Below are 288,358 nucleotides of genomic sequence, written 5' to 3'. Positions count from 1 at the left end.
TCGCGCGTGTAGTACACCGTAACGGATGTCTGGTAGTCGACTTGAATACGCCATTGAATGTGGTAATCGAACGTCATTCTGCCGGGCAGTGCTGCCATCTTCGTTACGGCGGTTTCCCACGCCGAGAACATCAAAGGAGGCTTCTCGACCTCTTCAGACGGCGCAACTTTGCGCGATGACCTTCGCAATTTTGTCGTTTCTGCACAGTTTTGAGTGATGCGATAATTGGATTCTCATCATCATAACAATTTGACAGCTCGTTTGAAACGGCGAGCTGTCAAAATAGGTCGCAGCTGTCATTGCAACAAAACCTTATCGAGTTTGACAACTCGCTACGCGCTGCGCCAACTGTCAAACGCAATTTTGCGTTCAAGCTTCGCATGACTGCAGCGCATCTGACAGCTTGAATTAACCTCTGCGAACTCTGTTGCACGGCAACAGCTCAACGCAGTCGGCCTTGACTCGCGCACGACCCATTTGAGCGGGAGAATTTAAAGACAAAGTGACTTCATGACTCGCGGAGGAATTCCAAACTGGATCGGATTTTTGCGCTTTATTGTGTTTGTTTGGGGTAATTTGACAGTTTCCGCACAAATTAATTTTTCGAAGAAAAAAACGCAAGTCAACTTTTTAAGCTAAGACGAAACGTCATCGCCAATCGCGAAACGTCACTTTTTGACAGTTCACCCTCCCAGCGTGACGGTCTCCATGGCGACAGTCGAAGGGAACTGCGATCGAATCTCCCAAGAAAACCTTAATTCGGCGGCGATCTCGATCGACAGGTTGCTGGAGGCTTTAGTATTGCATGCCGTGTACACTATTTTATTGCTTTTTCCTCCACTGTTTTCTGACAAGGTCGACCGGACCTGATGGCGAGGCGTGGCTTGCAGTTGCCCCAGGTTGACGCTGTTTTCGCATTAAAACGCACTTGTTTGGGCGAAATGAGACAGAATTTCAAGGTTTATGGGGCTTTATGTTGGCGTGATGTTCTTAGTTGGCATAAATTTAAGCTTAATGAGCAAGATTAGTCCATAATTACTGAATTATTTTATTTTTTTCTAAGTAAATCGTTCACTAAAAAGTTTTTGTTTACCTTTCCATAACGAGTAATAACCGGTACGAATTTAGTAACCAAAATTAATCAAAATGTAATGTTCCATAGACAAATTGTTCATAATATCATGAACATGTTCACGAAATTCTGAACAACGTTCATGAAATTTTTGAAAATGATTGTCATACATCTAGAATCAAATTGTAAAATTGTAAAATTGTAAAATTGTAAAACTGTATAATTGTAAAATTGTAAAATTGTAAAATTGTAAAATTGTAAAATTGTAAAATTGTAAAATTGTAAAATTGTAAAATTGTAAAATTGTAAAATTGTAAAATTGTAAAATTGTAAAATTGTAAAATTGTAAAATTGTAAAATTGTAAAATTGTAAAATTGTAAAATTGTAAAATTGTAAAATTGTAAAATTGTAAAATTGTAAAATTGTACAATTGTAAAATTGTAAAATTGTAAAATTGTAAAATTGTAAAATTGTAAAATTGTAAAATTGTAAAATTGTAAAATTGTAAAATTGTAAAATTGTAAAATTGTAAAATTGTAAAATTGTAAAATTGTAAAATTGTAAAATTGTAAAATTGTAAAATTGTAAAATTGTAAAATTGTAAAATTGTAAAATTGTAAAATTGTAAAATTGTAAAATTGTAAAATTGTAAAATTGTAAAATTGTAAAATTGTAAAATTGTAAAATTGTAAAATTGTAAAATTGTAAAATTGTAAAATTGTAAAATTGTAAAATTGTAAAATTGTAAAATTGTAAAATTGTAAAATTGTAAAATTGTAAAATTGTAAAATTGTAAAATTGTAAATTGTAAAATTGTAAAATTGTAAAATTGTAAAATTGTAAAATTGTAAAATTGTAAAATTGTAAAATTGTAAAATTGTAAAATTGTAAAATTGTAAAATTGTAAAATTGTAAAATTGTAAAATTGTAAAATTGTAAAATTGTAAAATTGTAAAATTGTAAAATTGTAAAATTGTAAAATTGTAAAATTGCAAAATTGCAAAATTGTAAAATTGTAAAATTGTAAAATTGTAAAATTGTAAAATTGTAAAATTGTAAAATTGTAAAATTGTAAAATTGTAAAATTGTAAAATTGTAAAATTGTAAAATTGTAAAATTGTAAAATTGTAAAATTGTAAAATTGTAAAATTGTAAAATTGTAAAATTGTAAAATTGTAAAATTGTAAAATTTTAAAATTGTAAAATTGTAAAATTGTAAAATTGTAAAATTGTAAAATTGTAAAATTGTAAAATTGTAAAATTGTAAAATTTTAAAATTGTAAAATTGTAAAATTGTAAAATTGTAAAATTGTAAAATTGTAAAATTGTAAAATTGTAAAATTGTAAAATTTTAAAATTGTAAAATTAAAATTGTAAAATTGTAAAATTGTAAAATTGTAAAATTGTAAAATTGTAAAATTGTAAAATTGTAAAATTGTAAAATTGTAAAATTGTAAAATTGTAAAATTGTAAAATTGTAAAATTGTAAAATTGTAAAATTGTAAAATTGTAAAATTGTAAAATTGTAAAATTGTAAAATTGTAAAATTGTAAAATTGTAAAATTGTAAAATTGTAAAATTGTAAAATTGTAAAATTGTAAAATTGTAAAATTGTAAAATTGTAAAATTGTAAAATTGTAAAATTGTAAAATTGTAAAATTGTAAAATTGTAAAATTGTAAAATTGTAAAATTAAAAAATTGTAAAATTGTAAAATTTACAATTTCGCAAAACTTTAGAACTGTCAAAGTGTCAATTTTTGTTTGGTTTTGGGGTTAGAATTGACGTTTGCTGAGGGCAAGGAAAAATATGATCCGGATAAAAGATCCGGCAGCAATTTGTATTGATTTAACATTTGCTGAGGGTGTCAAAAAGTTTGGTTATGTTCTACTTGCAAAAGACAATATTAACCCTTTCAAGCCTGATGGGTCATATATGACCCAAAAATGAAAATTACCAAATAATTTTTTACCTATAATTTTCGTATGGTCGTAAAAATCATTTTCCCATCAGTACCTGAAAAAATATTTTTTTGAAAATTCAGGCTTGAAAGGGTTAAACCGCATCGCCAACTGCGACACTGACAGCTGTCAGATTTTGAGCAACTCTTCCTTCATAACTGTCAAATGTTACTGTTTCGAGTGGCATTCGAAATGTCCGAATGTCAACCGGAAACCCCACGACAATGTATCGCGCCCAAATCCGGTAACTTGACACCTCCCTTCCGACGGTCATCTTGGTCGTGCGAATTGGCGATTCCGGTCGCGCACACCCCGGATCGACGAACTGTCTGTCTATGCGGGGTCCAGCCGGTTCGTTCCGGCCTTAATGAAGCCACATTATATGATAATGCTCTCTCTCTCTGTCTTCATCTCGTCATCGCCGGAGAGGCCACTTTTTGCCACTTTCTCTTTCCGATTCCGCCGAGTGGGCTATGGTGATGACCAGCTCTGGATCCTCGTAAAAAGTGAGGTTAGGAGGAATGAACTGTCAATTTGAGGGTGAAAAATGGGGTTTGTTTACATTTTTCCACAAATTTGTGGAAGCGACTTGAGCAGGGTGACCAAAAAGACACCAACCTTCGCATTTGAGGGCCCTCGGATCGCAGTAGGGGCCCACATCTCGAGCGTATCATAAAACTGTATGTTTGTAAGTTCGCGGCCAACTACGATGCGATGCGGAGGGCTGCCTGATTGCAGGCAGAAGGAAGCTGCGCGGGAATGAGGTAATCGCGAAACGCGGAAGTCAACGCTGGAAGAAAACATCAAGCGATGATGGGATAGGTCGGTTACGGGCAGGGTCTGCGCGAATCGCATTGTTTACCTTTTGGATGGAGGAGTTGGGTTCAAGAATATGACCTTTCCCGCGGTTGAAATGAGTTCGCCCCACGATTAATTACTGTCATTTGGGGTTCTTAGCTTGAAAGACGACGTTTGCGACCTAAGGTGACAGCGCAACCGAAGGTTGCTTTGACCGCGTGACCTGTCACATTTCTGCGCTTTGCGCAGGCACATTGTTTTGATTGCGAATTACCGCGCGCGGCTCTCAATTTGAAGTTTATCTCATCAAAACATTGGTCGACCTGTCATAGACTTCTTTTCATGACACTTTTTTCAAGTTTCATCTAAACCGCGTTGCGGTACTTTGAGTATTTTCGCTTTCCTTCGCAAGTTGGTTCGACTGAGCGCCTTTCAATCTCTCAAACTGAGAGTGGCTCTCACCCTGTGGAGAGTGAGTTCCGCAGGTGAGTACCCGAACCGCAAGGCACGGGCTTTTTTTGCGGAACCGCGCGGGATTAGTTTTCGATAAACAGTGGCTCCGAGTAGACCGACAAAAGGTTCGAGCGCGCGCGTGGCCTGCTTAGGTGAATATTTGTTTGACAGTTGAGGTCGGGCGCCCTGTTTTGAAAGGGCGCGCGCGCGCGCGGAGAGAGAGGGCGGCTTGAGTGACGTTTGTTTAGTGCCTCGTTTTTTTTGCATTATGTGAGCGCGCGACTTGACTATTTTTTCTCGATATTTTTTTTTGTTTCAATAGTGAAGTGCAGACGGCTTTTTTTCCTAAGCTTGATTTGAAGGAGGAAAAAAAAGCTCACATAAATTGTCTGCGCGGGGTAAACATTTGGTGAGAAAAAAGGGAAGCTGAAGAGGCAGAGAAGAGACTTAAATTGTGAAATCGACATAATCGAATGTGAAAAACTGCTGCATTTAGAGAGACAGATGAAGATGGAGCGGGGGGCGCTTAAGGTGAAGTGCAGTATGGAACCTTAAGGTCGCACATCTTCGCGGCGCGTTCGCCAAGATATCAAATTGCACCCATACAAACGCATTAGTTGAAACACTTGCGATAAATCGTAGTGAGCGCTGAAACGAAAACGTGCCAAGATTAAGTGATTAACTTTTTTTTTGTTGAAAACGGACTTCGTGGTTGGCGGCCTGCTTGGATTTGCGAAACTTTTCCTCCAATTTGTGACTGCTTTTTTGTTTCAGTGTGTTGCGTTTTTTTTCTGTTTGTTTCGAGTATTGATTTCTTCCGTGTGTTTTTTTTCCAACATGCCTTTTTTCGGCTTTTAATTTTCATTTAGCGCCAATCTGGGACCGGTAATTGAAGAAAGAAGAAGAAAAAAACTCCATACAGTAAAAGTGATCATTAACATAGTTTTCTATTTTATGCTGCTTGATTTTTTGTTTTGTTTTGAGGAAGAGAGTAAGAAGAGCGGAACAAAAACAAAAAAAGAACATCGTTTAAAACCTAATTAAGCTGCCTTTTTTTTCTCTCAGTGCAAGTGTGCTCAAAAAGGGGCACAATAATTAAATCGCCCAACCGAACTTTTGTTTTTTTTTGGTTTTTGTGGGGCAAAACAACACCTCTTCTCTTTTTCTTTTTTGTGTTTGAAACAGAGAATAACGCACACGTTGCTGATTTTGTACTTGCGGTGTAATATAGAGAGTGATTTGTTTGGGTGTTTGGATGATTTTTGGGCGGAAGAGAGTGGACGGAAAGCGAAATCGGAGAAGAGTAGACAAAAAAATCGAGAGTGAAATTGTCTTGGCTTGCTGCGTCGGCGTCGGGGTGTGAAGTGGATTTTTTTCTGAGCTGACGTTTCGATTTTTTGGACGAGTGCGCTTCATCAGGATTAAAAGGTGAGTTTGTTTTTGTTATTTCAGTAAAATGGGTTGCTGTGGAATTTGCTTTGAGCTAAGCTCCTTTTTTTTAAGCAACTGGAAATAGAATTGCAATTCATGCCTTCTGGATTCAAACCAAGCCCACACTGAGATAGCGCGCTAGTGCGCACGGCCATCTGGACCGGTGAAGCCCTTTGGGCAGGTTTAACAGCAAAACAAATTTGGACATTCTAGAAGTAAATACTAAAATATTTGTCTTCAATTTTACATCATCTGGAATAAAATTTACCTACTTTCTAAATCCTTTATAAGCGATAGATTAAACTATTTTACAAATAAACAGCATTTTTTGATGGGCATAAGAGCAATAAACTAAAGTAAAATCGAGGTTTTTTTTCTTTATTAAAAATACTAACAATAGCTTACACGGAGAAAAATCAGTTCCCAAAATCGTGAACAAGCGCTCATGAAATTCGGAACATGAAAAAATCGTTCAAACTCCATGGTACATTTTTTTAAATGTTCCATGCAATTTGAACACTTTGTTCAAGGTTCCGAATTACAAAAGGCTTTATTATTTGTTTTTATAAATCTCAATTCTCTACATAACACTGGAACGCCCAACGCATGTCCAACTTACACGGACGCCCAAGCCTCCCAAAAAAGTTGGAACGGTAGCTTCAACTCGCTGGTTCTCGGGCATTACTCAACCAATCGGGACGATTCTTGTTTCCAGTGATTTGTAAGAATGTCTAGATGATCCTTAAATTTTACAGAACTTGATTTGAAGAAATCTGTAATTTTTGCGACCGAAAACATCGTTCCACCTTTTTTAAAAAGACTGCCTCCGCGGAATTTTTGGCGAATTTTTTTTTACACGCGAAAAAAAAAAGTTGGAACGATGTTTTTGATCGCAAAAATTACAGATTTGATCAAATTAAGTGCTGCAAAGTCCTTGAATCATCTAGACATCCTAACAAATCACTGGAAAGAAGAACCATCTTGATTGGATGAGTTGTGCCCGAGAACCATTGAGTTGAAGTTACCGTTCCAACTTTTTTGGAGCCTTGGGCGTTGGAATGATAAACGGCCAATTACGACAATTTTTATTTTTTGTAATTTTTGATTTTGCTAAAACTTTGTAGGGGCTTTTCTTATGACCAAAGAAGTTTTTGTGTCATTGGTTCACCCATACAAGTCTCCATAAAATTTTGTCCATACAAAAATGATACGCAAATGTTCGAAAATTCGTAACTTTTAAATGAATTTTCGGATCAATATGCAGAAAAAAATAGAAACACGGAAAAAAGATTTTTCCGATTTTTTAATCAACTTATTTTTTTTTACAAAAACTCAATTTCACAAAATTTTATTTTCGATATTTTTTACATGTTTACATGGCGACAAAAACCCTCAACTTTTGAGCCATAGAGAAGTATTTTTGAGGAATAGTGAGGTTGCAAATATTTTTCAAAGTTTATGTCGCCCCCCCCTTCAAAATTGGTCTGAAAAATCAGGGGGCAAAAAAAATATGTTTTCAAAAAACTTCAAAATTTTCATGAAAATAGAAGTCGAATCAACTGAATACATTCTAAAATGCATTTTTCTGCATTGATAGTAATATTTAGCATGTTTGGGCTTGTTTGAAAATGTTTTGAATTTTTATAAAATTCCAATATACAGCACCGCAAGAAATTTATTTTTCGCAAAAAATAAAATGTTCGTCAATACTTGGATATTTTGGAAATAAATGATGGCAAAACAACTGGACAGGTGTATAATGCCCCCTCGACTTTGGTCAGAGTCGAGGGACATAAACTTCAAAAAATATTTGCAACGGCCTGATTTAAAAAAAACTAATTTTACGCGAAAAAAAATTTATCACATTTTTTATTAAAATTGAATTTGCAATCGAAAAGTACTTATAGATTAAAAAAAAGTGACCATTAGTGACCTTTTTTATATGATATATTTTTGTTGAAGTTTAGAAATTTTCCGATCTTTTTGAAAACATTATTTTGATTTTTTTTAATCAAGACAAACTTTTCAAAAGGTCGTAATATTGAATGTTCTGCCCTTTAGAAATGTTAGTCTGTCTGTTTTCGAAAAAATCACAAAATTTCACGAATGTTTCACTTTTTAACTTTATTTTAACATCGGACCATGAGCTGCTGAGATATCGACATTAGAAAATGGAGGGTTGTTTGGGTGAGACTTAGAAAACCTAAATTTTCCTGTTTCTTTTTCTTCAAGCCGCTGTATCTCAGCAACCAGAGGTACAATCTTCAATGTCAATTAGACATTCTCATAGCCAATTTTCTGAACTTAAAAAAATGTTTTTTTAACTTAAAAAAAATGCAAAATGGGTTCTCTGGTCATGGAAAAGGCCCTCACAAAGTTTGAGCCAAATTAAAAAATACAAATAAAATCAATTTTTCGGTATTTGTAGAGATTTGGAAGGTGGAAAGTTTTGATTCTCCACTTTTTTAAGGGGATAAGGGAAAATCTCCACGGTATCCCCAAATAAGTTTAACTGTGTATCTGGAAAATATATCCTATGCAAAATCTATAAAATCAACCAAAATTTTATGAGAACCTCTATAATTTGCCATTTAGTACAGTTTGTTTAGTTCTTCTTAGAACTAGGTGAGGGAGGCTAAAATCGAAAAATATTAATAATAATATTAATGGATTGAAAGATCAATCTTTGAGCATTATTTTTATCTTTTTCTACATTTTCAAAAAGATTATTTAAGGGTGCACAGCAACCAAAGAAGTTTTTGTCTTCTTATTCCAACATTGTCAAACTTACGGACTCAATCTGGCCTGATTGTAGAAATAGTCAAACTTTGCTGTAAATAACTGAATAAAAAATCATATCAATAGTTCCCGTAGTTTTGAAGATACTAAAATGTTTGTAACAAAAATCTTGGTGCAACAGCTCAAGTTGATGTGTACCGTTATTATTATATTTTTAGATAGTTCTCAGATTATTAATTATTTCAACAGTAAAAGTTGTTTAAAATTGTAAGGCATTTCTATCCATCGATTTAAAAGAAAAAATAATTTTTAATGTTAGTTTATTTTTTTAATCTAGCAAATTGTGATATCTCGACTTTTTTTATTAGGTCCTATAAACATATGAAAGACAATAGCTTATAGGACCTTTTCAAAAACAACTCCGGATATTGAAAAAAAAATTAGCGGTGATTTTTTTTTTTGAGTTTCCATTTTTTTTGAGGCATTTAAGTCCCTGAGTTAGTCTGTCAAAGGTCTCTGGTTCGAATTCCGTAATCGACGCTTTTTGTTTTGACGGATGAACTTTTTTTTTTTCCAAATGAACCACGAGGAAATAATTTTCTCGCCCATCTCGAGCTGTTTTCTCTGTGTCCGTAAATGGCAGCCATTATTCTCTTGGCTCGATGCTATTATTCTCTCGAACGAGCGCTGCCCAGTTTTGGGTGCTGAAAGGGTCAATATAACTTTTGAATTTGCCATTGCATAATAGTAGTTTTAATAATATGATTTTTTGGTTTCAATGATTTAAATTATTTCGCCTTTTAGTATATGTTTTCAGTTTTCAATATCTTTACAAAATGGTGGAATAATTATAAGTTCTAAAATACACGTTACAATGAATACTTAAAAGAATAAAATGAAAGTGACCTCAATCATACACCAAGCAAGGAACCTGATTCATTCAATAAATTAAATTTTAGTAAATAATGAATACATATGTTATAATATTTTTAAATTTACTGACAAATATACAAAGAGCCTGATTGTAAAAAGTATGAAGACAAAAAAAAACATATCATTTTTCGCATTTAAGTTTTAGTCCTACAACTGCAAATTGATATGTAATAAAATTACCTTTAAATTGATTTAATTAATTACAAAAATTCTACTCTTCAAGGCCTGAATATTCTAAAAATAACAATTTTATGTTGTGATGAGAAAATGATGTTAAGGGCCTTACGGAAATTAATATTTTTTTTTTAAATTTTGATTTTTGGGTCATCAGGTGCAATTTTCATGGAAATTAATTTGTAGTGTTATTATTTTCTGTTGAAACATTTAGAGTACTTTATCTATGACCTAATAAGGGGTGTGGGGTTCTTTGGACACCCTAAGGAATGTGGATGGCAATAGAGAAAAAACTTTGAATTGTATTTTTTAGTGGCCTAAATTGGAAATAACTAGTGGTTTTCCAGAAACATTGATCTAAAACTATTTATTTAAAGTAAAAGCAGGGTTGTCAGGTTGCCAGATAAATCTGGGATTGCCAGATTTTTCAAGTGTTAGCCAGAATCAAGATTCATCCTCCTCAGTGCCAGATAATGACAGATTTTTCTATTTATGCCCATTTTGGACAACTTTTTGATTAAAATGAACGAATTTAATTGATACTCGAAAAAAATGTGTTTTTCATACACGGATAGAAATCTTGTAAGCTAGTTTGCTAACTCTACGCTTTCGATTTTTTAAACACAGAAATGTTACCAAAATCGTCAAAAAAATCGATTTTGCTGTAATGGTTTTCAAAATTGACAACATTGTTGTTCAAAATCGGAAAAAAATGTTAACGATTTTTGAAACATTTCATTGTTTACTGATTCGACAACATGGAGTAACCGGATTAGCTTACAGGATTTATATCCGTGTAAAGAGAATGTAAATTTAACATTTTTTAGATCAAAACATAAATTTCCAGTGCACAAACGTCCTCCATAAGCCTTAAAGAAAGACTTCAACGCCGAGTGACTTGTGCGATCGATAAGCGACGAACCCACATATTTCATCGCACGGTCAAAAATTTTACTAGGACAATTCAACAGAATTTCCTGCACACACACCGCCGTACACGACTGTCAACGTCTAACAACTCTTTCCAGTTGATCGATCACGAATGCGACCAACGTGGTCAGGCCTTCGCGTAGTTGCGGTTGTTCCTCAATTCAATGTCTACTACGATTGAATAAATAATCAGAAGAGTCGCTCTAGCATGTGAACTGTCAGCGCCTTCTGCGATGTATTCTCGCAAAACGTGATTGAAACTAAGTTGTTTGACCATCCGGATCAAAACTTAACACAGATATGTTAATTCATTGATTTTTAAAAGTCAAGTAAACTTTGAATAAATTCTCACAACCTAGTTAAATAACCTTCGTCTAACTAAGGCTCAGATTTTTTCCCGCCAATTTCACCTCCAACTCGCGCACCAACCGCCTGTAAAAATAGGGCTTGCGCGGCTAGACTTGGGGTTGTGTCAGGTAATTGCCGCTGCTTCTGCTGCCGTCGACGTAATCAGTTTGCTTCTTTCCTGTGGTAGTTGTCTGTAGTATCTCTACAAGCAAATGAGTGAGTGTATGTGATGTTGATGAGGCCTACAAGACCATTCGTTGCTGGTGGCACACCACACTTCAAAGAGAGAAGAAAGCTTCAACAGTCTTAAGTTGTCAAGATTGTTTGAAAAAGGTGGGAACAAAAAATAGTAGTTTATTTTTTATTTTTTTAATATATAACTAAAATTGCAAAATTTAATTGTTCTTATTTGCAAGACATGTGAATTTTGAAGAAAAATTTTGACGTTCCCACCTTTTCACCGTCACCTTGACCGCACAAGTGCGCACGTTTTCAAGTGTGATAAAACCGAAAGTGCGGCCAACCCGTTGTGTTGCACCACCCGGAAGCTGTGTGCAATCAACCATGTAGCACATCACCAACTACTGGTTTTTTGTTGAATGGGGATGTTTTATGAGGCTTTTTCCTTGCCACCCATGTTAGGTGGTACTTCCGAAATAAATGAAAACAGCGAAAGAAAAAGTACTGATGCCACTTTTGTACGAGTGTTTGAAATTGAGAATTTTTTTTTTTTCACCTGGCTTATATTTTTTTTATGGTCAGAATACTGAATTTTGATAAATAAATATAAATCGAACATTTTTTCAAATGGATTTGACGTTTGCAGAATCTAAATAAAAGTGAGTTTAAACCGCTCCACGAATCAGACAGATTTCAGAAATGTTCATATATTGGTCAATCGATGTTCAACATTTCAGTTGAAATAGTTTGGAGCGGCTTGTCAAACTTGTGTTTACTTGATGTTTTGATTTGATGCAATCGATAAATAACAAGCTTCAAAAGCTCACGCCGAAGAACCTCCATTTTTCCGCGCCAAGGCCTTCTAATTTAAACCAAATGAAATAAAAAAAAAATTATCTTTCGCACGATCCGCGATCACGCGAGCAGCAGAAGAATTTCAGTTCAGTGAGCTGTCCAAATTGTGTCATAAATAGTAATGGCGGCGGTGGCAGCGGCCATAAAACAAGGAAACCACCAACCACAACAACACTGCTAAAATGCCGTGTGAATTAATACCGCTTAACAACTCATTAACAACCGACTTCGAATTCATTCGGCGCAAATTTTTGTGGCATTTTTTTTCTCAACAATGTTGTTCACCATTTCCCATCGGAACTGGTTCGAATTGCAAAACTTTTTGCGGTGCGTTTAGCGTGCACTTTGACAGAACAAAGATGGCGGCGCAGTCGCTGACATTTAGAAGTTTCAGCGATTAGCTGACCAAACGGCGCAACTAATGTCGAATTACCGTGCGAGGTTGACGGACTTTTGAGCGGGTAGCCATTCGTTACGTAAAACCCGAGGCTAATTTGATCCGTCAAACCATCAAGCGAGCAAGCACACGTGATCGTGAATGATTTTTTTTTTTGTGTTTTCGCTTGCTGTGAGTTAAATCACATCTCACACGAAAGAGGTGAAATTGGTGTGTTTTTCGAAAATCGAACGCGCAGAGACTTGTTTGTTTGACCAATTTTGATGGGTAAAGCAGGCGTTTGACGGCTTGTTTACCGTGCGCGATGGCGATGATGACAGATGTCATTATCGTCGTCGTAATCGCTAGATGAGATAAATTTTCGGATTCAATCAAGATTTGAGTTTGGTCGTAAAATTGAAAAATTTTTTTGACTAGCATTAAAGTTGCGTGTATGTTGGTGAAAGATGTAAACATCCGTACAGAGCGGATTCGTTAATTCGAATTAGCGAATTCGCTAATTGGGTACTAAAGCCCTATGTATTTTTTTATGTACAACGGTTAAAAATACGATTAAAATCCATTTCTGATCACTTTTTTTCATTTTCATGCAAAAAAAAATATTGACAAGACAACATTTTTTCGATGGATCAACTATGGTCCTCTTGGAACGAGCTGTCAAGTAGGACCTTTCCCGTCAAGAAGGGCCGTGATGTTAATTTTTAAAAATTGATTTCAAAATCCATTTTAAGTCCATTGCGGTCGTTCAAAGGGTCATTGTACTCAGAAAAATAAGCTTTATCGTTGTGAACAATAATATCACGAATTTAAGCTTAATTTTAGAACCCAATTGGAACGCCTGACAGCTGTCAAATGCACCAAATCACGTGCTCGAAAATCGACGAATAAAAGGGTCGAAATGTAAACATTTTTATGACAACTCAACTTTGACGTTGGAGTGCTTTTGAATTCGAATTAGCGAAGTTCGAAGTAGCAAAATTCGAATTATAGAATCCGCTCTGTATTTGATTTAAAAAAATATTTTTCCTTGATCTGGACACAGACTGTCTGTCTGTGATCTGGATCAATTTGTTTTAGACTGTCATCATAATCAAATCTTACTATATCAGAACCATTTTTTTGAATTATATGCACCTAAATAATAGATGATAAACTTGATTTTTTGATTTCCAAATATGTATATTTTTAAATCATATATTTTGAATTTTTCAACATTTTTATATTTTTATATGTTGAGAACTTTACATTTTTCGATCTCAGATTTTTGAATTTTTAGGAATTAAAAATTCTAAAATTATAAAAAATTAAAAAACTAAAAATCTTAAATTTTAGAATTTTAAAATCTAAGAATCTAAAAATCTTGAAAATCTAAAAATTCAAAAAATAATTTTAAAATTATAAAATCTAAAGTTCTTAACATCTAAAAATCTAAAAATCTGACAATCAAAAATATTCTTAGATTTTGAAATTTTGAGATTTTATGATTTTAAAATATTTGATTTTCAGATTATTAGATTTTTTTTTGTTTGAGATTTTTAAAATTTTAAGATTTTTTGATTTTTCAGATTTTTTAGATTATTTAGATTTTTTTTTAGCTCTTTAAATTTTTTCTAGTTTTTTTATTTTTTTTTAGTTTTTTTTTCGTTTTTTTTTCGTTTTTTTTTAGTTTTTAGGTTTTTGGATGTTGAGAACTTTAGGTTTAAAGATTTTAATTTTTTTGAATTTTTAAGATTTTCGGATTCTTAGATTTTAAGATCCTAAAATTTTAAATTTTAGATTTATTATTTTTTCAAATTTTAGTTTTTTAGATTTCAAAATTTTTATATTTTTGGATTTTTAGATTTTGAGATTTTGAGATTTTGAGATTTTGAGATTTTTAGAGTTTTAGATTTTTAGATTTTTAGATTTTTAGATTTTTTGGATTTTTAGATCCTTAGATTTTTAGATTTCTAGATTTTTAGATTTTTAGATTTTAAGATTTTTAGATTTTTAAATTTTTAGATTTTTAAATTTTTAGATTTTTAGATTTTTAGAATTAAAATCAGAATTTTTAATTTTCCTTTATAATTTTTTTTAATTTTGGATTTTTAAAGTTTTTTGCTGATTTTTTAATTGTTTCTTATTTGGTTTTGCCTTCCTTACTGAGGTAAGGCTATAATCCTGCTCTAAAATTGAACTTTTTATTTAAAGCTTGAAAACCCACCTTGATGTATACATATCGACTCAGAATCTAAAACTGAACAAATGTCTGTGTGTATGTGTGTACGTGTGTGGGTATGTGTGTGTGTATTAGGGTGGCTCGAAATGATCGATTTTACAGAACAGGCATTTTCCGGTCCCATTTGGGCCCCCAAACAACCCCCCAAAATTTAGGAGCGATTGGACTTGACCCGGCTTTCCGCAAAGCGATTCAAATTTGTATGGAAATTTGTATGGGAAAACCCTCTTTTTTACATTTTGATTTTTATAATTTTCATTTTTCACTCAATTTAAAAACTAACACCGTAGAAGTATAGTCCTGAAAGTCCTCTAAAACTTTCCAGAAGAAAGTATGGTCCTATCTTGCTTCTGGAAAAAGATATAGAGTTTTTAAAAGAGGCATTTCAGAATAAGTGCTGAAAATTATATTTCTTGCCAACACTGCCAGTACTTCGGTAGATATTTCAAAATCTTATTTTTTAACGTAATAAGGAAGCAACCTAGCAAAATGGTGTCTTGGGAAAAGTCGTTGTATATGAATGTGGCTTTTATTTAAAATTATTGACATGCAGGGTGACACACCTACAGGGTGTCAACCAAGCCCTAACTTCTACTGGTGACCTTTTAAAGCGTTGGTGTCTTAGGAAAAATTGTTAAGCTACTTATTCCAAAAAAATGACATGTTTGGAAGACAGGGTGGCACATCTACAGGGTGTCAACCCATTTCTAGCTTCTATTTAAGACCTTTTTGATCACTGTAAAAGGGTACAAATCGCAAATTAGGCCTGCCACGCAAAAGGAGGCTGAACAAAAATTCGTAAAAAGTCAGTTTTTCACATAAAATTTCCTGGGGAATCGATTTCACATGATTGAAAACACGGTAAAAATGTTAAGATGCTAGTTTGACAACTCTCCGATCAGTTGTATTTTTTCTGTAAATTGCTCCATAAAATGAAAGGAAGCTGAATAATGGAATTTATTCTGTAAAAATGTTTAGGACATTGGAGCAATCTCTACAAAATCGGCCGATTTCGACCATTTTTATTATTTTTTTTTATTTGGCTCAATCTTTGTGGATGCCTTCCCTATCACCAAAGAAGCCATTTGGGTTATTGGTTCACCCATACAATTTTGGCAGCTGTTCATACAAAAATGGTACGTGAATATTAAAAAAATCTGTAACTTTTCAAGATTTTTTTTTATTGATTTGGTGTCTTCTGCCAAGTTGCTCATTTTTTAACACTTCTTGTTTCCAGTAATTTGTAAGAATGTCTAGATGATCCTAAAATTTTGCAGAACTTGATTTGAACAAATCTGTAATTTCTGCGACCGAAAACATCGTTCCACCTTTTTTAAAAACGACTGCCTCCGCAGATTTTTTGGCGTTTTTTTACACTTGAAAAAACAAGTTAGAAAGATGTTTTTGATCGCAAAAATTACAGATTTGATCAAATTAAGTTCTCAAAGTTTTAGAATTATCTAGACATCCTAACAAACCACTGGAAAGAAGAATCATCTTGATTTGTTGAGTTATGCCCGAGAACCATTGAGTTGAAGTTACCGTTCCAACCTTTGGCGTTGGAATGTTAAGCCATTCAGAAGTTTGGAATTTGAAAATTTTTCAGACGGGTTATAATTTTGTTTAAATAGTGATTTTTGTGAAAAAAAATCCTGTACTTACAATTTTTGACCCTCACTTTTTATGTAACATTAAATTAAATGCGCAATCGATTCCCCAGGAAATTTTATGTGAAAAACTGACTTTTTACGAATTTTTGTTCCTTCTGCGTGGCAGGTCTAATTTGCAATTTGTAACCTTTTACAGTGATCAAAAAGGTCTTAAATAGAAGCTAGAAATGGGTTGACACCCTGTAGATGTGCCACCCTGTCTTCCAAACATGTCATTTTTTTGGAATAAGTAGCTTAACAATTGTTTCTGCGTGGCAGGTCTAATTTGCGATTTGTACCCTTTTACAGTGATCAAAAAGGTCTTAAATAGAAGCTAGAAATGGGTTGACACCCTGTAGATGTGCCACCCTGTCTTCCAAACATGTCATTTTTTTGGAATAAGTAGCTTAACAATTTTTCCTAAGACACCAACGCTTTAAAAGGTCACCAGTAGAAGTTAGGGCTTGGTTGACACCCTGTAGGTGTGTCACCCTGCATGTCAATAATTTTAAATAAAAGCCACATTCATATACAACGACTTTTCCCAAGACACCATTTTGCTAGGTTGCTTCCTTATTACGTTAAAAAATAAGATTTTGAAATATCTACCGAAGTACTGGCAGTGTTGGCAAGAAATATAATTTTCAGCACTTATTCTGAAATGCCTCTTTTAAAAACTCTATATCTTTTTCCAGAAGCAAGATAGGACCATACTTTCTTCTGGAAAGTTTTAGAGGACTTTCAGGACTATACTTCTACGGTGTTAGTTTTTAAATTGAGTGAAAAATGAAAATTATAAAAATCAAAATGTAAAAAAGAGGGTTTTCCCATACAAATTTCCATACAAATTTGAATCGCTTTGCGGAAAGCCGGGTCAAGTCCAATCGCTCCTAAATTTTGGGGGGTTGATTGGAGGCCCAAATGGGACCGGAAAATGGCTGTTCTGATTGAATCAGTCCATTTTGAAATTTTCCCATACAACTTCAAGCCACCCTAGTGTGTATGTGTGTGTGTATGTGACCAATAATGTCACTCAGTTTTCTCAGCACTGGCTGAACCGATTTTGACCAAACCAGTCGCATTCGACCTGGTTTAGGGTCCCATACGGTGCTATTGAATTGTTTGAAGTTTCGATAAGTAGTTCAAAAGTTATGTATAAAAATGTGTTTTCGCATATTTTCGGAAGTTGAATCAATGGCAGTAAACTGAACCAAACATCATCATGTTATACATAGTTAGTTAGGTAATTGAAAGACCTTTCCAACGAGTCCAAAACATTGAAGATCTGGCAACCCTGTCTCGAGTTATAACCACATAAGTGATATTATGTACTTTTTTGTAGCCGGATCTCATTTAAATGTATGTAAACAATGTCCGGATCTATCATCCGACCCATCGTTGGTTAGGTAATCAAGAGATCTTTTCAACGAGTCCACAACATTGAAGATCTGGCAACCCTGTCTCGAGTTATGACCACTTAAGTGATATTTATGTACTTTTTTTGTAGCCGGATCTCACTTAAATGCATGTAAACAATGTTCGGATCCATCATCCGACCCACCGATGGTTAGGTAATCGAAAGACCTTTCCAACGAGTCCAAAACATTGAAGATCTGGCAACCCTGTATCAAGATATGACCACTTATGATGCCACTTATGAGCCCTTGTGTTTTTTGTATTCCGGAACTTTTTTAGACGGAATTAGATCAAATTTGTGTCCGAACCCATCATATCACATATCACCAATTGTTGGAAAAGAGTGAGGAAGGCACCAACCACATAGGTGGATTAAGTTAGTTTTTTTGGTTTGTTTTTAGATTTTTAGATTTTTCAAACTATTGTTTTTAGTTTTTGACGTTTGGTTCACGAGAGCGTTCTTTTATTACGGAACGCAGTAGGGAGGGAGGGGTGGTCGGAGGCCGTGTTACGCTCCATACAAAAAAATAACATTAGTATGTAAATTGTTTGGGAGTAATGGGAGAAAGGAGGTCTAAAAATTCAAATTTTTGGGTTATGTTATAAAAGAACGCTCCCTAAATGTAAAAATCGGGTTGACAACCGGTGTTTGTCGTTTGTTGTTGGAATGCATTCGAATTAGCAAAATTCAGCGAAATTAAAATAAAGCAATCCACTTTGCAGTTTGAATACTTTTGATTTTATTTGCTCAATCAGTGTTGCCAACTTTGGCCAACCTGTCGCTCAATCGCCTCCCCAAATTCGGAACTCAGCAAGCAGGGTCATCGCCTGGTTAATTTTCGAAACCGCACGCGTCCCATCGGCGATCGACGCTTGCTTTGACGAGTGCGCAAAATATTTCGAATGAAAGTTTATTTCTGTCCTAAGGAGGTGACTCACGTGCCGCACCGCCATCTTTGACGCGTCAATTGTCTAGGCTAAACAATGGGCGCGCGCAAGTATGGCGACCCTTATTTTGATAATTTGAATTTGTGTCAAAGTTGTGCGACCCAAAATAGGGTACGCACTTTCGCTGCGGGCCCATTTTTGACAGGTGAAACAAAAGGGGTTTCAAGCAGTGTTGCGCAACCGTGGCTTTTTCGGGAATTTGATTTACTTTTTCAACGAACGCGAGTGTTAATCCTAATTGCCAGTTTCACACCGTATTAATTGCGCAACGCTAATCAGCCGACAATCAATCAACGTTTAAATTCAATTTCCCTTTAATCACCATCGCCAGTGTTGCCATCGTTTTTCTCCTCTCGTCATAGCTGTCAATCGCCACGTGTGGAATTAGATCGGATCTCGGCAATTACCCCTCGCGCAGTGTTGCCAGACCCGCTGGCCGAGATATTATGCAACCCTCCTTGGCCGCGGCTCGCAAAAGTATGTGGCCGCGGCCGTAATCGCCGGCAATCTCTACCCAGTGGCCCCCGCCACTAGGTAATCCATTTAATAACTCGTTTCATCCTAAAAAAGCGAAAGTGGCTAAGCAAGTTGTGTGGATAGTTGGGTCTCGCGGTTTGCTTTTGGCTTTTTTTTCTCTGCTCCCTGCAATTTATCTTCACGTGTCATGCTGTGCAGCAGTGCTGCCAGATTTTTTGTTTTGAATTTCAACATATTTACAAAGTTAATTGTTCGTTTCAAATGTAAACAAAAGGATAAATTCACGCCATGATGCAAATTTTTAACAGTTGCGACAGTGTTGCCAGTATTGTGATTTCAAACAAAAACATCGCAGTAGGCTTCGCCGTGCACTTTGCAGAACCTGTTTGGCCGAGCCGCAAGTGCGCGCCTGCAGGGCACGTTTCGACGACGGGACCCCGCTGGAGCCCTGGCCTGGGGTAACATTTTGCCTGCCAGATTACCAAATTGCTCGTTTCGGGTCGAAGATTGCCTTTTTTTTTTGCTTCGCTCAAGATTGCAAATCGAGAGTTGTTTCGCCTGCGGCAAAGCAAGTTCGACCAGAGTCCCTTAAAAGTCGCAGCAAAAAAACCAAAACAAACTCGCAGTGGCGTAAGATCCGTGGACGCATTCCACCGTCACCTGTGAAAACTTCTTCAGCGCGCACTCAAATTTGGTGCGCGATTGGCAATACTCTTTTTTCCAATATGGCGACCCCTTTTATCGCGGCGCGTGGGATTGGGAAATTGCGGGGCCTACTTTGACTAATTTAGCGCGGTAAAATGTGACATTTGCAATGTTAATTGCAACGCCTACTTTGGCGGATGCGAAGGTCTCTAATTTGAAGCATGCGTGCGTTCGGGTAGTCATGTCGAAGCAAAAAACATCAAGTTGGCGTGCTTGGCGCGCGGCAAATTTTGACGTTTGGTTTGCAAATTTCACGCGTGGATGCAACTAGGCAAAATGGCACAACGCCGTAAATATTCATTTAAGGGTGCGCTTCGACGGAAATCCGCGCAATTTCGCCATCGAGAAACGACCGTTTGAATTTGAAGGTTGGTCGCATGTAGAACATTTCTGTGGCATTCGCGATGAAACAAGTGTGGGCAAACATGAGTAATTGCTGGTGAGCGTGTAGTGCCGCTCCTCGATTTATAGGCAAATTAGAAAATTAGTTGGAATTATCGGAGTCGTTGCAGTTGGATTTTCAAATGGAAGACAATTGGTAAATCGTATTTTTGTACAATGTACTTTCTGTAAAATTCTTCTTCATTCATTTCAGTGCAAATTTGATTTGTATTTCAAATAATATTAATTAATTGTATTATAATTGCGATATTAACAAAAAAAAAACCCTACGCCTACGAACTTAATTGTGCACCAAACTAAACCAAACTAAAAATTTATAATTAAAAATCAAGAAATAGAAAATAAAGCAACAAAAAAACAAAATTAGAATTAAAAAAATCTAAAAAAATTGAAAATAAAAAAAAACTTTGGGTCTCAAAAAATTAAAACAAAATAAATCTAAAGATAAAAAAAAACTAAGAAATCTAAAAAACAAATACCTGAAAAACTAAAAATGTAAAAGTCTAGAAATCTAAACATTTCAAAATTTCAAAATCTGAAATTCTTAAGAATATAAAATTTGAAAATCGTAATATCTAGAAAAGTCTCAAAATCTAAAAATCTAAAAATCTAAAAATCTAAAAATCTAAATATCTAAAAATCTAAAAATCTAAAAATCTAAAAATCTAAAAATCTAAAAATCTAAAAATCTAAAAATCTAAAAATCTAAAAATCTAAAAATCTAAAAATCTAAAAATCTAAAAATCTAAAATCTAAAAATCTAAAAATCTAAAAATCTAAAAATCTAAAAATCTAAAAATCTAAAAATCTAAAAATCTAAAAATCTAAAAATCTAAAAATCTAAAAATCTAAAAATCTAAAATCTAAAAATCTAAAAATCTAAAAATCTAAAAATCTAAAAATCTAAAAATCTAAAAATCTAAAAATCTAAAAATCTAAAAATCTAAAAATCTAAAAATCTAAAAATCTAAAAATCTAAAAATCTAAAAATCTAAAAATCTAAAAATCTAAAAATCTAAAAATCTAAAAATCTAAAAATCTAAAAATCTAAAAATCTAAAAATCTAAAAATCTAAATATCTAAAAATCTAAAAATTTAAAAATCTAAAAATCTAAAAATCTAAAAATCTCAAAATCTAAAAATCTAAAAATCTAAAAATCTAAAAATCTAAAAATCTAAAAATCTAAAAATCTAAAAATCTAAAAATCTAAAAATCTAAAAATCTAAAAATCTAAAAATCTAAAAATCTAAAAATCTAAAAATCAAAAAATCTAAAAGTCTAAAAATATAAAACTCTAAAAATCTATAAATCTAAAAATTTAAAAATCTAAAGATCTCAAAATCTAAAAATCTAATAATCTAAAAATCTATAAATCTAAAAATCTAAAAATCTAAAAATCTAAAAATCTAAAAATCTAAAAATCTAAAAATCTAAAAATCTAAAAATCTAAAAATCTAAAAATCAAAAAATCTAAAAATCTAAAAATCTAAAAATCTAAAAAAAAAATCTAAAAATCTAAAAATCTAAAAATCTAAAAATCTAAAAATCTAAAAATCTAAAAATCTAAAAATCTAAAAATCTAAAAATCTAAAAATCTAAAAATCTAAAAATCAAAAAATCTAAAAATCTAAAAATCTAAAAATCTAAAAATCTAAAAATCTAAAAATCTAAAAATCTAAAAATCTAAAAATCTAAAAATCTAAAAATCTAAAAATCTAAAAATCTAAATATCTAAAAATCTAAAATTTAAAAATCTAAAGATCTAAAAATCTAAAATCTAAAAATCTAAAAATCTAAAAATCTAAAAATCTAAAAATCTAAAAATCTAAAAATCTAAAAATCTAAAAATCTAAAAATCTAAAAATCTAAAAATCTAAAAATCTAAAAATCTAAAAATCTAAAAATCTAAAAATCTAAAAATCAAAAAATCAAAAAATCTAAAAGTCTAAAAATATAAAACTCTAAAAATCTATAAATCTAAAAATTTAAAAATCTAAAGATCTAAAAATCTAAAAATCTAAAAATCTAAAAATCTAAAAATCTAAAAATTTAAAAATCTAAAAATCTAAAAATCTAAAAATCTAAAAATCTAAAAATCTAAAAATCTAAATATCTAAAAATCTAAAAATCTAAAAATCTAAAAATCTAAAAATCTAAAAATCTAAAAATCTAAAAATCTAAAAATCAAAAAATCTAAAAATCTAAAAATCTAAAAATCTAAAAATCTAAAAATCTAAAAATCTAAAAATCTAAAAATCTAAAAATCTAAAAATCTAAAAATCTAAAAATCTAAAAATCTAAAAATCTAAAAATCTAAAAATCTAAAAATAAAAATCTAAAAATCTAAAAATCTAAAAATCTAAAAATCTAAAAATCTAAAAATCTAAAAATCTAAAAATCTAAAAATCAAAAAATCAAAAAATCTAAAAGTCTAAAAATATAAAACTCTAAAAATCTATAAATCTAAAAATTTAAAAATCTAAAGATCTAAAAATCTAAAAATCTAAAAATCTAAAAATCTAAAAATCTAAAAATCTAAAAATCTAAAAATCTAAAAATCTAAAAATCTAAAAATCTAAAAATCTAAAAATCTAAATATCTAAAAATCTAAAAATCTAAAAATCTAAAAATCTAAAAATCTAAAAATCTAAATATCTAAAAATCTAAAAATTTAAAAATCTAAAGATCTAAAAATCTAAAAATCTAAAAATCTAAAAATCTAAAAATCTAAAAATCTAAAAATCTAAAAATCTAAAAATCTAAAAATCTAAAAATCTAAAAATCTAAAAATCTAAAAATCTAAAAATCTAAAAATCTAAAAATCAAAAAATCAAAAAATCTAAAAGTCTAAAAATATAAAACTCTAAAAATCTATAAATCTAAAAATTTAAAAATCTAAAGATCTAAAAATCTAAAAATCTAAAAATCTAAAAATCTAAAAATCTAAAAATTTAAAAATCTAAAAATCTAAAAATCTAAAAATCTAAAAATCTAAAAATCTAAAAATCTAAAAATCTAAAAATCTAAAAATCTGAAAATCTAAAAATCTAAAAATCTGAAAATCTAAAAATCTGAAAATCCAAAAATCCAGAAAACTGAAAATCTAAAAATCTAGAAATCTAAAAATCTAAAAATCTAAAAATCTAAAAATCTAAAAATCTAAAAATCTAAAAATCTAAAAATCTAAAAATCTAAATATCTAAAAATCTAAAAATCTAAAAATCTAAAAATCTAAAAATCTAAAAATCTAAAAATCTAAAAATCTATAAATCTAAAAATCTAAAAATCTAAAAATCTTAATTTAAAAATCTTTAAATTGTTTACTATTAAGAATGAATTGTTTAACGCATATTTATTGATTTTGAACATTTTGGATTTGGTATTTTCCGAAACAGGTATCAAATCTCGAGCATCATTTGAAAAGGGCGGATAAGCATTTTGACAGCTGGAACAATTTTGCAAATTCCGAGACAAACGGAAACTTTTCCAAAAAAAAATGGAAGTGTAAACACTGCGGATTTTTGTTAAATATTTACCGGTTGTCTCAGAATTTGCAAAATAGTTCCAGCTGTCAAAATGCTTATGCGCCCTTTTCAAATGTTGATCCGGAAATGTCATGCGATATGTCAAAACTCTTGTGATGAGTGTTCAAAAATGAAAAAAAAAAAAGATTTCATAGCATCCATTTTGGGTCATCTGGCCAATGTGGCTGGTACCGGTAAATCCGGAATTCCGGTTCCAACAAAGTTAGTTTTCTATAGTTGTTAAAAAAAAGTCAAGCGATTTGTAAAAATACTCGTAATTTGAAATTAATTTTGAAATGTATCTTAAAACTTTATAAGTGTTGCCAACTGGTTTTTTCCAACGGAAAGTGATGCCAATTTTCCAATCTTTCTCCTGTTACATTTAACAACTTCTTGGCGCCTCTAAATTCTCGGCAAAATTGCTTTCCAAACCGGTTCTCGCGGCAATTTCCACCTTTTTCGCTGAGGTCAATCCACCCCCTCGGCGCATGTGTGGCCGGCCACATTTTCAGTCAATGCACTTTTCCGGCGCCCGTTCATCAACAAAAAAAAAAAGATTCGCGGAAGAAGACGGTAACGGCCAGCTGGCCAGCCTGCAGGCGTGGAGGTTTCCATTAAAATTTTCTTTTTTTGTTGCTTTTTTTTTCGAGCATGTGGAGAAGAAAAAAACAACGGAGCAAAATTGGCGTCGCAGTTGGCGGCGGCGAAAGCCGTTTTCCCCAAAACTTGCAGCGCGAAAACAATTAAAATGACGTTTGAATGTGCATAACCGCATTGTCAAACCTGCATAACTTTAAAGCTAAAATGTGGAACAAAGTTGGCGTTAAAATGAATCTGCAATCGATTCGAAGCGACGCGAACGTTTGACAGCTGTGGTGCAAGGTTGTGAACAATGTAGGTGGCCACCTTTTGAAGTAATGGTACGTTCGTTTGATGGCTAGTGCCACACTGAGTGCCGCACTTAGAGCTGTCAAAGTGTTTCTTTGAAGAAACTCGCGCTAGTTCCGCACGAGTTTCGCCGCCATCTTGGAACTGAAACTCTAGTGCCGCACTCGATATTTTTTCAGTTTCATGCGAGTTCCACGCGCACTGACAAATGACGTTCGATTGAACCAAAACTGACACCGACGAGTGCGGCACTCAGTGCCGCACCGGCTCTTCAAACGAACGTACCATAAGTCATGGCATGCTGTTCCTACTTCCCGCAATGCGCAGAGTATTGCGGATTTCGGTCGAAATTTCTTCGCGTGAAACAATAGCGCGCGGCTTCCCGATTTCGGTGCCAGATTCTCCAATAATGATGGCTTCTTCAAGAGGTCTCAATTTTGGCCAAACTCATGAATACGGTAATTTTGAGAGCGCGCGCGCACGTTTGTTTTTGAAACACGAGATGAGAGGTGAGGTGTAATTATGCGTTTGTTATTACCCAGCTTTTTGGCGTAAATTAGCTTACCGTGTGGTGGTGTTTATGGATTGGGGGCCCGTTGGTTCGAAGCTGGAATGACCTAATTGCCGTTGCTGGTGCGAAGATTATAATTGGGGGTTGTTTTTTTGGTCGGGTACAGTGCTGCCATCGTCGATTGTTTGGCGAACTAATTGATCAGCGCATTGAAGTGGATCGATTTCCATGGAGGTTGTTGATGGATGACCAAATTTGACGATCTGGGTTTGATTTCAAATTGGGACCCGGTTTTCGTGATTAAAATAGAGCAATGACTGGCTATATTTAACCAATATCGAATTTATTTCAGGCAGATTTGATAGCTTTATCGAGGCCGACATTAATTTGTTCAAAATCATCTTGAAATATGACCAATTTTAAGTTTGATTCGCTTGTTGTGATGACGGATCTCCCGCTATACCCCAAACCTAAATTAAAACGATTTGCATTAGAAGTGTTGCTAGTTTCGTGAAAAATTTACAAGTAGTGGTGCCAGTTTAATAATGTTGACAAGATTTCTCAATTCTAACTTAGCACTATCTTTTCCCTCATTCTAAAAAGCCCAATTATTGTCGAAAGCAAACCTACCCAGAAATGAGTAAGGGTTTCAACTGTCAGATTTGGGGTAAACAAAAATCCCGGGAAATGAGAGATTTTCAAATAAATTCCCGGGAAATTTAAAATTATTGGAAATTGTTCTGATCTTAGGTTTTTCCTTAAGAATCTAATTTCTCGTGATTTTTTACTTGAAACAACTCAATGTTTTCAAATGTTTAAAGCAAGTTTCTAAAATATGTTTGCATTCTTTGGGCACCTTTCAAGCAAAAAAAAAAAAACAATTTTAAGAAGTTTTTTAATGATTTTTTAATGGTTTTATTTTGTCACAAGGTTTTGAACTTAATGAATCACTAGTTATAGCACAATACGAAAATTTAAAATATACGATTTGTTAACAGCATTCCACAATCAGTGGAAGTCCATCAGTGATCTATAAAAAAAAATACTTTAAAATGTAATTTCTTAAACACAATTGAACGTTTTGAACAAATTATTGTTGCAAAATTCTATTTTAAATATTTATTGAAACCAATTAAATCTTATCGCCGATAATGGACGATAACTCATTTTTAAAATCTTTCTTAATTCGATTAATTCAACCATATGATGTTAAATTTTCAATGCTTTCGCTAAGAATATATTTTTTGAGAATGTCGTAAGTTTCAAAGTATAAATATGTACTCAAAATTGTTCACAAAATATTGTATTATTTTCGAAAGTACTCGAGTTTTCATAATTTGCAATACGAATATCAAACGAATTGAAATTTTGTATGCTTTATCAATTTATAAGAGGTTAACAAAAAATCACAATTTAATTTATTTTTTTCGAAAATACTTAATTTATCAAAACATACATAATACAAAATACAAAATTTCGCTTCGTTTGATTCCCAGATTGCAATTTTTTAAAATTTGAGTGGTTTCGAAACAATATGGTAATTTGTGAAAATTTTGGTATTTTTAAAAAAAAAAAGCTAATAAAGTGAAAAAGCAAACAATATTTCACTTCGTTTGATACCTATATTGCATATTTTAAAAATTGTAGTATTTCCGAAAAAACGGTAATTTGTGAAAATTTTAGCATTTAAAAAAAACTCTAATTAAATAAAAAAGCATATCAAATTTTCCTTCGTTTGATACCCATATAGCAATTTTTTAAAATTTGAGTAATTTTGAAAAAATATGGCAATTGTGAAAATTTTGTTATTTTTTAAAAAATAAAACTCTAAAAGTAAAAAAGCATACAAAATTTCGTTTCGTTTGATACCCATATTTCAAGTTTTGAAAATTTGAGTATTTTCTAAAAAAATACGGTATTTTGTGAAAATTTTAGTTTTTAACTAAACAAAACTCTGATAAAGTGAAAAAGCATACAAAATTTCGCTTCGTTTGTTACCCATATCGCAAATTTTTAAAATTTGAATGATTTCGAAAAAATATGGTAATATGTGAAAATTTTGGTATTAAAAAAATACTCCAATAAAATAAAAAAGCGTACAAAATTTCGCTACCCATATTGCAAATAATAAAAATTTGAGTGTTTTCGAAAAAATACAGTATTTTGTAAAAATTTTAGTATGTTAAAAAACCTCTGATAAAGTGAAAAAGCATGCAAAATTTTGCTTCGTTTGATACCCATCTTGCAAATTATGGAAATTTGAGTACTTTTTCGAAAAAATAAGGTATTTTGTGAACAATTTTGAGTACAATTTTGCTTGGGAACTTACTAAATTTTAAAAAAAATATATTCTCAGTGAAAGCATTGAAATTTTATGTTTAACATGATATGGTTGAAATAAGTTTATTTTGGAAAGATTTAAAAAATGAGTTATCGTCCATAATATCGGCGATAAGATTATCGCCGATAGAATTATCGAGTTTATTTTCATTAAGCAAATTCTATTTTCAGTTTTGAATGCTTAAGAAACTAATATTATCAGAAATTAGAGCGTCAAATTTTCCCGGGTTTTGAATTTCCCGGGAAACGCGAAACATATTTTTTCAAATCCCGGGATTTTTTTAAAACAGTCAAAAAAATCTATGTTTTTGTTTTATTTGTTATATTTTTCTAGTTTCTAGATAGCTTAACATAAATTAAAAATTGTTTTTTTCGATCTTTGTTGTGCTTTGAATTTTAAATGAAATTAAATTTTAATCCAACGTGATTCAAATAAAATAACTCTCATTTCAAAATGTCTTTAAAAAGTGAAAAAAATAAGAAACGACACCAAATAAAATGATGCTTGTCAATGTAAAATTTTAGATGTGTTTAGAACTTCATGTTTTATGTAAAACATGTTTGCAAATTATCTTTATGTCACTACCGCTAACTGCAGAAAATCGGTACTACAATCTTATAGGAGATTTTAGAGCAATCAATTTGGAAATCGGTGTACTATTTGTTGTGTCCTGTTTCTGTTTTCACCGAAATCTTGCCAAAAACAATTTGCAAAAAAATGGCCTAAACTGTTGTTTCATTTTGTAACATTTGACCTGATTCGGCCCATATGGCGGTGTTTGATGAAAATAGTTAAATGTGAGATTTTTTATTAAATTTTAAATGATAAATCCTCGGTTTTAATATATAAAATTAAATAGAAAATACTTAAAGCGCTAGGCATTTATTGGATCTGTAAACTAAAATTTAACCAATTTTCCTCAATAACTCAATTTAATGGTGATATTTGTCGAATACAAATTTTAATGCTTTAAAATTCTTATCGATTACTAAACTAGCTATTACACTACGGCAAACAAACAAACAAATTCGCACTTTTTGAGAGTTTGCCTGCTTTGTTTGTTTGCCTGGATTTGTTTGTACAAACGTCAGCCTGCATACATTTTGCCTTGTTTGCGAGTTTGGCAAACTGTCAAACATTGGTCAAACACGAAAAAGTGCGAGTTTGTTTGCGGTAGTGTAATGGCTCCTTAAGTGTTGAACTGTTCATCTTTTTCCACGTCCTAATCTTAATTTCCAGACCATTTTTTTCAATTTCAGGAATTCCCAGGATTTGGGAATTCTCGGTTTTGGAAAAATCTCGGGAATTTCGTCCCGGAAATTCCCGGGATGGACGCACTTTCATAAATAAATCTTAACATGAAATTTTCTTACCCTCTGATTAATTCAATATTAGCAGTAAATTGAATTGAAAAAACCTTATGAAGTTCTTTACATTTTTTTCGTTTTTTCTTCTATGCATTTTCAAAAAATGGTTCCAAAAAGTTAAGAAAATGTATACTTCCGCTTGAAATCCGGGAAATTGTATGTATTTGTTTTTGTAAATTTCCCGGGAAAAAGCAAATATTTTTTTACGGGACGGGCAGTTTGACGCTCTATTTTGCTCCTAAAATAGCTTCCAAAGCTTGTGTAGTGCTAAACAATCGCCTAACCAGTGCCTCTTCTCCCTCTCCTCAACAGCACAGCATCTATGACCCCCCGATAGCGGTCGCGGACGACCGATTCCGGTTCCGTGTTTCTCCGTGCACCAGGGAGGTTACCAGGCTCACCCACAGACCAACAGCAAAACCAGCTGCGCGCGCGATGGACAAGCTCGAGCTGGACATCCGAAAGGAGATCGAGGAGCTGAACACGAGCGTCTCCCTGATCGACCGGCTCGACGACGACGGCACGCTGGACGACGAGCGGCAGGAACAGCTGCTGTCCTCGACGCGGGCCGTCTTCGAGAACGTCAACTCGAGCCACGCCAAAAACAGCCTCACGGATTCGCAGATTTCGATCATTTCGAAGCATGACGGCTATCCGGACTCGGGACACTTTTACGCGACCCCGCAGACGCCGACCTCCGCCACCGGCACCGACGGGGACTGCTGCAAGGACGTCGGAACCACCACCGACGGGGACAAAACGCTGACGACGTTGCACAGCCGGACGACGACGGGAGTGACCAGCGACAGCACCAGCAGCAAAGACACCAAGCCCGGCGATTCGACCAGCTGCACGACGTCCGGCAAGTGCTCGAAAAAGGACGCAGCCAAAAAGAGCAAAGCCGACAAGAAGGCCGCAGCCAAACAGAAAGCCGCTGCGGCAGCGGCCGCCGCAAACCCCAAACTGGCCGAACAGTACTCACCCAACGGCGGCGGCGGGAACTCCTCCCTGGTCAGTTTCCTCTTCCCGCCCGGTTCCCCGCACCTGAAAAAGAGCCATCTCCCCTCCACGGTCGTCCTGGGCATCCTCCAGCTGCTGTTCAGCGTGGCCCTGGCGGCGCTCGGTGGCCTCGTGCTCGCCCGGAACGCCTCGCTCGCCATGGCCGGAACGGGCCTCTGGTGTGGTGCCATCGCCGGCATTGCCGGCTCCCTGGGCCTAATGAACGTCAAGATGGCCAAGACGGGCTTCCTGGCCGTGAACCTGATCTGCGTCGCGTCCAGCACGCTCGGGCTCGCCCTCACCGGGATCGGCGCCGTGCGGGACGCCAACCTGGCTCAGCAGGATGAGGTGAGCTTTGGGCGAGTTGTCAAACGATTGGACATAACCTAACTTTTGTTTTCTTTTTCTTTTCAGTCTTTTTGGTACGCAGTGACAGCCGGTTCCGGACTGTTGATCGCGCTGGCGCTTCACTTTCTCGTCAGCGTCTTCTCCGTTTACTACTCGGCGCTGAAGCTGTGCTCCAGGTGAGTCCATTTTTGTTTGCGTTACGTAATAAAAGAACGCTCCCTAAGTGACCGTGCGTGTGGTAAACAAACAGCTGTCACTTTCAAAAAGCACCCAGTTTATTTTGTAACCCTCTGTTGACTTAATGTCAGGCTAAGTTTCAGCAAATGTCGATCTCCGCTTTGCTAGTGTTAGTATTTTTTTCGTTACACCCACAGGAAAAAAATGTATCAAAATCTGTCATATTGGATTTGCTACAAAAAAAAGTTCTTAGGTAGATCAATAGGGGCGTGACGTTACATCGTGCTGCCATCTGCTTTTTTTTAGTGTAAGAGTGGAAAAGTGCTGAGTCATCGGCTAAAAATAGACGGCTTCCTATCTCGCCCAGCAAAAATAAGTCGATAAAGTAGTCGGTTACGATGGAGAAAAATTGGAAAACGTAGTTTGAAAATAGCGACGCCATCCCCGAATTTTGCCAGTGTTTAAACATGTCAGCAATCTGCAGTTCTCACCAATACGAACACTGTTCAAAGAGAGGAATATGGTTTTGACCTGTCTCATCCAATTCATCAAGCGCCTAATGACGCATTGGTAACGTGTCGAATTACCGACCCAGAAGTTGCTGGTTCTATCCTCGTTTCAAGAAGTTTTTTTTTCAAAACAAACAGACAGCCATCGGTAATGTAGATAGTTGTTGAAACGAGTAAAATTTGTCATACCCCTGTATCGCAAGAAATGCATGAGTACAGGTTTCTTGTAAATTCTGATATACTTCCATGCAGATTTGTAGTAAAATGATGCGTCCACCACTTGGGTGTAGAAAGCCTTATAATAGGATGATTTCTGAATCAACATTAGAAAAGAGCGCAAAAGCATTATGACTGCAATTTAGCAATTCACAGGCTTATGCTTAAAACGGAGCTTCGATTTTCCGGAGTTAAATTTGGACGAGGACTTAAAATATTCACGAAATAGCACGAAACGTAATACCTTATTTTAGAAAGCTAAGCTGTTGAACTTTTGATTTTTTTAATTTCTATTTTTTTAACTTTGAATATTTAAACTTTTGATTTTCGACTTCTTTATTGTTTTATTTGCTTTTTTTATATTTTTAGAAATTTAGTATTAGGAACTTGAAATATTTAAAATGTTAAAACTTTTGAGTTTTAGAGTTGTAGAGTTTTTTGACTCAAATATCCGGAGTGAAATTTCAGCGTGGAATTCGAATAACCAAATAATAACTGGGTCTACATTTTCAAATCAATTAATTTTAGAATTTTTTTTTTGTTTTCAGAGTTAATTTTTTCTGCATTTTCATATTTAGGCTTTGATTTTATTTTTTATTTTCTTATTTCAGAATTTTGTATATTATGATTTTTGATTATGAATCTTAGATTTTTTTTATTTAAAAATTTAGAAATTGAAAAAAACATTAATTCCCAATTTGAAAAATTTGAACTTCTGGATATGAAAACTGAATTTTTTTAATTTTTTTTAATAGTGGTGTTTTGATTTTTTGAATTTCGAAAAAATCTTAATATATATTTTTAAATCAATTAATTTTCTTATGTTTTAAAAGTTTATATTTTCTGAATTTTCATATTAGGCTTTGATTTACCATTTTTTTGTTTTCTAATTTCAGAATTTTACATGTTTTGATTTTTTATTTAAATCTAAGATTTTTTAATTTCAAAATTTTGAAATTTAAATAAACCTTCATTCCTTATTTATTATCTTATTGATTTTTTGAGTTTTAAAATAAAAAAAATAGATTCAGAATCAAAAATAATGATATTCAGATTTTTTTTCCAAATTCAGAAAATTAAAAAAACCACTATTTAGAAAAAGTCAATTTTTCAAATCCAGTAGATCAAATTTTTGAAATTAGGAATTCAGGTTTTTTTCAATTTCAAAATTTTAAATTAAAAAAATCTTTTAATTTTCTAATTTCAGAATTTTGTGTATTTTGATTCTGAATCGTAGATTATTATTATTTTAAAATTTTGAAATTGTAAGAAACCCTAATTTTTAATTAAAAAAAAATGAATTTCTGGATTTTGACAGTTTAAGTTTTTTGGATGTTGAAAATTTAAGTTTTTTGATTTTTTTTAATAGTGGGGTTTTGATGTTTTGAATTTCGAAAAAATCTGAATTTAAATAAAATAATTAGTTTCTGGATTTTGAAAATGGATTTTTTTTGATTTTTTAAGTGGTGTTTTGATTTTTTTTTATTTTAAAATTTTATTTATTAATTTTTATTTTGAAAAATAAATTACTCAGAATCAAAAATAATAATATTCAGATTTTTTTTCGAAATTCAGAAAATCAAAACACCATTATTTAAAAAATCAAACATTTCAATTTTCAAAATCCAGAAGCTCAAATTTTTGAAATTAGTTTCTTAATTTCAAAATAAATAAAATCTCAGAGTTTTTTTTATTCTGAATTTAAGATTTTTTTTTATTTTTTTTTGTGGTGTTTTGATTTTCTGAATTTCGAAAAAAATCTGAATATATATTTTCCAATCAATTAATTTAAGAATTTTTTTTAAAAAAAATAGAGTTTATATTTTCTGAATATTCTTATTAGGCTTTGATTTTATTTTGTTTTCTGATTTTAAAATTTTGACATTTGATTCTGAATTCAAGATTTTTTATTTTAAATTTTTTAGCATGAGCATGAGCATGACCATGATTAATCATCCTCACTGTATAACCCCTGAAGATCTCTACTTTAAGTCAATACCGGCGCCCCCCAAGGAGATGCAGTTCAACAAAGGTAGGAATGTTAGTCCGATAGTTGAAGTTGCAGACTCATCAGACACAGACTTTGTCGCTCTATACCTGCTGACACCGCATGAGACCGTTGAATCCACCGCATTTTTTTTATTTTCAAATTTTGGAATTGAAATAAACCTAAATTCCTAATTAAAAAAAAAAAAAATTCTGGGTTTTGAAAATAGAAGTTTTTGATTTTTTTAGTAGTGGGGTTTTGATTTTTTGAATATTGAAAAAATCTGAATAAAAATTAAAAAAATAATTTCTGGATTTTGAAAATTGATCGGATATCGAATATCGGAATAAAAAAATCATGATTTGTAAGTTTAAGAATGATGTTTCGGGTTTTTTAAATTTATAATTTTGTTTGTTTCAAATTTTGAATTTTAGTTTTTTTTTATTTGAATTTTTAAATTTCGGATTAAAAAATAATCTTGAATCTCTAAATTTCTGAAATCTTTAAATTTTTTGAGTATAAGGCATTCAGTCAGTAATTTACCAACACATTCAAAGTATGTGAACATGGCTGCTGCGAGTTTGCTTGCTTCAGATTTGCTATCTCTTTCTAGCATAATTTTGTAGTCATGCGACTTCTAGCTGGTTTTTTGACTGTCCGCCCTATATGTCAGCCAACATTTTTCGCGGGGCCGTGACAGCTCGAGCTCGATCATTGTTTGCATCCTGACACTGACGAGGAGTTCCTTATAGGGCTTTTGCAAATTTTGTTAAAAGTCTTTGTCCTCCCTTCAAAATTTCCTCAAAAAATCAAGGGGGATATCAGGGTTGTTAAAATATCAAAATATCAGCTTTCAGCAACTACAATTATCCCGCCTGAATAATCATGCCTCAAATACAACTGCTCTTCTCTCCTCATTGAAACTCTCAGCGCCGAACATAGCCGAACACGTTTTCGAGTTTACCCACTCGCGATTGACATTGTCCTTTTCTCTCTCATTCCCGCTTCCACGATCATGCTACGGCAACAGCGTTTAACCACAAAAGCCGCCACAAAACCAATTTCGCAAACGCAGTTTAACGGGACGTCATGCGTGGTCGGCTCCTAATCGCCATCTCGCGTTCTCTCATTGCAGTTTTCGGAGAGATTGAGAGACTCCGTGGTGAGAGCGCATAGTCGAGGAAAAGGGGAGGAGTGATAGAGAGAGAATGACATCGCTGGGAATCACGAGACACAAGAAGAGATCTCACAAGCTATAGTGACGGCCGCTATACTCTCGGATGTTTTTGGTGCAGAGATAATCATTTGATAGCTTTTCTATCACTCATTTGCAACACTGGGGGATATCAATATTTACCATTTTGACAGTTTCACTAAAACCCCGATAGTTTGACACAAATTGTTGTCAAATGAACGGTGTCACTTTTTAGTTCGACACCCTCTTTACACGGAGCTCACACACATCACCAAACGTTTGTTTTGATAGTGTTCGTGAGCTCAGTGTAAAAAAATGACAGTTCGTCACTTTTTAAGTTTGACTTTGTCAATCCATCAAGGTACAAAGTTAAAAGTGTCAAACGAAAAAGTGACCAAACGAATTTGACGTTTGCTGAGCATAACGAAAAGTGAGGTTAGAATAGCATTCGGACGCAAGGAAAGCAAAAACACAATCACGAATCGTAAAGGAGTTTTAAATAAATTGATTTATTTATGCTACTTTTCAATATTATCAGCGATCAATAGCTTTACTGGTTATTGTTTATAAACTGTGTATTTTCACTAGTGACAGCGCGCAAGTTAAGGACTAAGAGTACTATAAATTGTTTTTAGGAGCTATTGTTTACTTCTCGTAATGATTTTGTTCACTCTACCTCCAGGACTCGAGAATACTATTTATATCAAATAGAAAGTTTTTGTTTGTTCTTCTTCTTCTTCTTTTCGCGGGGGTTTCAAACCGTTTGCGTGCATATTTTGGAATCGAAAATAATAAAATCACTGTTTGACGTCTTCCGCTGTTGTAGCTTCAGCTTCCGGCGCTGCCGGCGCCGCCTCCGACTCGGACGAGGAGCTGAGCCGCTCGCTGGAGATGGCCTCCTCGGCTGAAATCGGGGCCGGGTCGATCACGAGCGGCGTCGTGATGGGGGCCGGTTTGGGTTTCTGGAGCGAGCGCTTCCACTCGAGGTACTCCAGGTAGTACTGGTGCACGGGGATGACGATGACGGAGATGTCGTCGACGGTGGCGGCGGCCCGCGAATCGGACAGCCGCCAGTGCCCGTTGATGTTGGCCCGGCCGCGCGACTTGGCGACCAGCTCCTGGGCGGCCATCGTGTACCGGTGGCGCTCGGTTGGGAACTTTTTCAGCGTGGTGAAGACGGTGTTGGCGACCTTCTGGGAGTAGGTCACGTCCCAAAGGCCGTCGGTGGCCATCACCAGTACGCCGTACTCGCCGTCGACGTTGTCCGCGTCGGGGTCGGTTTCGACGGCGGCCAGGTCGAAGCAGACCACGTCCGGATGACAGCTTAGGAATGGTTTGATTGGGAGACCGCTGCCGAGTGCTTTCAGGTCGTGGTCGCCGAAGCCCCGGGTTACGCCGATGGTTCCGAGCAGTCGGCTTCGTTTGCCCTCGCCGGTGACGATGGGCATCTTGAGATCCGCCCGGGTTAGGGTTTTGTAGGTCCAGCCCTTCATGGTGCCCTGTCGGTAGAGGATGCGGGTGCCGAGGTCCTTGGTCATCGGCTTCTTGGCGTACTCCATGGCGACGTATTCGCCGCCCATCAGGTTCGGGTTGAGCTTGCCCACCGAGAGGAGTCGTGGCCGTTCCGTTTCGGGTGTGTGGTCGAATGAGCAGGGTTCAGCGTACACCAGGTACTCGTCGTCTTCTTCTTCGGGGCCGGCGGCGCCAGTTGCGTCTCCGTTCATGCCTTCCTCGTGGAAGCTGGGTGGCCTCAGGTTCGGAGCTCGCTTGCGGTGGACTCTTTTGCAGAGAACACCTCGGGAATCGCCCGCGTTCGCTACGAACAGTTTGCCCAGGATGAAGAGGGCAACCAGGGCCGTACATCCGCCCGCGTTTCGGTACTTGTCCCGATCTTCCGCTAGGACGGCGTCCATGTCGGCAAAGGCCGCTTCCAGCGCTCCCACGATCAGTTCGTCCTTCGATACCTGCTTGTGGAACAGAATCGGATGGGGGAGGATCGCGCTGAGGCCCACGCCCGGTCCGATCGCCACCGGGTCGTCACTCTCGACCCGGGGCATCAGCAGATCGATGATGTCCACCAGCTTCTCGTGCAGGATGTGGTGGAACTGGTTGGAGGCGGCCAGTGCCGCTCCGTACCCGGCGTGCCCGTCGTACGTGCCAAAGTACGTGTACGGCAGGTCGTGGTACTGCTTCGACGGGTGGGACAGCACCTGCCGGTGGAACGCCGCCTGGTCCTCGTTCCACTCGGACTTGCCCGAGTTGACACACTCGGCGTAGCCGGTGCTCCACGGCAGCAGCGATATGTCCCGCGGCACGATGATTGGCCGCACGTTGTGGTCGGCGCTGGCCTTGAGCTCGTCGTACGTGAGGAGCTGCAGGAACTGGGGCCGCGCGTACCGGAACTTTTCCGGTAAGCTTCCTGCGAGAACGGTACGGGTCAATCGCACTGGTTGAACCCTGTTGGACCGTTTTTGACGGCGACCGAATTAGGAAATCCTAAATGGTTTCGCCCAGCAAAACGGTCCAACTTGTTCAAATTCAGTACGGACTCCACGGTCTAACAATATTGCGCTTCCCAAACACGGACGTGAACGTCAAGTACTCTCATGCAAGCATGAAATCAGCCTCTGGAGGTGGTAAAGCTGCACCGCTGACTCATTCATCCACGAAACTTCTCATCGCAGCTTATCGGACATCCCGCGCGCGCTGAAACGATAAGAAAAGCGCAAATAACTCAACCCGCTTACCCTTGTGGTGATCGTCGCCGCCCCGTCCGTGGTGGTGATGTCCACTACTTCCTCCTCCACCACTCCCCGTGCCGCTGGACGGCAGCGCCGGAATGTCCGGTCCGACCACCGTCAGGACGCGGTTCTTCAACCGGTTGAACATCTCCAGCTTGGAGGCGTTGTTTTGGTACCGGGGGTTTCGAGAAAATCCGCCTACTGCTTCCGGTTCTTACGGTACCCGATTGCTGCTCGTTTCAGCCAAGTTTCTTTCCTGAAAAGTTGAGTGAGAAAAGAAAACCGGAACCAATTGCGGGGTAATTACTCTGTTACTGAAGGGGAGGAAGCAAAAAACAGCGATGAGAGAAACCTACCATTTAACGATGCTCTCGCGTCGAAACTACAAAACCAAAGCTACATCCTTTGCTGACGACGGAATCGGGCTGCCGAAAGCAAGAAAAAAATCGATAATATTTTGGGTCCAAAAACAACCCCCCGTTCGTTTTCTTTACATATGGTTTTGTTGTTGCTTTTTCGCACCTAGTTGCTGTCACCAAGGACTTTTTCTTGCACTTGCAGTAGTAGGCGACGATGGAACGGAAAGTGAACTCTGATGGGATGTTTTGATGGTCGTTGTTTCACTTTTTTTCCCCTGCTCTGTGAATGGCCTTTCACGAGCAGCAGTCTGTTGGTCTGGCAGGTCGTCGTCGCACTGACTGATTGCTGCGATGACGACGATGTGTCAGAAGGAAGAGAAACGTCAAAATGAAAAGGGAGGTTTTCAAGGGCTGCCGCGTGGTGCGTTGCGATCGGTTGAGGGGTGAGCGTTGTCGGAGTTGGTACTGAAAGGGTGGTATTCAGCTTGGGTAGAAATTTAAGAATAATTCTATTGAAAAAAATTAGCCTATGTCGAAGTATTAACAGGGAGTCTTTCTTGCTCGTTTATAATGTAAACATCAACTGATGTTAGCAGGCTAGACTCTTTGTTTACCTTTCGACATTGACTTTTTCACATCAATTTTCTTGAATTTTGCATCGATCTGACATAAATTAAACGAAACCAACCAATTGGGTACTAAAGCCCTATGTCAATTTTTTGTACATCGGTAAAAAACACGATTAAAAACCATTTCTGATCATTTTTCATTTTAATGCAAAAAATATTTTGACCAGACAACATTTTTTCGATGGATAAAAACTATGGTCCTATTGGAACGAGCTGTCAAGTAGGAGCTTTTCTGTCAAGAAGGACCACAAGGTTAATTTTTCAAAATGGATTTAAAAATCCATTTTAAACTCTTTGTGGTCGTACAAAGGGTCATTGTACTAAAAAAAGCTTTATCGCTGTAAACAATAATATCAACAATCTAAGCTTCATTTTAGGACCCAATTGTTTCAATCAAACAATCGGGAATTTGACAGCTGTTTGTTTTGATTCTCAAACAAACGTGCACGTTAAAATAGAAACACTGTTTTGTTTATTAAACGTTGAAAAACACTAAATTTCCCATTCTCCCCTTCCAGACCGTCCCACAAGTCCCAGCTGATGGAGAACGTCATCAACAGCAGCAGTTCGGCGGCCGGGCCCGGCTCGCCGGCCTTTATGGCCTCCCAGCAGAAGGTCGAGGACTACATCAACTCGCTGCAGATCGACCCCTCGCTCAAGGACATGATGTACCAGACGATGATGAACAGCCACCACCAGCAGCACCATCACCGCAGCTTTGGCGGCAATTCGTCCGTCTACGGCGAAAAGCAGCAGCACCGGTCGGACACGTTCAGCAACGGGACGGGCACGGGGACGGCCCGCCCGGTGATGCTGGTTCCGGCCTGCGCCGGCAATGGGGTATTTTTTTCGATTTTGAAAGTTTTTTTGCGCCAAAATTTATTTTTTCTTTTGATTTTTTGAAATTTACAAAATGTGGATTCGCTTAGTCGAAGTTTATCCATTGCCGGATGCACAAAGTGATTTGTTTACATTTTTTCGACTTTCCCCGCAAACGTCAAACCATAGAAAATTGCTGCCGGATCTTTTCCGGAAGAGATCCGGAAAAAGATCCGGCAATTTGTATTGATTTGACGTTTTCTGAAGGTGCCGAAAAGTTTGAAAAAAAAAAAACGATTCGAGAAAGCGAATCCGCATTTGACAGCTGTCAAATGCACGAAACCAGTTGGTTTCATACCCAAAAATGAGTTACCCCCCTTTACAGTGTACTCTTGCGAGATCCTCAGGTCTTGATGAAAACAAAGAGCTGTCACTTTTATTATCTTCTTGTTGAGAAGTTGAAAATGAGAGAAAAGTCACAAATCCGGATGAAAACAAACAAAAAAATTGGAAAATTTAGAAAATTTAGAAAACCAACTTTCTCCACAGCTTCCACCGATGCTGCAGATGTACCCGAACGGGCCGCCACCCCCGCCGCCGGGCGGCCCTCCGATGATGTACCCGCCGAACCACCTGATGCCACCGGGCGTCATGCCGCAGCAGTACCCGCCCATGTACCCGGAGTCGGCCCTGCTGGAGGCGCACATTGCCCGCGTCAACCGGAAGCGCTCGATGCGGGCCGCCTCCCAGCAGAGTCTGGCCACGGCGGCGGCCGCCGAGGAGCAGCAGCAGAAGGCCTTCACGTACACGGGCCTCGACCGGGACATTGCCGATAGTTATTTGGCCAAGGAGGAGGAGAAGCACCTGCAGAGCAGCAGCATCGTGAGTTCAGGTGGAAATACGGGAACGTTGAGGGCCGGTGGAGGACCACATTCCGGGACGGATAGCGGGCCGGAGCCGCCGCTGACGTACCACCACGATCTGATGCTGATCGACCATCGACACCACTTCAATCGCTACAACGATGTGCACATGTAAAGTGAGGTTAGGAAGCAACCTCGGGAGGTTACTCTGCTCAAGCGGATTTTAGCGCGCGATCGAATAAAAAACAAGGACATTATTACGTAATTTAAGGCCCAACTACCGACTAAACTCTGTATCATAGAACCTGTGTACATTCCACTCTTTTGTTTTTATTTTGTGTTTTTAAACTCTAATAAATTATGTCGTGAGTTTTTGACTAGAAGTCCTCGTCGCTCTGGTGGTTGTCCGGATGGTGCTTGACCGGGCCGCCACCGCCGCGGTTCAGCGTAGAGTTCTCCCTAGTCAGCTTCGTTAGGGTGGTCGGCGGCGCGTCCAGATCGTCCTCGTCGACGTCATCATCGTCGTCGTCGTCGTCGTCCACATCCGAGCGGAGTTCGTCAATCACTGGAAATAAACCAAAAATGATAAAAATATACCGACTACCTTCAATCGATATCACCCACATCCATTCCCGCCCATCTCCAGATCGCTCTCCGAATCGGCCGAGCTCCCGAGCGAGCTGTCTAGCGGCCCCAAATCGTCGTTCATCCCGCCGATCATCCGAGCCCGATCGCGTCCGCTCATCGACGAGGGCCCACCACCTTCCGCTCCACCCCCATTCCGCGTCCGGAACCTCGTCGAACCACGATCCCGGTTCAGCAACTCACTCCGCAGCACCCGCTTATCCGACTTCAGCTTAACATCCTCCCGCTCGTCAAAATCATCAATCTCGTCCTCCCCCTCCTCGTCCGAATCCATCAACCCCTCCGGAAGAACCGCCGTCAACGAGCTGTCCGCCATCTTGGCGATCGGCGAAGTCGGTGTCGGAGTTCGGTTCTTGCTGATCAGCTGCGACTTGAGCGCGTCCACGCACCGAATCCGAATTATATACTGCTCGTACAAGTTCTTCAGCTCCAGCTCCAGTTTCTCAAACTCCTCCAAATACGCCGGACGCACCTTCTGCAGCGCCTGCAGCCGCTGCTTCGACCGCTCCAACTCCGACGACTTGCGCTGAATCTTCGAGCTCAAGTTCCCATTCTCCACCTTCAAACTCCCCAACACTCCCTTCGCCGCTCCCAACTTCGTCTCCAACGAACCAATCGCCGTCTTGATCACCTTCTCCACCGACGCCAACTCCAGCGATCGCGTCGACTGAACCGTCCTCGTCTCCCGATTCACCAGCTCCTTCTTCAGCAGATCGTACAGCGCCGCGCCCCGATTCGTCAGCTCCGACGACAACCCCCTCACCCTCTTCAAATCCTCCATCTTGTCCGACAGGTCGATCTCCACGTGCGACTTGATCGACTCCTCGTCCAGCCCCGTCACCTTGGGCGACGCGATCAACAGCGAGGTGACCTTGAGCAGCTCCCTAGCCGCCGCCGTGGAACTTGCGTACAACTTGCGCGGATTGACCTTGATGCTCGATTTGGTCACCAGAAACTCCGTGGCGGACCGCACGAACAGGATGCGGTCCTGCTCGGTGCGGGTTCCGCCGGCCAGCGTCAGCGTCGGCTCCAGCCGGCCCACCAGCCACGACAGGATGTCCGAGTAGGCCTTGAAGCTTTCCGGGCCGCCGAACGGGGTGTTCAGCACGGACAGCGGGATGTTGTTGGGGTAGCCGAGCAGCTTGAGGTGCTCGGAGAGGTCTGGGAATGCAACATTAAAACGACTTTTTTAATTTTGCATAAATTTACATAAAGCATTCTAGGTCCCTTCAAAAATTCGTCAAAAGTACAACAGAGTCCTAAAGCCCTATGTCGATTGTTATTTACAACGGTAAAAAACATGATCAAAAACCATTTCTGATCACTTTTTTATCATTTTAATGCGAAAAAAAAATTGACCAGACAACATTATTTTGACGGATCAACTATGATCCCATTGGAACGAGCTGTCAAGAAGGGCCACGATGTTAATTTGTTTTTAATTGTTTTAAAAATCCATTTTAAATCCTTTGTGGTCGTGCAAAGGGTCATTTTATTAAGAAAAATAAGCTTTATCGTTGTGAACAATAATATCACAAATTTAAGCTTAATTTTAGGACCCAATTCATATTTTAACAAATCCTGACCAAATTTAAGCAACAAATGTTAAATTAACCTACCTCGAACATCTCTAAAAGACATTTTTCACAACAAAAATCTTCAAAAACTTCCTTCAATCCAATTGTCCTCGCCACCTTCTCACTAAATTTTCCGAAAAAAAAACTCACCAATCAAAAGTTTGAACAATTCGGTTCCCTTGGCGACCGCTGTGTGTGCATCGTGGTGTCGGACTCGCACGTGCGAACATTTTATCAACTCCGACAATCAAAGTGGGTGATGTTTTCGTTCGCCTGTTGCCCCAGCTTGAGAGGGAGAGAAAAACAACGGAGAGCGGGAGAGAGGGAGCGTTTGAGAGTGGTGTGGCGTGAGATGGCCAGTAATCGAGAGAGTTGGCACGGCAGTGCTGAAAGATCTTTTGGAGGTTTAAATTGTAATTTTAATTTGTTGTTTTCAATCCGTTTTGTTTATGAATGTTTTCTTATTGCAAAAAGTTTTTGTTGTTTCATATTGGAAAACTGTTTAGATATTTGTGTGTTTGAACATTGTTTTATTGTTAAAAGTTCAAAAAAGGGCATTTTCCATACAAATGGCAAGATACAAGACTTTTCAAATATATCTCTAAATTATTTGTGTAGAACTAAGTTTTGTGTTTTTTTCCTGAATAAAATCATTTTTGAACATTTGAGTTCACTTTTTGCAATTTAGTTCACACTTCGAACATTTGCGTTGACTTTTAGTTAATTAAGAATTTTTGAGTATGTTTTCTAGCTATCAAGTTTAACTTTCCAGGATCTTGATGCCTATTTTAATCTGTTTTAAATGTTTGTCCCCAACCCTGAAATTTCACTATTATTCAAAATAAATAGGACAATCAATTTCAAAATGGTTTTCAGCTAGGTTTTTATGTAATTTTACCCTTATTTGCACCAATATGTTTAAGTTTAAAAGGAAATGTTTTGTCTCCTGATTTTTCGGGCCAATCTTGACATGCTTCTTAAAAAAAGAAAATTGGTCAAAAGGAACCAGAGTGTCCCGTCACGTCATTATTTTTTTAAATGTTAGACAACAGTCATAGAGAGCCCTTTCTATAATATAGAAATATATAAATATATTTTTTTTGAAGAATTTCAATGAAACTAGCATTCAAAATCATAAATTCGTGTTAATTTTGTATAGAAAACTGATTTCGAATAGATTTTGACAACGCAAGAGAAACACTCTTTTGAAAAAATATCTGCGTCTCGTCACAAAAAGAATGGTTTTAGAGTTTCTATTTTCTGAATTTTAATATTTTTTAATATTTTCAATTTGAAAACCTTTGATTTATTTTTTTTTATTTTATTTTAATTTCTTAATTTCGTAAATTTGACTTTCTGGATTTTGCAAATTGAAATTTTTGATTTTTAAATATTGGACATTGGTTTTTAAATTTCTGAATTTTGAAAATTCTGTAAATTCGAATTTATTTTTTTAAATTTTGAAGTGTATAAGATTTTAAATTTCAGAGCATTAGAATTATTGGATTCAATTTTCCGTAGTTAAATTTTGGCGAAAAATTCTAATAATCAAGTACTAACTGTAAAAAAAGTTTAAAATACATTAATTTAAAAAAAAATGTTTCCAGCTCGGTTTCTAGATTATATTTCGTATTTGTCTATTTCCTTATTTCAATTTTTTTTATTTTTCAATTCATGCTTTGTAAATTTATAAGTTATTTAAATAAGGAGCCTTTAATTTTTTTTTCAATTTTTGAATTTTGTTTTTTTTTTGGATTTGGAATTATAGAGTTAAAAAAAATCTTGCATTTCTAAATTTCGATAATGTTTGCAATTTTTGAGATTATAAGTATAAGAGCAAGTGCACGAACAGGGCATAAACAAACATGCTTAAAAATGTTTATTTTCATCCATTTTAAACCTTTAAAAAATTAAAGTTAAAAAAAATCTTAGAATCGCATTTATTAAAAATCAAGTTCGTTTCCAAGGATACTAGATGTCACCAGAAAAAGGCAGCTTCTTAATTTGTTGTACTTTAATTTTTAAAAGGGTTAAAATGGATGAAAATAAACATTTTCATACATGTTTTTATTGTGAAATTGTCTCAGGAATACGAATATGATAGAATTATCACCGGAAAATTTGATTTAAGGGGTCCCCCGAGCAAAAATTTACAACCAAAAATATCACTAAAAAAAAGTGTTTATTTAATATCTTACACTGCCTTATCCAAAGCGTTCTCAGTCTCAGATGGTAGTTCCAAATGTCCCCTTCAAGCTGCAGGTCGAACCGAGTTGATATCTGGATGGAGTATTTTTTTGTAGTTTGAAATTGTTCTATTTTTTACTAAAATGCCAATAACTCCCTTTAGATTTAACAAATTGGGATGCTCTACCCTGTATTTTGTTGCATTTTTCAAACCCATTCAGATTCATTTTGAATTTAGAGGTTAAATTGAATTTTGCCTAAATTAAAGCATTTTAAGAGTTTTGACGTTTTTGAACCATAAAACATTGTGTCCTGATTTGCCCCATTTCCCGTTGACCTAGAGTGCTCATATTTTGGCTTGATGCTAGTTTTATGTGTACAAACAACCCCTGAAAATTTCAGGCAGATTGGTGAGGTCGATGCGAGATGGGTATGCTTTGCTCGTGGACTCGCTCATAAGTATTTTGATATTCGTAATATTTATGCATATTGTAATTTTAAATTGCAACATACTATAGAACTTAAGTACCTTCAAATCAACAAAATTTTACGAAATTGCTTGATTCAGGAAGCAAAATATTCGTTTTTCTATTTGGAAACAAATGTAGAAAAAGGTATTTTTTTCAAAAACTCACTAGGAGAGCAGAGTTCTTCACTTTTATGTTTAAAAATCAAAATGATCCAATTTACGATGTTGTCCCGGCACCTAGCCCGGCACGCTATTTTTTTATCTCTCATAACTGAAACTTTATGTTTTTTTATGTTTTCTTATGGGAAATTTTATGTACCTACTTTCCAATTTTGTATAAATATATGTTCCTTTTCGCACAGTTTTTAAAGTTACAAGCAAAAAAGAAAATATATGTGTACAAACTTTGTCCCGTCACGAAAGAATCGGTCACAATTTTTTGTATAAAGTAAAATTTGGTCCATTTTATTTTTATTTGTATTCAGCAAAATTCGCAACACTGGCGCCAGCACAACACCTGCGTGTAAAACTCACGTGTGAAAGAGCGAAAACACCTTCCTCTCTCCCGCGAGAGAGAGCAACCTACCTCGCTCTCGCTCTCTCGCTCCAGGTCGCGAACAAAATCGCAAAGAAACGTCAAATCAAAACATTAAAAATTTTCACACGAAACGGGTCGGGTCGGAATTTTGTGTTGTCTGCTCCGTCGCGCTCAGAACCGAGATTGTTTCAAGATTTCATAATTTTGCGTGCGTGTTTTTTTCACTCTCGGGATTTGCCAGATCAACCGGAAGTGCTCTAGGCTGGACATCCCGAGAATCCGTGTCATGGCCTACTGCACTAGAAGAGGAACTCGCTAGGGATGGTCACGGTCGTCGTCGTCTCGGGGATGGGGGCAGGGGTGGCGTAACTCGCGTCCAAAAGGTCGTAATTTTTTGTGTTTTGCGGGTGTGCCGTCGTCGGAAGTGGCCACCGGAGCAGCTTGTTGATTGCGAGGTTGAGAGTGAGAGTGATTCGTGGAAGGGGCCAAACTAGGGGTGTCAACCAACCGAATCAGTGTGCCAGTGAGAAAGATCTTCAAGGATCCGTCAAGGACTACCTTGATTAAAGCCCGACGCACACACACGACGGTCGGTCGCGTGAATCTACGGAGTTTGTTTGTGTGTGCGTGCCCAGTAGTTGAACGGGTTGCTACGACCTGACTCGAAGAAAACAAGTGCATTCCAAGTCGTTCGAAAGGAGGGTGGGTTGGGAGGAGGAGAGGGGTGTCAACCTGTCCTGTCAACGAGTAGCAGCAGTAGGCCTTGGGTGCAGGAAGAGAGTGGCGCGGTGAACGACCACCCCGTAAATTGGCACCTTCCGACGGCCTACTACGAGCTGAGCTGATCCGGGTGTTGTGGAGCAGATTTTTGGACCAGGTCGCGCAGCGATCTTCTTGGCGAAGGAGAGAGGTGCTGCTGTGCGGGGTCCAAATGATGATGAAGACGATGATGACGGCGGCCACGACTGGGTGAAGGTAATGTTTGTTTTGCACTGGATTTGCCTTGTTGAATATGGAACTTAAAATTTATAAAATGAAAAATAATATTGCTTTCAAAATAAGTAAAGCTTAAATAAAACCAGATTACATTTTGTGTAAGTCCTATGGCAAATCTAAAACCACATTTTTAGCCTCCTCCAATTCATTCAATCTTCTCAATGAACCACGATCATTACCATCCGCCGTCGGGGCCAATTCCAACCCCTTTAGTTTCACCCCTTTCCCCCTCAAAACTTACTCCTCCCCATATTTTTTCCGATTAAGTTTAGTCAACCCTTTTGCAACGGAGACCATCAGACCGAGACCATACCAGTTAAGGTAACGCCGCCTGCTTCGGTTGTAAATCTTAACTTGTCTACTTCTACTTGTTTGATGTTTCGTTTTTTTCTGTTGTTTTTTCCTTCTTCTCCTTTTTTTTATTACTTTACTCGTTCAATTCATGTCTTACATGCGAATTGGTCACCGGTTCTACCCCTCGTGTAAGCATCATTCATTATCCTCCAGTGCTCCAGTGATTTGTCACGGTAAATTTGCAGGTGGTGGTAGTTAAAGCTCCGTCTTGTGTATACTATTATTACTACCCACCATATAGCTACCTCTAGAGCTACTACCACTATCAGCAGCATCGTGAGCAGGTTTGCCGAAGGGCCAATATCTCGAGCTGTTGATCAAAAAGAATCCGCCGCCGGCAGCCACTTCCCTTCACTTGTCAGGTTCGATTTGCTCAGAATGACCACTAAAAGTTATAACCCTTTTGAGCTAGTTTAGTAGACATTCTATTGCTTGCAAAATGTAACGAAATTCATGTTGCTAGTAAGCTGTTTAATGTTTTTTTTCAAACAAGTACAAAAATACCACAATATTAAAATACTAAAATATCCAAATTCCAAAATACCAAAATATTCATCATAATATCAAAACACATACCAAAAACCCAATTACCCAAATACCAAAATATTAAATTATCCGAATACCAAAATACCTAAATATATAAAAAAAGATTCTCAAATAAATATAAAAAAAAATATTTTTAGATGTTTATATTTTAAAATTACTAGATCTTAGCATTTTTGGGTTTTCAGTTTGCACCAAAACAAAACACCTAAAATACCTAATTACCAAAATACCTAAAGCCATTAAAATTCAAATTATTCCAAAATTTTCATGTTTCCAGATTAAAAAAAAGGATTTTAATTTTTTTGATTTTTATGTCCAAAATTAACAGATTCTTTGGGTTTTAGATTGATTCGATTTTTGTTTTTTTTTTTTTATTTTAAGTTTTTTTTTATTTTTTTTAACTCCAACCCAAAACAAAATATCAAAAATACAAAACTTTTAAAATACAACGTCATAAAAATACAAAAGATTTTCAAAATTCAAGGTTTCATTTTTTTTAATTTTATAAGGCTGGTACAAATATTTTTAAAAGTTTTTGTCACCCCCCCCTTCAAAATTGGGCCGAAAAATCAGGGGGCAAAAAAAAATATTTTTACAATAAACTTCAAAATTTCAATGAAAATTCAAGTGCAACCAGCTGAAATCAAATTAAAATACATTCTCCTGCGTTTAAAATCATTTTAAGCATGTTTGGGCTTATTAAAAAATCTTAAGATTTTTTGAAAATTTTCGATGCAAAATCTTTTTTTTCGATACAATTTTTGTTTTTGTCAGATCTTAGATTTTTTGAAAACTAATGATTGCAAAACAACTAAACTAGTGTAAAATGCATTTTAAAACACTTTTTTCATTTAAATGTGAAAACTATGGCTTGTTATTTAAATTTTTATATTTTTTTGCCCCCCCCCTTGACCTCGGCCAGGGCCGAGGGACAAAAACTTTTTTTAATATTTGCATCGGCCTAAGTTATAAACTCCAAACCAAAAACAAAACATCAAAACTTCCAAATTACCAAAATACCGAAATATAAAGACTAATAAAATATTTTTTTAAGTATTCATGTTTCCACATTTTAAATGTTTGTAGTTTTAGATTTTAGGATTTTCAGATTTGAGATTTTTTTTTATCTAAATTTTTTGATTTTCAAACTCCAAAGCAAAAAAACATCAACAATAATACTAAAAACAATAAATAAGAAAAATAACAAAATACAAAACAAAATACAAGAGATTTTCAAACTTTCATATTTGTTGATTTTTATATTTAAATTTTTAGATTAAATGGGATTTTTCTATTTTTAGATTTTTGATTTTCAGATGTTTACATTTTCAGATTTAAAGATTTTTAAAATTTTAGATTTTGAGATCTTTGATTTTAATTTTTGGTTTTTGAATCAACTCAGTTTTAATCCTCTACCCATTTTTTAAATTTTCTCGGAGGTGATTTAGCTCTACTTCTGTTTTGAAAGTTTTTTTTCATTTCAAATTTATTTATTTTTTAATCTTTAAGATCTTAAGATTTTTACATTTTCAGATTTTTAGTTCTTAAGATTTTGAAATTTTGAAATTTTTAGATTTTTCAGATTTTAAGATTTTTAGATCTTAAAATTTTTAGATTTTAAGATTTTTCGATTTTTAGATTTTTAATGCTTAGATTTTTAGATTTCTAAAACTCTTAACATTTCTTAAATGCTAAAGATATTCAGTTTTTTTCAAAATCTATAAATTATAAAAAAAAAGTTCTAAATAATATGTTATACAACCCTCATAATAAAACAAAATATGAAATTTTTACAAAAAAAACTAATTCAACTAAATTTCAGTTTCTTAACTTTTCTTTAATTCTATAGTTTATAAACCATTTTTAAACTCTTAAAATTTCTTAAAATAAAAAAACCTAAAGCTTCTGATTTTTTTAATCCTCAAATTTCTTGAATAATTCCAAAAACCAAGAAAACTAGAAATTTCGGAAATTCTAAAATAACAGAAATTATTCAAATTCCTAAACCTATCAAAATACCTGTATAAAAAAAAAAATGAAATTCCTTAAAATTCCAAAAATTTCTTGATTTCCTAAAATTTCTAGGATTTCAAAAACTCAAGAAATTTCTAAAATTCTAAGAATACAGAAATTCCAGAAAACGCTTAAATTTTATAAGTTCTTGATATTCCTAAACATTTCATTCATTCAACAAAATCTCAAGATTCCTGAAATTCCATTAACTTTTATAATTCATTATATGCCATATGTAAGCAAAATTTTAAAATTCCAGAAATTATAAAAATATATGATTGGAGAAATTTCTAAAATTACTCAAAAATCTTTGAAATTACTAAAAAAATAATCATTAATTTGTTAAATTACACTGAATTTAACAAAAACTCTTAAAATGCCTGGAATTCTTAAAATAAAAAAAGGTTAGTTTAAAGTTTTAGTATTTATCTTATTAAAGAATTTGAAAAAAAAAGATTTTTAAAAAGTAATTTTTTGTGGGTTTTTTTTTTAATAATATAAGAAAATTCAGAAATCTGGAATTCAAGAATAAAAAAATATGAATTTTCAGAGTTTTAGAAATTATAAGTTTTTTTTGGGAATTCAGGAATTTTAGGATATTATGAAATTTAAGAAATTTATGTAATTTTAGGAATTTGTGTAAGATTTTTTTGGATTTCTTTGAGAGTTTTTAGAATTTATGAGTTTTTATGAATTTTAAGAATTTTAAAATCTGCGGGAATTTAACCCGCTTGATTTTTTTTAATTAAAATTTAAATTAAAAATCTGAAATTTCAAAGAATTTTGAATTTCAGCTATTTTAAGAATTTTGGATTTTCTTCGAGTATTGGAAATTATAGTTTTTTAGATCTTCAGAATTTAAAAAAAATTAAGAATTAAAAAAAATGAGTTTTAGAAATTTTTTTTTTTGGGAATTCAGAAATTTTAGGATATTTAGGAATTTAAGAAATATAAGAAATTTATAAAATTTTAGAATTTTAGGAATTTCTGTAAGATTTTTTCGGATTTCTTTGAGATAGTTTGTAGAATTTATGAGTTTTTATGAATTTTTAGAATTTTAAAATATGCGGAAATTTTAACCGTTAGGATTTTTTCGAATTTTAAATTTCAAAAAAATATGTTATTTTAAAGAATTTGGAAATAAGAGTTTTTTTTAGATTTTCAGATTTTTAATTTTTTTGGTTTTTGGATGTTGATTTATTTATATTTTTATAGTTATAGATTTCAAGGTTTTTAAATGTTCTAGCTTTTAAATTTTTAAATTTTTAAACTTCGAACCATAACACCAAAATCCAAGAATAAAAAAGTATAAAATGCAAAAGATTTTTATGTTTCTTGATTTAAATTTTTAAGACGTTTAGATTTTAAGATGTTTGGATCTTAGAATTTTCCTTGCGATTCTCAGATTTTTTAAATGTAAATTTTTAGATTAATTTTTTATTTTTTTAGATTTTTATAATTTAAGATTTTCAAATTATTAATTTTTTAGATATTTTAGTTTATGAATTTTCATTTTTCTATTTTTAGATTTGCAGATTTCAATAGTTTTGGTATTTTTATTTTTTTAATTTTTTTTGATTCTACCGCCCAATGTTTTTCTCCATTATGCTCTACATAATATGATATTATCTTGTTTTAAGTTTTCTATTTTTATTTTTAGTAGTTAAATCAGTTTTGGTTTGATTATTAGTAGTTTTAGGCCTATTCTATAACTGCCAATCATTATCTTTTGCCTTTTAGCAGTTATTCATAATTTTTCAATAAATTTTTCGATTTTTGTGTGTTTCATACGTTTTTTTTATATATAAACCTAAACCATTATCCAACATTATGAAACAAAAAGTTTTGCAGTTCTTCATCCCAATGTTTTTTAAGATTCAAAATTCGATTTACTTAAACATTTCATCGATTAAAAAAATACATTTTAATGAGAAACTTTAAAACTATAAAAATGTTGAATATTTTCAAACGAATAAAACTTTTTGAAATTCGTTCTTTTTTTCGGAATTTTATAATTAACATTTCAAATGCTCAAATATCTTGATTTTGGCCTTCTTCAAATGTTTGTTATGGATTCTAAGGTTTGGAAGTATTTTTATTCAAAAGACCATCAAAAACTGGACCGATATTTGCCGAGATATCGTCAGTGTAAAAAATAAGGCTAATTGAAAAACACTTTGGAGACCATCTTTTAAAACACGTGGACCAATTGGGATGTGAGATAGATGGTCGAATGCCAAATGGTCGAAATGAAAGGACAAAAAGTAAAAAAACCTTTTTTTTTCCATGTTTTTCTTTAATTTTTTTTTTAAAGCCTGAACTGAAACATGTTTTTGGAAATTTCATATTCTTTCTTATTCTTCCTGTCATATTTCTATGAGTTTTTTTTTCATTTACATCTTTATAAAAATCCTTGAAAAACGCTACGTCACTTAGGGGTTCTGCCTATCTAGAAATTAAATAATAATAATTTAAAAAAACAAATCTTATCATCGTCATTCGAGGGTTAACGACCACTAGACAAGACTAGAGCTTCGAGCAAGAAGACCGACACTCGGCGTCCGTCGCGGTGAATTAAATCTCGGCTTAATAACACCGCCGCCGCCAACTACGATAATGATGATGCCGACTAGATGTACCTTCTAGATCTGCTTGCTTGCCGTAGGTACCATACTATTTATCTCGGGACGCGCGAGAATCTTCGCGGCTGCCGGTCTTCTCGCTTCTCTCGTGACAAGATTTATGATTCGAGTCTTCACTGACTTTGACTCTTGTTTGGCTCTCGGAGCTACATTTGCATTCGGTTGTGGTGTTTTGTGTAGTTTCAGTTTGATTTTTTGAATATTAATTTTTTTGAATGTAAATGTAAAATTGCTCTCTTTAACCCAGTTTGAACCAGATTTTACCCGGCAAATTACAGCCCCCAACTTGTTCAAGTTCAAACGCGTCATAAACTAGAGCGTAATTGTTACAAGTCGTCACCATAGAAGCGAAATTAAAAAACAAGTTTTCAAAGCTCGAAAACCACTTGTGCACTTACAAACCGCAACAGAGAGGCTCCGAGTTTAGCCTTGATATACCTTGTCCTACCCTGTACTAGGTCCCCGCCTTCCTCTCCAACCAATTATGACAAAACGGACCACCGACCGAGCGGGGGGAGACTAATTGGATCAAGATTGATAAGGCATGAGCAGTCAGTCGTGCGTGTGTTGCTGCAAAGTGCCCAAAATAGACCGATTTTGGTCGACATTGAATTGTCGCTTCTGTCGTTTTTGTTTTGGAGTGGGGTGAGTTTGGCCCTCCCAACTTGAAATCTAGTTGGCGAAACTGGTCCTCTGCTAGGGTAGGGCGCGGGGTCCCCACTAGGGATGAAAACTTATTTTAGAACTTTTAGAATTTTAGGATTTTTTACAATTTTAAAATTTTTTAACGAATTTTTTACATTTTTTTTAAAAAATTTTAAAGAATTAAAAAATATAAAAAAAAATTAGGATTTTAAAAAATTTAAGAATTTTTATGAACTTTTAAGAATTTTAGTTTTTTTTAATTTTTAAAGGAATTTTTTGGATGTTGAAAGATTTTTTCGGGATTTTTTTAAAGGAATTTTGAAAAACTTTCAGGAATTTTTGAATATTTTGGATTTTTTTAAAGGAATTTTTAAGAAATTTTTTGGATTTTTTTGGATTTTTTGGAATTGTTACGAATTTTTAGGAAATTTTAGGAAGTTTTAAGAATTTTTAGGATTTTTTAGGACATTATTAAAAATTATTTTTTTTGAATTTTTAAGATTTTTCTTATTTTTTTTAGGAATTTAAAGAATTTTAAATTAAATTTATTCAAATTTAAATTAAATTTATTTTTAAAGATCTTTTCAAGATTTTTTAGGTATTTTTGGGAATTTTGAAGAACTATCAGGAATTTCTGGAATATTTTGGAAATTTTAGGAATTTTTAGGATTTTTTAGGACAGGAATGTTTTGGAATGTTTTTTTCAGATTTTTTTTTAGGATTTTTGAGGAGATTTAATTTTTTATGGGTTTTTAAGAATTTTTAGGAATTTTGAGGAAATTTTTAGAATGTCCCGCCCGTGTGGATCAATCGGACCGCGCACTGGACTCACAATCCAGAGGTTGCTGGTTCGAATCCCGCGGCGGGCGCTCTAAAATTCTTTGTGTAAATATGGGTATTCGGCGCCGTCGCTCCGTGCCATACTTTCATACACTTAGAAGCCCAGGGCGGCGAAGTCCTTGTAGTTAAAAAGGAAGACACTAGTGGTTGGTACTAGCAATGGTGGCCGACAGCTATAAAGTCAACTTCGTTTTAGAATTTTGAGAAAATTCTGGGACTTTTTATAAATTTTAAAAAAATTTAGGAATTTAGAAAAAAAATAAAAGTTTTAAGGATTTTGAAAATTGTGGCAAATCAAGGAAATTCAGGAATTTTAGTAATTTTTTGGATTTTTAATGAATTTTTTCAGAAGTTTTAGGAAATTTTAAAAATTGAATAAAATAAAAATTTATAGGGGTTTTTTACGAGTTTTAAGGATTTTTAAGAATTTTCTGGAATTTTTTTTATCTTATTTTTTTAAATTTTAAAGAATTTTTGTATTTTTAGTATTTTTAAAGATTTTTTTTAGGAATTTTCAGGATTTTTTCGATTTTTTTAAATGAATTTTTAGGAATGTTTAGGATTTTTTAGGATTTTTTTTAATTTTTTTAAATAAATTTTTGTTTAATTTTTAGGATTTTTGAAGATTTTTTTAAAGGAATTTTCGGACTTTTTTATAGTTACTTATAAAAAAAAATACTTAAATTTTCAGGGAATTTTTAATTTTTTTTTTGAATTTTGAGGAAGTTTTAAGAATGTTGAAAAAAAATTCAGGACTTTTTAGATTTTTTTTTAAGGAATTTTAGGAATCTAAAAAAAAATGAGAATTTTCAGAAATTTCAGGAATTTTAGAATTTTCAGAAACTTAAGAATTTTTAGGAAATTCGGGTTTTTTTTTTAAATAAGAATTTTAGGAAATTTTGATAATTTAGGAATTATATCAATTTCCAGGATTGGTCACTTAGTTTTAAAAAGTTTAAGAATTTTAAGAATTTTAAGAATTTTAAGAATTTTAAGAATTTTAAGAATTTTAAGAATTTTAAGAATTTTAAGAATTTTAAGAATTTTAAGAATTTTAAGAATTTTAAGAATTTTAAGAATTTTAAGAATTTTAAGAATTTTAAGAATTTTAAGAATTTTAAGAATTTTAAAATTTTAAGAATTTTAAGAATTTTAAGAATTTTAAGAATTTTAAGAATTTTAAGAATTTTAAGAATTTTAAGAATTTTAAGAATTTTAAGAATTTTAAGAATTTTAAGAATTTTAAGAATTTTAAGAATTTTAAGAATTTTAAGAATTTTAAGAATTTTAAGAATTTTAAAATTTTAAGAATTTTAAGAATTTTAAGAATTTTAAAATTTTAAGAATTTTAAGAATTTTAAGAATTTTAAGAATTTTAAGAATTTTAAGAATTTTAAGAATTTTAAGAATTTTAAAATTTTAAGAATTTTAAGAATTTTAAGAATTTTAAAATTTTAAGAATTTTAAGAATTTTAAAATTTTAAGAATTTTAAGAATTTTAAGAATTTTAAGAATTTTAAGAATTTTAAGAATTTTAAGAATTTTAAGAATTTTAAGAATTTTAAGAATTTTAAGAATTTTAAGAATTTTAAGAATTTTAAGAATTTTAAGAATTTTAAGAATTTTAAGAATTTTAAGAATTTTAAGAATTTTAAGAATTTTAAGAATTTTAAGAACTTTAAAATTTTAAGAATTTTAAGAATTTTAAGAATTTTAAGAATTTTAAAAATTTTAAGAATTTTAAGAATTTTAAGAATTTTAAGAATTTTAAGAATTTTAATAATTTTAAGAATTTTAAGAATTTTAAGAATTTTAAGAATTTTAAGAATTTTAAAATTTTAAGAATTTTAAGAATTTTAAAATTTTAAGAATTTTAAGAATTTTAAGAATTTTAAGAATTTTAAAAATTTTAAGAATTTTAAGAATTTTAAGAATTTTAAGAATTTTAAGAATTTTAAGAATTTTAAGAATTTTAAGAATTTTAAGAATTTTAAGAATTTTAAGAATTTTAAGAATTTTAAGAATTTTAAGAATTTTAAGAATTTTAAAAACTTTAAAAATTTTAAGAATTTTAAGAATTTTAAGAATTTTCAGAATTTTCAGAATTTTAAAAATTTTAAGAATTTTAAGAATTTTAAGAATTTTAAGAATTTTAAGAATTTTAAGAATTTTAAGAATTTTAAGAATTTTAAGAATTTTAAGAATTTTAAGAATTTTAAGAATTTTAAGAATTTTAAGAATCTTAGGGATTTTAACAGTTTTAGGATTTTTAGGAATTTCAGAATTTTCGGAATTTTAGATTTGATTTAAATTTGAATCTTCCACTGTGAGCTAATTTAATTTCACAGGGGTGCGTTTGGCTGCGTGCTCACCTGACCCACTGTCACCGAAAAGGGCGCCCTCCATAAACTCAGCCATAAAGACCATTTTACAACATCAAGTACAAACCCACGACGACGACGACCACCACACCGCAGATTTGCCTCCACCGAGACCTTGTTCAAGTGTATAAAGTTTCCTCTTCTTCTTGTTGCTTTCAGGTGCCACTCGATGCCCATTTAGGGAAAGTCACGGTAGACGACACCTGGAGAGGACACCACCCCCACCCGCTTGAAACGAAACCATCTCCAAGCCAGAACCAGAAGCAGAGCTCGCTGAATTGATTGCGAGAATCCTCAACGACAGTGAAAGCCTAACAAGAAGAAAATAATAATAATAATCATGAAATGGCAGAGGCCTAAAGAAATAAGAAAAATGTGAAAAATGCCTAATTTGCGGGAAAAGTGAGAAAAAAAAGTGTGACGACGAAAAATTGGCCGTCAAATAAAACCAGAAGAAAAATAAGCTAAATTTAAAGTCAACAACAGCTAAGAAGAAGAAGAAAAAGAAAAAAGTCAAAACATCAACAACATCAGCAAGAGACGCAGCAATCATGTCGGAGGTGAGTTGCGTTGAGTTTTGTTTTGATGGGTTGCTTTCAAGAAGCTTTCAACATCAGAGAAAGGAGGGGGGGAAAGAGAAGAAAAAGGGGAAAGAGGAGTTATCCGTTGATGACAGGTGACGTGTGTGCGTTTGTGTGTCTAACTCTTTTTAAGAGTGGATTTGACAGTGAAGAAAAGTCGAGGCACTTCTCTTCTTCTTTGTCGCTGGCTTGCTTTTCGTGATTGTTGAAAGAAAAATTATTTCACGATTAACCTTGAGGTCAACGATGATTTTTGAGGGAAAAAGTTAATAATAATTATAAAAAAAATGAATCCATTATTTTTGGATGGATATTTTTGAGTATTTTTGGATTTAAAATTGAATTTGAAAAAAAAAGTACTCTAATTTTTTTTAATAAAATTATTGTTTTCGAGTTGAAGTCACTTTTGAGTTACAATTTTTCAGAAAAACAATTAAATCTTTTTTATTTTTTTTTTATTCTGTCCATGCATGTCCATTTTGAAAATTATTTATGAATAGCTGAGATAATTTTCTACAATTTTCATTTTTGAGCATTGTTGATTCGACTTTGTAGCTAGGATATGGCCTTGCAATAAATTAAAATTAAGAAAAAAAAATGTTTTTCGAAATGCTACCCATTCGGCATTTAATTTTCATTATCTTGGAAACTATTGACCCGAAGTTAAAAAGTTAAACTCGTACCAAATTTTCACAACCTCTTGAAAAAAATATATATTTCGGATTTTATTTGGCTATTTCAATGATAATAAACATTAACTCGCAAATGACAGACTTTTTCCGAAATAAATTTATTGAAGGTAATTATTTTTCGAAATTTGCAATCGAGGTTTCAAACGACGGTATTGATTTTCACTAAATTAGAGATTTTTTGCATAAAATAGTCATTTTTGAAATAGCATTAGAAAAAATAAATTGAAATCATAAAATTAAAATCACGAAATTTGATTATTTTAACACTCCTCCGTCCAAGGCATATTTCACTTACACGGACGACCAAGCCTCCGAAACAGTTGCTTCGCTAAATTCAGCTCGCTCGCATTTGGCTCCATTTCAACCAATCTTGATCGTTCTTGCAGCATTCGAACCGGTAGGATTTCAAGATTCATCTAAAACAAGAACGAACCTGATCCGACTTACCTGCTAGTAACACCGACTAAATTCGTCGAAGCAACTCTTTTTAGGCGCTCGTTTTAGGGAAAACGTCATGGCCAAATCAACAAGAAAGCATTAAAATTTGAAATCAACCATTCAAATTTAACTAATTTGGGGTCGCTGAACACGAATATGACACTTAGAATATTCCAAAGTATTCAGAAATCCAGAAATCCAAGATGGCGGCCAATATGGCGCCTGTAGTATATTGGGAACATATATTTGAGGTTGTAATAGTGATTCAACCACTCAAATCTAACTAATTTGAGGTCACTGATCAAGAATATGACACTTAGAAAATCCCAAAGTATTCAGAAATCCAGAAATCCAAGATGGCGACCAATATGGCGCCTGTAGTATATTGGGAACATATATTTGAGGGTGTAATAGTGATTCAACCACTCAAATCTAACTAATTTGAGGTCGCTGAACAAGAATTTGACACTTAGAAAATCCCAAAGTATTCAAAAATCCAAAAATCCAAGATGGCGGCCAATATGGCACCTGTAGTATATTGGGAATATTTTTTTGAGGTTGTAATAGTGATTCAACCACTCAAATGTAACTTATTTGGGGTCGCTGAACACGAATATGACACTTAGAATATTCCAAAGTATTCAGAAATCCAGAAATCCAAGATGGCGACCAATATGGCGCCTGTAGTATATTGGGAACATATATTTGAGGGTGTAATAGTGATTCAACCACTCAAATCTAACTAATTTGAGGTCGCTGAACAAGAATTTGACACTTAGAAAATCCCAAAGTATTCAAAAATCCAAAAATCCAAGATGGCGGCCAATATGGCGCCTGTAGTATATTGGGAATATTTTTTTGAGGTTGTAATAGTGATTCAACCACTCAAATGTAACTAATTTGGGGTCGCTGAACACGAATATGACCCTTAGAATATTCCAAAGTATTCAGAAATCCAGAAATCCAAGATGGCGACCAATATGGCGCCTGTAGTATATTGGGAACATATATTTGAGGGTGTAATAGTGATTCAACCACTCAAATCTAACTAATTTGAGGTAGCTGAACAAGAATTTGACACTTAGAAAATCCCAAAGTATTCAGAAATCCAGAAATCCAAGATGGCGGCCAATATGGCACCTGTAGTATATTGGGAATAATTATATGAGGGTGTAATAGCCATTCAACCACTCAAATCTAAATAATTTGGGGTCGCTGAACACGAATATGACACTAAGAATATCCCAAAGTATTCAGAAATCCAGAAATCCAAGATGGTTGCCAATATGGCGCCTGTAGTATATTGGGAGTATTTATTTGGGGTTGTAAAAGCCATTCAACCACTCAAATCCAACTAATTTGGGGTCGCTGAACACGAATATGACACTTGGTATATTCCAAAGTATTATGAAATTCAGAAATCCAAGATGGCGGCCAATATGGAGCCTGTAGTATATTGGGAATATTTATTTGAGGTTGTAATAGTGATTCAACCACTCAAATCTAACTGATTTGAGGTCGCTGAACACGAATATGACACTTAGAAAATCCCAAAGTATTCAGAAATCTAGAAATCCAAGATGGTTGCCAATTTGGCGCCAGTAGTACATTGGGAATATTTATTTGAGGTTGTAATAGTGATTCAACCACTCAAATGTAACTAATTTGGGGTCGCTGAACACGAATATGACACTTGGTATATTCCAAAGTATTCAGAAATCCAGAAATCTAAGATGGCTGCCAAAATGGCGCCTGTAGTATGTTGGGAATAATTTTTATTTTTTTTCTGGATTTCTGAATACTTTGGGATATTCTTAGTGTCATATTCGTGTTCATCGACATCAAATTAGTTACATTTGAGTGGTTGAATCACTATTACAACCTCAAATAAATATTCCCAATATACTACAGGCGCCATATTGGCCGCCATCTTGGATTTCTGAATTTCAGAATACTTTGGAATATACCAAGTGTCATATTCATGTTCAGCGACCCCAAATAAGAAAGATTTGAGTGGTTGAATGGCTTTAACACTCTCATATAAATATTCCCAAAATTCTACAGGCGCCATATAAGCCGCCTGCTTGGATTTCTGGATTTCTGAATACTTTGGATTATACCAAGTGTCATATTCATGTTCAGCAACCTCAAATCAGTTAGATTTGAGTGGTTGAATCACTATTACAACCTCAAATAAATATTCCCAATATTCTACAGGCGTCATAATAGCCGCCATCTTGAATTTTTAGATTTCCGAATACTTTGGAACTGAGTCGGGCGGAGAAGAATACACCTAGTTGTCAGTGTCAGCCACTTGCGAACTGTCAGTGAGAGCCGCCTTCAATTTTTGTTACTGTTTTTATTTGGTTAGAGTAGTATTGTATTTGTTAGGAAAATAAATTTAAAAAAGTTTTTAAATTTGCAAATGTTTTTTCGGACTGAGACAATTCAGGCTAAAATAAAATAATTAAGTTTATTTATTTTTCAATTTTTGCTTATTTTTGATAAGATTTAGTTTAAAACATGTATTCATGAGATATATTTCCAATATGACCATTAGGGTGGGTCATTTTTTTCGAAAGTGCTCGGATCCGGCTGAAATAAGGTCCATCTTGTAGAGGGTATCCATAGGGACTCTCATACCAAATTTGAGCTCATTTGGTTGAAAACTGGCTTGTCGCTCGGGGGTTAAAGTTTACATGTAAATTACTATGGGAAATGCGTGATTTTACTTCAAACGCTCCTACAAGCTGAGCGACAAACTTTAACCCACACTTACACTAGGTAGCCGTGTCGGGGTGGTCAAGGAACATTTTTCTCTAAGGGTTCATGGTCATCCGTTCAACCCTGAGCTTGCGCAAAGCCGAAACATCCGGCGACGCCGGAATCCTTCTAAATCTCAGTTTTAACGGTCAACGCATGCTACGAAACTATGACAGAAGCATTGTTTGAAAGAATGAAAAACGCGACGCCGAATGTCAACAAACTAAAATGGAAGCAGAAAAGAACGGTTCATCAGTATTGTTTTTACTTTTTGCTTTAAATAACAAAATGTGGCTTTTTCAACTGTGTCGATTAATTTCAGATGGTTTTTTGGCTTATTTGTGTACTTTATCCAACGTTTCCGAACTACAACAGTACGCCAGAGTTGGACTTCCGGTCCCGTGAATTTCCAGCCCAATCTGCGTCAACGAACATCTGCAATTCTTCGTTCGTGGCACCCAGCTGGAGCTTGTGGTTGATAGTCGAATCCAGATAGCGCAAAACTCGCTTGGCTTCGTTCCAGTCCTGTTGGTTCGGCTTGCTGGACTTCTGGACCAAGATCGACGTGCTCACTGCTATATCTGGTCTGGTGTGCACCGCTACGTACAGCGGACCTCCAATCAAGCTGAGGTAGTCCTGGTTGTTGGGAAGTGGCTTGCACTCTTCGTTGGATAAAGTACACAAATAAGTGTTTGAGCTGCTTTCAACGACTGCAAACCGAAAATCCATTTGAAATTAAATAACAAATGATTCAAAATTATCGTTTTACAGGTTGATCGTCGCACATGGCCAGCGGAATCGATGGCGAGGGGTTCACGGAAGGAGTCTTTGGGATAGACAGGACACGTGGAGATAGTTACGGTTGGACTTTATGGAGGGAAGCGGTTGGTCGACGCACAGGGTCAGCGGAATAGACGGTTGGGATTCGCCTGGCAGGGCCAGCGGCATCGTCGGCGGATTTTCTCCGGAAGAGCCGGATGGATTGACAGAACAGGGATGGATTGGCCATTATGAAGCGGTTATCATCGGCTTACCTGGATACTTTTCCTAATTGTTAAAAACATACTAAGAAAATATAGCTTTTTTTGTTTATTTTGTAGACCAATAAAAGTTATTTTATTGAAGTTTCATGGATATCTTTAACATTGTTTCACTTGAACTTCTACTGCACGCTATTCTTGGTCGCGTTGTTGCAGATAATACGGCTCTTGAAGCTTCGAAGCACGTTCTGAACGAACCTGGACTGATCCAGTTCCAACTCATTAACTTCCTTCCAGTGAACCAGGAACAGCCGTTCTCCGTCCTCTTTGGTCACTCCTTCCAACTTCTCCACCACGTGTCCTTTTCGATTCCGTTTTTGGCCTTTGTGCGTTTGGCCGGAACCACCGGAGGTGGGGCTATGTCCTCCAACATCAAACTTTTCGACGCTCTCGGCAGACTCTACAGTTTTGGCGGCACTTTCTCAACATCTTCTCTGGCCCGATCCATGTTTGAGTAAGAGTCCGTCGAAGATCGCTTGCCGTGGCTGCTGGCCCACTTCTCGCCTTCCTCACGCGCAAATTTTTCCAGAAGATCTCGGCGGTTGAGATTTTCCTCCGGTTCCCAGGAGTTTTCGGAATCGTCGCAACCTAATCTTGGTCTGAAATTGGATTCATCAGAGCTTAGCTTTCTGATCCGATAGGCTGAATTTTATTTTCAAATTGCTTATTATTACCATATTTTCCCGTAAAAACACCTTGTTGGGAGAGCGCAACCCTTCACTTATTGCTTCCATTTTAGTTTGTTGACGTTCGGCGTCGCGTTTTTCATTCTTTCAAACAATGCTTCTGTCATAGTTTCGTAGCATGCGTTGACCGTTAAAACTGAGATTAAGAAGGATTCCGGCGTCGCCGGATGTTTCGGCTTTGCGCAAGCTCAGGGTTGAACGGATGACCATGAACCCTTAGAGAAAAATGTTCCTTGGACCACCCCCGACACGGCTACCTAGTGTAAGTGTGGGTTAAAGTTTGTCGCTCAGCTTGTAGGAGCGTTTGAAGTAAAATCACGCATTTCCCATAGTAATTTACATGTAAACTTTAACCCCCGAGCGACAAGCCAGTTTTCAACCAAATGAGCTCAAATTTGGTATGAGAGTCCCTATGGATACCCTCTACAAGATGGACCTTATTTCAGTCGGATCCGAGCACTTTCGAAAAAAATGACCCACCCTAATGACCATATATCAATCAATGACCATAAATCATACATTTGCTTAAACTAAGACTTATTAAGTTAGTAGTAGTTAGTCAACGTATTTAAATATATAAATCGTTCAGTACAACCAGAGCTGTGGAGGAAGTGAAGAAAAATCTCTGGATGAAAATAGGAACAAAGCGGGAAAAAACGGCGAGCTGGAGGTTGACATGAATAGCGGAACGTTTCTTTTTTTTATGGAAAAAAAATCATCGTAGGTAAAATTTGCCTAAAAATTAAGATCGTTCAATTTAACATAAGCCACCGTTTTTCAAACAATCGCTCTGCAAAGCCGGCATCTCGGAAAAATGATCGTGTCACAGCGAATTCACTTCGGGTTTTGCATTTTATTGCAACCAGAAAGTAAAATGACAGAAAACTAAGTCCGGCAGTACCGGCACTTACGGCGGCGTAGTTTCGTCCGCTGTCGGGTTCGGTTCCGGAAAAAACAGAAGGATCGCCTTCGACAAGCAGGAAGCAGCAAACAAAATACTGGCCCCTCACGCCTGTGGAGTCACGAAGGAACAAGGCAAGGAGGTACTCTACAGTTCGGCTGAGCTGTGTAGGATCTTCAACGAGTTCAGCACCCAGTTGAAAAGCAGCAAACCCACCCAGATCAATTAAAAGTGATCGGTTTCATCACAGAATAAGACAGAGTCACTACTGCCATTTGATTTTTGGTTCCACTTTGTGGTACATCGCAGGTACATCGCACGCCTTATTGAGCCAAAACATAAAATGACATTTCTTCGGACTGCTCGCTCTGTGTTACTCTGTGGTTTGATGTCCTGCAAGTATGATGTGAAATGACCCTTGCTGTCATTAGTTGAAAAAAATATTTTCATTAGTTTTTATGTCACATTCATGATTTCCGGTCCTACCCTCGTCTCGGCACCGAAGAGGACCAAATAAAAATAAGTTATGAATAAAAAAAAATTTCGCGGAGAAAGTTGCATCACATGAGTCATGTACGATCTTGAGCACTATTTTGGAATGAGCTGCAAGAAAATTTGTTTTGTCAAGAAGGGCAGATGACGACTGACTGGAAATTTAAATGGGAAGAGAAATTATCTTGCACAAAAAACAAAAACAACAACAAGAAAATGAATAAGAATAAGAATAAGAATAAGAAGACCTCTTCGCTTCTCCCTCCCAGCTTTGGAATATTCTAAGTGTCATATTCGTGTTCAGCGACCTCAAATCAGTTAGATTTGAGTGGTTGAATCACTATTACAACCTCAAATAAATATTCCCAATATACTACAGGCTCCATATTGGCCGCCATCTTGGATTTCTGAATTTCATAATACTTTGGAATATACCAAGTGTCATATTCGTGTTCAGCGACCCCAAATTAGTTAGATTTGAGTGGTTGAATGGCTATTACACCCTCAAATAAATATTTCCAAAATTCTACAGGCGCCATATTGGCCGCCATCTTGGATTTCTGAATTTCAGAATACTTTGGAATATTCTAAGTGTCATATTCGTGTTCAGCGACCCCAAATTAGTTACATTTGAGTGGTTGAATGGCTATTACACCCTCAAATAAATATTCCCAATATTTTACAGGCGCCATATTGCCCGCCATATTGAAATTCTTGACATCGGAATACTTTGGGATATTCTTAGTGTCATATTCGTGTTCAGCGACCTCAAATTAGTTAGATTTGAGTGGTTGAATGGCTATTACACCCTCAAATAAATATTCCCAATATACTACAGGCGCCATTTTGGCAACCATCTTGGATTTCTGGATTTCTGAATACTTTGGAATATACAAAATGTCATATTCGTGTTCAGCGACCCCAAATTAGTTGGATTTGAGTGGTTGAATGGCTATTACACCCTCAAATAAATATTCCCAATATACTACAGGCGCCATTTTGGCAACCATCTTGGATTTCTGGATTTCTGAATACTTTGGAATATACAAAATGTCATATTCGTGTTCAGCGACCCCAAATTAGTTGGATTTGAGTGGTTGAATGGCTATTACACCCTCAAATAAATATTCCCAATATACTACAGGCGCCATATTGGCCGCCATCTTGGATTTCTGAATTTCGTAATACTTTGGAATATACCAAGTGTCATATTCGTGTTCAGCGACCCCAAATTAGTTAGATTTGAGTGGTTGAATGGCTATTACACCCTCAAATAAATATTCCCAATATACTACAGGCGCCATTTTGGCAACCATCTTGGATTTCTGGATTTCTGAATACTTTGGAATATACAAAATGTCATATTCGTGTTCAGCGACCCCAAATTAGTTGGATTTGAGTGGTTGAATGGCTATTACACCCTCAAATAAATATTCCCAATATACTACAGGCGCCATATTGGCCGCCATCTTGGATTTCTGAATTTCGTAATACTTTGGAATATACCAAGTGTCATATTCGTGTTCAGCGACCCCAAATTAGTTAGATTTGAGTGGTTGAATGGCTATTATACCCTCAAATAAATATTCCCAAAATTCTACAGGCGCCATTTTGGCCGCCATCTTGGATTTCTGGATTTCTGAATACTTTGGATTATACCAAGTGTCATATTCATGTTCAGCAACCTCGAATCAGTTAGATTTGAGTGGTTGAATCACTATTACAACCTCAAATAAATATTCCCAATATACTACAGGCGCCATTTTGACCGCCATCTTGGATTTCTGAATTTCATAATACTTTGGAATATACCAAGTGTCAAATTCGTGTTCAGCGACCCCAAATTAGTTAGATTTGAGTGGTTGAATCACTATTACACCCTCAATAAATATTTCCAAAATTCTACAGGCGCCATATTGGCCGCCATCTTGGATTTCTGAATTTCAGAATACTTTGGAATATTCTAAGTGTCATATTCGTGTTCAGCGACCCCAAATTAGTTACATTTGAGTGGTTGAATGGCTATTACACCCTCAAATAAATATTCCCAATATTTACAGGCGCCATATTGCCCGCCATATTGAAATTCTTGACATCGGAATACTTTGGGATATTCTTAGTGTCATATTCGTGTTCAGCGACCTCAAATTAGTTACATTTGAGTGGTTGAATCACTATTACACCCTCAATTATATGTTCCCAATATACTACAGGCGCCATATTGGTCGCCATCTTGGATTTCTGGATTTCTGAATACTTTGGAATATTCTAAGTGTCATATTCGTGTTCAGTGACCCCAAATTAGTTACATTTGAGTGGTTGAATCACTATTACAACCTCAAAAAAATATTCCCAATATACTACAGGCGCCATATTGGCCGCCATCTTGGATTTCTGGATTTATGAATTCTTTGGAATATTCTAAGTGTCATATTCTTGTTCAGCGACCTCAAATTAGTTAGATTTGAGTGGTTGAATCACTATTACAACCTCAATTATATGTTCCCAATGTACTACAGGCGCCATATTGGCCGCCATCTTGGATTTCTGGATTTCTGAATACTTTGGAATATTCTAAGTGTCATATTCGTGTTCAGCGACCCCAAATTAGTTAAATTTGAATGGTTGATTTCAAATTTTAATGCTTTCTTGTTGATTTGGCCATGACGTGTTCCCTAAAACGAGCGCCTAAAAAGAGTTGCTTCGACGAATTTAGTCGGTGTGACTAGCAGGTTAGTCGGATCAAGTTCGTTCTTGTTTCAGATGAATCTTGAAATCCTACCGGTTCGAATGCTGCAAGAACGATCAAGATTGGTTGAAATGGGGCCAAATGCGAGCGAGTTGAAATTAGCGAAGCAACGGTTTCGGAGGCTTGGACGGAGGAGTGTTAAGTAAAAAAATGAATAAAATACAATATCAAAATAACCAACATCCATAAAAAATGTTCGAAACATCAGATGTTATAGTATAGAAAACACAATAATTGCACAGTAAAATATTGTGTATGTTTCGAAGTTGTAATTTCGGAAGGTTGTATATTACCACTTTTGTGATGTAATTTAACCTCAATTTAGACTGAAAAAGTGACATTACACCAGAATAGTGGTAAAATTACATATTTTCAGAGGTAAAATTACAAAATTTTTTCTGACATAAAAGGTGTACCCCTTCCCAGATGTAATATCACCATAATTTTTTTTTACTGTGTGCTTACAGAATTCTGTCCAGATTCGATTAACCGAAGCCTCGATTATCCGAAGTTTCGATTATCCGAGGGTTTGTAAGGGACTGCGGATAATCAAAAAACCAAAAAAATTTTTTTCGTTTTTTTCATTTTCAAATTCAAGTTTTGTTGCCCCATTTTTGTCAAATTTGAATAGTTGCAGTTATTTTTTGTTTAATTTTTGTATAATTCTTCGTAAAATTAGAGTTTCTAGTATAAAGTACTCGAATTTCAGCAACATTCCGTTCCTTCGTTTGCGTTGGGACGATCGTTATCGTTATTTCGATAATTATATCGGCGATAGTCTTATCGACGATAACGGACGATAATAACTTCTCTTTAAAATCTTCTTAAATTAATTTAATCAATCAATTTCAACAATATTAAATTTTTCAACAATCAATTTCGAAACTATTTTTTTTATAAAAAATTTGGGTATCAAACGATTCAAAATCGTGCATGTATTTTCACTATTTACAGCTTTTGCCTTCCTCACTTTACTGAGGAAAGGCTATAAAATCACTCGAAAAACGAACTTTTTAGTTAGACCTCCTAGACCTACCTTCATTTATACATATCGACTCAGAATCACCAGCTGAGCAAATGTCTGTGTGTTTGGCTGTATGTAGACATGTGTACCAAATCAATGTCACTGGAATATCTTGTCACAGGCTCAACCGATTTTGGCCGGAATGGTTTTAATCGATCCGTCTTAACGTCCCCTAAGTTGCTATTTAAATTCATGCAGTTTGATCATGTATTTAAAAAGTTATGTTAAAAAAACTGTTTCATATTAAATTAAAATTATGGTAAAAAGGGTGGTTTTTTCATGAAACCCTCACATGTTATATATTTTTAGAAAGCTTATGAGAAGACCTTTCTTGTGGATTAAGAATTTTCAAGATCTGACTTACCTATCTAAAATTACAAGCAGTTAAAAAATGGTCTGAATTTACATAACCTCAAATGGTCCCGTCTGATCGCCACGAAAAAAGCCTTGTAGAGGGATGCCATTTTCCTGAAAGGCGATGTCTTTATAATCTTGACAAAAAGTCTGTAGGAAGTCTGTTTTTTTTTTACTCGTCACTTATTTTATTAGGACCTCTTAGGTGCTGCGATCACGTTAGGGGAGATCCATAAACCATGTGGACACTTTAGCAGATTGTAATCACTCTATAAATGAGAGGAAGGCAGAAACCACCTAAAGGTGGATTAAGTTACGTTTTTTTAAAGAAATACTTAAATTTCCACAAAGTACCTTTTTTTAAATTATTTAAATTTCCATCATTTTTGCAAGATAGGTATCAAACGATTCGAAATGCTGGTTGCGTTTTCACTGTTTTAGAGTTTTTCAAAGGATTACTAAAATTTTCACAAAATAGTCAAATTTTTATAATTTGCTATATGAGTATAAAACGAAGCGAAATTTGATATACTTTTCACTTTTATTAGATTTTTTTTTTGTGTTGTACTCAAATTTTCACAAAATACCGTTTTAAAAAAAAATTCTAAAATTTTCACTAAATAGCGTTTTTTCTTTGCAAAAATAATTTTTTTTCATAATTTTCATTTTTGGTTTTGAACGATTTGAATTTTGTATGTATTTTCACTGTTTTAGAGTTTTTAGAATTAAAAACTTCAATTTTCACAAATTAACGTGCTTTTTTCGAAAACTCTCAAATTTTTATTATGTGGGTAATTCTCTACCAACTCACACGAAATCGGGAAAAGTTGCCCCGACCCCTCTTCGATTTGCGTGAAACTTTGTCCTAAGGGGTAACTTTTGTCCCTGATCACGAATCCGAGGTCCGTTTTTTGATATCTCGTGACGGAGGGGCGGTACGACCCCTTCCATTTTTGAACATGCGAAAAAAGAGGTGTTTTTCAATAATTTGCAGCCTGAAACGGTGATGAGATAGAAATTTGGTGTCAATGGGACTTTTATGTAAAATTAGACGCCCGATTTGATGGCGTACTCAGAATTCCGAAAAAACGTATTTTTCATCGAAAAAAACACTAAAAAAGTTTTAAAAATTCTCCCTTTTTCCGTTACTCGACTGTAAAAAATTTTGGAACATGTCATTTTATGGGAAATTTAATGTACTATTCGAATCTACATTGTCCCAGAAGGGTCATTTTTTCATTTAGAACAAAATTTTTCATTTTAAAATTTCGTGTTTTTTCTAACTTTGCAGGGTTATTTTTTAGAGTGTAACAATGTTCTACAAAGTTGTAGAGCAGACAATTACAAAAATTTTGATATACAGACATAAGGGGTTTGCTTATAAACATCACAAGTTATCGCGATTTTACGAAAAAAAAGTTTTGAAAAAGTTACTTTTGCGTTTCTCTTTGTTTCGTCGTCCGTGTCTGTCGCGGGTGACCATGAACGGCCATGATCGATGACGACCAACTTTTTCAAAACTTTTTTTCGTAAAATCGCGATAACTCGTGATGTTTATAAGCAAACCCCTTATGTTTATATATCAAAATTTTTGTAATTGTCTGCTCTACAACTTTGTAAAACATTGTTACACTCTAAAAAATAACCCTGCAAAGTTAGAAAAAACACGAAATTTTAAAATGAAAAATGTTGTTCTAAATGAAAAAATGACCCTTCTGGGACAATGTAGATTCGAAAAGTACATTAAATTTCCCATAAAATGACATGTTCCAAAATTTTTACAGTCGAGTAACGGAAAATGGGAGAATTTTAAAACTTTTTAGTGTTTTTTCGATGAAAATGCGTTTTTCGAAATTCTGAGTACGCCATCAAATCGGGCGTCTAATTTACATAAAAGTCCCATTGACACCAAATTTCTATCTCATCACCGTTTCAGGCTGCAAATTATTGAAAAACACCTCTTTTTTCGCATGTTCAAAAATGGAAGGGGTCGTACCGCCCCTCCGTCACGAGATATCAAAAAACGGACCTCGGATTCGTGATCAGGGACAAAAGTTACCCCTTAGGACAAAGTTTCACGCAAATCGAAGAGGGGTCGGGGCAACTGCTGTGTGAGTTGGCGGAGAATTACCCATGTGCAATATAAGTATCAAATGGTTTCATTCAAAAAACTCTACAACAGTGAAAATGCATGCGAAATTTCGAATCGTCTGATACCCATATAGCAAATTATAAAAAAAATAGCATTTTCAAAAAATACGTTATTTTGTGAAATTGTAGTATTTCATTAAAAAAAATCTATTAAAAGTGAAAAGAAATACAAAATTTTGCTTTCTTTTGATACTTGATAATCGATTGATTGCAAATTCAAAAAATTTGAGCACTTTCGAAAAAATGGCATTCTGTTAAAATTTGAGTATTCTACAAAAAAAAAAACAAATAAAGAAAAAAAGCATGCAAAATTTCGCTTCGTTTAGTACCCATTTTGCAAATTATGAAACCTCGCTGGATTGGATAAATGTACGACTCGTGCTGAAAAAAACTTCTTTTTGCAACTACTATTTCAAGACTTTGGCAAGAAAGTTTATAAAAGTTAAAAAATAATTTGTTAAATATGTTTTTAAGGAAAAAAAAAACGGAAAATAAAAAAACTTCATTTTGAATACTTAAATTGAGTTGAAAAAAAAAATTCGCATGCGTTTTGCACTATTTTAGAGTTTATGGAATTAAAAAGTCCAATTTTCACAAAATAACGCGATTTTTTTCGAAAATAGATACTCACTTTTTAATACTTAAATTGAAATTACAAAAAAATAAATTAAAAAAAACGAGAAAAGTATAATGACACAAAGGCAACAAAATCAATCGTTGGAAGTCTGATTTTCAAATGTTTATAAAATTTATTAAATGGGTATCATAAACTAAAGAATTCAAACATTTTGGGATAGGGTTGCCAGATTTTTTTACAAAATTTTAAACTTTCGGCATGTTTTTTTTTTTTCAATTATCTATCTACTGGTAAGCAGTTTAAAAACAAGGAAGTTTATAAAAAGTCAAAGATTTTTTTGTTAAATGTGATTTTAATGGAAAAAAAATACTGAAAATAAAAATAAACATTATTTTAAATATTCTTAAATTGAGTTAAAAATAACGAGAAAAGTATTATGACACAAGGCAAAAAAAAAAACAATCGTTGGAAGTTTGATTTTCAAATGTTTTAAAACTTTTTTAAATGGGTATCATAAACTGAAGAATTAAACCATTTTGAGATAGGGTTGCCAGATTCGTAAAAAAAACTTTATGCATGTTTTTTCAATTATTGCTAAAAGACTACGGACATTTTTTTAACCAAAATAACTGAGAACTATCTTCAATAAAGCACATTACAGATCTACGAATAAGTTTGCATATTCCCAGATAGGGTTGCCAGAGTTTCCAAGTGTATGCCTTACTGGAAAAGAATATGGGTTGCTTACTGACTTCTGATGTCCATCTTTTTCGTTACTTTTTAAGGATTCGAAAAACTATTTAAAAAAATCTAAACACGCACATCACAGATAGGGTTGCCAAATCTTGGTTGTCTTTTCAAGACATTCTCAACAATAAAAAAAATCATAAAATATCTACCTCAGTTTTTTTAGATTCATTGAAAATCTAAGTTGCAGCTGTAGATAAGAATATAAATATAAACAAATAATATGAATTTCCTAAGAAAGCGTAGTTTGAGATTAGAAAAACTAATATAAAAAAATAATAATACTTTAATAAAATTTGTGATTTTCAACAAATTTTAACTTTTACATCAATTAAGTTTGATAAATAAAAAAACATCATTTGGATCCCAATTTCCCTTTTTCTGCAAACGATTCCCAGATGTCAAGTTGGCTCAAGAGCGGCAGCGGCACACTTCAAGTCAGTTCAAAGTCAAAGTCACAAGCTGACGGCACTGGCCGCCAGAAAGACCGTCTGATTTATGGGAAGGTCATCCCACTGGGAAAAGGAGGGATGATTTTATGTTTAATCTTTCGACTTTGGTGATTTTTATTCTATTTTGCTCGGATTCCTCTGCGTGCAAGGTGTCTTTCGAACTCTCCCGGGGATGACAGACTGACTGAAAGCCAATTGGTCGGAAAATGAAGGCCAGTTAATCTCGGTGCCGCGGCATGATGGATGAGAATGGTGCTTAATTTGCCGCTGCGGCGGCACCCTCGCCGAAAAGAGAGCAGCTAATTGTGTGTAGTGTCGGAACAAAAATATCAAGACCAGAGGAAGACAGCAAACAAACTCATTTGCAAAGTGTAAACAATGCTAGGGTAGCTGCTGCTAATATTGACTCTCTGAATGATACTTTCTAGCTTTATGTTGTTTAGTCATAATTATAAATTGACAGTTGACAGTTTGACAGTTTGACAGTGTTAATAATATAAAAATATGTTCAGTACTTACCATTCATTACAATTTCACCTTTCACAAATCTTAAAATCTACTTTGTAGTTACCTTATTTAATTTCAAAAATTTCAACCTTATTTCCAAGAGGTACCTCGACTTTGAAGTCCGTAATTGATAAGCTCTCCCTGTCTGTCTACTTTTTGCCAGCTGACCTACATGAAGAATGTGGTCTTTCACCTCAAAATATCATAATTCACCGGCTCAACATCTTTCAACGGCTAATTTGCAACAACAGCAAGACGAAGATTACCTTCAGACCCTACTTGGCATCGGTTCAACAATTTTAATAAAGTGTCAATTTCGACAAGTGAACAAGTTCGCAAGCTAGACGACAAAATTTTTCCGCGGCGACCTCGGCGACATCAAAAAGAAGAAGAAGAAGCAAAAACAAGAGATCATAAACCTGTAAGTCACACCCGGGACGGCCTACTTAAGCGTGAGGGATTGGTCGCAAAGTTGGCCGTTGTGACACATTATCGGCGGCGGCGGCGATACATATCCGTAATGTGACAGTGAGTTGCGTGAAAACTAGCAAAAAAGATTTTCTTTAATTTATCAATCTTGAAAAATGAGCAGAAGAAACTACTCTTGAAAAAAATCTACTCTACGCCAAAAATAGCACCAACTACCCTAACGTGTCGATGACACAGCCGTGTAATTGTTGTGAAGTTATTCATTGAAATTGGCTGGTGTTTGTGTCGCGCACACCACCATTGTCAAACCGATCGAGTTTTCGTGCCTTAATTCCGTCGCGCACACTACTGACTTAGTGGCGGAATCGCGGTAACTGCCGAAGGGGTTCAGTGGTGCCAGTTTTGCTGCCCTATCAAGCTAAATTTTCTATGTTTATTACTAGATTAATGGTTAGTCTTAAAAGATAAGTGACAGTTGACAAATTTGACAGTTGACTGTGTTAGTAACTATAAAAATATGTTCAGTACTTACCGTTTTTCAGCTATCCTAATTCACTTTGTACTTACCAGGAGAGAAACTTCAAGTTTTATATCTCATCTTATTAGGTACCTCGACTTTGAAGTCCGTGTTAGGGAAGCCATAACAACTAAATGATTTTTTAACTGAGGTACCATAACTTTGAAGTCTGTGATTGGGACACCTTTCCGAAATCAAAAACAACTTTTGTTGAGATACTTCAACTTGAAGTCCGTGTAAGGGAAGCTATTAATAGCAACCGTTTTCAGACCAATTTCTGTTCAAGTATTACGGCAACTAGAGGTGTGTTCCAATACATAAAAACAATGTTTGAAAGTTAGCAAAGCTTCAGACCTTAGCTTTCTTCCTGTATTGAAAAAAGTTCAATGGTTCGAGTCTTTGCTAAATTTCATCAGCGTTTTTTGTTTGGCTAACAATTTGAAATGACTATCTTTAATGGAAAACATCATTTAATCAAAGGAAAGAAGTTCAGGGTGACTACTCAAATCCCATTTTAAAATTCCCGACTTTTTTAGAATCTCAAATAATAGGCATTTCTTATCTAATGAATGTTTTCCAACATAAAACTCTTTATAAAAAGTCAGTATAAACCTTAAAAAACAAAAAAAAACTTTTTAAAAGTGAAGCACTCATTACTTTGATTCCGATTAGAAACATATAAAAAATTTAAAAATAACCGAAAGCTAAATAATATTTTTAATTTCAATATTTATGTTTAAAATTGGCAAAAGTATAGTTAATACTTCATTCCAAAAGGAAATGACAAAAAGTTACAGATAACTAAATTTAAAATATTATTAATTTAAAATATGATTGCTGTTAATATTTTTTAAAATAATTTTGAAATTATCGAGGAATTCGTAAAAAAAATGTTTTTACAAAGTTTCCTTTTGAATTTTGTAAATTTTGATATTGATTGTTTGAATTTATGTTGATTTATCTAGCTGTCAGTATTTAACTGCTTTATTTTTTTTTCAATGAAAAAAAAACAGTTTAATGAGATTTTATGTTTTACCACATATTTTATGTAAAATGTTTGAAAGAAAAAAATCTTTTAACATATTTGCAATAACTTAAACCAAAATTTGATGGATTTATTTTTTGACAACGATGTTCGTTCTGAATGAAAAAAATATTATTTTTTTCATTCAGAACGAATATTGAATGGATTTTTTCAATATTTAAGTTTTCCGATAAACCGAAAATCAAACTTCATCTAAAGTATTTTACACATACTCACAAAAAAATCAAAGGAATCATTTGGAAAAAATTGAAATGACTTAATGAATGTAGTTTAATAATTAAAAATATTTACCACAAAAAATATTGCCAAACTCAAGTTGGAATATTTTATCAAATATTTAACCCTCTACTGCCCAATTTTTTTTCGAAAATATTTATTTTTTCCGTGTTGAGCAACTTTTGTTCTACGAAAAACTTTACTTCTCTTGTTTTATGTTTTTTCTTGTTTTTTTTCAGTATTTTAATTTGCATTTATCGTGTTCAGTTCATGTTTGTTTTTTTTTGTATTAAGCCTATTCTACCACCTATTATAATTACATTTTGCCTATCTAATTTTTTCACGTTTTTACAGTTACTTTTTAAATTTTTTGCATGTTTTTCACATTTTCTCCTATAGAATGGTACCATCATCATTTAAATTGCAAAAAAAAAATGCGTAGAGGCATAGTCTGGGACACTACAAAAATTACTGCATACTTCTTTTTACTGAAAATATAGGAAATGTTAGTAAAAACACAGCTAAAGTTGATCCCTAAAAAAATGAAATTTTTAAAAACATTGGCAAAGTCATATAAAACAAGTTAAACTACCAAACCTGAAATTTTCTAAAATTTTAAGAGTTCTTCTTTCCAATGCTTTTTAAAGATCAAAAATCGGTTGGAAAATTGATTTTTGCCGATTTTTTAGATCGAAGCCCGTCTAAAGGCGGGGTTAGGTTGTAGAGGGTTAATCAATGTGATCAAACCAAATAGAATCATACCTTTGCGCTAGCCATAATCGTTAACATTAGGCTCAATTTTTATATTAATTGTTCATTAACTTTGTTGTTGTTTTAAGTTTGAGTAAGAAGATAATGTTTGATAAACAAAAATAAATTTTTAATTTGATTTATTTAAAAAATATTATAAAATTTAACTTAAGAAGAATTCTCGCTTACTTTTTCAAAAGGTCCTATGTACAAAGGAAACCCATGGCGGATTGGTTGTTTTGAAAAAGTAATCTAGAATTGAGTGAATTCAATTTGAAAATTGTTCAAAATATTACAAAATTATTCAAGAATTGGAAAATCAATTAGGCAGGTATGCTCGGAGTCCCGACTTTCTGACAAAAAATCACTAATTCCCGACTTTTTCCCGATTTTTGCAAATTCCCGACTTTCCCGATTTCCCGACTTGAGTGGCCACCCTGGAAGGTTTGAGCTTTGGCTCATTTTCAAATCAAGTATTTCGTTACTAAATAACACTTTGAAAATTTATTGTCTGATTTTCTTCTTTCAAAACTAAATTATATCTCAAAAGCAGAGTGCGGAACAACCTAAACCTTTCTACTAAATTCTGGGTTAGTCTTAATATTAAATTTGACAGTTGACAAAATTGACAGTTGACTGTGTTAATAACTTTGAAAAAATGTTCAGTACTTACCATTTATCAGCATACCTAACCCACTTTATACTTACCAGGAAAAAAACTCAAAACTAGCTTACATATCATACAAGGTACCTCGACTTTGAAGTCCGTGTTAGGGAAGCTATTTAAACTGACCGATTATTATGATGAGTTACATTGACTGTGAAGTCTGTGCTTGGAACACTTTCCCGAAATTCAAATTAACTCTTATTAAGGTACTTCGACTTTGAAGTCCGTGTTAGGGAAGTACATCTAATATCCAAGTCTGTGTTGAAGAAACTTTTATTAGCAACCGTTTCCGAACCAATTTCATTTATTACGACGACAAGAGGTGTTTTCCATTAAATGAAAACAATCTTTGCAAGTTAGCAAAGACGCACACCTTTGCTTTTTTCCGGGTTTGAAAAAAGTGCAATGATTGGAGTCTTTGCTAAAATAATGCAGCGTTATTTGTTTCACTAGCTATCGTGAAGGTGAAATTTTTCAACGGAAAATGTCGTTTTAAAACTAGACAAGACTCACACCTGAGCATTTTGTGAAGTCGAAGGTAAGATGGTGTGAGTCTTGGCTTATTTTCAAATCAAGTTTTTCGTAATTTAATAACACTTAAGGAGCTTTTTTCTGATTTTTTTTATCTCAATACTAAAATAAATCTCATAAGAAGAGTGAGAACTAACTAATCCTTTCTATCTAATTTTGGGTTAGTCTTAATATTAAATTTGACAGTTGACAAAATTGACAGTTTGACAGTGTTAGTAACTTTTAGAACATGTTCAGTACTTACCACTAATCATAATTTCATACACCTTATAACTACTTTGTACTTACCTGAAACCTTCAACTTCACCATCTCAACCCCAAGAGGTACCTCGACTTTGACGTCCGTGATTGGGAAGCACCCTTCACGCTAACTTCATCCCAGCTGGCATCCCTGCCCAACTGTGTGTGATAAACTGTTTCATTTCCTTCCACCTTTGTCACACCTCCCCCCCCTCCTCCCTCTTTTTCCCTCCAACCTCTTCGGCGATTATCAGCGATGGCTTAGCGACGACTCAGTTTGATCGTGACCGCATAAACTGAGACGTCGCGGCGGTCGGTCGACTCGAGTCGACTTTAATTAAGCTGTCAGACACACACGCTCGGAACAATTGTCGCGCAAGTGATTCAAGTGACTTTAATATTGTGGATTCTTTATTTTCAGAAAATTGAATTTTCTGAAAATTCCGATTATACAATACAAATCGGTGCCGGAGGAAGACGGACGGGGGCTTGCAAAAAATCTTCAACGGTTCAGTTATTTGTGCAAGTCGTTAGTGAAAAGATAATAAAAACACCTTGTGCTGAGCGAGAGAGAGAGAGAGCCGCGAAGAGAAGAGAAGAGGGTGGTTGCTTTTTGGCGGGTGCTTATCGTTTATGTAAACAGAACTTTGCGCGGCGGCCAAAATCCAATGTCTGGAGAGGAAGAAGAAAAAGAAGAGCAGCGCTACTTGAAGCAAGAAGAAACGCCAAAAATATGCGCGGGCGATTCCAAGATGCTCAAAAGTGTGCGGGGAGGTTTCAGACTAACTAAAAGAGAGTAAAACACTAAGTAGTAACAAAAGTAAGAGCAAATTGGTGTTTTGCACGTATTAAAGCGTCGTCGTTGTGGGCTAATTAAAGCAGAACAGCGCCCTCCCATTCTCCACCCTCCGGATCGTACGTGGTTCGTGTTGGACCGTGAAAGAGAAAATAATAACATTCGCGGGAATTAAGAGGGAAGGTGGAATGGGGAAATTGCACTGAAACGCTTCAGTTGCCCCTTTTGAAAATTTAATAATTTAATAATTTAATAATTTAATAATTTAATAATTTAATAATTTAATAATTTAATAATTTAATAATTTAATAATTTAATAATTTAATAATTTAATAATTTAATAATTTAATAATTTAATAATTTAATAATTTAATAATTTAATAATTTAATAATTTAATAATTTAATAATTTAATAATTTAATAATTTAATAATTTAATAATTTAATAATTTAATAATTTAATAATTTAATAATTTAATAATTTAATAATTTAATAATTTAATAATTTAATAATTTAATAATTTAATAATTTAATAATTTAATAATTTAATAATTTAATAATTTAATAATTTAATAATTTAATAATTTAATAATTTAATAATTTAATAATTTAATAATTTAATAATTTAATAATTTAATAATTTAATAATTTAATAATTTAATAATTTAATAATTTAATAATTTAATAATTTAATAATTTAATAATTTAATAATTTAATAATTTAATAATTTAATAATTTAATAATTTAATAATTTAATAATTTAATAATTTAATAATTTAATAATTTAATAATTTAATAATTTAATAATTTAATAATTTAATAATTTAATAATTTAATAATTTAATAATTTAATAATTTAATAATTTAATAATTTAATAATTTAATAATTTAATAATTTAATAATTTAATAATTTAATAATTTAATAATTTAATAATTTAATAATTTAATAATTTAATAATTTAATAATTTAATAATTTAATAATTTAATAATTTAATAATTTAATAATTTAATAATTTAATAATTTAATAATTTAATAATTTAATAATTTAATAATTTAATCATTTAATAATTTAATAATTTAATAATTTAATAATTTAATAATTTAATAATTTAATAATTTAATAATTTAATAATTTAATAATTTAATAATTTAATAATTTAATAATTTAATAATTTAATAATTTAATAATTTAATAATTTAATAATTTAATAATTTAATAATTTAATAATTTAATAATTTAATAATTTAATAATTTAATAATTTAATAATTTAATAATTTAATAATTTAATAATTTAATAATTTAATAATTTAATAATTTAATAATTTAATAATTTAATAATTTAATAATTTAATAATTTAATAATTTAATAATTTAATAATTTAATAATTTAATAATTTAATAATTTAATAATTTAATAATTTAATAATTTAATAATTTAATAATTTAATAATTTAATAATTTAATAATTTAATAATTTAATAATTTAATAATTTAATAATTTAATAATTTAATAATTTAATAATTTAATAATTTAATAATTTAATAATTTAATAATTTAATAATTTAATAATTTAATAATTTAATAATTTAAAAATTTAATAATAATTAATAATTTAATAATTTAATAATTTAATAATTTAATAATTCAATAATTTAATAAAATACTTAAATAACTAAACAATCTTTGTTTAAATGACAAAAAACAATTGAGTCTTCTTTTGTTACGGAGAAATTTCGCTATTCAAATTAGCTACTTTTTGTTTGTTTTATCTCTCAAATTAGTAACCACGAGACTTATCAACACAGATATCAACAGCAAAAAAAAAAAGACAATAAAAAACCCGAAGATTATTTTCGTCGGCGTCGTGTTTTCGAAAAAAACATATCAGTGTTCGTATCACGTAAATACACACAAGTACACGAAACCTCCGATCTCGCGAGCAAGATATCATTAAAGTACTTGTTGCTCAGTGTGTGGCACTGTGTCTCTATAATTGGAACCACCGGCAGCTGTGTGCAGTCAATTAGAATTTGTAGCTATCACGAAAGAACGATAGAAAACAAACCGGGCAGCAGATCCAATTTGGTTTGTTTGCAGAATCCGCGAGCGCAACACACACTCCAAAATGGGACGACTTTCGTGCAGGTAAATGGTTCTGAATCTGCGGAAATTCCCGACTTGTTTGTAATTTGATAATTATCACTATCTGCGACAATGTTGAGCGATTGAATCAACCCGCGTTTCGTTGACAGATTGAATCACTGAAGTGACAGCGCGACGAGAGATAACATAATTGAAAGTGTGAGCTGATAGCTTCCGATGACTTGGTTTGAGGCGAAATCAGCTTTTTGTTCGATTGAGAAATTTGAACAAACTTGCATGCAACAAATTCCCGTCCTTGCACGCAAATCTACGACTTGAGCAGCGCGACATCTGGTGTCAAATTTTCCATCAATCACTTTTCAGCCTCCAAATCCCGCAAAAAATCGATGTCTCTTTCCACAATGACAGCTTTCGCTTAATCCATTACAAATGGTCCTTCATTAATTTCCCCGCCCCCCATTTGGGTGGGAAACTTTTCATTTTCAATTTCCTTCCGCTGTTTCCCCACCACCTGCAAACAATTGGGCCCCGCGCGACATCGTAAAATAATCGCCAATCGATCATGCTGAAATGTTTACACGAGTTTTTTTTGTTTTCATTACTGAAGCCGAAATGGGCCTGGTCGCGCCCCCCCTAGAATGTGATAGATTGAGTTTTATCGATTCTACTCCTCTTTTGGTGGAAGGGGAGGAGTGGGGTGGGTTCGCGATGGGCTGTAATTTAGTCACTTTCACTGTGGTAGGGCGAACTAAGTTCATCAAATTGGAAAATAGATTGTTTTCCAAAACATTGTATTTTCTTATAATTAATTTTTGAAATTGATGAAACACAAAATAATCCATTACCTATCTAAGAAGCATTGTTTGGAATATTGACATATAACACTTGTATTTAAACTTTAAATTTTAAAGCGTTAATTGAACTGAAAATTAGCCAAGACTCACACCTTTTTCATAACAGAAATTATAATTATGTGAATCGAAAATGACTTGCAAACAACTATTTGGTAAAGGTTTCATTGTTTGCAAACTAAACAATATTCACACCTTATAATTTTGTGAAGTATAAAGTTAAAAGGTGTGTGTCTTGGCTTGGTTTAAACCATTTCTTCCGTAATCGAAGCTAATTTTAAGAGTAATTAAGAAATTTGAAACCTTTTGAAAAGTTCTAATTATTGTAGAGTGACCCTACCTGATATTTTCCGCTATATTTTTGGTTAGTCTTAATAATAAATTGACAGTTGACAAAATTGACTGTTTGACAGCGTTAGTAACTTAAAAAAAAAATGTTCTGTACTTACCATGAATTGTAATTCTTTGAACCCAATATAACCACATTGTACTTACCTGGAAACTTCAAGGTCACAATCTCAACCCTAAGAGGTACCTCAACGCTGACGTCCGTAATTGAGAAACACTTCTAGAGTTGAGCAATTCTCTAAGATTTCGGTCATTCGATTTTTTTTTGTATTTTTTAATCCGGTTGAAACTTTTATAGCGCTTTTCGCAAATCTGTAGCTTTGGAAGGAATGTTTTGATCGATTTGGTGTCTTCGGTAAAGTTGTAGGTATGGATGAGGACTACACTGAAAAAAATGATACACGGTATAATTTTTTTTTGGTGATTTTTAATTTCACTTTTTGTCACAAAAAAAAAACATTTTTTTTATTTTTTATTTTATTATATGTTTTACTGGACATCAAATGCCAACTTTTCTGAAATTTCCAGAATTAGCAAAAAATCTTTGACCGAGTTATGAATTTTTGAATCAATACTGGTTTTCTCAAAAAATCGAAAATTTGTCACCTTAACTTTACGATGTAAAATCAAATTTGCTATCAAAAAGTACTTTAGTGAAATTTTGATAAAGTGCACCGTTTTCAAGTTAAAGCCATTTTTGGGTAACTTTTTTGAAAATAGTCGAGTTATTCATTTTTTTTAAATGGTACCTACAACTTTTCCGAAGACACCAAATCGACCAAAAAATTCTTCAAAAAATACAGATTTTTAAATTGTCATAAATCATTTTTGTATGGACAGATGCCAAATTTGTATGGAAAATTATATGGACAAACTAATGATGCAAAATGGCTTCTTTGGGCATACCGAAGGCACCAAAAAAGTTTCAGCCGGATTAAAAAATACAAAAATTAAAATTAAAGAAAAAAGACCAATTCCGTAGAGAATTGTTTTGTTACAAATTTTATTGAAAATTTTGGTAAAATAAAATATTTAGCTTTTTATGAAATTCCAATGTGCAGCATTACAAACACTTTTTTCTCTCGCAATTTTTTTTTCGGCAATATTAAGGCCGATGCAAATATTTAAAAAAGTTTTTGTCAAAGGGGGGGGCCATAGTCTTCACATTTAAATGAAAAAAGTGTTTTAAAATGCATTTTACACTAGTTCAGTTGTTTTGCAATCATTAGTTTTCAAAAAATCTAAGATCTGACAAAAACAAAAATTTTATCGAAAAAAAAAAGATTTTGCGTCGAAAATTTTCAAAAAATCTTAAGATTTTTTAATAAACCCAAACATGCTAAAAATGATTTTAAACGCAGGAGAATGTATTTTAATTTGATTTCAGCTGGTTGCACTTGAATTTTCATTGAAATTTTGAAGTTTATTGTAAAAATATTTTTTTTGCCCCCTGATTTTTCGGGCCAATTTTGAAAGGGGGGGGGGGGGTTGATGACAAAAACTTTTAAAAATATTTGTACCAGCCTAAGGTATTTTAGAAACTTATCATTGCAAAACAACTGGACAGGTGTCTAATGCAATTTAAAACTTTTTTTTCATTCAAACGTTAAAACAGTTACATGTAATTCTATTTTTCATATTTGAGCAATTCTCCCAAGAATGAGCAATTTTTTTATCGTACAGATTGTGGCACAGGCAGCTGTCAAAAAAGGCTATTAATCTGTATCTTGAGAACGGATTGTCTAATCGACTTGGAGTCTTCGGCAAAGTCGTAGACATTGCTTAGGACCTTTCAGAAAAAAATATTGTTAAACCCTAAATTAAATTTAACCTTTTTTCATACGACTTTTTACAAAAAAAAAACAAAAAAAAATAGATTGTGCAAAACAAAATTTTTAGATTCTCATTTTTTGATATGATTCATAGGGCAAAAATCTATCTTTTGAACTATGGTACAAGATGTTGGAAAAAATTCATTTGGCAATGTTGAAGATTTAAAAAAATAACCGAGGCTATTAAAAATTTCAAACATCTGTATCTTGAGAACGGATCTTCTGATTCTGGATTGGCGCAATCCCACTTTAAAAAAAATCGAATTTAATAAGACTTTTCCCATTGAATTCAAATTTTAACAAAAAAAATTGATGGCGCAAAATAACTTTTTTTGAAAAATTTCTTCGTTGGATATGTTTTATATGAAAAAATGTCATCTTTTGAGCTTTGGTCAAAATTAGTTTATCAGTGATGCAATTTTTTTAGTTAATATAATTTTTTGAAAAACATTTTAAATAATGAAAAAAAAGTGCCAAAAACATTATTTTCGATCATATGAGATGCTAGGAGGACACGGTAGAAAATTTTCGGAATATTTTCTATCGAAAATTCGGAAGATTCGTCATGTTTTAATTTTTTTACATCGAAAATCGGACGCACGTTTGCTAAGTTATCGTTAGGGCTAGTGATTTTTTACGGCAAAAAATTAAATCACGCGGCATGGAAATTTCACGGTTCTCTAAAATTTGCCTAAAATTAACGCAAAATTGTAATATTTAAGAATAGTTGTGTACACGAAACTTACTGAAAAAGTTATCAGTTGTTTAAGATACAAAATATTACCCCCTGCCGCAAAGTATTCAAGACAGTAAAAAAATATGAGCTCAATTTCGTAAAATTTTGCAAACTTTTTATTAGAGGAATTTTCGATTTAGCCAATCTAATTTGATTGAGATTTTTGAAATTAAATAATCGAAAATTTCTTCAAAACAAAGTGACCGATTCTTCGGCTCCTTTTAAAAAAAATCCCAAGTTTTTTTCAACATTTTGGCTGTTGTGGCAAAATAAAAGAAGAAACCCCCCAATGTTATTACATATTTGGAAAGATAATTGATTTTCCTACAAAGAAATATCATGCAGAATGAACTATATAGTATCTGTGCTTCCCCTGAAATAGAAATGTAGCGTGACGGGACAACATCGTAAAACTGGACTTTTAAAAGGCACACTACAAAAATCGCTACAGTTTTGCCAGTTTGATTTCTAAAAATTTTTGCTCTTCTACACATTATCACAAATTGAAAAATGAATCTTTTGCTCCTTGAACTGAAAGAATTGGTTGAAATTTGAGTTTTTGCCAGCCATTTCTTTTCGTGACGGGACAACGAAAGGAGCAGATTTATGAAAAAACTCCTCTCCCGTTCAATGGCTTGCAGACCACATTTGGTCAATATTCTTGGCTTTTAAGGTAAGAAAACGCATTTAAAGCACATTGCAATTATTGCATCATAATAAAAATGTTTTTTTTCATATTAAAAATCACATTGAAAATTGAAAAATGTGACATTTTGGTGTAGCTTCGCTAAGAATCGGTCAAGTACATTTTTCAATATCTTAAAAAATAATCACAACTAACCAAACATTCATCAAAAGTAGAATTAGTCGAAAAAGAGAAATTAAACTTTGTTTGTAAACGGTTTTCAGGAAACGGAAAATTTGAGTATTCCAAAAAAGTTTAGCAAAAATTTCATTTAATACAGTTTTGTTTAACATTAGTTATTGAAAAGTTCAGAAAATTACAAAATATTGCTAAGTGCTTTAATATTTCTAACAAAATTAAAACTTTATTTACGAATAGAACTATTTTCAGACTTTCCTTGACATTTGTTCATAATATGTATCATATTTACTATAATAGATGTTACAAAGATTAAAAAATAAATAGCAACTAAAGATTATTTCACTGGAACTTTTAGTAAAACATTGTAATAAACAATATCTTCGAAAATGAGTTTCGAAATGCCTGTTAAAAATCTTGTAGAAGGCTTGAATAAAAAAAATCAATGTTCAAATAAATTTAGGGACCATTTGTTAATTAATTAATAATAATTTCACGGTATTTACGAAATTTCACGGTCAAGGGCAAATTTCACGAATTACACGGCTTCCGCGAAATCATGAAAAATCACTAGCCCTAGTCATAAACTTCAAAAAATATTTGCAACGGCCTCATTAGAGAACGTTCTTTTTTTTTTGCTAGAAGCGGCCTTCGACGCCTTCGACACCCCCTCCCCCCAACTGCGTTACGTAATAAAATAATGCTCCCTTAGAATTTAATAAAATTCCACATAAGGAAGCTTACCCAAATTTAAGTACTTCAGATCTAATTTGAGTAAGCTACCTTCTGTCACTTTACCTCTATTGTTCTGCAAATCACTTCACTTTGTGTTTGTGATGAAACGTGCTGTTCTCCGTGCGCAATGTCCTCCCGTCCCGATTCGTGTGCAACCTGCGGCCGGATGATCTTCCGGCACGTCGTCACCTGCGGTGGACCCTGCGGGCTGCCCTTTCACCTGACCTGCACCTCGCTCCAGCCGGAAACCGACCCGGCGACCTTCGACGAGCTGAGCTGGCTGTGCGACGGCTGCCGGCTGTTCCTGGCGCTGCCACCGGAGGTTTGGACGGTGATCTTTGGCCAGCTGGACGTTCCGGACCTTCTGGGTGTTCGGCGTACGTGTCGCACCTGGAAGCGGCTCGTGGACGAGAGTCCGACGCTTCGGGCGCGCCTGTCGGTGCGGATCGAGGACGATCACCGGCTGGACTATGATCCGGTGGTGCCTGTCGCGTCTAGGGTGAGCATCACGGTGTCTGAAATTGAAGAGGTGGACTCGTGGTGGCCGACGTTTGGCGCCAAGTTGGTCTCCATCGAGCTGAACGAGTGTTTGATTTCGCTGGCAACACTGCTGGAAATGCTGCGCCAGGCGCCACTGGTGAAGGAGTTGGCGCTGTACGGGGTGATTCGTACGGATTACGATGTGCGCGATTTGGCCGGTGCCAACTTCCGGCTGGATAACCTGGAGAAGCTGGCGCTGAGCGAGTGCGACGAGCGGAAGTTTCTCCCGACGCTGGTCAAGATGTTTGCCAAGATGTGTCCACGGCTCAAGTATCTGGCCGTCCGCGAGAACTCCAACCGGAAGGCGCTCATCCGGATGGTTAGAGCGGTTCAGAACACCCTGCAAGGAATCAAGTTCGAAGTGACCGTCAAGGTTCTGGAAGCTCTGACGAAGCTGGAGAAGCTCCAACTCAAGCACGTTACGATTCTCAGCGTGATCAAGTTCAGCGGGGAAGCGTTCGCGAATTTCTTCAAAGCTCAACCGAGTATCGAATATCTCTGCATTTGTCCGGACGCCCTTCAGCTGCTGAACGCAGAAACGTTTGCTCTGCTCAAACTGGTCACCCTAAAAATCGAAATACTCGACGACTTCACCCTAAATTTAGGCCACATGCCTACTCTGAAGCACCTGGAACTTACCGCCACGGGATTTCACCATCCCGACCTCATTTTCGACGACCGCACCCAAACTCCCAACCTCGAAGAGTTCCGCCTCTTTGGCGCCCAACTCGTCGGCAGCAGCCTGGCCAACTTCCTGGCCCGCTGTCCGCGCCTTCAGCTGCTCAGACTAGCCTACCTGGAAGCCAGCTCGTCCCACGGCTTCGGATCGCTCGCCCAGCCCTTCAACGCCGTGAAGACCCTCAAAATCGACGAATGTGACCTGCCGCGGCCGCTCCTGCTGAACCTGCTCCGACTCTGTCCGAACGTGCGCCATCTCGAACTGCTCGCGGTGCCGGAAGTTGACCACGCCATCGTACGAGCCATCCTGAAGCGGTTCCCGGCGTTGCGACGTTTGGCACTCTTCACGGTGCACGATTACGCCTCGCTGGCGAGGTGCCTCATCAAGTATCACGGGCCGGATCTGCGCCAGCTGGACTTGAAGCACCGAAGGGGGTTCGGCAGCATCGTTGCTGCGACCAGAGCCAAACTGCTGGAACATTTTGGTGCGTCCGGGTGTCGGGTGCGGTACTATTGGAGAGACGACGAAGTTTACGGGCAGGATTTGATGAAGTTCTAGGGTCATCAATATGTATTTTCAACTCTACTGAAGTGTAAGCAAAAGATCTAAAATGTTGAATAAATAAGCGGTAATTCGAAGAAAATTAATGAAAATGCTTCCGTAAAAGACTATTTTTTACATCATTAGACAGAAATTCTAAAAATTCTAAAATTCTAAAAATTCTAAAATTCTAAAAATTCTAAAACTCTAATATTCTAAAACTCTAAAATTCTAAAACTCTAAAATTCTAAAACTCTAAAACTCTAAAATTCTAAAATTCTAAAATTCTAAAATTCTAAAACTCTAAAACTCTAAAACTCTAAAACTCTAAAACTCTAAAATTCTAAAACTCTAAAACTCTAAAACTCTAAAATTCTAAAATTTTAAAATTCTAAAATTCTAAAACTCTAAAATTCAAAAATTCTAAAATCAAAAAATTCCAAAATTTCAAAATTTCTAAATTACAAAATTTCAAAATTCTAAATTTCTAAAATTTTAAAATACTTCTGAAATTCAAAAATTCAAAAATTCAAAAATTTTAAATTCTTAAATTCTTAAATTCTTAAATTCTTAAATTCTTAAATTCTTAAATTCTTAAATTCTTAAATTCTTAAATTTTTAAATTCTTAAATTCTTAAATTTATAAATTCTTAAATTCTTAAATTCTTAAATTCTTAAATTCTTAAATTCTTAAATTCTTAAATTCTTAAATTCTTAAATTCTTAAATTCTTAAATTCTTAAATTCTTAAATTCTTAAATTCTTAAATTCTTAAATTCTTAAATTCTTAAATTCTTAAATTCTTAAATTCTTAAATTCTTAAATTCTTAAATTCTTAAATTCTTAAATTCTTAAATTCTTAAATTCTTAAATTCTTAAATTCTTAAATTCTTAAATTCTTAAATTCTTAAATTCTTTAATTCTTTAATTCTTTAATTCTTTAATTCTTTAATTCTTAAATTCTTAAATTCTTAAATTCTTAAATTCTTAAATTCTTAAATTCTTAAATTCTTAAATTCTTAAATTCTTAAATTCTTAAATTCTTAAATTCTTAAATTCTTAAATTCTTAAATTCTTAAATTCTTAAATTCTTAAATTCTTAAATTCTTAAATTCTTAAATTCTTAAATTCTTAAATTCTTAAATTCTTAAATTCTTAAATTCTTAAATTCTTAAATTCTTAAATTCTTAAATTCTTAAATTCTTAAATTCTTAAATTCTTAAATTCTTAAATTCTTAAATTCTTAAATTCTTAAATTCTTAAATTCTTAAATTCTTAAATTCTTAAATTCTTAAATTCTTAAATTCTTAAATTCTTAAATTCTTAAATTCTTAAATTCTTAAATTCTTAAATTCTTAAATTCTTAAATTCTTAAATTCTTAAATTCTTAAATTCTTAAATTCTTAAATTCTTAAATTCTTAAATTCTTAAATTCTTAAATTCTTAAATTCTTAAATTCTTAAATTCTTAAATTCTTAAATTCTTAAATTCTTAAATTCTTAAATTCTTAAATTCTTAAATTCTTAAATTCTTAAATTCTTAAATTCTTAAATTCTTAAATTCTTAAATTCTTAAATTCTTAAATTCTTAAATTCTTAAATTCTTAAATTCTTAAATTCTTAAATTCTTAAATTCTTAAATTCTTAAATTCTTAAATTCTTAAATTCTTAAATTCTTAAATTCTTAAATTCTTAAATTATTAAATTCTTAAATTTTTAAATACTTAAATTCTTAAATTCAAATGTTCTAAAATTCTAAATTTCTTGAATTCAAAAATTCCAAAACTCTAAAATTCCAAAATTCTAAAATTCTTCTAAAACTCGAAAATTCAAACATTTGAAAATTCGGAAATTCGAAAATTTTAAAATTCTAAAATTTTAAAACTCTTAAATTCGAAAATTTTCTTAATTCTGAAATATTCTTAATTTTAAAATTTTAAGTTTTAAAATATTTATATACTAGCCATTACATATTTATATATTAAATATTTACGCTATTTTGTAAAAAAAATCTTCTGGAAAGATAAATCATTGTTTGAAAAATAGCATAGCATAGCATAGCATAACGGGTCTGCACCACGCTGTAGGGGGTGCCACAATGGTCAATTCAATATTCTTAGACAATTTGATTGCTGCCCGGTACATCCAACAATATCTAAGAACGTAAATTTCCACACTGTGCTCCAAGGCTACGCCCATACAGTCCCGTGGGGATTTGGGAGGGGATGTTTTTGTTGTTCACTAGTGGCAAAAGTGCAGAGAACCCATGCGACTTTTAAAAGTGAACGGAATATTTTTGGGAGGTTTGGAATGGGGGTTAGGGGAATTTCATTGGGCCGATGAAAATGGTTGAATGCGTAATGTATTAAATGATTTGGAAGTTTGTACGTGAAAATGTGAGTCTTTAGTGTATTATATAATAAGCATGTAGTTTTGTAAAAATAATAAATGAAATAAATATAATACATATAATAAATATAATAAATAAAATCAAGATAATTCCAGGAAGCTGTAAAAAAATTGCAGTGATTTAAAATATAAATACTCCAGATGGTTCCCATGCTGTTCTAGAAAGTTTCGTTAATTTAAACAATTTGATCATATCTCGATTAAATTTTCAAAAGGCCCTATCTGCTTAGGAAACCCATGAGGGATAGGTTGTTTTGAAAATTTAATCTAGATATATGGTATGAGGAGATGGTATGTTACAGGAAAGGAAAAGGATGAGGAATAATATAAACAATTATATAAATCATATAGTGAGTTGATACATCTACATGCAGACAGTTAAATAACCACAAACCCTCACAAAAGCACACACAAAAAAATTAACCTGAATAATCACGACTTCGACTGACGCGCAACAATATTCATTAGCACAATGACCCCTTCATTATTTAATTATGATAACCACTCACCCAAGCACACAAACAGCGACACAAAAGAAATGAAAATGAGCATGCAAAAACAAGACAACGCGTCCCCGTGGTCAGCGCACTAATGATCAGATAAATCATTGTTTGAAATATATATATTGATAGTAATACATAGTTTATCATTGTTTCGTGTTTTCATAAAAAAAAATCCAACCTCAAAAGTTTATTCACCTTGGTAATTTTGACAGCTCAACTGAGAATGTAAACAATCTATTGTCTTTTGCATGCAGTAACATAACCAAATATTTCGGCACCCTCAGCAAATGTCACATCAATACAAATTGCTGCCAGATCTTTTTCCGAATCTCTCCCGGAAAAGATCCGACAGCAATTTTGTATGTTTTGACGTTTGCTGGGGCCAATGGAGCATTTCCATTCGAGCAGTTATTGATTTTTTCTACAATGTATTCCTTATGGGAGAACTGTCATTTCTACCACTCGAATCTGATAATTTCCAGAAGATCCGGCAGAAAATTTCAAGATCAACGGAAATAGGCAATGAGCTAAATGTAAACTTCAGTTTGACAGAAAGGTGTGAGCAGGATGGAAAAGGTTTCGCCCTTTTTGAAAAATTACTACGGGAAAAAATGTTAACATTTGGCGGATTGGTCTATTTCAAGAAAAACGTGAGAGTTGTAAACAAACAGTGCAGCCTGCACGTTGCTAACAAACTGACGTGAGCAGGATGCACTGTTTATTAAAATTATGTGTTTGACCGTTTGACGTTTGCAGGGAGGGGGAAAAACGAAATAAAACAACAACAACAACAATGTAAATAGACCAATGTGGATTTGTAAACAAGCAGTTAGTCTGGCTCACGTCAGTGAATGTTTACATTTGCCATGAGCGTGACAGACTTCTTGTTTACTAATCCAAACTGGCCCATTTGCAAAGTTTTGCTTGTTATGTTGAAAAATACCGGTGACAACTCAAGCAAAACAATGTAAATGAGTCAAAGACGAAATGTAAACAAAGAGTGTGTTCTGCTCGTTTCTAATGTAAACATCAATTCTAGATTTTTGTTTTGAAAAGGTCCTATAAACTAAATATGTTTTTAGGACCTATTCCAAAAAAAAACTCAAAAATTGACGTGAGTAGGATAAATTCTTTGTTTACAAACTAAGATTGGCCATTTAATATTTTTGTGTTTGTGTTAAGTCTATAGCAAAAGAATGCCAAAGGGCCGTTGCGTTTTGTAAACAAAGCGTGTGTCCCTTTCATGCCAGATGTAAACATCATCTAGCGTAAACAGGACACACTATTTGTTTACAAACCCACAACGGCCCTTTTGCATTGTTTTGTTAGAAGTATTGTTTTGGAATGAGCTGCTGAATGAGACTATAGTTGAGATCAATTTATTTGCTTTTCGATTGGGCATTTGGACTCCTTTGATTTATCCAATTACTACCCAAAAAAGAAAACAAAGGTCAACTTTATGTCTTTTGACAGTTTCAAGATACCCACAGACATATCGCAAAGTACGAACAAATTTCTCAGAAAATGAAAGCCATTTCGCGCAGACTTGGAGATAACGACCCACACGAGTGTCATAAGTTTGATAAGATTGCGAAAATTAATAAGATTTTGATCTTTCCAGCCAAAAATTGGCCAAGGACAATGCTATCTTGGAGGCGGCCAAGATTTGTCGACGAATCCCCGGAATGTGAAAGCGCACAGACAATCAGAGTTGGGTCGCAATTGGAGGGTTTTAATAGCTTAGGGCATCTCCACCTTGGCGGGAGCAAATCGGTTCCAAATTTAATTTATAAGAACCGATTCGTTTACATTTTGTTGAGCTCGAGCTTCAGTAAAGTAATATTTTTCAAGTATTTTAAATTTATTTTGAAACTCATTTTGCAACCCCTCGGTAGAGATGCTCTAAACTGAACCAAGTGCGCACTATTTAGCACCGTTTTCGGGGGCTCACAAATTAGCAGGTTACGAGCATTTGGTTTCTGCCAGGAAAATACAAATTTGCATTGATTTCATGCTAGAGGTGCAGCTGGGAGTGCAACCCGGAGCAGTAGTGGGGGAGGAAAAATAATAAAATTATCGCTCGCGCTGGACATCCGTTTGCTGTGTGGTGTTGTTTTTTTTTCTCCCGGTAACAAAATTATGGGTTTGTCGGGGATTCGACGGGCCGCCACCTCGCACAACACAAGTGCGCGTGCGGTTGATACCGCGGTTTGCCAGTGCGACCAGAATAGAACGGACTAGGAGGGACGAGGTGCGATGTTTCGATGCACTTTGGGTTTGTTCATTTGAAATTTTGAGGCAAAATCAAAACCCAAGTTCAAATTGCCTTTGATAATTGAGAGTAGAACTAATTCCACCCGAATCAGATTAATAACATCTTCAACGATCACCAGGGGACAAGGAAAGTGGATTTGGAAGACTGGAATTGTTGATGCTCGAACTTTTTATGAGGGTAAGGGAAATTCTCCACGGTATCCTTAAGTAAGTTTAGCTTGAAGTTGGACGGTTTGTGTAAAGGCGAAAACATTTTAAAAAATACATAAATTGAATTTTTATTTAGAAAATTAAATAACATTAAAATCGGTTCTAGCCGGGACCGTGGTGTAGGGGTAAACGTGATTGCCCCTCACCCAGTCGGTCTGGGTTCGATCCCAGACGGTCCCGGTTGCATTTTTCGAGACGAGATTTGTCTGATCACGCCTTCCGTCGGACGGGAAGTAAATGTTGGCCCCGGACTAACCTAAAAAAGTTAGGTCGTTAGCTCAGTCCAGGTGTAGGAGTCGTCTCCCTGGGTCCTGTCTCGGTGGAGTCGCTGGTAGGCAGTTGGACTCACAATCCAAAGGTCGTCAGTTCGAATCCCGGGGTGGATGGAAGCTAGGGTGTAAAAAGAGGTTTGCAATTGCCTCAACAATCAAGCCTTCGAACACCTAGTTTCGAGTAGGAATCTCGCAATCGAAAACGCCAAGGCAATGCTGTAGAGCGAATAATTTGATTTGATTTTTAAAATCGGTTCTGCCAGTTTTTCTATAGAAGCATTATTGTAATGATTCATAATGCAGTTTGCGATATTTTGAGTGTCGATATTTCAAAAATCAGGCTTATAATTTAAATTTTAGTTTCATTTGCCCTCTTCTTTGATTTGAGCAGAGCCGAAAGAAAAAAAAATAATTAAAATTTGTACTAGTTTTATTCTCTTTTTGGTTTAAAAAAATTTCTTATACCTATTTGATTTTTTTTTCAACTTTCTCTAGTTTAATTGAGTAAGTATTTTTCAGTTTTTTTTTTATTTTTAAGTACCTTAAAAGATTAAAAAATATGATTAAGGCCAGTGATTTATCACGGTTTCGCGGAAGCCGTGAAATTTGCCCTTGACCGTGAAATTTCGTAAATATCGCGATATTATTATTATTATTAAGCATGTTTTAACAAATGAACATTTTTTCAAAGAAAGAAAACGCAGAGCAGTAAAGCTTTTTTTTTAGCTCTGTAACATCTATTTTAATTAATATGAACAAATTTCAAGGAAAGTCTGAAAATAGTTCTGTTCGTAAATAGAGTTTTAATGTAGTTAGAAATTTTTAAGCACTTTGCAATACTTTGTTATTTTCTGGACTTTTCCATAAAAAATGTTAAACAAAACTGTTTTAAATTAATTTTTTGCTAAACTTTGTTGGAATACTCAAATTTTCCTTTTCCTGAAAACCGTTTGCAAACAAAATTTAATAAATATTTTTTCACTAATTCAACTTTTAAAGAATTTATCGGTTAGTTGTGATTATATTTAAGATATTTAAGGATGTACTTTGTTTTTAAAGAAATTTAGGCAAATTTAATTTAAAAAATCTCAATTAAATTAGGGTGGCTGAATCGCAAATTGCAAAATTTCACGAAATTGGCCTCATATTTTTTACTGTCTTAAATACTTTGCGGCAGGGGGTATTTTGTATCCTAAACAACTGATAACTTTTTCAGTATGTTTCCTGTACACAACTATTCTTGAATATTACAATTTTGCGTTAATTTTAGGCAATTTTTTGGTACTGTAAAATTGCCGTGAAATCCCAATGTTTTGAAATTGTCATGCCCCGTAATTTCATTACTTTCTGCCGTGGAAAATCACTAGCCTAAATAATTAATGGTACTTCGGACAGCGTTTTTTTGTATTTTTTGTTTCGGATGAATTTTTCAGCTGTTTTTACAAAAAGGCTATTAAAATAATTAAAAAATCTGTTTCTTGGAGTTTTCTGATCAATTTGGTGTCTTGGCCAAAGTTATGATTAGGACTTCTCAGAAAGTAAATAGTTACGATATCAACGATTAGACCAATACCAATGGTCCGAGTTTGCGCTAAAAAATATTTCTTTTTTATTTTTCTAGCACGTCCTAACATCTGAAATGGTCGAAAATTAATGTTTTGTGGCACACCTTTTTTCGATTTTTTAAAAACGTTTTTTCAAAAATTTATATTGTTTGAAAAAATTGGCATCACTGCCAAACAAATTTTGACCAAGCAATAGCTCAAAAAAAATGTCATTTATACATATAAAACATGTCCAACAAAGAGATTTTCCAAAATCCATTTTTTTTGGTTAAAAGTCGAATTAAATGGGATAAGTCTATATAAATTCTTCAAAATCATGCTGTTATCTCAAATTCATATCTCTTAAAGTTCATCGAAGAAGCTTTTTGAAGTTGTTTAAAATGGCTTAAAATTGTTTAAAATTGTTTAAAATGATTTAAAATTGTTTAAATTGTTTAAAATGGTTTAAAAATGTTTATAATTGTTTAAATTTGTTTAAAATTGTTTCAAATTATTTAAAATTGTTGTTTTGTTAATTGTTTGATTTTGAACAAAAAGTGGGATTGCGCCAAAAAGCTATTTTTTATCTCTTTGTTGGATATGTTTTATATTAAAAAATAGCATCTTTTGAGCTATGGCACAAATTGGTCAAAAGTGTAATCTATTATAAGAGTGTGGCTTTTTTTCTGAAAAAAACTACTTTGCCAAAGACACCAACGCAATTAGAAAATCCGATCTCAAGGTACAGATGTTTGAATATTTTAACAGCCTTGATTTTTTTAAATCTGCAACACTGCCAAATGAATTTTGTCCAACGTCTTGTACCATAGTTCAAAAGATGATATTTTTTCCCTATATAAATCATATCAAAAAATGAGATTTCATTAATTTTGTTTTGCACAATCTGTTTTTTTTTCGTAAAAAGTCGTGTTAAAAAAGGTTAAAATTTATTTAGAGTGTGACAATTTTTTTTCTGAAAGATCCTAAGCCATATCTACAACTTTGCCGAAGACATCAAGTCGATTAGAAAATCCGTTCTCAAGATATAAATTCTTGAATATTTTAATAGCCTTTTTTGACTGCTGCCAAAGCTGTATGAAAAAATTGTCCTAAATTTGCTCATTCTTGAGAGAGTTGCTCAAATATAAAAATATAGTCTTAAGATTTGTTTTTGGTTGATTAAATCTATTGGTTTCTTTAACCACAGGCAAACAGGCGTTAATTTCTTTCAAAATCTATGAAATCCGTTCGAATGTTCGGAAACTCATCACGACAATTTTTAAATCATCAAATCATCAATTCGCTTTATTTAATTTTTGCATTTTGCATATTTTTTTTTTCTTTGAAATCTATCTTATTTGTTATTATTTTTAACATTTTTTGTTTTTTTGTCTTCATCAATAAGATTTTCCAGTCAGAAATTGACCAATACATTCAAAGAATGTTTACGGGTTTGTTTGCATCTGATCTGCTATCTCTTTCTAGCGAAAGTTTTTTTGTTGTGCGACTTCTAGCTAGTTTCTTTTGACTGAGCGTCCGATATGTCAGCCAACATATTTAGCAGGGACTGTGACAGCTCGAGCTCGATCATTGTTTACATCAGGACACTGTGACGAGGGGTTCGTCAATTTTTGGGTTAAATTATATTTTTTCACAAGCTTATTGGACGTATTTTTTTTTGCTTTAAGTAATAATTGTAATAATATTTTTTTTTGTTTTTAATATTTTGTGAAAATTTTACGTAAAAAAAATTGAAATCATTTTAATTTCATTCTTCTTTTTTGTCATTCAAAAAAAAATCTAGATTAATCTCTAACTGCACTAGAACCAAATTGTTACCAAATCCTAAAAGCCCCAGTACATTAACCACATTTCCCATTTCCGGAACTTTCCTCCTCTGCTTCCCTGCCTCTCCGGGTCCAGCAATCCAGTTCGTGTCGGTTCTGTATCAAATTTCTCCCGTTTTACTGTAGATTAAGCACTTGGCCCGAGCCAAAACTCCCTCACTTTGCCAAATGAATTTATCCGGCCCGTTTGTTTGTTGAACAAGTCCAAGAGGATTGCAGAGGTGAAAACGATTTCGAAATTTATTTTGAAATAAATTTGAGGAAAATTTAAAATAAATAAAAGAATAACAAATAATTCGGAAGAATAAATTCTTGATCGATTGCAACTTCTTGGCCAAGCTTACACCAATCCGACAATTTCCGGTGGTTGCCCGGGTTAGTATCTTTATCTGCTGCCCCCGTCCATGATGAGCTTCCTTCTTCGTCATTTCGTTTTCCCCAGATAAAGTCATTTGATACATTAGTTGTGGGTAAACAACCGTCACGAGGGGGTTGGGCCGCGCAGTCCATTTCGCCTGATTCGATTACACTTTTACCTTAAACTTCATTTATTTCATTGGCACAGTTGAAAAAAACTTGAATTTCTAGTAATTTTTTGTTAAAAATAAAAGTTTGTAAAAAAAAACAAATTTCATCACTGAAAATTCCTTTTTCCTTCGACAGATTTCTTTCAGTGCACCAAATTCTAACCTCAATTTCTCCTACTCTTCTTCCAGAGCACATCGAACCACCGGCGGTCGACGTCCTTCACGACGATGCCCCCGGTGTTGACCGAAAGCCAGAAGGGTTCCGTCGAGGACATTCAGATCTCGCTCGCGCCCTACATCCAGAGCTATCTGACGCAGACGGGGCGGAGGCCGTCCTGCTGCAGCGTGATGCTACCGGTGGCGTTCGAGCGGGCCGCACCGCGGTCCTGGTTCGATCCGCGGTTTGATTCGCCGGTGCTGGAGGGACAGTTCCAGTCGAGCGTGTTTCCCCAGATACGGCTCAAGTTTAGGTGAGTGAGGTGAAATGTTTTTTTATGAATTATTTTTTTTTCTTAATTTTGGGGCCAAAATTAACCATGAACAAGTTTTCCGAAGACCGCTGAAAAGAATACTTCATCAAAGGCAAACCATAAACAAACAGACATAAATCTCTTTTCGCATTCATCAATATTTAATTTAACGGTCAATTTGAATAATGGGAAAACACCACGACAGTTTTGAATAATTCACCCAACGGTAAAAAAAAACATGATTGAAAACCATTTCTGATTACTTTTTTTTCATTTTAATGCAAAAAAAAAATAAATTGACAAGACAACATTTCCATAGTAACATTTCAATAGGGCGAATCTGCGTTTGTAAACAAGCAGTCTATCCCTTTTGCTCAAGTGACAGTTCACATCAAGTAAGACAGGGATAGACTGCTTGTTTACAAACGCAGATACGCCCTATTGAACTGTTACTGCGGATTTTTCCGATGGATCAACTATGGTCTCCTTGGAACGAGCTGTCAAGTAGGACCTTTTCTGTCAAGAAGGGCCACGGAGTTAATTTTTCAAAATTGATTTAAAAATCCATTTAAAAACCTTTGCGTTCGTACAAAGGGTCATTGTACTCAGAAAAATAAGTTTTATCGTTGTGAACAATAATATCACAAATTTAAGCTTTATTTGGCTTATTGGTTCGTTTATACAAGTCTACATTTAATTTTGCCCGTTATAGTGTTTTGGAATCGGGATGATGTCAGCCATCCATTGCAGTTATAATTACATGAAAATTTTTACAAAAAATACGCATTTTTCCTGTATTTTAAAAAAGGAATCTTTCTCAAAAAAACATTAAAATCATTGTTTGTTGCTATACGGGTATCAAATGATCGGATTTTTCATATATTTCGAAAGATATAAAACACATTTTTGAAAATACTCAAAATTTTTCACAAAACTACGTATTATCTGAATAATACTCAAAATTTCAGTTTTTTTTTCAATATTGGATTATTTCAGTTTTTTTCAATCGGGATTTTTTCATACTTTTCAACAGTATAATATTGTTTGTGAAATACTCAAAATTTTCACAAAACTACGTATATTAAAAAAAATCCAGAAATTACATTTTTTACAAACAAAAATCAGATTATATTATAACAATGAACAATGAAAACGGATGTTTTGAGTATTTTTTTTTCAAAAGTACGTAGTTCTGTGAAAATTTTGATTATTAAAAAAAAAATCTGTCGAAATGTATGGAAAATTCCAAATCATTTTATACTTATTTAAAAAAAAACAATTTTTTAGTATTTTTTCGAAAAGCGTAGTTTTGTGAAAATTTTGAGTGTTTCACAAAAAAATATTATTACTATCGTATTGTATGAAAAAATCCTGATAATTTGATACCCATATTGTAAAAAAGCTTAATTTTTTAGTATTTTTTTCAAAAATACGTAGATTTGTGAAAAATTTTGGTTTAAAAAAAAAATGGTATAACTTTCGAATGTATGAAAAAGTCCCGATCATTTTAATACCCATATTGGAAAAAACTTAAATTTTTAGTATTTTTCCGAAAATACGTAGTTTTGTGAATGTTTTGAGTATTTTCAAAAATGTGTATTATAATTTTCGAAATGTCATCTTTTGACAAACAATTGATAATTTCATCGCATTTGTTTTGGTCAATTGTACGGTTTTAAAGTTAGGCATTGGCAAATATTTTGTAGTGTCTTTGTATCTTTCTCTCCAGAGTTGTCTAAAAAATCAGGTTGCGAAAAAAGGTGTGTTCGAAACACTATTGTACTAGTAATACTCATTATTGTTTAATCGAAAATACTTTTGTATGCAAATTAAGAAATTTACGAAAATGTATTAAAAACAAAAAAATCTAAAAGATCTGCAATTGTGCTTGAAAAAATGGAATTCTGAAATTTATAAATTAAAAAAAGCATACAACAAATTTAACATTTTAATAATTTCAAAGTTATAAATTTATGAAATTCAAAATCAGAATTTTGAAATTAAAAAACTCATGAACTTAAAAATTCAAAATGAAAAACTAATGATAAATTCAAAATTTTAAAACTCAAATTCAAAATTCAGAAATAATCATAATAATAATAATGAAAATGGAAATTTGAGTATTTTTTTTCAAAAATACGTACTTCTGTGAAAATTTTGAGTATTTTTTTTTTAAATTATCGAAATGTATGGAAAATTCCAAGAAAATTCCCAATCATTTTATACCCATTTTGAAAAAAAAACAAAATTTTAGTAATTTTTCAAAAAGGCGTAGTTTTGTAAATATGTTGAGTAATTCACAAAAAATATTATTATCGAAATGTATGAAAAAAATCCAGACCATTTGATACCCATATTGTAAAAAAACTTAAACTTTAAGTATTTTTTTCAAAAATACGTAGCCTTGTGAAATTTGTTAGTATTTTCTAAAATTTGTGTTATAACTTTCGAATGTATGAAAAATTCTCGATCATTTTACTACCCATATTGTAAAAAACTGATTTTTTTAGTATTTTTCCTAAAATACGTAGTTTTGTGAATATTTTGAGTATTTTCCAAAATGTGTATTATAACTTTCGAAATGTCATCTTTTGACAAAAAAATTTACAATTTCATCGCATTTCGTTTTGGTCATTTGTACGGTTTTAAAGTTAGACCTTGGCAAATATTTTGTAATGTCTTTGTATCTTTCTCTCCAAATCAGGTTGCGAAAAAGGTGTGTCTAAAACACTATAGTTCAATAAAAAATACTTTTTTTTTACAAATTCTAAAATTTACTAAAATTAAATAAAAATTTAAAAAATATTTAGAAAAAATGTTTTGGTTTCAAAATTAGAGCAATCCAGAAACTAAAAAAAAAATAAAAACTGGAAATGATTTTAAAATTCCGAATGTACTGCTTTAAAAGTTCAGAAATTGTGCTTATAAATAAAAAAAGAATACAAAACATTCATCATTTTTAAAATTAAAAATTTAATAATTTAGAGAATTTAGAGATTCAAAAACTAATGAATTTTTAAATTCAAAATTGAAAAATAAATCATAAATTTAAAATTACAATTTTTTTAATTCAAATTCAAAATCAAACAAAATTAAAACAATTAAAACGCATAAGCTTAAAGTAAAAAAAACATTTCAGAAGTTTAAGTATTCGGAAATCAAGAGATTTGAAAAGAATAAATATAGTTCGTAGGGGAAACATACTCTTTCTAATCAAACACCTATCTTCGTCATATGGAGAGTTTGATGCTCGATTAAAGCTCCAAAAATACTATTTAGGCTGTAAACTTACCAGCAACAGCACCACCTCGAGTAAGCACGCAAATGTATGCCACTTACTGGCCAAAAAGATTAAATTTAATGCACTTTTGATCATAATTTCTATTTTGCGGTGGCACACACATCCACACGCAAGATCAGAGGTTAACTGCTTAACGAAAGTCGCCATCAATATCTTTTCACTTGCGCTAACGATTTCAAAGCGCTTAAGATATAAAATTGCTTCCAACTACCGGCAACATGTTCTTTTGACCGTTACTTAGCCACTCACTTGAAAAATAATCCCGAAACATGTCAATGATTAGCAAGCGCCATCAAAAAAACAAACGCGCCAAGTCTTTTGACGTTTCAATCTTGATGACCCATTCCAAGCGAAGCCTGAAGAAAACCGAGCGAGAGGCAAAGGCAAATAAAGAACAAAGGGTGGCCACCGACACCACCAGCAGCGCTTGTGGTGTTGCCAGGAAACTTTCTCTATAAATGCTACTTTTCGTGAGTGTTCGCTCAGAATTTCATGAATTTTGGCAGCACGAAGCAGACCCAAACGAACGTTGGAAGAAAAAAAGAACTAAGCTGAAAATAGAAAAATGGGCGTGGCCCAATGCACACGACTGATTAGAATGCGTTTTTTAAATATTTTTTTTTAAAATGCTTGTAAAAGAAATAGCATAACTTTTAATAAAAGTGAAAATAAACAGAAATGTTCACAAAAAGTTGCTCTACTCGTTGGTGTACTTGGTTTTACTGAATTTCAAGGAACACTCCAGATTATCCAACATCATTGAAACAAGACCGCTTATTAGGCTTAAAATGGGTTTATTTCCCCTACTCTATTACCAAATGTCTTCACGATTTTTTTTTCTCAGAATTTGGATCCCTGGCCGTGACTCAAAAATTCTCAAAAATTACCCGATATTCTGTAAATCAAGATTGTGGAAATTGCGGCATTTAAAAATTTAGGAATTTTATAATTTTATAATTTTTATTTTACTTGACACTCTTGTAGGAAAAAAAAAAACAATAATACAAATATTTTTTTTTATCAAAGCTTTTTTTCAATTTTCAATTTTCAATTTTGATATATTAATTTTCTTTCCTCCAAAACTGAACGTGCAACTTTTCTTGACCGCGTTCTTTCCGAGCTCCGTAATTCGTTCAACCCTCCACAACTCAACCCCGCCTTTATGCGGGCTTCGATCTAAAAATTTGCCAAAAAATCATTTTTTCAACGAATTTTTAATCTTCAGAAAGAAAAAAGAAATCTTAAAATTATAGAAAATATCAAGGTTGGACATTTGACTTGTTTTATGTGACTTTGCCAATGTTGTATTTTTTTTCAGGGGTAAATTTTGGCTGTCTTTTTGAATAAAACTTTTCGACTTTAATACATAAATAAGTACGCAGTAATTTTGCAATGTTCCTGGCTTTGCCTCTTAGCAATTTAAAAAAAAATATCATGGTATCTTTCTATAGCAGAAAATGTAAAAAACAAGCAAAAAAAATGAAAATGGGACCTTACAACATGATAAAACTAGAAAGGCTAAAGGTTATGGTAGGAGGTGGTAGAATAATCCAAATACTAACTAATGTACTACAAGAAAAAAAAAATAAAACAAGAGAAGTAATGTTTTTTTGTAGAACAAAAGTTGCTCAAAACTCCTAAACACGGGGAAATGGAAATTTACATTTTTCAGTTTGTAATTCAGTTTGAAAAAGTTATACTAAAGGAGATATTATACTACGGCAAACAAAAAAACAAACAAACTCGGATTTTTTTTGTATTTAACAATTTTTTAACTGTTTTATAATAATTGCTGATTTGATTGATTTAATCCATCTTCGTATTTCAGCATAAAAAGATTTTTTTTTGTTATCAAGAAAATTTAGTTCTGCTGGTAGGGGCGTATCCCACAATCCAAAGGAACCGGTCTCAAATCTCGTCACATTTTTAATGACTCAGTTTGATTAGTGATTTGGTTGAAGGTAATATTCCCAGCTTTGAAGGTGAGATATCACAGTTTTGTATACCTCTTTAACCATCCAGAACTAACAACACTTTCCCTCCTTCCAGGTTCGCCCTCTTCTACATCCTCCTCTGCTCCCTGGTGTGGCTGTTTTACTTCCTGTTCGACGGTGGCCCCACCCAGTACACCCTGCTCACGGTGTCAATCGGCCTCATCCTGGTGTTTGGCCTGGTCGGCATGTGGCTGACGCACACCGACGTGTACCGGGCCCACACGAACCTGATCTCGTCGACGTGCGCCATCCTGCTGTGTATGTTTTCGTTGTTCCTGTTGCTGTTCACGGACGAGGCGTTGAGTCCGCTGGGGCACTTTTCGATCTGCATCGAGGTCGTGATGCTGATCTACACCATCATTCCGCTGCCGCTGTGGCTGTGCTGTACGATTACGACCGTGTACTCGGTGTGCTTCGAGGTGTTGTCGTTCTTCTGCCAGCTGCACTACGACCAGCAGCCGAGCGTGGAGTCGCAGGGCCCGGACCGGTTCGACGGGGACTCGACGGGGAATTTCGTGTACAAAATCGTCACGATTCGGGTGTTGATCCAGCTGTGCGTGCACATCTTGGGCGTGCACATCCTGATCATGACCGTGGTCCGGATGCGGGGGACGTTCATGAAGGTGGGGCAGAACCTGCTCGTGCGGAGGCAGCTCGAGATGGAGAAGCAACTCAAGGAGAAGATGATCCACTCGATGATGCCGCCGAAGGTGGCCGACCTGCTGCTCAAGGAGAGCGGCTCCGTCGTCAAAGGGATGAGCTTCGACCAGTGTCCACCGCGGCGCGCGACTCCCTCCGACCTGAAGAGTCTGTTCCGACCCTTTCACATGAACAGCATGGACAACGTGAGCATCCTGTTTGCAGACATCGTAGGCTTCACCAAGATGTCATCCACAAAAACCGCAGAACAACTGGTGGAAATCCTCAACGACCTGTTTGAGCGATTCGACGACCTCTGTCTCATGAACGGGTGCGAAAAGATCTCAACCCTGGGCGATTGCTACTACTGCGTGTCCGGATGTCCGGAACCCCGGCCCGACCATGCCATCTGTTGTGTGGAGATGGGCCTCGGGATGATCCAGTCGATTCGGGTGTTTGACGCCCAGCGGCAGGAGGGCGTCAAGATGCGGGTGGGAGTTCACACGGGGACGGTGCTGTGCGGGATCGTTGGGACGAAGCGGGTCAAGTTTGACGTGTGGAGCAACGACGTGACGTTGGCCAATAGGTATGGGGGAAGGTGGTTGTTTGGAGTTGGTGTGAGTTGTGCTAACGGAATGCTTCTTTTTTTAGGATGGAATCCAGCGGGCGGCCCGACCAGGTTCACGTTTCGGAAGAAACGTGCAGTTTTCTCGGGGATTCCTACTTTATCGAGGAGGGCGAGGAGGTTGACGGTGAGTAGAGCAAATCGCACCTTGTCGTAGTTTTGAGGTATATTTTTAGGAGAAAAACTTTTTTAGAACTTCCAAATTGTTTACTCAAGCGCAGAATTCTTTCTCGGTTAAATTTGACCCTCATCAAACGCCAAATCATTAGGGATATGGGTGTTTGTAATTGAAGGTTCTAAAATATAAACTATTTTTTAATCCAACTAAAATGGTTCGTGGATTCGTCAACTTATATCAATTCCTTCAAACATAGTACAAAAAATAAAAACAAATTAAAATCTTAAAATTCGTAACATTTCTAAAATAAAAAAAAATCGAAGAAATGTTATTCTCTAAAATTCTTAAATTCCTAAACATAGTTTAGACTCATTCGAATTAATAGAATTCATGATTTTTCTTAGGTTATTAAAATTCTTTGAAATTTGATTTTTTTTTAAAATGCTGGAAACATTAAAGTTTTTCAAACTTTTTTAGTTCGTAAAATTCTCAAAATTGATAAAAAAAATTGAGCTTTAGCATGAGCCTGTTGATTGCCGAATGAAAAAATGATGAAATTGTTTAAATTCTTAAATTTGTTAAAATTATTTTTAAAAAACATCAGATTTTAAAAATAACAGTCTTAAATTTCTTTAAATTTTGAAGCTCTTAAAATTCGTATTTCTCTCAAATTCCTAAAATCTTTAAAACAACTATAATTCTTCAAATCAGGATTTTCATATTTTTCCATATTTGTAAATTTTTGAAATTTTTTTATATCTTTGGATTTTTCTAGAAACTTGGAAGCGGACTTCTTCAAATTCAAATGATTCTTCAAAATCTTACATAGTTATGTTTTTTTGTTACCGAATTCGGTAAAGTTTGCCGTTTTTTTTTATCTGCTGAACATTTCGGTAAACTGAAAATTACCGAATTCGGTAAAAACTCAATGAAAATCGGTAATGATGATCATTTTTGTTCATCGTACAACCGAAATTCGGTAAAATTTGGTTCATTTTGACAGATGGTTTACCGTTCTAAACTTTGCCGATTTTTCAACTATCGACTTGGTAAAAAAATCAATGTGTTTAAAATACTGATTTTTCTTTTGAATTCTTCAATTTAAAAAATGGCATTCCTAAAATTTTCAGAAATGCCAAAATTGTTATTTTTTTAAAATTGCTTTAAAAAAATATTTTTTTTAATACTAATTGTAACTTCACAATTTACTATTCTCAAATTATTAAATCATTATAGACATTCAAATTCATAATATTCTTAAAATTTCGCTTCCTAAACCAAAAATTACCGAATTTGGTGAAAATTTGCTGAAATTCGGTAGTGAAAATCTTTTTTGTACAACCGAAATTCGATAAAATTTTGTTCATTTTGACAGATGGTTTACCGATCTAAACTTTACCGATTTATCAAGTATGGAATTTGGTAAAAAAAACTAAGTGTTTGAAATGCTTCATTTAAAAAAAACTGCATTCTTAAAATTTTCAGAATTGCCAATATTGTTAATCTATTTTAATTTCTTTTTTTTTAAATTATTGCAACTTTTCAAGTTACTAGAGTTCTTAAAGATCATTCAAGAACTCTTAAAATTTCAAAACTCCAAAAATTCTTTAAAAATATCGTTTTTAAAATTTCAAAAATTATTAATTTTCAACAATTTGTCTAATTACAAAAATTCAAATAATAAAAAAACCATTCTTATTTTTTTTAATTCCGTACATTCTTAAAATGTCAATCATTCTTGACATATAAAAAAATCCAAACACTTTTCAAATTCAAAAATAAAGATAAAATCAGAATAATTATTATTTTTCAAACTTCATAGATCTCTTAAATTTTTTTTCTTAAATCTAAAAATTCTTAGACTTCTTAAAATTCTCAAGATTTTCAGAGTTATTATAATATTTTTTTTTTTAAATTCCTGAAATTCTTAGAATTTAAAAACTTGTAATTTTTTTAAGTTTTCGCAAAATCTAAAAAATTATAAATAATTCTTGAAATCCATAAAATTTTGAAAAAAAGTCTTCAAGTTCATACAAATCTTATGCTCCTAGGATCTATACATTTTTTAGACTTCTCAAATTTCTTAAAATTTCTTGATATTTAAAAAAATATTAGATTCTTAAATTTTTTAAAGGATTTAACTTCTAAAAATTTCTCAAATTCATAATATTCTTTATTAAAATATAAAATATATAAAATTCAAAAAAAAAACCTAAAATTTTTATAATTTTTGAAATTTTGTAATCCTTACTTTTTTTTGCAAATAATTCTTTAAATTTAAAAAATTCTTATGGTTTCAACATCCAAATTAAACAAATATCTTCATTGCTAAAAATACTATAGTTTTAAACCAGAGATCTAAACAAAATCTAAATTCTAAAATTTTTTGAAAAAAAAAGATTGACCCATTAAAATTATAGTTTTTTTAAACAGAGAAAATCTTCAAAATCCTACAAAAAATATGTTTTTTAATTGAAAGGATCTTTTATTGACATTCAAAATCGAATAAATAGTTTCTGAGATATCGCGAGTTAAATTAAGGCAATTCAAAGATATTTATAACATTTATTTTAACTATCAGATCTTTTTAATTTTTAAAATTTTTAGATCGGACCCGAATGACTCTTGAGTTAAGTGGTCCTTAAACGCAAATAAATAAAAAAAATTTTTTAGAGTTCACAGGATCTGCCTAAATTTTTGAAATCGCGATATCTCAGAAACTATGTATTTATTCGATTTTGAATGTCAATAAAAGAAACCTTTGTAAAATTTTATAGTCAAAATCATCACTTATTTTTTTTTTTTTTTTTTCAATGTTGAGCTAAAATATTATGTTTCGAGACCATTTTAAACAAAATTCTAAAAAATATAAAAATCTTAACTGAAAAACACATGTTTGATGTTAAAAAAAAACTCCTAGTAAAAAAACATAAATTCTGAAAATACGAAATTTACTTATTGTTAAAACCAAAATTTTCAGAAAAAAATGTGGTGCAAATATTTACTAATCATTTCGCGCAAAGCGAAACGTTGCACGGTGATGAGGAATCAGTTGAATTATCTTCAATTTTGACCTAACCTGAAAATACATAACTTTTTGACTTATGTTCTTAATTTTCACCCAACAGGCCACCGCACCTACTTCGTCCTCGGCAAGAAGCAGGACCTGGTCAGCTCCATAACCGAGGGCCTATCCAGCATCGGTCTCCCCCCGGGAGACCACCTGCTCCTCTCGTCCTCCCCACTGGACACCTCAAGCGGCGGCGGAGCCGCCCATCCTCACCACCCTCACGCCCACCACCATCACTCGTTCTCGCAGAGTGCCACCAACCTGTCCTCGATCCATCCGGCCGTGCCTCCAGCATCCCCCGCTGGCCCGGTATCCTCCTCACTGAACCCCTCCCCCGTGTCTAGTCCCCGCCCCCGGATAGCATCGCTCTCCAAGATGACCAAGTTCCTGAAGGGGAAGAGCGGCGGGGCGCAGAATCACGTCGTGACGGCGAACGGCGGCCTCGACAAGCCGAAGATCATCGTCAGCACCAAGTCGATGCCGAACGGGATCGATTCGGACGAGGAGGGGGGCGAAGCTGTGGCGGTGTCGTCGGTGATCAACGAGAAGAGTTCCGGCGTGTTTCGCAGCTGGAAGGTGGGCAAGTTCCTGAAGCGGATGGATTCGGGGGGGACGGCGGACGCCGTCGGCACGGACAAGCAAGACTGTGATAGGAGGGGGGAGGTAGAAGTGCCATGTCTGGGGGAGGTTCAGGGTTGTAGCAGTGGTGGTTACCAGCAGTTGCCGATCGTGATCGTCACTCCGAGACCGAGCTGTCACACGTTGGAGGTGGCGACCTGTTCGGTCCAGGGGAGTGGCGGCAGGTCGAGGGATCGCGAGGGCTCGAAATCGTTGAGTGCGGGGTGCGGGGGAGGGGCGGGGGATAGCCTGAGTCAGAACTCGGTCTTTGATGACATAATTGACGTGAGGTCGTACATTTCGCAGAGTCGGAGTGACATTTCGCCGTTTGCGCGGACGGGGAGTTACCGATCGCAGCAGTGTGAGAAGGCTTCGCTGGTGACGGAAGCGCCCTGTGGGAGGCCGCGGAGTTCGACGATCGCGGTGAATTGTGTGGAGGTTGGAAGTGGGAGTAGGCATGGGTCGGTTTGTCCGAGTGGGAGGTTGCTGTGTGATGGGGCGAGTTTGTGTCCGTCGGCGACCTCGAGGAAGGACTCCGGCATTCGGTCAAATAGCAGACGGTCCAGTATTCAGCAGCACATCATGCTGATGAACCAGAGTGCGGCGTTGTCGGCGCATCGAGTGTCCGGGTACTTTACCAGTTCGCAGTCTAGTCTTTCGGCGGTGGTCGCAGCCAGTGGTATGAACGCAGCCGATGGAGCGCCGGTTATGGCGCTCAAAACCAACGGGGACATTATCGACCTTCGGTGTGTCATTAAGGAGCCCCATCCGGATCCGCTGGCTGCGTGCTTGCAGCAGTTGCGTAAGCAATCCGACCTGCAGCTGATCCGCTGCGTTCGTGACAACGCACGCAGCCAGCGAAGTTACCTGGTGAAACCTCCGCTCCTGCCGATCTCCCTCTGCTTCAAATCACGCCAAATGGAGCACGAGTTCCGCTCGAAGGCGCATCGCTTAGGGAGCGAGTCGGAACTCGAGGGTGGTCCACCAACGCTGGCCACCCCGAAGTACAACACCTACATCGACATCTTCGTGTCCTTCCTGATCTACCTGGCGACCTCCACCTCCCTCTTCCTTCTGTCCCCCTCCGTCTACCTGGAGTCCTACAAAGTCTGGGTCTGCATCTTCATGGCGTTCAGCACGGTCCAGCTGTTCGCGCTCTTCATCTGCACCAAGCAGGTCTGCCGCAGGACCCACAAGTACGCCCGACGATCGCGACCTCCCGTCACCCAAAGCTGCTACGACAGCATTCTCAGTCTCGTCTCCAACTGGTACCCGTGGCACCTGTGCGGAGCCGTCCTGATGTCCCTCCCCGTCATCTCGATCCTCTCCAACTTTGCCATGATGGACGTCACCAAGTTCAAGATCTTCGAGTTCCACTACGGCTTCCTCATGTTCATCTGCGTGATCCACTTCTGCAACTTCACCCAGCTCAACTGCTGGATGCGCAACACCCTGGCGTTCGTAACGTCCGTCGCCTTCGTCGGCATCGCCATCGGACACATGCTCGAGCTCAAGTACAGTGCCGCCGCAGCCACCAACAACGCAACCCTCGTCACAACCCCCGACGCCCCCACCCTCCAGCAAGCCCAGTTCGACTGGTTCCACGACTACCGGATCGAAATCTACGTCGACCTGGTCCTCCTGCTCGTCCTCGTCTGGTTCCTGAACCGCGAGTTCGAGATCAGCTACCGGCTCAGCTTCTACGGCAGTGCCGTCGCCAACCAGGACAAGATCCGCGTCCAAAACATGAAGAACCAGGCGGACATGCTCCTGCACAACATCATCCCCAAGTACGTCGCCGAGCAGCTCAAAAACACCGCCAAGTACTCCGAAAACCACCGCAACATCGGCATCATCTTCGCCAGCATCGTCAACTTCAACGAGATGTACGACGAGTCGTACCTCGGCGGCAAGGAGTACCTGCGCGTCCTCAACGAGCTCATCGGCGACTTTGACGAGCTGCTCGCCCGGCCCGAGTTCCGCTGCGTCGAAAAGATCAAAACCATCGGCTCCACCTTCATGGCCGCGTCCGGCCTCGACCCGGGTAGCCGCGGCGAAGACTACGAGCACCTGTACACCCTGCTAGACTTTGCGATCGCCATGCAGCAGGTCGTGGACTCGTTCAACCGCGATCTGCTCGAGTTCAACCTGATCATGCGCGTGGGGTACAACTTTGGGGACGTGACGGCGGGCGTCATCGGGACGAGCAAGCTGTACTACGACATCTGGGGCGACGCGGTGAACGTGGCGTCGCGGATGGACTCGACGGGGGTGCCCGGCCGCATCCAGTGCGGGCTGGCGTGCGTTCCGGTGCTGTCGGAGCGGTACGATTTCGAGCCCCGCGGCAAGGTTTACGTCAAGGGGAAGGACCACATGGAGGTGTATCTGTTGGTGGGGAAGAAACCGGACCTGCTGGGGCCACCCGAGCTGGATGTGGGGATGTAGATTGGCAAATTATAGCAGGACGCAACCAATTCTAGCAGTATGCAACCACGAATAGCTAGCTGGTACCCGAGATTAACGTGGGAATGAAAATTACAAATTAGGGTTACGCAGCCAGACATTCAAATGCTACCGGTACGCAACCAGTAATAGCAGTACGCAACCACAACTAGCTAGCTGGGGAACATGGCCTGCTCTGGTATCCGAGCTGGCCGCGAGAATGTAGTTTAAAATCGGTACGCAACCACAAATAGCTAGCTTTAGGCGAGTTCTAGATCTAAAAACGTCAACACGAATTGAAGAATTCGAGAACGTTTTTTCCGCTAGGTTCGCTGTTGTTCCAGCGGTGTTCGGAATGACAGCCCCCATACAGTTTGAGCAGTTTTAAGGGGAGAAAAATGCGTTTATAATGAAAAATCAAACATTTTCAGCATAGTTGGATATTGCAACGACCATAATGAGTGGTGAATTGTAGCGATTAATTTTTGCTGGTATTTTATTTAGACGATTTTTCTAAAAAGATGATCGTTATTTTGGATAAGTTGAGTCCAAAGTTGCAAAAGTTAAAAGTAATGATCAAACTTAATTTAAAAGTGTTTTAATATCACTTTTCTTCCTGTCTGACAAAAATATTGACCATAAAAACCAAGGTTGTTAACGATAATATTATCGAGGCTCGGTAACGATAACGATAATCTATCGTTATCGTTATCGTTACTTCGATAATTCTATCGGCGATAATCTTATCGCCGATAATGGACGATAATTCATTTTTAAAATCTTTCTAAAATCGATTTATTCAACGATAACATGTTAAATTTTCAATGCTTTTACTAAGAATATAAATAAGAATGTAAATTTCAAAGTAGAATAAGTACTAAAAATTCTTCACAAACTCCGTATTTTTCCGAAAAAAAAAGCTCAAATTTTCATAATTTGCAATATGGGTATCAAACGAAGCGAAATTTTGAATGCTTTTTGACTTTATTAGAGTTTTTTTTTGTTTAAAACTAAAATTTTCACAAACTACCGTATTTTTCGAAAATACCCAAATTTTCAAAATTTGCAATATGGGTGTCAAACGAAGCGAAATTTGGTTTGATTTTTCACATTCAGAGAGTTTATTTGGAAAATACTAAAATTTTCAGAAAATACCGTATATTTTTGAAAGTACTCAAATTTTCATGATTTGCAATATTGATACTAAACGAAGCAAAATTGTGTATGCTTTTTCACTTTATTAGAGTTTTTTTTATGGAAAATACAAAAAAATTCACAAATTACCGTATTTTTTCGAAAAAAAACTCAAATTTTCGAAATATGCAATATGGATATCAAACGAAGCAAAATTTAGTTTACTTGTTCAATTTATTAAAGTTTTTTTTTGTAAAAATAGTAAAATTTTCACAAAAAAACGTATTTTTTTCAAAAATTCTCAATTTATTTAAATTTGCAATATGGGTTGGAAACGACGCATTATTTTCTATGATATGAAGTATACACAATTCGAATGTCGAAAAAATACGGTTGTTTATTTTAGTACTTCCAAAAAAACTCTAATAAATTGAAAAAGCAAATGAAATTTCAATTCGTTTTGTACCCATTTGCAAATTTTGAAAATTTAGGTATTTTCGGAAAATTACGGGATTTTGTAAAAAAATAGTATTTAAAAAAAACTAATAAATCGAAAATGCATACCAAATTTTAATTCGTTTGATACTCATATTGCAAATTATGAAAATTTTAGTACTTTCGAAAAATACGGCATTTGTGAAAATTTTAGTATTTTACAAAAAATCTCTAATAAAGTGAAAAGCATGCAAAATTTCGCTTCAGTTGATTCTTGTGCAGCATATTTTGAAAATTTGAGTATTTTCAAAAAAATATGGTAATTTGTGAAATTTTTTGTATTTAAATTATAATTCTTTTGGTACCCATCTTGCACATTTTGAAAATTTGAGTATTTTCGAAAAAATACGGTTGTTTATGAAAATTTTAGTACTTTCCAAAAATTTCAATTCGTTTGATACCCATTTTGCAAATTTTGAAAATTCGAGTATTTTCGGAAAAATACGGTAATTTGTAAAAAATAGTATCTTCAAAAAATAATCTAATAAATCGAAAAAGCATACCAAAATTCAGTTCATTCATATTGCAAATTATGAAAATTTGAGTACTTTCGAAAAAATACGATATTTTAGGAAAATTTTAGTATTTTACAAAAAAAAACTCTAATAAAGTGAAAAAATATGCAAAATTACGCTTCAATTGCTTCCCGTGTTGCATATTTTGAAAAATTGAGTATTTAAAAATAAATGTGGTAGTTTATGACAATTTTAGTACTTAAAAAAACTCTAATAAAGTCAAAAATAGTACGTAATTTTAATTCGATTTATGGCCATTTTGCAAATTTGGAAATATAAGTATTTTCGATAAAATACGATAGTTTGTAAAAATAATAGTAAAACTGTTAAATTAAAAAAGCAAACAAAATTTCAATTCATTTGATAACCATATTGCAAATTATGAAAATTTGAGTACTTTCGAAAAAAAATGTGGTGGTTTGTGAACAATTTTGAGTGCATATTTATTCTTTGAAATTTACCAGATTAAAAAAAAATATATTCTTAGTAAAAACTTGAAACCAATAGAATTATCGAAATAACGATAACGATAACCATTATCATTATCGTCACAAGATTATATTATCGACGATAATTTTATCGATTTACAACCTTTTTGGTGTTTTTTTGGAAATATTTGGAAAAATTCGAATAGCTGGTGATTTTTAAAGAAAATTATTGTTATTATGCAGTAATATGACTCTTACAGTTTGTTTTATCGATAATACACACATAAAAAACATTGCCATTAAATTAAAGCCAGCCAGATCTGGCAGTACCTGGCTTGCTCTGGTACCCGAGCTGGTCGTGTGAATGTAGTTTACGCAACCAGTAATGGCAGTACGCAACCAAAAATAGCTAGCTAGTTAGGTTGCGTTCTGGGTCAAACGTCAACCGAATTGAGGTGCCGCCACTCAAATAAAGTGGCGAAACGGAAAAAAACGCAACCAATTCTAGCAGTACGCAACCACAAGTAGCTAGCTGGGAAACCTGGCCTGCACCCGAACAGAACGCGAGAATGTAGTTTAAAACAGCCAGAAATGTCCGATTCTTGTGCCACGCAATCAGTAATAGCAGTACGCAACCACAAATAGCTAGCGGGTTGCGTTCTGGGTCAAACGTCAAAACAAATTGAGGGTGCCGCCACCTAGAGCGAAATAAAGCAACGCAACCACTTCTAGCGGTACGCAACCACGAGTAGCTAGCGAGGGTGCCGCCACCCAAAATTGGGTGCGCAAGGAATACGGGTTTATCTGGGACAATGCAGGGCAGCTACCAAACGAGTCAATTCGCATCAAAATGCTGCCCGGACGCGGCGCTCTCAAAATGGCGGAAATTTTGGCACGCGACGCAGCCATTCGTGCCGAATTTCCCGTCAATTTGAGTGTTTTGAGATCTGAAGTTCTGATTGTTTTTTTCGACACCAATTTTTTCAGTGTTCATTCCCGTCACTTTTAAGCACTGAAACAAATGCATTTTTGATAAATGTAGCAATTTGAGCAAATTTTTAGACAATAATCAGAATTTTATCAGGTTTGATCTGCGTGTAAAGTGTCAACGGTCCCTTGAAACGACTTTGTTTTCGATGTTGCTAGCAATAAATTGTAAATAGTAGATTTAGTAACGGTGACACGCACTGGAACAAAACAACACGTGTTTTTAATGGTAAAGCACTCAGGAAATGTTTCACCTGGAATTGTTTGAGTTCGAGTCGCGTTCCGGCATCGCATTTTGGTCGAATTTGGTGTGATTTAGCACGGAGAAAAAAAAACCTACAAGAAACCACGTCTAACGTAACTCCTCGTGTAGAATGCAGACGAAAATACGATTTTCTATTGTTTATAGACTTCCTTCCTTGCCATTTTAGGGAAACAAAATTGACTAAGAATAAATTTTGCGAAAAAACAGCATGCACATTTTTCTACGTGTACACTCTTCAGAGAACTGAACTAAAACAACTATTTGCTATCGTATGAGTGGAACAAACTAAAAACAACAAATAGAATATGGGAATAACCGCACGACTGTAAAGAAAATGTGCAGTTTTTTTAGAAGAAAAAAAAGAACAACAATGTACTTTACGTGCCTTCTCTTGAAAAAAAAAAAACACAATGGAAATAAAACACTTTTAATCTGTTGGTTCTATCCTATTTTAGAGTGCGCACCGCGCAAACACTGAAATAAAACGGTACGCTAAATTTAAGCAGCAAAGGTTACGAAATTGACTGTCGTTTTTAAATGAAAGCAAGACAATTTTTGAAGAAGAAAACATCTTTATTGACGCTTTTCCGCAAAACAGATATTCTCACGTTTATTTTTTGGTAGAGTCATAGTCGCAAAACACTGGAAAAAATTAACTCGTGCCAATGATATTCACCTACTCAACTGCACACAACAAGCTCCGAACTGTAAACGTAACGTATGGAATCAACAACAAAAACACACAAATACACAGAGAAGTCGAACGTAAACACTTGATAATCTTGCCAATATATCCTACTTGCCCTCGTATTTATATTAACAAAACAAACAATATTTATATATTTACTGTGTCTTCACAAAACGCGACCAAATCGTTCTGCTACTGAGAACACTACTACATGTATAATAAGCCAACGCTATTTGTATAGAAAAAAAATGTGAACGTCAAAAGTTTTTTAAACAAAACAAAAACACGTGGATTTCATTTTTGCATTATTTTAAAACACACACACAGTAGGCTACGACTTGTGCTCCTCCATTTTGTTGTGAATAATCGTTTCTCCTCACTCACTCACACACACTCATACATAAATATTTACTCGTAAGCGTGAGCGCGCGCGCAAAACTAACTAATACTAAGACAGCATATCAGTATCACTCACTCACTCACACAAGCGAGTGCGAACGAACGTATGAAGAAAAAGGGCCGTTGAGTGAGCAGCGCCGGTCTCACCAATACATTCGCACCGATCGTTTTTTGTATGTGCTAGTTTTTTGTTTACTTTTGTGTGCCGTTTTTTGAAAACGAATTCCAGTTGTTGATTTTTACTTTTCTCGTGTAGTGAATAGAGTTGAAAGAAGGAAAAACCAGAATAGCTATATTAAACAGTAATAAAATTTTAAGAAATTTAAAACTGATATTGAGATTATATACATCTTACACATACACATTGATATATATACAAAGGCAACAGAAATCACCTAAAAAAAATTGTCAGACGAATATTGTTATACTTATATGAGTGTTTTTAAAACATACCACTACAAATCGTATTAGAAAGGAACAAAAAAGATGTAAAATAAACCAATTTTAAGTACACACAAAAATGCAAACTTTAAAATAGCTAAGCAAAAACACTGAAATAAATGCATACTTGTAAACAAGTACAAATCACACACACACACTGAAATCACTCCTCACTGAAAGGTTTCCAAACACACACAGACACAACAACAAAGAAAACTTGCAGAGAGAACAATATTTTTCGCCGCACTTCCAAACTCACTCACACAATCGTAGAACAAAAAAACACTCCGATTTTTCACAAAAAATACACAAAACACGTAACTATATAGCATAGCATAACGATATACTAAAACAAAAACAAAAACAAAACATTAGCTTTTATATGTACTAGTGACGCAACGTCACAACCACACCCGCGCGAGTCGATGATGATATCACAAATACCACCAAACTACGAAAAGCAAACACAAACTCTCATTTGCCTTCTTAGTAGGCTTTGTTTTGTTTTTGTAATTCTCGCACATCACCACCTGTCACAGAGGTAACAGGTCCACACCAATACTTGCCATGTTTATAGATTTCACCTACACGCATCTCACTCACACAGAGAAGCGCAAAAGTGTGTGGAAGCGCCTACTTTGTCGCGATGATTTCACGTATGGAGAGCGCGTTGTTTTGTGAGAGAGAAAGAGGAACAAAAGAGTGTTTAAATTTGTGGTTAATTTATTTAGAGAAAATTTAAAACAAGAACAGCAATGGAATTGAACAAACAAAAAAAAGGTGTTATATATTACAAAATTTCGCTCAAAAAGTAAGTGTCGTTTACACGTAGAAACAAATCACCTAAGCTAAAAATAATAGCTAGCACACAGAAAGCTAAAAGTGTGTGTGCGAAAAAAATGTGATTTCAGCAAACTAAGCACTAAAAAATAACGGAAAAAGGAAAGATGAGCAAACTGTGTACTGTTTTGAACCTGGAAAGATTTTAAGAAAGCATGTTTTAGCAAACGGGCGGGAAAACGGGAAAAGGGTCTTGACAGAGTCTGTCAAAACTTCTACTCATGAAACTTTTGAAAATAAGCAAAAATCTTTGAAAAAGAGAAAAGAAACTACCTACGATGATGAGAAGTAAAAAAGAAAACGATGATATTTGAAAATGTTTGCCTTTAAAAAATAGTCATTTTAACGAAAGAAATTCCTTGTTAACTTTAAGTAACGCTTTGTTATGTTTTTTGTTCTTTGTTTACAGACTTGATGACATTTTCGGGAAATGAGCTTTTCAGCAACTTTTTCTATGCTATGCTATGCTATGCAAAATTTAATGAATTTTGACATGACGCATGGTGGTTATAGCGGAGTGTGGAGCTCGGAAGAAACACGGTCAAGAAAAGTTGACAGTTCGATTTGAGCGTGTGTGACGGTACATGCGCTTGAGATTCTTGAGGGAACAAATCTTATTTTCAAAAACTCATAAATTAAAAAAAAACATAAAAATAAATTAAAAACGCATTTTTTTTTCTTATTTTATATGCTGCCATATTTTCCACCATCTTAATTTATAGAAACAATAAAATCTGGTTATTTTCGATCATTGTTTTAATCTTATTTTCGGTTAGAAACCCAAATTTTGAGAAAAATTAAAATATTGTGATTCGATTATCCGGGATGAAATTTTGACAAGGACTTTGGATAATCTAGTACGGATTTGTTTTTTTCAAATTCCTAAATTTTCGAATGTTTTAATTTCTGAAATGATCTTCTGTTAAAATTTTGACGTTTTCAAATTTTGATTTTTTTTTATTTTGAATTTGAAGGTTTTTGAGTTTCCTAATTACTGGTTTTTAAAATTCACGAATTTATAAATTTTATTTATTATTAATCAAACCGCATGTTTTTTTTTTATTTAAAAATATGGTTATTCCTAAATTTTCAATGTTTAACTTTTCAAAATTTTAGTAGACATTTATTGTCAGAATTTTCAAATTTCGGAAAATTAACATTTTTCTAGTTTCATTTTTTTTAAGTTCGAGTTTGAATTTCTTAATATTTGAAACTAAAACTAATATATTTTTTTCTCCGTTTGATATAAGGACTTTGGATAATCTAGTGCGAATTTGTTTTTTTCAAATTCCTTTCAATTTTGAATTTCAAGGTTCTTGAGTTTCTCAATTTTTAAATTCTGAATTTAAAATTCAATTTTTTTTTTGATGGCATGTTTTTTTTTTAATTTCAAAATGTTGTTTTTCCTAAATTTTAAAATGTTCATATTTCGAAATTTTAGCAAAAATTGAATGTTTTCAATTTTAAATTTTTCAAATCATAGAAAATTATTTTTTTAAGGTTTAATTTTTTTTAGTTTGAATTTGAATTTCGTTAATTAAAAATTCTTTCAAAATTTATATATTTTATTTTATATTTGTAAATTTCTGAATTTATGATTTTTTGGGCCAGAAAATTATCTGTTTTCCACAATTCAGGTCAAAAGAAAATCCGTCCGTTTAACTTTTACCATTTCGTTTTTTTTTCTGATCTCCGTATAAGTAATTAAGTTTGACGTAATCCGTTATCCGGGGTGAAATTTTGATAGGGACTTTGGATAATCTGGTACGAATTTGTTTTTTTTTTCAAATTCCTAGATTTTTGAATGTTTTAATATCAGAAATGACTGTTCTGTTAAAATTTTGGCGTTTTAAACTTTTAAAATTTTGAATTTACGATTTTTTGAACTTTGAATTAAAAGGTTCTTGAGTTTTTTTAATTTCAAAATTCTGAATTTAAAATGAATTAATTACTATTTTTTATTGCATTTTTTTTTATTTTAAATTTTAGTTTTTCCTAAATTTTGAACATTTCAAATTTTTTGTAAAAATTTAATTTTTTTTAATTTTATATTTTTTTAGGATTGAATTTGAATTTCGTTTTTTTAATTTTTAGAAAAATATTCATTTTTTTTTTGAAATTTCTGAATTTGTGATTTTTTGGGCCAGTAAATTAAACGATTATTGCCAAGATTGTTGTTATGGTCCTCTGTTTTTCTCAATTCTTAGCAAAAGAAAATCTGTCCGCCCAGTTGTCCCCATCCAGGTCATATGGAATCCATCGGAACAGGGTCCAAACGGGAACAAATGACTCGCTAAAAAAGCAAAGTGTATGCAGGCCGACTTTTTGTTAACAAACAAAGCACGCAAACTGTTAAAAAGTGCGGGTTTGCTTGATTGGCATTGTCTAATACCTCCTTCAGCAAAGGTCAAATCAGTACAAACTTGCTTCCGGATCTCATTCGGAATTATCCGGAATCAACAAATAGAAGTCAAGCAAAACAATGTTAATGCGCCAAGACTAAGTGTAAACAAACAGCCCATCCTGTTGACGTCTGTTGCTGTTTACATTTGGAACGACCACAGGATGTATTGTTTGTTGACACATCGTCTTTGGCTCATTTACATTGTTTTGCTAAAAGTAACGTTGAGGGTGGACTTCGAGAGGGAGCTGTGTCCTGTTGCTCCCTTGATACAGACCAAAATCCGACACCAAAGCTGTCACTGTCAGTTCCCCTGTCAGTCCAAAGCGTAAAAGATAAACAAACCCAAGATACTGATATTGGTTAACAAAAAAAATGCAATAGTTGTGATTCTTCTTCTTTTTACATCATTCCCTTAGTTGACGTACGTAAAAAAAAATGTAAACAATAACAAAATCAAAAAGATTTTTTTATGTTAAATGTTACCGGATCTCTTCCGGAAAAAATCCGGCAACAATGTTGTATGATTTGTCGTTTCAATCGCCCCAACCTTAAAAATTAATGATCTTGAAAAAGTATTGTCGATTGCATTCAAAATTTTAAACTTCTCAACTGCAAGCCCCTCGTTACAAAATGGCTGCGCACTGCACCAAATCGGCTGCGTTCTTTATGGAACGAACAAATTTGACACATGCTGTCACGCACACAAGGAAGCTAAACTTGCTTTGTTTACGTTTGAAAATGTCTCGCATATTTTTATTTATTTAAATTATTAATTTTCAATCGCTGAAATAGTTTGGAATTTGCTGAATTTACGGTTCAAACATTTATTTCACTTAATCAACGAGGGGGAAGCCACTTCCATTTTCCTCTTTCTGGGGCTAGACAGTTGTCAAACATGATTCCGATACGCCTTCTCAGATGTTTCGTTCTGTTTTGACGTCCTCGTCAAACGCATACATTGACAATCTGAAGCAGAAAAAAAGTAAATAATAATAAAGTTCCCCTGACTGACAGTACAGCTGTACGCAATAACAACAAATATTATTGCCCGACACGACCGACACACACATACGCGTTCGTTACAGTACAACTTTTGAAGTCTGGGTTTGAAGGCTAGCACCAATTAAGGTTCCAGCTAAGCGAGTTCGTCTGTACGCTAAAGTCGGAATCGCAAACGAAGTGTGTGGTGCAAACGCAGCAATAAAAGAGCTGAGTAACATTTTTAATTGTCTGCCAACAAGTCGTCGCGTCCGCGCTGTCAGATCTTTGAAAAGTGAAATTTTGTCTAGGGGGATTCCCTAATCCGGGTAGGCCACGCGCGATATGCGTCAAATTTGAGGCTTCAAGTCGCAGGAAATTGCACACAAAATGGAGCGCAAGGGGCTGTATTTGGTGGTGACGATCGCCTTGGCGATCGCGGTGACCTCCGCCGTGGACGGCCCCCCGAAAGGTGAGGACAAGGCCGCCGTGGCGGCTTCCAAGATAGTGGAAGCGCTGGAGGATCACCCGTTCCGGGTGGACAGCGTCGCTCCGGAGCTGCAGTCGGCGGCAGTCGCCGGAAGTCAGGACCACCCGAAGGGTCGGATCGTGCCGCGGAAGGGTGCCATCTTGGGCAACGTAACGTCATCTGTGAACGCGACGACGACCTCGACATCGATTGCTGTGAGCGTGCCGAAAGCTACCGAAGCGCAACATAAAAACATTACGACAACGGCGGCTCCGCCGCAGGTCAGTGTTGCCAACAGCAGCGCCGTAGTAGGCCCTGCTAATGCAACTGTTAGCAGCAACTCAACGCAACAGCCTGCCAACATCACCTTTGGCAACAACGCCACGACCCCGGCCGTAGCGGTTCCGAGTGCTTCCAAGCCTACTACGGTGACGTCCAGCACGACGTCCACGACGACTACAACGACGACGACGACAACAACAACAACAACAACAACAAAACCTCCCAAAAAGCCAACAATTACCCTCTCCGTCGACGACGAGCCGAAGCTCGTCCAGGCGGCCAAACCGGGCTACGGCTCCGGATCGTCCGGAGGAGCCACCGTAAGCGACCCCAGCGGGCGCCTCCACGTCGAGGAACCGCTCGCCGAGCTGTCCAAGGAGTACATGCCGTCGCAAAACCCCGGCCACCGGGAGTACATCCTGCCGGTGGTCACACTGATCTTCGCGATCCCCCTGCTCGCCGGACTCTTCCTCCTGTCCTATCGACGCGCCAAGGAGTTCTGGCTGACGCGACACTACCGCCGGATGGACTTCCTGGTGGACGGGATGTACAACTACTAGGGCACGCGCCACTCAAAGTCGGCGTCCGTGTGTGTGTGTGCTATACGATAGCGAGAAAACAACAAGCAAAACAATAATCGAAAAGCAACAATGAGGATACGTACTGTGGTCGGTGACAGATGTTCAAGGCCGCTGTCAAAAGTGACAGTTTATCGAAAAGAGTTGCTCAAAAGTTGTCCGCGAAAAAAAAAATAGGAGCCGTGCAATGTCTTGAACGTTAGTCTATGGCACCCAGCTGTCAACTGTCTGTCAGCTTGACAGTTCGATTCGTCCAACGTGCACTACGATCTAGAGTTAAGTGTCAAATCTGTTTACTTACCCTAACTTTTTGTTTACATTTTTCAATATTTTATAAAAACGTCGTTTTTCTCTGTACAAATGGCCAAACAGCAACTTTAATGCTTTTTTTCTACTTGTAAAAATCGCAGTCGTTAGAAGTGTACACGTAAAACTAGATGTCACGTAAAAAAAAAGATCAAAATACTAATCGACGCCGTAGAAAACATCTTTTTTAGGTTTGGGAAAAGTGCCTTTTCGAACGTGTAGAACAAATTTTCATTTTTTAGAACGGGAATACTTTACTCCGAAGAACGAAATAGTCCTTGCTGCTAAATCTTTTGCAGGAAACGTATGAGCGAGGCAATCAGTTCGTTTCTCAACTATCACACTCATACACATCAAATGGAAGGCAAATCAAAAGTTGTATAGCAAAATTCTGAGCAAAAACATAAAATAACGAAAGCATGTTATCAAAGTCTAGAAGAGAGAGGGAGAGAGCTACTAAAATACTGAATACCAACATGAAATAAACAAGAGCTGTAAAATTAGGTGTAATTTGTTATTGTTTTTTCTTCGATACTAAGTATAAGAAGTAGAGAAACGCAAATCGTAAAATGTAGAGAATGGTACTAATAAAAATTGATATCAAATTATAAACTGTGATGTTTTAATTTATTCCAGGGCTCTTTACTCTTGTATTCTTCACCAAAGTCATTCATTCTTATATCATAAATAATCCTTAAAATTCTTAAATTTCTTAAAATTCTTAAAATTTTTAAAATTCTTAAAATTCTTAAAATTCTTAAAATTTTTAAAATTCTTAAAATTCTTAAAATTTTTAAAATTCTTAAAATTCTTAAAATTCTTAAAATTCTTAAAATTCTTAAAATTCTTAAAATTCTTAAAATTCTTAAAATTCTTAAAATTCTTAAAATTCTTAAAATTCTTAAAATTCTTAAAATTCTTAAAATTCTTAAAATTCTTAAAATTCTTAAAATTCTTAAAATTCTTAAAATTCTTAAAATTCTTAAAATTCTTAAAATTCTTAAAATTTTTAAAATTCTCAAAATTCTTAAAATACTTAAAATTCTTAAAATTCTTAAAATTCTTAAAATTCTTAAAATTCTTAAAATTCTTAAAATTCTTAAAATTCTTAAAATTCTTAAAATTCTTAAAATTCTTAAAATTCTTAAAATTCTTAAAATTCTTAAAATTCTTAAAATTCTTAAAATTCTTAAAATTCTTAAAATTCTTAAAATTCTTAAAATTCTTAAAATTCTTAAAATTCTTAAAATTCTTAAAATTCTTAAAATCTTAAAATTCTTAAAATTCTTAAAATTCTTAAAATTCTTAAAATTCTTAAAATTCTTAAAATTCTTAAAATTCTTAAAATTCTTAAAATTCTTAAAATTCTTAAAATTCTTAAAATTCTTAAAATTCTTAAAATTCTTAAAATTCTTAAAATTCTTAAAATTCTTAAAATTCTTAAAATTCTTAAAATTCTTAAAATTCTTAAAATTCTTAAAATCTTAAAATCTTAAAATTCTTAAAATTCTTAAAATTCTTAAAATTCTTAAAATTCTTAAAATTCTTAAAATTCTTAAAATTCTTAAAATTCTTAAAATTCTTAAAATTTTAAAATTCTTAAAATTCTTAAAATTCTTAAAATTCTTAAAATTCTTAAAATTCTTAAAATTCTTAAAATTCTTAAAATTCTTAAAATTCTTAAAATTCTTAAAATTCTTAAAATTCTTAAAATTCTTAAAATTCTTAAAATTCTTAAAATTCTTAAAATTCTTAAAATTCTTAAAATTCTTAAAATTCTTAAAATTCTTAAAATTCTTAAAATTCTTAAAATTCTTAAAATTCTTAAAATTCTTAAAATTCTTAAAATTCTTAAAATTCTTAAAATTCTTAAAATTCTTAAAATTCTTAAAATTCTTAAAATTCTTAAAATTCTTAAAATTTTAAAATTTTAAAATTCTTAAAATTCTTAAAATTCTTAAAATTCTTAAAATTCTTAAAATTCTTAAAATTCTTAAAATTCTTAAAATTCTTAAAATTCTTAAAATTCTTAAAATTTTAAAATTCTTAAAATTCTTAAAATTCTTAAAATTCTTAAAATTCTTAAAATTCTTAAAATTCTTAAAATTCTTAAAATTCTTAAAATTCTTAAAATTCTTAAAATTCTTAAAATTCTTAAAATTCTTAAAATTCTTAAAATTCTTAAAATTCTTAAAATTCTTAAAATTCTTAAAATTTTAAAATTCTTAAAATTCTTAAAATTCTTAAAATTCTTAAAATTCTTAAAATTCTTAAAATTCTTAAAATTCTTAAAATTCTTAAAATTCTTAAAATTCTTAAAATTCTTAAAATTCTTAAAATTCTTAAAATTTATAAAATTCTTAAAATTCTTGAAATTCTTAAAATTCTTAAAATTCTTAAAATTCTTAAAATTCTTAAAATTCTTAAAATTCTTAAAATTCTTAAAATTCTTAAAATTCTTAAAATTCTTAAAATTCTTAAAATTCTTAAAATTCTTAAAATTCTTAAAATTCTTAAAATTCTTAAAATTCTTAAAATTCTTAAAATTCTTAAAATTCTTAAAATTCTTAAAATTCTTAAAATTCTTAAAATTCTTAAAATTCTTAAAATTCTTAAAATTCTTAAAATTCTTAAAATTCTTAAAATTCTTAAAATTCTTAAAATTCTTAAAATTCTTAAAATTCTTAAAATTCTTAAAATTTATAAAATTCTTAAAATTCTTAAAATTCTTAAAATTCTTAAAATTCTTAAAATTCTTAAAATTCTTAAAATTCTTAAAATTCTTAAAATTCTTAAAATTCTTAAAATTCTTAAAATTCTTAAAATTCTTAAAATTTTAAGAATTCTTAAAATTCTTAAAATTCTTAAAATTCTTAAAATTCTTAAAATTCTTAAAATTCTTAAAATTCTTAAAATTCTTAAAATTCTTAAAATTCTTAAAATACTTAAAATTCTTAAAATTCTTAAAATTCTTAAAATTCTTAAAATTCTTAAAATTCTTAAAATTCTTAAAATTCTTAAAATTCTTAAAATTCTTAAAATTCTTAAAATTCTTAAAATTCTTAAAATTCTTAAAATTCTTAAAATTCTTAAAATTTTTAAAAATTCTTAAAATTCTTAAAAATTCTTAAAATTCTTAAAATTTTTAAAATTTTTATAATTCTTAAAATTCTTAAAATTCTTAAATTTTTTAAATTTCTCAAATAAAGAAAAATTACAAAAATTACAAAAATTACAAAAATTACAAAAATTACAAAAATTACAAAAATTACAAAAATTACAAAAATTACAAAAATTACAAAAATTACAAAAATTACAAAAATTACAAAAAATACAAAAATTACAAAAATTACAAAAGATACAAAAATTACAAACATTACAAAAATTACAAAAATTACAAAAATTACAAAATTACAAAATTACAAAATTACAAAATTACAAAATTACAAAATTACAAAATTACAAAATTACAAAATTACAAAATTACAAAATTACAAAACTTACAAAAATTACAAAATTACAAAATTACAAAAATTACAAAAATTACAAAAATTACAAAAATTACAAAAATTACAAAAATTACAAAAATTACAAAAATTACAAAAATTACAAAAATTACAAAAATTACAAAAATTACAAAAATTACAAAAATTACAAAAATTAAAAAAATTACAAAAATTACATAAAATTTTAAAACATAAATAAATTATTTAAAAATAAAAATTCTAAGTTTTCTAAAATATATAACAATTCAAAAAAATTTAAGTTTTAGAAAACTTTAAAAATTTTCTACAATTCTGATTTTTTTAAAAAAATATTAAATTTCTTTCAATTTTGAACAATACAAAAATTTTAAACTTTTTTTATTTAAAACAGAATTAAAATTATAATAATCTAAACATTTTTTTTATATTTTAAACATTATTAAAACTATTAAAATTAAAAGTCTTATCAAAATCATCATCATTTGCATTTTTATGGAATTTTTAGAAAATTTCAAAACTTTTCGAAATTTGGTTTTAATTATTATATTGTTTTGAATATCTGGATTGTTTTTTATTTATTTTTTGAAAAATCATCCGAATCGTTGATTTTTTTTATAAATGTGAAATTCTACAAATTAAAAAAAAATCGACGGTTTAAAAAAATAATAAATTAAAAAAAATGTAGAACCTATCAAACTTCTGAATGTTCTTAAAATTTCTAGATCCCAAAAAACATATTATTCTTAAACAATTAAGAAAAATCTAAATGTATCTACTGAATTCCAAATTGTTAAAATTTTAAAACTTCTAAAATATATATTTTTTTTTTTTGGGAGGGTGATCCTCTAAACTTAATGTTCAAAACTAAACGTTCCTTTAACTGTTGCAGTACTACTTCTATAAAAAAAAAAAAAACAATAAAAATTTGTGAACTAATGTACAAATAGGATAGAAATCGCGATTTTAAAAAGAAATGATCATTTACGTCAAAAGATCCGTAGTTCCTCGATTCGCAACAATGGTCAATACAACCATAATCCGAAAACCGTTAGTTCAACAGATCAACGAATTTTGTCCGATATCATTACATTATTGATTGATCGAGACTCTATGGACAATTTGACATAAAAGAATGCCTAGTATTCTACATCTATCAAAGTTTATTGACAGCATTACTCTAACATAACAATTGCAACTAAATTTATCATCAAATAGATTTGGAAAAGATACAGATTTATTTTAAATGCTAGTGCTAAGCAACAAATCAATTGTACTATCCTGAAGTCTCAACCCAAAACCCACATTGTGATAGTGAAAAAGTCACAGAAGCAGCGGTGTCTTGTGCAATTGTGATATTTTCACTATCGGAGAACTACCTAGTTCACGAAGACAGCTTATCGGTCAACGCTTAAGCCCTGGGGCAGCGGCAAAGCGAGTTCTCGTAGCATGAAGTGGTGTCCATAGTGCTTATAAAAAAGAATTTATACCCAAATTTTAACTAATGCACTAGGATCAAATCATGCCCCTTGACTTTACAAGACCCAGGGTTAAAACTTCTAAAATATTGTTTTAATTTTCATAAATTATTATATTTTTGAAAAATCTTCCGAATTGGTTAAAAATCTTTAGAAATGTTATATTTAAAATAAAATATAAAGTTTTAAGCTGCCAAAAAAATTAAATAAATTTAAAAAAAAATCTAGAGATTCTGAGTTCTAAAAGTTCTTACAATTTTTAGACACATAATATTTCAAAAAATTAAGAAAAATCTAAATGTAATGCTTTTGGATTTTTTATCGTTAATATTTCTAGATTTTTGTTTTACATAGTGAAACTTTTTTTAATTTTGAAACTCACCACTACAATTAGTATTCACCACGTTTCACTTACAAGTGTTTGACAGTTGCTTGAAACATTGCTGCATGAAATTAGTATTAACAAGGATAATCAAAAATGAGAGGAAATTTATTAAAAAACGAATAAATTTAGATAAAATTTTGTATATTGAAATCATCTCAACGACGATACATTCTTCTGTATATAAAAATATCATTTCCACGTATAATCTTGCATTGACTCATTTCCTCCTGGTGCAAACTCTACTTGTCTTTGGCCTGCTGCTGATCCGGATGCAGCTCGCGCAGCGGAACAAACTTGGTCAGGATGTAGTCCCGCTCCGACTGCTTCGAGCTGAGGAACAAACTGTTGGTTCCGTGCAGCCAGTCGAGCACCCCCAACACACCGTAGCACTGGGTGAATCTGAAATAATTTTCAAACATCCACCAACTGTCAAAAAACGTAAACAAAGCCAAAAACTCACTTCAGATGATGGAAATCGTGCTGCTCCGGACTCGGCAGGAACGGCAGGTGGTAGCCCGAGTGGACGTGCAGCGTGTTCGAGATGGCCAGCGTGAACCACAGCCAGGCCACGGTCAGGTGACATCCGGTGGCCCAAACGCCCACCCCGATCGGCACCAGATTGCTCAGGATGTTCTCGAGCGGGTGCGAGTACATGGCCGTGATGGCGATCGGTGCCGTCCACTCGTGGTGCTGCTTGTGGACGAACTTGTAGACCCGGCTGTGGTGCAGCAGTCGGTGGCTGTAGTAGAACCCAAACTCCTCGATCACGATGCACGCGGCCAGCTGCCAAACCACGGTCGGGAAGGTGGGGAGTTCGCGGATGCCGGCCACCGTTTGGGGTTCGATGAAGTAGTACAGCCCCAGGAGCATTGGGAGTCCGGTGAAGATCTGGTTGAAGACGACCTGCCGGATGACGCGGAATATACGGTCCCGGTCAACGGGTTCGTTGGTGCCCGGTTGGACCTTGTAGCGGCGCAGGAAGGCGGGGCGGTTGAAGACGTCCAGTAGGGTGTAGACGGAACCGATCGTCCAGTACAGGGTCATGGTGTAGAGTAGGGTGCCGAAGATCCATAGCCGGAAGGGGTCGTCGCCTGGGGAGTGGGTTTTGGGTTAGAGTTTGTTTACAGCGGTTGGAGTACCAAGTGACTCCACCGAACAGATTTGTTGAGGATTGTTCGGCGGAGACACATGGTTATTCGTTTATGTCAATCATATTTATACTGAACCATAACTTATATTACAGACCAATAGACGTGGATTATTGAACAAATTTATTAAAGCTTAAGCTATCACTGCTCCCTAGAGCCATCAAGTTGGGAACCCCCCTACAAAATGTGTGGTGAGTTTTAAGATCATTCAAATTGACCGTTATATTGTTGATTGATCTGTTTGTCTGTGCTAAAAGATTCTTTTGTTCTCTAGCAACGTTGGCTCTACCATTTAGTGTTGACATGTCAAATTTGCCGTTACTATATTTTCATTTACTATTTTCAACATATTTAAATAAGTTATAACAAATGTTTTAACTTACCCCAACAACCACAGACAAACAGACGTGAATATCTTTTTAAAAATTCTCTTCCAAAAAAAAATTAACCGGAAAATTGTGTATTCACGACAACTTTAAATTCACCACAGCTCTTTCGTATGTGATTGACAGTGGCTAGAAAACACGCACACCACCATACATTGCGTGCATTCAAAAAATATTTCATTTTTGATTTATTTTAGCAAAATCCAAAGAAATTCGTGGTAGACATTTATTTATACAGTGATATTTTTTTCATTTATATAGTAAAAAAATAAAAAATTTCTAGAGATTTTACATTGTTCTTTTTACCAGAAACAAATGTTTAAGTCTGTTTTCAACTGTCAATCAATTGTCTAAGTTTTGAAAAAAAAATTTTGATTCTATTGAATTTTTATTTTTTGTAAATATAACTGTTCACAATTTGTTGTGAACTGTAATAAATATGAACTTTAAGAATCAGGATAGTACAAGTTATATTTAAAGTTTTTATTCCTTGGCTCAGGGTCAGGAGGAAATCTTTTTTTATATACTGGAAATCGTATTTGCATTGGCCATATGTAATGATGGATTTTCTTCTCAAAAATATTAGATTTTTTAATTTTTTTTCAAAATTAATTTTTTGAGAACTTTTTTTTAGTCCAGATTTTTTTAAAGATTGGAGTTTTAAAAATTTAGAAATGTAGAAAATGAAGCTTTAATTAAAAAAAAATCAATATTTGGATAGGCGTGATCCATAAAGTATGTCACGCTCTAGGGGGGGAGGGGGGGTCTGAACAAGTGTGACATTGCGTGTTAATTTTTGTTTTGACATAATTTTTTTTATTCAGAATTTGAAATTTCAATGCTTTTAATATTTTTGATTCTTAAATTTTTAAGGATGGATTTGTTTTTTTTTTGCATTTTATAATGTAAAAAAAGCTTTAATTTAAAAAAAATTAAACTTTTGAGATTATTTCTTGGATTATTATTTTTTTAATTTTTAAAACTTTTACAATTTTATATATTTTTTAATCAGAAATTATAGATTTTTTTTTTAATTTTCAGAATTGAAAAAATTTTGAACTTTTTGAATTTGTAGTGTTTTAAACAAGGTTAGGTATTATTTTTTTAAGGTTTTGGCAATCGGGGGACAAACATTATGTCTTTAAATTTTTTTTTATTTTTTCTGGTTCTAAACTTTTAAAAATACGCGGTATAACGCTTAATTAATTTTTTTTTATCAAATAGGGTACTTTTAGACTTTCGCAAACTTTGAATTTGAGGACCACAGATCAGAAAAAGACAAAAACTTGAAATTAAATTGTCAAAGTTTCGAAAAATATTATTTTTGGAAGCATTTTTTTTAACTGTTCACATTTTCTAGAAATTATAGATTGTTAGAATTAGGCTAGCATAAATTATATCGCAAGTTTTTATTCCTTGGCTCAAGTTCAGGAGGAAGGCTCTTTCGTTTTTACTGGATATCGAATTTGCCTTCTATCGGATGGGGAAGTAAAACGTCGGTCCATTTGCGTAAAAGAGGCTATGGGTGACTCACCACACATAACCTTCGGACGCCTAGAAATGAGCAGAAACTTGCAACAGAGCCCACAAAAGACCCGGGGGTCGTTAAAGTGGATTGCTTTGCATTGCGAATTTGCATTAGCCATATTAATATTTAGCAAGGATTGATTTTTTTCAAAATCATTAGAATTTTTATTATTTTTTTACAGTTTTCTGTTTTTTTTTTAATTTTAAGAATATAAATATTTTAATCATTTAAAAATTCAAGATTTTTTAAAAAATTAGAATCTGGACGTTTTTTTTTTAATTGTTTTTTTAATTCTAAAATATAAAAAATAGGTTTTTGATAATTTTTGAAGTTTAAAATTTTGGAATGTTTTTTTGAATTATATTTTTTTAATTTTTATATTATTAAACTTTTTATAGTTTTATTATTTTTATTATTTTTTAAATTTTAAGAGCACTTATAATTTTTTAAGTGTTAGGATAGCTGATTCGAAAAAATATATTTTTTCAATATTTATTTTTTTTAGAGTTAAGAACAAAACTAAGAACTGGTAGAGATTTTTTTAACAACGCTATTGATAATTATATTCCGGTTTTAGGCTTTCCCCAGCAAAATTTCCCCACATATCGAGGAAAAAAAATGCTGCTGAATTTAATTTTCCAATCAAAAATTGTTTATATTCACATCACTTATTGAATAATATTGCATAATGTTTATTATTGTATTTTTAGTCAAATAGGGCATTTTTGATTGTTTTACATTTTTTTAAATTTTGAATTCACAGATTGAAAACAGACAAAAGTGAAAAATAAATTTCATAGATTCGAAAAATAATTTTTTTTTTGCTCTTTTTCACCCCCTCGACTTTGACCGGAGCCGAGGTTCAAATAATTAAAAGTGAAATTTTTACCAGCCTAAAATTAGATTTTTTTAAAAGAATTTCAAGAATTTTGAAAAACTTAGAGCATTTTTCTGGAATTTAAATTTTTGAGATTTTTAAAACCCTCAAGATTTTTTTGAGTTTTTTAATAAGTTGAAAATGTTTTAAAATTTAGCGTTTTAGTATTTTTGTAATGCCAAATTGTGACCCTACCTTCTTTAACAATAACTCTTTTACTTTTCTTGAAAAAGTTTCCCTCATTAGAGCGCCATCTCTTGGTGGGAGGTAGGGAGATTACTGAAAAGCTTCGCGTGAGATCTCTACTATACGTTCCACGAGATCTCATTTAACTGTCGAGTGACCTACCAAATTTGCCTAAAGAAATAAAGAAATACGATTTAAAAGGAAACGGGAGCGGGACTCGACCTTTATAAAAGAGCCCGAAAAAACTCCTCACAAAGGCCCCGTTTTCCCTGATGCCAGAATGAGATGGAACTAGCCTCCAATTTGCTCCATTTCTGTGTGAGAGCGATCTTGTCGAGGCCTTTAGATCCTCGCGGGACTTTTTCTATCTTTTCACGTGAAGACCGTCAACCAGTAAAGTTGCTAGACCGACCTCTGTGGCACTAAGTTAGTTTAAAGTGTCATTAGCCAAGGATTGACTAGGGCAAACCCGGTAGAAAAGCCTACCGAAGCTTAAAACCTGTTACAAAACCGTAAGATTGTGAATTCCTGGTGTAAATGTTAAGAAAACTTAGAATGTTTGCTCTTTAGGCCCATTAGTTAATCTCCGGCATCTCCTCTGACCTTCGCGGGTGTGTTCTTTGCGACTTTCCGAAGGTAAGAAGCCCTGGCGGCATCAATTGTGAAGATTTTGCGACTAAAACGTGTGAATTAACGTTGGACAGGTGAATTTGCCCACCTCCCAGCGTGGGTGCGAGTTGGGGCACGACCGATTGCCAGCTGAACATCACGATTGGCCCGTTCGCGGACGAGCATTGCCGGTGAGGCACGCGGATTGGCCTCGTGGAGGAGATTTGGCCCATTTGAGCACCGCAACGCAACCTAGGACGCTCAAATTGTAGGCCCGGTCGGCCATCTTGCGAATATTGTTGTCCAATTGTCGTTTGGAGGCAACAAAACCATCGAAACACGTGCTCGCCATCGTCCAAAAGTGTGAACACGCGGTGATTTCGAGTGCTTGACGACCACTGACTGCGAGCGACCAGCCGATACGCTCATTTTCCGGCTTTGCAACCCCCTTCCGGTCGCTCAGTGGAAATTAGGAAACTTTTCACGTGAAATTCTACTCCTCAAACGTCTGAGGACTGCGGGTGGACTACCCGTCGGGAGTAACCGGTGCTGTCGCAGCGGAGACCAGGAGCTGGGTCGCGCGCGGAAACGTCGCACGCTCGAGGAAGCGTACTGCCATCTGGTAGTAAAAATCGGAAACCGGTTTGCGCAGCGCGTGCACACGCGCGTGCCTACCTGTGCCATACCTGGCGCGGGGCATCGCGATCGAGATTGCCGTTGGAGATTGCCGTCGGAGTGTTCCGGTCCCTTCGCCCAAGGATTAAGGTCAGATCTGAAAAGTTATTTTTTTTACCCTGAGCTCAAACAAACTTGTTAGTTGGTAAGATTAGGCGTGACGTCACAACCCATATTGTTAAGCTAAAACGCAATATAAGCCTAAATGCTGGTCCGTCAAACCATCCAGCGTGTTTGGTAACTGAATTGGGTGGCCGATTTGCGTGGACAACGTGGGTTAAGCGGGTCAAATACATGAATTATCGCACACAAATTTGAGTTTAGTTTCTGATTATTTCTGGTATTATTACGTTAACATCTAGTGCAAATTAATTGGTCCCTCGGGAGGTATCTGTGTTCTGGTGTTTGAGCCTCTATTAACCCGCCCTTAGAGTCTTTGCCGGGTCTCTAAAAACAGCTTCAGCAGTCTCTCGATCCCGGGAGTGGCGCGACACCTTCGGTGTCAAAACTGTTGATAGTCGAGGAACAAAACAATCCGTTACATTTTGGCGCCCAACGTGGGGCCGAGCAATAGTGGCAATAGTTCTACTATGTCTCAAAGTTGGGTTTAGTTTGGGTACTCAGTTAGAAGTTTGTTGGGTTTTCTGAACTATTATTGAGCATAGTTTATTTCAAGACAATCATATTTCATCATTTCGTTTGCAATATACCAAATACAATTCAAATATTTTGTTCCACCACCGTAATAGACCTAAATTTGATTCGCAGTCACCCTATTTCGGTTTGATTACTATTAATTTGAGATTTCGTTGGATTTTGTTTTAATATATTTTCGAACATTGTTGAGGAGTTATTTCAAAAGTGTTAGTTGGAATCAAAACAATGGATCACGTTTACATAAGTGACCCATGCAGCCTCAAAGAGGATGAAATGGAGTATGAATTTTGCCTTCGTGCCACACCTGTTCGTGGTGGATTACGCGAGCGCCAGCAGAATTTGCGTGCTTTGCTGCAAAAACCCGAGGATCCGGTAGAAGTACATTTTTCGACGTATTCGCTAGCGGAGGACTTGGTGAAGATCCCGAGACAGCTGAAGGAAATGGAGCGTTGTCTAGATGCTAATCTTGATGATGATTGCTACTCTCGACTGGTTCACTATCACAAGCGACTTCGACGATACTCGCCGGGAACGGAAGAACATCGGCAGCAGCGGAAGGCGTTGTTGGACAGCATCGAGCGACTCTCAAGAAGGTACTACAACATTGATTTAGCCCATGTCTGCCGACAGGTTCCCTGATGCGAATCCATACGGTGCATTCGAATTTGGCCTCCGCGACTCCGGGACAGTTGGCCCAGGAGTTAGTGGATCTGACGACGGATTTCGAGGAAGGAGCAGTTGGCGGAATTCTTGACGATCGTCTTACGCGCGCGTCGTCCACAACGACTCAAAGGACGCTGCAGCCTTCGCTTAATCCGTATACTGGGACCAAACCGAAAGCATCTCGTGATCTGTTGGCTGCCCCAGTACCGGCCCCTAGAGGTCAATCGAGCTATAACCAATGGCTGTCCGGATTCTCCCCAGCGGCAACAAGGCAGTCCGAGTTGGGAAGACCGATGTCGAATCCACAGCGATGGGAGCAATCGGCCGCCGCTGGCGTGGACAACTCGACACTTGCCATATCGGAGGATCCAAGGCGAAAGGCGCCACCCCTCGGTGGCTTTGCGCGAACCTTGTTTGAACCGACGTCTGGGAGTGCGCATCCACTCCCGCCGCAGCAGCAGCCTCAACCAGGGAACATGGGCCGTTCAGCAGCTACATCGTCTCCAACGCCGACGATTCAGAATGAACCTGCCGATGAAAGGGATATGAATGAGTTCATTCATGCTTCCGACGTTCAAAATTACATTCGCGCGTGTCTAGAACATATGATGAGGCAGCAAGCCAACGGCGCATCGGTCCTTCCAGAAGCCGTAGATGAGTTGGCCGAACAAGTGGCCAAGGTTGATTTGCGTCGGGATTCGGAGATGTTACGGATTTCGCAGGATCAACCTCCAGCGAGGCGTGTACCCTCTCCTCCTTTCCAGTTATCCGCTCGAGAAACTTCAGGGAAGCCTGAAATGAGAAGCATGTCACGTGGAGAAGGATTATTTGAACTACCAGAGGAAAGCCAAGTTCATGGAGAGTCACGGCGCCGTCAGGAGTCTAATCCCGCCCCAGGACCGTCTTGGGATGTGAACCGAAGGTTTCCGGATGTCCAAACGCTGCAAGGTGAGAGATATCGACGACTACCGCACCAGCAGTGCAACATAATTGAAAAATGGCCGAAATTCACCGGCGGTACGAATTCTGTTCCCGTGGTGGATTTTTGCGCCAGATCAATATTATGTGCGAGTCCTACCACATCAGTAAACAAGATCTACGAATGCACGCCCATTTGTTGTTCCGCGAGGGTGCGGCGGTGTGGTATACCACCTACCATGACAGATTCGACAGTTGGGAGACTTTGGAAACATACCTCCGGTTGCGCTACGACAATCCAAACCGGGATCTCATTACTCGTGACCTGTTGGACAAACGTAAACAACGTCCCAATGAACCGTTCGGTGAATATCTCGAAGAGATTGAGAGATTAGCGCAACGCCTCACTCGTAAAATGTCTCATGCGGAGTTGTACTACCTGGTCACCAAAAACATGAAGATGAGTTACAAGCGTAGTCTGGTGTTGGCCACCATTCAGTCGCTTGATCACCTGTCCCAGCTGTGTTACAAGCTCGATGCGCTCGACGGCCTCGGAGGTCTACAAAAGCTTCCGTTCACCAAGTGGACATGGACGAACGAGCTGCAGAGATTGATGAGGAGTTGTTGAATGCCGATGTGTGCGCGGTTCATGGTCGTTTCAAGAAGCTTGCGGACTCTACAGGTGAGAACAGGAAGCCGATGTGCTGGAACTGTCGCCAGGCAGGACACATGTGGAGGAGTGCGACCAGAAAAAGTGTACTTTTGCCATGTGTGTGGACACACGGGTACGACCGCGTTCCAGTGCCCAAATGGACATCCACTCCGAACTCGGTCGGATGAGGAGGAAAAAACGAGTAAATGGGATGGATCCAGGAATCGATCTACCCCATCTGATACTCCGGAGATTCCCAACCGTCCGTTTTCTGTCTTCAATACTGCGCATCGAATTAACACGACCCCTCACCGTTGCCCACACCTCAAAGTTCGAGTTCTATCTGAGGAGATTGAAGCGCTAGCCGACACCGGTGCCAGTTTGTCGGTGATCAGCTCGCTGGGTTTGCTGAATAAGTTGGGCTTACAGATTCAACCTCTTCGCCTCCAGATTACGACAGCTGATGGTACGCCGTATCGATGTCTCGGTTACGTGAATCTTCCCCTGTCCTACGAGTCTACCACCCACGTCCTTCCCACGATCGTCGTGCCTGAGATGAAGAAGGACCTAATTCTAGGCGTAGATTTCCTGAACAAGTTTGGATTCCGTCTGGTGGGTCCCCGTTTTCCCCGGTTGGTGAAGAAACGGTCAATATGATCGAATTTCAGCGAGTTGAGGACTATTTTGGTGACACAAATGACAATATATGCTTTGAAATCCATCCAATCAGCCCAGCGGAATCTGCGAAAGACCTCGAGAGTTCAACCGATGACAGCTTGGAGATGCCAACCATCGAAGTACCGGAAAAACACATCTGCGAGCCTAGTGACCTGGTCACGGAACATGTCTTGTCGGATAGCCAGCGAGAAGCACTTTTTGAAGTAGTACAACAACTTCCGGCCACGCGAGACGGGAATCTAGGTCGAACTCCGATCATGTCCCATTCGATCGACCTTCTCCCGGGCGCAAAGCCGAAGAAGGTTCCTCCGTATCGTTGGTCTCCATCCGTAGAGGAAGTTATCGACGCGGAAATCGAGCGAATGAAGCGCCTCGGGGTCATAGAAGAGTGCCCTACGGCGGTCGACGTTTTAAATCCGTTGTTGCCGATTAAGAAGGCCAGTGGAAAGTGGAGAATCTGTCTTGACTCTAGGCGGTTAAATCAATGCACCAAAAAGGACGATTTTCCCTTTCCTAATATGATGGGAATTCTTCAGCGTATCCAGAAGTCGAAGTATTTTTCCGTCATTGATCTGTCGGAGTCGTACTACCAGGTTCCACTCGACGAGGCCGCGAAAGACAAAACGGCGTTCCGCACGAACAAAGGTCTGTTCCGATTTGTTGTCATGCCGTTCGGGTTGACCAATGCTCCGGCGACCATGGCGAGACTGATGACGAAAGTCATAGGACACGACCTGGCACCCTGGGTGTATGTGTACCTCGATGACATCATTATCCTGTCGAACACCTTCGAGGACCACCTGGACCGGATCCGGATTGTCGCTGATCGTCTTCAGAAGGCGGGTCTCACCATCAACCTGTCAAAAAGTAAATTTTGTCAGACGAGTATTCGATACTTGGGTTACGTGCTGAGTGAGGACGGACTGTCCATGGACGTTAGCAAAATCCAGCCCGTTTTAGACTATCCTACGCCTAAAACAGTGAAGGACATCCGACGCCTTCTCGGACTCGCCGGGTTTTACCAGAAATTTATCCAAAATTATTCTGAAATTACGACCCCCATCAGCAACCTCCTCAAGAAGAATCGAAATAAGTTTAGCTGGACCGAAGAAGCGGAAGTGGCCCTGTCCAAACTGAAGACTGCGCTGGTGACCGCCCCGATACTGGCTAATCCAGACTTTAATTTGCCGTTTATCGTCGAGACCGATAGTTCGGACCTGGCGATTGGTGCGGTCCTTGTGCAGATGCACCAAGGAGAGCGGAAGTGTATTGCTTATTTTTCTAAGAAACTGTCCAGCACTCAGCGCCGGTACAGTGCCACTGAGCGAGAGTGCCTGGCTGTCCTGCTGAGTATCGAGAATTTTAAGCATTTCATCGAAGGTTCCCGTTTTGTAGTGCAGACCGACGCCATGAGTCTCACGTTCCTCAAATCGATGTCCATCGAATCCAAATCGCCGAGAATCGCTCGCTGGGCTCTCAAGCTCTCAAAGTACGAGCTTGACCTGCAATACAAAAAAGGCAGCGAAAACATTCCCGCCGACGCCCTGTCCCGGTCCATAAATCAGGTCAAGGTGGACCTCCCCGACCCGTACATCACTCAACTCTTGAACCAGGTGGAAAAGTTTCCTGAGCGATTTCCCGATTTTAAAATCTCAGGTGGAAAACTCTTCAAATTCATCTCGAATAGCACGGGTCTGGAAGATCTTGGTTTTCGCTGGAAGTTCGTCGTTCCGTTGGCTGAAAGAAGGTCTATCGTGAAAGAAATTCACGAAGCGGCCCATTTAGGACCTCTGAAAACGCTGGCCAAAGTCCGCGAACGCTTTTACTGGCCACGAATGGCCACGGAAATTAAGCGCTTTTGTTGCAGCTGTTTGGTGTGCAAGGAGTCCAAAGTACCGAGTACTAATACTACGCCGGTCCACGGAAAACCCAAGCAGTGCAGTCGTCCGTGGGAAATGATTTCCATGGATTTCCTTGGGCCCTACCCCAGGTCAAAGAAAGGGAACCTGTGGATCCTGGTGGTGTGTGACTTTTCTCGAAGTTCGTGATGGTTCAATGTCTGCGTTCAGCGACTGCTCCTGCGGTGTGCCAGTTTGTTGAGAACTTTGTTTTCAATTTGTTTGGCGTTCCAGAAGTGTGTATTACCGACAACGCGCAAGTCTTCAAGTCCGATCTTTTCCTCAAGCTGCTCAAGCGGTACGAGGTTACCCATTGGCCGTTAGCTGTCTACCACCCTGGTCCAAACCCGACGGAACGGGTAAATCGAGTTATTGTAACCGCGATTCGGTGTGCCCTAAACCAAAAAGCGGATCATCGTGATTGGGACGATTCGGTACATCTAATCGCCAGGGCGATTCGCACGCACGTTCATGATAGCACGGGATTCACGCCGTATTTCGTCAATTTTGGCCGCAACATGGTGAGTTCCGGGGCTGAGTACGAACACCTAAGGGAAGTGGACGATAATTTGGCGCAGGACCCGGTCAAGCTCAACGAAGAAATGAAGAGTCTGCACAAGCTGGTCAGGAGAACTTGCTGAAAGCCTACCGGAAGTATTCCGCGCCGTACAACCTCCGAGTTAATCGGAAACATCAGTTCCAGGAGGGCGATGTCGTCTACAAGAAGAACGTCCTGCTGTCTGATAAATCACGAGATTTTGTTGGAAAGTTTGGAGCAAAGTACACGAAGGTTCGAGTTCGACAAGTTTTGGGAACGAACTGTTATGTTCTGGAAGATTTCGAGGGTAAAAGGATACCTGGAAGCTACCACGGTTCGTTCCTTAAGCGAGCATAAACAACGAGTTCCATTAGCTATGTCAGGTGCAGCGAGAGCTGCGCAACAACCACTGCTGATTAAGCACCACAAACACTCATTGAGTACACCAAAACGATGTTCGAGATGTCATTAACCTGTTTCCTCACATCAATTTAGTTAGAGAAGTTGTTTTGATTCCATTGTTTAGATTTTAATCGCGATATTCGATTCACTTGGCGTTTCCGTGCATCCATTCAATCATATTTCTCAACATTTTCGTATAAAAGTTCATCTCATCGCTCCATCGTTACGTTAAAACTTCATAATTAGCGAAAATAGACCAACTTTGTTAGAAAACCACATTTTCTTACCTTCAGTGAGATTTTGATTCATTTGTTTTGTTTGACAGAAATGACAGTTCACGGCCGAGATCGAACTCGCAGGGTCGAAGTTAGGTGACGTTAGAAATGAAACGTCTGATGCGATATTTGTTTCCAAAATATTCTGAGGGATGATTCGGTGTGAAATATTTCTGAACGCGTTTCGGTACGTTTGCGTTAGGCTTAGCAAAACATATTTTTCAATAGTTATTGAAGTTAATTGGTTTTTAATAAGTTTTCTCAGATCTTTCTGAGGTTTGTTGGATATTTGGTACATGGAAATTTGTCAGATATCTCTGACGTCATTCGGTTTAGTTAAGGTTAAGATTTGACTGCGAGTATGATTGTGTAGAGACCCAGATGAATAGGAATGATAATTAGAGTTGGAACAGAATATTTGGATTCAATGGATTTTTTTTAATATTAGAGCAGTCTTGGGAATCGGCAATTAAAACTGCATTTTTTTATGAAGATTACTTTGAACATATTCAGATGGCAACTTTTTAATGATTTCTTCACCTTGAACAATAAAAATTTTGAAATTTCTGATTTCAAAATTTTTATTAAATTAGTATTGGCGAGAATGTAATGCCAAATTGTGACCCTACCTTCTTTAACAATAACTCTTTTACTTTTCTTGAAAAAGTTTCCCTCATTAGAGCGCCATCTCTTGGTGGGAGGTAGGGAGATTACTGAAAAGCTTCGCGTGAGATCTCTACTATACGTTCCACGAGATCTCATTTAACTGTCGAGTGACCTACCAAATTTGCCTAAAGAAATAAAGAAATACGATTTAAAAGGAAACGGGAGCGGGACTCGACCTTTATAAAAGAGCCCGAAAAAACTCCTCACAAAGGCCCCGTTTTCCCTGATGCCAGAATGAGATGGAACTAGCCTCCAATTTGCTCCATTTCTGTGTGAGAGCGATCTTGTCGAGGCCTTTAGATCCTCGCGGGACTTTTTCTATCTTTTCACGTGAAGACCGTCAACCAGTAAAGTTGCTAGACCGACCTCTGTGGCACTAAGTTAGTTTAAAGTGTCATTAGCCAAGGATTGACTAGGGCAAACCCGGTAGAAAAGCCTACCGAAGCTTAAAACCTGTTACAAAACCGTAAGATTGTGAATTCCTGGTGTAAATGTTAAGAAAACTTAGAATGTTTGCTCTTTAGGCCCATTAGTTAATCTCCGGCATCTCCTCTGACCTTCGCGGGTGTGTTCTTTGCGACTTTCCGAAGGTAAGAAGCCCTGGCGGCATCAATTGTGAAGATTTTGCGACTAAAACGTGTGAATTAACGTTGGACAGGTGAATTTGCCCACCTCCCAGCGTGGGTGCGAGTTGGGGCACGACCGATTGCCAGCTGAACATCACGATTGGCCCGTTCGCGGACGAGCATTGCCGGTGAGGCACGCGGATTGGCCTCGTGGAGGAGATTTGGCCCATTTGAGCACCGCAACGCAACCTAGGACGCTCAAATTGTAGGCCCGGTCGGCCATCTTGCGAATATTGTTGTCCAATTGTCGTTTGGAGGCAACAAAACCATCGAAACACGTGCTCGCCATCGTCCAAAAGTGTGAACACGCGGTGATTTCGAGTGCTTGACGACCACTGACTGCGAGCGACCAGCCGATACGCTCATTTTCCGGCTTTGCAACCCCCTTCCGGTCGCTCAGTGGAAATTAGGAAACTTTTCACGTGAAATTCTACTCCTCAAACGTCTGAGGACTGCGGGTGGACTACCCGTCGGGAGTAACCGGTGCTGTCGCAGCGGAGACCAGGAGCTGGGTCGCGCGCGGAAACGTCGCACGCTCGAGGAAGCGTACTGCCATCTGGTAGTAAAAATCGGAAACCGGTTTGCGCAGCGCGTGCACACGCGCGTGCCTACCTGTGCCATACCTGGCGCGGGGCATCGCGATCGAGATTGCCGTTGGAGATTGCCGTCGGAGTGTTCCGGTCCCTTCGCCCAAGGATTAAGGTCAGATCTGAAAAGTTATTTTTTTTACCCTGAGCTCAAACAAACTTGTTAGTTGGTAAGATTAGGCGTGACGTCACAACCCATATTGTTAAGCTAAAACGCAATATAAGCCTAAATGCTGGTCCGTCAAACCATCCAGCGTGTTTGGTAACTGAATTGGGTGGCCGATTTGCGTGGACAACGTGGGTTAAGCGGGTCAAATACATGAATTATCGCACACAAATTTGAGTTTAGTTTCTGATTATTTCTGGTATTATTACGTTAACATCTAGTGCAAATTAATTGGTCCCTCGGGAGGTATCTGTGTTCTGGTGTTTGAGCCTCTATTAACCCGCCCTTAGAGTCTTTGCCGGGTCTCTAAAAACAGCTTCAGCAGTCTCTCGATCCCCGGGAGTGGCGCGACACCTTCGGTGTCAAAACTGTTGATAGTCGAGGAACAAAACAATCCGTTACATTTTAATATTCTAGTATTTTAGTATTTTAATATTCTAGTATTTTAGTATTTTAGTATTTTAGTATTTTAGTATTTTAGTATTTTAGTATTTTAGTATTTTAGTATTTTAGTATTTTAGTATTTTAGTATTTTAGTATTTTAGTATTTTAGTATTTTAGTATTTTAGTATTTTAGTATTTTAGTATTTTAGTATTTTAGTATTTAAGTATTTAAGTATTTTAGTATTTTAGTATCTTAGTATTTTAGTATTTTAGTATTTTAGTATTTTAGTATTTTAGTATTTTAGTATTTTAGTATTTTAGTATTTTAGTATTTTAGTATTTTAGTATTTTAGTATTTTAGTATTTTAGTATTTTAGTATTTTAGTATTTTAGTATTTTAGTATTTTAGTATTTTAGTATTTTAGTATTTTAGTATTTTAGTATTTTAGTATTTTAGTATTTTAGTATTTTAGTATTTTAGTATTTTAGTATTTTGGTATTTTAGTATTTAATTTATTATTTTCATGGTATCATGAACTTTCTTGAATTTTAATCGTGATTTCATGAAAATTAATTTATGCTTTCATGAATTAAATCTATGTCTTTATTGATTGTGATCACGAAATCTTGATGTTGTTTTGCGCTTGCAAAAATAAATAATGGCAATCTTTCTGAAAATCATGTTTTTTTTGCACGAAATCAGGAATTACCAAATTCTTTTCAAGATTCGTCACCCCAATCAAAACAATTACGGTTTAGTCACACCCCTCAAATCACTGCCCTCGGCACGACTTCCTCCAACAAAGACCGTTTTCTTTATCTTCCTTTATCGTCTCGTGCCCTCTAAGACCGTTTTCGATGCAACGCGGTGCCAACAGACAACAACAAGAAAGAACTGAATTATTGGATTAAGGTTAATAGTGTAATTTGGGATTTCATTTTTTAATTGATAGAATTCCAGAGTTTTTTTTGAAAAGGACCAATAAACTATTGTCTTTCATATGTTTATAGGACCTAATAAAAAAAACTCAAGAATTATTTGTAAAACAAAGCTTAATTTTCAATCACAGACCTTTATCTAATCTATCCCCTTAGGTTAACGATCCTTTCCGAATCAACAAGCTACTTAAGGTGAGGGCGCCCTACTTTAAGGCGGTCACGATAAGGCGCCCACTTCTTATTTTCCCACAGTCCCCTAATCCGCTCCAGATTAGATCAAAGTCCGCTCTCCGCTTTACAGCCGTGAAGTTGCAGAAAACAGTTTTGCAGAAGTCATCTTGGCAGGCCTTTTTTTGTTCGCACAGGCAATCGTAGCAGCCCGCACTGTTGTTATTGACCGATAAGATTGGCTCTCGTTTTGACGCGTACGCGTCAACGCAACAACCTTTTCAAATCGCAAAAATAGGTCATCGCACCAGGGAACAGGTTATCGTGCTTTTCTTGAAGGTTTTTTTTCCGTACTTTGGACCAACCTGCCAGAATTCTGCTTTGCCAAATTCTTGATCGCGGTTGCTACGATCACCACATCGGGCAAGTTTTGTTTACCATTTCGAAAGCATTTCTTCAACGCCTACTAGCACGAGTGTGTGCGTCCGTCAAGTTGACGGAGAAATGCATCGCAGTGTGCTCTGCCAGCGCTCCAATTGAGAGCTGTTAGTTCTATACACAGGTTTGTGTATTACAGCTCAGTGTGATCATGACCTTTGGATATCCCCTGCCTAGTTAGTCACTCTATACGCTATAGTCTACATTCTGCGCAGATCACCACAAACTTCCAATTACCTGTGACGTCCAGCACGCGATCCCACAGCGATTGCCATAGATCACCGGAAGCACCCCAAAACACCTGGAAGTGCCGGGCCGGCAGATCGAAGATCTCGACGCCCAAAGACATCGCGTCAACAAAAAACTTCACTCTTCCTCAGTTGTAGCGAAAAGAAAGAAAGAACTGTGCAAACTTTACTCAGCTGATGCAAGATGAGGTTCTGGCCAGAGAAACCGCTGGAACGGTACTGCCGGTCGCTCGTTCGGCGAGAAGATGCGATACCCCGGGGAATGATCCGGAGCCGGCGAGAGAGAGAGAGAGCGTTCTCATACCAACACACCAACCAATTTCACCACAGATCATCGGAACTCCAAAATTAACCAAACCCCATCTAGCGGACTTTTTCGGAAGCTCAAACGTCACGCGAAGCGAAGGGTCTCAAACGTCAAACTGTCAAACGTTCGAAACGTTACGATCTGATTGTCTGTGGTTGAGTCGGGTGCGCGCAGCGAGCTGCCTGGCACGAAGTCGCGTTCGGCTCAACGCGAATGTGTTTTTGAATTATATTTTCATCAATTGCGCGCGCTCATACACTAGCAAGACTTGGTGTGAGCAGAATCAATTATCGAGGTTCGGAATGAATAAGTTGGCTGGTTGTTCGTCTGTGCGAGGAGTCTGTGGTGTTGCGTGGCGTAGTAGGCTGTTTGTAATAAAAATATAAGCAATAATCAAATTTGATGACGTTTTTCCAAATGTGAAGTGAAAAATACCTCAAATCTCTCGTCACAGCCGACTGTGATTAGCGGAGTTACTTAGGAACTTGCTATCAAGGTCATGTTCAAGAGTTTAACGCCACCATGAGTTTTGGGCGCCAACTTTTAAGGTTGATTTTTTTTTTTTGTAAATAAATAACAACAGTGCACTTTATCATAAAGTACGTTGAATACTTTTTCATTGCAAATTTACTGAGAAGGTCGCTAGATTTTTTTGCGATTGATAAATAGGGCAACAGCATCTAATTCCAGCGTGCCTCTAATGTTGCCATATCAGCACTTTGACATTCAATTACAGCTCATTGAAAACTGTAATCGAGTGATAAATAGTTCAATAAGAAGTGAGCAAGCAAGATTCTATTAAAGGTTTTGCAAAATTTTTTGTTTAAATAGTGAAATTCAGCAAATTGGATGGAGTTAGGAGCGAGTGCTTAACATGCCAAACATACGAGAATTTCCCCTGTATGTATTTTTTTTATTTGGTTGAAAAATATCTTATTGTCAAAAGAAGCAACTTTGCATCATTCGTTTTTCCATGCAAGTCTCGATACAATTTTGCGGGCTGATCATTTAAAATGAACAAAGTGAATATCCCCCAATTTTGTTATTTTGAGATGGAATTTTCCGATCGATTTGGTGTCTTTGGCAAAGTTGTAGATTATGATTAGGACTATTCAGAGAAATTGAAAACTCTTAAAAATACTCATTTTTTTTGCACTAAAAGTTGGAATCTAAAAAAGTGTAATTTGTAATTTTCAATATTTTGGAACAAAAAATACATCTTTTGAGCCATAGTGCATGATGGTGCAAAATTTGGTTCAAGAAATTAGAACTTTCGTTTTTTTGTGAAATATCGAAAATGTGGTCAATTGCGGTAATAATTTTCGGAAATTTTAACAATTCTTGTTTTTCAACTTTATGAAGAATTTTTCCACCCTTGAAGATAATATTTATAAAGGTGAAAAAATGTCCTGTTATTTTTTCTCTGAGACATTGAAAATTGGACAGTTAGTTTCCTAGATGCAGCCACATCATCAAGAATACGAATCGATGAAAATGAGTTTTTCTTAATGTTACCTGTTATTTTCAAATCACGATTTCTCGAAAACTATTGATTCGATTTTCAATGTTAAAAAAATATGATATGAAGAAAATTATCTTTTTTAGCCCCTTTAAAAAGTTATGCTTGATTTTAATATATTAAAATTATTTATATTGAAAAGATTAAAAAAAATCACAAAAGTTTAATTTTTAACATTAAAATTTGAACTAATAGTTTCTGAGATATCGTCAGCACAAAAACATTGTTTTCAGAGGTGCTTTTCTTTGAACAAGTATTTTCAAAACGCATTAAAAAAAATTAAAATATATACCCAAAAGTGGTTTTAAATTGAAAACGGTCCATTTCATCAAAAATAATAATTGTAAAGTACTTTTGAATTGCAAATGCGATTCGGATTTCAACATTAAAAAAAAAATATTTTTCAAAAAATCATATCTTCAGAACAAAATCTCGCACCATCATGCACTACCGCTCAGAAGATGTCTTTTAGTCCCCAGAAAGATATTTAAAAAATCTTAAATTAAAAACTACGTATGTTGGTAATCCAACTTTTAGTGATGAGCAATTCTCTACGATATCGGTCTATTTTCTTGAATTTTAATTTTTGTATTTTTCAAACATGGCTCAAACTTTTTTGGCATTGTTAGTTTATCCATTAGGGTGACAAGAAAAAAATAACATTTATGAAAATCGTAAGAGATACCCCCTGGCTCGATTTTTTAGGTAAAAATATTAACTGTGTCAATTTTGAGCCAAACGGTTAAGGGTCGCTTTTATCGTTGAAGTTTGTACGGAACAAATCGAAAAAATGTATGGGGAAAAGCAAAAATTTCAAAATTTTCAAAATTCCGCAATAGGTGGCTTTAAATGTGTCGGGTCATTGTCAAGTTTGAGATTTTTATGTAAAATTTCATGAAAAAAAAACTTTGTCGAAGACCGCAAAACGATCCGAGTTAACTCTGACGAGTTATTAACGATTTGAAAAAGATGTTTTTGTATGAAAAGAATTTTTTTCACCAACTTTCAGCGATAAAGAGCGAGCCTTAACCGTTAACAGATTTAGCTCAACATTTTCACAGTTACTTATTTTTGCCTAAGTAATCGAATCAAGGAGTATATCCCTGATATCGTTTTTTTATTGTCACCCTATTGTCCATATAATTTTCCATACAAATTTGGCAGCTGCATACAAAAATGATATACAAAAATTAAAAAAATCTGAATGTATTTTTTTTGATCGATTTGGTGTCTTTGGCAATGGACATGGATATGAATAAGGAATACACTGAAAAAAAATATAAACGGTAAAATTTTTTTCGGGATTTTTAATTTCACTTTTTGTCACAAAACTTGATTTGCAAAAAAACACTACAACTACACTGAGATGTTTTAGGGGACACAATTTTACTAAAGTATTTTTTTATTGCAAATTCGATTTTACATCGAAAAATTAAGTTGAATTTTTTTTACGACCGATATTTAAAATAAAAAAAATAAATTAAATAGTTTTTTTAGCACATAAAGTTTTAGTGACAAAAAGTGACATTGAAAATCACCAAAATTGTTTTTACCGTGTATCATTTTTTTCAGTGTAGATGTTATCCATACCTACAACTTTGCCAAAAACACCAAATCGATCAAAAAATTCTTTCAAAAGATACATATTTTTTGAATTTTTATATATAATTTTTGTATTGACAGCAGCCAAATTTGTATGGAAAATTATATGGACAAACTAATGATGCAAAATGGCTTCTTTGGGTATATCGCAGGCACCAAAAAACTTTCAGCCGGGTTAAAACTACAAAAAAATCGAATGACCGAAAACGCAGAGAATTACTCTAATACATAGTTAAATAAAAAAATCGGATTGTTTCCGTGCATCTTTTTTTCTGAAAGGTCCCAATCATAACCTATAACTTTTGAACCCATTTTGTACGACCAGCCCCTAAATTTTATGGAGACTTGTTTGGAAAAAATAGTTGTTTGATATAAGAAAAAATACTAGGACGAAGTTTCATCCCAATAAAAAAATACTAAGAAAAGTAGATTTGCAAAAACGAAGAAAACTACTGACATGTGAACTTTTGTGATTTTTTCAATAGAAATATTTAAAAAAAATAAAAGCATTTTTTTTAGCAGTGGTTATTTAAACCCTTATCAATTTTAATATTTTGTTATGTTATGCCTTCTTGAATATCATTATTACGCTTACTAAAAACAGCCATTTTAGATTGCAAGTTTGTTTTTCATCTTGAAAATTATTTAACAATCGTCAAGTTGACATTTTCCGATAGAACAACTATGGTCCTCTGTGTACGAGCCTTTAAAGAAATAATATCAGCAATTTTAACTGAATTTTAGAACCCAAACTTTTAGTTATATAATAGAAAAAAGCACGCAAAATTCATTTTTTCATATATTGCCAAATAAAAATGTTAAGCCAATATCTAACGGACCATTGAGTTAGGGAAAAAAATCTGGTCTTGTTTTTATTAGGTCCTATAAACAAAAGTAAACATTGAGTGCATTTCGCTTTCTCTGGTGGGCATTGACATAAAATGTGAGGATGATACACTCCATGTTTACATTTGTCTATGGGACCTCATCGAAAATGTCTAAAAAAAATCTAGAAAACATGCAAAATTTAGAATCGTTTTTACTCACCGAAACTTGGGTTATCGTGAACTTGAAAAAAAAATCAAGTAGTTACTATTTAGGGATATCCAGGTATGGAACAACAACTGTAACAATCTCTTAATAAAATTGTAGTGCGTCCATCCCGGGAATTCCCGGGACAAAAATCCCGGGATTTTTCCAGAACCGGGAATTCCCGAATCCCGGGATTTTTTATAATTTTTCCCGGGAATTCCCGAAAAAAAAAACAAATTTTGGTCTGGAAATTCTGATTTGGTTGTGGAAATATATGAACAGTTGAATGCCTCAGAATCGATAATAATTTTATAACATTATAATTTGTATTCGGCATATATCAGCATTAATTTAGTTTATTAGGACAAACTGTTTAAATTTTAGTTTACCGATCTGCAACATGCCTAGCGCTTTAAATATTTTTATATTTGATTTTATATATTTTTAAAAGATTGATATATCTACTTATATTTAAGATTTGAAAGTTGAAAAAAAATCAAATCAAATTATGTTTCATCAAGCACTGGTATGTGGCTAGTTGGCGGTAGTAACTTAAAAATAATTTGTAAAATGTGTTTTTTGCAAATGTTTTTTTGTGAAAGTTAAACATTTTAGCACTTGTATCAATAAGTAAAATTTTCAAATTATTTTTTAAATTTCAACGGTGAATTTATTTAACACATGGATGTTTGCAAAAATTTCATTCGAAAGGGGTTTATTCGGGATTGCAAAAGATGTTGTAAGCAACTTGTTGTAAAACTTGATATTTCCAGCACTTGTCGTATTTATAGATAACTTTTTCAAAACAACAAATGCGCCAAGAGTTTCCTATGTACATAGGACCTTTTGAAAAAGTAATCGAGATTTATCCGATAAATGTACGACTCGTGCTGAAAAAATCTTCTTTTTGCCACTTGTTGCATACATTTTTTTATGTAAAACATGAAATTCAAAACTTTTCTTACATTTTACATTGGTTGGTGTCAATTTCTTAAAGATATAAGAAATTTTTCAAGCTTTTCTGATCATGTCAAATAAAAAAGAAATATATTTGTATAAGTTTATTTAATTTGAATCTCATTGTAGTTCATTTAAAATCCAAAGCACAACAAAGAACAAAAAAAAAACTTATTTTAATTTTATATAGGATTTTTAAAAACTGTCGTCCTTGCATAGATTGAAGTGTAGATTATCAGCAATTTATATGATTGAGCTAATTCTATGATTTTATGCTTGAAAACGTAACAAAAAAAAAAAAAAACTTAGATTTTATTAGGCTTCATCCATAAAGTACGTCACGCTAAAATCAGTCAAAATTTACCCCCCCTCCCCCCCTTTGTCACGCTTTTCCTATACTTATAACACGCAATGTCACACTTGCCCAGACCCCCTCTCCCCCCCTAGAGCGTGACATACTTTATGGATGACGCCTTACTGTTTTACCCTTTCAAGCCTGAATTTTCAAAAAAAATTTTTTTTGGTTGATGACGGGAAATTCCCAAGTAACCGCGAGGCTCTAAATAGCGGCATTAAATCAGCATTATATTGGCATTTAATACCAGCAAATAATGCTTCAAAACATTAAATCAGCACTTTTCCCTTGAGAAATATTTCAAGTGGCGCACAGTGATGCCGATTTAATGCCTCGCCGAAAGCTCGAACAAAAAAACTGCTTTATCGACGTCAAGGCTGGGGGAAAAAAAGGACAGCTAGCTGCTCCACACACTTGGTGGTGGGCCTCCTTTGTTTTTTTTCTCCTGTTGCGTTTCATGTGTGAGTGTGACACTTTGATGTTATTCGTGGTCTAAAAATAGCGACGCCATCCCCCTATTTTGTTGGACGAAAATTATTGACGAGTCTCTCAGCAAATTGCGGCCATCCAGTCAAGTACTTTACAATCAATTACGGAAGGCTTGGGGTTAATAGGGACAAGTAATGGCTAACGGCTAACCTAAACTGTTTTTCCGAAGAGTGCTTGGTCCACGGTTGGCAAAATTTCACAAAGTGTATCAGACTTCCGGAAAGCAGCTTTTTGTTTGCGAGAAAAGTCATTCAATTTACCAGAGAACTTTTGATAATGTCCTTTGTGCTATGGGCATATGTTTTGAAAAATTTGGCTTAATTACAGGCTGCAGTTTTCCACAAAAAAAAAAATAAACGAAAAAAAACACTTCAGTCAGCGGGAATTGAACCCAGTTCACGCAAAAATAAAACTGTTGCACACTGGGGGGAATGCGCCTTAGCCCGCACGCTTTTTGGAACAGTATAACGGGAGAAGGATAAAAGTCAATAAGAGCGTGACTGGCTGAAATGTTTCCCGTATGGATGGGTTACTTGCTTTGAAGCACATTTTCAAGGTCGTAAATGGTGATTTAATGCCAGTTGTAATGCTGCAAAGTTTTGGTACTTTGAGGCATTCGCAAAGCTTATTTACTACTTCAAAGCATTCGAGTGCTGATTTAGTACTGAATAAATACTTCAATTTAGTGCTTGTGGTTACTTGGGTTGATTCTTACGACCATACGAAAATTATAGGCTAGTTTAAAAAAAAAATCATTTTTGGGTCATATATGACCCATCAGGCCTGAAAGGGTTAAAATAATTCCCGGGATCCCGGGATTCCAAAAATATTTTTCTCGTTTCCCGGTAAATTCAAAACCCGAGAAATTTGGACGCCCTATAAAATTGTAATACAGTCCAGACTCGATTACCCAAAGTCTCGGTTATCCGAATCTTTTTATATGGGACTTTGGATAATCGAATCATGAACATTTTTTTTAGTTTCTTGCTTTTAAAATTAAATTCAAGTTCTGCGACTTAATTTTAGTTAAATTTGAATTATTGTTGATTGTCTTTTAGCTTACCAAATACATTTTCTCGGTATTTCAACTCCGCCATTTTGGCTGCCATCTAGAAAATAAAATTCTAAATTACTTAAAAGCAAGACCACAACACTATTTTTTTTCGTGATTCGATTATCCGAAGTGATTTTTTCCGAGTCCTTTGGATAATCGAGTCTGGACTGTATTTCTTTAAGATTAATTTTTTGATTTCAAACTTATTTTTAAATACTTTACCACCAAGTTCGATATTATTCACACCTGATATCCCTCACCTTGTCCCATCCATAACATTGCCCTGGGCTTTTTGTTATCTATTTATCGTCACAGTTTTAGCTCTGCAGTTTTCACCAAACCCCCCACCCGAAATTGACTGTTTTTCTGCTTCGTTCCTCGCAGTATCACTTTGTCGGTGGTCGGGACAGCACCACACTCTCACCAGTGAAATTTTTGTACTACGTAGTTTTTGCCTATTATTTTCAACTTACAAAGTAGGACTCTTTGTTTCGGCGCTTTTGTGGAGGAAAATTAGGTGAAGAATAGTGGAAAAGTTGGTGAAAAATCTTATTTAAATAGTGAAATAGGTGTAAATTTGGAAGCGGTTCTGATTAGCTCCTGAAGGTAGGCTTTTTGCTATTTTTCATCATATTTTTAAGGAAACCAAACAAAACTGGACCGTTTCAATTATAATTTTAGATATTTTTATTTGTTTTCAGCAGTTTTGTTAGGAAAATAGCTCATTTTCAATCAGTTTAAAGGAATAGTTACATAATTGAGACAACAATTGCTAGATGTGTTGATGACGTTGTCTAATTGCGCCTTAGTTGGAAAACCTTCTTATAAACTTTTTAATTCAAAAAGGAATTAATCAGCGTCAATTCGAGATCACAGATACCGTAATCTTTGAAAAACAAATAAATTTGTCATCAAAATCAGCTGATTTTTACCCCCAAAAAATAACCAAATCATAATAAACATCGCTTGCATCGCAGAAGGCGGCTGGAAAAATCAATCTATCGATTTTCCCGACCCCGCCGTCAGCCGACGTCGCCACCGCCACCGCCGTCTTTGTTATTTTCCTCTCTGTTTTGGTTTTTCTGTTTTGTTGTTGTGCTCTTTCTGGCGGGCGGCGTTGACGTCATCGCTGGCGAGCTGCTCTCTCTCTAAAGTGGGAGAGGAGAGGAAAAATGCTGCTCGCTCTCCAAGTTTCGTTATCGTGGGTTGCTTTGTTTTGCTCGCCAAATTCTTTGTTGGTGGGGTCGGCCAGGGTTGACACCTGTTGAATTTGATTGATGATCTTTTTCTGTTTGTTTTTTTTTTTATTTGTTTTTAAATTGGAATATTATCATTCAAACAAAACAAAAATTGACCCATTCCCAAAATCACACAGCCACCATGATGGTCACCGGCGCCATCCTGGACGATCCGGACGGTTCCGGGTCGCCCTCGCCAGCACCCTCATCGTGCGGCTCCACCTCGTCCACTCCGAAGCGCGAACAGCCATCGCCAACGGAACAGGAAAGCTCCGTTGGGAAGCCTCCCGCCAACCCAACCCCGAACGAACCCGGCCTGGACCCGCAGAATCCGCGCCTCCTGTCCTCGCTGTACAACTTCCTCGTTATCGTGAGCATCTTTCTCGTCGGATTCGCCGCCTTCCGGAACACGTTGACATGGTTGGTGACTTTAGAAACATTTGTAGGGTTCCAATAATTGGGATTTGTTTTCAGGCACTTGCAACGCTTCTGGGGCGCTTCCGGCGACTTTTGGCAGGCCCACTGGGATAGGTTCATCGATTTTACCGGTAAGTTCGAGGGTTTTTAACGTTTTCAAGCTACTTAAGATGAATTTCCCCATTTTAGGAGAAGACCCCGCGACCCTGTGGGTCCTCAGCACCACCATCTTCACCATATTCGTGTACTGGTTCTTCGGCGGAATCTACACTGTGTTCGACCTGACCTGCAAGCCGGCCTGCATCCGGCGCTACAAGATGCAACCGGGAACGAACGAACCCGTCGACCGGACCCGACTCGCCAAGGTCATCGCGCAGGTCCTGATGAACCAGACCGTAATCGGCATCCCGATGGCCGTCTTTATGTACCAAGCGATGCGGTTCCGCGGCTTAAACGACCTCCGCGAGCTGCCCACCTTCCACTGGGTGTTGGCCGAGCTGGCGTTCTGCATTTTCATCGAGGAAATAGGGTTTTACTACGCCCACAGGTTGCTCCACAACCGGCACATCTACAAGTACATCCACAAGCAGCACCACGAGTGGACGGCGCCGATCGCCATCACGGCCATTTACTGTCATCCGGTGGAGCACGTGTTTAGCAATCTGGTGCCGCCGTTTTTGGGGATCTTTATGCTGGGAAGTCATGTTGCCGTGGCTTGGTTGTGGTTCACGCTGGTTATTTTGTCTACGCTGAACGCCCACTCGGGGTACCATTTGCCGTTTTTCCCGAGCCCGGAGGCGCACGATTTCCATCATTTGAAGTGAGTATTGTAACCAAACTTAAGGTTCACTTGACGTTACGCACATTGCGTTGGATGTGACCAAAATATGTTTTTTTTTGTTTTTGCTAAAATGAATTGATAACCAATGTTCTTTGTCATAGTGGTCATGTCTGTAACATAATAACCTGTAATTTTTAAAATATTTTTTTTTTGTTTTGCATGCTGTTGATTCACTAAGTAACTTAGTCAGTAGCTCGAATATTGCCCAATTATCACATGCTATGTCTATTGATTTTTCGTGTTAAAAAAAGCAAATTTAATTTGGTACACGAAAAACTACTACTTTTACCTTCTGTCGTTCTACTTTCATTTTCTTTCATTCTTTTACTTACACTTATTTTTAATCGCCAAAAATGAAAGTACTGAAAAGCGCTTTTCAGAACTAATTTGAGAGCTGAAAAGTTTAAGTTTTTAGCACTTTTATCGAAAGTAATGTTTTCCGGAGTTGCAAAAAAAAGTTATTTGATAAATAAAAAAAAAACACAGCTCATTGCAAAACTTGATTTCACTTTGTACACCGCGATAGATAAATGTACGACTTGTGCTGAAAAATAAATCTTTTTGCAACGCCCTTTTGAAATATTGATACTTGCAGAATATATTTATCGATTTTCATGAAAAAATGTTTTGGAAAGGTTAAAAAATTTCCTCAAACAATATATATTTTCGATAAATTTCAATTAGGCTGTTGTAAATATTTTTCTTAGTTATTTCCGAATACCCTTCAAAACAGGGTGTAAAAAAATAAATTTCTCAAAACTTCGAAATATTAATGGAAATAGAAGTCAAATCAACTGAAAACACTTTGAATTGCATTTTCTTGCATTAAAAATCATATTTAGCATGCCAGGGCTCGATCAAAATGCCGCAACAAGGCGAAGCGATTCCTGGCCCTTGGGGAGCTGATGATCAAGCACATCTATAAAGGATAAAAAACTGTGATCTAGTTTTAAGCTTTCTCTATTTCTCTATTTTTTCTTACTCTTGGTGACACCATTATTTACAAGCAATATTTTTTCCAAAATGGATTGAGATTTAACACATAGTTGAAAGGAACTCCAAAACTCTGTTATGTACCTCAAAAGAACTTATTGTATCTTGATTATTCACCAATAGAGTTATCTACGTGCGCATGTATTGCGTGTACGTACACGAAAAAAAGTGAGGTTAAATTTTGTACCGGCCAGCAAAACAAATGGTGTGCTAGTGTTAGCGGACTGTATACAATTGGCCTACTTTGTTTGTCGGAACAAAGTGGCCACACGCGAGGGACGGCTTTCCGGCGGATTAAGGATCGCGCGCGAGGAAAAATGAAACACGTCTTGCTCTCTTCAAAACTTCTTCGGACTGATGTTTATTGTTGTTTGTTTTTCACCCACTTCAACGCAAAAAGCACGCAACGACGCTCGCGTTGACAGACCGGCCGCGCACCGAGGGGTCGGCCGCAGGTGTTCCGCAAACATACTCCCCGCCTTGAGACAGCGTCTCAATTCGGAAGCGGACAGATCTTCTGTGCCGAGCACAAGTACTCGAACATTCCTCGACGGAGCGTCACTTCCCGAACCAGCCCTGCTCGATCCGGATGAACTGCTACGACCCGGGCCAGTTCCCAGGCTGATGGTGGTGTGCTGTTATTCTTGACCAGGACCAGTCTCCCTGGCTTGATGTCCTCCTTGCTTGCGTCGCCGTGCTGGAACGGGTGCATGGTGGCGATTGCACCGTTTGCACCGGAACGCTTCTTGTTCTTCTTGTTCACCGGTCGCTTCGTAATTGATCCGTCCAGGTTGTGATGTGTCGTCGTGATTGCGGGAGTCCTCTCGTTGAGAACTGCGATGTGAGTACTTATCCGACACGGATTCGTGATCTTACCCGCCACCATCCAACCGAAGATAGAACGCTGTGCCACGGGGATTCCTTGTTGATTGTGGACCTGTCCTGCTCGCAGGATCGACAAGAAGACATCTGTTCCGAGGATCACATCCATCTCGCTCGGACTGTTGAAGTCCGGATCCGCTAGTTCCAGCCCCTCCAGGAAGGGCAGATCCGCTACGCTGAAGCGCTGGTTCGGCAGGGTTGCCGTCAGCCTTCCCAACACGTAGGCTTGCGTGGTGAGCTTGGCTTCTCCATTGAAACGCGAAGACATCACCAGCGTAACTGCGCCGGCCGTGTTGCCGACAATTTCCCCGTTTACTCCAGATACTTCCAGAGAGACCTTCGTGCGCTTCAATCCAATGCGCTTGACGCATGCCTCCGTGATCAAGGATGCTTGTGATCCACTGTCGACAAGGCATCGCACCTGGTGCAACTTGCCGTCCTTTCCCTGCAGGTTCACGACCACCGTAGGCAACAGTGCTGCCGTCGACGGGCTGTGCTTGTTCGCCTTCGTTTGGGCTGCGTTCGCTGAGAACGACCAGACCTCCTCCGTCTCCTCCGGAAGTTGTGGACATAAGTCGTGGTCCGATTCTTCCGGTTCATATCCTTGAAGCTGCTGCTGATAGCACAGCATCGTGTGGTGCCGTTGATTGCAATCGGGTTTGTGGCACGTTGACTTCGAAGGGCACTTGCTCGTTGTGTGGGACGGCTTAAGGCAGTTGAAGCACAGCTTTTGAGAAAGAACTAGTTCCCGCCGTCCGTCCACGTCCATGGCCTTGAACTGCTCGCAGTGGTACGTCGGATGACCCTCGCTGCACTTCGCACAGCTCGCAACAGCGCTTGTGTGCAAAACGTGCATCCCCTTCTTCGTCGAATCGGAGGCCGGTTTCTTGCTGAAGGCCAAACATGTCTCCAAAGCATCGCATCGCTGCTGCAAAAACTCCAAAAACGCGGCAAAAGTTGGGTTCTCGACGTTGATGATCCTTTGCGCCCACAGTGAGCGCGTCTCTCGGTCCAGCTTCTCAAGCAGCAAATGAATGAGCCACGGGTCCCGTGACTCGTACTCCCTTCCCAGCGCCTTCAGCTGGCGAACGACATCATCGGATGTTGCCACGAGTTTCTTTAACCCGTTCGAGCTCGTGACTTGTTGCTGGTCAACGAACTCCCGGACGAAGGCAAACACCGTGTATTTCTTTTTGTCGTAAAACGTCACGAGTGCATCCCACGCCTCGCGGTAGTTGTCCTCGTTAATCGAAAACGAGTCAACCTTTCCCTTCGCTTCCCCATCCAGGTATGAAAACAAGTACTGCATCTTGACCGAATCCCGCAGGTCGGTCCGGTTGTGGATTGTGCACTCGAAGAGGTCCTTGAATGAGCGCCAATGTTTGCGCTCCCCGGTGAACTTTGGGATGTCGATCTGTGGAAGCTTGACGACGTTTTGGGGTACCGAGTTCGATACCTGGCTCCCCGCCGCTAGCGCCAACGATTGCGGTGTTGGTTTCTGGCACTGCGCGAGAAGCATCTGCTGCTGCGATTCCAGGAGCGCCTTGACGGCGTCCCGCAAATCGTTGTCCTGCTGGTTTTCCGATCTGGCTTCTGGCTCTTCCACATGTTGGTCCAAGTACTCCGTGTAAAGGTCCTTGATCTGGAAGTACGCCTCCTCGAACAGGATTCGGTGGTTGAACACCGTGACCACTTCCTCCAGGTTCGGCGTGGCCTCCTCGATCTCGGTCTGAATGTCTTCGAAACACCGAGCGAGGTCGGTCAACTTGTCCCGCCGTTCCGCCACTTCGCCGAGAGACGGATTGCGGGTTTTGATGGCATTCGCGACGGACAACTCCCACTTCACCTTCGCGAGGATGACGCTTCGCTTGTTGGTGAGGGACTTCAACCGCTCTGGATCCATATCCGTGCCGCGAAGGACCAATGTTAGCGGACTGTATACAATTGGCCTACTTTGTTTGTCGGAACAAAGTGGCCACACGCGAGGGACGGCTTTCCGGCGGATTAAGGATCGCGCGCGAGGAAAAATGAAACACGTCTTGCTCTCTTCAAAACTTCTTCGGACTGATGTTTATTGTTGTTTGTTTTTCACCCACTTCAACGCAAAAAGCACGCAACGACGCTCGCGTTGACAGACCGGCCGCGCACCGAGGGGTCGGCCGCAGGTGTTCCGCAAACAGCTAGTGTGTGTGAGATCGGGCTTAGATAGCTCTATAAAACCTAATTGAATTGAATTGGCTCGATAAAAACAATTATTTTTTGTAAAATTCCAATGTACAATACTGCAAAAAAAAATCCGTTGAAAAAAAATCGTCGGTACTTAGGTAGATTTTTTGATTACTTATGATTTCAAAACAACTGGACTGTTATAAAATGCATTTTGAAACAGTTTTTTCATTGAAATGTGGAAAATATGGCTTGTAATTTAAATTTTTATACTTTTTATTTTTTTTTGCGTTTAAAAAAATATATATATAAATAAGCATTATGCAATCTATTCTGAATAATTTTCAATCAATTTAGCAAGGATTTTCAATGAAAATTGCAGTAAACTTGAAATAAAATTTGTAATAGCCTAAGTAAAACTAACTTAATCCACCTATGTGGTTGGAGCCTTCCTCACTTATTACCAACAATGGCTGATTTGATGGAATTGTACAAAAATGTAATCTATTTTTTAGATCCGGAATAAAAAGTACATAAATATCACTTAAGTGACCATATCTCGAGACAGGGTTGCCAGATCATCAATCTTTTGAACTCGTTGGAAAGGTTTTTTGATAACCTAACCAACGATGGATTGGATAGTGGATCCGGACATAGTTTACATACATTAAAGTGAGATCCGGCATCCAAAAAGTATATCAATATCACTTAAGTGGGCATATCTCGAGAGGGTTGCCATCATCAATGTTTTGGACTCGTTGGAAAGGTCTTTCGATAACCTAACCAGTGATGGGTCGGATGATGGATCCGGACATAGTTTACATACATTTAAGTGAGATCCAATTTCAAAAAAGTACATAATTGTCACTTAAGTGACCATATCTCGAGACAGGGTTGCCAGATCATCAATCTTTTGAACTCGTTGGAAAGGTTTTTTGATAACCTAACCAACGATGGATTAGATAGTGGATCCGGACATAGTTTACATACATTAAAGTGAGATCCGGCATCCAAAAAGTACATCAATATCACTTAAGTGGGCATATCTCGAGACAGGGTTGCCAGATCTTCAATGTTTTGGACTCGTTGGAAAGGTCTTTTGATAATCTAATCAACGATGGGTCGGATGATGGACCCGGACTTAGTTTACATACATTTAAGTGAGATCCGGCTTCCAAAAAGTACATCAATATCACTTAAGTGGCCATATCTCAAGACAGGGTTGCCAGATCTTCAATATTTTATGCTCGTTGGAAAGGTCTTTTGATAACCTAACCAACGATGGGTCGGATGATGAACCCGGACATAGTTTACATACATTTAAGTGAGATCCGGATATATGTGAAAACACATTTTTATACATAACTTTTGAACTACTTATCGAAACTTCAATCTGTATAAAACTCGATCTATGGGACCGTAAACCAAGTCGAATGCAACAGGTTCGGGTCAAATCGGTTCAGCCAGTGCCGAGAAACATGAGCTAGTTTGTTGGTCACATACATACATACACACACACATACACACACACATACACACACACACACACACACACATACACACACACATACACACAGACATTTGTTCAGTTTTCGATTCTGAGTCGATATGTATACATGAAGGTGGGTCTACGACGTTTTGCCTTCCTCACTGAGGTAAGGCTATAATCCTGCTCTAAAAATGAACTTTGTATAAAAACGTCGTAGACCCACCTTCATGTATACATATCGACTCAGAATCGAAAACTGAACAAATGTATGTGTGTATGTGTGTGTGTATGTGTGTGTGTATGTGTGTGTGTGTATGTGTGTGTGTATGTGTGTGTATGTGTGTGTATGTATGTATGTGACCAACAAACTAGCTCATGTTTCTCGGCACTGGCTGAACCGATTTGACCCGAACCTGTTGCATTCGACTTGGTTTACGGTCCCATAGATCGAGTTTTATACAGATTGAAGTTTCGATAAGTAGTTCAAAAGTTATGTATAAAAATGTGTTTTCACATATATCCGGATCTCACTTAAATGTATGTAAACTATGTCCGGGTTCATCATCCGACCCATCGTTGGTTAGGTTATCAAAAGACCTTTCCAACGAGCATAAAATATTGAAGATCTGGCAACCCTGTCTTGAGATATGGCCACTTAAGTGATATTGATGTACTTTTTGGAAGCCGGATCTCACTTAAATGTATGTAAACTAAGTCCGGGTCCATCATCCGACCCATCGTTGATTAGATTATCAAAAGACCTTTCCAACGAGTCCAAAACATTGAAGATCTGGCAACCCTGTCTCGAGATATGCCCACTTAAGTGATATTGATGTACTTTTTGGATGCCGGATCTCACTTTAATGTATGTAAACTATGTCCGGATCCACTATCCAATCCATCGTTGGTTAGGTTATCAAAAAACCTTTCCAACGAGTTCAAAAGATTGATGATCTGGCAACCCTGTCTCGAGATATGGTCACTTAAGTGACAATTATGTACTTTTTTGAAATTGGATCTCACTTAAATGTATGTAAACTATGTCCGGATCCATCATCCGACCCATCACTGGTTAGGTTATCGAAAGACCTTTCCAACGAGTCCAAAACATTGATGATCTGGCAACCCTGTCTCGAGATATGCCCACTTAAGTGATATTGATATACTTTTTGGATGCCGGATCTCACTTTAATGTATGTAAACTATGTCCGGATCCACTATCCAATCCATCGTTGGTTAGGTTATCAAAAAACCTTTCCAACGAGTTCAAAAGATTGATGATCTGGCAACCCTGTCTCGAGATATGGTCACTTAAGTGATATTTATGTACTTTTTATTCCGGATCTAAAAAATAGATTACATTTTTGTACAATTCCATCAAATCAGCCATTGTTGGTAATAAGTGAGGAAGGCTCCAACCACATAGGTGGATTAAGTTAGTTTTTATACAAAGTTCATTTTTAGAGCAGGATTATAGCCTTACCTCAGTGAGGAAGGCAAAAAAATCAAATTTCCTTAACCTAAGGAATAATTTGCATTTGAAATAACATTTTTTTAAAACTTGCAAAACATGTTTTGAAGTTATTTAATTGGCTTTTTTGAAATTTCTATCCCCTTCATTGATGGCTTGTTATTGTTTGTGACATTTATTTGTATTTGTTTTTTTTTTTCTGGTAAAACAAGGTTATCTTAATGTTCTTAATGTTAGAGAGCACATGTCTATCTTTTTGCAAATCGATTTCTTTTTGTATTTTCTGATTTGAATGATTTTTTGTCCGTTGTTAAAAGAATCGAAAGTCATTTATGTCGGCAAATCGGGAAAGTTGGAAAAAGTCGGGAATTCGTCCAAAAATCGTTTTCAAAAAATCGGGAAATAGTTGGGAATTTGTGATATTTTGTCAAAATGTTTTTGAAAGCATGGTATTTCAAGCACACCTGTATAAAAATATTTTTAATCTAGATAAATTTTGATTTTTTAATTTTGTATAATTTTCAAAACAATTGCACTCAGCTAGGTTCTCAAGATGAACTTAGGTTCTCAAGATGAACCTAATTCAATATTTGGATGATCCTTCTACTATTGAAATCTTGATTTTTATACATTTTAGAATTAATGGACTATTTTAGACATTACAAATTCTTATAGCCCTGAGGAATCCTGTTGATGTTTTTTATGTAAATGGATTAACTACTTAACTTTCAAATGAATCCATACATTTTTTGATTTTTATGAAAAATATGGAACGTTTTTTTTATCTTTGAAGAAAATATTTACATTGTTAAACAGACAAAATAAATTTATGATATTTCTATTCAGGTTGTTTTAAAAATGTTTTAAAGTTTTATAAACTTCTATTAAATTGATTTTTTGAAAAAATAAAAATACTGAGCAATAAAAACAACTCACCCGAATTCCTAGATATTTCAATTTTTAAAATAATATTATCTAACTGCAATCATGTTTTAAGCGTTTTTAGATAACAATTTAAATTATAAAGTTATTTACTTTTTGCATTTCTTTCTGTTTGATTTTCCAGTTAAAACCGAGGTACAAAAACTTTATGTTTTAAATATTGATTATAGGCTGATTGTTCAAGTTTTCTCTCTGAATAAAATATAATGGTGTTTCCATTTTTGAAGTTTTTTTTTCTGAAATTGTCAATAGCTCGATTTTTTTTTATTTATTGAAAATATTTGATCGATGGTTGATATTAACTTTTTTTTCTACTTTTATTGTTATTTGGGTAAGAAATGCCTATTATTTGAGGTTCTGGAAATATCGGGAATTCGAAAATTTTATTTCAGTGGTTTTGCATCATTAGTGTTTCCATGCAAGTCTCCATCGATTTTGTGTCTTCGGCAAAGTTGTAGATTTAGTTTTAGTGCTTAATGGAGCAACTTCTGATTTCAAAGAAATATTTTTTAAATATCGAAAATGTGGTCAAATCAATTAAAAAAAATGTTCAAAGGCTATATCAAATTTGCAACCGAAAAGTACTTCACCGATTTTTTGATAAAGTGCACCGTTTTGGAGTAGTCACTTTTAGGCTATAATTTCCGGATATTTTGTCATTTTTCGTTTTTTTAATGCTTTATGAAAGAAACCCATCCTTCAAAAATTCAAACTCGAAATTAATTTTGCATTGTCCTTCTTTCTGGAGAAAAAATATCTAAAATATTCTGAAACAAAATTTCAAAAAAATATTTTGGATTCACATTCAAATTGGCATTTTAATTTGCCTTTGCTCATTTTTGTCTGATTTTGAAGTGACAGTTCGACCATTTTTTTGTTATTTGGAAATTCGTTATGAAAGAAGATATCTGGAGTTTTTTTTTGAAAAGGTCCTATGAACCAAATTTTATTTTTTTGCTTTTTGGGTGTTTTTGAATACCCCTGACTTGATTCTTTGATTCTAAAAACACCCAAAAAGCAAAAATTGAAAATTTTGTTAATAGGAACTTTTGAAAAATAACTCTAGATATTTTCAAAACTATAAGGCTTTCTAGTCTGAAATTTATCAACACATTCAAAGTATGATTACATGGCAGCTGCGGATTTGTTTGCATCAGATCTGCTATCTCTTTCTACCATTTTTTTGTCAGGCGACTTTTAGCTGGATTTTTTGACCGCCCGACATGTCAGCCAACATATTTCGCAGGGACTGTGACAACTCGAGCTTCATCATTGGAGTTGGACATTTTGAAACTAAATTATATTTTCTTCACTGGGCCGCCTTATTATTTCGATTTTCATTGTTAAAAAATTAAACGTTTGTGAAATTTATGCTCTTTTCTGTTAAAAAAGAATTTCTAGATTGCAAAAAAAAACAATTTTTTCAAAAAAAAAATCACTTGAAATCGTTTATCAAAAATATGTTAGGTAAATGGTTTTAGAAATGAAAATTCAACTTTTAGTGATAAAAATCGTGATTTTTTTAAACTTTGCCCAAGACACCAATATCTTGGCTTTTGGCATAGGGAACACATGAACAAAGTTATGTAAAAATTTTATTACAAAAACTGGATTTTATTAAATTTCAAACTCTTCGATTATAAATATATTTTTATTTAAGAGTGTATAAATTTTACAGAATTTGATGAATTTAAAAAGTGTTCTGGAAAACTGTCGAGATAATAATTTTGATTTTGGATAAAAAATTGAAGATTGCAAGAAATACGTACGCTATATCCATGTTTTAAAACTTGGAGTAAAAGTCATGTTCAGTATATTCATTTTAATTTGACCAACTATTTCCACAATGTTGGCTCACTGTGCTGCCATTCATTCCGGCCGCCATTATCGCGCTTCAATCCGTGATGACTCCGCCGCCATCACTAATTAGAGTGAAATTGTCTTCCCGCCTACTTTTTTGTTGTATGGCAAACCCGCCTACTGTCTGCACCGTTATCTCTATCGCTGTAAAACGACGCACAAGTACAGACTCATGCAATAATGAAAAGTATTTTTTTTGTTTTCCATTTATGAGCTGTGATATTAAGGTTGGATTTTTGTTGTTGTTTTTATTTCTTTTGAGTACGGAAGAAATTCATTTCATTCATTTTCGGAAGAAATTCATTACAATTTCAGAAATTTCTGATTAAATTTGCATCTCCATGAAATAATTGCACGCAAAATGAATTCTGTGGAGACGCTTGGTCATTTTTACTCGCTCAATATCTCCCCCTTCCAGATTCAACCAGTGCTTCGGCGTGCTGGGCGTCCTCGACCGAGTCCACGGAACGGACACGCTGTTCCGTAACACCAAAGCGTACGCCCGCCACATCATGATGCTGAGCTTCATGCCGGCGCGGGAAGCCTTCCCGGAGCCGGCCAAGAAGGCGTTCTAAAATTCTCTTATTGGAAGAGGTTGGATTGAAAAAAAAAATCGAAGAGTGGCTCGTGATTACGGTTTTCATGGAAAACTTTAAAAGTGAAATGTTTAAATTTAAAGAAAAAACTTAAATGTACTGTGCAAGGACGAAGAAGAACTAGTTTTAGTGAAATCATTCAGCAAACCGCTACTGCAATATGTGTTTTGCACCGAAAATAGAAGTCAACCAGCAGACATTGATTGTACCTTTGCAAATACTGAAACAAAATAGAACACTCACACACACTGAGAGAGCATCTCCTCTAGCTATCAAACTATCTTCTAAAAAGTACAGAAAAATAGAAAGAAAAAAAACCTATTAGAAAAAAAAACTGAATGTAGTTATGAGATTATACACCAACAAAAAAAAGAAGCATGACCTAAAACTTAACTCGATTTTAGCACTGTCATCAATATTCTTAGAAGACTGGATTCTGATCGTAAAAGAAGAAAAAGAAAAGAAAGCGCCTAACTCTTATGAGACAGAGAAAAGAGCACAGAGTTTGAACTGGTTTTCATGTAATCTTAAACTACTCCTTAAGAAGACAACTATTGTGGCATCACGTGGATTATGAAATCTAGTCATACCAAACACATACACACACACAGATACAGACATACTACTATGCATATATTTATATATTTCCACGCAAGTTAGAGTGTAGCATTATGTAACTAAACCACAAAAAAAAGGTGAAATAAAGTACATCATTCTAAGTGTAAAAAAAAAACCGGCTTTTATTTTTCGGTTAATGTACCAATCAGTTTGATCAAATTAAACGGCAAATTTGAAGGATTCGATACATTGTGCGTTTTCATAACTTGGGAACTGAAATTTTTCGCCGTAAGGAGATTCGTCGAATGAACAATTTGCTTTGTTTACTGCCATTTTGTCTTGACCATATCAAACCGTGCCACGTCATTGACTTTTCGAGAGACACAGTATTGCTTGAAAAGTTAAAGCCAATTGTTTCATTATTCTCGTGCTAAAAATACTAAAGATACTAAAAAAACTAAAAATACTTGAAAAAACTTAAAATGCATAAAATTCCTAAAGTACTTAAAGTACATTTTAAACTTGTAATACTTTAAGTATTAACATAAAATACTTAAAATACTGCAAAAAGAGGAATCTTTTTCGCCACTTCTGAAACATTACTAGCAGGTATTCTGCCCAAAATTGAAAATTCGGCTATTATGCCAAATCAAGTATTCCGAGAAAAACGCGTTTTTGTGTTTGTCATCAAATCTTCGCCACGGCTATTTCAAAGGGGATTGGGATATTAGCCGTTTGGTTTATCGTATCGGCAGCTAAAACTAAACACTATTTTAGTGAAATTCAAGCTTCAGAAGATGTGTTAGAACATCCTCTACAACAGGAGTGCTCAAAGTTTTTGGAGGCCGGGCTAAATTTAAAGCTCAAATGAGCTTGCGGGCCAAATTTACAAAAAAAGGTTGTTAAAAAAATAAATTACGTTGTTTTAATGTAAAAGATTACATTTCTGTTATTTAAAACAAATGTCTATTCTAAATAATTGAAACCACAAAATAATGGGTTTCTATCGGTATTGTTGATTTTGTTGTTTCTGGTATTTGAAAAAAAGTTTTTAGCTGAATGTACCTGTACTTTAAAAAAATTTATTTGTTTTTATATTTCGAAAATTTCAATGAATAAAAAACTTTTAGAAAATGATATAAGCTTCCGTATAGTTAACCTGCAATCAATATTTTCAAAAAAAAAAATCGAGTCAACATTTATTTATTTTATCGAAAATTCACTAAAATTCAAATTATTTTTAATAAACCCAAACATGCTCAAATGATTTTAAATGCAAAGGAATGCATATTAAATTAATTTCAGCTGAATGCACTTAAATTTCATTTTTTTATGTTTTTTGAAAATATATTTTTGCTCCTGGTTTTTCAAGCCAATTTTTTAATAATGGTGGAGGGGTGGATTGATCGACGAAAGCTTTGCTGCAAACTTGATTCTCCGATTTCCACATTTTGTCTGCCTGAATCAGTTGATAGTCAATCAGATTCGTTATCTAACTGTAATGAGTTCAAATCCCTAAGGAAGTGCAATGTAAGTTTCAAGGTCAGTTCATAAAAGGGTCAATATGACTTGCAAATTAATAAAGAAAACTTTTATTTTTGCAACTATTACAAAATTCTACCAACTTGAACGTTGATATTTGAGCAATTCTCTACCAAAACCGGAAATGGATTTTATTTGTATTTTTTTATTTGGCTCAAACTTTGTGGGGGCCTTCCCTATGACCAAAGAAGCTTTTTTGTGTCATTGGTTCACCCATACAAGTCTCCATACAATTCTGGCTGCTGTCCATACAAAAATGGTATGTAAATATTCAAACAGCTGTAACATTTGAGTGAATTTTCTGATCAATTTGGTGTCTTCGGCAAAGTTGTAGGTATTGTTGAGGACTTTTGAGAAAAAAATAGGTACACGGAAAAAAAAATTGCAGATTTTTTAATCAACTTTTTTTTCACTAAAACTCAATTTCCCAAAATACATATTTTTTGATTTTCGAGATTTTTTAATATGTTTTAGGGAACAAAAATCCGCAACTTTTGAGCTATAGAGAAACATGCCGCCGAGTTATGATTTTTTGAAAAAATAGTGATTTTTGGAATAAATCAAAATTTTATGCAAAAACAAATCTGAAATTATTTTTTAATGCAAAATTGAATTTGCAATCGAAAACTACTTTACAATTTTTTTGATAAAGGGCTCCGTTTTCAAGATATAGCCACCGAAAGTTTGATTTTAGCGAAATATTTGCAGTTTTTCAATTTTTAAAAATAGTGACCATGAGTGACCATTTCTAAAAAATATTTTTTTGAAAAGTTCAGAAATTTTGCTATAAAATTGTCTAAGAGACATTGAAGATTGGACCTCGGGTTGCTGAGATAGAGCCGCTTTAAGAAAAAGAAACACGAAAATTGAAGTTTTCTAAATCTCACCAAAACAACCCACCATTTTCCAATGACCATATCTCAGCAACTAATGGTCCAATTTTCAATGTTAATACATGAAAAATTCGTGAAATTTTCCGATCCTTTTGAAAAAAATATTTTGTAATTTTTAAAATCAAGACCAGCATTTTAAATGGGCGTAATATTCAATGTTTGTTTTTTTGGTGGTTTTTTGCTATTTCTATATGCCAGACTTGATTTTTCAGTCTCGTAAATATTTTTACCGAAAAGCTCGTCTAATTTCCCATAAGTTTGCCTTTTACAGCTTTTTAATTGGATGTATGGGCTCACAGATATAAGTTTAATTACAATGCTCATAACTGAAAATACAATATTTTTTTCAGTGTGGTAGACACCTGAATACTAAATAAGCTTACACAAATTATGAAACGAGTCAAATTAAAAAGCTGTCAAAGACAAACTTATGGGAAATTGGTCAAGCTTTCTGGTAAAATTATTTACGAGACTGAAAAACCAAGTCTGTCATATAGAAATAAACCACCAATAAACCCGTTTTTTCAACATTTTTATTTTTAAAACCACTGTATCTTCACAAGGATTGGACATAGGACAATGGTCAATACGGAGACTTTTATATAAAATTGTCTGAGAAATCGATTCCCACTATCGGTTTTTGAAAATTTTGACGTTTAGAGCACTTTTCAAAAAAACAGTTTTAGTAAGTGATTTTTGTATTTTGTTAAGAAGAGACATACCATCCTGCATTTTGCGTGAGTTTTTTTTGTAACATTTTAGGCTATTTCCTCAAAAATTTTGAATGAAAAAAAATCGATTTCACCTTAAAATTTAACTTTTAAACATAAAAATTTAAAAATCCCATAGAAGTAGCTTGTATTTTTCTTTCAGTGTATTTTTTTTCAGAAAGCCCGTCCAATTTCCTACACTCAAAATATTGTTCACCACAATGTTGCATGAAAATATAGGTGATTATTTTCCATATGGATGTTCATGCCAAATCTACGTGAACCTCTGGAGGCTAGGCTGTATCAATTTTCCAGTGTACCAATACAATCATACGCCACATCACAAGAATTTCACGTCAAGATTCCAGCCAATTCACGCAACCCATGCCTGATTGGAATATGAATATCATATGATTTTCTACTGATTTTTACAGTGTGGGAGGTTGGGGGTGGGGCATTTTCTTCTTCTTTTTTTTGTTATTTATGATCTCAAATAAATGAAAAAAAACGTTGTTCTTTTAAAATTTTATTTTCGCAGTCGCTGTTCATATTCACTAATACACCATCACAATTACACCACAACACTCTATACAATACACTAATTTTTTTTTGTCTGGAAATTCCGAAGGGCATCTCACAAACGCACCCATGGTCCATGGTTCCGGCGTTTTTGCTGCTCGCGGGGTTCCCTAACCTCCTGCCGTACGCGGCCGACGTTTTCGCCATCAACTTCCTAGCATTGTTGGCTCCCTGGAGACCTTGACGACCTGGACCGAAGTCACGAAAATCAGCGCACAAGAATGATCCGTCGTGGCCTGGGGTTGGGCACACCCGGGACCGTTGATTGTTTCCACTTCAAATCGACGATCATATCAGCAAGCGACGGTCGGGATCCAACTTAGCCCACGAATTTTCTGTGGCGATGACCGAGGCAGCACACAATCATTTTCGTAGAAAATTTTCGGCCCTTGTTCCATTGGGGAGGGCTTTGAATTCGGGCTCCCTGTCGTGAAAACAAAACCTGAAAATAGAACATAAACAGAAAAATAAATATTGATTTCCAATACTGTAATGATTTATTTCACTTACCAGAATACGGCAACAATTGCTAAACATTTGATCCGGCAATCGAACTGGTTTAATTTTAAACGACGGAGAATGTCAACTCTTCATCCGTTCGACACGAAAATCATGGCTCAACTGAATAGAAATTTGCTAAGTGCCGATCGCCAAGGGCTGAAATTTTCAGACAGGAATTTCACGCAACCTTGACTGAATTTTCACCACAAAGTTGCATGAAAAGGTGTACAGATTTTTTCCATACTAGTTTCCATGCGGAGGTTGCATGATTCTCATGCAAACACAAAACCAGCTGACGGCAAGCCACGCCTCCAAATTTTCAGGCATGGATTTCACGTAGCATTCGGTTGTGTGAGTGTAAGCTGCGTGAAAACCAAGCAGAGTTGACATGAATGCATGGTGATAGTTGCATGACTCATGTGAAACGTTGTTTTGGACCAAAAATTGGCTGCCACCGGAATTTTCATGCGACTATGTAGTGAAAGGTTTTTTGAGTGTACAAGTTTGTCTTTGACCGAGCCACGTAGCCCAGTGGTAACGCTTCCGCCTAGTAAGCGGTAGATCGGGGTTCAAATCCCGGCTCGGACCAACACAACTGGTGATCTTTTCCCTTCTGGAATCGATTGCTTAGTAAAGGGAAGGTAGTGTATCGTCACAAACTGGACCTTATCACGACACCTTAGGGAGGCGACCTATGGAATGTTAACCCTCTACTGCCCAAATTTTTTTTTCGAAATTTTTTATTTTTCCCGTGTTCAGGAGGTCATTTTGAGCAACTTTTGTTCTACGAAAAACTTTACTTCTCTTGTTTTATGTTTTTCTTGTTTCATTTTTAGTATTTTAATTTGCATTTATCTTGTTTAGTTTATGTTTCTTTTTGGTAGTATTTGGCCTATTCTACTACCTCCTATCATTAAATTTTGCCTATCTAATTTTTTCATGTTTTTACAGTAACTTTTTCAATTTTTTGCATGTTTTTCAAATTTTCTGCTATAAAATGGCACCATTATCATTTAAATTGTAAATAAATGCGTAGAGGCATAGTCTGGGGCACTAGAAAAATTACTGCATATTTCTTTTTACTTAAAATATAGGAAATGTTAGTAAAAAACACAGCCAAAGTTGACCCCTAAAAAAATTACATTTTTAAAAACATTGGCAAAGTCACATAAAACAAGTCAAACTTCCAACCCTAAAATTTTCCAAAATTTTAAAAGTTCTTCTTTCCAATGCTTTTTCAAGATCAAAAATTGGTTGAAAAATGGATTTTTGTCGATTTTTTAAATCGAAGCCCGTCTAGAGGCGGGGTTGGGTTGTAGAGGGTTAACATTAATCTTAACATGTTAACATTAAGTTGAGAATGAAACTGCCACTGAATCCGCTTTGTAAATGCCGGCCCCGATACTCTTCAAGGATGTTCCCCTCAGGAACTGGGAAAGATTTACTTTTACTTGTCTTTGACCACTTTTTGGAACGATGCAACGCCTTCTAGATACAGTAATTTTTAAATTACAAAATACAAAAATATCTAATTAACTTACGCCCTTCTCAAGTGTCATTTTTGAGTACAATAATGGCTTATATAGGCCTAGGATAACATGTCTAAAAAGTTTCATTGAAATCGGAGAGGGTCGGGTACAAAAGTTCCAGAAAAATTCCTGATTTGAGGTGGAATTGCTCTATAAATTTGTATAGTTACGATGATTTTTTATAAAAACATAGCCCATGTCTCCCATATAGCCAAAATCCCATAAGCCCTGTACCTCGCATATGCGTGCTTCGCATAAGAAACCCCCATATGAGTTGCATATGCGAGGTTTAACTGTATATAAAAAAATATTAATCTAAATAGCTCAAAGTTAAGCCATATCACTCGAAGCCGACCCTAATATCTGATGGAGCCAATTTTTGAAATAAACAAAAAAAAACTGATGCACGTATTTTTTGGATAAACTTAATTCAGATAAGGCCACCGAAAGAAAACAGTTTATTTTGCATAAAAATTTAACACTCAAATAGATTTTTAAAATCCGCCAAACTGTCCGCGTAATAATCCGGAACACACGCCCCGTCCGCCTCCTTCATCATGTCCTCTCGGGACGCCCCACCCGACAGGACCAACAGCCGCTGAAATCCACACCTGCTCCCAAAGGCCACATCCTGCTCCATCATGTCCCCGACCATCAAAACCCTCCCCGGATCACGAATCCCGTACTCCTTCACGACCTGCCTGGCCAGCACTTCTCCGGGCTTTCCCAGCACGATCGCCTTCCTCCCGGTGCTCCGCTCCAGAATGTCCAAAAAGCGCCCCGGTCCAATCAAGTTGAAGCCCCGTCCGGTGTTCAAAACCCGATCGGTGGCCCCGGCCACCAACAAACACGTTGGATCCGTCTTCAAATAAAACTCCGCCCGCAGCAGCTTCGGATAGTTGACGTTAAAGTCCACGTCCACGACGACCGCCCGAACCGGGGCCCGATCGTCCACCGTCCCAATAATATCCCGGAAGTTCTCTTGCAGTGGCTCGTTTGGACCGTCCACCACTTCGAAGCCACCCTCGCGCAGTACGCCCTTGAACGAGTCCGTCCCTAGGCAGTAGATCAACCCCCGGAAGTTGATCGACTTCAAATGTCCGACGATGGACTTGGCCGGGTGGATGAGGTCGGCTGGATCGAGCGTGACGCCGAGGGTTCGCAGCTGGGCGGAGTAACTGGCCAACGAGCGGACGCTGTTGTTGGTGATGTAACGGATCGTTTTGCCGGCGGCGAGGAGTCCGGTGAGGCCGGCGCCCACTCCGGGGATCGGCTCGAAGACGGTCCACAGGACGCCTGGAGAAAAATGAATAAATGCGTTTACAAGTATTTGTAGAAATTTATTTAATGAAAAGAAAAGTCCTATTTTCTATCAAGTTTCTGTCGCTCTACCAATCATTTTTTTTTAAATTTCGATAATTTGATGTAGACGCATGGTTACTAAAAATTTCTACAGAATCCATTGAAATCACCAAGTACCAGGCGTCTACATCAAACTTTTAATATTTCGTCGTTGTCGTGCCATCTTGTCGCACGTGCATTTTGGGCTAAATTGAGCTTAGAACGCAATTTTGTGCAGCTCTCAATGCCTCATCTTTCGATTTCAATCCTGAGCTGTTTTGTTTTTTTGCTTGGACTTTGGAGAAAAACCATTCGGTCCTGTGTAAATATTTATGAGAAATTCAAAGTACACGTGTTTCTGGGGACCCCAAACGTTATGCTTTCCCTCGAGTTGAGCCTTCGCAGTCATTTTTGTCTATTTTTGTAGGTCAGTATTATTGGGCTATCATGCGTTATTGCTTCCATAAAGTTTTTTTTTTTAATATTCCAGAGTAATTAAAAGTCAACATTAAGTTTAACAAGCAATTCTCCATTGTTGTTGTTGTTTGAATAGCGGAAAATAGCGAAAGAAATGAGAATAAGTCGAAAGGCTTAGTGTGATGAAATTGGGTATATTTCCCCTATAGAGAACCGTTTTATGAAAAAAGCAGCCCTCTGTCAATCAGATTCGTTATCCAACTGTCATGAGTTCGAATCCCGAGGTGGAAGATTTCTAAGTGCAAAGTAAGTTTCAGGCACAGTTCATGAAAAGGTTCGTTATGACTTTCAAATGTAATATTTAAATTTTTGCTTTTATCACAGTTTTCTAACTAAGCAAAATTTGAAAGTTTCTTAAGCATAATTGGAAATTTTTCAAAAATATTTGATGAAAATTTTGATATTTACTTATTAAATTGAAATTGTTTAAATTAGAAAAATTTTTGAACAATATATTCATGTCGTAAAATGGGAATCAAGATATAAATAAATCATCAGTTCTAAATTAACAAAAAAAAAAAAAAAAAAAAAGATGAACTTTAAACAGTTTAAAATAAACCTTCATTTTTAAGGAACATATGATCAACGGGCCATTTTACATGATTATTCGAAGTGTCCGCGGGCCACAAAAAATCACTTCGCGGGCCACGTTTGGCCCGCGGGCCATACTTTGGTCACCCCTGGTATAAGATTTAAAGATTTTAAAATTTAACGATTTGTACTTTTTTTTCCAATGAAAATTTTAGGAATTCAAAATTTGGTAAATACCAAAAACAAAGGTAAGTCAATATAATTTCAAAATTTTCATAAATTTGTTTCCTGCTTTAAGTAAAACAACTCCTACAATAAAAATTGCTGGAAAATTGATTATTTCGGAGAATGAAATTCTAGGGAATCGGATAGAATCACACATTTATTTATTTTTTTCCTTATTTGTACTAAAATCATTGAATATGTTTAGTTTTGAGTGCTTCTCAAAAGAAACTGTTTACATTTTATTTTAGTTAAAAAAATCCTAAATTATCACTGTTTATCTTGAAATTTTTTCAAAGGTCCAATAAATCAAATTTACTTTTTTGCTCTTTAAATGATTTAGCATAGCGGTTACAAAAACACCCAAAAAGCAAAGTTCGACAAAAATGGTTTATTGCAGCTTTTCATAAAATACCCGAACCAAGCAATTCTTTGATGGATACTTAAAATTACTATATCAATCATGTTAAATTTGAACAGGTATCACAAAGAATGTATTTTTTGGTGATTTAGAACGTGTCAAAGTATGAATGCTCACGATGCTCACAGATTTTAACAAAAACCCGTTTTTTCTAAAAGAACAAAACATTTCATAATTTTTCTGCAATTTTCAAATTTTGAATATTTTTGAAAAAAAATACGGTGTTTTGGGACAATTTTAGCATAAAATTTTGATTAAGGTTAAAAAGCATATTTTACTTTTATCAAAATTTTATGCTAAAATTTTCCCAAAACACCTTATTTTTTTTAATATTCATATTTTTATAATTTGAAATATGGGAATCAAACGAAACTACCATATTTTTAATAACCGTATTTTTTGCCTTCCTCACCTTACTGAGGAAAGGCTATAAAATCACTCGAAAAACGAACTTTTTAGTTAGACCTCCTAGACCTACCTTCATTTGTACATATCGACTCAGAATCACCAGCTGAGCAAATGTCTGTGTGTTTGGCTGTATGTAGACATGTGTACCAAATCAATGTCACTGGAATATCTTGTCACAGGCTCAACCGATTTTGGCCGGAATGGTTTCTATCGATCCGTCTTAACGTCCCCTAAGTTGCTATTTAAATTCATGCAGTTTTCTCATGTATTTAAAAAGTTATGTTAAAAAAACTGTTTCATATTAAATTAAAATTATGGTAAAAAGGGTGGTTTTTTCATGAAACCTTTACATAATATATATTTTTAGAAAGCATATGAGAAGACCTTTCTTGTGGATTACGAATTTTCAAGATCTGACTTACCTATCTAAAATTACAAGCAGTTTAAAAAATGGTCTTAATTTACATAACCTCAAATGGTCCCGTCTGATCGCCACGAAAAAAGCCTTGTAGAGGGATGCCATTTTCTTGAAAGGCGGTGTCTGTATAATCTTGACAAAAAGTCTGTAGGAAGTCTGTTTTTTTTACTCGTCACTTATTTTTATTAGGACCTCTTAGGTGCTGCAATCACGTTAGGAGAGATCCATAAACCATGTGGACACTTTAGGGGATTGCAATCACTCTTTAAATGAGAGGAAGGCACCAACCACCTAAAGGTGGATTAAGTTACGTTTTTAAATAAAATTATGAATACTTTTGAAAAAAATTACGATATTTTATACAAAAAAAAATAGTATTTTACTTTTAAAAACGTTGGTTGGTGCCTTCCTCACATTCATAAAGTCAATACATTCAGTAAAAATAGCAACATTCCCCCTTAACATGTTTAACAAATCAACACTATTACTCATTTCTTTTGATAGGGTTCGCAGACCTTCAATATTTCTGGCTCATCGGCAAGTTCTGATAAAAAAAAAACCTATCAATGGATCGCATGGAAGATTCAGACAATATTTCTATCACAATATCTGAAATCCGGCATCCAAAAAGTGTATAAATAACACTTAAGTGCCAATAACTTTTGATAGGTTTGTCAGATCTTCGATGTCTTGGGCCCTTTTTAAAGGTCTTTCGATTATCTAACTAACGGTAGGTCGCATGATGGAAATCATTTTTATTGAAATATCTGAGATCCTACCCGAAGCCCACCCCCTGGCTATGGGCTAGTAAGTTTCCAAAATAAATATGAATTTTAGAGAAAATTTTACCAGTTGGTAGACTTTTTATTTCATAAAAATGTTTCTTTTTTGAAAAAACTAATATTTTGCCCCCTCATTTTTCAGGTAAATTTTTGAGTTAACAACCTTAGACATTTTGATTTTTTTAATGCTTAATGCAGTTCTGAAATCTAAAAAAAAAATTTCACGGTTTTGGAATTTTTAAACCTTTTTTTATTTTTGAAATACTAGAGTTTCAATATCTGTGAGTTAAAAAAATATTTTCACATATACCGTCAGTGAGGGTGACTAAGGGTCAAAACACGATACACCTTTAGTAATTTCCTAATAAAAAACATCGAAAATATTTTAGCGTAGAATTGTTCTTAGATTGTTTACTAATATTTTCCCAAAATATGGTGGAAAAAGGTGGAGCCTTAAATGACAATCGAATAAAAAAATGACCCAATCTCACACTTTAGAGGGGGTGACATTGGGTCAAATGAAACTAAAATGATGCTCAAATAGAACGATTTCGTAAAAACTAGTCATCCAACAGTGGAGCAATTCTTTACAAAATCGGTCTTTTTTTAAGAATTTTAATTTTTGTATTTTTTAATCCGGCTGAAACTTTTTTGGTGCCTTCGGTATGCCCAAAGAAGCCATTTTGCATCATTAGTTTGTCCATATAATTTTCCATACAAATTTGGCAGCTGTCCATACAAAAACGATGTATGAAATTTCAAAAATCTGTATCTTTTGAAGGAATTTTTTGATCGATTTGGTGTATTCGCAAAGTTATAGGTATGGATATGGACTACACTGAAAAAAAATGATACACGGTAAAAAAAAATGTTGGTGATTTTTAATTTCACTTGTTGTCACTAAAACTTGATTTGCAAAAAAAAAAACTATTTTTATTTTTATTTTTTTATATGTTTTAGAGGCCATTTAATGCCAACTTTTCAGAAATTACCCGAATGGGCAAAAAAATTTTTGACCGAGTTATGATTTTTTGAATCAATACAATTTTTTCAAAACATAGAATTATTGGTCGCAAAAATTTTTCAACTTCATTTTTCGATGTAAAATTGAATTTGCAATCAAAAAGTACTTTAGTGCAATTTTGATAAAGTGCACCGTTTTAAAGTTAAATCCATTTTAAGGTAACTTTTTTGAAAATAGTGGCGGTTTTTCATTTTTTTTTTAAATTAGTGCACATGTTTGCCCACTCTTGAAAAAAAATATTTTTAAAGAGCTGAGAAAACTCTCTATACTTTGCATTTTTGAACTTAGTTGATACGAGCCTTAGTTGCTGAGATGTTGCCATCAAAGATTTAAAAAAAATAGGAAAATTGATGTTTTCTAAGTCTCACCCACAAAAACCCACCATTTTCTAATGTCGATATCTCAGCAACTAATGGTCCGATTTTCAATGTTAAAATATGAAACATTTGTGAAATTTTCCGATCTTTTCAAAAACAATATCTTATTTTTTTAGATCGAGACTAACATTTCAAAATGGCCAAACATTCAATATTACACCCTTTTAAAATGTTAGTCTTGATTCAAAAAAATTTGCAATATTTTTTTCGAGAAGATCAAAAAATTTCACGAATGTTTCAACTTGAAAACGGTAAACTTTATCAAAATTTCACTAAAGCACTTTTTGATTGCAAATTCTATTTAAATCGAAAAATGAAGTTGAAAAATTTTGCGGCCAATATTTCGATTTTTTGAAAAAATATTATTGATTCAAAAATCATAACTCGGTCAAAGATTTTTGGCCATTCTAGAAATTTTGAAAAGTTGGCATTTGAAAATAGTGTTTTTTGCAAATTAAGTTTTAGTGACAAAAGTGAAATTAAAAATCACCAAAAAAATTTACCGCATATCATTTTTTCAGTGCAGTCGATCAAAAATTCCTTCAAAAGATACAGATTTTGAATTTTCTTATATCATTTTTGTTTGGACAGCTGCCAAAGTTGGATGGAAAAGTATATGGACAAACTAATGATGCAAAATGGCTTCTTTGGGCATACCGAAGGCACCAAAGAAGTTTCAGCCGGATTGAAAAATACAAAAAAAATCGAATGACCGAAATCTCAGAGAATTGCTTCAGTGTAGGGGAAATATACCCTTTCTAATCAAACACCTATCTTCGTCATATGGAGAGTTTGATGCTCGATTGAAGCTCCAAATATACTATTTAGGCTATAAACTTACCAGCAACAGCACCGCCTCGAGTAAGCACGCAAATGTATCCCCCTTACTGGCCAAAAAGATCAAATTTAATGCACTTTTGATCATAATTTCTTCTTTTGCGAGACCATTTCCCATCATTTTGTTGGCACACACATCCACACGCAAAACGAGAGCTTAACTGCTTAACGAAAGTCGCCATCAATATCTTTTCACTTGCGCTAACGTTTTCGAAGACATAAAATTGCTTCCAACTAACAGCAACATGTTCTTTTGCACATTAGTTAGTCACTCACTTGAACAATAATCCCGAAACATGTAAATAATTAGCAAGCACCATCGAAAAACAAACGCGCCAAGTCTTTTGACGTTTGACTTTTGACGACCCATTCCAATCGAAGGCTGAAGAAAACCGAGCGAGAAGCGAAGGCAAATAAAGAACAAAGGGTGGCCACCAACACCACCAGCAGCGCCAGTTAGAGTGAGCCAGTGATGCCAGGGAACTTTCTCTATAATTGCTGGAAGAAAAAAGAACTAAGCTGAAAATAGAAAAATGGGCGTGGCCCAATGCATTCTCGTCTGATTAGAATACATTTGGGATTTTTTTTTAAATGCTTGCAAAAGGAATAGAATAACTTTTAGTTAAAGTGAAAATAAACAGAAATGTTCATAAAAAGTTGCTCTACTCGTTGATGTACTTGGTTTCAGTAAATTTCAAGGAACACTCCAGATTATCCGGTATCATTCAAACACGACCGCTTATTCGGCTTAAAATGGGTATATTTCCCCTAATTTGGAAAAAAATGAAAAAATACCATAAAATTGTACTTTCTAGCAAATTTTTAAATTACATATTATACAAAATGGAACAAAATGTCAATGAAAATGTTATTTAGATTTTAAAAATATAAAATAAACTTTCCGATTAAAAGTTTAATAAAAAAAACTAGAAGGGCAGTTCAAATACCGTACAGGGTGGTCAATAGACGAAATCAAGAAATGAAATATTGAAAAAATCAAACTTTGAATCAAAAGGTTTAAAAATGTGAATAACAAGATTAAAATTAAGCCACCGAATGAAAATCAAAATAAAATTTCAACGAATTTTTGATCTTAGAAGCATTGAAAAAATAGATAATTTCAAGATATTTTAAGAATTTTACAATTTATTTTTGATATTTGCTCACAATTTATCGATATGTGTAAATGAAGGTGGGCCTAGGAGGTCAAATTAAAAAGTTCATTTTTCGAGTGATTATACGGCCTCTCCTCAGTGAGGAAGGCAAAAATGAAGCCATAAAAATAATAATTCCTTTTTTAGATCAGCACTTTTATTTGAAAAGCTCTTAAACACTTATTTTTGACATTTTCAAATGCAAGGCTTAATTCAAAAATTTCAAAATAACGATTAGCAACTCAGTTATGAGCTTTGATAAGTGACGCTGAGAAAAGTCATTTGAAACAAATTTTAAAATTTAAGAGACTGTTTTTCAGCTATCAGCAGTCCGACCGAGTAAGTTTTAGAAAATTTTCTACTTTGAATAAGTGCTTTTCCTTCATGAAAAAATGCAAAAGTTGAACACTTTTCAAATAAAATACCAGGGATGCCTTTTACCTGAAAACGGCGTAATTTATCGAAACAAATGCTGAGCATGAGCATGAGCATGAGAGACCACCCATGGTTGTCCTTCTCCGTTGCTGAACAGGACCGTAATCACCTATCAATACAACTGACCATACGCTTAAACGATCTAATGGTGTTTCCCTTATCAACAGCATGTATGAATGCGTTGAAAAGATAAAACATCAAGATCATTAAAACTAGATCTGAAGCAAATAGGTAACAGTCATTGGCCACCAACGGCGCCCGCCATGTCAGTTTGTAGATCTCGGGGGATTGGGACGGGAATGTTAGTTAGCACAGGTTGCTACAAAGGGTGGGTTCTATACGATATCCACACCCCCACGTGTGCCGGAAAACTACTTCTACTTGGGATTTTGTTAGTGGGAAAGGGTAATGGCCACGATTCATCATAGAGGATGATGATGCGACCCAATAATCAATAAATTTTGTTTAATGATGTGATGTATTATGCATTCTCAAGGCAAACAGTCGGAGGATGCGGATGAGATTATTCCCGGTTATTTGGTGTTGAGTTTAGCATAAATGATTCAATCTTAGACAGCCGGCGTGTTGACCGCGACCCGCACCGTTCAAATTCTCCAAAGCAACTGTCAAACATCGCGAAATCGTCCGGGTCGAAATACACACACAATCGGGGGGAAAACAATGACGGAATCGGCAACGAAAATCCGGCGTGTTGACCGCGACCCGCACCTTTCAGATTCTCCAAAGCAACTCGGCGTAATTTATCGCAACAAATGCTCATGTTAAAAGAATCAAAAACTCACAAAAATACGGAAAAATAAATTTCTTTTTGGTAGTTTTAGGCCTATTTAACAAACTAGAATCATTCTCGTTTGTCTACTTGTAGTTTTCTCACAATTGTGCATTTTTCCTATATTTTTTTTCTTTAAAGTTTTGGGTTATTTTTATTTTTCTATGTTTAATGTTTTTGTAGAATCCCTGAAGATGATGTCAAATACATCGAAACGTCGGAAGTAGAACAAAAACGGATCGTTTTTGATTGATTATTTACGACTGCTAAGCCGAAAACAGCCATATAAAGTTTTTTAGGCAAACTTTGACATCCATCGACACTTCGAACACAATCGAACTTTAGGTGGATTTACCTCGCAAACGATGCAAAATTAATCAAACAAAATTCATCCCATTTCAATAACAAATACTGTTAAAATAACAGAAAGTGTTATGGAATCTTCTTGAAAAATCAATTATTGCATAAGGGTTTAATAAAATTTTATGTTATCATAACAAAATTTGTTATTGGTCTGACTGAAAGATAAAACAACTTACGAATAACATTTTTTGTTATGGAAGAATACCTCCAAATGTTATTGGGATGATCGGATTAGTTGTGAAAATAACAAATTATTTGTTTGAAGAATAACATAAAATGTTATTAGTCTGTTATTACAAAAACAATCCAATAACAAAAAAACATAACGACGAATAACAATTCTTGTAATTAATAACATAAAATGTTATTGGCCTAGTATATTAATGTATCAAAAAAAGTTATTTCCAAGTTATTTCCGTCTGCTCGGGTTGAAACTCGTTTTTCGATTTTTTTTTTTCAAAGGTTTCCAAAAAAATGTTTTTCTCATAAACTTAGCAACACTGCTAAACATGTTTTGGCCTTGCTAGGTGATATCTCAAAGGCTATTTTATTATTTCTTTTTTATCCTCCAAAAATATAAAATAAACATAAAAAGGGGGTAATTTGTTTTAGAATATATTTTTCCACGAATTGTCCTTACCTAGTCCTAACCAGCCAAATTCTTTAGAAATTCCACGCTTATGAATTCTCAAGATTCTGCAATATGTAGATACCATTTTTATAAGGACCATTTTTGTATGGACAGTTGCCTGACTCGATTCCGTATGCAAGAACACTTATCTTGTTTTATCAGTTGTTTGGATATAAATTCGCATATTAATTGTCAATACTGTGTTATTTGATGAAATCTAACATCAACTTTCATTTCAAATTGGTTTAGATGCTGTTGTCTATGCCCAAACAGTTACATAAAATGAAAATATTAGTTTAACAAAACTGAGAAATATTTCACTGAAATATTTCATAGGCGTCCGAAGCACCGGAAAGCAAAGCCAAAATTTATGGTTCTGATTTCTTCAAATTCTAGCAAATTTTTATACAGCTGAACAGCTTATTTGAAACCTAAAGAATGGCATTCACTGAAATTTCAGTCCAAATTTGTGCGATTTGTAAGCCTGTGTCCGGAATTCGAAGCAAAAGTGTCCGGATTTCAAATCAGCTTTTATCAGTGTCCGGAATTAGAAGCACAACAAGCTATTTTAATTTTAAAATTCTGATGGAAAATGGTTAGAAAAGACAAATTTTGCATGCATTCTCTTAAAATTGACAGTTTATACTACAACCTGATGATATTTCTACATTTCTAACTTATTACATGATTTTTTGTCAGGAATGGAGTTACAAACTCCATGTCTGAAGGGTCTGCAAATTCAAGTATTGGACTAACATTCCTACCCTTGTTGAGCCGCAGGCTTCTTGGGAGGGCGCCGGTATTGACTAATAAAATAGGGGTATTCTGGGGTTAAACAGTAAACTTCAGTTAACTTCAGCAGATCTGTCAATAACGGAGTAGCAACTCATTTGGCAGTTAACCGTGCTCATAAGGCTCTCTAGTCAGAAATTTACCAACACATTCAAAGTATGTTTACATGGCAGCTGGAAGTTTGTTTGCATCTAATTTCCTATCTCTTTTTAGCAAAAGTTTTTTGTCAGGCGACCTCAAGCCGTTTTTTTTTTTGGTTGGCCGCCCGGTATATTAGCCAACATGAGTATGTGGTATATCCGAAGTGATTTACCCACTAGCGTGCCCAGGGTGGGGCAACATGGGGCAGTTGCCCCACCATCCTCGGAAATTTGTTCTAAAATTGAGCAGGGGGTGTCCATAAACGACGAAATTTTCAAAACCCTAATATTTTTGCCCCACCTTCCTTGAGGACCTGGGCACGCTAGTGGATTTACCCTTCGTTGTTAAGTGTGCTCCGAATTTTTAATTGAATTGGTGGCGAATTTTGCTTCGGGTTGAGGAAAAAATTGCAGGATCTGTTAAAGAAGAAGTTTTGCTAGCAAGGAAAAGTTAAATTCAAATAGAAACTAAGTGATTCTTTATGTAAACTAATGTCAAAAACATAAACAATGACTTTTATATCCCGCCGTTTGACTTGTGGGTTGGGGTGATCCGGCCAAACAAATCCTAGTAAACTTGGGGTTGCGATGGAAAAAATCATGTCAAATATTTTCGGTTTGTTGATGGAGAAGTGGTGAGGTTTTCAGATAAAAAGAATGTTTTCCGGCCAAAAAGAACCTGTTTCAGGTAATTTTGATGATTTGAGGCCAACCAGTACTGTATGGTAAAGGTAAGTTATGAGAGTTTTTGAAAACTATTTGTTTTACAACTTGCTCATTTTTTGTTCACAGCTCAGCAAAAACCCAAAAAGCTGAATGTTCCGGCGTAAAATTGAAAAAGTGCAACTGGTTTGGTTCCCGGAAGAATTGGTTTGGAGCTGTAAAGATTAAATAACCTGTGGCATTCCTCCTGTGAAAGTTGAAAAAATAGATCAGTTGGATATAAACTAGCGTGAAGAATCGTGTTCAATGATTTCACAGGAATTGCGCAAAAAAAAACCGGATCAAAAAAATGTGGCAAAAATAAAATTAAAAAACATCAATTCTAAACTTGCCGTTTTTATGAAGATATTCTATTGAAAATAATTATCCCGATAGCCTCTCACGATCGCCCAAAGCTCCGCAAAAATAAATAAAAAAATGGAGTTCAATCCGAGATGAGTTGTGTTCGAGTTATAAACATTTTGTTTCTAAAATTGTTATCGTGTTTTTTTCTGTTGGAGGGCAGACAAATTAAAGAAATCAAACAGTTTTACATTTTATTTTTCAAGTATTGGCAAACAAATTTACAATTTCTTTATATTTATATTTGTAAACTGGTTGGCGACAGGATTATTTTGAAGCGCGTTCTAAATTATGTCAATTTTCTTGCGATAACAACCTTTCCAGTTCCGAATTTATCCGGGGACAAAATCATTTCATTTCAAAATTTAACGCCGCGACATTATGCTTCTTGGATTTTTGCTGGCCTGTGAACAAAAATGATCAAGCTGTAAAACAAATAGTAATCAAAAACTCTCACAACTTACCTTTAAGAAACGATACTGGTTGCCCTCCAGACAGCAGAATTCTCTGTAGCAGGTTCTTTTTGGCCGGAAAACATTTTTTTTAACCGAGAACCTAACCAGTTCCATCAACAAACCGAAAATATTTGACATGATTTTTTCCATCGCAACCCCAAGTTTACTAGGATTTGTTTGGCGGGATCACCCCAACCCACAAGTCAAACGGCGGGATATAAAAGTCATTGTTTATGTTTTTGACATTAGTTTACATAAAGAATATGCGTAGAATAATGCAAAAATAATGTTGGCTTGTGATGAATGTTTTGGTTGCCATGACAGAAAAAGCAAGCCCAGTTTGTTGATAGCGGTACGCAGAGCCATAGATCGATCACAGCGGTACGCGAGTGCTACGTTTCTTGAGGGCTGAATTGTCAAACGATCGTGATTTTTACATTTGTTTTACACATTTCAAATATTGTTGTTTTCTTTTTTTTTTTCCTTTGCTATGTCAGAGCACTGACGGCTAAGACCATAGTTGGTCCATCTTGCCAAATATTGTTGTTTCGTTGCGTCAAAGTTAAAAAATCGCTGCGCGTGTGTATATTTTTTATTTTGTTCCAAAAATCTTAAGGCACATAAAGCATTGCGGGCACATTTGTGAACGACGAACTCTGCCAATCGATGCCTCTGAATGCTTATTGAATTTGTGAAAATGTCTAAAAAGAAAACTGGTGAAAAGTGGTTTTGACAAGATAGGGGAAAAAAGAAAATGTGGAGTCTTGTTTTTGTTGCTTGATGTTAATTTTGAAAATGTAGTTTTATTATGTTTCAACGAGAAGAGCTGAGGGACGTGCGGCACAAAATCCCAGGCCGGCGGCACGCGTTCGGTGGGACACCGGGTTGAAAACGGCTAGATCAGACCTGGTGACCGTGGCGTTAAACGCCCGGGAGATGTTGTGAAGTTGAAAAATCGGAAGATTTTTTGGGGCTCAAGAAGAAAAGAAGAAGGTGACGGAAACGCGCCCAAGAAGATGAACAGGAGGAATGAGAAGAACTGTTTTCTGGTGACAAATTCTGCGCTATTTTCTCGATTTCTCATGAGCAACAGAGGAAAAACAGGACTTCAAAAGAAAATAATTAAAGGCATACACTTGTCTGTGCCCTGCCCCGGCACAGTAGCCGCGCTATCCAGGTGACTACTAAGTCACACCAGCTACGCACTGCCCGCGCGTAATTACCCCCAGCTCGCTAGTTAACACTTGCATGATATGGAAAACTGATTGTATCAATTTTCCACATTTTGAAGGGGGTGCTCTCCAGCCTCAGACTTAGTACGTTAAGGGGGACGACGACGACGACAATTAAATCAGTTTAATCAGCGGAGGGTCCGTCACCGCGCGGTCATCAGAAGCATTAGTGCTATGACCGGGGTAAGAAATGGAACTGTCAGCAGCTGCTCTCCAGTTACTTTGTGTGATTTTGGCGCTTTTGGCGAGGAGTTCGATTTGGGCCTCCAGCCCGTTTCACGTGGAGGAACGGGACGCCAAGTTGAGAGTGGTGAGTGAATTTTGGGGTATTTTTTCAAAATTTCATGTAGTTTTAATAATTTTTAAATTTTCAGCCCCAACTAATCCAAAAATATGGCTACAAAATGGAGGAACACCAAGTTCTAACCGAGGACGGTTACCTCCTGGGACTGTACCGAATTCCGGGAAAAAGAAACTCAACAATATCCAAAAACCATCCAGTGCTAATGATGCACTCGTGGTTTAGTAGCTGCGCGGATTATGTCCTAATTGGTCCGGGAAACGCCCTCGGATACCTGCTGGCCGATCGAGGGTACGACGTTTGGTTGGGAAATGCCCGTGGAAATCGGTACTCGCGGAGGCATCAAAAGCTTAAGGTGCGATCGAAACAGTTTTGGGACTTTAGCATTCACGAGATTGGATATTACGATGTGCCCGCGTTGATCGATTATGTGCTGGAGAAGAGTGGAAAGAAAAAGTTGCACTATGTTGGATATTCACAGGTGAGTCCTTCAAACAAAAAAAAAGAAGAAGAAAATGTGATTCAACTAGTTACTAACAAAGCAAAGAAAATACAAAGTGAGAATATAAAAGGAAAATGCTTGAAAAGTGAAACAGGAAGTTCAAATCTTCCACAAAAGGTGTTGAGAGTCAGCTGCTGCCCCCATGAGCGCATTCTAGTTGCACTCTATTCTCGATTTTATGGGCAGTTTTGTGCAACAGATTTTGAGCACGTGCAAACATCAGATTTATTTTTAAATTTTTAAATTAAATATGTCTTTATTGAACTTTCTTATAATAATTACATTTCATTTACATTCTAAGTGGTATGGCTACATGCTCTTCATCTTTGTTATATTTTTCGTTTTCTTATTAACTGTTCACATTCATTTATTTACTTCAAATTGTTTTACATTTTTGCATTAAATCGAATACATTTGGGTAAAAAAGAAAAAAAAATCGCTTTAACAACTAATCCTAACTTAAAACTAAAAAAGTAAATTCATTGAAATATTCAAAATCATTAGAACGAGTAAACTACGAACTGTATTTTAAGATAAATCCTCCAAGCGTTCTTACTTGTTCCGCACGAGTTTTGCAACCACGCAGTGTTGTTGTCATCTCGATGAAAATGTTCAGAAGTTTTTGTGGTGAAAACAGGTCACTACTGCCTTCATCCGTTGATGCTGGTTGGTTTTCCTTCGTTTGCTGACTGAAACCAGGAGGTGTTGTATTCTCTGCAACTTTTTGCCGCTGATTCAACGGCAATGGCTGCAGATTTGGAACCACTCGAACAGATCCCGCTCCAGGTGACGCCAAAGCAGGAAAATCCACGTCCGTGAAAGTTGGTGGTGTTTTGCGACGATTTGGTTGGTGCCTCGTCGTCGCTTGCTGCCGAATTTTCACAAACTCAGCTCGTTTTGGGCAGCTCCGATTCTTGGTAGAATGGTCGCCGCCACAATTGAAGCATTTCGCTTCGATGTTCTCGTTGATTGTTTCGCAAGCTTGAGTTTTGTGCTCACCTCCGCAGGTTGCACAACGACTCTTGATGAAACAGTTCCTTCCACCATGCCCAAACTGCAAACAGTTCGAACACTGTGTCACGTCACGGTGCACTGGACGATAACGTTCCCAAGTCACGATGATGTTGAAAATCGCCCGAACTGCTTTCAGCTCAGACGGCGTTGTCGATCCTTTCTCGAGATGAACCAGGTACAGTTGATCACGATACTTGATGTCCTTGTTGTGTCTCGTCATCTTGAAGACTTCGATCACGTTCAACTCAAGAGTTTTGAGCTCTTCTTTCAGCACACTCACATCCATGTCGTACAAGCCACGGAGGACCTGTTTCATGGGGCGTTTACCTGGATCGTCATGGCTGTAGTATTCAATCTTTGTGTTGTTCAAGAAATCCCGAACGTAGTTGTAATCCTTTCTGGTAGGTAGCAGAATTTTGAGTCCATCAGCACACAAGCGAATGGAAGCTCGTAAAGCACCAGATTTGATAAATCCGGTCAGCCACTTTCGCACCGAATCCGATGACGATGTTTTCACAAAAATGGGTGGCAACTTTTCCCGTCGTTCAAATTCTTCCTTCTCGCTCACGTCCACAGGGAGGGTAGCGAACTGGTTTCCAGACGAATTTTGAGCGTCCTTGCTCAAACTGCCTGGCTTTGCAGGTAGCGCTTCGGCATTCTTTAGCTTCTTCAAATCTGCCGATCCTACTGGTGAGGACCGCCTCTTTTTCTTGCCGTGAGGCATTTTTGCACTTTTTAAGCACTTTTTTGGTTTGTGAGGGACGCACGTCTGACTCGCTTCTCTGCTGATCGCAGACTCAACAAACATCAGATAAAATGAGAGATCTAACTAAACGATGAGAGTTTACGTTCCCACACGTAAAGAAATCGTGTCGATGGGGAACGGTCTGTTCTAAAAACCGTTGACGGGTGCACCCAGAGGGGATGAGCTGTCAAAATTTCCCGTATCGCTCATCCAGCAATATGGCCGCCGATTGTTATTGTTTTTTATAGCCTTTAAAGTCAACCGCAACGTTTGATATTCAAAATAAATGATCAGAAACCAATTAACTTTATAAAAAGTATCTTAACTGTTGAAAAACTAAACATTTTTAATTGAATTTCCAGAAAAAGAACGTGACAACACATGTGACATTTACCCTTTTTAAACCCAGCATTTGGGTAAAGGGTCCAAAAAGTGGTACTAGACCAAGGTATGTAGATTAGTAAGGTAAGGCGGGTTTTCCTGCTGTCAAAATAGAAAGTTAGCACACAACCTGGATTTTATATGGAGATTTTCAAAAAAGTGAATATTTGACCATTTTTCGGGCAAATTTCACCGGATTTTTTTCTGTAGCATGCCAAACTGAATCGAAACACGCTTTAAAAGACGCTTTTTTCGGTTCAGTTTGTCATGCTTAACAACCCTACAGAAAAAAAATCCGATGAAATTTGCCCGGAAAATGGTCAAATTTTCACTGTTCTGAAAATCTTCATATAAAATCCGGGTTGCGTGCTAACTAACTATTTTGACAGCTGGAAAACCCGCCTTACCTTATCTTATCTACATACCTTGCCCTAAGTGCACCACATCGTCACTAGAGACCCTAATAGGGAGACTGATCTAAGCTTGCTAAATCGATCTGGCAACGTATGTTTTGAGCTTGGCAACACTGATAAGTTTTGCTGGGCGTAAAGGCATATGCTCGTTTGGATACGTCAAACTCGCGTCTGTTTGGGTACGTCAAATTCACTTCGTCCAGTCTCCCTATTTAGGATCTCTAATCGTCACTAGGTTCACATTTTCAACACATCCGTTTACGAATGTTTACGGGTTTGTCAACATCACGCCTTTCTTGATTTAGTAACGCCTAGTCTGTCAAAAGCATGCAGGACGCAGTTACTGTTTTGAAATACAGAGAAGCCTCTTTTTTCTAATTTGTTGACACGGAAAAGAAAATCAAAATGAATATAAATTTGCAAAAAAAAATAGAAAATTTTCAGGAAAAAGCTTTTTTCATTGGTTGCCAAGTATTGAGAACTACATTTTACTTTTGGATTGTGCATGCATTTTTATTGTTATTGAATTTTGCATTTATGTTTAATTTTGTTAAAATTTTCTAGAAAAATTCTAGAAATTTAAAAAATTAAGAAACTTAAATATTTCTTGAATTTTTAAATTTCTATGGTTTTTTTAATTCTATTTTTTTTTTAATTTCTTGATTTCTTCAAACTTCTTAAACTTAATCGAATCATTTGAATTTCATTGTTTTATGTTATTCTTGCATTTTTCAAATTTTACTTCGAAGCTTCCTAAAATTCTTGGATTTTATTTAAATCCTCATTTTTGTATAATTGTTAATTTCTTAATTTTTTTGGTAGTAAGTTTTAAAATCTTATGGTCTCACATTTTTTATGAAACTAGGTTATTTTTAAATAACAGGATTAGCTTCTAAACATTTTTGTCACCGCTAGCAAACAAAAATTATACCTTTTGATAAAGTACGCTTGAATTACTTTTTGATGAAATTTCCTGAATTTCTTGGATATCTAGAATTTTTTTAAATGTTCAATTTTATTATCTAAAGTTTTATTTAATTAATATAATTTTCCGAATTTACAAACAAAAATAACACCACTTTCAAAGTACACTTGAAATATTTTTTTTAATTAATTATTAAATTTTTCAAGTTAATTTTTTTAAATTTATTAAATTTGCTTGAGTTTTATGAACTATTTGTATTTTGTGAAAATATTTAAATTTATCAAATTTCGTCAATTCCTAGAAATTTAAAATTTCTTAAATTTTATTAAATTATTTAAATTTGTTGATTTTTTAATTTCTTCAATTTAAAAGTTTTTTAAGTTGTCTGTGCCACTGCTTACAAGCAAAAATTAGTCCTTTCGATAAAGTACGCTTGAAATCCTTGTTTATAATAATTTTAATTTCTCGGGTTTCTTTAATTTTTGAGAATTGTTTTATCAATTTCATTAAAGTAACTATCCAATTTATCAAAATTTATCGAATTTTACTAAATTATTTGAATTTAATAAATTTCTTGAACTATATTTTTTTTTAAATTTCGTCAATTTCGAATTCATTTGAATTTCTTGATTTTTTAATACTTTTTTTAATGTTCAAATGTTTAACAGAATTTTAAGTGCCATCAAATGAAATAATTTAAAATGCATTCCCCTGCGTTTATAATCATTTTTAATATGTTTGGATTAATCCAAAAATCTTTGGAATTTTGTTGAATTTTCAATGTACAAAAGATTTTTTTCAACTTTTTTTTTTCGTCAAATCTTACATTTTTTGAAGACTTATGATATCATATCAACTGTACGAGTGTATCCAGGTTTTTAAGCGAAGATGGCATTCGAATGTTGAACGTCCGAAATGTCAAAATCGCGCAGTAGCACCAACATTAGAAAAAAAATGCGGCTGTCATGCCATGGCACACTTTTTTGTAATGTTGGTACCACTGCGTGATTTTGACATTTCGGGCGTTCACCATTCGAACGCCATTTTCGCTTTAAAAGCTGGATAATGCATTTAACAATGGTTTTTTCACTGAAATGTTGAAATTCTAGCTTGTAGTTTAATTTTTTGTTTCATTAAGGGTGCACAGCAACCAAGGAAGTTGTTGTCTTCTTATTCCAAAATTGTCAAACTTACGGACCCAATCCTGCAGGAATCTGATTGTAAAAATAGTCAAACTTTGTTGTAAATAACTACGAAGACAGTAATTTAGGGGATGAATAAAAAAATAAATCGATAGTTCCCGTAGTTTTGAAGATACTAAAATGTCTGTAACAGAATTCTGGGTGCAAAAGCTATGGTTGATGTGTACCGTTAATGCATTTTCAATCAATATCAAGTAATAAAGTTGATTGAGTTTTTAAATTGATTCCCTTTCCTCCACCAGGGCACCATCGTCAGCCTGGTCGCCCTCTCGAGCCGTCCCGAGTACAACGAAAAGGTCATCCAAGTGCAGCTGCTATCCCCGGCCGCGTACGCCTACCGCTCCCTTAGCATCGTCATGAGACTCCTCGCCTACATGGCCGAATCCCTGGCCGGCGGATACACCGCCTTTGGTTCCCACGAACTGCTACCCAACTGGCGCTACCAGTACGAATTCTACCGGGCACTGTGCCCCGCTCCCCAGCAACTGCTCTGCCGGATGTTGATCTACGAGGTGGCCGGAGCGAATCCGGACCAGCTGGACACGGTGAGGCCTTCCGGTATTCTAAATTTTCTAAATTTTCTAAACTTTCCAAATCAATCATCAGAAGATGCTCCGCATCTTCCTAGGTCACTTCCCGGCCGGTTCCGGCATCAAGCAGTTCCTGCACTACGCCCAGTACATCCGCGAGGGCATCTTCCGGCAGTTTGACTACGGGGACGACCGGCTGAACCGAGCGGCGTACGGAAGCGCCACCGCGCCGCGGTACAACCTAACCCGGGTCTCGACGCCGGTGTGGACGTACTACGGGCTCAATGACAATGTGGTCAACTATCGGAACGTGCGCCGGTTGGAGCGAGAACTGCCGAATCTGGCCGGCAGCTACCAGGTTCCGGACGAGCGGTTCACCCACGCCGATTTCATACTGAGCAACAACGTGAAGCGCGTGCTGTACCGGAAAGTCATCCGGAACTTGGAGGCCGCGGAAAGAGGTGCCAATTAGTGGGGAAGCAATAAATGTTTACAAACTGCCAACTGGTTCTGGTTTGCCTATCTGTCAACTACCCTAGCCAATCCGAGTAGGTTATTTTAAGCTTAGCCTCAAAATAAAGAGTCTTGTCAAGCCGTCGTCACTAGTACGGCTTTGCGCACCGCTCTCATCACCCAGTTTCCGTAGTGTAGTGGTTATCACGTCTGCTTCACACGCAGAAGGTCCCCGGTTCGAACCCGGGCGGAAACAGAATTACCTTTTTGTTTACTTTTCATTAATCTTGCGAGAGAGAGATGCATTTTTGCTGCATGGGTTGCTTCGGGTTTCGTTTTGTTTTGTTTATTTTTAGATCTCACAAGTTATGATCAACTGTGGCAATTGCCACAGTGTGAACTGTGGAAAAAAGGGAAAGCGCGTGATTCTAATGGGAATTTCTTTCTTCAATGATCTGTTTAGTTCGACTTTGTTAGACTATAAACAATTTATTCGTTTTTGTTTGTACAAAACAAAATATGCTTATCTACTCACAACTAAGAAAAGATTTGCAAAATGTACGATGCATGGAATGCTTGTCGAGCTTAAAAACTACCTGATATTCGATTGTTAAAAGTAAAACGCATTCCAACTGGACGGAATTGGTTGGTCAAATTTGAGATTCTCGCTAAAAGGCACTTTCTTTGTAATACTTTTTAATAATAAAAAAAACTAACTTTATGGACGAACTCTGCTAAACTTTAGCAAGCATCTACGGAGTTTTGGAGTGTTTTGATTCTGATTTGTTCAGATCTTGTCGCAGATTACAGATTGTAGAGATATCTGGCAAGGATAATACTTACCATCGTTCCCAGGAAGGCCACCATAGACATGCTTTGAGGGGGAGCTCCACTCTAAAAAAAAGTGCAAAACATGTTAATTTAAAAATTCAATACTTTTGACAATAGATTGTATCTTAGCTAAAACAAAACATCTAAAAATAATGTCAACCTCAAACAATTATTGAATAAACACATTTCAGGAGTTTTCTTTTTTTTAAAAAAAAAACAAAATTTTCATTTTTTGCTTTTTGGGTGATTTGAATACCCCTGACTCAAGGCGGTTCTAAAAACACCCAAAAAGTAAACATTTGAAATTTTGTTTATAGGACCTTTTCAAGAAAAACTCCAGATTTTTAAGATATTGTTTTATTTATCTATAGATATATCAGTTTTAATGTACCAGCCCCAAAAAATTATGCTTTTGCCAATAAGTTGTTGAATATGTTTTCCCTTTTTTTAAATGGTTTTTAGTTAGTTTTTTCATTTGGAAAAAAAATCTAAGCATTCCCAATGAAAGTTTTCTATGTTTTCGCAATGTTTAAAAAGATTTCTTATTTTGTATTTTTAAAATTACAAACATTTAGAGTGCTATAGTCATACTAAATGATGAGATGAGATTTGTAATCAATTTGAAATCTTTACCAAAGTTGTAGGTACTGACTGTTCAGATATTTTTTTTCTCAAATCATTAACATTGAAAAAATTAAAATTTATTGGCATAATCAGCGACGACGTTACGACATTTTGTTGGAAATCTGTAGTTTTTTGTTAAAAAAATCAATAAAATCAATCTATGAAAAAAAAATTAGCAAACAGTCATAAAAGACACACACAGTAAAAAATTGTGCAAATTAGGAAGCTGTAATTTTGGAAGGTTGAATATTAACTCTTTTATGATGTAATTTTACCTCAATTTAGACTGAAAAAGTGGCATTACACCAGAAAAGTGGTAAAATTACACATTTCTAGAGGTAAAATTACATCTTTTTTCGAACATAAAAGATGTACCCCTTCCCAAATGTAATATTACCATGATTTTTTTTTCTGTGCACCAGAAACCAGTTTATGATCATTTTTAACCACTTTTATGCAAAATATGGAATAATAAAGGAGCTATTAGACTATGGCAAACAAAAAAAAACGCACTTTTTGTGTTTGACAGTTTGCCAAACTCGCAATCCAAATGTATGCAGACTGACGTTTCTGCAAAGGGAGCGTTCTTTTATCACGTAACGCAAAAAAAATGTTTTTTTTGACAACCTCCCTCCCCCCCCCCTCGCAACCAAATTTTAAAAAATGTGTGGAGCGTAACACGGCCTCCGACCAGCCCCCCTCCCCCACCTCCCCTCCCCACAATTGCATTACGTAATAAAAGAACGCTCCCAAACAAATGCAGGCAAACAAACAGAGCAGGCAAACTGTCAAACACAAAAAATTTCGAGTTTGTTTGTTTGTTTGCCATGATCTAATAGCTCCTTTATTTGTCGTAATCTAATCGAGGTTTTTAAGCGAAGATGGCGTTTGAATGGTGAACGCCCGAAATGTCAAAATCACGCAGTGGTACCAACATTACGGAAAAAGTGTGCCATGGCATGACAGCCACATTTTTTTTCTAATGTTGGTGCTACTGCGCGATTTTGACATTTCGGGCGTTCACCATTCGAACGCCATCTTCGCTTAAAAACCTGGATACTGTGATTCGATGACTGTGGCCCTGTATGGCCAAGCTGTCAAACAAGATATTACACTTTCTGTCAAAAAAGGTCGTGAACGAAAAATTTAAAAATTTTGATATAAATTTTAAATTGAAAAATAATGTGCTTCCAAATTTTGTTGCTTGGGACCAGGGTTACCAGGTCAAAATTCAAAAAACCTGGCAAAGTATCGATTATAAATCTGGAAAAATCTGGCAGACAAAAATCTAACAATTCTGAATGGTAAAGGAGAGGGAAGATAAGATTAAATTCAAAAGTTTGTAGAATTCAGATGTTTTAACTGGTGTTATGTCCTCAAAGTTGTTGAATAAACGTTTTATTAAGGAAAATCACACTCTAATTTGTTTAATTTTTAATTAAATTAGTCAATTTTAATCAAAAAGTTGTTCAAAATGGTCATAAAGTGAAAAATCTGGCAAAATCTGTCAATATCTGTCACAGAGAAGGGTGAATCTTTATTCTGGCTGACACTTGAAAAATCTGGCATTCCCAGATTTATCTGGCAACCTGGCAACCCTGCTTGGGACCATCCATAAACCACGTGGACACTTTAGGGGGGGGGGGGGTAGGTAAGCGATTGTCCACACTCCATACAAAAAAGTTTTTTTTTGTATTGACAATTGTCCACGAAGGGGGGGGGTTTGAGATTCCCAAAAAAGTGTCCACGTGGTTTATGGATGGTCCCCTTATATTCTTTCCGATTAAACAATCATAGAAATTTCTAGGGTAATATTGGAATTTTAAATAAATATAAACTTTAAAATCTGGAATAATTATTGTGAAATGGCCAAAATGCCTGAATAAAATTAAAGGATATTCACTCTTTTTTTTTGTATATTGTTTTTTTTTTTATTTATGGTAATAACACATCCGATTAAGTGGGTAGATTTTATATCAGAAAACATTATATTACAAAAGAAAAAAAAATACACATTTTTATGTGTAGTTCCACATTTCCCATATAAATTTAGGTAAAATTACATAAAATAGAGGTAATATTACATTTTCTGACTGTTTAAACAATCGAGTTGAATCAATTTTGCAGTTTATCAAATCTTCAAACTTTTGGAAAAATCAATGCTCAGTTCCACCATCCTGAATTTTGTTACTAAATTAAGAGAACAACTCTCTTATCTTTAGATTCTCCAACATCTGTTTCTATGCCGTTTATTCAAGTTCAAACTTATTCCATAGCATGCAGCTGTACTGATGGAATCGAGAGGAACGAGAGTTACTCTCTTGCTCACTGTCTTGTCCCGAGGTTAAAAGTGCTTTATCAACGCTGACTTTTGACATACACTCAACTCCCGGTGGTTGGTCACTTTTTCGTTTGACACTTTTTTAGTTTGTACCCCGTTGGTTGGTCAAAGTCAAACTAAAAAGTGACGAACTGTCACTTTTTACACGGCGCTCACGCACACTATCAAAACAAACGTTTGATAGTTTGTGTGAACTCCGTGTAAAAGGGGTGTCAAACTAAAAAGTGACCTCGTTCGTTTGACAACAGTTGTTGTCAAACCATCGGGGTTTGAGTGTACTTCTGTTTTGATTTTTATAGTAAAATGCAATTAAATATTTGATTCAAGACAAAATTTACGAATGGTGCAAAGAAAATATAAATTTTTGCAAATAAAATACAGATAATAAATTTTAAATACTCAAAAAACCACATTCTACCCTAGAGCAGTTCTCTAGGATTTCGGTCATTCGATTTTTTTTGTATTTTTTAATCCGACTAAAACTTTTTTGGTGGCTTCGGTATGCCCAAAGAAGCCATTTTGCATCATTAGTTTGTCCATATAATTTTCCATACAAATTTGGCAGCTGTCCATACAAAAATGATATGTGAAAATTCTAAAATCTGTATCTTTTGAAGGAATTTTTTGATCGATTTGGTGTCTTCGGCAAAGTTGTAGGTATGGATACGGACTACACTGGAAAAAATGATACACGGTAAAAAAATTGGTGATTTTTTATTTAACTTTTATCACTAAAACTTGATTTGCAAAAAACACTATTTTTAATTTTTTTATTTTTGATATGTTTTAGAGGACATAAAATGCCAACTTTTCAGAAATTTTCAGGTTGTGCAAAAAATCTTTGAACGAGTTATGAATTTTTTAATCAATACTGATTTTTTCAAAAAATCGAAATATTGGTCGCAAAATTTTTTCAACTTCATTTTTCGATGTAAAATCAAATTTGCAATCGAAAAGTACTTTAGTAAAATTTTGATAAAGTGCACCGTTTTCAAGTTAAGTCCATATTAAGGTGACTTTTTTAAAAATAGTCGCAGTTTATCATTTTTTTTAAATTAGTGCACATGTTTGCACACTTTTGGAAAAAATATTTTTGAAAAGCTGAGAAAATTCTCTATATTTAGCTTTTTTGAACTTTGTTGATACGACCTTTAGTTGCTGAGATATTGCAATGCAAAGGTTTAAAAATAGGAAAATTGATGTTTTCTAAGTCTCACCTAAACAACCCACCATTTTTCAATGTCGATATCTCAGCAACTAATGGTCCGATTTTGAAGGTTAAAATATGAAACATTTCCAGAGTTTTTTTTGAAAAGGACCAATAAACTATTGTCTTTCATATGTTTATAGGACCTAATCAAAAAAAACTCTAGATTTGTGAAATTTTCCGATCTTTTCGAAAACAATATTTTCAAAATTTTCAAATCAAGACTAACATTTCAAAAGGGCCAAAAATTCAATATTACGCCCATTTAAAATGTTATTATTGGTTTAAAATTTTTGAAAATATTGTTTTCGAAAAGATCGGAAAATTTCACAAATGTTTCATATTTCAACATTGAAAATCGTATCATTAGTTGCAGAGATATCGACATAAGAAAATGGTGGGTGAGACTTAGAAAACATCAATTTTCCTGTTTTTAAACCTTTGCATTGCCATATCTCAGCAACTAAAGGTCGTATCAAAAAAGTCCGAAGAAGCAAAATATTGAGAATTTTCTCAGCTATTCAAAAATATTTTTTTCAAAAGTGGGCAAACATGTGCACTAATTTAAAAAAATGAAAGCTTCGACAATATTCAAAAAAAGTCACCTAAATATCGATTTAACTTGAAAACGGTGCACTTTATCAATATTTCAGTAAAGTATTTGTTAATTGCAAATTTGATTTTACATCGAAAAATGAAGTTGAAAAAAATTTTGCGACCAAAATTTCGATTTTTTGAAAAAAAAATAGTATTGATTAAAAAATTCATAACTCGGTCAAAGATTTTTTGCACAACCTGGAAATTTCTGAAAAGTTGGCATTTGATGTCCCCTAGAACATATCAGAAAAAAGAAAACAATAAAAATAGTATTTTTTTTAAATTAAGTTTTGGTGACAGAAAGTGATATTAAAAATCACCAAAACAAATTTTACCGTGTATCATTTTTTTACAATGTAGTCCTTATCCTTACCTACACAGCAAAAAATCCGATGGTAAAATCGCATGCAAAAGCATGCACATCACCTTCGTCAAAATAAACACTTAATATTACACACTGCATGTACATTTTTTGCAAACACAAAAAAAAAGTTGCAATCGACGGGATTCAAACCCAGCACCAACAGTAAGGACTGGCGCCTTAGCCCATTCGATTATAAGATCGATGAAAAGCTGTAAGGATAAACGCATATATTAGCTTGACATTTCGGTCAAGTAGGTTACCCATACTGATGGGCTACATATTTCAGGGTGTAAAATCACATAAAATTGCATAAAATAATGCAATTTTTATTTTACACCCAGGCCTTCTACACGCAGCTGGATTACTACTTTTTTAGCTGTGTACAACTTTGCCGAAGACACCAAATCGATCAAAAAATACTTTCAAAAGATACAGATTTTTGAATTTTCACATATCATTTTTGTATGGACAGCTGCCAAATTTGTATGGAAAATTATATGGACAAACTAATGAAGCAAAATGGCTTCTTTGGGCATACCGAAGGCACCAACAAAGTTTTAGCCGAATTAAAAAATACAAAAAAACGAATGACCGAAATCCTAGAGAACTGCTCATAGGTGGCAGTAAGTAAGCTTTTAAAGCATTTTACTTGCATTTATTCATGCGAGGAGGATGGTTTAAGTTCCGTTTTTAAATAGACAAACGTATAGTTTTGATACTTCGTTTCAACTGGAAATGGCAAAAAGTTAATAATAAGTGAATTTAAAATATTTATTAGGATTCATAATGTCCCCTTTCAATTATTGCCCTAGAAATAGTCTTTTCACTCCAAAACCTTTAATTTAAAGGAAGTGACTAAAAAAGTATTGAGTGAATTTAATTTAAAAAATTGTACAAAATATTACAAAATTATTCAAGAGTTAAAACATGATTTTCAAGCAAATATGCGTGAGATTCCCGACTTTTTGACAAAAAATCGCAAATTCCTGACTTTTCCCCGATTTTGGGCGGGGTTTGACTTTCCCGATTTGCCGACTTAAGTGGCCACCCTGGTCTGGGCAATAGAGTTTGAGTCTGGACTGTACCTAACATTTTGTGTGGATTTTTTTTGGTAAATCGCTTCACAAAAAATTGTCTTTCGTAATAGCTTGAGTCATTGCCATGATTTTTGATAGAAGACACTTACAATATTTTTACAAAAATCTAGAATCTGTATCGTGAGAAAGAAACTTCTGATCAACACAATGATTTCTTCGGCAAAGTTGATACAACTGGAATTAAATATGACTCATTTTGACACAAACAAAAATTTTGAAGATTTTGGAGAGAACAAATTTTTTTTTCAGAAGTTTAAAAAATGGGCAGGAATAAATAGGTTTGTAGGTATATTGATTATCAACTTAAAAAAAATCAAATATGAAATGCCTAATGTTTCAGCAACTATTGATTTTTTTTAAGCTGAAGGCAATAATTAGATAAAGGCGGAAATTTGCATTTTAACCCCCTTTAATTTATTTTTAAATATTTTGAAATCAGGTTTAAATTTGATTTTATTTTTTAACCATCTTCAACATCGATGTGGGAGCAAAGCAACAAAAAAATTAAACATTTTAGATGTTTTTTTTTTTTAAATGTGTTTTCAAAACAGATTCTTGTTTTTTTTTCAATTTTGTGTCCCCACCATCACTCACCATCACAATCCGTCAGCACGCAGTCGAACGAGTCGAGAAACTCCTTCCGCTCCTGCTGGGACAGCTCCAGAATGTGCCGAATGCGCCGGGAGGACATCGCCAAGGAACACGTCAAACCACACCAACCGCTCTCGAGCAACTGATCACCAGCCGGATCAGCTTTTGATCAGCGCGTACGCGATTCTCGATTGATTGAATTACACCGATATTGGGTTTCCGCTTTCGAAGGCCACCCCGGCACGTGACGGTTTCTTTCTAGGTTCGCGATTGAAACACGGCAAAGTTTGATTTGTAGGTTTGTAAAGTTTTATTTTTTAAATTTATTTGTTCAATTTTTTTTGTTTGTTTTGTCTCGATTTAGTTTGTTCCATTCTTTGATCTATCATATATTAGCAATAAATAGGTGTATTTGTTTTCGGTGTGAATGAAATTTCTGCTTCTCTTTTGTGTCTGCTTGTTCTTTTTTTTTGTGTAAAGTGTGTAACAATGGTTGATGTTTTTTGTCTAGTTGTTCTTCATGCTTAAAAAAGAGTCGTTTGTTGGCATTTTTTCTTGTTCTTAACCTCCACGTTAAACGTTAATAAATATGATTTTTTTTTCGGTTGTTGCGTTGATTCTTTTTCGAGTGAGAGTGAACATCTTTTAAACCTAACACTGAAAGTAGAAAGTAACTCTAACACCTCTTAACAACAGAGTGAAAAAAACATAAAAATGTAGAAAGAAGGCATATCAGTACGGTTTTGGTTTCGTTCTTTTTTTCGAGCTCCTCTTCAAACCCTCGACGTGACAATTTCGCACTCCTTAAAGCGCTCGTTAATGTCCGCCGTCGTCTGTCCTCCCCCGGCATTCCTCCTCCTCGGCGGCGCCCCAAACTTTTCCTCCTCCACCCGAATCGTCGCCTCCTCCTCCTCCTCCAGCAAGCTCGCCGTCCCGTAATCGTCCAAGCTGCTCTGCTGCCGCGTCAGCGTCCCGTTTCGCCCCACCCCGCCTCCACCCCCCTTCCGCCGATCCGTCAGCCGCTTCTCCTGCTTGATGATGTACTCGTTCATCAAGTACTGCTCGCGCTTGATCTGGTCCTGCAGCCGGCCCGGCACGTCCGGAATGGCCCACGCCACCACAATCTGCACGAAGCTGACCACGTTCTGGTAAATCACCACAAAGGCCAACCGAAGCGCCAACATGTGCCAGTAGAAGAGGGGACGTTTGTAGGGGCGGTCCGGATGGTCCGGAGGATTACGGTACTCCTGGTAGCGGCACTGGGTGACGTTCGTAAACTTGGAGAAGCGCGGTGCGGCGCCCTCCTCAAAGTCGCTCACGTTGAAGATGGCCAGCGTGTGCTGCACGAAGCCGGCCTCGGTGCGGTCCTCGTTGAGCAGGTACTTGTAGTACAGCCGCGGGATAAAGTCCGACGAGAAGGCGATGATGAAGGCCTGCGGGAAGGGGGCGAGAAGGGTAGAATGTTGGGAATTAGTACAGACTTTCAGACATTTTAAAAATTGTAATGAAACAATTCAATGCATCACAATAATTCATCACTCATAAAAAATCAAAGCCAAAAGTTTGATTCCCTATCACGAACGTAAATTTCAAGTACCTAGAATGAATAAAGTTGAATAAAGTATAATTCGATATTTCTATTGGACCGATATTGAACGATAACTCAATTTAAAAATCTTTCTAAAACCGACATAATTAATATCATGTTTTCAATGCTCTGAATGCTCTGAAAATCTGGTAAGTTTCAAAGTAAATTATGTACTCAAAACTGTTCACAAAATACCGTATTTTTAAGAAAGTACTTAAATTTTCATGATTTGCAATATGGGTATCAAACGAAGTGAAATTTTGTATGCTTTTTCATTTTATTTAAGTTTTTTTTTTGTAAAATTTAAAGAAAAATCATCAATTACCGTATTTTTAGAAAATACTCAAATTTTCAAAATTTGCAATATAGGTTTCAAACAAAGCGATATTTGTTTTGCTTTATCACTTTATTAGAGTTTTTTTTGTGAAATACTAAAATTTTCACAGAATACCGCATTTTTTTTAAAAATAGTGAAAAAAAAATTGCAATATGGATACCAAACGACGCAAAATTTTGTATGAAGCATATACAACTTGAATGTATGTATGAAGCATAACAAATTTGCTTCGTTTGTTACCCATAGTGCATAATTTGAAAAATTTAAATATTTTCGAAAAAAAATACGTAAATTTGTGAAAATTTCGGTATTTTTCAAAATATCCCCCCCCCCCACGTATATTACATATTTTGAAAATTTGAGTACAGTCCAAACTCGATTATCCGAAGGCTTCAAAAAATTTCACTTCGGATAATCGAATCAGGAATTTTTTTTTTCATGTCCAATTTTTGATTGTCAAGCTTAAGTATGACCCAAAAACTACTCTAAAATATTTAGAATTTTTAAATCCAAGATGGCGGCCAAAATGGCGGTGCTGAAATATTAAAAAAAATCATATAAAAGACAATCAAATATACAAAATCGACTAAAATTTGATGTTAAAATTAAGAAAATAAAAAAAAATTGTTGGTCATGATTCGATTATCCGAAGTCGCATACAAACCTTCGATAATTGAACTTCGGATAATCGAGGCTTCGGATAATCGAGTCTGGACTGTATCTTCGAAAAAATACGGTTACTTGTGAAAATGTTAGTATTTAAAACAAAAACTCTGATAAATTGAAAAGGCATACAAAATTTCAATTCGTTTGATACCCAAATGAATGCAAATAAAAAAAAATGAGTACTTTCGAAAAGATACGGTATTTTGTGATTTTTTTTTGTATTTAGCAAAATACTTTAAAGAAGTCAAAAAAACATTCACAATTTCGCTTCGATTGATACCCATTTTGCAAAATATGAAAAATTTAGTATTTTCGAAAAAAATACAGTATTTTGTGAGCATTTCGAGTACATATTCATTAGGATGTAACAAAAAGGAGCAGCTGTGGCTGAATGGTTACAGTGTTTGCTTTGTAAGCGAATGGTTCTGGGTTCGATTCCCATCTGCTCCCATCGAGAAAGTTAAGGACATAGAAATACTTGAAATGCTGAATATGAACGAAAAATCAAAGTCGCTGAAGGCGGGGTTCGAACCCCCGTCCTTTGGATTGGTAAGCAAAAATGCTAACCACTAGGCCATGGCGACTTGGTGAACCTAGACTGGAATTAGGAATACTGTTACAACCAACCCGCAATGCCTTTCGAGGTGTATCCTAGGGTTCTACCTCTCACACTAACATTGAGTCCAAAACCTCCCTACAAACATCTATACCACTAAGGTGACGTAGGGGTCCTTGCGCACTTTAGATAGGTTTTCCTATTCCTGTGGATAGCTTGGACCCGGCCTGGACCCCCTTATGCCCTGGGTAGTATTACACACTCATCAAAAGATGAAGACATGGTATCTCCCGTGTTGGATTATTGTTCCGGATGAGGGTCTAACACAACCACACCAAACAGTGGGATAAGCGTTGTGGAGCCTTCCGGTGGTGGGGCGTCCTCCAAATGCTAATGCTAATGCTAATGCTAATTCGGATAAGAAAGATATTTCCAACAATTTGGTGTACAACTTTCCAATATTTGTTTGATTTTACTTTGAGAAAACTGTAAATTTAGAAAAACATAGTAATTTGGACTGTTAGGCAAAAAAGTCTGTCAAAAATCAATAAAAAATGTTGAATATACGTTAACACATCTGTTATCAACTAAATAACTGTTTATTTTATTGATATATATGGGGAAACTCATTTTTTGTGTTCCAAAACATGTTTTTTAAAGAAAAAGTTCACAAATTTTTGCACGCCCAAAAATTGATGTTCATTATTTCAAAGCAAAAAAGACGAGAAAAATTTTTTGCTTTGAAATAATGAACATCAATTTTTGGGCGCGCATAAATTTGTGAACTTTTTCTTTAAAAAACATGTTTTGGAAGCGAAAAAATGAGTTTCCCGATATATATCAATGAAATAAATAGTAATATAGTTGATAACAAGTGTGTTAACGTATATTCAACCATTTTTATTGATTTTTGACAGACTTATTTACCAAATAATTCAAATTACTATCTTTTACTAAATTTACAATTTTCTCATAGTAAAATAAAACAAATATTGGAAAGTTATACACCAAACTGTTGGAAATAATTTTTCTCATCCGAATACGGCATAAGTTTTGTAAAAATGTTGAATCCGAAGGAAAAAACACATTTTTTCAAAAAATCACTGGTTTACGCTATTTGTTCATAGGTGTTGTGTCTTTTAGCTTTGCTGCAAATTCTCTATACCCATATTACAAAAAATACGGTATTCTGTGAAAATTTTAGTATTTTACAAAAAAAACTCTAATAAAGTGAAAAAAACATAAAAAAATTTGCATATCCAATATTGCATATTTTGAAAAATTAAAGTATTTTCGAAAAAACGGAATATTGTGAAAATTTTAGTATTTTCCAAAAAATCTCTAATAAAGTGAAAAAAAGCATACAAAATTTAGCTTCGTTTGATACCCATATTATATATTTTAAAAATTTGAGATTTAGATTGATATTATCGATTAACAACCTTGCTGTCAATAAATAATTTTCCAAAATACAGATATATTCTCGCTAGTTATTTTTTTCGAAAATGAGCTTTTTTTAGAAAAAATTAAAAAAGACTCAGCTCATATTTATAAGAATTATATACTCTCTCAAAATAATTTATTCTTGTTTCAGTATTTTTATTGAGTTTTGTTTTTATTCTCAAATATGAACTTTTCTTCAAACAGTTTAATGAGTTTTTTTTTAATTTAACTTAGACATATTTTATATTTTTTCACATCAATTTAAAACATGAGCAGATCTTGACAAAGATTAAATAAAAAGTATGGAGTTCAAATAGTTTTAATGTAATTTCGTCCATGCAAGTCTCCATACATTTTTGGCAATCGTTAACTGCCGTTCTACGCATAATTGTCCCAAAGTGCAACTGAGAAAAACGTGATTGAAATTTTTCGATCGTTTTTTGTGTTCCTACGCATAATTGTCCCGTGGGTCCCTTATTCACTTTATACGTCCCTAATCATCCCAGTTAGCAGTTTATTGTTCTTTATTAGTTATCCTCTTGATAAACAACAGTTAAACAAGACACAATACTTCGTATATCTAATGATTTCGTGATAGAAAATACTTGGTGGGACAATTATGCGTAGAACGGCAGTTAATCCCTATTTTATTATTATTTTACAAATATTCAAAAACCATGGTCTTGGGAATGGGTTCTCTGATCGATTTAACGTCTCCGGCAAAGTTACAGGTATTGCTAGGGACCTTTCAGTGTGGAAGTGGAACTTTTCAGCAGTTATTTTGAAAAGTGTTGCTATTCGATTCTGTTATTTTTGGTACAGAAAAGTAGGCTGTTTCGCCGTTCAAGAAAGACAGGAAAAGTAAGTAGTTTCACGACGGAATTGCAAAAAAAAATACTTTTTTTTAATTCACGTTTTTAGATACGTTTTAGATGACGAAAATGCCTTCTTTTAAGAATTAGAGCTCAGTGTTATCTAACTAGCCCTAATTTTTCAAATTGTCTCGGATTTATCGCGGAAATCATTAAATAGGTTCGGTTTCCAATGATAAAAAATAAATTAATGTGAAATGTCCTTCTCTTTTCTATAAAAAAAAACAATTTCATTTCTTTAGAAAAGTAACATTTGAAAGGACTAAAAACACTCATTTGGACAGCGAAGTTTCAGGTTATGTTGAGGATAGCTCTAGAAAATAGCTACACTAAAAAAACGAAATTTTAGTTGTTTTTTTTAATTTCTCATTATTATTTATAATGCAATGTGCAATATATTATATTCATACAAAAATGGTATGTAACAAACCAAAAGTCTCGAGAACAGAATTTATGATCCACCGAAAAATCAGGGGGCAATTTTATTTATCAAATTCAAATTTTCAATGGAAACGTTAGTTCAATCAACTGAAATTAATTCAGAATGCCTTTGCCTGCGTTTTGCATGCATTTTAGCATGTTTGGGCTAGTTTAAAAATCTTTCGATGTGCAGTACAGCTAGAAGTGTTTATTTTTTTCGCAAAAAATAATGGTTTTCGTCCATTTCCCAACACTGTTTTTTTTTAAATTGAAATGTTGAAGTTCTAGCCGGTAATTTCAATTATATTTTTTATTTATTTTCAGCAAGCATTTTTTTGCGAATTTTACTTTTCATGAAAAAAATGGGGATTTTTTTTCCTAAACTTTGAAGTGTTTAACCGATTTGCGGTCTAAAAATTTAAAATTTGTAAATCCTAATAAATCTTTATTTGATTATATATAAAAATCGTTAAACAGCGTATTTTTAATAGTTTACAATGGATTGTACAAGTTTTTTTTTATAGAAAATTTCAATTACATATTTTGTTGCACCCCTTGAAATACAAATATACAATTTGACTCGATTTAATATTTACGTAAGCTAATTTACAAGGTGTCGATCCAAATCCCAAAATAAAATTCCCTGACTTTTCCCTGACCTCTCCAGGCCACCATTTTGTTTTCATTTTCTATTTTTTATTAACATATTGTTTAGAGCGTTTTTATTGTTACATGCATTTCCCTTTTTGAATATTGGAAATTTAAGATATTGAAAAACTTCAATGAAATTTTTATTTTATTTTTTTAATGATGGATTCTGCAAAAACTTAAAATCTTTTTTTTTATTTTATCAACCATTTTAAATGTTGCCCTTTACCAAAAAATCTAGAATTTTTCTTTGAAAAGGTCCTATTAACATATGAAACACAATAGCTTATATGAACTTTTAAAAAAAAAACTCTAGACATAATTAATAATTAAAATTGTTGCAAATTTCAAATAGCGATGAGTTAATTTCACTTCATTTCCCAAAGTAAATTAAAAGTTAAAAGTTTTCCAAAAAAAATCAATTGGAAATTTGAATTAATGTTAGAAGTCATGTTTAATTTTAAAATGGTTGCCTTTGGCAGAATTCAAACGAATTAGGCCAATGCCATTTTTGATTATATTTTTATTAAAAAAAAAAAACAACTAAAGGTTTTGGAGACAAAAACTTGAAAAAACATGTAATTTTGCAGAACCTTAAGAAAGATTTAGAAAAATGAAAAAATAAGAAAAATATACAATTAAGTGTAATTTTTTCAAGCACATGTTTACGGTTTTAAAAAAGTTCTAGGTTTTTTTCAACAATGTTTGTATTTAAAGTAAACAGTTTTCTGGATATTTGAAAAAAAAACAGCTTCTTAAATAATTTTACAAAAAAATATTTTTGCTATAAAATTAAAAAAAAAAGTTTTCTGCTTTGACCAGAGCCTACAGACGATCAATCAAGCGATCAATACATTTTATAAGAATAAAAACAAAATATAACCTGCTCGAGCTTTTCGAAAAGTCATTATTTATCAAACTTAGATATTTGGGTGTTTTGGAATAGATTCCAAATCTAAGCTCGATCTGACCACGGGAACTCCACCTTGTAAGCCCTTGAATGTTGTTTGGAAAAAATATGTAAAATGTAGTTGTACAATCCCTTAAATCTCGGATGATGGATCTTAATTAAAGTTGAAACAACTTTTCCGAAGAGACCATATTTTATAAATTCTTGAACTCTCAAGTTCCTTTATTCAGGGTTGTTACGGAGAAATCGTAAAAAAATATCCGCGCCATCCCAAAACCCAATCCACGTAAAATCCGCGTTATTTTAAGAAAAATATTTTTGCGACAAACATATAAAAAGTTTCATAATAAATTATATTTTGTAATCTCAGAACGAAGAATCTTGGAACGCTGAAAACTTATTTTTGCTAGGATTAGGTAAACTAGAGGGAAAGCCAAAACAAACATTTTGGCTAAAAAAAATCAAAAATTTCTACATTTAGAAATTTAAATCTAAAAACTGAATCAAAACTAAATAAGGAAAAATAATAAAATTTTAAAATTGTCATAAATCCTCGATCTTGAGATTTTAAATTTAAGATACAGTTCATACTCGATGATCTTACCAAAGCGTCACTTAGAAAAATCGAAGCAAATTTTCCTACATCTTCTTCTCAAAATTTCTCTAACCGAAAAAAATAACTCCAAAAATACTTCAAATTTTATCAGGTTTTCTGTAATCCTAGGAATTTGAGAATTTAAGAATTTAAAAATTTAAAAATTTAAAAATTTAAAAATTTAAAAATTTAAAAATTTAAAAATTTAAAAATTTAAAAATTTAAAAATTTAAAAATTTAAAAATTTAAAAATTTAAAATTTAAAAATTTAAAATTTAAAAATTTAAAAATTTAAAATTTAAAATTTAAAATTTAAAAATTTAAAATTTAAAAATTTAAAAATTTAAAAATTTAAAAATTTAAAATTTAAAATTTAAAATTTAAAATTTAAAAATTTAAAATTTAAAAATTTAAAATTTAAAATTTAAAAATTTAAAATTTAAAAATTTAAAAATTTAAAATTTAAAATTTAAAATTTAAAAATTTAAAAATTTAAAATTTAAAAATTTAAAATTTAAAATTTAAAATTTAAAAATTAAAAATTTAAAAATTTAAAAATTTAAAAATTTAAAATTTAAAAATTTAAAATTTAAAATTTAAAAATTTAAAAATTTAAAATTTAAAAATTTAAAATTTAAAATTTAAAAATTTAAAATTTAAAAATTTAAAAATTTAAAATTTAAAATTTAAAATTTAAAATTTAAAATTTTAAAATTTAAAAATTTAAAATTTAAAATTTAAAATTTAAAATTTAAAATTTAAAATTTAAAATTTAAAAATTTAAAAATTTAAAAATTTAAAATTTAAAATTTAAAATTTAAAAATTTAAAATTTAAAAATTTAAAATTTAAAAATTTAAAATTTAAAATTTAAAAATTTAAAAATTTAAAAATTTAAAAATTTAAAATTTAAAATTTAAAATTTTAAAATTTAAAATTTAAAAATTTAAAAATTTAAAAATTTAAAATTTAAAATTTAAAAATTTAAAATTTAAAATTTAAAAATTTAAAAATTTAAAATTTAAAAATTTAAAATTTAAAAATTTAAAAATTTAAAATTTAAAATTTAAAATTTAAAATTTAAAAATTTAAAATTTAAAAATTAAAAATTTAAAAATTTAAAATTTAAAAATTTAAAATTTAAAAATTTAAAAATTTAAAAATTTAAAATTTAAAATTTAAAAATTTAAAAATTTAAAAATTTAAAATTTAAAAATTTAAAAATTTAAAAATTTAAAAATTTAAAATTTAAAAATTTAAAAATTTAAAATTTAAAAATTTAAAAATTTAAAATTTAAAAATTTAAGAATTTAAAATTTAAAATTTAAAATTTAAGAATTTAAGAATTTAAGAATTTAAGAATTTAAGAATTTAAGAATTTAAGAATTTAAGAATTTAAGAATTTAAGAATTTAAGAATTTAAGAATTTAAGAATTTAAGAATTTAAGAATTTAAGAATTTAAGAATTTAAGAATTTAAGAATTTAAGAATTTAAGAATTTAAGAATTTAAGAATTTAAGAATTTAAGAATTTAAGAATTTAAGAATTTAAGAATTTAAGAATTTAAATTTAAGAATTTAAGAATTTAAGAATTTAAGAATTTAAGAATTTAAGAATTTAAGAATTTAAGAATTTAAGAATTTAAGAATTTAAGAATTTAAGAATTTAAGAATTTAAGAATTTAAGAATTTAAGAATTTAAGAATTTAAGAATTTAAGAATTTAAGAATTTAAGAATTTAAGAATTTAAGAATTTAAGAATTTAAGAATTTAAGAATTTAAGAATTTAAGAATTTAAGAATTTAAGAATTTAAGAATTTAAGAATTTAAGAATTTAAGAATTTAAGAATTTAAGAATTTAAGAATTTAAGAATTTAAGAATTTAAGAATTTAAGAATTTAAGAATTTAAGAATTTAAGAATTTAAGAATTTAAGAATTTAAGAATTTAAGAATTTAAGAATTTAAGAATTTAAGAATTTAAGAATTTAAGAATTTAAGAATTTAAGAATTTAAGAATTTAAGAATTTAAGAATTTAAGAATTTAAGAATTTAAGAATTTAAGAATTTAAGAATTTAAGAATTTAAGAATTTAAGAATTTAAGAATTTAAGAATTTAAGAATTTAAGAATTTAAGAATTTAAGAATTTAAGAATTTAAGAATTTAAGAATTTAAGAATTTAAGAATTTAAGAATTTAAGAATTTAAGAATTTAAGAATTTAAGAATTTAAGAATTTAAGAATTTAAGAATTTAAGAATTTAAGAATTTAAGAATTTAAGAATTTAAGAATTTAAGAATTTAAGAATTTAAGAATTTAAGAATTTAAAATTTAAGAATTTAAGAATTTAAAATTTAAGAATTTAAGAATTTAAGAATTTAAAATTTAAGAATTTAAGAATTTAAGAATTTAAGAATTTAAGAATTTAAGAATTTAAGAATTTAAGAATTTAAGAATTTAAGAATTTAAGAATTTAAGAATTTAAGAATTTAAGAATTTAAGAATTTAAGAATTTAAGAATTTAAGAATTTAAGAATTTAAGAATTTAAGAATTTAAGAATTTAAGAATTTAAGAATTTAAGAATTTAAGAATTTAAGAATTTAAGAATTTAAGAATTTAAAAATTAAGGAATTTAATGTTTTGTTTTTTTTCTTCAAGAATGTTTAAATTTAAAAAAATATTTCTACTGGTTGAATCTCATCTTAAATTCAAAGGCGGAGGCCAGCTTCTGTTACGTCCAATTTAGCTCATATTTGGGATATAAGCACAGTACACCTCCTGGAATATGCCCCAATAATAATTTTTGTTACATCCTAATATCTGTATCTTCAGGAAAAGTTTAAATTATGATTAAGTTTCACAAGATTAAAATTGAATGTATTCAGTATAAAAGAATACTAAATAAGGGTAAAAAACATTACTCAAAACTTAAAAGAAATTAAAAATTCATAGTCAGTATGTTTAAAAATGAGTTAAGTGTAGTAATACATTTAATTAGGAAATCCTCAACAACTCATTTAAAACAATATCTCTTCATAATCTTCATCTTCATCTTTCGACGTTTCTTATTGAGAAAATAAAAAAAAACAAAAATATTCGGAAGAAAATTCAATTAATAAGAAATCGAAGTTTTTGCACTCAACGAAAAAAAAATTATCCTGATTCTTGATAATATTTTTCTTTATAAGTTGAAAGTAATTTTATCTCTCTATATTTTTTAAATCAAAATTGCTACCGCGTAACAACCCTGCTTATTCCATAAATTTTTGTTTTATTTCTTTAATTCTTGAATTTAATTCTTTATTTTTTTATTTCATTTCACCACCACTATTTGCTTACATTTTAGTTTACACAAACTTTGGATTATTTTTAAATCATAGTTCAGTTTAATTTTGAGGAAAATAAGAATTTAGATAACGAATACTAAAGTGAAATTTTTGAAAATTTTCTCACCTTACAATTTTTTTAGAATTAGAATTTAAAAATTTAAGAAATCAACAATTCAAAAATATCAGAATTTCAGAATTTAAAAAATTTAGAATCTTTGAGCTTTAGAATTCTAGACTTTTTTTAAATTTTCAAATGTTCGAATTTTTGATTTTTTTAATCATTCAATTTTTCTGACAAAATGTATGATTTTCTCTATGGTCTCTATATGCTAAGCAAACGACCAATTTTAGAACACATCTCTGGGGATGGTGGGCAACTGCCTCATATTGTCCCACCCTGTGTGCGCTAGTAATTTGTAATTTTCAGTTGTGTGTGTTCAACCAATCCAATATCCGTAGGCCGGCTACGAAATTATGGGAAAGTATAACCTGTATCAGACTTGGTTTATGCTGATACAACTTATCGCAGTCCCGGACATTAGGTGGTGTTAGCCCTCGCGCTGCTTCCAATGACCCATTTCAGAATGACAGAGCTCCTTGCGGTCCAATTCCGAGGTCATTGGGCATTGTCCGGCCCCGCCTAAACATAGAGCAAGAACCTGAGGGGTCCTCGACCTATCTTTAAACTTCCAATCCCATAAGGAAAAAATGGAATCAGCGTGTATTTAGTTAAGTGGCAATGATAAATACAATGTCAGTTTTTTTGGGTTGATCTCACCAAATTAGTAGAAGCTCCTCCTTAATTTTTTGACTGAAGTTCTCCGCAGATATTGAACTGGTAAACGTGATGACCAGAATGTCCAGAGCCGTTACTCTAGAAAGGTTTTCCAGCTGCTTCTTATTATGCTGATGGGATGGCCAACAACACACCTCGGCTGCAACTCTCCTTCATTTTGTTCTTTAAGACACCGAACGCCCCAAACCAAAATTCACGGAAAAAACGAAAAACTAAATCTTCAAAACACCGTCATTTGTCTCCATTTGATTTTTTGAATGCGCTCGTTACTTCGAAAACCGTACGGCCTAGTAATTTGTAATTTGTAATTTTCAGTTGAACGCAAATCCAAAGCAAATATTAATTATTTGATTTTTAAACCTTAACATATTGCAAACAAGCAACGCGCAAAGTAATGCCAAATGCATTTTTTTTTTGTTGCTGTTCCGTTTCTTCGTGACCCTTTTCATAACCTTTTTATATGGAGTTTCGCGTTCCTTCCGGACTGACCAATATAAAAAATTATATTTTATCAATGTTGGCCTGGAAGACATTCAAATACATCATCAAGGGCGATTTTTCAAAAAGAAATGAAATTTTGTAGTAATATTTTTAAGATCATAAAAATTCCCTGACCCAGCTTAAAATTCCCTGACTTTCCCTGACTTTTCCAGGTCAAATAAAATTCCCTGACAATTCCAGGTTTTCCCTGACTTTTCCAGAAATCGACACCATGATTTACTATCCAGGTTTCTACCATACCATACTAACCACACTAAAAAAATATGCTATGTTTGGTTATGAGTAATGTAATTAAGCTATGCATCTGCAAGCCCATATATCCAATTGAAATGCTTTCAAAGGCAAACCTATGGGAAATTGGACGAACTTTCCGGTAAAAAATATTCACGAGACTGAAAAATCAAGTCTGTCATATAGAAAATGCCAAAAAACACTAAAAAAACTATTTTTACAACATTTTTATTTTTAAAACCGCTGTATCTACACAATGATTGATCAAAGGACTATGGTCAATATGAAAACTTTTATGTAAAATTGTCTGGAGAATCGATTCCCACTATCGGTTTTTGAAAATTTTGACGTTTAGACCACTTTTCTAAAAAACAGTTTTAGTAAATGATTTTTGTATTTTTTTAGGAGATACATACCATCCTGCATTTTTCGTGAGTCTTTTTGTTACATCTTAGGCTATTTCCTCAAAAAAAATCGTGACATCACCTTAAAATTTAACTTTTAGACTTAAAAATTGAAAAATCTCACAGAAGTGGCGTGTATTTTGCTTTCAGTGTATTTTTTTCAGAAACCCGTCAAATTTCCTACAAGTTTGTCTTTAACCACTTTTTGATACGATGGCTTCGAGTTACAGTAATTTTTAAATTACAAAATACAAAAATATTTAAATTACTTACGCCCTTCTAAAATGCCATTATGAGTGTCTACAAAGTTTCATTGAAATCGGAGAGGGTCGGGTACAAAAGTGCCAGAAAAATTCCTGATTTGAACTGGAATTGCTCCATTGTTAAATTGTGTAATATTTTTTTAATTTTCAGTGAGGTAATAATGGCGAATTTTATAAAAAAAAGTTTTCAAACAAGAATTTTTTATAATTGCGGTGCCGGCTGTATTTAATTGGAAACACACCCCGTAAAATCAAATCTTGTTCATGGTTTTTCAAATCAGACTCATTTTTTTTCTCCCGCATACTCACACTCGAGATGACCGCAATCTTGCCGAGCACGTGCATCACGTTGTACCAGATGCCGATGTCGCGCACCCGCCGCGGCACCGACCGCTTATAGTACAGCAGGAACTTTTTCGCGTCCAGCCGCGTCTCAAACACATTGTTCAGCAGCGCAAACAACGGCCCCAGCGGAAACGCCACCACAAAGATCGTGATGAAGCCGTACTGGATGACTGCAAAAATTAAACGAGATTAGAATTTGAAGATTTAAAGTAATTTTGCCGAAACTAACTCATCTTAAGATACTCCTCGAACAAACTCCGATCGTGCCAGCTCAGCAGATTAAAGTCCTTGGTCCACTGGTTGCAGCAAATCAGCTGCTCCCCGCCGGGTCCCTTGTTGTCCGCGTCCTCCGTCGCCAGCCCAAGCACGCTGCGAAATTCCTTCAACTTTTGCCAGCAAAACGGCAACATAATCTCCAAAATCAACGCAATGACCTGCTTGCCCACCATGATGATGGCCAGCTGGATGCACAACTCGACCAAACATCCGCCCTGGCTGCACTCCTCCTGCCGGAACGACAAAATCCGGTTATATTTCGCCGGATACCCAGGAAATTTCCCCTTAATAAATGCAATATAAAAGATCGAGCTGTAGTAGTTGATGAACTGAAACAGGTAGATCTTCAGGTTCAAGCTCTCGTTGTACTCGGACTGGGTCCGCCGGTACTCGATGTCGGTCATGTAAACGGCGACGTAATCGTACGCGTAGTTCAGCACCGTCGAAACCATCAGATTGATGACGGCGGTGGTGCCGGAGAAGAGGAGCAGCTTGGTGGTGGCGTCGTCCGGATTGCCGTAGATGTTGCGCGTCGTCATCAGGGACATGCGGTAGATGACGATGCCGAACACGGCGGACAGGGCGAGGACGATCTGGGGGAGGGGAATTGAGAGTAAGATTGTTAGAAAACTTGAAACAAAACAAAAATTAATATATTGTTCAGAAATTAATAACAAAAGACTTTCAAAAAGTGCTAAAATCGTTTAATTTAGCCGATTAGTAAATCCTTCTGAAAATAGGCGAATTCGAATGTTTTTGACAGTTTCAAGATTTGATTCTATTTTCAATTAGATGCACTATTTAATTTATACCATGTTGGCAGATTTTTTTTTTGAAGAGGTAAGCAATGTAGTAAAATTCCATATTTTTATGTTTTCAGCAAAGAGTAAACAAATTTCAGCGAAGCTGAAATTTATTTCACAATTTTGTTAAAAAGTGAAATAAATTTAAATAATTTTGACAAATTTCGTTAAGAGGAAACTATTGTAGTTAATTGAAATAACTTTGGCAGTTTCAGTAGAAGGGTAACGGCATGCATGAATGCGCTGATAAAATAAAACACCATGATTGATAAAACGAAATCAGTTGCAAAGAGGTAACAGTCATTAGCCACCAACGGCGCCCGCCATGTCAGTTTGTAGATTTCGATTTTGTGGGACAGGAAAAAACAGGCACATGGAAAAAATTACTTATTTAACTTTCTATGACAAACTTTCTATGACTACAACTTGAATTTAAAAAAATACAGTATCCAAGGAAATTAAATTTTGTTTTATATAAATATATAATAAAAATTCCATACTAATTTCCATGCAAAATTAAATTAATTGCACAAATTGTCGAAGCAAACAATCGGTTCTGAATTTTAGGGAGTTGTTTTGAGGCCCAAAAGTTAGTTCTGGTTTGATTTGATTATTTTAAAAATTTGCCATATAACGACGAGCCGGTCTAGTGATTGTACCTCCTTACAAAATAAATTCAAAGAAAAGTCATAAAAAATGATAAAATGATAGGATGCGAAAAATTCTAAATTTAAAAAATCATAAAATTACAAAATTCTAAAAATCCAAAATTTGAAAATTCTAAAATTAAAAATCTTAAAGTTTATGTCGCCCCCACCCTTCAAAAATTGTTCGAAAATCAGTGGACATTTTTTTTTCAAAATTTTATTGAAAATAAAAATCAAATCAACTGAAAACAATCTAAAACGCATTTTTCGGCATTTATAGTCATATTCAGCAAATTTGGGCTGAATTAAAAATATTTAGAATTTTTATGAAAATCCAATGTACAGTATTGCAAAAACTTTTTTTTAATAAAAAAATTTTCATCAATACTTAGGTATTTTGGAAACTAATGATTACAAAACAACTGGACAGGTGTATAATGCATTTCAAAATACTTTTTTTATTCAAATGTTAAAACCATGCCTCCCGAAAAAAACGAAACTATTGGCACTACGCCCCCCGGGGCATGGCCTTCCTCTAACGTGGGATTTCTGCTCCAGCGCCTCTGACGAGACAGGAGAAACCGGGACCGACGTTTTACTTCACCATCCGATAGAAGCTCAGTGGATAAGGCGGGAATCGAACCCGCGTCTCATAGCATCATCGGGATCGGCAGCCGAAGCCGCTACCCCTGCGCCACGAGACCCATGCCTCCCCCCACCCCCCAAAAAGAAAAAATAAACAAAAAAAACATTTCTTGAACCACCTCAGTCAGTGATTGTACTTCCTTACAGCATCAATTCAAAGGAAAAGTCACTAAAAATGATAATCTTAAAAAATCATGTGAAAAATCAAATATTTCAAATTAAAAAATAGTTGAAATTCGAAAATTCTAAAAAAATGATTCTAAAATCTGAGAACTAATTTTATAAATTATGGGATTTCGCAATTTAAAAAAACGGCAATTTTTCAGCTCTGAGATTCTTTTTAATTCTCAATTTTTTTTATTATAAGATGAGTAAATAAAACAAAATCTACACTTTATTTTTTTGTTTTGTTTTGTTATTTTTTTTAAGAGGCAACAATTCTAGTCATTTTGCATAATTTGACAGTTTCAGTGTAGGAGTGTAGTCAATTTTGGCACGAAAGGTGGCTAAATAATCAAATTTTAAGATCACCACTCTCAACAATCTTGAAAAAAATAAAATTATCGTGTCCTTAAAAAAAACTAATTTGAGAGACTAAAAATCTAGTGTAAATTATTTTTGAAAACAAATTAAATTAAATGTTTTAAATAAATAAATATCTATTGTATAAAAATCAACTAAAATTATTCCAGTTACAAAGAAACAAATATTTATAAGGGAATAATGACAGATTTTGTGTCAAAATAATGTGTAATATTACTACAGGAGCCGGGACCGTGGTGTGTGGGCAAGCGTGGTTGCCTCTTACCCAGTCGGCCTTGGTTCGATCCCAGAAGGTCCCGGTGGCATTTTTCGAGACGAGATTTGTCTGATCACGCCTTCCGTCGGACGGGAAGTAAATGTTGGCCCCGGACTAACCTAAAAAAAAAAAGTTAGGTCGTTAGCTCAGTCCAGGTGTAGGAGTCGTCTCCCTGGGTCCTGTCTCGGTGGAGTCGCTGGTAGGCAGTTGGACTAACAATCCAAAGGTCGTCAGTTCGAATCCCGGGGTGGATGGAAGCTAAGGTGTAAAAAGAGGTTTGCAATTGCCTCAACAATCAAGCCTTCGAACACCTAGTTTCGAGTAGGAATCTCGCAATCGAGAACGCCAAGGCAATGCTGTAGAACGAATAATTTGATTTTTTGATTTTGATTACTACAGGAACTGGTGAATTTGTATCATTTTTTAATGAATTTTCATTATTTTCGGATTTATTTATCTCATCAGGTTCACATTTTTATACATTTTTTAGGTTAAATTACTCAGGTAATTTTTCAACTTTTTTTCTGTGTACACGGCAAAAAAAAAGTTGAATTTTGGTAGGATGAATATTACCTCTTTTTTGAGTAATATTACCAAAAAAATGTGTAAAAATGTGAACCTGATGAATATTCACCAGAAACTGATGAAAATTCATCATTTTCTTTCGACACAAAATCTGTCTCCATTTCCTGATGAATATTACCATCATTTTTTTTCTGTGTATTTTTAATTAAAAATTTATCTATTGTAGTACATTATTATTTTATAAAACTATTTTTTTTAATTTTGATATAGCAACTTCACATTTAAGGAAAAATATTATCATTTATTTTTATATATTTTTTTTGGCAAAAGAATAGACAATGGACTTTGCCTTCAGCATTTTTTGAATGCTTTTGCTTTAAAAATGTCAACATAAAATGGAGTTTGAAATTTTAGCTTTGTTAAAAAAAATTGGTCGGAGTCAATAAAATCAACATTGAATTTAAAAGATTTTTTTTTTTCGTTTATATTTCATTTAAGTTATTCTTATAACATAAAATTTATTAATTAAAACAAACATTTTTTTCAATATGACTTCATTCAAAACTTCGGATAATGAAAATCAAGTCTTATATTTATTTTGGGGGTCAAATTTGAGTAATATTTTAGGTCAAAGACCCCCTTTTTGATAAAATTGCAAATTTCGTAATTGGATTATCTGTAGAATTTTTCTACTGCAACCAAGATTTGAAAAATCGGGAAAGTTCAGATATGTCAAAGTTTTCAAAATGTTACTGAAATTCTATTGAAAAAAGATCATGAGTGAAATTAACTACCAATATTTGATTAAATTGTGTGCACTTTGTATGTGGTAAATAAGCTGGTTGTTATGTTCTGTTGAAAAGTCGTTATTGAATTTATTTCCGATTCCGCTACTCACATCTGACAATGGGAACTCTTGAAAAATTATCTTAATTGGACTTTACCGTTCCTCTTTTGAGTAGCAAAGTTTTTCTAGCTTCTGTTTAAATTTCCTCACAGTTGTTCAAATAAGCTCAAGCCATCAGATATGTCGTGTCGATCTTCAAAACAACACTCCTACAAGAATTTGAGTGATGGAAAATCATTTAAATTTGCCTTACAATAAAATCTGAAGAGATCGCGTAGCTCATTAACACCCCAACCGTCGAACCATCTCAATCAAAATGCGGATACTGTTCGTGTTGGCTGTCGTTCTTGTGATTACCCTGGCCACGTCGATTGCGGTAAGAGAAACATTTTTCTTAAAATAACATTTCAAAATTAAAGTAACATTTTGTCGTATTTCCAGTCGACCAGCGCAACAGCACCACCGGAAAAGGCTGCAGTATTTTTTGACAACGTTTACAAAATGATTCCAAAAGAAGTCTTCCAAAAAGTGCGAAAAATCAAATTTGTTTACCCACGAGCTTAAATTTTTTTGGAGAAAGAAGGTCGTAAAAATGTGTTTTTTTTTTAACTCAATAAATATTACGGCAAAAATGTGTTGAAAGGACGAATCTCCCGATTTTTCTTAGTAAATCATATCAATATTTGATGACAAATCGATGCCCGTTTGCTCTCTTGTTCTATCTGAAAAGGAATCCCAGCAAGCCTAGTACAAAAGAGCACTCCGTGCTCACACCAGCCTTGCATGCAAGTTGCATCCGACTTTATCGACAACTGAGCAACTCAGCTGCTTCATCGAGAGAAATGTTAGTCTTGATTCAAAAATGTTGAAAATATTGTTTTTGAAAAGATTGGATAATTTCAAAATTATTTCATTTTTTAACATTGAAAATCGGACCATTAATTGTCGAGACATCAAGACATTTCTGAACTTAAAAAAAAACAGAAATGGTCACTATTTTTAAAAAAATCGAAAGTCTGCAAATATTTCGCTGAAATCAAACAATATCTTGAAAACGAAGTACTTTATCAAAAAATCTGTAAAATACTTTTCGATTGCAAATCCAAATTCACATAACAAATGGGGTAAAAAATGGAATTTCGATTTTTTTTTTTCTCCAAAAATCATCATTTTATATCAAATACATAGCTAGAGTTTTATTAAAAAAAAAAAAAAATGTCCTATAAACATATGAAGCACAATAGCCAATAGGACCTTTAAAAAAAACTAGATAAATGAAAAATCTCGGAAATAAAAAAAAAGATTTTGGGGAAAAAAATCCTTCAAAAGTTACAGGTTGTCGAATATTTGCAAACCATTTTTGTATGAACAGTAGGGTGCCCCGAAAAGGGGAAGGTGGGGCAAGACGACCATATGGGGCAAGAGGAACAATCGCTCGTAAGGCCGTAATTTTTACAATTTTGATTATTTCCAGTATGAGGAATTGTTGCTGTCGGCCAAGGGCTGCAAGATTCCAAGTATCCACAGTGCAATAAATAAAGTTCCCAGTTCTGCTAGTTTGAACTATGTTTTAATGCTTTTGGATACTAGGGATGCCCAGGTGCAGGACATCCTGGAAGGAGCGGAACTGACTGTATCGGCAGTCCTGTTCGCGACTGTCGTAATCAGGGAAGCGATCCGCCAAATGTTGGTTGTTAGTATTCCTGGTTATGAGAGTCTGAACAGTATAGCTCTGGTCCTGCATCAGTTCCCTATCCTCATGCCTCCCCGTATGTTAGATGATGACTTGAACATCTGTCTAGCTGGCGGTTGATGATGTCCATGTTTCGAATCGTGGTGATTGCCCTGTCTTGTCACATGTATTTACGTAACTGACGTATAGGCGAGTGACAAGGTAGCACTATCATGACGAAGTATGATTGCGTGGACGGCCATCTCTAGGGAGTTCCGTAGTGATTTTTCAATGGAGCGTAGCCTTTGGTGTGAGCAGGCAGCCTATTCCAGTCACATTTAAAGTGAACTGTTTGTTTGCAACAGGAGTTGCGCCCTTTTGGGAAGTCACTCCGGAATTTAACGATCCTTAGAGAGGATTCTCCAGGACAATCATATTGAAATAGCCGAATGAGGAGGGCACGGAACAACGCAGTTGGTTTGGGTGCATACCTAGATCAGCTGTGTTGTTTTGGGTGGGATTGGGTTATTCGTGAGTAAGAAGATCATGTATCAATGCATCTTGTTTGTCTTCTTTTTCATGTCATGCCTGGGCCTACGACTGGAGGACGGTCGCACCAGGACAACCGAATCAAGACGTCTCCGGTGTGATATCTATCACATTGGAAACAACAGCAACAACAACAACCTGATGGCACTCAGGTTCGGGAAAGTATTTGTATCGTTATTTTATAGTTTTTATATTTTATTAACATCCCTTTCTTTGCAGAGCATGGACAACAATAACAAAGCGGCAATGTGGGAAAGGGAAGTCATTTGTGATTGTAGAAGGTATTGTTTAGATTCACAGCATGTTGAACGAACTGTTGTGGATGTACCTAGAACATCGCAGCACGGGGTTTTTCTTCTGCACATTTCCAACAACAGTACTTGTTCGGTAACTTGGCTGAGAATGTAGCACAGTTACCGAATGTTGCTCGCAAACTGGGCTGAACGAAAAATGATGAGGGGACCGATGCATAACATTTTCTCTACAAATGTAAAATGATGGTTGCTTAAATTTCTTTCAGAGCTCACCTTTAATTTTGACTTAACATTTAATTAAAACTTAAATATGATTTCTAATTTGCTGAACTTGCTTTTGCATCCACTGGCCCCTCATCATTCCGGTTTGTTTGGTTATTTTACGTTTTTCTGCTTTTTAAGTGAGCTACAGCCCAAGTAGTCCAGTCAAACAAGCTCAGTTATCGAACAAGTACTGTACTTTAATTTTGCTTCACTCATCTTTCTACTCTTCTGCTCTCATTTCCCAATAAATACTGAAACGTGTTTTCCCTAACAAAAACAGTTTCCCTTAATATGCGAACGATTTTTTTTTTTTTTTTTTTTTTTTAACTTCTGTTTATCATTGATCTTTCCTTTACCCATTTTCTTATTTATTTATTAAAATGTAATTTTCATCGGCTCCTACTCTTCTTTCCTTCAAACTACAATTATTCTTTCAGTATCGAACTTTATGTAGTTTGTTTTCCTTTATTGTATATTGTTTAAATCTACGCCCTTTTCTTCAAACAAGTATGGTTCGAATCCTTACTTAATATATTGAATGATCACACACATAAAATTATTGAACTTTTGGTAAATTTTTGAATAACATGCTTAGGTTCAAAACATTGTAACAAAACACCGCGACAGAAGAAATAGCAACATATTAACACGATTCAACATTAGGGAAGATTTCAGGAGAAAACAGTACACAGTAAATAACAATTAGTTTTTGAATTCAAACTAAAATAAAACAGTTTTTGCTTTGTTGAAAGATGATAGGCACACTATAAATGGTTAGGCGCTTATACTTACATCAAACCCTACGTAATGTACCACCCCCGGCCGAGTTAAAATGCGTAACCGGAAAAGAAGGTGTGCATGCCTGGCACGAACACTCAAAGCGTGTTCTAGCGTGCTGCTCGTACTGACTCAGAGCAAGGGTGAGATGTAGGTGTAAGGGCAGTGCGTGTTCGTCGGGAACCTGGTGCATAAGATCGGTCAAGGCCCGTTCTTACACTGAAAATTGCGAATTGCGAATTCCAGTATGAGGAATTGTTGCTAGCAATGCAATAAGCTGATTCTACTACCACATGACCGCCAAAACGACGTAAACGCCACGAGGAATAGGATTTAAAGTTTTTTTCAAAACCTTTGTTTTCTTATAATATTTGGAAAGTACAAAATAAGGCTTAGGGTTCGTTTTAAGGCTCATTTTATCAAAATGCTATTTTTCCTAGATCAGTAGTGTCCCTACCAATGACTTGCACCTATTATAAAGTATGATTTAACTTTTGGTTATTTTTGTTGAGAGCATTTAAAAAATCTTGTTCAGGTGGGGCAAGTGTACCATATGGATTTTTAGTATGGAAAAAAATACGAATTGCTGCAACAACATATTTTACTGGGAAATAAATACATAAAAGTACTAAATAACTGATAAACAATTGTTTAAAAAAAATTTCCGAACAAAATATAGTGACATTATGAAAATTTACTATTTATCATCGAAGTAAATTTTTTTTCGTAAAACGATACAATTTTCAGTAAAATATTCTTATTTAATCTAAAATGAAAGAAACGTTTCAAATACATTCTAATCTGATGTATCTAAGTGATAACAGTTCAATTGTTAGCAAATTAACATGTTGTTTCATGCATTGTTCCTCTTGCCCCAACGGGTTGTTCGTCTTGCCCCGCTAGTTGAGTAGAACGTACGGAAAATCAAAAATTTTAAAATCAATTTTTGACATTAACCCTTACAGTCCGAACGTCTGATGCGAGATACCGAAAAAACCTTAAAAATGCTGTATCTTTGGCCTCTTTTGACCAAATAAGTTCGTTCACCCCTCAAAAGAACCGGACAAATGTCTATTTTCAGAATCTACAAAGAAATCCGGAATTGGACACTTGGCCACGGAGATATTCCGGAACCTAGTGGGGTAGGTTTTTGTCCGGGTATGCAACCCAATCTACAAATCATGATTATTATCATAAATTCTTCAGAAAAACCATCTCAATTTGCTCCAAGACCTGTTCTGGACATATTAGGCATATTCCTTTGATCCCGGACCTACGGATATGAATTGGCCACCCTTCCGGAACACCTTGCCACCAACCCGGATTTTTTAAAAACTTGTTCTATCAAAGTCTTAGTCAAGACCTGGAATAAGATGATTATAAAAAAATCCGACAGATTTTTTAACGTTTTTAATGGATTATAACGAGCATTTCCTTAGCTTGTTACACTTGCCCCACTTTCCCCTATGGGGCTTTTTTTTTCAAAACCTTGAACTATTTTAGGACTCTGGGCCTAATATGCGAAAAATTGGTCAACATTAACCCATTGCACAGTGTTCGGAATGGCAAAATTAAGTGGAATAAATTGATAACTCCTTTATTTGACGTCCTAGCCAAATGGTGTCATCTGAAGAGTTGTTGTACTTGATAAGGGCTATCTTTTGAAGTTTTTGACATATAGGGTGACAACCTTCCAGGGTGTCAACCAAAAACTAACTTTGTTGGATGACGTTGTAGGGCTTCGGTGTATTCGACAAAGTTGGATAGGAGAAAATTTCATGAAAGTTTGCCGAAGGTGTCAAATTTGAAGCTCTTAATCTACTCGAGATATACGCCATTTTTGTAAAAAATGGTCCAATAGAGCACTTTTTTGGTGATAACTCAAAATGTTAGCATTTTAGCGGCCGACTATGTTCTTAAGAGTTGTTTATGACATAAAATTACACATCTTTGCCGAAGACCGCAAAATGTTCTGAGCCTTTACTGAGTAGCAGGGTTGCCAGATCAAAATTGAAAAAAATCAGGCCACCCTTAAACCTTAACCTATTTTGGCTCAAAATTGGCACAGTTTCTCTTTTTTATTTAAAGAGACACGGGGTATCTCTTAAGAATTTTTTTTTTCATCCTAGGGAATAGTCAGAATGGAATTAATCGTCCTCAGAGTAATTAAAAAATAAAAAAAAAATTCTCAAGCAAAATTAAAAATGGGCCAAAACCACGTTTAAGGAAGAAAATCAAAAACAATTTAATTTCCAGCCTAATTTTCAAAATATTGATCCAGAAAAATATCATACAGGATGGCACCTCAGATCTCATTTTCAAACTCCTGACTTTTTCCCAATTGAAATTCAAAAACTGTTACAAGTAAACTAATATCAGCCGTCGAACAAAATGTTTCAATAAACCTGAAAAAAGATAAACTGTTGACTAATTTGTTAAAAAAAACAAATTCACGTTAAGAAAAAAATATGGCGAAATCTGGCAAACGAAAATCATATAATTTTCAAAATGCAAGAGGATGAAGAATATGAATTTATTCAATAAATTGTAAAATTAAGATTGTTAATAAATTTTTCGGCCTCAAAAAGGTTGAATTTACATTTTCAATAGTATTAATACATACAAAAGTTTGCAACTTTAGATTAAAATCGTTAATTTTAATCAAAAAATTATTCAAAATGTGCAGAAAATAAAAAAAAATCTGGCAAAAACTGTAAAAATCTGGCACAGATCATGACTTATCTTTATTCTGGCTGACACTTGAAAAATCTGGCATCCCCAGATTTATCCGGCAACCTGGCAACCCTGCTGAGTAGTTATAACAATTTTTAAGTGATTCTGAGCCTATTTTCATGTTGCTTTGTTTTCAAAATGGCGCATTTTGGCGCAAAACTGAACGAAGCATCTAAAAGTACACATTTTCAACTACATTTCCTGAAAATATCTCCGTGAATTTGACGATTTTTTTTTTATCAATTTATTTATAATTTTTACGCGGAATCTAATTGAAGTTTGTATGGAAACAATCAGAAAAATGTTTGAAAAATCCCATTTTTCTTACTGTTTGGTCTGCACGGTGCGCTACTTCCATCCAAATATTTCCAAAAGTGAGATACAACACACCAAAGCTGTAAAACTCGACCCGGAAATGGTATTAGCGATTTAAAAATGTATTTTTTGTATGAAAAACATTTTTATCACCAGCTTCAGGCTCGGGTATCATTAGGTTAATCTCAACCAATTTCACTCAAAATTGGATGCTTAACCCTCAACAGCCCAATTTTTTTTTCGAAAATTTTTATTTTTCCCGTGTTTAGGAAGTCATTTTGAGCAACTTTTGTTCTATGAAATTTTTTATTCTCTTGATTTATGGAGCAATTCCAGCTCAAATCAGGAATTTTTCTGGTACTTTTGTACCCGACCCTCTCCGATTTCAATGAAACTTTGTAGACATGTTATCCTAGGCCTATATAAGCCATTTTTGTGTATATGGAGCCATTAGTACTCGAAAATAACATTTGAGGAGGGCGTAAGGTATTTAAATATTTTTGTATTTTGTAATTTAAAAATTACTGTATCTTGAAGCCGTTGCGTCGTATCAAAAAGTGGTCAAAGACAAACTTGTAGGAAATTGGACGGGCTTTCTGAAAAAAATACACTGAAACAAAAATACACGCCACATCTATGAGATTTTTTGATTTTTAAGTCTAAAACTTAAATTTAAAGGTGATGTCACGATTTTTTTTCGTTCAAAATTTTTGAGGAAATAGCCTAAAATGTTGCTAAAAGACTAACGAAAAATGCAGGATGGTATGTCTCTCCTAAAAAAATACAAAAATCATTTACTAAAACTGTTTTTTTGAAAAGTGGTCTAAACGTCAAAATTTTCAAAAACCAGTAGTGGGAATCGATTCTCCAGACAATTTTACATAAAAGTCTCTATATTGACCATTGTCCTATGTCCAATCCGTGGGAAGATACAGCTGTTTTAAAAATAAAAATGTTGAAAAAACGGGTTTTTTTGTGGTTTTTGGCAATTTCTATATGACAGACTTGGTTTTTCAGTCTCGTAAATATTTTTACCGGAAAGCTCGTCCAATTTCCCATAAGTTTGCCTTTGACAGCAATTTAATTGGATGTAAGGGCTTACAGATATAAGCTTAATTACATTGTTCTTAACTGAAAACAGAATATTTTTTTCAGTGTGGTAAAAACCAGGATAGTAAATTTGCTTACGTAAATATACAAACGATATAAATCGAAAAGCTGTCAAAGACAAACTTATGGGAAATTGGACGAGCTTTCCGGTAAAAATATTTACGAGACTGAAAAACCAAGTCTGTCATATAGAAATTGCCAAAAACCACAAAAAAACCCGTTTTTTCAACATTTTTATTTTTAAAACAGCTGTATCTTCCCACGGATTGGACATAGGACAATGGTCAATATAGAGACTTTTATGTAAAATTGTCTGGAGAATCGATTCCCACTACTGGTTTTTGAAAATTTTGACGTTTAGACCACTTTTCAAAAAAACAGTTTTAGTAAATGATTTTTGTATTTTTTTAGGAGAGACATACCATCCTGCATTTTTCGTTAGTCTTTTAGCAACATTTTAGGCTATTTCCTCAAAAATTTTGAACGAAAAAAAATCGTGACATCACCTTTAAATTTAAGTTTTAGACTTAAAATCAAAAATCTCATAGATGTGGCGTGTATTTTTGTTTCAGTGTATTTTTTCAGAAAGCCCGTCCAATTTCCTACAAGTTTGTCTTTGACCACTTTTGATACGACGCAACGGCTTCAAGATACAGTAATTTTAAATTACAAAATACAAAAATATTTAAATACCTTACGCCCTCCTCAAATGTTATTTTCGAGTACTAATGGCTCCATATACACAAAAATGGCTTATATAGGCCTAGGATAACATGTCTACAAAGTTTCATTGAAATCGGAGAGGGTCGGGTACAAAAGTACCAGAAAAATTCCTGATTTGAGCTGGAATTGCTCTATGTTTTTCTTGTTTCTTTTTTAGTATTTCAATTTGCATTTATCTTGTTTAGTTTATGTTTGTTTTTGGTAGTATTTGGCCTATTCTACCACCTTTACCACCATTTTGCCTTTCCAATTTTTTTTTATGATTTAAGGCAACTTATTAATTTTTTTGCTGCAAATTACTGCATACTTCTTTTTACGTAGAATATAAGAAATGTTAGTAAAAAATACAGCCAAAGTTGACCCCTAAAAAATGTATTTTTTTAAAACATTGGCAAAGTCACATAAAACAAGTCAAACAAAAATCCATAAATTTTCTAAAATTTTAAGAGTTCTTCTTTCCGATGCTTTTTAAAGATCAAAAATTTGTTGAAAAAATGATTTTTGACGATTTTTTTAAATCGAAGCCCGTCTAAAGGCGGGTTTGGGTTGTAGAGTTTTAAGCTTTTCTGATTCAGCCATTCCGGAGATATGTTTTTTTTAATATGTTTTATTTTGCAAAAATCTTTAACCCGCTACAACCCAACCCCGTCTTCGATCTAAAAAATCGCCAAAATTCAATTTTCAAACAATTTTTGATGTTCAAAAAGCATCGGAAAGAAGAACTCTTAAAATTTAAGAAAATTTATGGGTTTTTGGGGTCAATTTTGGCTCTGTTTTTCACTAAAATTTCTTATATTCTACGTAAATAGAAGTATGCAGTAATTTGCAGCAAAAAATTGAATAAGTTACATTAAAAATATGAAAAAATTAGAAAGGGAAAATGTAATGATATGAGGTGGTAGAATAGGCCAAATACTACAAAAAAAAAGAAAAAATAAGCAAGATAAATGTAAATTAAAATAATAAAAATAAAACAAGAAAAACATAAAACAAGAGAAATAAAGTTTTTCGTAGAACAAATATTGCTCAAAAAGGCGTGGAAAAAAATTTAAAAAAATTGGGCAGTAGAGGGTTAAAAAATCTTTTTTTTAAACCACCCTAAAATGGGCAAACAAATCGCTGGGGATTAAAATCAAATTTGCCGATTTATAACGGCCAATCGGAGAGACATTGAAAGCTGCAAAAAAAAAAATGGCGTCCTTAGTTTGATACATATTACATTTTCCCATAATTTCGTAGCCGGCCTACGGACATTGACTTGTTTGGTCTCATTAGTATTTTATCAGTTTTGAAAATACCCAAAAATCTACGGGCATAGTTTTGTTTTCATAATTTTGTAACGGACAAATTTATAATCTCCATTTTTTGTAGGAAAAATCGCAGCATTTTGTACCTTTTTGCATGCGAAATTTGACTCGTTTTTTTTGTAATTGAATCAAAAATACGTAAAATTTCTGCTAAAAACTAAAATCATCAAAAACCAAATACTCACAAACAGCGAAATGATGGAGTAGCTGTACAGCATGCTGGGCAGTTTTTTGGTCCAAAACGGCGGCGACGGTTCCTGCGCCCCGGTCACAATGTTGAAAAACGTCTTCTTGGTGTCCTTGAGCCGGGCCAGATACTGCGGCCGGGGCGGCTCCGCCAGCAAACAATAGTCCGTGACGCCCCACCGGTGCTGAATGTCGGACGAGTAGCGCTTCCACAGCTCCAGGTACATGGTGGCTGCCCGGAATAAAATTATTTTAATAGTTTAAAGTTTTATTCAAACGTGCCTTTCAACTCACCCCAAATCGACATAAAAACCGCAAACACGATCGTGAAGTTGTTGTCGAAAATGTGCGAAATGTGCGAGTACGTGCAGGCGTCGTTCAGCATCCAGTAGTCGCACTTGGCGTCGCACGTCGGACACATCACCGTCGTGTTGTCCTGGCAAATCTCCTGGCTAATGCGGTTCTCCCGGAAGGTCAGCAGTCCGTAGAAGAAGCAGAGCAGGCCCACGATCGAGGCGGAAATCAGCATGTGGGTGTAAAAGCCGAGCCAGGCAAAGTACATGGCGATTTTGACGCCGAAATACTCCTTGATGTGGTCCAGCGGCTGGTGTTTGATCCACCGGATGACGGAGGCCCACTCTTCGAGGAGCAGGGTGCGTTGGCACTCGAGCTCGGGGAGGTCGGGGCTGCCGTCGTGCAGGGGATAGGCGTCGAGGTAGACCTGGAAGGGGAGAGAACGGTCAGACATTTAACCAATGATTTGAAGTATAAATTTAGTTCTCGGATCAACCACCAGAAATGGGGTGGCGCTGCAGTCAAGGCGTTTTCAGGCAATTACTCCGTTGGTGGAGAAAACATTGCAGAAATCTAGATTGTAATTGAACAAATCTCGAGTTATTTTTTTTAAAGGTTCAATTAATTATTTTTTTTGTATTTTTTTTAAACCGCGGTATTCCAAAACACCCAAAAAAGCAAAAAAAAAAGTTTATTAGACCTTCATAAATCTCTTTCTCACTACTAGTTACAGAAATTACCGCAACATATTAATTATTTTATATCACAATGTTTTAGTTCTAATATTGGCCACAAGATGTAGCTAGTTTATTTTTTGTGTTTGATGGATTTTTGTTCAATGATTTATGTCTGCTTATCCGTGGTGTATATATTAAAAATTTTAAATCAAAATTTAACGTCATAAAATATGATTATGAAAAACAAAGGCTTTTCTATATATTTCTTTTATTTATTTTTTGCTAACAAAAAATTCAGCAATTTAAACCTGTATTTTTTCAAAAAATTATTTTTATAAGGTCCTTTTCGGTACTGGGACCTGGTTAGGACCGGGTCGGTTTTTGTAACTACATTGTTCTTAAAGCTGAGAGTAATTACAGAGGATCTTGAGAATTTAAAGCTGTATTTTTTTATAAAAATCAAATGAATTTAATGTGCTTGATTTGAAAACTTTAGAATTTTGACACTCACATCAAGGGGTTTCCAGCATCAAGGATTACTGACCAGTAGGGTGACAGTTAAAAAATAAATCGACATCAGGGATACCTTCTCACTCGATTCCTTAGGCAAAAATAAGTAACCATGAAAATTTTGGACCAAAACGGTTAAGGGTCGCTATCGATCGTTAAAGCCAATGAAAAAAAAAAAATGTACAAAAAAGTCTTCTTTAAATCGCTAATAACTCGTCAGGGATGACTCGGATCGTTTTGCGATCTTTGATATAGTTGTTTGTCATACAATTTTACATAAGAATCTCACAGTTGACAATGATCCGACGCATTTAAGGACATCTTTTGGTGGAATTTTAAAAATTTTGCCCATGCAATTTTGCGAAGTTTCCCATACAAACTTCAACGATCGGTAGCGACCCTTAAGGGGTTACATACATGTAGAAAATCACAAAATTTTATATTACAGAATATTTGTTAAATCCACTCAAAAGATGATTATTAATCACTCCTGAAAGTTTCATGAAGATAGTTAATGATTAAACTGAGTAAGAGACGATTTAAGCTCAAAATTTTGCCATGCGCAAAGCGAACTGTCAAACTTTGTTGGCGTTTTTCTTTAAACTCCGAGTTGATTTACGGGTGCCACGATATCTCTATATGGGATGGACAATATTGGCTGAAATTTGAGGTGAAGACTCTCAAGATGTATCCCGTGTGCATGACGAAGCCCAATTTTTAAAAATTGCTTTTTAAAAAAATACAAAAATCAAAAACTAACGGTTTTTTATATGAAAAACACAAAAATATTTTTATCTTTTCGCAATTCGCAATTCGCAATTTTCAGTGTAAGAACGGGCCTTGACCGATCTTATGCACCAGGTTCCCGACGAACACGCACTGCCCTTACACCTACATCTCACCCTTGCTCTGAGTCAGTACGAGCAGCACGCTAGAACACGCTTTGAGTGTTCGTGCCAGGCATGCACACCTTCTTTTCCGGTTACGCATTTTAACTCGGCCGGGGGTGGTACATTACGTAGGGTTTGATGTAAGTATAAGCGCCTAACCATTTATAGTGTGCCTATCAATTTTCATTAAAGCAGTTTAGTTTGAATTCAAAAACTAGTTGTTATTTTACTGTGTATTGTTTTCTCCTGAAACCTTTCCTAGTGTTGAGTCGTGTTTATCTGTTGCTATTTCTTCTGTCGCGGTGTTTTGTTACAATATTTTGGTCCTAAGCATTTTAGAAAAGTTTTTCAAAAATACAATAGTAATATTTGTGTTAATCCTTTAATCATTCCATAAATTGAGTAAGGGCTCGAACCTCACTTGCTTAAGAAAAAGGTGAAGTTTCAAAACAATGGACAGTGAAGGAAATATACTATGTAAAGAATCAATAGTAAAAGAAAGATAGTAGAAATTAGAAATTATTCAAATAGATAAATAAAGAAAAGGCACATGATAAACAAAATTGACATCGCTGCCAAATTAAGGGAAAGCAGACAGTTTGTTACAGCAGAATCAATTGGTAAAATAGAGTGGAAAAGCGTCGAGAAACAAGAGAATCATATAAGTAAAATCGAAATCAAATGGAGGATAGTAATCAGAAGCCGTTTTAGAAAATCAGTGAAACAAAATAAACAGAAGATAGCTGTTCGTTGAAATGGAAAGAAGAGAAACCCCGTTCTGCGATGCTCAGGTACATCCACAGCAGTTGACTCAACATACTGCGAATCAAAACAATACCGTCTACAATCACAAATTACTTCCCTTTCCCACATTGTCGCGCCCCTTTCTTTTAGCCGTCTCTACTCTGACCCGCGGTGGTCAAAGGTTTACGATCCGTTTCCACAGGCCACCAGCTAGGTCATCATGAAAACCAAGCCAACGTGGAGGTAAGAAAATAGGACACTCGCAAGGAACCAGAGCTATACTGTTCTGATCAAGATAATTCGGATGATCTAACAGAACTACGGATGTAGTTAGTTACGCTCCTTCCAGGATGTTCCTTACGTGGACGTCAACCGAAGAGCACGCAACAAGGTCAGTGCCATTGCATGCTCTTAGGTATCAATCCTTGGCCTGCACAAAAAAAAAAAAAAAAAAAAAAATATTTTTATCTTTTTTCAAAATAAACTTTTTGAAAATCGGGCTTCGTCATGCACACGGAATCGGTTTAACGAGTCTTCACCAAAATTTTGAGCCGATTTGGTCAAGACAGTGTTGAGATATCGTGGCACCCGTTTTTTGAAGTTGTTAACTTGAAATTGCTATATCTCGGCAATGATCCAACCAAATATCTTCAAAATTGTTTTGTTAGTAGGTGAAAATGTATATTTTAATGCCCTGAGAAAAAAAATTAAAAAAAGTTGAAGTGTGTGCTCATACTAACCTCTGACTTTTTTGACGATATACATGTATGTAACCCCTTAATGCTTATACGATTTAGCTCAAGTTACTTATTTTTATTTAAAGAGAGAGGGTTTCTTTAAGAATTTCATTTTTTTTAATGGTCACCATGTGTCCATTAGTCAGATTAATTTAAAAATAAAATAAAAAATTCTCATGCAAAATAAAATAAAAAAAAATCCAGCCTAATCTTCAAAACATTCAACCAAAAAATATCACACAGGGTGACACCTCAAATCTCATTTTGTAATTCCCGACTCTTTCCAGATTGAAACTCAACAACACTGTTACAAGTAAACTAATATCAACTGTCGAATAAAATGTTTGAATAAACCTGAAAAAAAAACTTAGCTATTGACTAATTTATAAAAAAAAAAGAAATTTCCTTCAAAATTTCAAACTTTAAAAATCAACCTCTTTTCAAAACACGTTTAAAAAATTGGCCTCAGTTGACCTGGAATGACCCTTATATTTAATTATTTTCGTCCATTTTTTTTATCTATTGTATCGCCAGATTCACCCTAAAAATTACTAGAATGATTGGAAATTATCTCAGGGTGGTCACTCAAATCCCATGTTGTCGTTGTTTTTTCCCAGAACCTCGAATAAAGGACGTTTCAAAACTGTTTAAAAAAACAAATTTCTAAGAAAATTTAAAAAAAGATCAGGCTATCCACGAATACAAAAAAATAATAATAAATTAACATCAAAATTATAAAAAGAAATCAAAATTCAAACATAAACCTCCATTCAACATATTTTTTTAACAGTTTGAATTAAGGATCTAAAAATCCTTGCCAAACCATGTTTTATCAAGCTTTTTTTAAGACTTTCCCAATTTTCCGAATTGAGTGGCTACCCTGGATATAACTCCAAATTTTGTAAAGTAACTTAGTAATTGCGGAATTACTGGATTGATTCGGAATTACAGAATATTTTCAGAATAACTGTGTTAACTGTTTAAAATCTGAGTGAATCTAATCAAGTCCGACACAGTTCTGCAAAATAATGCCTCTAAATAAATATGCAACAATTGTATTCTATCAAATTGTGTTGCAAATGTTCCCAAAAAATCATTAAATTACCAAGAATCTCATGTTATTACATGAATTACAAAAGAAATAACATAAGTAATTCCGGATTACTGGCCGTTCTGACACAATCCTGGAAACCTTCCGACCGATATTGCTTGATCTATTGAACATTTCCATGTTTAAGTTTTTTTTGTAAAGTTGTCCTAGCAAATGTTCACTTTTTTGTAAGTTTTGTAGTTTATGGACCGGCCAAATTTTCTAAAAATCAACCAAATCTCATGAATTTAAACCAAAAATTCTCAAACAAGTATAGGAAGAATTCATAAACGAATGTGCGACAATCGGTCGAAAGGACAAATGGTCAACTGGTAAAAAGTCGAATGTTAAAAGGTCGAACAAGGGCAAAATGTCGAATGCTCTAGCAACAATATGAGCGTTTTGAAAAATTCGTCGTTTATAGACACCCCCTAACCAGTTTGTTGCTGCCCCACCCTTTGCACGCTAGTGGTCGAATGGTAAAAAGTTGAAAGGACAAAAGGTCGAATGTTGAAAGATCGAACGTTAAAAGGTCGAAAGGACAAAATGTCAAACGTGAACAAAAGGTTGAAATCGCAAAGGTTTGAAAGGACAAAAGGTTGAATGTATATAGATTGAACGAGGACAAAAGGTCGAATGATAAAGGGTCGAAAGGAGAAAAGATGAACGTGGACGAAAGGTTGAAAACACAAATGGTCGAAAGTACAAACGTTGGAATTCGAACAAAAGGTCGAAAGGACAAACGGTTGGAAGGACAAAAGATCGAACGTTAAAAGGTCGAAAGAACAAATGGTCGAATGTAAAAAGGTTGAACGTGAGCAAAAGGTCGAAAGGACAAAAAGTCGAAAGGAAAGATTTCGAACGTGGACAAAAGGTGGAATCGAAAGGACAAAAAGTCGAATGGTAATATTCGAAAGAACAAAAGCTCGAATATTGAAAGGTCGAAAAAACAAAAAGTGGAATGGTAAAAAATCGAAAGGATAAAAAGGTTGTACGTGGCAAAAGGTCGATTGTTAGTGGTCGAAATGACAAAAGCTTGAATTTAAGAAGGTTGAAAAGACAAAAGGTCGAACGTGGACAAAAGATTGAAAGGACAAAAGAAAGAATGTGAAATGTCGAAAAGACAAAAGGTCGAATGTAAAATGGTTGAACGTGGACAAAAGTTTGAAAGGACAAAAGTCGAATGATAAGAGGTCGAACGTAAACAAAAAGTGGAAAGGACAAAAAGTCGAATGGTAAAATGTCGAAAGGACAAAAAATCGAATGGTAAAGGGTCGAAATAACAAAAGCTCAAATATTAAAATGTCGAAAGGACAAAAAGTGGAATGGTAAAAAGTTGGAAGGATAAAACTGTCGTAGGCGGCAAAAGGTCGATTGTTAAATGGTCGAAATGACAAAAGCACGAATGTAGAAAGATCGCAAAGACAAAAGGTTGATCGTGGACAAAAGGTTTAAAGGACAAATATCGAAATATTAAAAAGTTGCATGGACAAAAGAACGAATGTGAAATGCCGAAAAGACAAAAGGTCGAATGTAAAAAGGTTGAACGTGGGCAAAAGGTCGAATGGACAAAAAGTCGAATGGTAATAGGTCGAACCTGGACAAAAAGTGGAAAGGACAAAAGGAGGAAATAAAAAAGGTAGAAAGAGAGCCAAAAGTCGAAAAGAAGATCGAAATTATACAAAAGGTCGAAAGTGACATAAAAATCTAGGTTTTGCAATATTGTGAGTTTCACCGTTTTTTTTTTTTCAAACATGAGCAGTTCTATTAAATGAAAAAAAATCTTATTCAGATATATTTAAATATTACGTCTTCTAACAAAATGTTTTTTTTTGTTTTTTTCTGATGTTCAAGAAATGAGCAGTTGTTCTTAAAGTTTGATGATTTTTCAAAGTTATTTAATCCTGTTCCATTCTTTAAGACACGAACAGTATTTTTTTAACATGGAAAACAGACGATTGATTTTTAATTCATTATTATTACTGTGATTCTTTTTCAAACCTGAGCTGTTTCTTAATGGAACCTAAATGTCATAACAAGGATCAGCTGTAGCAGTAATCTCAAATCAGATTACATTTTCCCATAACTTCGTAGCCGGCCAACGACTAATAACCACTCACCTGATCATTCAACAACTTCCTCAGCCCGATATCGTACTTCTCATCCTCCAACCCAAACCTCGCCCTCTCCAGAATAAAATGCGCCACCGCAATCCGAATGCTCGGCGTAAAAAAGTCCGGCGCGTCCGCATCAAACAAATAGCACTTCTCCCTCGAATACTCGTGCAACAGCCGGTACTCCCGCTTCCGGAACTTGTCCCGATCGATAATCACAAAGCGGAACATTGGCCGCCGGAAGAACCGCACCAGCGACCCACCAATCGAAAACTCCTCCGTGATGATGTTCTCCTGGTCCTTCAGCTTCACGATCGGCATCATGATCTTCATGTGCTCGCAGTACCGCGAGACCACCTCGGGTGGGACGTGGATTTTGATAAAGTGGATCCGCTGGGTCGTTTCCGGTTCGATTTCCAGACCCTCGCGGATCAGATTTTCCTGGAAGATTTTTCGCTTTCGGTCGGCTTCCTCGTCGTTCTGGAGGTGCCCGTTGAAGGCGAGCACAAAGTCGACGACGCGCTTGCCGTCCTGGAAGCGGTTCCATGTCTGTTTATTTTATTTTTTGGAATGGAAAGAAGGAAAAAACTATTAGATTAATTCGACTTGGAGTGAAGGAGAACGTGATGAAAAGGTTAGTTGGGTGAGTTGGTGGACCGAAATGGAGAATAGTTACATATTTGCTGTACATGTTTTAGGGCTGAGGTTAGTAAATAACATTTTTGAAATTTAATAAAGTTTTTATTGGCACATTTAGAACTATATTTGACTTTACAATTTATTAAGTGAAAAATAACTAGTAAAATTAATTTTATTTCATAATTTTTAATTTTTATACCCAAATACAGCCTATTTTCACAATTTCGCGGAACGCATAGTATCTATTGTTAAACATTAAGGTTGTCGCCGATAATTTTTCACTTTTTTGTGCCAAAAATATATTATATATTTTACTTTAAAAAAAATCCATTGCTAATTTTATTTCAAGTTTTGTGCAAAAAAATTTACTAAAAATTTATATTTTTATACAAAAAACATTCTAGTTCGATTGTTTTAAAAATTTCAATTAAAATATAAGTGCATTCAACTAAATATCTTTTAATTTTTATTATATTTGTGAAATTACGATTATATTCAATTAAAAAGTATTGTAATATTGATTGCAATGATTGTTGAGGCACGAAATTTGGCATACAAAGCAAATGGATAATATTTGTGTTGTTACTTTTCTGGATTTTCTGATTTTCAATAAAAATTTACAAATTAACTGGAAGGTTTTTGCACAAAACTATTTTTATTTTTTTTCTATTTTTTTCTCGTTCTGGCCCACAGGGCTCTTTGAATTTTTTTTTTAAGAGATCAGAAAATTACCTACTAATTGGCTGAAAAAACATTGAAAATTGGATCAATGGTTGCTGACTGATTTAAAATAAATTTAATTTTGTATTTAAAAAAAAATTAATTTAAATTTAAAATTTAACGTAAAGACTTCCATCATTGCCGTGTTTTTTCAATCAAACTAAAATTTTCACAAAATACCATATGTTTTTAAAGTACTCAAATTTTAAAAATGTACAATATAGGTATGAAACGAAGCAAAATTTTGTAATATTTTTCACATTTTTATAGTTTTTAAAAAATACTTTTTTAAGGACTAATTTTTTTACAAAATACAATATTTATTTCGAAAATACTCTTTTTTCAAAATTTACAATATGAGTTTAAAACGAAGCGAAATTTTGTATGCATTTTCACTTTATTAGTGTTTTTTCTGTTGAAAATTAAAATTTTAACAAAAATACCGTATTTTTTAAAGTACTCAAATTTTAAAAATGTACAATATGGTTATCAAACGAAACTAAATTTGTAAGCTTTTTCACATTTTTTAATTTTATTTTTCAAAAACAAAAATTTTCACAAAATACCGTATTTTTTCGAAATCACTCATTTTTTTTTAATTTACCCATATGGGTATCAAACGAAGCGGAATTTGTATGCGTTTTCACCATATAAGAGTTCTTTTTGTTGAAAACTCAAATTTTCACAAAATGCCATATTTTTTTCGAAAATACTTAAATTTCCAAAATTTACTATATTGGTATCAATATTGTAGCGAAAGCGAAATTTTGTATGCTTTTCACTTTATTGGAGTTTTTTTTTTTGTTGAAAACTGAAATTTTCACAAAATTCCGTATTTTTTCGAATATACTAAATTTTTTATGCGAACCAAGCGAAATTTTGCATGCGTTTTCACTATATTAGAGTTTTTTTGCTGAAAAAAAACTTCACAAAATACTATATTTTTCGAAAACACTAATTTTTTTTTATTTGCAATATGAGTATTAAAGGAAGCATAAAATTATATGAGTCTTTTTAGGCAAATACTAAAATTTTCACAATCTACCATATTTTTTCGAATATGCTCAAATTTAAATAATTTGAAATATGGGTACCAAACGAAGCGAAATTTGGTATACTTTTTCACTTTTTAATGTTTTTTATAAATACTAAAATTTTCACAAAATAGCGGATTTTTCAAAAATACTCAAATTTTCAAAATATTGTGAAAATTTTAGTTTTCAGCAAAAAAAAAATCTAATAAAGTAAAGACGCATACAAAATTCCGGTTCGTTTGATATTCTTATTGCAAAATTTTTATAAATTTGAATATTTTCAAAAAAAATACGGTTATTTGTGAAAATGTTAGTTTTCAAGAAAAAAAAAACTATAATAAAGTGAAAACGCATCCAAATTATACTTTGTTTGATATACATATTATAAATTTTAAAAATTTGATTATTTTCGAAAAAATACGGATTTTTGTAATCATTTTAGAATTCATAATGACCAGAGTTGTTCAATACTTTTTGAACAGAACAATTGGTTGAAAAAAATCCACGTAAAAATGGAAATATATTTGATTCAAGATGGTTGATTTGGTGTTTTTATATACAAAAAATATCATTCAAATTCGACTAATAAGGGGTCTGCTGAATTTGATTTTGATTTTAAGATAAAAAAAAACACAAAAAGAAACAATTATAGGCGATTTTTGGCAAAATAAAAAAATCAAAATTTTTTTTTGAAGAAGAAATAATACCAAGTAAGTAGTGATAGTGTTTGGTAAAATAAGAAGTCCTAACATAAGAAGAATATCGAAAAAAAAAAAAACACACACACACACACACACACGCACACAATGTTTGAACTAGAAATGAAAATCGGCCCCAGAGTTGTACAGATTCGATATTTCAGAATTTGACGGTACATAAAAAATAATTTGAAATCTTCATTTTCCAGTTAAAATATCACCTTTGTTAAAAAATAAATAAATTAAAATACTATTAATGTGAAAATATTGCATCAAAATCTGACTGGGGGTGAAATTGAGCCAGTATTTTTTATTGTTATTTGTGACTATGCAGATTCACATAAGGCCGTTGCAAATATTTTTTGAAGTTTATGTCCCTCGCCTCTGACCAAAGTCGAGGGGGGGGGGGCAAACAAATAAAAAAAAATAAAAATTTAATTTACGAGCCATGGTTTTAACATTTGAATGAAAAAAAATGTTTTAAAATGCATTAAACACCTGTCCAGTTGTTTTGTAATCATTAGTTTCCAAAATATCTAAGTATTGACGAAAAAATTATTTTTGGCAAAAAAAAAGTTTTGCGGTTTTGTGCATTGGAACTCCATAAAAATTCAAAATATTATAAATCCATCCCAAACATGCTAAATATGATTATTAATGCAGAAAAATGCATTTTAGATTGTTTTCAGTTGATTTAACTTCTGTTTTTATTGAAATTTTGAAGTTTTTTGAAAAATATTTTTTTTCCCCCTGATATTTCGGACAAATTTTGAAGGGGGGGGGGCGACATAAACTTTGAAAAATATTTGCAACGGCCTAAATGAAAATAAATCGTAAGTCGACAACATCAACCTGTCAAACGATTATTCAAACTCTCTTAAATCAACTAGATCAGCAACTCATACCCTCCCGACTCATTTCTAATTATTCACAAAAGACCATAATTTTATAATCAGCACATTTTTTCCCCAAATGACTACGCTCGTTACACCAGAAAATAGGAATGTTTGCCAGGCCAAGTTATAACATCGCAGAAATTTGAACGCTTTTGCCAGCATCGGCAGACATGCTGGTATACAGTATGTAAAAAAAGTATTTACACCCCTTGGGCACTATGCACATTTTGTGATGAAACATGTAAAAAAATTAAAGTTTGACAGGAACCTAGTACTACGTTTTGTTCAGAAACTCATGCCAAACATTTTGCTACAAAAAGCTCATGAAAATATGATTTCTATAAAAAGTTATATAACAAATACTATTACGGAAATAAAAAAGGTGCAAAAAAAGTATGTACACCTTTCGAAAAATTAACATAAATAATGTTATTTGTTGACAAATCACCATAAATCCAGTCTCCCAACTCCAAATAGGCATCCTTGACTGATTAAAAAAAGAATTTGGATTGAATATAAAGTTTACTAACTACTTAGTATAAAAGTTTATATAACTCTGGAAATTCTATATAAAACTTATCTAAACTTAATTTTGCAAACTTTTAATTCAACTAAATGTCAATATATTACCATATAATTGCTAAATAAACATTTTGGAGTGGGTATAACACCGTTTTGGGGGTATTTGTATCGATAGAATAGATTTTTCGTTGGAATTTCGTACCAACCCGGAATTATGTCGTAGGAAAATCCGCCGGCATCCGAACCGGTCCACGATTCACAAGTCTACCTATGTGGAATCGGAAAGGGCATAAAATTTCCGATCTTTTGATACCCAAACATCTAGGTTTTCTTTAAAACCTACGTTTTTAAATACCTGGGCAGAAAGTAAGTTTGATCCACGAGAACAAAAATTACGAAATTCCATACATTTTTGGCAGGTTGCTCAAACAAAACCATAACAACTTTTTTGCTTAGGTATTTAAAAACGTGGGTTTTAAAGAAAACCTAGGTGTTTGGGTATCGGAAATTTTATGCCCTTTCCGATTCCACATAGGTAGACTTGTGAATCGTGGACCGGTTCGATGCCGGCGGATTTTCCTACGACGTAATTCCGGGTTGGTACGAAATTCCAACGAAAAATCTATTCTATCGATACAAATACCCCAAAACGGTGTTATACCCACTCAAAATGTTTATTTAGCAATTATATGGTAATATATTGACATTTAGTTGAATTAAAAGTTTGCAAAATTAAGTTTAGATAAGTTTTATATAGAATTTCCAGAGTTATATAAACTTTTATACTAAGTAGTTAGTAAACTTTATATTCAATCCAAATTCTTTTTTAATCAGTCAAGGATGCCTATTTGAAGTTGGGAGACTGGATTTATGGTGATTTGTCAACAAATAACATTATTTATGTTAATTTTTCGAAAGGTGTACATACTTTTTTTGCACCTTTTTTATTTCCGTAATAGTATTTGTTATATAACTTTTTATAGAAATCATCTTTTCATGAGCTTTTTGTAGCAAAATGTTTGGCATGAGTTTCTGAACAAAACGTAGTACTAGGTTCCTGTCAAACTTTAATTTTTTTACATGTTTCATCACAAAATGTGCATAGTGCCCAAGGGGTGTAAATACTTTTTTTACATACTACAATCTCACATGAGTAAGGAGAGTGGCGAGTGTGAGGGAGAAAGAAATCTGTTGAAGTTGGCAATTTTCGTTATCGCGACAAGTGCAACTTCAAATATGTCGCTGCTTTTACTGTACAAAAAGTGATTGGTTTTCCTTTAAATAAAAATAAGTAAAAGAAATAATGTTAGTTTCATAGCAACAAAGAATAACTTTGTGATCAAGTGTGCCTTGACTTTTATACTGGTAAAAATAATAACAATAATTAAAACGTCAACCAGCATTGAAAAACGTTACAACAAGTAAAACTTTTAAAAAGGACGAAAATAATTTGGTTGATATTTATAAATAATGAAAAATATAACCCTACTTTCAAAAGTAACCCAAGAAAACGCTATAATTCGCCTAATTTATGTATCTTTTCGAACCAGCTGTCGGTCTGGCTCTCGCATTTGATGGCTGTTAAGCGTGCGCGAAATAATTGTGGCGAGAGGAGGAAAACTTAAATAAATAATTCAAAATTAGGGACTAACTAGCTAGGGATGCTCACTTTCCAAATAACAAGTTGGGCCTACTTGGATGTTTTGAACAATTGAATGTAAAGTGTGAAAAAAGGAGAACGTTTTCGCAAGTGGCGTGAGGATAAAGATTTGATCACACCACACACACACATACAGCAGACAACGAAGCGAAATGTTTAAAAATATTCTAAATATAAACAGAGATCGGTCCGCGCACTGTTCTGTTGTGAATGGTCTGTGATACACAAACACACTCACTCACACTCGCACAACATGTGTCAGGTTGAACCGACCGCGTCGTCGAGGGGGAAAGCCAAAATGACCAGACAGAATTTTCTAGCGCTGAGCGACAGGGTGACAACTTCAAGTTTGTTTTTTTTTTAAATTGAGAGATTTCATTATTTCTAGTGTTTTTTTAAAAGGTCTTTAAAACATATGAAACACAATAGCTTATAGAAACTCTTAAAAAAAACTCAACATTTATTTCATGAATAATTTTTTTTTTCTCAAATCAATATTTTTAACAATCTTGACACAAAAGAAATATTAGTTTATAAATCGAACAAAGACATGATATCTGGCTGTACAATTATAAAGTTAGACTTTAGACATTTTGCAAATTTTTAATTTTAGGACCACAGATTGGGAAAAGACATTATAGGTTTTGGGCTTGAAATTTTCAATTTATTTTTCAATTATTTAAAAAAATCTATATGAAAGCATTTTTGAATGTGAGTGTAATTTTATGAGCAAATTCATATTTTTTGGATGTTTTTCAAATCAAATCAGGCAGAACATTCAAACTTAAAATTATCTAAACAAAGTCAAAAAACAATCCCAAAATGCCAATTATGCAAACAGTATCATGAGATTCTAAAAAAATCTAGATTTTGTGTATGGCCTAAATATTGCATGCAAATATTTTTCATGTTCTTCGCTCCACCCTTAAGTATGTACTCGAAAAATCAGGGGACCGAAAACATATTGTAATAACAAAATTTCAATATTTCAATGAAATAAGACGGGCAATCAACTAAAAACAAATCGAAATGCAGTTTCCAGCCTTGATAATCATTTTTTTTTGCATAATTGTAAAATTTAAGAAATATGCTGAAGTTTTGTAAAATTTTAATGAATGGTCCCCAATTTTTTTTCCGCTGAAATATATTTTTTCGTAGAAAAAAGCTTAGGTTTTTTGAAAACTAATGACTTTTTTTTTGTCGATCGAATTGATTTTTCTCCAAACAAAACAAACTTTTGGAAAAAACTTTTTGAACTCAAACCCAAATTTTTTAATTAATGAAATATATTTTTGGAGATGCAAATAAAATCAAAAACTTAATATTAAAATGTTGATATCTAAGAACTGTTTTGAAAAGCGTAAATTCAAAAATCATATTTTTAAATGCTAGTCACGAAACAACAATGAAAAAAAAGTTTCTAAATTTTATATTTTAATTTTTGTTTTATTTTCAGAAAATAGCGTAATAAAGTAAAATTGCTTTGAGTTTATTCTTTTTTTTTGCATTTGCGACAATCATGCAAAAATGGGCAGTTTAGTAGATTTTTCGTTCAAAATATCTTCGATGATTTTTTTTGTAATTTTTTTTTTCAATTCTTTAGTTTTTTATCGATTCTTCATTTTTTTTTAATTTTCAGCCAGCTATCATGAAATGGTACAGGAAAATAAAAAAAATCAGTACATTTTGAAAACAATTATTCGATTGATTGGTGTCTTCGGCATAGTTGTAGGTATGAATGAAGACTACACCGAAAAAAATACAGGGCGAAAATTGTTTGGTGATTATTTAAATAATTTTTTGCCACTAAAACAAATATTTCCAAAAAAATGGATTTAAAATATTTTTAAGGGGCCATAAAATGCTTTCTTTTCCGAGATTTCCATAATGAACAGAAGATTTAACCAAGTTATATTTTTTTAAACATAGTTGTTTTTCCATAAAATCTATTCTATAGCTTCATTTTTGTAAATTACAGGCTACGATTTTTTAAATGGTTGCTATAACGAGAAAAAGCATACTTTTTAAAACAATATTAAAGTACTTTTTAAAGACAAATATGAGATTACATAAAAAGCGAAATACGACACCTTTTTCGATTATATTTTTCGATTTTTTAAATCTTTAAAAAAAAATCTTTAAAGCTAATAGTCTTTGAAAATATTTTTTACCATTCTGAAATTTCCAGAAAAGATGACAAACACATAAAAAATTAAAGTAGTGTTTTTTTAAATTAATGATTTTAAATTTCAGCAATAACAAACTTTCCGTGTATTTTTTATTCTTTACTTAAAAATTTGCCGAAAACACCAAGTCGATCAAAAAATACATTGAAAGATATAGATTTTTGAATTTTCACAAACAATTTTTTATGGACAAATTTGTATGAAAGATTATACTGACAAACTGGTGATCCAAAGTACGAAAAGTACTTTAAAAGATTCAGTTAGATTTCAAAAAATATGCAAAAAATAGGATGGCCGAAACCTTGAGAATTCCTCTTTGGTAAAGGGAATGCTTTAGCTAAAATGATAAAATACAAAATAATCTTATGAAATAAAAAAACGAGTTAAATATATTTCAATGAAAACCGTTGTTTGAAATACCAAACAAAAAAATGATGAAAATTATATTTTTAGTTATTTCAAGAAAACAATGGTTTTCTACGTTTTCGCAAATAAGTGACACTTAGAAAAATCTTTTTCATCGAGAAACTAATTGCCCGATTTCTAAAAATCCAGAGAGAAAAATGTAGGAAATTTTCTCAGCCTTTCAAAAATATGAAAGCATTTTTAAAATAAAATAAAAAAAACGAAAAGAAATCGAAAATGTATTCCTAAGAGTAGCAAATGCTTGAAAACGGTACATTTTATTTAAAAAATGCAAAATACTTTTCGATTGCAATTTTGATTGCTTTTCTTAAATATTTTGATTGTACAGGTTTTTAATATTAAAAAAAACACGATTTTTTCAAAAATACATATCTCCTAAACTATGTATTGCTCCATCACGCACTACGGCTCAGAAGATGTCTTTTTTAGTCCCCAAAAAACATATTAAAGCATTTCGTATTTTGGGAATTTAACATTTAGTGATAAATATCATACTTTTTCCGTGTTCCTGTTTTTCCGAAAAGTGCTAATAATAACATACAACTTTGCCGAAGACACCAATTCGATCCCTAAATCCCTTCTCAACGTACAGAATTTCATTTCATATTACATACCCATATTGTATGACCAAAATTGTAAGAAAACTTGTATGGAAAAACTTGAAAAATGGCTTCTTTTTAAAAAGGAAATGGACAAAGTTTCATCCAAATCATTTTTTTTTAAATACGAAATCGTAGAGATCTTCTCAAAACGTTTTTTTTTAGATCCTAAAATTTAGAAATCACAACAAAATAAAAACATCAGATTGTTTCAATTCAGGTTTCAATATCTTAAAACATTATCCAAAAACTGAGCAGTCACCCTGTCAAACCGATTTCGCCTTACATTTAAGAAGGGTTTGACCGGCTAATTAGGGCATCTCCACCGCAGAGATCTAATTGCGTGGCAAACCTATCGGTTGGATCCCCAGTTTTAGCTTTGCTCCGTAGCTAATACACGTTTTCGCACCGCTGGGAGCTAATTTGGCTACTGAATCAAGCCCACCGCGGGGATCTAATTTATTTATTTTCAATTTCTGGCCGTTTTGTTGATCGAAATCAATAAAACTACATTCTAGCATGATAGAACATGCTTCCAATTGCATTATATGTCCTAATTGTTTACTTACATCAATAAAATATCATTTTTAAATTTTTAAAAGAGTTCATCCGATTTGCTCCCGACATGTTTGCACCCCAACTTTCGCACCGCGGGTAGCAAAGCTAAAGCTAAATTAGCCTTCGAGTTCATTCAGCGAAGAAAAAGTTCATTGGGGATCCGTCGAGTAGCCAAGATAGGTGCTCGAGAAGTCCCCGAGCTGCCGGTGGCTAATTTTTCAGCGATTTTTAGAATTATTTGTCTTTGTTTTGGTTGAAGTTGCATTTATTTTGATTATCGAATTTGTATGAATATTGAAGAAATCAGTAATTTGGTTCAAAACGACTTTATTAAATTGAAAAATTGTGTTATTTATAATTTTTTGGTATTTTTTAAATAAAAAAATAATCAACCACCTATATTTAAGCAAATCATCACAGAAAATTTAAACATGAATGTTCAGAATTTAAAACATTTTTTTTAAATCTCGATTAAATTTTCAAAAGGTCCTATCTGCATAGGAAACCCATGAGGGATAGGTTGTTTTGAAAATTCAATCTAGAAATAACACATTTTTGAATTATGTATTAAAATTCAAATATATATTAAGAATTTTTCTTTTTGTATGCGACTGAAACTCACAAACGTTTTAATAATATTGTATTCGATATAATAATATTGAAAATCCCCGCAGAATTTTGAAATTAAAAGAACAGATAAAGTTTTTTGGTCGAAATGAGTAAAAACCGAGGTAAAAGCAGAAGTTGTCTTTGGGACCATCCACAAACCACGTGGACACTTTTTTGGTAATCTCAACCCCCCCCCCCTCGTGGATAATTGTCCATACAAAAAAAATCTTTTTTGTATGGAGCGTGAACAATCGCCATACCCCCCCCCCCCCTAAAGTGTCCACGTGGTTTATGGATGGTCCCTTTATAGATGTTGGCCACTATTTCTAGTACCAACCAGCAACCTCTGGATTGTGGACTGGAGTGAAAATAAACTTGACAGTTATCATACAAATATCTATTATTAACTCAACAGTGAAAAATCTTAAATTTGGGAATTCTAAATAAAGAATATGCAGAATTGAATAATAATTTTAATATTAAAGTATTCATTTTATCCAAAAATTACAAGTCGAAATTACGAAAGCTTAAAAATCTGAAATTAATAAATTCGAAAATATAAATTTACGAAAAACCCGAAATTCTAACATTCAAAAACACAATTGTTATCAAAAATTGTATTCAAAATCAGGAATTTGAAAATTTAAGAATTTAAGAATTTAAGAATTTAAGAATTTAAGAATTTAAGAATTTAAGAATTTAAGAATTTAAGAATTTAAGAATTTAAGAATTTAAGAATTTAAGAATTTAAGAATTTAAGAATTTAAGAATTTAAGAATTTAAGAATTTAAGAATTTAAGAATTTAAGAATTTAAGAATTTAAGAATTTAAGAATTTAAGAATTTAAGAATTTAAGAATTTAAGAATTTAAGAATTTAAGAATTTAAAATTTAAGAATTTAAGAATTTAAGAATTTAAGAATTTAAGAATTTAAGAATTTAAGAATTTAAGAATTTAAGAATTTAAATTTAAGAATTTAAGAATTTAAGAATTTAAGAATTTAAGAATTTAAGAATTTAAGAATTTAAGAATTTAAGAATTTAAGAATTTAAAATTTAAGAATTTAAGAATTTAAGAATTTAAGAATTTAAGAATTTAAGAATTTAAGAATTTAAGAATTTAAGAATTTAAGAATTTAAGAATTTAAGAATTTAAGAATTTAAGAATTTAAGAATTTAAGAATTTAAATTTAAGAATTTAAAATTTAAGAATTTAAGAATTTAAAATTTAAGAATTTAAGAATTTAAGAATTTAAAATTTAAGAATTTAAGAATTTAAGAATTTAAGAATTTAAGAATTTAAGAATTTAAGAATTTAAGAATTTAAGAATTTAAGAATTTAAGAATTTAAGAATTTAAGAATTTAAGAATTTAAGAATTTAAGAATTTAAGAATTTAAGAATTTAAGAATTAAGAATTTAAGAATTTAAGAATTTAAGAATTTAAGAATTTAAGAATTTAAGAATTTAAGAATTTAAGAATTTAAGAATTTAAGAATTTAAGAATTTAAGAATTTAAGAATTTAAAATTTAAGAATTTAAGAATTTAAGAATTTAAGAATTTAAGAATTTAAGAATTTAAGAATTTAAGAATTTAAGAATTTAAGAATTTAAGAATTTAAGAATTTAAGAATTTAAAAATTTAAGAATTTTAGAATTTAAAAATTTAAGAATTTAAGAATTTAAGAATTTAAGAATTTAAGAATTTAAGAATTTAAGAATTTAAGAATTTAAGAATTTAAGAATTTAAGAATTTAAGAATTTAAGAATTTAAGAATTTAAGAATTTAAGAATTTAAGAATTTAAGAATTTAAGAATTTAAGAATTTAAGAATTTAAGAATTTTAGAATTTAAGAATTTAAGAATTTAAGGGTGCACAGCAACCGAAGAAGTTGTTGTCTTCTTATTCCAAATTTGTCAAACTTACGGACCCAATCCTGAAAGAATCTGATTGTCAAAGTGGTCAAACTTTATTGTAAATAACTTTGAAGACTGTAATTTAGGGGATGAATAAAAAATCATATCGATAGTTCCCGTATTTTTGAAGATACTAAAATGTCTGTAACAGAAATCTGGGCGCAAAAGCGATGGTTGATGTGTACCGTTAAGAATTTAAGAATTTAAGAATTTAAGAATTTAAGAATTTAAGAATTTAAGAATTTAAGAATTTAAGAATTTAAGAATTTAAGAATTTAAGAATTTAAGAATTTAAGAATTTAAGAATTTAAGAATTTAAGAATTTAAGAATTTAAGAATTTAAGAATTTAAGAATTTAAGAATTTAAGAATTTAAGAATTTAAGAATTTAAGAATTTAAGAATTTAAGAATTTAAGAATTTAAGAATTTAAGAATTTAAGAATTTAAGAATTTAAAATTTAAGAATTTAAGAATTTAAGAATTTAAGAATTTAAGAATTTAAAATTTAAGAATTTAAGAATTTAAGAATTTAAGAATTTAAGAATTTAAGAATTTAAGAATTTAAGAATTTAAGAATTTAAGAATTTAAGAATTTAAGAATTTAAGAATTTAAGAATTTAAGAATTTAAGAATTTAAGAATTTAAGAATTTAAGAATTTAAGAATTTAAGAATTTAAGAATTTAAGAATTTAAGAATTTAAGAATTTAAGAATTTAAGAATTTAAGAATTTAGAATTTAAGAATTTAAAATTTAAGAATTTAAGAATTTAAGAATTTAAGAATTTAAGAATTTAAGAATTTAAGAATTTAAGAATTTAAGAATTTAAGAATTTAAGAATTTAAGAATTTAAGAATTTAAGAATTTAAGAATTTAAGAATTTAAGAATTTAAGAATTTAAGAATTTAAGAATTTAAGAATTTAAGAATTTAAGAATTTAAGAATTTAAGAATTTAAGAATTTAAGAATTTAAGAATTTAAGAATTTAAGAATTTAAGAATTTAAGAATTTAAGAATTTAAGAATTTAAGAATTTAAGAATTTAAGAATTTAAGAATTTAAGAATTTAAGAATTTAAGAATTTAAGAATTTAAGAATTTAAATTTAAGAATTTAAGAATTTAAGAATTTAAGAATTTAAGAATTTAAGAATTTAAGAATTTAAGAATTTAAGAATTTAAGAATTTAAGAATTTAAGAATTTAAGAATTTAAGAATTTAAGAATTTAAGAATTTAAGAATTTAAGAATTTAAGAATTTAAGAATTTAAGAATTTAAGAATTTAAGAATTTAAGAATTTAAGAATTTAAGAATTTAAGAATTTAAGAATTTAAATTTAAGAATTTAAGAATTTAAGAATTTAAGAATTTAAGAATTTAAGAATTTAAGAATTTAAGAATTTAAGAATTTAAGAATTTAAGAATTTAAGAATTTAAGAATTTAAGAATTTAAGAATTTAAGAATTTAAGAATTTAAGAATTTAAGAATTTTAGAATTTTAGAATTTTAGAATTTAAGAATTTAAGAATTTAAGAATTTAAGAATTTAAGAATTTAAGAATTTAAGAATTTAAGAATTTAAGAATTTAAGAATTTAAGAATTTAAGAATTTAAGAATTTAAGAATTTAAGAATTTAAGAATTTAAGAATTTAAGAATTTAAGAATTTAAGAATTTAAGAATTTTAGAATTTAAGAATTTAAGAATTTAAGGGTGCACAGCAACCGAAGAAGTTGTTGTCTTCTTATTCCAAATTTGTCAAACTTACGGACCCAATCCTGAAAGAATCTGATTGTCAAAGTGGTCAAACTTTATTGTAAATAACTTTGAAGACTGTAATTTAGGGATGAATAAAAATCATATCGATAGTTCCGTATTTTTGAAGATACTAAAATGTCTGTAACAGAAATCTGGGCGCAAAAGCGATGGTTGATGTGTACCGTTAAGAATTTAAGAATTTAAGAATTTAAGAATTTAAGAATTTAAGAATTTAAGAATTTAAGAATTTAAGAATTTAAGAATTTAAGAATTTAAGAATTTAAGAATTTAAGAATTTAAGAATTTAAGAATTTAAGAATTTAAGAATTTAAGAATTTAAGAATTTAAGAATTTAAGAATTTAAGAATTTAAGAATTTAAGAATTTAAGAATTTAAGAATTTAAGAATTTAAGAATTTAAGAATTTAAGAATTTAAGAATTTAAGAATTTAAGAATTTAAGAATTTAAGAATTTAAGAATTTAAAATTTAAGAATTTAAGAATTTAAGAATTTAAGAATTTAAGAATTTAAGAATTTAAGAATTTAAGAATTTAAGAATTTAAGAATTTAAGAATTTAAGAATTTAAGAATTTAAGAATTTAAGAATTTAAGAATTTAAGAATTTAAGAATTTAAGAATTTAAGAATTTAAGAATTTAAGAATTTAAGAATTTAAGAATTTAAGAATTTAAGAATTTAAGAATTTAAGAATTTAAGAATTTAAGAATTTAAGAATTTAAAATTTAAGAATTTAAAATTTAAGAATTTAAGAATTTAAGAATTTAAGAATTTAAGAATTTAAGAATTTAAGAATTTAAGAATTTAAGAATTTAAGAATTTAAGAATTTAAGAATTTAAGAATTTAAGAATTTAAGAATTTAAGAATTTAAGAATTTAAGAATTTAAGAATTTAAGAATTTAAGAATTTAAGAATTTAAGAATTTAAGAATTTAAGAATTTAAGAATTTAAGAATTTAAGAATTTAAGAATTTAAGAATTTAAATTTAAGAATTTAAGAATTTAAGAATTTAAGAATTTAAGAATTTAAGAATTTAAGAATTTAAGAATTTAAGAATTTAAGAATTTAAGAATTTAAGAATTTAAGAATTTAAGAATTTAAGAATTTAAGAATTTAAGAATTTAAGAATTTAAGAATTTAAGAATTTAAGAATTTAAGAATTTAAGAATTTAAGAATTTAAGAATTTAAGAATTTAAGAATTTAAGAATTTAAGAATTTAAGAATTTAAGAATTTAAGAATTTAAGAATTTAAGAATTTAAGAATTTAAGAATTTAAGAATTTAAGAACATAAGAATTTAAGAATTTAAGAATTTAAGAATTTAAGAATTTAAGAATTTAAGAATTTAAGAATTTAAGAATTTAAGAATTTAAGAATTTAAGAATTTAAGAATTTAAGAATTTAAGAATTTAAGAATTTAAGAATTTAAGAATTTAAGAATTTAAGAATTTAAGAATTTAAGAATTTAAGAATTTAAGAATTTAAGAATTTAAGAATTTAAGAATTTAAGAATTTAAGAATTTAAGAATTTAAGAATTTAAGAATTAAAGAATTAAAGAATTAAAGAATTTAAGAATTTGAGAATTTAAGAATTTTGCTTTTTAAGGCTAGTATGTAAATCGGAAGGAAAGGGGTCAAGAAACAACTTTACGAACAGCAGAACAAAGGAGAGGGAGCGTTTTCTTGGGGCTTTTCTTCACCCTCTCTGGCTTGCTTTCGCTGCCGCTGCTGCCCATTTGAAATTTTTCTTGACCGGTTCCTTCCGATGTGCATACACCGCTTTACTCAATACCAATGACTTGTCTCTTGCATGTCCGGCAGTAGATCGACAGAGCGTTGACAAAAATTAAACAAACACAGCCCCAATCTGACCTACAAAACTAAACTGCATCACCCCAGATTACCAAAAGTCATGCGTAAACTTGCAGCACGGGAGGGAAAATATCTCCAAACTCGAAGAATTGAAATCGAAAAATCAATCATCACTCCTAATGTAAACATTTACTGACGTGAGCAGGATAAACTCTTTGTTCACAAACTCACATTGGCCCAATTACATTGTTTTGCTTGAAAAAACCATCCGCCAGACGATTTGCTCCCGGTAGATCCCGGAGCTAACCTGTGTTTTGTTTAGATTCGGATGAACACGGATGAACTCGAACCTAAATTAGCTCTCGCACAAGTACCGCGGTGGGCTTGACGCGGGTGCCAAATTAGCTTTGCAACGCAATTAGGTCCCTGCGGTGGAGATGCCCTTAGAACGCTAGATATGAGGTTGTGGTAATCCCCCGTATGATAATGACTTGAAAGTTAATTGTCTATGAAAATCAGATGATCCTTATGTTAATATTAGATTTGCCTTGATGATTCCGATCCGATTTGCCCATTTAATGAAGTTAGTCCCGAATGATGATGCCGATGTTTACATTAAAGCTTAGTTATGTTGTAATCCACGAGTGGAAAGAAATAAAACGCACCCCGCCACAATTTTTGTGCAACTGTTCGCAAAGTTTACACATGGCCGTTGTCTGGTGAAACGGCGTCCCTGAATATCCCCAACTCCAAATCGATTCCCACCGTATTTGTCGTAAACTTGTTAAAACTTGTTGATCTTTTTTATCCCCCTTCCTTTCAACGCAGAATCACCGTCACCAAGAGACTTTAGAAAACCGCTGTGATTCACACATTTTCCTTCTCTCCCGTCATCTCAGCAGGCCACGCTGCTTTTTTCCTCGTCGTCGAGAGCTGTCAAACGGTCGTCGTCGTTGTCATAACAACCGTCTTGCAGGACCCTCGCCAGGCCAGCTGAAGGTAGGGATGAAGGTGGCGCCACCAGGACGACGGTCACCTCCTCCTTGGGAAACTGGGACAACCTCCGACCAATCCAAGTTGGCCACGAGTTTTGGTTCGACTCCCCGGATGCAGCTGTTTTTTCTTCTTCTGAGGTGAGTAACACTTCACGAAGCACCGCAAAAAAAAGTGACTTAATCAAGGCTTGCTTCGTTTCACAGCACACTTGGATGACTTTTTCGCGACTTCTTTGTTGATTTTTTGAGGTATTGAAGAACTACGTTTAACAATTGACGGTGTTAATTCGAATCTACTTATCACAGCCTCTTTTGAACACACACGCACACGTCAAGGTCATCGCCAACGCCGGAAGACCCTCGTCGCGGAGATCATCGTCGAACCGAACCCGGAGCGCTACTACTGACAGTTGTTCCCGCTGGCCAACCCAAGATGTGCGAAACTCTCGAAACTGAGAGCGGGAGACTAAACTCAGATTGCTCAGAGAGAGGAAATCTGCCGGCGCGCGAAACAAGAAAATAGGAGGATGAATCTGGTTAGTTAGTGGTTCTGCTACTACTAACACAGATTCACAGTTTGAGTTAAGCCGGTGAACGCTTGCCGGCTTGGTTGGATGGTTATGATGATGGTACTAATACACCTTCCACCATACTGGCAATAGAGCTATCTAAGCCCGATCTCACACACACTAGCACACCATTTGTTTTGCTGGCTGGTACAAAATTTAACCTCACTTTTTTTCGTGTACGTACACGCAATACATGCGCACGTAGATAACTCTATGGGGGTCATCCGCGGTGCGATGAAGCATAGTTTGGAATTGAGAGAAGGGTAGCAAATTTAATTTAGTAGATTAAGAGCCATGTGGTAACCACCTTTTGGGTTGAGGAACAGATTTTGATGACCTTGACAGGTGGATCTCGTTGAGGAAGTAACATCTGAGTTGAGTTGGGATTAACTGTAATTTAGAGCCGATTTATTGAAATTGACCTATTGAAAACTATATCCAACCAATGAGTATTTGCGTGAATAACAGAGAGCTGTCATCGTTCAAGGCATTTGAAAAGGCCATCCAAAAAATGTTAAAAATTACTAAAAAAAATAGTAAGTCTACAATTGTAAGGTTATTAATTCAAAATATCTGAAAATTTGAAAACATTAAATTCGACTTAAAACTCAAATTTTTAATACATAAACCAAAAATCAAATTAAACTACTTGAACTAAAATTCTGAAATTTTAAAATCCTAAAACACTAAAATAATTATAATATTCTAAAATTTTAAAATTTTAAAATCCTGAAACTCTGAAATAATTCTAAAATTCTAGAATTCTAAAATTTTGAAATTTTAAAATCCTGAAACTCTGAAATAATTCTAAAATTCTAAAATTCTAAAATTCTAAAATTCTAAAATTCTAAAATTCTAAAATTCTAAAATTCTGAAAATTTTGAATATTCTTTTTGCGTTATATTTCCGAATTTTACAACTTAAATAATTAAGAATTTTAGCAATTTAAGCAATTTTAGCGATTTTAGCCATTATAACAATTTCAACAATTTTAACAGTTTTACCATTTTTTCCAATTTTACCAATTTTAGCAATTTATGCAATTTAAGCAATTTTTTAAATTTTAGTAATTTAAGCAATTTGATCAATTTGATCAGTTTTAGTAATTTGAGCAATTTTAGAAATATTAGCAATATTAGCCATTTGAGCAATTTTAGCAACTTTAGCAATTTTAGCAATTATAGAAATTTTAGCAATTTTAGCACTCTCAGAAATTTTAGAAATTTTAGCAATTTTAGCAATTTCAGCAATTTTAGTAATTTTAGCAATTTTAGCAATTTTAACAATTTTGGCAATTTTAACAATTTTAGCAGCTTTAGAAATTTTTGAAATTTTTATCAATTTTAGCAATTTTAGAAATTTTAGCAATTTTAGCATTTTTAGCCATTTGAGCAAATTTAGCAATTTTAGCAATTTTAGCAACTTCAGAAATTTTAGCAACTTCAGCAATTTTAGCAACTTTAACAATTTTGGCAACTTTAGCAATTTTAGAAATTTCAGGAATTTTAGCAAATTTTAGCAATTTCTTGAATTTTAGCAATTTTAGCAATTTTTGCATAAGTGTTAATAAGAAATACTGAATTATTGATTATATAGAAGTGAGATATTTTTTACCCAGGCTTAATTCTGTTTTGTCATTTTTAAAATGTTTTATGATTTCCGATAAAATTGAACGCTTTTATCGGACCAACGATTAACAAAAATATATCCCGCGGGCAAAAAATTATTTAATAAAAAAGATCTATAAAATGAAAAATTTCTGCGGTCTCATCAGATAAAGCTAAACCAAAAAAAAAATCCACCTACATCAGCAGATTAGTTTTCTCTTATCATGACTCAACACTAATTAGCACCAAGGTACCGATGAGAAATGTTGAATCATTGCTGCTCAACCCGACTGTAGTCAGTTTCAGTAAAACCGTTTCAGTATAGTGGTGAATGATGAAAAGTAGGAAAAAATCACGTCGCGTCATCAATAATCATCAGTTAGAGCAGCTGGAAGCAATTTTTTTTATCAATTCGAATTTAAAAATCAAATCACATTTCGGAGCGTAAGTACACGTAAGTACATGTAGGCACCGGCAATCAAAGCAAGCCGCCGCCGGCACTTGTATACAGGAGAATAAGTGTCACTGTTATCAGTAAAATAAATAATAAGAAAAAGAAGAAGAAAAAAACTTGATTTATAGGTGGCGCTTACAGAATCTTGGCGAGTTGAGTGGACACTTTGACACGCTTTCGTATTATTGAGTAAACACTTCAAACTTGTTTGCTTTTGATAACTATTAGGAATCTTACAAATGTCAATTAATAAATCAACAAGCTTGCTTGCAACCTAACTTAACGTGAAGACTGCCATCATTGCCATGGTTTTTCGTTCAGAGATATAAATTTTGCGTTTCCGTCAATGTTTTTTTTTTTTTTTAAACAATCGTGGAGACGATGAAATACCTTGGAGTCATGCTGGACGAAAAGCTGAATTTCAACGAGCACATCGATTACACTATCAGGAAGGCAGCCCGAAAGTTTGGAGTTCTGTGCAGAATCAACCGCTACTTGACAGCACAAGCAAAGGTTCAGTTATACAATTCGCTTATCGCGCCGCACTTCGACTACTGCTCATCGATCTTGTTCTTGGCAACACAACGGCAACTGAAAAGGATGCAAGTTCTCCAGAGCAAAATCATGCGGCTCATCCTGGGATGTGAACGATTGACGCCGAGGCTCAGAATGCTCGAATGCTTGCAGTGGATGTCGGTAAAGCAACGGATCGAATACAACACACTTGTCTTTGTTTTTCGTGTGAAGGAAAGGATGGCACCACAATACTTGACGGAAGCCATGGTACGCGGAAGGGATATCCATGAGCACGACACTAGAGGAGCTGACGATCTCAGATTGCAGAACTGGAAGAAAGCGTGTACGCAGAACTCGTTGTTTTACAAAGGATTTAAGCTATACAACCAGCTTCCAGAGGCTGCAAAGATGACGAGCAACATCAATGAGTTTAAAAGGAGCTGCAAGGAGTTTGTGCGGCAACGGCCGTTCGAGTAAAAGTGACCCACGATGGTACTGTGACGAAGAGCACGTTATGACGGTCGGCCATCTTCATTATCGGTACGCATTCGCTTGGGGACACTTTGGGCTGCATATGATAAACTTGATCAAAAGTAACGCGAATCTGGGCGCGGTTTAACCCTATGTGCTCATATGCATGTGGAATAGCAAATGGTTCCAATACCCTAAATGGATAAAATGTCTGCAATCTGAATGATAAGGAAAGACTCTGCACAGGATTTGTAAGAGCGCCTTGAGATTAGAAAGAGAGATATGGATGGGCATACACGGAAGTTGAGTTAAGATTACAGGACACTCTCATAACACGAACTTAGAATTATCGAAAGATATCTGCTCGTAAATCTTCCATACTACAAAAACTGTGTATGGGTAAGAGGTGGGCCATCCAAGGAAAAAAAAAAAAAAATGGAATGTTAACATTAACCTAAACATGTTAACATTAGTTGAGTGAAAAACTGCCACTGAATCCGCTTTGTAAATGCCGGCCCCGATACTCTTCACGGGTGTTCCCCTAAGGAACTGGGAAAGATTTACCACAGAGAACAGATGTACATCTAAGCTCGAACTTGTGTGTAAACACTGCAGCGCTAACAAAATGTGTTGCATACAATTTTGCATCAAAGAAATTAGGGTGTAAAGGATACGCTTGGCGGCGCCACCGTCGCAGTTGAGGTTACCTGACTTAACAATGTAGAATGGCTCAATAATTTCCTCAGAAAAATAATATTTTCCTCGTTTATAAACTAAATTCACTTCAGTACAATTTCAATTGACTGCAAATAATGCAAAAATGCATTAACATTAGCAAAAACATAGCAGAAAACTTGTTTTAAAATATTTTTTTTACTTTAGCTTAAAATAGTACCTTTTCACATGTTAACTCTGATTTCGTTTTGTTTACCTTCACAGCTGATTTTGTTATTTTCTTTCGCGCGTAAAATCGCACCCCTACAATGAAGGACAGTCAGACATTGGCCTGATGTCGTTCGTTCGGAATGTTTTGTGCAGTGAATGGATGGTCCAACGTTCTGCTACTGTAGGTCATCATGATTTTTGAAGTGGCGCTATCTAGGCGGATGATGCACACCCTAGCTCTTTTCAACGTATCTTGGTTTGAATTTTTACACACGTTTTTTAATGCTTTTTGTTCAGTGATGTACATCTGTTCTCTGTGGATTTACTTTTTACTTTACTTCAGCTGTTTTTCAATCGATACTAAACATCGAAAATTTTCAAAAATCTTTTAAAAAAATAACTCAAACTTGCTAAAAATGATTCTAAACGCAAGGGAATGCATTTTAATTTGATTTCAGCTGATTGCACTTACATTTTCATTGAAATTGAAGTATTTAGAAAAAAATATTTTTTTTGCCCCCTGATTTTATATATCAAAAAATCTCGAAAATCAAAAAATATGTATTTTGGGAAATTGAGTTTTAGTGAAAAAAAAAAGTTGATAAAAAATTTGCAATTTTTTTTTCCGTGTACCTATTTTTTTCTCAAAAGTCCTCAACAATACCTACAACTTTGCCGAAGACACCAAATTGATCAGAAAATTCACTCAAAAGTTACAGCTGTTTGAATATTTACATACCATTTTTGTATGGACAGCAGCCAAAATTGTATGGAGACTTGTATGGGTGAACCAATGACGCAAAATAGCTTATTTGGTCATAGGGAAGGCCCCCACAAAGTTTGAGTCAAATCAAAAAATACAAAAAATAAAAATGGTCGAAATCGGCCGATTTCGTAGAGTTGCTCGCATGGAAAAAGATTAATTTAAATAAAACAAAATTTAAAAAGCAACTCTATTATTTTTTGAAATTCTAAAGATTTACTCAGATGGTTATGTTACAGACATGACCACTACGACGAAGATAATTGTACGATAATAGTTTTGACGTTAATTCCGGATCGTGGCCAACATTTGTTTTTATGGCTTGACATTTTTTTTTGTCAAAAATGATATCTCCCAAAATGCACCAGCAATTTTTTTTCAGTGTTTCAACAAAACGCCACCCACAAAGATAAACCTACACTTAAAGCTAGCCAAAAGAGTATCACCGTAGAGCTGTACTTTCATCGATAGTGGATACGGGAAACACCCCAACCCAAAGTGTAGAAGAGACAGAGAGAAAAGAGGACAATTTGGGGCGAGCTACTACCCAGGTTGAAGGTTAATCGTCGGTGGCACTACTTCCTACTTCCCCGTACATATTCTAACCTTACCTTCTACGTGAAATTGAATAGTTTTTTTCTAGGTTAGGATTTTCGGGGCGTTTTGACCTCGATATTTTTTGTGTGTTGTTGTTGTTCGAGGAAGTTGAGGGTTAATCGTCCCTTAACCGGGGTAAGTGTGCGTAAGGTTAGTAACGTGCGTCTTTTTTTTGTAGATTTGATATTTGTTTGGTTCTGATTTACCCTCGATTTCCACAGCGAATATGTAACTATCTGTCTGGGCTCATGCTTACGATGATGGTCATGATTAGTGTTTGTGGAGGTGGAGGTGGTGCTATTGGTCAAAAGTGATTCGTCTTCCTCTTCATTCCCGTATTCTACCTCTGGCCGGTACTGGGTGGTCAGCCCGGGTCGCTTCAGGATCCCACCGCCATTCGTGGGCCGTCCCTCGTACGGCAGATTCGCCAATCCCCCGTTCGCCCTCGAATCGTTCAGCATCGATTCCGTGATGGCACGCGTCCGCCCCAGCGTCCCATCGGTGGGAAGTTCCTCCGCCGAGTGGTACACCGTCTGGCGGGACAGATACAGCGACTTCCGGCCGCCGTTGGCCCCGTCCGAACCGATCGAGACCGCGTCCAGGTAGATGCTGTCCCGTTCGTCCATGTCGCCGCCCAGGTCAAAGTACTCGCAACTGCCGGTCGAGGTCAGCAGGGGACGGGCCGTGGACAGCCGAGCGGGTCGATTCGGATCGGGGTCCGGTTCCGCCGGGGTGGGAACCACGTCCTGGAAGTCGCTCAGATCGAACACGCGCGATTCCGGCGTGGCATCGTCGTCGCGTTGGCTCACTGGGAAAAAAAATGGGGGGAGAGAAATAAATCGAAGTTGAGTGTCATGTCGGGAGTTGGTTTTTTTTTATTTTGGTGATAACGGAATAACGATAATAAAAGAGAGAAGCGCGATTCACGTTCCAAATTTAGTCTCTCGCGTGGGATCTATTTATATTTAAAGGCTTTGTTGGGCGTTCCGCGGAAAAGGGACACTTTTTGTTTGGTGGAATTGATTGTTGGGGTGGTTGATAAAACGTTTTGTTTTCAGATTTCAAAATGTTTTAATTTTTTTTTTTCAATCGACAATATTTTAGTTCAGTTAATTGAAGGCCAAAAATGAAGAAAAGCTCTAAGAATTTCTCATGAGTAGTGATACTTAATTATAAGGTTGTCAGCAATTAAAATTGTATAACTCATTAAATATGAATTTTGATCACCTATCCAATGATTGACAGTAACACAGATCCAAAAGTAATTTGCATTAAAAACATATGCTCAAAACTTCAGACAAGGTTGCCAGCACCGTAGTATACTAAGACTAATAAGGTCTGCCAATTGCCTGTTGCACGACGATCTGGAAATCATTTTCATCGAAATCGCTGAGACTCAAAAGAGCATATAAATATAAGTGCAAATAACTTTTGGCAGGGTTGCCAGAATTTGGGTTATCTTTCATTATTTATAGGGTGTTTCAAAGATTTTTCTTAAAACGTTTAATATTACCAGACCGAATCAATCTTTTTTTTTTAATTTTTGTATTTTTGCATCCGGCTGAAACTTTTTTGGTGCCTCCGGTTTGCCTAAAGGAGCCATTTTGCATCATTAGTTTGTCCATATAATTTTCCATACAAATTTGGCACCTGCCCATACAAAAATTATGTATGAAAATTCAAAAATCTGTATCTTTTGAAGGATTTTTTGATCGATTTGGTGTCTTCGGCAAAGTTGTATTAATCTTCTCATTGAAAAGTGCCGGCGACAAAATTGGGCGAAAAGTTCACCGCCCGGAGATCGCGAGTTGGCGCGAGCGAATGAACACCGCGAAAAAAGATTCGGGGGTGCATTGGGGTTAAATGATCATTTCGTCATTCGGTTTAATTTAAAAATAATTATTTTTTCGTAAATATCGCTACTTTGATGCGATGTAATTCATTTTTACAGTAAATTAGGCATTGTTACATCAAATTTGACCTTTCAAACGCACTAGAATGGCCAAATTTTAAAACATCAATGTTTGCCAATTTGACCGTTTTACCCCCAATTCCCCTTGTAGAACAAAAGAAAAGTTCATCCGCGGTCTGTCAGCAGCGCGCTGTTTTGTTTGCTGGATCAACATTTGGAAATGTCGAACGTTGAAGGAAATCGCTCAAAAAATGGAAATTAACCGATTTCAAATGTTATGGCCGCAAATGAAAGGTAAGGGTGGCTATTTTTTTATTCCGATCTGTAAAACTAGTTCTGGCGAGGGTTCTGGGCACTGCAGCAATAGATTTTACCGGCGGGTTGCTTCCGTTTGCATTTGATTTGAGGAGAAGGTTTTTCAATCCACCAGGGGCTTATTCGGGGGCAACAGTTTCGGTAATCCGGAACTTCCGGTAAGTTTCATATTTGCAGTGTTTAGCATGAAAAACAAACTTAGACCAATCTTTCAAGTGTGCGCTCTTTTTGAGGAGGGCGCAAACCGAAGAAGAGCGCAACTCGGGGAGCGTTATTTCGGGGTTTGAGCGCAAATCGAAGGAGCGTTATTGCAGGGTTTTGGCGTAAAATGGGATTTTATTTTTTAATTTTATTTACAATTAAACGAAACATTTATATAAAGGGGTCATCCACAAAACACTGATAATGGACCATCCCCAAATCTGGGTATCCAAGAACTCCCGGATGTCATGGCCTAGATAGCTACCTGACCAACGGAGGTCTATATGGGTGAATTAACCATCGGTATACACTCAACCCCCGATGGTTGGTCACTTTTTCGTTTGACACTTTTTTAGTTTGTACCCCGTTGGTTGGACAAAGTCAAACTAAAAAGTGACGAACTGTCACTTTTTACACGGCGCTCACGCACACTATCAAAACACACGTTTGGTAGTGTGCGTGAACTCCGTGTAAAAGGGGTGTCAAACTAAAAAGTGACCCCGTTCGTCTGACAACAGTTGGTGTCAAACCATCGGGGTTTGAGCGTAGCTTCAGTGAACAACGATGGACACACTGGGGTACGTTGGATTGTTATAAGTCTTCTAAGAACTCCTTGATGTTATGACCTGGATATCAACCAGATCAACGGAGGTCTATATGGGTGAATTAACCATCGGTATAGCTTCATTTTGCTTCAGTGAACCACGATGGATACCTTTCGCCTTGTTGGATTATTATGGGTCCTCCAGGAACTCCCGGGAGTTATGACCTGATGATCCAAGGCTGTACATCATAGGTACTCACGATCCTGCTTTGTATTAGTGTGAGTGCATGACTCCGTGCCACTAAAACCAAAACAATAACAAACGAACAATGGACCGTGCCAGGAAAAGCAAAACATAAACAATGTCAGTGGCAGTGGAGTGAGAGAGTCAGAGATAACGATTTTGACAACCGCACTACTACACACTCAATCGCGAGTACCTTAGGTAGAAAGCCATGCTGATGATCTACCTAATCAACGGGGGTCTATATGGGTGTATTAACCATTGTAACTATAAGCTTTTTTAGACAAAAAAAAGTTTTTTGTTCAAACCTGGTCATAACTTAATACTTTGCCAATGGTTGGTATTCAGAAAATCTTATCTCAAGATACAGATTTGCGAAAACATTCACAGCACTTGTGTATAGACAGACACCATTTTGTATGAAGAATATGAGGCAATAGTGCACAATAACTATTTTGGTCATAAAAGTCAAAGTAGTTATGTCACAGACATAACCGGAATGGCGTAGACTACGTAAAGTTTTGATATGTGAGAGTTTTCCATTTCTTCATTTTGATGAATTAGCTAGACGCTTGAAATACATTAACGGAATAAGATCGTGAATGCGATCGGTAAATTCAATCGGACCGTGTACGTACCGGTTGTTGAAACGGAATTAAATACGATTCAAATTGACTTTTACTAGAAAGAGATGGCAAATCTAATGCGAACAAAACCGCAGCTACCATGTAAACATACTTTGAATGTGTTGATAAATCTTTGACTAGACAACATCGAATGGAGGAAGGAAGGAGAAGAACGAAAAACGTTTTTTTCGCGAACCGAATGAATGTTTGGTAGCATAATGAGGGGGAGGGCGAGGGGTTGGGGGCGAGAGCAGCCTCAGAAAGCTGTGCAATCCGTCGCCCCCGAAAACCATTTTTTTTCCTGAAATTTAATTGTAATTATTCATTGCGCTGCCTCGCCGTGGGTAAGACGAGGGACGGGGAGTGAGGCAACTCCGAAGAGTTGGAAAGTTTAACAACTAGAATTTGGAAGTTTCACAACCACGGCTTGACCCACGAGAGGCAACTTTTCGGCGAGAAGGCAGCAGGCGCGCGCCTCATCTTATTGCTGCCTCGTCCCGGGTGGGACGATCCAAACGGTTCGGCCATCGAGAGGCAACTGGCTGACGGTGACGACGAGAAGGCGATGCGCACTTCTTTTGCAGTTCTGGTCCCTCTCTCTTCTGCTGCTGCTGCTCTGGGCTGAGCTTTCCTGCTGCTGCTGCTGCTGCTGCTGCCGGTCCGACGTCTGAGACGTGAATTATAGAATGGGCTGAGCGCGCGTTCTTATATATGATTTCGGTCCGCTACTTCCCCTCCTTTTTCGCGACCGACACTCGGTCGCGTTGCTCGGATGATTTTCCCCTCAAAATAGGTACTTGACATTCCCGTCCGTGAGTGGGAAGCGCTCATTTTTCTTGCAAAATCTCTACATTTTGAAATTTTTTTAAAACATTCAATTGTTTCAATAGTAAAACTATTTTGCCAACAATGAAAGTTTTATAGCAAATTGCTGAATAATTTTCGAATCGAATGGAACATAAATCGTGTCGATTCGATTAGAGGGAAGGAATATATAAGCGTTTGACGGATGACGCAGTATTCCAGGGCCTTCGGCCCGGGTTTTTTGAAATGGCACCCCAGTACCTTCGACAAAGACGTAGTCTACGTCAAAAAAACATCAATGGACAAGGTTTCATACAAATCTGAAAATGCAATCAAAAGTCGATTTGCAATAACGAAAGGAATTAAATACTTTGTTGAATCCAAATTAACGCCTAATTTTTCTGTTTGTTTGTTGTTGTGCAGGTTTGGTTTCAAATATTTCGTTTGATATGTTTCTGTTTTAATTGGGCCCAAAGGTGAAGCTTACATTTGTGATATTATTGTTCACAACGCTTATTTTTCTGAGTACAATGACACTTTGTACGACCGAGAAGGATTTAAAATCGATTTTAAATCAATTTAAAAAAAAATCACAGCTCGTTCTAAGCGGACCTTAGTTGATTCATCAAAAAAATGTTGTCCTGTCCTAATGATGAATGATCAAAAATGGGTTTTAATCTGTTTTTTACCGTTGAACATAACAATTGACAAAGGGCTTTAGGACCCTATTGTCTATATGGGTGAATTGATCATCGGTGTGGCTTCAGGTAGCTTCAGTGAACAACGATAGATACTCTGGGGTACGTTGTTATCGATCATCCAAGAATTCCAGGAAGTGATGACCTGATGATCTACCTGATCAACGCGAAACTATATGGGTATATCAACCATCGGTATCGCTTCAAGAAGCTTCAGTGGACCATGATGGACACTTTGCACCATGCTGGATTGTTATGGGTTTCCCAGGAACTCTCGGAAGTCAGGTAAATCATCAGGTCATAACTCCCGGGAGTTCCTGGAGGACCCATAATAATCCAACATGGCGAAGGGTATCCATCGTGGTTCACTAAAGCTATCTGAAGCTATACCGATGGTTAATTCACCCATATAGACCTCCGTTGATCAGGTAGCTATCTAGGCCATGACATCCGGGAGTTCTTGGATACCCAGATTTGGGGATGGTCCATTATCAGTGTTTTGTGGATGACCCCTTTATATAAATGTTTCGTTTAATTGTAAATAAAATTAAAAAATAAAATCCCATTTTACGCCAAAACCCTGCAATAACGCTCCTTCGATTTGCGCTCAAACCCCGAAATAACGCTCCCCCGAGTTGCGCTCTTCTTCGGTTTGCGCCCCTCCTCAAAAAGAGCGCACACTTGAAAGATTGGTCTAAGTTTGTTTTTCATGCTAAACACTGCAAATATGAAACTTACCGGAAGTTCCGGATTACCGAAACTGTTGCCCCCGAATAAGCCCCTGGTGGATTGAAAAACCTTCTCCTCAAATCAAATGCAAACGGAAGCAACCCGCCGGTAAAATCTATTGCTGCAGTGCCCAGAACCCTCGCCAGAACTAGTTTTACAGATCGGAATAAAAAAATAGCCACCCTTACCTTTCATTTGCGGCCATAACATTTGAAATCGGTTAATTTCCATTTTTTGAGCGATTTCCTTCAACGTTCGACATTTCCAAATGTTGATCCAGCAAACAAAACAGCGCGCTGCTGACAGACCGCGGATGAACTTTTCTTTTGTTCTACAAGGGAATTGGGGTAAAACGGTCAAATTGGCAAACATTGATGTTTTAAAATTTGGCCATTCTAGTGCGTTTGAAAGGTCAAATTTGATGTAACAATGCCTAATTTACTGTAAAAATGAATTACATCGCATCAAAGTAGCGATATTTACGAAAAAATAATTATTTTTAAATTAAACCGAATGACGAAATGATCATTTAACCCCAATGCACCCCCGAATCTTTTTTCGCGGTGTTCATTCGCTCGCGCCAACTCGCGATCTCCGGGCGGTGAAGTTTTCGCCCAATTTTGTCGCCGGCACTTTTCAATGAGAAGATTAATAAAAAATTCGGTAAAAAATGATAATTTTTAATTTAACTTTTTGTCACAATAACTTGATTTTCATAAAAAACACTATTTTTCTGATATGTTTTAGGAGACATCAAATGCCAACTTTTTAGAAATTTCCAGAACGGGCAAAATATCTTTAACCGAGTTATTAATTTTTGAATCAATACAGATTTTTTTTTAAATCGAAATATTGGTCGCAACAATTTTTCAACTTCATTTTTCGTCTTTAGTGAAATTTTCATAAAGTGCACCGTTTTCAAGTTATATACATTTTTAGGTGACTTTAATGAAAATAGTAAAAGTTATTAATTTTTTTAAATAAGTGCCCATGTTTGTCACTTTTGGAAAAAAATAATATTGAGTGTTTGGCCTTTTGAAATGTTAGTCTTGATTTAAAAAAAAATATTGTTTTCGAAAAGATCATTCATAACTCGGTCAAAGATTTTTTGCACATTCTGGAAATTTCATTTAATGTCCCCTAAAACATATCAAAAATTAAAAAAAATAAAAATATTGATTTTTTTTTGCAAATCAAGTATTAGTGACAAATAGTGAAATTAAAAACCACCAAAAATTTATTTTACCATGTATCATTTTTTTCAGTGTAGTCCTTATCTATACCTACAACTTTGCCGATCAAAAAAATCCTTCAAAAGATACAGATTTTTGAATTTTCATAAATCATTTTTGTATGGAAAATTTTATGGACAAACTAATGATGCCAAAATGGCTTCTTTGGGAATATCGAAGGCACAAATATTAAATTAAAAAAAATCTATTTCGTAGAGACATGCTCAGTTTCATTTCTTTTAAGGGGTTACAACATATGAGAAATCACAAAATTTTATAAAAGATGTTTTTTATCACTCCTAATAGTTTCATGAAAATAATTCATAATTAAACTGAGTGAGAGACGATTTAAGCTCAACATTCTGCCATGTGCAAAGCGGACTGTCAAACTTTCTGAGCGTTTTTCTCTAAGCACCGAATTGCCACGATATCTCGAGATGTGATGGACCAAATTAGCTGAAATTTGAGGTGAAGACTCTCAAGACGTATCCCGTGTGCATGACGAAGCTCGATTTTTTTTAATGCAAAATTCAAAAACTGGCGATTTTTAATATGAAAAACATTTTTAAAAAACATTTTTATTTTAAACAAAAGACACTGGACTGAAACATGTTTTTTTTTAGAAACTGATAATTCGATCTAAAATGCACGATTAAAAAAACTTAAGCTAATTTTTAATCAAAATAAAATAAAACATTATTTCGCACAACGACAAAAAAACACTTTCAAGAAGTTTTCAAAAGATCATGGAACCAACAAAAAAATCAAGAGCTTGAGCAGTTGATGAAACAGTTTGGAAATGTCTAAAAAAATAAATTTCAAATGCAAACAAAATTCTAAACGGTTTACAATACATTGTACTTTTCCATTAATTTTATTGGCGAAAAAATATTTCGATTTAGGAAGACGAAGAAAACTACTTTTCCGGTTGAACTGTACTGTTAAGAATAGAACCCTACCAAAAATAAAAACTAGTTTTCCATTTTTTTTAAATAACTCTTCGGCGTTAAGGGGAACCGGCACTAGTTGGCGCATTGGGGGCAAAGTGATGCGATTCCCCTTAAGTGGACGGAGTTGTATATTTATAAAAAGCTTTTTTAGAATGTATCACCGAATTTATACCATAAACACATTTTAGACAATCCATTATGAAATATCTCTCCGCTCTATTGAATGTAACATCTCTGATTTTTTTTTACACTTAAAAAAACTTTGGACTCAACTTTTCGGTAAATTTAAACTAATTTTACAATCCATCTAATAATAATAAATTGATTTCACTGAAATTCCACTGAAAATTGGAACAATTTTTTTTTGGTTTGTACAGGACTAAAAAAAAAGGCACACGGAAAAAATCTGATTTTTTGTTTACTTTTTATTAGTTAAAAATACATAAAACACATATATTTTTTTATTTTTGCCATTTTGGTGTTTCAGGAAACTAAAAAAGGCATTTTTGCCATAGAGTTTAGGATAATGCAAAATCTGGTGCCGGAGATATACATTTTTCAATAATTGTGATTTTCGAAAAAATCGAAAATGGCATCACATAAAATTTCAAAATCATTATTAGATGTAGAATTAAATGAGCAATCGAAAAGGTTGTAAAACATGTTTTTAAAGAAGTGCATCACTTCCAAGTCATAGGCATTTTAAGGCGAAAATTTCCAGAGGTGTCCAGCTTTTTTGCATTTTTTTTTGTGAAAGCAAAACACCCTTGCATATGATATGATTTCGAAAACCTTAGCTGAGAATCTCCTTTTTTTAACATTGTCTATCGGATTGCTGATTATTAAGATACAGTTTCTAAATTTTGTGAAAAATATTTTTTCTCAGTGTCATCTAAGCTTTTATTTTTAAATTCAAGATTTCTCGGAATTTTCAAAAATGAATCGTTTTGGGAAATTTTCTGCTGTTAACCCTCTACAACCCAACCCCGCCTCTAGACGGGCGTTGATCTATAAATTCGCCAAAAAATCAAATTTTTCAACCCATAGTTGATCCACAGACAAACAGACGTGACACTCGAGTGCCAAACCATCGTCCTCCAAAAATTGAGCCTAAAACGGTTATTTCAAATGCAGTTTAGCTTCGGCATCCACTCACCCGACGCTGATGGCGCTGCTGTCGTGACAGCTCGCCCGCCTCTTCTCAGTATGCGTGATTTGTTTTTATTTTGGCTAGGTTGAGCGTGAGCACGTGGGAGGCAGCAAATGAAAACAAATGTTTTGATGGGATTCTGGAGAGCTTCGGAGAACCAGAATTGCGGGAAAGATGGGACAGTATCGGCCGAGCCAGGATGAGCGGGTGACTAGCGAGGACGTACCTTTTGCCCCAATAATAAACCGGTGATGCAAAACATCACATTAGAAACTAATGTGACCACCATGTCGACGTGGCCTGCTGAACTGGTGTCGGTCCACCGAGGACAAAGTCGGGAATTACGTGTTTGGAGCATTGTTGCGGCATTCCCGCGGGTGTCACAGCAAATCCGTGCTTGGGCACTTTCCGCTTATTGCCAATATTCTGCTCTTCCAGGTTGAGCAGATGATCGCGGAAAGCCGCGACATTGTTCTGGTGGCTGCCAGAGTTCACAATGTCCTATTCTTCCGACCGCGAGAACTTAATCTCCAAGAAGATTACAGTGGTAAAATCTTGTATGGAAGCCTCCTCCCGGTGCACCATGACCTTGCCGGTTGTGGATTTAGCTGATTTTTCCAATATTGTGTGGCCACTTCTAGCGGGGCAAATTAGTTTTGAAACAATTTGGTCAGGATTTTTCGTCCCAGATGCTGCTGTTTGATAAAAAAAACATCATTTCGATGGTGGCCAGGGGTGCATGGAGCGCGAACAAGAGCTGATTCAGCGACAATCATGGGTTGTATCAATCTGCGATCGTAACAACCTCTGACTGAAAGTTTATTTTTTATCTCGAGAGAGAAAACCCTCATGACTCTCTCGAGTCGTCTCTTGTAACAACCCGCGACTCAACTTTTGCTGTCACACAGAGAGCGCTACCGATTGCTTTTCCTAGCAATCACTGAAGGTGGAACCCAGTGAGCGCCGGGGTGGTCTTGTAGGCGCGAATTTCCTCATTGGTTACTGTGATTTGCGCGCCACGTGTTTTCTTTTTGCTTGCTTACGCAATGCAATTCTAGCAAGAGTTTTAATGTTTCTTTTAAAAGCTTCTATAAGAAATTGGTTTGCTTGTTTACAGGACATATAAAAAAACCTCACGATTTTTATGCAATATTCTTGAAAAATGCGAGAAAAGATAACTTTTTAAACAGCACCAAGGAACGGATTCAGTGTACAGGGTGTATTTTATAGCACATGTTAGCCTTTCGGAAGCCTACAAGCCTCGTGGCTCGTGGTCATGACCTTTTATAGTACCAATGGCTAGCATCTTGTATTTTGATATAGACTTTCACACCCGGGTCACCTAAGTGTGAAAGTATGGTTCAGGGAGATGAAGCCGAATTCCTGCGCTTTAATTCGAACCAGCGACTTTTGGGATAGTTAGTCCAGTATATTTGGATATAAGTCGGCTCTTTTACGACAATTTGTGGTGTGATTTGAAATACAGAGTATCAAAAAAGTGTCCGTGCAGCCCTCTCCTTTGAAGCTGCATATTGGCCCTATTTAATAGTTTCTTCACAAATTTCATGGCATGGTACAGTATGTATTTCACCAAAAACAACTTATTGCTTTAAAGATTTCCAAAACGATCTTTAAAAATCCCCTTCCCAAATATTTGAACCCTGACATTGTTGTTAAATTAGAGGCATTTATACTATTCTCAGTATCGTACATATCAATTTATCAAAAAGACGAAGTTCAAAGTTGTGACCATTTGATGCAAATCTACACTCAAAGTTAAAATCACTCTTTGTACTAAAACAGATATAAAAATATTTAAAAAAAAACTGATTTTCAGAATAAACCCAAATTATCTAAATACGCTAAACTTTAAAAAAAAAATTTATGATTGTTTCCAAATTATCGTAACTATTTTTTTTCAAAAATTTTATTTAAAAACGTTACTTAATCCCCCTTAAGGTGGTTGGTGCCTTCCTCACATTCAAGTTGTATTTTAGGTTTTATTTACAAATTATTTAAGAGTTTTTTTTTTGAATAGGCCAAATACTATCAAAAACAAACATTAACTAAACAAGATAAATGCTAATTAACATTCCAACGCCCAAGGCTCCAAAAAAGTTGGAACGGTAACTTCAACTCAATGGTTCTCGGGCATAACTCAACCAATCAAGATGATTCTTCTTTCCAGTTATTTGTTAGGATGTCTAGATGATTCTAGAACTTTGCAGAACTTAATTTGATCAAATCTGTATGTTTTGCGATCAAAAACATCGTTCCAACTTTTTTTTTTTCGAATGTAAAAAAAATTCGCCAACAATTCCGCGGAGGCAGTCGTTTTAAAAAAGGTGGAACGATGTTTTCGGTCGCAGAAATTACAGATTTGTTCAAATCAAGTTCTGCAAAATTTTAGGACCATCTAGACATTCTTACAAATCACTGGAAACAAGAATTGTCCCGATTGGTTGAGTAATGCCCGAGAACCAGCGAGTTGAAGTTACCGTTCCACCTTTTCTGGGAGGCTTGGGCGTCCGCGTAAGTTGGGCATGCGTTGGGCGTTCCAGTGTTAAAAAAACTAAAAAAAGGAAACAAGAAAAACATAAAACAAGTGAAGTAATGTTTTTCGTAGAACAAAAGTTGCTCAAAATAACCTCTTTCAAAAAAAAAAAATGCAGTAGAGGGTTAAGGGGATTGACTTTCAGGTGAATGGTCTATTGTGGTATATTGGTCAAGAATGAGGTAATAATACAGTATACTGTATACGGGACCATCCACAAATCCACAAACCACGTTGACACTTTAGGAGGGGTTGGCGCCCGCTACATACAAAAAAGATTTTATTTGTATGGAAATTGTCTACGATGGTCCCTACAGTATACAGTATCTTATAAGAATGAAACGAATCATTTACTTCCTGATTCCTTACATTTGTCCCGCAATTTCTAAATGAAAAAAGTTTTTCAAACAATAACTACTTTTTACGAAGAGAAGTAATTGAGAAGGAATACTCATATTTCCCTAAAATATGTCGAAACTTGGCATTAATGCCAATCGTTTGAAAACTAGAAATACAGGGTTAGGGTTAAATAAAACTAAAATGTTATAGCATTATGGATTTCAATTTGTTTTTGGAATATTTTCCAACAGGTAAGGTTTTACTCAACATTATTATTTTTAAAACATGTACTGGGGTAGGCCACACAAAGTCCATGCACTATTTTGGAAAAAAAAGTTTTTTCAATAGTGATTAGAAAAATAGTTACGTTAAAAATTCTTAGTTTAAATCCCGGGGTGACTTTGATAGTCAGAGTTTTTCTTGTTTAAATCATATTTAGGATGTTTAAACTTTATTTGTACGTTGAATGTACCATTACTGAAGTTGCTGATATTGTTTTTAAGAAAAAAATCAATGTTTATATTTAGTTAACAAAGTTTATAAGCTTTTTAACAAAATAAATATAAATTTTATTTGTTAAAAAGTCGGAATTTTGCCTGAAATTTGCAAAAACTAGTTTTGTTTATAAAATTATCGATTTATATTGCATTTTATACTGAATTCGAAGCACTAATCGCAAGTTTTCACATTTTACATGAAATTTGTTCAACTGAAATTGCCTATAAATTTGAAGTTTTTTTTTTAATTGTGTTTCAAAAACACATATTATTTATTATTTACAAACTTATTTTATTCATTGAGAAAATCATGACACTTTGAGAAGTTTAAAATAATGAGTTTCATCACCATTTTCTTAACTTTAGTTTACTAACTTTTTAAACTTTTCAAAATTTCATGAAAAGTTCTTTTTGAGGTTCTTTGAACACTTTTCTACCACGGTCAGAATGATTCTGAACAATTCTGTACGTATTTTAATTGTGTTCTTCATTTTGCGGAAAAATCGCAAACCTATCAAAGTCACTCCGGCTACCAAAGTCACCCCGGCTATCAAAGTCACCCCGGTTTACGGTACAAAAAAAAACCCGTTGCTCTTTTGTTGGGAGGTAATTCTTGTCGAAAGCGCTTCACCACATAACGCATTTTTATGCAGTTAACAGCTTGTGCAACTTTGTTCAACCTTTACTTTAATTTAACTGCAACTGCAACTGCATTAACACACAAACACGAACACGTTCTTTGAGCTAAAACAAACGCAAACGCATTCAACGTGCCCATGCAGTTTTAAAGAGTTTAACACACTCCAGAAATAAGTAATCGATTAAATTCATTTATTATAATCGTTCACATTAAAACTAATCGTTCTAGAAAACATTAAATATTAAATACAATTATTCTCAATAAAACCGTATAATCGTGGTCCTGCCCTTAAACACCAAAATCGTCTCTTGTAACAATCATGGATTGTTACAAGTCGCGATTTTGGAAATCGCTCTCCGCTCGCGATTCAAGATTCGTTGCGGTCCCAAATAAACAAACCCCTTGACGACGCGAATCGGGTGAGATCCACCCAGTGGATGATTGTGAACGATCGCTTTGGTGTGAGTTCCTTCTTGGTTACACAGCGGGACTAGCAACGCGTTGTTTTTGTTGAGAGCAATGGCGCTTACTGTGTGTGTATATCTTCACTCATTGATCGCGCGAAACGATTTTTTAGCGACCCTGATGGTGGCATTTACTAGCACGTGGCTTGATTGTCTCACACATACAGTGACAGGTGCATGACAGTACGATTTGGCATTGGTATGTTTAGGCTGTGTTTCGGCTGTTGCTCACCAGACAGCGCTGGCGTCACCGTGATTTTATGGATTTATTAGGGACGATGGATTTTGAAAATAATTTGTATGGAGAGTCACGTCTGTTTGTCTGTGGTTGATCTTAAAAAGCATTGGAGAGAAGAACTCTTCGAATTTCAGTATTATTTAGGGTTAGAAGTTTCACATCTTGAGTTTTTTTTGATAAGGTCCTATAAACAAATGTAAACATTGAGTGTATCCCGCTTACTCCGATGGACTTTGACATAAGGTGTGAAAGGGATACACTCAATGTTTACATTTGTTTATAGGACCTTATCAAAAAAAAGTCAAGACATGTTTTATTTGACTTTGCCAATGTTTATAAACATGTCATTTCTTTCTGGGGTCAACTTTGGCTGTGTTTTTTGCTAACATTTCCTATTTTTTAGGTAAAAAGAAGTACGCAGTAATTTCGTAATGACCCAATCTATGCTTCTACGCAATTTTGTACAATTTAAATGATAGCGGGCAGTAGAGGGTTAACTATGAAAATATTTTTTAGAATTAAGAGTAACTTCATAAAATGACTCAAAACAACATTTTTGGGCATTTCTAAAAGTTGGGCTAGCTTTTTGATTTTTTTTTCTTACAAAATGAAACTGCTATTTTTGTCAAAAAAAAGAGTTACCTAAGCGTGGCTATAACCTGAAAACGGTGCACTTTATCAAAATTTCACTAAAGCACTTTTTGATTGCAAATTTGATTGAATATAGTTTTTTCCCCATTTACTTTAATTGCTTAAATAAAAAAAATGGCCCGGCCAATTTTTTTTTGCCTTTTCTGGATTTTTCTGAAAAGATGGCATATCAAAAAATTGAAAACAGTGTTTTTTTGGAAATCAAGTTTTGTGACAAAAAGTGATTTAAATATCAGCAGCAAAAAATTGTGTATAATTTTTCACGATCATCCTCATCCATACTTACAACTTTGCCGAAGACAAAAAAATTAAACTTAAAAAATCCTTTTTTTCTGCAATTCCGTAGTAAAACTTTTGACTATTCCTATCATTTCAAATGACATACATTTTTTCACCGTAAATAAGAGTACTGAAAAGTAATTTTCTACATTAATTTTAGAACCTAAAAAAAATGAAATGACATTTTTACGCTTATCTTGACAGCAGATAACATACCACCGAAAAAAAATCAAATCCAATAGATGTGATCCCGAATAGTAGCTTATGCTTCAATTGGTAAAACTTGATTTTTTCAGCACCTGTTGTATTTCTCCTGCTCGGTGAACCTCGTTGGATAAATGTACGACCCGTTCTGAAACAAATCTTCTTTTGCAACTTGATGCACACTACATGGAGAAAAAAGAGTTCCCAAAATCGTGAACAAGCGTTCATGAAAATGGGTACCATGATACTTGAACACTTTGTTTGCATTCATTTTCATGAATGCTTGTTCACGATTTTGGGAACTCTTTTTTCTCCGTGTACTATTGTGAAACACATTTACGTAAAGTTTAAACAAGGTTCTGCCGAGTCGGATAAATACGACGAGTGCTGAAAAAATCGAGCTTTGCAACGAGATGCTTACATTTTTTTGAAAAAAAAAAACACTTCCAAACAGTTTTTTTTTTCAAATTTCAGTTAATAAAAAAATGTATTACTAATTACAACAAGTGCTGAAAAGTTGTGTTTTTTGTGTCGATAAGTAGGCCAAACCCACCGAACTGAATTTTCATAACCTGTTATCTCCCAGTGACAAAATACCAGCTGGCAACTGATCGGTTTTCCGGTAAACGTTAAACGAATATCGTAATCGTAAGGTTAAGCCGGGTTCGTACCGAAAATAAAAACCACCCAAAATAATCGAACACCATAAAATTCTTATCTTATCACAACATCGAGTAATGTGATAAACACTTTTTTTCGGAAAGGCTTCCAAGCTGTAGGCAGCTGTCGATTTCAATTTCTAGATTTTTTTGGGTGATTTTTTTCGAATATTCCACTAATTTCAAGAATTTCATTGTGAAACCTTTTATTAACAATTAAATTCAATTCATAACCACCCCACGTGCACAATTTTTCATCATTATTCACTCTTGCCATCTCATTCCCTCCCTCCCCCACCCCCACCGTAAAAGCTCAATAAGTCTCTATTGTTATTGTGCGGCGTTGCGAACATTGAAAAAAAAAAAAAAATCTGTGGCACGTCGCCGTCGCCATCCAAGTCGGCGCATCGCCACCCACCCACGTACTTGCTACTGTCATTTTTGTAACTCTTTTTTTCTAATGTTTCATCTTTTCTTCTCCAACTTGAACTCCTTTACCTTGCCGATACACACTCCGCATGGCTTGCTTTGGTTTATTCAGCTGTTTTTTTGTGTGTTTTTTACTCTTTCTCTTCTTTTTAACTTGTTTCACTTTGCTTCTCTTACTTTTGCGTTACTTTTCTAATTGTTGCTTCCTCACTCTACTTAATCGTGGCTATCATATTTCACCCATCATCATCCTTGCACTACATCACAAAACTAAACTTTTTTCCGTCTCTTTTTTCTGCGTCTGCTCATCGCCGCACATTAAACAATTTACACACTTTCAACTAGCTGCTTAAACTGCCCCCCCTCTAGTCACAGCTACTAAGCGCGAACTATTTCGCAAATATTTGCCCATTCACGGGGCTGGTTGGCACAAATTTGCACACAAACCTCCAATCCCTGACCTCTGTCACTTTGATATTCCTGCTTAAGGGGAAGCTCACTTTGCTACACTGCGGCAACTAGTCCCGGTTCCCCTTAAACGCACTGACAGATCGCAGCTTTGCAGCTGGAGTTAATGCCGCGCACACACACACAGCTTCCCTCGCAGAGTAGGCGGTTAATCGATAAAGCTTCTGTCACTGGGCTGTCAAAATTGGGTGCAAAATTCCTGCTTCTTCTTCTTGTTTACAAATTGATAAACATCAAACATTAACGAAAAATTAGTCGCGAAAAGAGAGACAAAAATCAACAAATGAAAAAGGCACACAAACACACACACACACAGAGAGATAGCAAAATTCGTACTAGCGTTACGCCCGAAGGTATGTGACGACGGAACCGAACCGAACGCGTTCGCCGCCCGGGCCCGATTGAGCAGAGTTTTAGTTCCAGGGTTGATGTGTTTTTTATTTTATTTTTCTCCTTCTTGTTGTTGTTATTCATTTTTTCACTTCGATTCATTCAGTTTTATGCGGGGAGATGGTTGCGGGAAAGAGTGTGGGGGGAGGGGCGTGAATTACGTAGCAAAAAAGTTTTTTTTTTAAATTGATGAATGTTTTTGCAAAAAAAATGCTTGTATATCTTTTACTATAAAAAAATATTTGTTATGCCTTCTGTGAAGCATTTAAAACTGTTTTTTTTTACTAAAAGATTAAACACGAAAGAATATTGAAAAAAGTATAACAAACGACGAGTTGAAAATTTTGGTTCTCATTATTCCAGTTCAAATAATTTTACCTAAATTAATGTTAATATAAAATTAATTTTCATATCACAAGTTTCTGACAAATTGTTTTTACACAAAATCTTTTAAGGCAGATTTTATATAAAATAAATGAAAATGTGAAATTTTACATCAGAAAATTGTGAACTTTTCTCTTTTTATATGTAATTTGAATGTTTACACATTTACTGTGGTAAAATTACATACAAACAGAGGAAAATTTACACCTCCAAATTTTTAACTCGCTGAATTTCCGTGTCAATCTTGAGCCAAATCAGGGAAATTGATCGAAAATTCAGATGATAAAATCGCAACCATTGCAGAGTCAATTTCAGTCAATTATTTTTTCTAGTAAAAAAAGCTGCCGAACGGGATTTTTTGCGTAAAATTTATTTCATATTTTATGTAACTTTATAAAGATTAATCTATAAAACAAAAAAAAACACATCGAAAAATATGAAAATTTCACCAGTCTCTGATGCAAATGACACATTTTTTAACACAAAATTATTCTTTAAACTCATTTAATTTCACTAAAAATTCGATTTTTCACGCATTAATTTACAAAAAAAACATAAAAAAGCAATTCTCACAAGTTTTAGCATTCTTTTTTTGAAACTTTAATTTCTTAGTTTGTTAATTTGGATGAATCATTCTGTTTACTTTTCTATGACCAAAAAAGTAATTTTGTTTGCTGGTTTGTCCAAGTTTTCAAACAATTTTGGCTACTGTCCATACAAAAAGGCTATTTTAATATTTTCCGGATCAATTTGGTGTCTTCGGCAAGTTTTTTTTTTGCAGGTTTTGCCTATGAGGAGCCATCAGAAAAAAATTACACTCTTAAAAAAATGATCCTTTTCTTAACTGGACTTTTCACACCTTACAAAATATTGCGCAAAATAGTCATATGAAACATCGATTTTTTGATGTTTTTAATTTGGCAGTGTTGCCAAACAGTAAAAAAACAAACGAATATAAATTAAAATTGATTTTTTACGATTTCTCGATTTTTTTTATCATATCAACTCCCTAACATTTGACATGGTCGAGTTTTTTCAGCCTTCAGTTTTATTACGACAAAACATTTTTTTTCTAAACCCAAAGTTTGTTTGTTTTTTGATAAAAATATCAAAACTAGCATTTATACTAAAATATGCAAAAAAATTAACTACTTGATTTCATAAAATTTGAGAGAAATGTACAATAATATTTTTTGCAATGATCATCAAAATATATTCAAATGATTCTTCGAATATTTAATTCGCTAAAAAAAACTTCATAAAGAATAAGTAAAATGTGTCACTAATTAAAGAATATAAAATTCAAGCAAAACATTAAAGAAAACTCGCATTTATATTACAGAAGCTAAAGTTTTGTTTTGGAAAGAACGTGAATTTTATTAAACGTGTTTCAATTAACACATTTTATTTTCTGGAAAAGATATTAAAAAACCGCTCCAGTTATTTTATAACAATTCAAGAACTGCTAGTATTTTGAAAATATAGCGAATTCACAGTTAAATTGTTTCAATTCGAACATTTGGCAAATATTTATAAAAAAAATAAAAATAAAATAAGAACAGTGATTTGTTAGAAACAATATTTCACTTAAAAAATAAAAATGATTTGTCGCGGAACTCTCTAACAATCTGCTTAAGTTTGAAAGAATAGAAAGACTTATAAAATTTAAAGTTTAATTGATGTTTACAAAACAAATTTTTAAAACATGTTTAGGTTCAGACGTTCCTTAAAACTATTCAAATTCAAATTGAAACTATTATTTAAAAAATATATATTACACAAATATGTCAAAAATATCGAATATCATTCGACCATTTTTAGCATATTCTTTAAACCTGTTTGAAAAAAAGAGTTTTCCAAATACATAAAAAACACGGTGTTTTATTTATTGAGTTTTTTTAAGATTTGAAAATTTTTTTTATTGCTTAAAAAAAATAAAATTATTAAGTGATTGAATAATGCGAATGAATAATTTTTTTTTAATTTGAAAAGAACAATTTTACAGCCTTTGATACAGAAGTGCTCAAAGAACTTCAAGAAGAAGTTTTCATAAAATTTTGCAAAGTTAGTTAGGCCGTTGCAAATATTTTTTGAAGTTTATGTCTCTCGACTCTGACCAAAGTCGAGGGGGGGGGGCAAAAAAATAAAAATACAGCAATTCTCCACGAAAACAGCATGATTCGAAAAAAAAGTTCTCCGATCGGGCTCAAAATTTTTCTGGGGGATCCTTGGCCGAAATAATTAGACCCGTATTTTTTTGTTTGGCCATTAGGGTGACCTACGCCGTGTTAGGGTGGTCCGAAAAATGGCAATTTTCATCGATTTTAGCAAAAACCACTTTTTTCAAAAAATCATATCTCCGCGCCATTTCATCCGATTTTAGCTGTCTTAGACGCAAAAGAAAGGTGATTAGTTTGGCTATTTGGGAAAAATAGTAAGAAGTTTCGAAAATCTAGCTTAACATTTGAAAAGGTCGTATGAAAACTTAAAATGCTGTTTTGAAGGTCTCGGGACCAAAGAGCCTAAGTCTGAAAATATTTTTATCGGAATCCTCGGAAAATTTCACATAACATATCAAAAATTGGTGAAGTTATGTTTTCGATACTCTGAGATACGATTTTTTGAAAATAAAAACTGGGTTTTTCGACGCGCCACGCGCAAAAATTGGAAAATGAAGAAAACGAGAAAAAATCGACATTTTTCACTAAAACTGCGATAACTTTAAAATTTTAGCGATGACCTATACATGTTAGGGTACTAAAATTTTCGTAATTAAAAGACGCAACTTTTGGTACCATAACATCTATAGGTCATCGCTGAAATTTTGAAGTTATCGCAGTTTTAGTGAAAAAAAGTCGATTTTTCCCCGTTTTCGTCATTTTCCAAATTTTTGCGCGTGGCGCGTCGAAAAACACAGTTTTTATTTTCAAAAAATCGTATCTCAGAGTATCGAAAACATAACTTCACCATTTTTTGATATGTTATGTGAAATTTTCCGAGGAATCCGATAAAAATATTTTCAGACATAGGCTCTTTGGTCCCGAGACCATCAAAACAGCATTTTAAGTTTTCATATGACCTTTTCAAATGTTAAGCTGGATTTTCGAAACTTCTTACTATTTTTCTCAAAGAGCCAAACTAATCACCTTTCTTTTGCGTCTAGGACAGCTAAAATCGGATGAAATGGCGCGGAGATATGATTTTTTGAAAAAAGTGGTTTTTGCGAAAATCGACGAAAATTGCCATTTTTCGGACCACCCTAACACGGCGTAGGTCACCCTAATGGCCAAACAAAAAAATACGGGTCTAATTATTTCGGCCAAGGATCCCCCAGAAAAATTTTGAGCCCGATCGGAGAACTTTTTTTTCGAATCATGCTGTTTTCGTGGGGAATTGCTGAATAAATATAGAAATTTAAATTACGAGCCATGGTTTCAACATTTTAATGAAAAAAGTGTTTTAAAATGCATTATACACCTGTCAAGTTGTTTTGCCATCATTAGTTTCCAATATTTCTAAGTATTCACAAAAAAAATATTTTTTTGCGAAAAATAAATTTTTTGCGGTGCTGTACATTGGAATTTCATAACAATTCAAAACATTTTTAAACAAGCCCAAACATGCTAAATATGATTATCAATGAAGAAAAATGCATTTTAGTTTGTTTTCAGTTGATTAGACTTCTATTTTCACGGAAATTTTGAAGTTTTTGGGAAAAAAAATTTTTGCCCCCTGATTTTTCAGACCAATTTTGAAGGGGGCGACATAAACTTTGAAAAATATTTGCAACGGCCTTAACTATAATTTAAAAAAAAATATGAACAGGGTTATTTTCACATTCTCAAAGTGTCATAATTTTCTCAACAAAAATGAGTTCGAATCGAAAAACGGAATGCATTTTCGGATTCTTTGGACAATTTTCCAGTAGGAAAAGATGAAATTAGTTTGTAAATTTTAGATTTTATGTGTTTATGAAAAAGATAAAAACTTCTAAAATATAGACATTTTAAATAAAACAAATTTCATATAACATGTGAAAACTTTTAATTCGTGATTCGAAATCAGTTAAAAATGCAAAATGTAAAATAATTTTAGCCAAAACTATGACTATCAAAGTCACCCCGGAATTCGAAATATGGATTTTAAACGAAACTATTTTTAAAAGACTTTTGAAAATACTTGTTTTCAAAAATAGTGCATAGAACTTGGGTACATGTTTAAAAATAATAATAATAATAAAAAGTTATAAAAAAATATTCCAAAATTAATTGAAATCCTATCACTGTCACCCCGTTTAACGGTACTTAGAAAACAATTATCACTAGTTCTCAACAGTTTAATTTGTGACTCCAACACAGATAAAATTAAAAAAAATGTTGGTTGATTTCATACGAAAAGTGAAAAGCATTCAAAATACTGTGATAAAATAAATAAAATACACAAAAAGCAAAATTACCAACCGCCAACCCAGAACAAATAAAAGAACAAATTTCATAAGCTGAAATCAAATTGAATGTACAAAAAATGTTCTTATTATTTACCTAAATCAGCCCAAAACCACAAAAACATGTAACTTGCAATGATAAATAATTCAATCAATGGTATCTTTTATACTTTTCCCTTCCCATTATTTTACCAGCCAGTGAGAGAAAAAAAGCAAAATAAAATAAAATAAGTAAACTTGTTTTAATGCTTTAAAAATACAATTTTTATAAAAATAATGTTTGGGAAACAAAAAAAAAACATTTTTGCAATTCCGTCATGAAACTACTTACTTTTCCTGTCATTCTTGAACGACGAAACAGCCTACTTTTCTGTACCAAAAATAACAGAATGGAATAGTAACCCTTTTCAAAACAAATGCTGAAAAGTTCTACTTTTCAGCACTGAAATGGATGCTGAAAAGTTGAACTTTTCAACACTTGTTTGGAAAAGTTGTACTTTTCAACATTTTTTTTAATTATACGATTCATTGACTCAATGCATGGATATTTGTCTTATAATTCTGTTCAAAGGGTGCTTTTCTGAATTGCAAAAAACGTTGTATGGACCTCGTTGCAAAAGTTGATTTTTTCATCACTTGTCATATTTATCCAACTCGGTGAACCTCGTTGGATAAATGTACGACTCATGCTGAAAAAATCCTCTTTTTGCAACTTGTTGCATAAACTACTATTTTACAATTCTAGATTTTAAACATATGAAACACAATAGAATATAAGACTTAAAAAAAACTTTAAAATTGTTCATACAAAATTTTTTCTTTCATTGCTTAAGTGATACGCCCCTTATAAAAAATGGTCTTAAAATTTCACATTAACAAGAAATCCAAATAAAAAAAAACATAAGACTGAAAATAAAAAAAACTACGCCATTTCCGAACGACCCCCCGATCGCTGCCGACTGCCACCGGCTTTGCCGATTAAAAACTTGCTGCAGCTCGGCTTCGCAAGTACAGGTGTGCGGTCTGTTATCACCCAGCGAGAGAGTGAGAGAGCGCAGTAGAGGAAGAGAGCGAGAGAGTATTAATAAAGTTCTGCCCCAGAGAACTTGCGCGGAGAGCGTGGATGTGTGCGATATTATCACAGTAGGCTGGTTGTTGGGGTAAGTTATGAAAGTTGGTTAAAATTTTTTTTTTTTCAATTAGAGAGCAAATTTCTAATTTAAATAAGAAAAAAAGGAAATTTACAAAAACAAAAAATAGAACAACCCTAATTAATAACCATCTAAATACGAGTCTCATTTTGAAACGGTGAATTACTCGGTTTGGAACCTGCCTCGAAGGGGGTGGGAAGCGAAACGTTTGACGTGTGACGCGGCCACTTCCGCCGCACACCACTTTGGGCAAAGGGCATGACAGCTCGGGGGAGGAGGGTGATTGTGTGTGTGTGTGTGCGCGCGCATGACAGTGGCATTTGTAAACACATGCCGTTTTGACAGGAGGGCAGGGGAACCGGTAGGTCGCGGTTATTTTTTCTCTATTTTGCATCGATGATGATTGCTGCGATTACTTCGATTAATTGACGGGACGCGGGGTGAGAGGGTTGTCACTTTGATAGTTGAGTTTGTTTATTTTTTAGAGTTTAATTTTTTTTGAAATTGTTAACCGAAAATTCTTAAATACTTTTCAGAGCAAATTTACTTAACTATTTTTTTTAATTTTTTATTTAAGATGACAACCCTAACGGCAACATTTTAATGCCATTTTTCAGCACCTTTCCAGTGAGACCAACAAAATTTGTTCATGGTTCCGTGCGCCCTATTTCTGTGCTGTTCTGTTGTTGCTAGAAATTGAAGCTCAGGTCTTTATCTGAGTTAGGTATCTGTAGTTCGGTGTAACGGCTGACAGCACCCCAAATCGCAGTTAAGCCCCCCCTCGACTAACTGGCTGACTGATTTAGTGGTGTTGGTGGTAAGTGATTTGTGATCAAAAAAGGTCAATAACTTCGTTGATTAATGAAAAACAAGTATTTCTCCAAGATTTTTTTTCCTTTTGTTTATTTTTAAGACAAATTAAAATGTTTCGCCACACATTACGCAAGGCCTACTGTGATAATAAACATGGAGATTAACTACTTTCGATAAACCCTTCAAACGTCAATCGTAACTTTTTTTCCAAGTGGCGTCAAGAGTGATTAAATAAACTTCAAACTTGAATGCACTTTAGTCGGTTACGCGTCAATCTACACACGCTAGAATGATTAAGGTGTGATAACGAATGTGAATAACTTAGACGCGCAATCTTAAACGAAGAGGGAAGCCTCAACAACAACAACAACAACAACAACAAAAATACTTGATTATGGATCACCCTTGAAGAAGATTGTGTTAGGGTGGTAACTGATAATATTTTTTTTTGTTTTTTTTTATCAGATTAATTAGAAACTTTATCGAACTTTGGTTCATGACACACCGCATTTCTACGAAATGCTCATCATTCACTGCGTCAAGCAGTAATTAATCTTCGGAACTGCTTTGGACTGACCTCCAATCGCAATCATTGCAATTAGGTCGGTGACTGTCAGTTATTTTTTGATGGGATCGATTTACAGGTAGTATGGGTGATTTTTAAAATCTCATTTATTTAGAGTGCTAAAACTAAGAGCAGCTGAAAAAAAGTAAAGGCGTTAAAATGATAATTTTGGCAGATTTTTTTTTTGTAAATATCGACACAGCGAGATTCTACTGTATTATAACCGGATTTCTACAAGGAGGAAAATGATCAAAAAGCGTTCATGAAATTGGGAACCGCACGAACAAAGTGTTCAAATTGCATGAACTCTTGTTCACGGTTTTGGGAACTCTTTTTTTCTCTGTGTGGACGTAGTACCGAAATAAAAAATGCTGATTTTTGAGATTACTTTTTGTCACTAAAAAAAGATTTCAAAAAAACTGTTTTAATTTTATTTATTTTTTATATGATATGAAAGGATACCCGCAAAAAAGCCATCTTTTCAGAATTTCCGTTGCAAATATTTTTGAAACTTTAGTCATAACAAATATTTGCAACGGCTTAAACTTTAAAAATATAAAAAGGTTTTAAAAATGTCCTAATTTTTTTATGTAAAATAAAATAAAATTTGCATCAAAAAGTGACATTTGAATTTTCATAAAAAGCAGACGATTTCACACAATTTTTAGTATTTATTGAAATTCGGACTCTTAGTTTCCGAGATATCGGTGATCAAAAAGCTAATTGGGCTAATTGGGCAACACTGAGAAAATCTCAGAATTTTTTTAAATATATCTTTGCAAGACCATTTCTCAGCAATCCAAGGACGAGAAACTTTGTCAGATTTTAGAAAAAATGTTTTTAAAAATAAGCAAACATGCTCACTATTTTTGAAAATTTAAAAATTGTGGCCATTAAAAAAAATGACAAAACTGGTTACAATTTGAAAACGATATGTTTAAACGAAATTTCACTAAAATACTTTTTGATTGCAAGTTTTACATAGAAAATAATGTATTTTTTTACCTTTAAAGTTTATTTTTAAAAAGCACTATTAAAAAAATCTAATTTGGTCAAAGATTTATTTCATATTCTAAAAATTTCGGAAACAATAGAAAAATATAAAAAAATTGTAAACATCAGAAAATATTTAAAAAATTACACCGTGTATCAATACAAAAAAAATTACAGAATAGTATACTAGCATACTATTTTTTAACAAATTTACCAAATTGTTAAATTAATTTGCAATGTGAGTTGCAACGCGCTTTTTTTTACACATTTTCACTCAAGTACAACTTTTTGTGTAAAATACTCAAAAACTAAAAAAAGTATTGTTTTGAAAATACTCGAATTTTACAATTTTGCAATACGGGTATCGAACAACGGGAAATTTCGTACAGATTTTCACTATATTAAAATGATTAGGGTAAAATACTCTTATTTCACAAAATACCGTGTTTCATTTAAAATACTCAAATTAAAAAAAATGCGATTTTTAAATCGAAAAACGCGATTGAAGTGAAATTTTTGGTGTCAAAAATTTAAGTTTTCACAAAATACCGTATATTTCAGAAAAAAAAAAACAATTTTGAAAATATGTGATATGTAAACAATGAACATTTTGAACAGATTTTCAGTGTAATACAATTTTTAGTGTAAAAAAAATCGTTTTGACAAAATACCGTATTTCTTTTAAAATTCTCGAATTTAGAAAATGTGCAAAGCGGGTATCAAAAAACGAGATATATTGTACACATTTTCACTGTTTTTTTGTCTCACAAGAAACAGATTTTTTTTTAATTCTATTTTTTTTAGATAATGCGATATCGATCAATATTGAACAACTAGAAATTTCGTTCAGATTTCACTGTACTACAAGTTTTGGTGTAAAATACTCAAATTTCCAAAAAAAAATACGTTTTTTTTTTGTAAATGAAAACGAAACTATTGGCACTACGCCCCCCGGGGCATGGCCTTCCTCTAACGTGGGATTTCTGCTCCAGCGCCTCTGACGAGACAGGAGAAACCGGGACCGACGTTTTACTTCACCATCCGATAGAAGCTCAGTGGATAAGGCGGGAATCGAACCCGCGTCTCATAGCATCATCGGGATCGGCAGCCGAAGCCGCTACCCCTGCGCCACGAGACCCACAATAATTGTAAATATTACAACTAAAAAAAACGACAAGAATAGTAGTTTATGCAACAAGTTGCAAAAAGAGGATTTTTTCAGCACGAGTCGTACATTTATCCAACGAGGTTCACCGAGTTGGATAAATACGAAGAGTGCTGAAAAAATCAAGTTTTGCAACGAGTTCCATACAACATTTTTTGCAATTCCGAAAAACACCCATTGAGTGAAATTTTAAGTCAAATGTTCATGTATTCTGTCAATAAATCGTTTAAATCAAAAAATGTTGAATAGTGTTACTTTTTCAAACAAGTGCTGAAAAGTTCAACTTTTCAGCAACCATTTCAGTGCCGAAAATTAGAACTTTTCAGCATTTATTTTGAAAAGTGTTGCTATTCGATTCTGTTATTGACGTAGACTTACGTCTTTGTCGAAGGTACTGGGGTGTCATTCCAAAAAACCCGGGCCGAAGGCCCTGGATTACTGCGTCATCCGTCAAACGCTTATATCTTCCTTCCCTCTAATCGAATCGACACGATTTATGTGCCATTCGATTCGAAAATTATTCAGCAATTTGCTATAAAACTTTCATTGTTGGCAAAATAGTTTAACTATTGAAACAATTGAATGTTTTAAAATGTTTTCAAAATGCAGAGATTTTGCAAGCAAAATGAGCGCTTCCCACTCACTGACGGGAATGTCAAGTACCTATTTTGAGGGGAAAATCATCCGAGCAACGCGACCGAGTGTCGGTCGCGAAAAAGGAGGGGAAGTAGCGGGCCGAAATCATACATAAGAACGTGCGCCAGAGCCCATTCCATCATTCACGTCTCAGACGTCGGACCGGCAGCAGCAGCAGCAGCAGCAGCAGGAAAGCTCAGCCCAGAGCAGCAGCAGCAGGAGAGAGGGACCAGAACTGGAAAAGAAGTGCGCATCGCCTTCTCGTCGTCACCGTCAGCCAGTTGCCTCTCGATGGCCGGACCGTTAGGATCTTTCGTGGTTGCTGTGGTTCGGAGGTGCTTCAATCCCCATCCCTCGTCCCACCCGGGACGAGGCATCAACAAGATGAGGCGCGCGCCTGCTGCCTTCCGCCGAAAAGCCTCTCGTGGGTCAAGCCTTGGTTGTTAAACAATCGGGACATCCAACTAGCTCGTCGCATTCACGGCGAGCGCTTCTGAAAGATTTACGTCTCATCAAATTCTAGTGTTGAAAGAGTTGCCCTCGCCCCACCCGGGACGAGGCAGCGAGCTAATTTGAATTTAAATTTCAGGAACAAATTTTGTTCTTCGGGGGCGACGGATTGCACAGCTTTCTGAGGCTGCTCTCGCCCCCAACCCCTATGCCCCCTCTCCCCTTCCCCCCATTCGGCTCGCTAAAATTCCTTCGTCTCTTTCTTTCCTCTCTTTGCCGTTCGAATGGGTGTTCCTTCCAATATATATATAGCTAATTCTTCAAATAATATATGGAAAACCCACATGTCCACATATCTAAATTTTACGTAAGTCTACGCCATTCCGGTTATGTCTGTGACATAACTACTTTGACTTTTTTTGGTACAGAAAAGTAGGCTATTTCGTCGTTCAAGAATGACAGGAAAAGTAATAGTTTCATGACGGAATTGCAAAAAAATATTTTTTCACTATCTAACAACTTTTAGTGTGATATACCATTTTTTTTTTCTTCAAACATTTATAATTTGATATCAAATGACGTAAAATTTCGAAAAAATAAATAAATTGAAAACACTAAAATTTACACCAAACACCGTTTGTTGAATACTAATTTATGAAATTTACGATATCGGTATCGATCCACGAGAAATGTTGTACAGATTTTTTGTAAATTTTTAGTGTAATATACTAAAATTTCTAGAATATACAGTAATTTTTGTGTAAATAATGTAAATACAAATTAAAAAAATACAATTTGGAACCCAAGTTTTTTTTAAATACTATTTTTTTTATTATTTATTTGATTATTTGACATAAGGGTATCAAACGACGAGAAATTTTGTACAAAATGTACAATTTTAGTGTAAAATACTTAAAGTTTTACAAACTACCGGAATTTTTTAAATATTAAAATTTTGTGGTATTGTATATTTTTGGGTATTAAACGACGCGTAATTTAAAATGGATTTTCGCTTAAAACTAAAATTTTCGTTATTTGCGATTGTTAGAAACTCAAATAAAGTAATATACGGGTCAAACAACAGGAAAGTTCTTACGGATTTTCACTGTAATACAATTTTTACGGGCGCAACGTTTCGTATTGAATTTTAATTTATTAATATTTTTTAGTGTAAAACCTACTGCAAAGTAATACAGTCTAGACCCGATTATCCGAAGGCCTTGGAAAAATGTCTCTTCAGATATTCGAAACTTCGGATAATCGAATCACGAAAAAAAAAATATTTTTCGTTGTCTTATTTTTGATTGTTGAGCAAAAGAATGACCCCTAAACTACTCTGAAGTGATTTAATTTTTTAAATCCAAGATGGCGGTCAATTGGCTTTGATGAAATGTTGAAATAAATACATTTTCTAGTTTATTATTCAACAATTCAAATTCAAATTTGATGTTAAAAGTAAGAAAATAAAAAAATACGAAAAAATATTGTTTGTTCGTGATTTGATTATCCGAGGTCCCATACAAACCTTCGAATAATCAATCATCGGATAATCGAAACTTCGGATAATCGAGTCTAAACTGTACAGACAAGAAAAGTGTTTTCACAAATTAAAATAATTCCTTACACATCCTGAATAAGTTTTATTACATAATTTAAATGAAGGTACTTCAGCAATAACTTTATTTTTGCTTTTCTTTTTTTCAAAAACTCTTCCGAGAAGCTTTCAAGTAAGGTTGGCAACCCTGTCCCGCCCAGAGCATGTTAAGGTGAAAACTGTGCACCTAATGTTGACTCATTAGCAATTTAACGTTCGATTTAAGCATACAAACGGTGTTTTTAACTAAAATCAAGTAATGAATAGCTTAGAAGGAAGTGAAAAAGCAAGTTTTTACTCAAGATTTTAATTTTTTTTTGTAAATATTCTGAAAATCAGCAAATTGAATGGAGATAACGTCATGCTTCGAATTCCCGGACGCTTCGAAACCCGGACACCTCATCTTGTATTATCAATTATTTTGATATAAGGTCGCATAATAATTGTCAAAACTGTGTTTTTGATGAATTTTAACATAAACTTTAAATTCAAATTTGTTTGGTCGCTGCAATCAATGCCAAACACAATAAAATAAAATAAAAATATGAGTTTACCAAAAAAGTGAAACATTTCACTGAAATATTTCATAGGCGTCCGAAGCACCGGGAAGGCAAAGCATAAAATCATGGTTCTGATTTTCTTAAATTCTAGCAAAATTTTATGCAAAATATCGAATGTTTTGATGTTAACAGCTTATTTGAGACCTAAAGAATGCTATTCACTAAAATTTCAGTCCAAATTTGCGCGAATTATAAGCAAAATTGAGTGCCCGGAATTCGAAGCACAACACAGTCATTATTTTACGTCACATTGTGAGAAAATCTCATGTTTTTTCATGAAATGTTATTAACAAATATCATTTTTGAGCGAGCAAAATAAAAATATCTAAAAAAAAACGCCTTCTCGTTTGTAATCATAGTAGCCTGTGTTTTATGTTGAAAACGCTTATATAGGTACTAAGAATTTCGAAAATTCGACACTTTTTGTTCACTAAAATGCAAATATCTCGGCTTCGCGTGGACATAAATTGAATGTTAAAAAAAGCAAAATGATCTCCGTTAAATTTCCTATAAGCTGAATGCATTATTTTTTAGCAAATTTTTTTGGCTCGTTTTGGGGAGCGATTTTTGAAATTTTTAGCTAAAAAATACAAATTTTTCTCCCTAAAACGCCCTGCCATGCTCAAACACAAGCTTTTATGGACCATGTCTGTACAGGAATTTGTTCAGGGGACATTTAACTATAACTTGAAGCCCAAGGCGACCAAATTTGAATGACTTTAGTATGATTGTTACGCGCATTTCTGAAAAATACTCGAAAAATGCACTTTTTTTCATTCAAGCTCCACGCGCGAGTTGTAAACCATTTTTGGGAATTTTTTGTTGTATGAAAACATTGTTCCTGACATCCTAATCTATCATTCTAGGGGTGAGCACCAAAGATTTGACAACTTTTCATTTTTTTTGGGACGGCCTACTATGTACTGATGATAATAGAGGAGAAAAGCAACTCGCGACACAATTTTGAGGCTAGGAATTTTGACAGGTATGATTTTCATTAAGTATTTGCCTCCTTTTCTCTCCCACATAAAAACTGGGGACAAGGTAGCTGTCAAACTAGGCCAAACTGTTAAAGTCACTCACAAAATGAACTTTGAATGATTTGAGTTCATTTCTGACGTCACAATTTTCTCCTCTATTCTACATTTCCTACTTATTACATGATTTTTTGCCAGCTAAAACAAAATTGAAGTGCTACTAAGTGTCCGGATTTCGAATCATGACGTTAGGATCAAATTCTTCACCTAATTTGAATATTTTCATAATCAAATTTTAATTTCAGGGTTCATTTGAATAAATCACCAACAATTCAATTTAATCAACAGCGACACTTTCCTTTCCTGAAGACTTTCATTGGAATGAGTTGCATCAACATCATCATGCCGATTTGCTCCGGATGGTGACCTCAATTGTCCACAATTAGTTTAATTACAGTTAACCGCCAGTTAAATGTAACGCTGGCCAGGCAAATTGATTAAACGTTCGGCTTCAGACTAGTATTTTTTTTAGTTTAGTTCTCGCTGAAACTAGCTTCCAAACTGAATTATGCATTATCATTAAACAAATAAAACTAAACAAATGTTCTACTTTGCGATATCTTCCCCAGTTAATCCCATCCCTAAGATAAAACCTAGTCTGGAATGTGCCACATCCCCCGATAAGGCCGCAAAAGTGACTTTCGGAAGCGTCACATGTATCAAACAATGATCCATCGATTAACAGAAATTCCAACATCGCTCAATAATGAGTAACTCACTTTGTGGAATTACCTTGCGTTTCATCCAACTTTGGGTTCAAAACATCATTGAGTCACGCCACAGCCGAGAGCCGGGACTTGCCCGACCAGTTTCCAGCAACATCAACAGCCGTGTAACAGCCGTCCATGAATGAACTCGCTCGGCGGCCCCACAAGGTCTTTTCCGATGGGTTTGACTTCTGCGCGAGATTCCACCAGAAGCAACAAAAAAGGAGAAGAAAAATGACATCATCGTCCTTCTCCAGCAGCAGCAGTGAAAGCAGATCAATACCAAATGTTTTTGGAACTGTGTTGTTTTTTTTTGGAACTGATTCAATTCTTGCTCGCGACTAGTTGCACTAATTGACTCTGTGCGCTATTTTTAGAACTGGTTTAAGTTTGGAACGAGCGGTCTCAGTCCCAATCCCAAAAGAGAAAGAGAGAACTAAAGTCAAGCCACATCGACATCAACACTTACCTCAAAAAGTTTGCTGTGTCAATTGCGTCGCTCCAAAACAAGCTTAAAAACTGCGTTCTTCAAATCTCCAACGTAATCCGGAACCACCGAATCGACTCGAATCCGCGACGAAACCACTACTTTTCCCGTACAACTTCCGCAAATCGAGCAAAAATAAAAAACTCCACTTCTCCAGCCAGCAGCAGGCTCACTGACGGGGATTTGGAATGAATAACTCATGAACTCGTTCTTCTCCTTCATCACACCGTAAAAGAGACGACGACGACGACGACGACTTGTGGAATCTCCTTCTCCCGTCGTGACCTCCGAGGCCGGTCGGTTAGGGGCCTTTTTCTGGTAGTTGTGAAAGAGAAGTGGCACGAGTCTCTGGAAGAAAAAGAGAGGAAAATTGATTACGATTTTTGTTCAGTTTTGGTTTTTTTAAATATATAATTTACAAATAAATATAAACATAAACCCCAAAAGAAAATAAATGAATATTCCAGATAAACTCTGCAATCCGAAAAAAAACACTGGTTAATCAACTTACTAACGCCATGGCCGGCTACGAAATTATGTAAAAGTAAAATCTTCATCAGACTTGGATTCAACTACGAAAAATAAAGTGCTCGTTTAGTTTAGTGCATATAGGGTTCATTCCAGGTCAACTGAGTCAACTGACCAAACTTGGAGGGAACGTTCATCTATCGATAGTTAGGGGAAGGTGGGGCAAGACGACCATATGGGGCAAGAGGAACAATCGCTCGTAAGGCCGTAATTTTTACAATTTTGATTATTTCCAGTATGAGGAATTGTTGCTAGCAATGCAATTAGCTGATTGTACTACCACATAACCGCCAAAACGACGTAAACGCCACGGGGCATAAGATTGAATGAAGTTTTTTTCAAAACCTTTGTTTCCTTATAATATTTGGAAAGTACAAAATAAGGCTTAGGGTTCGTTTTAAGGCTCATTTTATCAAAATGCTATTTTTCCTAGATCAGTAGTGTCCCTACCAATGACTTGCACGTATCATAAAGTATGATTTAACTTTTGGTTATTTTTGTAGAGAGCTTTTAAAAAATCTTGTTCAGGTGGGGAAAGTGTACCATATGGATCAGGCCTGCAAAATGTTTCCAACCCAGCGTACACATGAAGCAAACCAAAATGTCAGTTCACTGCTAGCATCTGACTGTAAGCCTACTGTGTCCGTTCAACCACTGCCGCCTGACTCGTGCCGGTCGGCTGCTGGAGAATGAGAGACGTGAAAAAATGAGCTACACTCACTCAATTCGTGTCGTATGACTGACTCGTAAAATCCTCTTTAAACACTATTTTGACTATTTTTAAACAATTGAATGGTTCTAGACTGTGCAAAACACTTAAAACAAACATAACTTATATTCAAAATTACATTTCCACGCATAAATACCAACTTTTTGTGTAAAAACTTGTTTCTTTATATGTGTGCGTGCAACGTCGAATGAGCGTTGGTCGACTACTGCCTCGCATTGCAGCTGCTCAGTGAGCTAGGGCACTCACGACTGAGTCGGGTTTGTTTATGTCACGGTTTTGCGGTTCAGTGAATGGATCTGAAAAAATCGTGTATGCGTCGCCGATTTTCGCGTCAGGACTCCTGACATTTTCAGCTCTGATATGGATTTTTAGTATGGAAAAAAATACGAATTGCTGCAGCAACATATTTTATTGT

General features: G+C 34.4%; 10 protein-coding genes, 3 long non-coding RNA genes and 1 other non-coding gene across 20 annotated transcripts; 9 read left to right on the top strand and 5 right to left on the bottom strand.

Moving 5' to 3' along the window:
• Positions 1 to 4,378: 4,378 nt before the first annotated feature.
• Positions 4,379 to 40,145, top strand: LOC6053158. 3 transcript variants are annotated; one of them, XM_038257713.1, is made up of 6 exons: positions 4,379 to 4,436; positions 5,516 to 5,712; positions 29,031 to 30,065; positions 30,132 to 30,241; positions 38,397 to 38,718; positions 39,247 to 40,145. In XM_038257713.1, exons 3-6 carry the CDS (start codon positions 29,154 to 29,156, stop codon positions 39,733 to 39,735), a joined length of 1,833 nt encoding a protein of 610 aa, XP_038113641.1. In that variant the 5' UTR covers positions 4,379 to 4,436; positions 5,516 to 5,712; positions 29,031 to 29,153; the 3' UTR covers positions 39,736 to 40,145. The 3 variants fall into 3 exon arrangements, with proteins under 3 accessions (XP_038113641.1, XP_038113630.1, XP_038113635.1); XM_038257702.1 differs by having other exon boundaries at positions 5,470 to 5,712; XM_038257707.1 differs by having other exon boundaries at positions 4,379 to 4,693; positions 5,470 to 5,712.
• LOC6053157 (protein phosphatase 1H) lies at positions 34,871 to 37,594 on the bottom strand. 2 transcript variants are annotated; one of them, XM_038257721.1, is made up of 4 exons: positions 37,385 to 37,594; positions 37,247 to 37,315; positions 36,897 to 37,146; positions 34,871 to 36,568 (listed from the first exon to the last, which is right to left on the bottom strand). In XM_038257721.1, the coding sequence occupies exons 3-4, from the start codon at positions 37,036 to 37,038 to the stop codon at positions 34,947 to 34,949; spliced, it is 1,764 nt and encodes a 587-aa protein (XP_038113649.1). In that variant the 5' UTR covers positions 37,039 to 37,146; positions 37,247 to 37,315; positions 37,385 to 37,594; the 3' UTR covers positions 34,871 to 34,946. The 2 variants fall into 2 exon arrangements, with proteins under 2 accessions (XP_038113649.1, XP_038113653.1); XM_038257725.1 differs by having other exon boundaries at positions 37,413 to 37,594.
• Positions 39,852 to 41,907, bottom strand: LOC6053159 (clusterin-associated protein 1). The gene is made up of 3 exons (XM_038257739.1): positions 41,825 to 41,907; positions 40,185 to 41,366; positions 39,852 to 40,125 (listed from the first exon to the last, which is right to left on the bottom strand). Exons 1-3 carry the CDS (start codon positions 41,844 to 41,846, stop codon positions 39,938 to 39,940), a joined length of 1,392 nt encoding a protein of 463 aa, XP_038113667.1. The 5' UTR covers positions 41,847 to 41,907; the 3' UTR covers positions 39,852 to 39,937.
• Positions 41,908 to 45,060: 3,153 nt separating this feature from the next.
• Positions 45,061 to 109,543, top strand: LOC6051386 (adenylate cyclase type 9). The gene is made up of 6 exons (XM_038256279.1): positions 45,061 to 45,951; positions 55,553 to 55,953; positions 95,706 to 95,986; positions 101,337 to 102,506; positions 102,572 to 102,672; positions 105,792 to 109,543. The coding sequence occupies exons 2-6, from the start codon at positions 55,945 to 55,947 to the stop codon at positions 108,794 to 108,796; spliced, it is 4,566 nt and encodes a 1,521-aa protein (XP_038112207.1). The 5' UTR covers positions 45,061 to 45,951; positions 55,553 to 55,944; the 3' UTR covers positions 108,797 to 109,543.
• An 8,927-nt stretch (positions 109,544 to 118,470) lies between these two features.
• Positions 118,471 to 120,614, top strand: LOC6051384 (cell wall protein DAN4). The gene has a single exon (XM_038248898.1). It carries the CDS (start codon positions 118,758 to 118,760, stop codon positions 119,676 to 119,678), a length of 921 nt encoding a protein of 306 aa, XP_038104826.1. The 5' UTR covers positions 118,471 to 118,757; the 3' UTR covers positions 119,679 to 120,614.
• Positions 120,615 to 125,528: 4,914 nt separating this feature from the next.
• Positions 125,529 to 141,897, bottom strand: LOC6051383 (fatty acid hydroxylase domain-containing protein 2). Its single transcript, XM_038259343.1, has 3 exons — positions 141,649 to 141,897; positions 125,808 to 126,438; positions 125,529 to 125,746 (listed from the first exon to the last, which is right to left on the bottom strand). Exons 1-3 carry the CDS (start codon positions 141,758 to 141,760, stop codon positions 125,587 to 125,589), a joined length of 903 nt encoding a protein of 300 aa, XP_038115271.1. The 5' UTR covers positions 141,761 to 141,897; the 3' UTR covers positions 125,529 to 125,586.
• Positions 129,719 to 131,205, top strand: LOC119768710. Its single transcript, XR_005278173.1, has 3 exons — positions 129,719 to 129,984; positions 130,043 to 130,108; positions 130,177 to 131,205. It is a non-coding gene; the product is annotated as an uncharacterized LOC119768710 (long non-coding RNA).
• LOC119768708 lies at positions 138,304 to 139,880 on the top strand. The gene is made up of 3 exons (XR_005278172.1): positions 138,304 to 138,569; positions 138,628 to 138,693; positions 138,762 to 139,880. It is a non-coding gene; the product is annotated as an uncharacterized LOC119768708 (long non-coding RNA).
• A 7,420-nt stretch (positions 141,898 to 149,317) lies between the features above and the next one.
• LOC6051382 (fatty acid hydroxylase domain-containing protein 2) lies at positions 149,318 to 162,563 on the top strand. Its single transcript, XM_038248216.1, has 5 exons — positions 149,318 to 149,580; positions 150,350 to 150,632; positions 150,687 to 150,760; positions 150,819 to 151,449; positions 161,692 to 162,563. Exons 2-5 carry the CDS (start codon positions 150,355 to 150,357, stop codon positions 161,846 to 161,848), a joined length of 1,140 nt encoding a protein of 379 aa, XP_038104144.1. The 5' UTR covers positions 149,318 to 149,580; positions 150,350 to 150,354; the 3' UTR covers positions 161,849 to 162,563.
• Positions 162,564 to 168,656: 6,093 nt separating this feature from the next.
• Positions 168,657 to 196,322, bottom strand: LOC6051380 (glycerol-3-phosphate phosphatase). Its single transcript, XM_001867793.2, has 2 exons — positions 196,198 to 196,322; positions 168,657 to 169,477 (listed from the first exon to the last, which is right to left on the bottom strand). Exons 1-2 carry the CDS (start codon positions 196,292 to 196,294, stop codon positions 168,657 to 168,659), a joined length of 918 nt encoding a protein of 305 aa, XP_001867828.2. The 5' UTR covers positions 196,295 to 196,322.
• On the top strand, positions 182,209 to 188,593 carry LOC6044763 (lipase 3). Its single transcript, XM_001862192.2, has 4 exons — positions 182,209 to 182,386; positions 182,451 to 182,858; positions 187,802 to 188,104; positions 188,166 to 188,593. Exons 1-4 carry the CDS (start codon positions 182,267 to 182,269, stop codon positions 188,559 to 188,561), a joined length of 1,227 nt encoding a protein of 408 aa, XP_001862227.2. The 5' UTR covers positions 182,209 to 182,266; the 3' UTR covers positions 188,562 to 188,593.
• Trnav-cac lies at positions 188,726 to 188,798 on the top strand. Its single transcript has one exon. It is a non-coding gene; the product is annotated as a tRNA-Val (tRNA).
• A 179-nt stretch (positions 196,323 to 196,501) lies between the features above and the next one.
• Positions 196,502 to 287,018, bottom strand: LOC6051385 (anoctamin-4). Of its 4 annotated transcripts, none has more exons than XM_038249967.1 (8): positions 286,668 to 287,018; positions 254,827 to 255,290; positions 231,590 to 232,132; positions 224,822 to 225,248; positions 224,527 to 224,759; positions 210,325 to 210,964; positions 210,060 to 210,265; positions 196,502 to 197,627 (listed from the first exon to the last, which is right to left on the bottom strand). In XM_038249967.1, exons 2-8 carry the CDS (start codon positions 255,106 to 255,108, stop codon positions 196,968 to 196,970), a joined length of 2,991 nt encoding a protein of 996 aa, XP_038105895.1. In that variant the 5' UTR covers positions 255,109 to 255,290; positions 286,668 to 287,018; the 3' UTR covers positions 196,502 to 196,967. The 4 variants fall into 4 exon arrangements, with proteins under 4 accessions (XP_038105895.1, XP_038105894.1, XP_038105898.1 ...); XM_038249966.1 differs by lacking the exon at positions 286,668 to 287,018 and adding an exon at positions 270,911 to 271,728; XM_038249970.1 differs by lacking the exons at positions 254,827 to 255,290; positions 286,668 to 287,018 and adding an exon at positions 248,499 to 249,026.
• On the top strand, positions 278,302 to 286,828 carry LOC119765653. Its single transcript, XR_005276882.1, has 2 exons — positions 278,302 to 278,495; positions 286,061 to 286,828. It is a non-coding gene; the product is annotated as an uncharacterized LOC119765653 (long non-coding RNA).
• Positions 287,019 to 288,358: the final 1,340 nt, after the last annotated feature.

The sequence above is a fragment of the Culex quinquefasciatus genome, chromosome 1 (genome assembly GCF_015732765.1).
Source record: "Culex quinquefasciatus strain JHB chromosome 1, VPISU_Cqui_1.0_pri_paternal, whole genome shotgun sequence".
NCBI classification, from domain to species: Eukaryota; Metazoa; Arthropoda; class Insecta; order Diptera; family Culicidae; genus Culex; species Culex quinquefasciatus.
Note: the sequence above shows the minus strand (reverse complement) of the source record. Positions and strands in the feature narration are given on the sequence as shown.

Bases quoted from the DNA above. Each gene is read 5' to 3' on its own strand.
- LOC6053158 (XM_038257713.1), top strand. From the start codon at position 29,154: ATGGACAAGCTCGAGCTGGACATCCGAAAGGAGATCGAGGAGCTGAAC. The intron at 30,066-30,131 runs GTGAGCTTTGGG...TTTTCTTTTCAG, and splicing joins ACCTGGCTCAGCAGGATGAG to TCTTTTTGGTACGCAGTGAC. The intron at 38,719-39,246 runs GTATTTTTTTCG...CTTTCTCCACAG, and splicing joins CGGCCTGCGCCGGCAATGGG to CTTCCACCGATGCTGCAGAT.
- LOC6053157 (XM_038257721.1), bottom strand. From the start codon at position 37,038: ATGTTCAACCGGTTGAAGAACCGCGTCCTGACGGTGGTCGGACCGGAC. The intron at 36,569-36,896 runs GTAAGCGGGTTG...CCGTTCTCGCAG, and splicing joins CGGCGACGATCACCACAAGG to GAAGCTTACCGGAAAAGTTC.
- LOC6053159 (XM_038257739.1), bottom strand. From the start codon at position 41,846: ATGTCTTTTAGAGATGTTCGAG. The intron at 41,367-41,824 runs GTAGGTTAATTT...TTGCATTCCCAG, and splicing joins GTCTTTTAGAGATGTTCGAG to ACCTCTCCGAGCACCTCAAG. The intron at 40,126-40,184 runs GTGGGTGATATC...GTTTATTTCCAG, and splicing joins GGAGATGGGCGGGAATGGAT to TGATTGACGAACTCCGCTCG.
- LOC6051386 (XM_038256279.1), top strand. The intron at 102,507-102,571 runs GTATGGGGGAAG...TTCTTTTTTTAG, and splicing joins GACGTGACGTTGGCCAATAG to GATGGAATCCAGCGGGCGGC. The intron at 102,673-105,791 runs GTGAGTAGAGCA...TTCACCCAACAG, and splicing joins GGAGGGCGAGGAGGTTGACG to GCCACCGCACCTACTTCGTC.
- LOC6051384 (XM_038248898.1), top strand. From the start codon at position 118,758: ATGGAGCGCAAGGGGCTGTATTTGGTGGTGACGATCGCCTTGGCGATC.
- LOC6051383 (XM_038259343.1), bottom strand. From the start codon at position 141,760: ATGTCTTTGGGCGTCGAGATCTTCGATCTGCCGGCCCGGCACTTCCAG. The intron at 126,439-141,648 runs GTAATTGGAAGT...CCCACTCCCCAG, and splicing joins TCGCGTGCTGGACGTCACAG to GCGACGACCCCTTCCGGCTA. The intron at 125,747-125,807 runs GTGAGTTTTTGG...AAATTATTTCAG, and splicing joins CACGATTTCCATCATCTGAA to ATTCACCCAGTGCTACGGTG.
- LOC6051382 (XM_038248216.1), top strand. From the start codon at position 150,355: ATGATGGTCACCGGCGCCATCCTGGACGATCCGGACGGTTCCGGGTCG. The intron at 150,761-150,818 runs GTAAGTTCGAGG...TCCCCATTTTAG, and splicing joins TAGGTTCATCGATTTTACCG to GAGAAGACCCCGCGACCCTG. The intron at 151,450-161,691 runs GTGAGTATTGTA...TCCCCCTTCCAG, and splicing joins CACGATTTCCATCATTTGAA to ATTCAACCAGTGCTTCGGCG.
- LOC6044763 (XM_001862192.2), top strand. From the start codon at position 182,267: ATGGAACTGTCAGCAGCTGCTCTCCAGTTACTTTGTGTGATTTTGGCG. The intron at 182,387-182,450 runs GTGAGTGAATTT...TTAAATTTTCAG, and splicing joins GGGACGCCAAGTTGAGAGTG to CCCCAACTAATCCAAAAATA. The intron at 188,105-188,165 runs GTGAGGCCTTCC...ATCAATCATCAG, and splicing joins ATCCGGACCAGCTGGACACG to AAGATGCTCCGCATCTTCCT.
- LOC6051380 (XM_001867793.2), bottom strand. From the start codon at position 196,294: ATGTCCTCCCGGCGCATTCGGCACATTCTGGAGCTGTCCCAGCAGGAG. The intron at 169,478-196,197 runs GTGAGTGATGGT...ATTTTTCTCCAG, and splicing joins CGTGCTGACGGATTGTGATG to GCGTCCTGTGGACCGTCTTC.
- LOC6051385 (XM_038249966.1), bottom strand. From the start codon at position 270,932: ATGCGGAGTGTGTATCGGCAAG. The intron at 255,291-270,910 runs GTAAAGGAGTTC...TTTTTTTCCCAG, and splicing joins GCGGAGTGTGTATCGGCAAG to TGAGCCAACGCGACGACGAT. The intron at 210,266-210,324 runs GTTAGTTTCGGC...TAATTTTTGCAG, and splicing joins CGAGGAGTATCTTAAGATGA to TCATCCAGTACGGCTTCATC.